Source organism: Adelges cooleyi, unplaced genomic scaffold, assembly GCF_023614345.1.
Source record: "Adelges cooleyi isolate 19-005CV unplaced genomic scaffold, UGA_ACOO_1.1 ACOO_flye_CR_arks_rails_tigmint_CR_PRNA_9, whole genome shotgun sequence".
Classification (NCBI taxonomy): domain Eukaryota; kingdom Metazoa; phylum Arthropoda; class Insecta; order Hemiptera; family Adelgidae; genus Adelges; species Adelges cooleyi.
In genome coordinates, this window is record NW_026096579.1 from 12,087,678 (window position 1) to 12,353,455 (window position 265,778).

Consider the following 265,778-nt stretch of genomic DNA (forward strand, 5'->3'; position numbering starts at 1 on the left):
ATAAAATGAGTTATAGTATTAATATACATCTCTCTCTCTCTCTCTTGATTGTTTAGTAATGTTATAGTACAAAACATATAATTGAATAAAGAGAGTTTATTGCATCATCGGTGAAGAGTTTTATCATATGCTGAAAACAATAGGATTTGTCAATTCCACAATGATTACTGGATTTATTTTATCGCACGAAGGTTTTCTATTCAATACTCTTGGGCACCCTAACTCAATGTAACCCGAAATGTCACTGGTGAGCGTCGGCCAATAAACCTTTTTTTTTCTTTTTTTCATTTTTTTTGCCTATTTTACCCCTTGGTCTTATTTGATGACACGGACACTGGAAACAACACGGAGGGTACGTGAAAACAAAAAGCTCATACAACTGCCGTTTGGGAAATACAATAACAATCTATTTTCGTTTTCCACATAATTTTAAACAAATAAATAAGTAACGTGACGGTTTTATATTATGTGATAAAATTTTACTGATCTTGTACATTCAACGATATCTTCATAAAAAAAAAAAACCTTTCAAGTTGGACGTTAACTGTTATAAAATATAACACAATAGATTAAGGCCATAGTCGTTTATAATAATTGTTATTGTTTTTGTATTTAATCCCAATTGGAAATTATCATGATGGTTTACTTTTCGACCCGGATCCTTGTCGAACCGCGGTATACATATTATTTGGCTTGTGGTGGGCGACTTGAAAGGATTTAGGGGGAATAGATGGTAAAATGCAATCCGATTATAGAAGGATTAAAAAAATACCAAACACCGCGGGAGGCTTCGTTTCTCTTTGCTTAACACGTTAATTATAGTATTCAATTAATTTCCCGGCCATTTTGTGTCGGTACCTGATACTACTTTTGCTTATAATCTGTTCCCCGTACACGCTTGTACATGTGTGTGTATGTGTAAGGTGTTATACATACAAACTATAACCAAACGAAAGACCGAAATTAATCGGATCAATATTTTATGAAACATATCAAACAACAAAGTATACTGTTATTTTCAGACTACAACTATCTTGAATGCTAAAAAAAAAACCAAACTAGGTAATTGGTTGTAACGAAATGTGAATTTGCTTGAACGTTTTTGTCTTAAAAAACTTAATTATAATAATAGAATATTTCGAATAATTAATATTAAATAATGTTTTTTTTAAATCAACACATTTTTTTCGTTAAACTATATTGTAAATTATATACAAACGTTGATGACTGATAATTTCTATATCTTCTTGTTATTAGGTACTGTAATTATTTTAGCTTCGTTATCGAGCTGAGAAAGTGTTGTTTGTACAATGATGTGTTTTTATTATTTTTTATTGTTGTCTGGACCCACTACCAGACATTTTAACAAACAATCCAATTTTAAACAAAATATTTTATCCTTTACAATGCTTGTATCGATACTTAATATTTCTACCATCTGAAGATTCGCATCAACGCGTTGATTTAAAAGTAATTTTATCATTTTCAATTGTAATAATTCCTGGAACACTGTGGTACTCTGATCCTAATATGCTCTTTCCCACTGTGCAGAATTTTCTATATTTTATAGAGGATGCAAATTAAAACAATTTTAAATGTAATAAAAATTACTTACAAGCATTTTTAGTAAACAAATAAGACACGTATTGACGACAATTTCACAGTATATTGGCAATTTTTATTTTATATTTTGCTGTCTGAAAAATATAGGTTATACTTACAATATACAATGTATTTTGCACAATGCAGGAAACATACTAAAGCTAGTTTGAAATTCGATATTTACCTATGTCAAAACTATGTTGAAGCCCTTCTAATGATAACGACTCAAAATTACTGTCACAAAGTTAAGCTCCAGGTAAAATGAAGTCCATTAGAGTCATTCGGTAGGTTTGTATAATTTGGGTTGGCATATATTATTACAATAAAAGCTAGTACTTGTGACATGTGACTAAAAATAATTTCCATTATCCGTAGACAGTAGCCTGAAACTAAAGCGTTGTCATTATTATTTAAATTCATAATGTCTATTATTATTTTATTTATGTCTACCGAGTCGCCTTTGCTGATTTAAACCCCATAATTGTAAACTGTAATTGTGGCAGGTGGTATAGGTGGATATAAATGTAGTGCCTTTAAATTTTTTTTTCTTCAAAAGATTCTACAAGTTTAACTATACTTTACATACATGTACATTGTACAAATTATAGTTCTATGGTGGACTAGGACTTTAAAATACCTCACTAAACGCTATTTCATAGTGTTTCTGGAATTTGTTTTATTAATAGTACATAATCACGCTGCATTAACATACCTGTTATTGAAAATTGTATGCATTTTTATAGTAGTGCTCCTCTCTTTCTCGCAATAAGACCATCTTTTTTAACTAATCATACTAATTGATATTTTATAAATTAAAACTAACTTCCAAGCAACTACAAATATTATAATGGTTAAATAATGAATTACTAAAATTGTATGGAGATTAATTATAGAACAATAAATTTTATTTTATGAAAAACTGAATATAAATGTGTAGGTATGTACAATAATTTGTGTATACAAATATCAATAAGATAAAATAAATAGCTATTTTTTAAAAAAGAAATTTGTGAAATTAAAGTGGACCGTTCTCTAAAGGTGTTTTAACACTGTTAAAAAAAACAGACTGCTTTTAATCTCCTTAAAACAATGGGTTACGACGAATCTAATTCTCGTCGGTCAACTCTCGACGTCACGTCGGGTAGTACATTTTTTTTTTTGACTTTTTTACACACGGTATCAGAGGCGGGTCAAAAAACAGGACCGCTTGATTTTTGTACAACTCCGTGGGGCCCAGAAGGTCTTTTATATGATCTTAGTGTGTGGTTTGGGAGAGCGGGGTGGGAATTAGACAAAGACGGTACTACCATGTGTAGGCCGTTTATAAACGACGCGCATTCAGCCTACCAAAAAAAAAATATACATATATATTTAAAAAAATCATATTGGTATCTGGACAAAGTCATTACGGTATTGTTCACGGTGAAAAGGTGTATATAACTACCTATACTTGTTGTTATTCACATCAAAATCAGCATTGTACACACAAAGGACGGGCTTGTGTGTATATAAAATATAATAGTAATAACGAAAATCAAGAAGTATTGTGCGACGTTATAATGGTGTACGTAAAAATATAAAATACTGTTTATCATTTTTTTGTTTTTTATTATGTATAGATAACCCTTCGTATTCGCAAAGGTTACAGATGATCCTACCTTTGGCAGACAGAGCCAAGAACAAAACGGAGACCTCGTCGATGGGCAGGACCAGAATTAATGTTAAAAGGACCGACAACAAGTGTCTAACGTGGTCTTGAAGATGTCAGGTTAGTTGTTATGGGCTAGCCGAGATCTTCAGACGATAGTAAAACACAGAAGACACGCCAGCACGGGTCACAAGGTAAGAATTTTGTTTTTTACCATATTATTATTATATATTAGTAGGTATGTAGTAGCCAATGGAACTTCGTATAGCGTATAATGTCGTGGCTATATTATGAGACACAGTAAAATATCTAATACAAACCAAACGAAATTGAAAAAAGAACCAGCACAGTACAAACTAGTAAAGTTTAAACCAAGCTCAGTATAAACCGGCACAGTAGGGAATTACAAAAGTGGGGTCCAATATCTACAAATTCGCATCGAAGCTGGTTTTCCCGGTTTTGCGGGTGAAGAAGTTGACTTTTTCGACTTTTCACCAACCAAAGTACAACTTGTTTTTACCAGATGTTACTAACATTTAGTACTTAAGTCTTCCTTGTTCTTGTTTGATTCTATTATTATATGTGCTTAGCCATTGTCTTTTATTTTATTATTATTAGACCAAATCTAACTTGTACTTTTTTTGGGAAAAAAAATATTTTTGCAAAGTGTTTACACAAAACAATATTTTTGTAATTTACAAAAATACAAATTACATTATAGTACTATTATTTTATTGAATACAGTAGTAGCACTTATTGCCTAAAATATCACCTTTATAATATTTTTTAATCTGCAATAATTGCAACACAATCTATATCTTTCATTTGTATTACACTATTTTAGATATATTATGTATAATAAGTGTAATTTTATAGAATAAAATATAACGAAAATATACCGACCACGTAATCTAGTGGACAGTTTGTAAGACTGGTAATATTTACTGTTTAAAAGTTTTTTCATTTAGTCAAACTAACACAATTATTATATTTAAAGTTTACATAATAATATTTAATAAATGCATTATAGTATTTTGTTTTATGTATTAGTATAGTTTATCTTATTTAATATTTACTTTAACAGGAATATGATTATCATGGATCACTTAATCTTTTATAATTGTACTAAGTCTAATGAATAAATACAATTATTTATTACGACCTATAAAACTGTATTCTATATTAATTATATCGATTAACTGCCATGACGCTATGATGTGTATACATAAACAAGTGTATCAAGAATATAAATATAAACAACGGTTTAATGAAATATTTATAGTATCATAATTTATAACAAAGGTAACATCATCATTACAAAATTAGTTCAAACAAAAATAAATAATATTACAAACATGTTCAATAATTAATATCATGTCGTAACAATATGGTGTCATACATTTTATAATCATCATTTTTAACAAAGCATCCGTACAAAAATAAATAACATTAAGTACAAGTTCAATAATTTCTTATTGAACTTGTATGAAATGTTATTTATTAATGTTCAATGTTCTGTATTTATTTTGTTGACAAAAAATTAAAAAACAAACGACATTGAATTAAGTTAATGTTCGAACATCGTTTAGTTTTCGACACACATTTGCAACAGTGTAACAAGAGATTAACATCTTCCGGCTTCTTGGGTACTACAAGAAAGGCTGGAAACGCCACTGATGTGCTTCAGTTTTATCGTATTTATGGAATTGCACAATACGGCCGACTGATTTGTGTAGTAACCCTAAATGTATGTAGTACATGAATACAAGTTGGTCATTAAACGTTACAATGATCGTTTACGACGGTTAGAATATTTATCAATTGTAATGTTTACCTTATGGTATGCGATTTTCTTTAGTTTCACATTTTGTATGTCTTCCACAGTTATGGCGGGCCTGAAAAAGCCGTTTGTGAAGCGCTGTAACTTGGACGAATCGCAAAGACCACGGCTGTTAGCTGGTAAAACCGGCGGTGATGGCAAAGGTGGTGGCGGAGGCGGCGGCATAGGAGGCCCAAGAAGTGCCTTCTTCTCTGGAGTAGAGTTCAGTTTGGCTAAACATTAAAAACGTGGCTATTTTATTGTGCTGTCGAAGATGTGAAAACAAAAATATTTGATTTTACATCACCTAACACCATTTGTATCAACGCTCTGTTTTCCATTATGTGATTGAGTATGTTTTCGTTTTCTTGTTTATACTCTCTGACAAACGTTTCAATATTAGCACGACAATGACACTGACAATTCTTATTGTTGCCAATGAAGCGACTGCGTTCCTCAAATCGCAACATGCGAACAACAACAGTTAGGAGCTAAACGAGAAAAAATATATTTTGTATTACGGTTATATGCTGAAGGTATACAACACTGTATTGGCTTAGATTCGTAGCCAAGAATGGATTGAAGAGAATCGAGAAAAACACCCAACAAAAAAAAAACATGTAAAAATGTTTTAATATTTTTCAACTCAAAACTAAAGCAAAGTTTTAGGACTAGGTTGAACAACAAAAAAAGGGGGGGAGTTATACTTTAACCGTAATAAATTTCCAGGTTGCTATATGTGTGGATTATTTAAAAGTCAATAGGAATCCGACCAATATTTTTTAATTATTTTGTCGATTATGGCATTTACCTATTATTAGCAAAGGCAACGAATTATTAAGAAAGACAAACGATCGACCCTAATCGTATCCACTTAATACTAAAAATACTATTTGAAGCAAATTATTGTCATTACACTGCCTTTATCAATATTTGTACTTCTACCATCTACAGATTCAATGACCAATTAATGATAATAAAATACAAAGTGATTCATCTGATTTAAGACACTTATTTTCTCGGGTACATATATTTTACTATATTTTTCAATACTTTGAAAATTTGTATCTTCATCCCTTAGGCGTTAAATAAACATGGACTTCGTCCTTTCCAATGGGAACATATTAATTTCATAAAAAAAGTGTTAAACATATTTTTAGCGTTTGAATTTTTATAAATCCGTTCGTTTTCTATAACTTTGTAAATCTATTAAATTTCCCCGTATTTTTCAGTCGTCCAAACAGTAGCCTATATAATTTATATTTAATTTCGCTTTGTTGGATAGGCGATAAACAGCGGTAATCGACACAATAAAAAGTGTCGAGATAACGATACACTAGCTGTTCTTATCTATCTATTCAAATACAGTGACGGCTACTGTTTATTTTGACAACCTGGGATGAACATATGTTTTCAGAGTTTTGAAAAATATAGTAAAATAATATATACCTAGAAGTATTTAAAAAAAATGAATTTACAAAATATTGATATTTTCCGAGAAAATTAGTGTCTTACATCAGAAGGATCACCCTGTATATTATTCGTCTCAAAAATTCGAAATTAAAAAAATATCATCCTGCAAGCATTTAAAAAAATTGTATTTATTTGCTAATTGGACAATCGAACATTTTAAAGAGCTTTTGAAACTTAGGCGAACTGCTTTGATATGTATAAACGACTTCGGGGAAAAAAAACACTTTATGTTATTTGTTGACGTATGACATAATAAACTTACTCTGTAACACTGCTTTGTCTTCGACATTAGTTTGTGCAACACGTTATGGATGTACATGCTGTTATATTTAATCACAATAACCACCAGGCAAATAATAATTATTGCCAACGCAATAAAGATTTGATCGTTTCCTAATCGATCCCCAACAATATCTGTAACGTTAAACACATTAGACGAATCGCATTAATATACAAAATAATAATATGTGTTAGTGTTACAGTTTTAAGAAAAAAAATAGGTCCGTATTTTTTAACCTCGGCAATTATTTAATTAACGCGTGCTTATTTATTTTTGTAAAACTACCACCACCTAAGATATTATACAGGTAATTTTATACAATTAAACGTTCATACAATATTATGCATAATATTGGTAGGTACTATTGAATATAACACTGGTCACTGTGGTCTGTGTTGACACCATTATTATTATTGATGGTTAATAAGTAATAACTATTAATTGTATATTTCAATGAAAAAAATGGCTCATGCAGGAAAGGCCGCGATTAGACTACTAGTTTCCTTTAAAGTAATAAATTTAATCTACTATCTCCTTGTACAGCGGATTTTTTAGTTCAATTGGCGAATAAATTATCTAAAGTGTGACCTCAGCACGATCATTGATTATTATAATAGATGACTGCACTATTGTTTTAGAATTTAAAATATTTTGTATTTAAAGTATTGTGTTTTTACCGTCAAAAATAAGAACTAAGGTTAAATAGCTGTTTATAACTGTCCAATTATTTTCTACTGCCTTACTAGCTACTTTTCGAAACATACTTGTAATTAGCACGTCTTGGTCACAAAAATTAGGTATACATAATATATGAAAGAAACTAATTAAACTTTTTAATATGTCCGGTCAGACGTCAGTAGGTATGCATTGCAAATGATTCGTTCTACTTTCCGACATAAAATAACAGTTTATGTAAAATATTATATAAAACAGCTGAATTTCGTTATGGTAACGTTGTTCCATCTAAGCCACGGATTATTGGAAAATTCGGCAACAAAACAACAGAGTTCCTATTAGAGGGACTATTAATTCTAGGGACGACAATTTCATTGATAATATTGTTAATATTATCAATTACTAATTATTGGCGAAGATGAACCTCAACGATGGTCTTGTAACGGTGCATAGGAGGTTTCATAATACAGTAATAATAGGTATAGTGCATTGGTTTGTCAAGTACGCCGTGTTTTGACGGCAGGGTAATTTTGCCGGCGACTGTTGGCTACATTGATATGTGCGGTTTACCGTCGTCATATAAAATAAACGTTATCAGTTGAAAATGTGATAAAATGAGATAACGCGGATGACGGATACCGCAAATCGCAATAAAACAAGTTACAGCAGAGAACAACAGCAAACATATTATTTCAGTGATCGTTTTCTAATTTTTTTTTATTACCATAATTAATTTTATTTTTTCCACGTAATTCCTATTAGTTATTGTTTGTCGCCGGCTGCCAATGACCGTCACCACCAGAGGGTCGTGGATGTTCGGACGTCATCAACAGCAGTAGGCAGAAAATAACACCGAGTGACACTAGCAGTAGTAGCTATCTTCTCCACTGCCAAGTGACTGTCACTATGGGCGCCGGACCGAGTCACGGCGAACTGGCTGACAACGATTGTCTGTTGCGGCTGGCAGGCGAACTGGAGATTACAATCGATGATCCGTTTTGGGACACATTCCTAACGTTCTCGTTGAATCCTCCGATGTCCAGGTAACCATTGGAAAATATATTGTTATACTGAATTAAGTAAAAAAAAAGGTTCAAATGATAAGGATCCAATCATAATAACTCCCCCCATACACGAGTAGATAGTTCAGATTAAATCTTTCGACGTGTATGGTAGATCCTTTACCCCGATTTGCTGAGTTGTACAATATCAATTTTTGTTCCAAGCAAGTAAAAAAAAAATTATTTTACAAATATTCAGATAATATTGTATCTTTCGAATTTGAGATTAATAAAACTATTATTGTTTAATACTATTTTAGCCAAGATGATAAAGTGCTAACTGACCGTCTGAAAAGTATTTGTGATTCATTAATCGTGAACAACAGAAATACATCAAATTTCAAGACACTCATAAAACTTATACTCCAAAAATCAAATTTCGAACAATTGGAAGCTGAAGATAAGTAAGTTGCTATAATTTTTTTAACTTTTAAATAGTACCATTGATTACAGCTGAACAATTATTTTTTCAGTAATATATTGCGATGTCAAATATTCAATGGCTTGTTTATTGCTCGGTACTTCTTAAAGTATCTTGTCCAGAATGCAAAAGAAATTGAACTCATCAATCAATTTGAACTACAAACAGGTATTCTAAAATCACCTTAAAATAAAAAGACAAATTAAACTATTAAATTAGTAGAAGTATATCCTTTGTTAATTACAAAACTATATACAAATTCAATTAAAAAATTAATATTTTGGTTCTAGGGTTTAAGGTTTCAATTAAATGTAATATTTTGTTTTTAGATGGAATTGAAGTTGCGTTGGGTGACCGAAAAGAGTATGCAGTTCCTGATGATATTAATGAAACAACATCATATCAATTTATATCACTGTTAGTTAAAATTGTAACCGAATTAAAAGTCAAGTAAGTTTTTGTTATCTTATTGTATCCATTAGCTAGAGATATTAATATTTTAATTACATTTTTGTTTGCACAGTGATTTAACTTATTCAATTCATATAGAAAGTTCAAACTGCATATTAATATTACTATCTATTCAAATGTATACTATTCAACCTTCTAGCAGTCTTATAGTTTACAAGTAAGTTATTATTATTATATTATTATGTAATATTATTTTTAGAAATATTATAACATTTAACGTTGTTTAGAAAGAACACTTTCATTTGTGTAAGAATGTAAACAAGTGGATTTCAAAAAAAATTTAATTATTTTTATTGGCATTAAATATATACACTAACAATTTCACCTGTTTAGTAAATGTTCCAACTAATGCTATTACTAAAAATTAATAACAGTAAACTTCATAGTTTTTACACAGAAATAAAGCATATGAAAGGTACAGGGAAAAAACCAGCAAAGACACTTTTTAAAAATGGCAATTTTTTGTTATAAAACTAGTTTTGATACAAAACGAATCTGTTCTTCACTTTTAAGCACGATTATAAACAAAAATATACAATATTTTTTAAAGTTTTAAGTATTTCTTTAACATTTTAAAACATATTTTAGCATTACTTAAACATGTTTTTCTTAGATTAAGAAAAAGTGATTTTGCTGGTTTTTTCCCTGTACTCTTCAATTATGTAAATATAACTGTTGTAAAATATCATGTACGTAATTTTCAGAATTTTCATGGAAAATATTGATTCAATAAAGTTGTCAAAAGCATTACTGCAAAGATATATTGAACAAATCAAACCGCCTAACTTTTCCGGAGGCAACCTTATTATTGGATTGGCCTGTGAGTAACTAGTAATCCAATATAAATTGCTTTATAAGAATAACAGTATTATCTATATTATATGTTATTTTGTATGTTTATCATAGCAAACATATGGAATATTCTAACACTTAGTCCAAGTTCATCTACTCAAGGAAATCAAAGCCCTTTAAGTTCTTTATCGGTTAGCATACTATTGGTATTGATAAATCACTGTACATCACCACCACCGCCTAATGGTAATCCCTACAGAAGCTGCATTTCATCGTTGTCGGGTAAAAAATATAATAATAATTACTATGTATAAATACTCGACTATTTGTTTTCATTTTGTGAAAATAAAATATTATGCTTATAGATAATTTAATCACGGTATACACATTTTTGGGAGACAACAACGATGCACCGTTGAGTGAAGAGAAAACCCTACTTTTATATCATCTGGTACACTGCAATAACAGTTTCAAGTCATTTTTGCTGGCACGCACAGATATAGAAGTTGTGGTTAGTGATATTAATTCATTATTGATGAACAATACTACTAACAAAAAAAAAACACAGCATATTGAGGCAGGGGAGGTCGCAAGTCTGTATAAATTATTGCAACTGAAAGTGAATAAACACTTAGATGTGAATGGTAAAATACAATTATCAATAAAAGCATTGTAATGACATAATGTGCTAAAAAATGTATTTTTAGTACACGGGTATGATTAGGGTCTGACTATAATAACTTATTGCCGTTGTTACCCATATATTATCGTAATTAACAATATGATGAAAATATTTTTAAATACCTGTTGACTATCGATATAGGAACCTAGAAATTGACTACAGTGAAAGAGTGTAATAATTTTCCTTTTTGTTTGTTTTTCCTTGATAAAATAAAAGTATAACAACAGATTTTTGAAAAAATTATATACAGGGTGATCAGTTTAATGTAAGAAACTCATTTTGTCAGAAAATAATTAAGATTTCAAAAATATCATGGGTTCAGACACAAACAAAGAAAAACACATTATTGTAAAAACAATACCTTCTCAGCTTCGCATTGAAACTAAAATGTTGTCTTATTACAGTTGATCCCACTTCTAAGGACGATATACAACACTCAAAGCAGCAGGTTCCAGCATATGTATATGGCACTGATTGTACTGTTAATCTTAACCGAAGATCAACTTTTTAACAAAACTGTTCATAGTATAATACTGAAAAGTGTTACTTGGTACCAGGAAAGAGTGGTCTCCGAAATATCATTGGGAGGTCTTATCATATTGGTTACTACTCGAACGGCTCAGTTTAATCTTTTGAAAATGAGAGTAAGTATATGTTTTTTTTAATTTATCTGTCATATTTTAATTTATTTGATAGACAATTTTTTTCTCGTAGGATAAATATCTTCATATTAATTGTTTTGCGGCACTAGCAAATATGTCGTCACAGTTTAATCAGTTACATCCGTATGTTTGCCAAAGAATGTTAAGTCTGTACGAGGTTTTGTCAAAGACATTTTTACGGTGTCCAAATCAAGACGTAAGATATTTATTCAACTTTCGTAGTAAGTATATAATACACATACTTATTTGTTATCTGTGTAATTTTTATAGATGAGTGCCATTGAGGAAGCTTTGCGTATCGTCCTAGAAGTGATTAACTCTTGTCTGTCCAATCAGTTGATTCACAATCCGAATTTAGTTTATGCTTTGCTATATCAGCGAAAAGTATTTGAACCTTTAAAGAGCCATGAAGCATTCCACGATGTCATTCAAAATATTGACATGGTCATTACATTCTTTTCTGCTAAATTAGAGCGGGAAGAAGAATTATTAAATTCATCTGACGTGAACACGGTTTTAGCTAGAGTTCAACATTGGTCTCTTCAGTGGCCCAGAGATCTTATGAAGGTATAATAAATTCAATTTTTTTTATCGCTGCACAATTGGCACCATCAAAACATTAATGTAGTTGCTCGAAAAATTGTTAAACTTAAGACATTCTTAATTTATGTAGCTAGTCATACTGTTAAAACAACAAATTAGACCATAAAACAAAAATATTTTATATTGTAATTATACTGCAAATAGAATCCTTAAGTTCAATTATCACAGTACATGATTTTGTGAGTTACTACACTAATGTTCTGATAATGTGATATTATTATACATGATTATATTGTATGTGTATGTATTAAATAGATTTTTAATTGTGATTGTTTTTTTTTTTTTTAGAAATTCCCAGACCTCAAATTCAAGTACGTCGAGGAAGAGAAGCCAGAAGAATTTTTCGGTCCATACGTTTGGTCATTGGTTAACATATTGTCAGATATTAACTTTGAGTCTACTCTTTATAAGTTAAACTAAATGACATTAATGGTCATTTTTAAATCTAAAGCTTTTAAGTTGCTACTATTATGTTTTATTTGTTAACATATTGTATGTGATAAGAATGTGTATCCAAGAAAAATCTATAACATTTAATATTATTGTTAAATTATTTTGAATATATTTATTGTGATTATTTTCATAATCATATTACATTTTTAACACATTTATAATCCCCATTTTTTTTAGCAGTCTAAAATATTTGCATTTGTACCTACAAATGTACATTAGGTATATTCGAATGTACTATAACTGTTAAAACGGATTTTTAAGACCTCCACACATTTGAATTTTTTAACAAAATTCAAAAATAGAGTATTAAAAACGTTTTTTTTAAATGGTCCGTACTCATTGGGCGGAAAATAGTATGTTTTCATTATTTAAATTTATTTCGTTTAATGATGGTATGGTATGTGTTTTGTCTTGCGAAAAATGTTATACATTTACTATTAATAGAATGTCCGTTTGAAGGGAAATCAAAACATATCATGGAAGCCACGTGGCTTCATAAGGGAATGTATTATAAAAAATGATTTACCTCATTATAGTCATAATTTAAAAATACACTTGTCAGTTGTCGCCGATACCTACTATTGTTTCTCTACGACTTTGACAGTTGATGAGTGACAACAACAAATCGTTTTTATAAAGTTGCCTAGAAATGACTCCATATTGAGAATGCACGTTTCTTCTCAGGGGGCCTGCATTAGGTACCATTTTTTTTTCTGTTTGAAGACTTGCTTCTCCAGGAAAACTCGCAGCACGTGAATGAATGATATAAACTTCCAATCAATATTCTGCGTTTTACATGTAATAATGTCATGTCTAGAATGTGACTGTAACTACCAATTATATAATTTTCCCAAAAACTTGTAGTCAAACATTTTTTGTTGAAAAAAAAAAGGAAAATTACACTTTGATCATAGCTTCTAGATAGTGTATATTAACTGGCGTCTTGTGTATGTTTGCACAAACAATATTATATTCAAATTTAAAGGTAGTTCAAAAATTCTGAAACGAGTGTAGATTAAACTATACAGTGTACTTCCTATTGTAGCTTGTTATTCATATTTCTTAAAGGATAGGTATAAGAGTTTAATATTCAGTAATTAAAGAGAACATGGAATATTTTCGAAAGCTTTAAAATTGAGTAAAATGAAATTTTCATAGAAACTTTTTATAGAATAATATATTGATATTACTACATAATTTATATGTCTACCTACACAAAGGCTTACAACCTAAAAATATAAAACTGTTTATTACAAACATGTTATTATATTATACACAATATGCCATTTATGGTTAACTCAACAAATTTACGCTCATTTTCTGTATTTTTCTGGTATAATATTTGTTGATAACGCTGGCCAAATTCCCTCGCCAAGCAAAGACGCAGTAGGTAATTTATAACTAAAGTCTAATTATACTTCTTAGAAAAAAATCTAGAACAAATTTTTTTAGCAGGGAATACCGTAGAGCGCTCATTCGTCATTAATTAAAAATTGTGCAATATATATATATATAGCTGATAACAAACATGTTGTTTTAAAACTACAATCTGTTAAAATATTATAAAGCGTATATTTTATTGCATTGACGTGGTGTCGATAACCCGTTTAACTTTACAATAACTATGCAAATATCACAAATCATATCACCGAATGATTAAATTCGAGGGTCTACCTAGTAGGTATTCCAATATGTTTCATTATTAATTAGAAACATAATTTGTATGCCCTTATCAATTTCGGTGATTAATTTTGTTCAACATGTTATACAAACTGAACGGGTTCAGTTGTATTGCAATCAGCAAGAAAGGGAAATAAATCCATTTATGAGAGTCGCTGACCATATTTTAGTATGATCTACATTTTTTAAGAAATTTCCTTTGTAAAGGTCCCTCATGAGATCTATTGTTTTCTGGAAATGCAATTTGTTTACTATATATTATTTTCAAACTTATTTTTATGGCTTGGACAGTTACTTCAACATTTTTATTTAATACGTCAAAATCGTTTGAAAATAATGATTGAATAACATTGTTATTTCTACGTACATAGTAACATATTATTATGTCATAATATTATAATATTTTTACAATATTGGCATGCGTTGGGTGTGTTTATGAAATCAAGGTCGGAGGCCCTTCCTGAATCGGTATTAAAATTTGCATTTCTTAAACACGTTGAGTATAATCATATTTCATTTAACGAACATTTTAAAACAAAAACGTATATTTTATAATGTACACAGGCGGAAGTATTAGACATTCCAATATAAACAGAAAAAAAAATTTAAAGTCCTTAACAAGAACTGTATCTAAAATAACTTATGGCGCGCTATTTTTTGTATCGAAGCAAAGCAATAATATTTAAGATACAAAAATCAAAATATTCTTCCGTTGGCTATTGAACCGTGTGACCGACTAGACGTTATGTGTAATAATATTAAAATTCTGTATTTGTCTTTTACCAAAATAATATCTAGTAGTGAAAGTAGGAAATAATCTCAGCGGAGGAGTGCTAAACCACATAATACCCCAATTGACTTTGACATCTAGAATTTTTCTTAAACTTGAATAGTATTTTTTTCAATTGCATATAACCTAATGAAAATAAAGTAACGATAAAAAATAAGGAGGCTAAAAAGTACGTTTTAATATAAACTTTTGTTAAAAATGTAAAAAAAAAATTAGATTCATAATTTAGAAGGGTTTCTTAGATTATCTAAGGAGGTTAACCCTCCCTCTAATTGCAACACTGTCAAAATAATAATATCTAATGTTACCTACAAGTGGTAATTAATTACTGATCATAAATAAGGCAATTTTAATTCAAGTTTTGCATTTGTTATTGTGACCAAATCGTAAAATAAAAAGTAATAATGTTAAAAAAAAACAAGATATATAAAACATAGGACGCTGCGTTAAGTTAGAAATGTGCAAAATTCATTAGCAATAAAAGTTAATAAGTAATCTATTTTAAGACAACGGTTAGGATTTGGATTAAATTACTTTAGTCCGTTTAACGTTAAGACGATTGGGGGAACGACTGATTTTATTTTCTCGGTCAAAAAAAAAAAAAACTGAAATGGGGAGGCTGTCGAAATTTGGATTTGAAGCGATTTGTGGATTGGGGTATGCCCCTAAGATTGTTTTTAATATTTAATCTGTTTTTTTTATATTTCAAAATAATTTAATTATTTTTTCTACAATGCGAATGATATTATATTTTTTTCAAAATGTGTGTACATACCTATATCATATAATGTTTAAGTCTATTTTGATCGCAAACATACAATTTCAATAATTTTTCTAAAACTTTCATAAAATATAACTTTTTTTTTTCCTAAACGTTATAAATATTTGTATAGTTTTAAAGTACGCCAAATAATATTGTCAATTGTATGTACGCAAACATTTTAGTGGATATTGGGTCGAGGCAATCGTGTAAATATATCATGATCAATAATTCAATTTGAATGTACTTGAAATATTAAGTACATAAATAAACATGAAAATAATTAAACTTCATATAAACTTGTATTCTTGCAGGCGACGTGTTCCCCTCGTCATCCCCTATTATGGTGCATGCAGAATAGATGAAGCAGATGGATCACTTTCAATGTAAGCCAAAAAGTGACGGCCATTTTGTAAAATTTAATTAATGTATTATAATAATATGTTGTTACATCTATGCACAACTAATAATAATAATAATGTATAGATATAGTGGTGTAGATATAAAAAGATGGCCACCGCATTTGTGTGATAAGTATCAACCCCGTGATTTTTATCAGTGTCTGGAGCCTGCTTGCCCCCCCCTTGCGACCACCGCCAATTTCTAGCACTTTCTAGTTCCTACCACATTATCATATTATTTCACGAACCGTGTTACTGAAAAAAATAAACATAAGCTTTACGTTAGAAAAAGCTTGTTTTTTATTTTGTATACCTACTCACTAGAAACTTGATAAACTTATTACCGAAGAACAAGCATTTTCCCGTGTTGGAGTTTCCGACATAATATTCACTCGCTCAGACGTTGTTATCAGTGGAAAAACCGGTTTTCGGTCGACCGGTTTCGTGATAATGTTAAAAACTATTATTATTATTATACACATGCTTTGATGATGATGGTCGTTATAGTTTTATTATGATTGTTATGCGCGTGGAAAAAACAACAACAACAACAGTAAGTAAGTAGACGGTCGGTGGTGGAGGAGGTGATTTCTTGGGGAATGATACCAGTCTGATATACCTGAATAGTAGCAGTAGTAGTAGGTGTAGCGGTGCAGCTATATAGATGTTAATAGCCCACCTAGTGTCCAATTATTATTTTACTTAACACTCGTTGAGACCTCAGTGCACGTTGGAGAGTGCGAAGTACTAGTTTGTTGATGTAAAATATTTGTTATTATAGTATGTTGTGTTTGAATTAATTTCACTGACCGTGCGCTTATCGTTATTTCAATTAAATATTCGTTCGTCGTGTATGATATTTTTTTATAATTGTTTAGTTTGTTTTTACCATTTGTGTACAACCGTGTTGATAATTTGTCGATTTTAAAATAGTATCCACAAACGAGCTAAATATTTTCTACAAGATCATTGTTGGTAAGTCATTGTTTTGTCATAAAAGTCGTTTATAAAATATAACTATTGGTTATCTCGTTCTCTTGGGAATATAGCGATATATTGGAGAAATTGAAAAGTTGTTTTTTGCAAAAATGTGGAAAATAAATAATAGCCCATGTTTGAGCCGCTAGAAAAAAGTTTAAAAAAAAAATACATACATTCACAAGTATAAAGGGAAAACTGCTCTATTTAAAAATAATAATTTTGTAATAATAATTTTGTTTTAATTTAATCAAATCGATAATTAAAAATCGTTCTATAAATTAAATTTGTCGTTTTGAGGAGAAACCGCGTAAAACTATTTTTATTTTGTGTTACATAATAAATTTGCTTGTGCTAGTCTAAAGTCCTAAGTTTAAGGTGCATGATAAACCATCCATTGATGCCCTACGTAACCAGCTATATATTATTAAAACATAATATTATGTATAAAAAATTATCCATCTTTAATATACAATGTCCATCATTAGTCTGTACGCCATTATATTTGTGTTTACGGTTTTAGGAATGAAATACTTTAGGATAATTATCGGGGCCTATTAGAATAGCATGAAAACAATACAGTAAGATATATAGATTTATAAGCCATAGAGAGGACACTAAAAATATGGTTGAAACAGTTAAAAATAGAAAATACTGTTGCACGTAAATATATGTTCATTTGTCAAACACATCTTAAGGTCAACGTCGGTAAGACGACAGGTTTTATCAAAGCTTAGGAAAGGGGCGATTATTCACACAAGAATAGTGTATGTCACTAAATATTTGTTATCTGACAAGCAGCAGACTTGATCTGGACGTTTTTCTCGATAAGTATTTAAATTTGGGAGGTTAGGTACGTTTACAATAAAAAGTTTCGTCTTACCCTAAACGTACGGAAACGGACAAGACATGTTAAACTGACCAAGCTGTCAAGCGCGGTTGTTAACCGCGCTTTTCTTAGGGGCCTAAATGTACCATCTTCATAGCTATTAAAATGTCTAGAAAAATACTAAAAATAAATTCACCTTTATTAAATTAGTGTAACTTATTTTAATATCAACACTCATTGGGCTTAACACAAATATATAGTGTACTATTTATATAGCAGTAACATAATTGATTAGTATACTTACTATAGATTAGCATCGAAGCGTTTTTTTTTTTAATAGTGATTTTATCATTCAGTCTTAATAATTCTTACAGTCATATTACGCCGACCTTACTATGGCCCGATAAATGGATTTAAATAGTTATTAGTCAGCATAAAAATCAACTAATTCGTCGTATAATGTAGAAGAAGCAAGTTTGCGGTCTTACGTTTTACTCGTTTGTCGGTACAAAGACAAAACATGTTAATTTGACGCATTCTTAAAATGAGTCGTTCATGCTAATGCTATGAATATTTGTGTGCCAACATTTGACATAGGTAGTGCTGTAATTATACTGAGAAACAACGTTATCTTTGAGAAGATCGTGGTGATTTGTTAAACGTTTCTAAAATAACAATTCCGTTATACTTATGTTATAGAATATTAGCAGGTGAACTCTGTTTAGTGCGTGTTTCCTTTTACGCTGTGACCAGTTGTTGTCCTTGGAGTTTATTATTAAATTTATTTTCTATCGCGTAAATTATTCCACTATTTTGGGTTTTTTCCAAAATATATATAATATATATTTAATCGTTCCGCTTTGTTGTAGTTTTTCGATTGGTATTCTCACAAGTATCCGATCTCGGGCCAATTGGAAATGTCTAGTTGTGTCTGCTCGACAACGGCTTTGTGTCATTTAGTGTCGACTGGTCAGTGTTGATTATCGTTTTACCTTACCAAAACAAGTTTGGTGCGTGGATTGCGTCTTAAGCCCCGAGTCAGCGGGGTTCGTTCGTTCAACCTAACTATTATGATGGTAAGAAAGTTTTGCCGTAACTAGAGGGGGCTGAGGAAGTTCAAACTCGTTCAAGTCAAAAAAAAAAAAACGTCAGCAACCAATCAGTCACAGCTTTCAGAGTTTTGAAACGGTTTGCACTTCCTTAGCCCCTTCTCTAGTTACGCCAATGCAGTGATGAAACGATCCAACCTAACGAAATAGTTCAAGTCAACATTGTGTTGGGGTTTTAGCGAATATGCATTATCACGACGGTATTGTGGCTGTCCCTAGCAGTGCGTTCATCACGGTCAGCGGTGCACCCGCCTTCTCCTTGCCCAGACATATTCGCCTACGAAGGTACCGAGCCAGAAAACAACCGATGGTATGGTGAAATATCCCTCAGGACCGACGAGAGTCTCGTGGGCATCCGGCTGGACATCGAGTTGGATCGGCCTTCAGATTTGATGGTAGTAAGTTCAATAACGTTAAATGCGTATACACTTAGGCGTTTTGTGTGTTTCGCTTATAAATTGTACGTTTTTATACCAAACTGTGCGCGGTGGAGAGATAATTGCCTTTAATGTTGGTCGCTATAATTATTATTTTTTTAACGACCTACATATAGCGCGCGTTACATGTATAGGATTAGTGGCCAACAATATATAATTATCGTCCCGCAGGCTGCAGAAAACTTGTGTTGTAAATTGTTTTTATTGAATCTGTTCGATACCAGTAGAATTGGAAAATACTTCCGTATGAAAATTATTTAAATTTCGCTAACGAAGGATTTAAAAACAGATTTCCTAAGTGTTTTTACAGTATTCAAATTCGATATGACGTCCAATATTTACTTAATCGGATATTTATTATTGCTAGTTCCATTAAATATAGTAGAGTGGGTTTCCTTTTCTACACATATATTTTGGCATTTGTAGCTTCTGCATTTTACAAAGCATATCGTATACAATATGTTACACTGATGTGATTACTTTAGTCGTCACTTCAAAGCCTAATTCCATTTAATCGACCATATTATTATGTTGTGTAAGATCACTTAAATGTATTATCAATTACAGGGTTTTAGTATTTAATTTGTATACATCTTCTTATTTGTGTTGTTTAATATGTTAAAACTAAAACCAAATCGGTTCTAGTTGTAATTTCGTGTGTATCATTACAGTCATGGATGGGCGAAACCTCTTCCAATGATAACGTGAAGTTTACCATATTGAATTTGAACCAAAAACTCAGACCTGGCCCTCCGGTACTTTCAAGGATCATGGTCAAGTTCAACCGGACCACCGGCAGTCCTAGACTGCGAGTGATCCGATTGAACGGCCGTAAGATTTGCCCCGAAGATACTCGTAAGACACTAAATTTTTCCTATACATTCCCAAAACGGTATTACAGATGATCTATGTACTTTTAATTAGCAGATTACAATTCTGATTACGATTTGACGACCAAACCTCAAAGACCTCAGAACACGAAGAGACCCGATCCAGAGTTTGGTGAAAGCCCCACCGAACAAATTGACGAGTTTTCCCCAAACTATAACAATAATAATAACAATCAAAATAGTAACACCAACAACAACAAAGAATATTCTTCGGGTAGTACTGGAAGCAGCAGTGACAAACGTCCAGTGTACAACAACAACAAAGAAACCTACAAGCCGATCACACAACCGCCTTATGGTATTGACCAACCGTCAAATAACTATAACAACGACAACGACAATCGACCAGTGTATAACAACAACAACAACAACAACAATAAAGTAACAGTGACTACAACGTTAAAACCAACCATTCGGCCCCCATTTGATAGCGGCAATAACCTTAACAACAAACCCAACACGGTATCCTTACAGGCCAGCACGGATTCTAACAACAAAGATCAAATATCCGGAGTCATCGACGAAATACTCAGCAACCCGTCCAATAACAAAACGGTAATCATAACTGTGATAAACAACAACGATAACACGCAAGAACAAAACTTGAACAACAATAGGCCAGCTTTAAACAACAACCGACCGGACACCAATCAAAATAATAGACCGGGAACCAACCAGAATAGACCGGAGCTAAATGCGAATCGACCGAGTTCCAGTAGTTCTAGTAGTCGCCCGGTGGCCACAGACAGTGGTTCCGGCCAGTCTAGGCCACAGAACTCCAACAACAACAACAACAACAACAACAGACCTTCTGAACAACAAACGTCGTCGTCGAATCAAAAACCGAACAAAAATCAGAACCAAGATTCGTCGTACAGCACGTAAATTACAGTCTTATCTCATCAGCATTTTTAAGTAGACAGCGTTTTCTAAACGGGAAAATCGCATATTTTTTTTTACAGCACAAATTCGCAACAAGTGTCCGGAAGTACTTGTGGTGAAGTTAAACTCGCCGTGCCATTGGTGACCAACGGCCAGTCGACTCACCGTGGCCAATGGCCCTGGCACGTGGCGCTCTATTTAATCGAAGGCATCAATCTAAGCTATAACTGTGGGGGATCTCTAGTGTCCAGAAACAAAGTCATCACAGGTCTGTGTTCAAAACTCTTATATTTGACTCCGGACAATGTATGTTATTATAGCTGTTTATTTACTTTACAACAGCCGCTCACTGTGTGACGTCAAAGCAAAATGACGCGGTTTACAATTCCAGTAAAATAGTCGTCTATTTGGGTAAGTACCATCAGCTGCAGTATAGTGACGAGCTGGGAGTGCAGACAAAACAGGTAGGCTTTCGAGTGCAGTCTTTGGTGTAATTTGTACAATAAATGGTTGTTTTTTTTTCTTATGATACGCAGGTTACCCGTATAAATGTCTTCCCGTCGTACAACAGCAGCAACTATTTGGGAGACATCGCCGTGTTGACGTTGTCCTCCGAAGTGGAGCTCACTAATTACGTGACTCCCGTGTGTATGTGGGACGAAAAATCCAACGAGCTGGATGATATTGTAGGAAAAGAAGGAACGGTAATTGACAGCAAATCCTGTATTTATTGAATTCAATTCACGATAATTTAGAAAATAACTGTATAGAAATACAGTTGTTTTCTAAATTATCGCGAATTTTCATGTCGATTGGTGAACGATGAGTCTATTTATTTCTTACTCCTCCAGGTTGTTGGTTGGGGATATGACGAAAACGATTCTCCGACCGAAGAACTGAAGATGGCCAAGATGCCCGTGGTTTCCCATCAAACGTGTCTCTGGAGTTATCCGCAATTCTATTCGGAATTCACGTCGGACAAAACATTTTGCGCAGGATTTAGAAACGGTTGGTAATGGTTTATAAGTATTCTGGTCAAATGTGATAAATAAAATAGTGCGTATTTCAACCGCTATGCTACAAGGGTAAATAAACGGCGTCAAGTACTGTAAACAAAATATGTAATGGAATAACTTTAAAAATATGCTCTCCTGTGTGGAATCATCATTTTTTTTGGATACCGTTTGGATTAGGTATAAGATTAGTATCTGTGCACAATAATTATGAATTTACTCTTGTCCAGGTACGAGTGTGTGCAACGGCGATAGCGGTGGTGGCATGGTGTTTGCCAAAAATAACAGGTGGTTCCTACGAGGGATTGTCTCCATAACGGTAGCCAAAGAAGGTCTGCGGGTATGTGACACGAAACACTATGTAGTATTCACGGACGTGTCCAAGTATTTGGATTTTATCAAGAAGAATATGCGATAAGACGATAAACCGAATTTTGCGGTTTTAACTGCATACTATACATGGTTACACCTACTTACTAAACATATGTATTAAGACTCAATTTTATGATGTATAATATATGTATATTGTAGAACAAATTTGAATACTTACAACCTGATGATGTGCATTCAGCGTTGGGTTATTTTATTACTATTATAAAACATAACACACAATTTATATTTTATTATTATTATTAAACAACGATTATGAAAATAAAATCATAATTTTTTACTGAACTATACATGACGTTATGTTTTCAAAACGCCTACTACTAAAATTTGAGTGTATACTTTCAAACTATTTACTAAAGATAAAATTCGACAGCGAGATAAAAAGTTATTTACATATCAAATGGCAATAACACGATTTATATTATATTGCAAATATTTTTTATTATATGAACGTAAAAACCAAACATGTTGACATTTAATGAAGAACGTTAATAGGTAACAACACAATAGATGGGGTTTTAAGAATACTTACTTTTGTTGAAGCTGCAAAACGTTTGATTTTAAAATAGCAAATCGTGGCAGTAGATTGAAATCTAAAAGAATATGTATTAATACAATACAAAAAAAGTTATGCAATGATACAATATGGCAAGGACTTAAAACATTAGTTTCTATCGTATGTATGATATTCTAATATTTTCTTATGATGAAGATGGACGGTTAACAATTTATAAGGTCAAACAGTATAATATTCTGTAATTTCTGTAGATACGATCATTCAATAAGTCAATAGTTAATAACTTTATATTGAATCTCTTAAATGATTTTATATGTTATTCGCTATGACTACTCTATTCAGTTATTTTAGGTGATTAGTGCCCAAACGATTTTGTAGTTTTGTGGCAATGGTAAATATTTTTTTTATTATCATAGAAACGTTTTAAACAACTACGATGGTGGGGATTTTTTTTTTTTTTTGAGGGAAATGGTACATGTACCTATAATATACGGATAAACTGTTCTGAATACAGAACAAGCGACCGGTTTGACAGTGTCGACTCGTCGTTGTGGTATTTCGCCATATGTTTAATGTAAAATACGCGATCAACACTATTCGCCCATTTAAGCTATAACGATGTACCCCACTGTTGACTTTAAGACATTTGTATGCTTTGGCTGTACACATTATTATGTTCGTCTAATGATCAATCTACGCACCAGCTGTGACGACCTTAGTATGTGTCGTGGAGTGCTTAGTGTACATAGGTAGTTATTTTTATGTTGTTGTATCTAGCTTGTTAATTGTTTTTTTTTTGTTTTTTTTAAATTGTTGTACATAGCCGTTTTACGGTTGTTTGTGGATTTTGATTTATAGTTAAAAAAGCTTATAATTTTCATTTGAACGAACCACTTGGATTCTGTAATTGAATGTGTGTATAGTATACTGTAAAAATAGTGCATAAAAAACTGTTATTTGCAATAAACCTGAGCTTCCTGACCATTTTTGTTGTTTACAAACTATTTTCAGATTATTTTTTGCTTAGTTGTACTCACACGTTCAAAATTGTACATTTGATTGTGATTTATCAATTCTAAAAAGTCTCCTCTTTCATGTACATCGCTTTAAGTTTGTCCAAGCCAAACTTGATAATTTTAAAATAACAAGTTTTCAGGATAGAAATTTAAAAAACATCAGCTTTACTTAGGAAATTGCAATAAATTTAATAATTAACCATTTGACTCATCGATTTAAATTCAACAAAATAAACGTTGATTGTAAGGTTAACAGAATTGACTAATCTGATCATTTTTTGGGTATTTTCTATTTTTCAAATTTCTTGCTCATATTAATATGACTGTTATTATTTAATATGATTATAACTTATGACGTAATCGTGATCCAATAATCACATTTAGCCACAAGAAAGTATAATTTATACATATATTCATTTTTTAACACATCCATTTTCACCTAAAAAAATTAACAAATTCCATGGTTTGGCCTTAGAGATTATTATGTCTACACTTGATTTGTAATATTCAGGTTCTGCTAAACACTATGGCATCCAATGATGTCCAAGGGACTTTGTATGTGGTACTTACGCGTCAGCGCTATAGAGCAAATCAACAATGTGAACACGTCAATTTTATAAGTGTATTATGTGGTTTACATAATATTATGTTACATTGAACTCTGAGATCCTTTAATAGCAATGATGGTATGAACACACATATAAATTCGGTACAAGTTTAGTAATTTATAGTTTAAGTTCTGTTTTTCAGCGGACATGCATCGTGTCGTTGGTATTGTGGCTGACTTGGATAGTAAGAAGCACTTCTCGATCTGCTCCACACCCACCATCTCCTTGTCCAGAAGTATTTGAATACGAAGGTTCCGGACCAGAAAATAACCGATGGTACGGCGACATATATCTCAACACCGACAAATTCGTCTCGGGAATTCTACTAGAAATAGAGTTGGATCGGCCTTCAGATCTGATGGTGGTAAGTTGTATACTTCTTTAACGTTAGCTGATCGCGTGTTGATGTAATATTTTGTTGTATGCTTTTTTTTTTTTGTTGCAGTCGTGGACTGGCGAGACTTCTTCGAAAGACAACATTAAGTACATCGTGGTAAATTTGGACAAAAACTTAAAGCCCGGTCTGCCGGTGGAATCTCGGATTATGGTCAAGTTCAATCCGACAATAGGGTGTCCCAGGGTGCGGCTGATCCGATTAAACGGCCGCACGATTTGCTCAGAAAATACATCAATCACGCCATCGCCAACGACGACCAAGTCCAGTGTGTGTGGTGAAGTCAAACTTACAGCTGTACCGTTGATAACCAGCGGACAAACAACACATCGTGGTCAATGGCCGTGGCACGTAGCTCTATACCTGATCAATGGCATCAAGTTGAGCTACAACTGTGGAGGTTCTTTAGTGTCCAAAACGAAAGTGATAACAGGTATGTAATAAAAATGCGTTTAGATATCGCATATTATTTTGGTCAATGACGTTGTTTAGAATACTATATTTTATTTACAGCTGCTCATTGTGTTCGACAGTCGGATGTCGTTTACAACTCCAGCAAAATTGTGATCTACCTCGGGAAACATCACCAGTGGCAGTACAGCGACGAAGGAGTCCAGACTAAACAGGTCAATGGTTTTAGTTGTGAATTTTCGTTTTGATTTTTGTTCTATTTTTATTTTTCCCGCAGGTTACCCGCATAAACGTGTTCCCGTATTATAACAATAGCAACTACTTTGGAGATATTGCCATATTGACGTTGTCCTCCGAAGTGGAGATCACCGATTACGTTAAGCCGGTGTGCTTGTGGGAGAAAGAATCAAATAGTTTGGACGACATCGTAGGAAAAGAAGGGACGGTAATTTAATAGTTCAAAGTTTTCGTTTTGAATGTAATGGGTAATAATTGTCGTCTAACAATTTTAATACTGTAAATGTTCATTAGGGTGGTGACTTAATCTATGACTACCTTGTGAATTTTTTTTGTAACAACATACATTTATTCTACCTACAACTATCAAAGAAATTAGAAAAATTAAGCCGTAATATATACATATCACGCCAAATACTGTGATGAATTTACAAGTTGTTATAACATGTATTAAATGCATTTGTTCCCATCTTGACTAACTTCTTTTTTATTTAAATGTTTAATAATTCGTATTGTTTTTGATATGAAACGAAATGGAGAACTTACTATAACTCTATGGCGGATTACTTAATTATGAAACGTTCTATTTTTAGATTATATCAATTATATCATTGATAATATCATTAATATCTGTAATTTAATGTATTTTCTTTAGGCGCTTGGGGATTAGCTTTATTTTTTCGCACATAATAGGACTATAAACTAGAATGAAGTTAGTAATATATATATTATGTTTATATTAGAAATTATATTTTTACAAATTTTAATTATTTTTTAAAAATACCCGTTTGATCGGTAACACGTTAAACCACTATAACTGAGATGTTTAAGGGAATATTAAGTATGCTGACTATAATATGCTGTAAATTATAAATCAAAATGTTCCATACTAGGTGGTTGGTTGGGGTTTTGATCAGAACCATGCGCCAACCGAGGAGCTGATGATGGCGAAAATGCCCGTGGTTTCTCATCAAACTTGTCTCTGGAGCTATCCAGATTTTTTTTCCAAATTCACATCAGCCAAAACATTTTGCGCTGGATTTAGAAATGGTTAGTTATATTATTGTTTTAAATATAATGTAATAAAATAAGTTAGTTATTATTAATTGGTAAGTGGGTGCCTATTCACATAAAATAGATTTTCCTCTCATTTTAAGTATATTATACTATAATAACACCAAATATAAAATATTTTTAGTATTTTAGTTTTCAGAGAACAGTAGCTAACATTTAAGCTATTAGCCTTATTCCTAATTATTTAAACCATAGTGTGTAATGTGTATACCACGCAAAATGGATGCATTCATTTTGAAACTGTTTTAATAATAAGAAAGTCTTTTAATTTTGTATTAATGGTGTCTATAGGCACAAGTGTGTGTAACGGCGATAGTGGCGGTGGCATGGTGTTCTTCAAGAACAATAGATGGTTTCTTCGAGGGGTCGTGTCCATAACCGTGGCAAAAGAAGGTCTTCCTGTGTGCGATACAAGTCATTATGTCGTGTTCGTAGATGTTTCCAAGTATCTGGATTTCATCAATGAAGATTTACTACACTAGTATATTTTTAGTTTATTCTATCTTTATTAGATTTATTTAGATATTAATTATATTAAAAAAAAAGTTAACATAATAATTATTTAATTTATGTATGTTAATAAATGTAATATGTTAACACAATTGTTTATTTGGAGTAAGTAATAATTGATCAATTCGAAACAAAAGTTAATTAGTTGTACGTTTTCATAGTTTATGAAATACCGATTCGTTTTAGGATATGAGTTAAAAAAAAAAAATTAATATGTAATATAAATTGAAAATAACTCAGAAAAATTGTATTTTTAGGCAATTTAGTGAGTTAAAGCACATGTTTCTGTTTAACTACCGGATGTAGGTATCAATTGGCTGAGCTGTTGACCGGTAGACATCATAGACATTATATTGGACATGGACATACCTCGGGTGGGTATGAGTAAAGCGGAAAACCCTCCCAAGACTAGCGTGGGACTCTGCTGCTTGTCATCTCCTTCGTTGCCGCCAATTCCTCCGGGAAGTCCACCGCTTAATAATCCCGAAGGACTCGTTAGGGTAGGAGTGGTCGACGTGGTAGTCGATTCGCCTCCTGGTATGACACCCGACAAAGGTCCTTTGCTCAGTTCCTGTTCGGCGTCCGATTGCGGTCGAGCTATCTGATTGTATGGTCGTCTCCGAATAACGTCATTCGACAAAGGCCGTTCGATTTGGACGACTCCTCCTGGGTTATTCTTGGTCTCCATCTAAAAATCGATAACAACAATAATAATACATAATACTGTTATGCGAATAAACACAATAATTCCAGCCTGACAATAGTAATTGTATTAATCTATTTGTCAAACATAATAATATAGTAAAGGATGGGACTTGGTCGAGGGCTAATAAATACACTGATTGAGATGCGGTGCTATTATTGGGTATTTATTTTAAATAATTTTCTTTTATTCGTCATTGTCATTAGTAAATAAGTTTTCATGATCGATGCCGTTGTTCTCCGCAAAATAATCCGTTTCCGATAGATTATCGATCATGGCTGCCGTCGCTTTATCCATGTTTTCAATTCCTAAAATAAAGTGTTCGTACATTTCGTTGGGAAACTCGTTGTCGTCCTTGTTCAGCGTTCGATCGTTTCCTTCTGTAAATGCCTATAATACGGTAGAGAAACATAGTTATTTAATTCAGTAATAATTGTTGTATATCTGTGGCCACAGGTCGAATTGGGATAACTCTGAAATTGGGTAATTTTTTTCCATCAAAATGATTCGTTGTTTCGATTCTGAGATACAAAAAATTTCAACTTGTAACCAAATAAACTTATTTTGAAATTGTCATTATTTGACCTGTGGCCGGAGATGATATAAAAGTGTCATAAGAACTATGGATTATGTGTGTACTTTTGCAGTATAGGTACCTATTTATATTTATTACCGTTTGAAAAATACATTTACATATTTTACCAAATCCGGAAACTTAATTCAATATCAAGCACACTATTATGTCGATCAAAATAATATAAAGATCTACTACCATTTGTTTTAATTATTATTGTAGATCTTTTGTGTATAATATATTATAATAAATTATTGTGTTATGGTATATCGGGTTCAGTTCTTAACTATTAGGAAATGTTGATAAAAAACTTTTATTTTGTAAAAAAATTGTCTTAAAATCCGTTTTATAAATACATATTTTATGTCATTGTTTGTAACTCTCTAATAATGTAAAACGTTCAAATTTTCGCTGAAACAGTTAGTTTATTCGATAAACATAACAAGAGATACATGTGCATTATTTTTTACATGACGTATAACATTACGATATCAATATTAATAATTCAGTAGCTTTTTTAATATAAAATTATAATAATTTAATAGAAGCATGTGGTAGTTAAAAATATGTCGTTTTGTAAAAAAATAAAAGTCTAAAGGCGCTTTCTGCGGTACGAATCTTGGACGCGTTAAAATTGGACACGCAACTGTTGTGTCTATAATATGAATTAATTTTCAGATAAATGATTTTTATTTTACTTTAAAGATGTTGTTAAAAGTTTAATCAAGTAAAACCGAACGAAGATAATAAGTTAACACGAGAACGCTTCGTGTTAAAATATTTTTGTGTTCGAAAACATGTTGGCGAAGTTGTCCTTGAACGTGTCGTAGGCTCTGGACTGGAAGTACATGTCGATCACTTGGGCAGGATCTCTGGAGGCGTCGTTGTCTAACCGACCCATGTACCCGTTGATTCCTGTACCGGACTGGGTCATGGTCTGCATCATCAGGTCGCACGCGCTGTGCTGGGTGTTCTCGGAGCCCACGAAAGTGCTCATTTGGTCCCACGGGGCACCGCGGCCGGTCATCATGCTGCTCATTCCCTTCATGCCCATGCCGCTCATTGCGCACATCCCCTTCTGGAAGTCTTCGGATGTCATGACGTCGCCGATCATGTTCCTGGATGGCGCCGGGCCGCTACCCGGGAACCGCTTTTCCAACTGCACCTTGGCGGCGTCCCTCCACATGCGCCTGAATTCTTCCCATTCGACCAACTCGGCCACCGACCGCGGCAACGACACCTGCGGCCAACAAACCACAGCACCGTCCGTTTACGGCCACGAAACAAGCAAGTATATGTTTTCCCTAACACGTGTACAATGTACATACACCATAACTCAACCCATTACTCATACACGTGACAATTATTTCCGGTTTTCAGAGGCCACTCTACCAATAATATTCATCAATTGAGAGGATTTTGGTCTAATGATACTATTTTCCCTATGTATAAACACGAGTAAAAAAATAAAAATAAATGTTTTAGGTTCATCTTGTCCGTTGTTTGTGTACAAGATTAGCAAAACGACTGTTGTGCACTCTAGACGATGTTGTCATTGTGATGACAACTTTGTTTGTGTCGTTTTATGGATGGAGTATGATCGCAAAAACTTGTTCCGTGTCATATTGGTCCTCGACAATTAGGTAGCAAGTAAAGCGATAAGGTAGGCCTAGGCAATTTTGTTGATGAAATAATATAATTAATATAAGTATACTGTATACATCCAAAATAAAATTAAAATTTAGACCTAAAAATTATAATAAGACTGTATAAACCTATAAGAACCTATACTATTTCACTTTCAAAAATATAAAGGAATTCAATAACAAGTTTAGATTATCAGGTATTTCAACCGGGTTTTTAGTTTAAAATTATATAGATTAACGTGACTACGACCGAGTGTATAATTATTAACAAACAGTAAATCGAGGGGGACTGTCCAACAGTCACTGTTTAATGTTCATCCGGTATCAAGTATGATAAAATAAATGTATACTGATTAATTTACATATTTTCAAATGATTATTTTTAAATATATTTCTAATTTTAAGTGTACTGCAACTGATTAAAATAACGCGCTATCTAATTGTTACCCATTGTTAAATCGTTGATTAATATTTGTATATTTTCTTTTAGATGTACTAAGGAGAACGGAAAGCGCTATTATTAAGGGGCAAAGGATACGCAATATTTGACAAAAATTGATCTAGTAGCAATTTTTAATATGCCGACTAATTTTAAGGTGAACAAATATTTGCTAGTAAAGTTAGAGTTTTCTAGTAATAATATGAAAGTTTGATAAAAAATAACTTTCGTAGAAGTCATTTTCTGACGTATCTATTGGCGGATTTCAATTTTTCTTTTTCTTATGTGTAGCTCACTATTTTTCTATGGGGGCTAGGCCGATTTTTGATTTAGCAATTAAAATATGAGTTGGATTAATTAGAAAAAACTATAAAATAGTAAAAATATAAATGTTTATACAGTTTTTTTGAAAATATATATATCGGCCTTTTAGCCCCCATAGAAAAGATGTTAAACTATATCACATAAAAAGAAGTTGTTGAAATCTGTTCGGCAGACACTTCAAAAAGTGACTTAGCGTTTTAGTCTTTTTTTGTAAAAAGTGTTACGCTTTTCGTTCCCTTTAAAACTAATCAAATATAATATAATTTATTTAGATGAGCGAAAACTCGAGAAGACGTTTTCTAACCCATAAGCGTACTTGTGAAGGTTAAAGGAGGTTAGTCGTTCTTGCAGTGTGATTTTGGTCACATCAAAATATTAATTTTATTAAGTTAATCTAAAATATTAGTTAAGTAAATCACATGGTTTGAAAACATTTTTGGTTAAATTTTTTTTCAGTTAGGTATACACCATTATCATTCTATTGTAGATTGTTATTGGCTACAAAAAAAAAAATAAATAAATAAATATATTAAAGTTTCCTATAATGTACCTCGCCAAAAAAAAGCGTCTTATTTATAAAATGTATACTAATGTTGTGCTCCTCCTTTAAGAAACCTAACACTCTTTCCTTGTAGGTTATTACCTAACCTATTTATAGTATTTCAATAGAACTTACAAATTATTATAGAACAACTAACCCAGAATTTCTACATTCTATAACATCATTATACTTATTCAACGTTTGAATTCTCAACGATTATCACAAGTCATGTATGTATTGTCTTTAATAAGTTTCATTAAAAATAGTTACAACAATAATTTCTTTAAGGTTTTTTATTTTTGGAGGGTCGCACTATTTTTAAAATGATTTCTAACTTTATGTTGGTTTTTATAATTTCTATTTACCCAATTACCCACTTGATCCTATTACTTACTGGTTCATTGTCGTCTTGGGCAGCAGTTGGAGCAGCATCCATTAAAACGACATCTGAAAAAAAAAACTATGTAACCAAATGATTTTAAAATGATTTTACCGTTATTTAAATTAAAAAAAAAAATCGTTTTTAAAGATCAAAAAATATAAAAAGGTTTTAATTATTTTATAAACTTTTAGTCATATCTTGTTTGGTTTTTTCTTAGACTTTCATGACCGTAAAATCATAAACACCCAAAAAGACAATTATTGAAAACGTATCCAATTATTTTAGAAAAAGTATTTAAAAATATTGTTATAGTTTTTATTTTAAGTTGTTAAAATTATTTAAGTTATGGATAAAGTATTTTTGAAAAATAACACAAACAATTTGGAATTATTTTGACTATGTTTTACACAGTTACTTTGGACTGTCCGTGTAAGAATGCAAAAAAAAATGTTAGTGCTTTTTAATTGTGCATCAAATATTTTAACGACTTTTTATGTTTTTGCTGTAAAATAAAAATAAAAACGGTAGAGTTTTTACACTTACTTATAACTAAACACACTAAAATGACAAACATTAAATACTTGGGCGGCATGTCGACTATTGAGGCATACGTAACGTCGTCTAACTGGTCTTAACTCATGAGAAACACTAATAGTAATTGGACTGTAGTTAAACAGAACGATTTGTATCATTGTTCCGGTGTACTTTAATCGTATACAAATAATTGCGTGGGCGAAGTTCCCCAAAAAATTAACATTGGGTATCAATCGAGATGGACAAAAATGCAAATTCACCTATTTCTTATCTTGTTAACTAAAGTAGGTATTGTAGTATACGAGCTTCGTGCGCTATGTAAATCTATTACCCAGGAGGGAAGTATCAACTAGTTAGTAGAATGATTAATTATTATAAATGGGGAATGAGCTTGTATACTGTGATACAGTTTCTAAAACTATTAACTATTAGTCTGAAGATAGGTCTAAAACCTGTAATAAACATTTTTTTTTATAATGAAAACGCTTAAGTTAGCAATTTTATTATTTATTTCATGGTTTGAACTATGCTAGTATGTTTTTTAAATAAATTATTAAAAACTACTAGATTGAGTTCTCGACAATTTTAAAACGCTAAAGCACAGATAAAGTTTTCATGCATTTACTGTGAAAATATGGTGATTTAAAACAGCTCCGAGACAGTTCTAAATTAAGATTTTACCAAAAATTACCAATTTACTCCTCAATACATCCTCTTTAAATAATTCAATTAAAATTAAAAATAGTTAATTCATTTTAGTAAAACGTTACATTTACATTCGTCCAGCTGTTAACAATTATATATCTCACCTGATCCTGAATCTTAGAGGGGTTTAAAAAAATACCTTATTATAACAAAAAAATCACATCCGTAGTATTATCTAGATACTTTTAGATAAAAATTCTTATTGAATGAAGCACACTGTCTTAACGTAAGAATGATTATTTCAAATATTTGTGAATAATTTTGTATACAAGGATATGCATAAATAGGTACCAGAATGATATGAAATCGTTACAGCTATTATTCAATAAACTAGTTTAATCTTTTAAAATTATAGTTGAATCACATATTTAATCGTTTTTGAATCTTTGAATACAATTATAATTATTGCTATAACTTAACGTGTAAGTGTACCTAAGATTATACATACAATTATTTTTGATTATTTAAAATATTATAAATACAATATTCTAAACATAATAATAATATTATTGATTATTGAAATAACTAAGTATAGATTTTGTTCTTGGATATACAATTATTACTTGTGTTCGCTCAAGGTGATTACAAAGTAAAATTTCTTAGTTTATTATTAGTTTAAAAATATTTTGCTTAAAAATTAATTAAAAGCTAGTAAAGAAATTATAACACAAGCGGACTATAAGTGTTCGTTATAATACTTATGTCTAATGTATTCTATCACATTTATGTAATTTATTTTCAAATACGCCCACAATATATCTTTCCATGAATGATAATACAATATGTTTATTCTACGTTTTATCCGGTCTATAACTAAATTAAAAACACAACGCGCAGCTTTTGTATGAGTGTAACACATTTAGTAAGTACAGTATATTTACATGGACACTAAATTATTAGAATTTCATAATTTAATTAAATATCATAATATTACGCATAGCGTATAGTTACATTAAAATTAATAATTAATATTAATGGCTTTATATACTATATTTTAATGGCATCCTTATTTTGTAAAAGCTTTAGGTTATTAACATAAGTTTACAATAAGAGTAATAAAATGTGTTGGGTGAATATAGTTAAATCATAATTTAATCTTAATTTAACTCTAGAATTATTCATTCGAAGCGTCAATACTCGCTACACTAATATTTTAAAAATTGGATGTATTTTTAAGTAGACGGTAATTTTTTCGCAATGTACTGAATTCGTATACTATATAAATATAGTACACACGAGTGGAGTAAAGGGTCCAGTTCACTTGCCATTTATTTGGGCGGCACGTCTGGTCGTTCTGTAAAAATCACAGTCTTAAATGATAAATAAATGCAATTACATTATTCACCCGGTGCATTCGTAAAACCATCCCAACGTGTTCGCCGGTGTGGTACTTTTATCGTGGGAGTGCTTATAGAATGTGTTTTATTATTTTTTTTTTACATTGATTGCGTGAATTGCACGTGATAGAAGTAACAGTGTGTTTGTGTGAGGATACTTGTGATTTATAAATGTACACCGTGATAGGTTGAGAGACGGCTTACCACTTGTTCCAGGGCTTCCGGCCGACCCACCGCCTCTTAATCATGTCCGCCGCTTTCTCGCCAATCATGATGATCGGCACGTTGGTGTTGCCGGACGTGACTGTGGGCATTATCGAAGCGTCTACCACCCTGAGCCTGTCGACACCGTGAACCCTAAGTTCGGCGTCGACCACGGCACTCGGATCGCTTGCCGGTCCCATTTTACAACTGCCCACCTGGTGGTTCTCGGGTCCTGTGTTCCTGCGGACGGCGCACTCCCAGTAGGCGTCACAACCGAAAGGTATGTCCTCGCAGCCCATTGCCGGCTGTCGGCTGAGTTCCATTCCATACTTTTGCAGAGCAGACGTTTCCGACATCCTGATGGCTATTTTGATGCCGTCGATGAGCGTGGCCACGTCATCCGGATGTGTCAGATACTTGGCGTAGATAGCCGGATGGTCCAGGGGATTGGAAGATTTCAGTTTGATCTGGCCCCTGCTCTTGGGATGCAGCACGGCCGGGATCATTTGGATGCCACGGCGGGGATTATCGTTTTCTTTCTCGCCGACCTGTCCGGTCTTGGCGCAGTTGGCCAGATAACCGCCGAAGAAGTACTGCAAGTCGGGATAATCGTCCATGGGATTGGCGTACTTCGAAGGCAGTATGGCCGTCACTTCGGATATTCCCGTGCCCGACATCAGACCGTCCCTGAACAACAAGTATTCCATAGCTGTGGCCCAGTTCAGGGCGGTGGTGGAAGAGTCGTTTATGTTGAAGTTTACGAAGAAAGCCACATGGTTTTGCAGGTTCCGACCCACGCCCGGTAAGTCGTGGACCACTGGTACGTTGACTGCATTCAGGTCGTCTTGGGGCCCAACGCCAGACAGAAGAAGCAACTGGGGCGAGTTGACCGCTCCTGCAGAAACGATCACCTCGTTTCTTGCCATGATCCTGTCGATTTGTCCGTCTCTCATGACTTCAACGCCGTAGGCGGTTTTTTTCTTCGGATCGATTAATATTTTTGTAACTGTCGTGTTCAACAAAAAGTGCAAGTTGGGTCGGTTTTTAGCCGGTCGCAGGAACGCCCGAGCCGTGCTGTACCGAGAACCGTTACGAGACATGGTTTGGGCTATACTGAACCCTGTGTGTTTTGCGCCGTTCAAATCTCTTATCTGATATCCCATTTCCAGACCAGCTTGCAGAATAGCATGAGACAACGGAGGGTGGTATGGGAACTGGCCGACCGGTAATGGACCTCCGACACCGTGAAAACCGGGATCCATTGCGGTGGCCTGTAGATTGTCTTCGGACTTCAAGAAATACGGAAGCACGTCTTGGTAACTCCATCCAGGATTTCCTAACTTGGCCCAGTTGTCATAATCGTGCCGACTACCTCGCATGTACATCATTCCGTTCATGACACTAGTGCCGCCCAACACCTATAAAAATATAATAAAATATCATTATTTGAGTAAAATACTTCCGAAATTCTTATCACAACCCAACTGTGAATTTGAATTTATAATATTATTTTTATCATTACTGTCAACTACAACGTTTCAAATGCCTGCAAATCGATCAAATATCTGATGCACTCGAACATATAACACTCAAAACAGTTCATAATTATTTTTATAGTTCCACAATGGTTTCCTTTTAGTTATCTGACAGCACACATGTGTTTTTGTTTCATAAAATGTTTTGTTTTAATTTAAAAGGCGTTTCACACTTAAGTTAAACTCGCGTTAAAGTCTCTCGGATATTTAAAGATAGTGTTTGGTGGCATTTCGTTAGCCTGTTGGTTTTGATTTAATTTTCGCTGATTCAAAATAACGCCGCAATAAACATAAGTTAAAAGTCATAATAACTTAAAGGCAGGTTTTAAATACAAGGCTCGCGTAAAATAGTATAAGAACAATTTGCAACGTTGACCTTTAGATGTGAGACATGTTGTATTAACATTTAGGTCTGCGAAGATCTCAGGTTAGTGGTTAGCACTTCTGCTTGTCGTGTAGCAATTTTTTAATAATTAAACTTTAAAGTTTTAACAGAGATTTGAGATAACACAAATCAATGTCTGGATTTGATTACATGTGGCTTTAAAATAACAAAATGTTAAATTTTCCTAGTTGTGTGTACTACGTCGATATATGAAACGCGCTTCAAAACAAAAACAAAATATAAAACGTACATTTTATATATATATATATATATATATATATAAAACAGAAATTAGCAAACACATTTGGGCTGTCTGACGGGCAGAAGGTAATAATTACATAGTGTCTGTGTGTTTCAGCTGATTGTATTAGCTATAATAATATGATTAGAGCGGCTGGACGATGGATCCGGTTCGTGCAGAACCCATAATATATAATATACTGTATACGTGTTGTGCATATTATTATTAATGTATTATTATTATTGAAATAACCATCGGTGACGTGGTTATTATTCATCTTATTATTTTTAAGGCACGGTTCGTATGCTAAGCAAACGGTGGATTTGCAAGAGGAGGTGTAGGTATAATATGTAAACGTTCTAGTTCGTCCGGCGGTCAGCGGTTGCTCAACCGTAACCATACACGTATTCCTAGGTCCTAGACTGTGTAAACTTATATATATATATACATATTAAAATATCTCGTTGTATTAATTCCTCCGGCCATTGTTAACCGAATAATAATAGCGCTGGGCGATGTGTATGTACGCATAATATTATACACGTGTACGATAATGGTAAAATAAAATAAAATAAAAAACGGCAGGGCCAACGGCGAACAATAATGATTTTATATGTATGTCGTGTACACGCTGTTTGCGCACCAACGTTACTCCGGAACACTCTCTCCCCGCAATTTTCTCACCTAAACGTTAGCCGCAAGTTATTATTGTTATTGTATTTTTTATGTGTGTGTGTGTATTGTGTATGACGTCACACACATAATATTGTACTTTTTTTACGTTTTTAATCACTAATGTGGATACACACACAATTAATATAATACACTGTCACGGGCGGTGTATGCGCCACGATTTTCGAATAAAACAAAATCGATTTTTCGTTTACAACAAAATCGTTTTTCTTTTGCTTTGGATAATAATTATTATTATTTAGGCATGTTACCCGGGACCTGTAAAAATAGTCGATTGTCATAGGCTTTTATACACGTATCACTGGTTCAGCATAATATCGTTTAGCTTATGTACCTTCCCGCCAAGGACGGATAAAACACAGATTTGAGTTTCTTCAAAAGTACATTCGGACAACACATCATTCTATCAAAAGCCGAACCTGCCTTTATTTTAATGGCCATATTTTATAATTGACCTAATTACATTACATTAATTACATTGAACTAATTTACATACACAGGGTATGTAGTTAAATCTGTCAGATCTAGTGTTCGGTACTGAAATAGGGGGGAGGGAGGGATATAGGGAATGTTAACTGTCCGAGGCGAAGCTAAATAAAATAAATAGTTTTCAAAAAGTTATTTGAAACCACCCCCCTTAGACCTTAAAATATGTTATAGTCGAGTTGAACGCATACTACTTAAAACACCACATTCGCGGGAGACTCGTGTTAAGAAGGAGCATCAGACAGTCAGAAATTGCAATTTGAAAATGGTAATGGTAATGTGAGTTACACAATTCGATCATTATTATTGTCTGCGATGAATTCACAAGCTTATGAATATAAATTAAATATTATTTCCACGTGTTTGGCGGTAGCCCAGCACAGATGAAGTATCAAAATCAAAGTTTACACGCTTGAATCACGACTTGGTGGAGAGTTTCAAAGAAAGTAATGTATAAATCCCAACGACACTAGCGGTCATCTACGGGGTTACTTGAAATAAATCCAGCTCTCTCGGATATCTATCTTGTTTTATAGCTCCATTGTGCTCGTGACAACTTCCCGGTTATAATATTCTACTTACACCATAAGAATAACCATGCGACTTACTGCTGTGCCCATGATATTACAATAAATCATTCGGTGTTTTTATAGATTAAAAACGATACATAAAAACGTCAAAGAAACGAGACTATTATTTTTTATTATCATAAACTTAATTTCGATTTTTTTATACATTAGTTTTGCCGATATATTTTAGCAGCCGGCGACAGTGATCGGCAAACGCACAGACGCCTTGCCCACTCGGCCATTCGTCCTCCTTTATGTGAACCTATTGAAAACTTAAATCAGGCGCTAACAAGAGTCTTAGAAAAATATTGCAACCATTTTGTCGTATTGACGGTATATAACAATAAATATACTGAAGTATTATTCTTCTTGTAGTGCCTTACTGTTGTACATAACAGCTACGGGCTACCATTAATAATAATATGTCGAGTCATGTTATTAAAGTAATATATGTATAAAAAATCTAAAATAATATTATGTTGCCAAAATAGTAACAAAATAGCTCGAATACAAAAAACAGTGCACTGGTGTTTTTTTTTTTTTTGGTACCGACCTAATTTGAAAGCCGTTACATATAACACATTTAACCAAATTAATATAATAATTTCTGCTACACAGCAAGAGTTTTTTTCCCCATGACGGCGTGCTTCTATTGTTTTTGATCGGTTCATTAGCGTAAAAAAGATATTCGGTACCATATATCGTTCAATGGTTTTGGTCACGAAATCCGAATGCGCGTTATGGCGATCATGAACTCGTATAAAAAAACCACAACCTCGGTATAAGTACACAATATGGCCTACTGATCGAATACACCCGTTGGTTTGCAGATCTGAATTGACCTGGATATTGTGTATCGTTATTAAAACCAATGTTGTCGTGACTTAAAATGAAAAAAAAAACAAATACCATTTTCTCGCGAAAAAATAAAAAAACACTAGTCAGCGAAGGTCGTCGAAAAAAGCCTACGCTTACTTAGTAATTAGTAAAATTGTATTCTATAAAGTTGGAAACCACAAGGACACAAGTCACTCGGTTACTGTTACTTTCTGTACAGATAGTCGCATTTTTTATTTCATTATAAAATTTATGAACTACGTTGAAATGCTCCAGTTTAAATTTCAAAACTGTAAAAAAAACAACCTAACCACACTTCGCAAAAAAAAAATCATTCCCCGTATAATTTTAGTTGGTTTTAAATAATTATTTCTAAAATTAATGTAAACTGCAAATCCAAAAATAGCATTTACTTTAAAATTACAAAGTTGTTTAAAATTTTGAGAAATAAATTTAGTTGATTAATTTTTTTTTGACATCTGAATAGTTGGAATTTAAAATTGGGACGTTAATACTGTTTAAATATTTTCGTGATGTCATTGCGCTCCAGTAAACAGGAATAGAAGTTTATTGAAGCCTAATAAATTTAAGGTCATAGATAAAACATGTTGTGCAAACACTTATGTATATATAGAAAACTTACAAATAGTAATAACTAGGTGGAACCATGTAATTTCAATGATAACACATTTGCAGAATGACTAATTTTTAACTGTATTATTAAACTCCTTCATATAATAATATTACCATACGAAATTTTAATAATATTTTTTTATTTAGTATGACAATACAAAATTCAATACCCATCAAGTATCTAATAGTTGATAATAATATAACAATTTTATATTGTAGTAGACTAATGCACGATGCACTTATAAATCTTTTGGAAATGTATTTTAGAATCAGTTTGTTATATAATGTATAAATGTATTTTATCACATTAAAAACACTGTTCTTTTTGATATGTAAGTAAATAATTTTTTTTTTTTTTAATTAAGAATTATTTTGAGAAAGAGAAACAATATTTTATAAATTAATGTTTTTTTTTTCAACTACACTTGACGTAAAAACATTTAAACTTATTTTTTTAATTAGGTCCTCTGTTCTTGATTAAATTATAGTTTGTAGTTGTAATTAACGTATATTGTTGCCCGGCCAACTATTTTTAATACGGTTGCATTTATATAATCACCAGGAAACTAACATCATGTTTAGGTACCAATGGATCTTGATAATTTTCATGGGTCAGAAGCAACGGTTTGTCGAAACAGCATCTCGTTAAAAACGTATAAATTTTTATACTTAGGCTTACATAAGTTAATCTCAATTTGCCTTTTTTTTTTGCAATTATAGTTAAGCGCCAATTTTAATGATGTTATAATGAGCTTTTACCTCTACGAAAATGTCGACCATGTACAGTGTACACATGATCTCACATTATATTCTTCTTTGTCTCACTCGATCACACGAAGGAGGTCACCTCCTTAATCTTTTACCGCTCCAACTTATTGAGCTGTTTTGGGACAGACGTTAAGTTACGACATTAAAATCCACTCCACTCACCCTGTCAACTAACTTCTTTGTCTACTTTTACCCTGGCCTCTTTGTGATATTTTTTTATCTTATTCATTACTTTATTTCCTCCTTTCTTTTAACAAGCCATACCATATCAGCTTCTCCTTTTTCCTGTTACTGATGTAACTCCTGATCACTAAATTTACATTCATTCCTAATTATATGTTATTCTAATCTAGTAACTCGCCTCACAACTATTATTATATGTTAACATTTTCATATCTGTTATTTCTGATTTCTTCTCATTAATTTTATTCAATGACAAACACAAAATCCTCGCCGACTATTTTACGGATTTTTTTTATAATTTTCCTTTTATCGTTAATAGCACACTGATGTCACACATTATAAGACAACCTCTGTTTCGCAACCAATAAAAATCAAATGTGGTACCATTTGCCCAAGTTTGACTGTCCCATATAGGTTGATAAAATATTTAGTTGACTGATTTTCAAAAACACTTACTTTTCCTCTAGGCCAATAGCACCGTCTTTCTTTTTCTCCTAGACATGCCATTTCTTCGGGTTCTGTCGAATAGCCCCAATCTATCGACGAACCTAAGAAATTAAGGAACATTGACGGCACTTGTGTGCCCGTTGGTTCATCGCCTCCAGCTTCAATAATTAACACTTTCCAATGCGGCACCTGCGGATTAAAAAGATAATTAAATAAATTAAATACGTTTAAACCAAATAGGAACATTAGCTTCAATAATAACAACCGTTTTAAACTTAATTGTATTTTGTGCTCAAAAACGAAAGTGCACCAGTACATTGTCTGCTGAAAGAGTTTCGTCGTTTGACCGTAGATAGTAAAATAAATAATAATTAATGCTAACAATTACGACCAATTTAGAATTATTTCTGTTAACACACGCTCTGGTAGAAAAATCTGGTATGGAAGTTATTTTAAATAAAAGAAAGAAGAAGATTATTGTTAAAAAACTAAGTTCACTATATCCACACACTGTTGGATCAAGAACCAAAATTCTAATTGTATCACAAAATGTATTTTGCTTATTGCAAACAAATTGTTTGTTATTGTTAGTAGGGAAATCGTATTGACTACAATACAAACTTACTTCACTGAGTCTACTGGCCACCACACTACCACCGGCTCCTGAGCCTATTACGATGAAGTCATACTCTCTGTCCGGTATCAATCTAGACAAGGGTCGACCACACGGGTCTTCGATGTCACACTGCGACCGAATGAAAACTTCTAACAAGCCCATAAACAACATAAACTGCGATCCTCCGCACGTGCTGGCCAGCGTTGGCCCCGGCTGGGTCACCGGACAATTGCAGCCACTCATCCCTCCAAACCTGTCGAAAGAGAAAATTACAAACACTATAGTATGTTATTGTAATGTTATGTAATAATCATTAGGCCGAAGGCGAATTTGCGTCGATTGTATTGTACTGCCGTTTGAAAATATTGTAATGTTGGCATAAAGCTTTTAGTAAAATTCACTGAACCGTAACCGCGGCAGGTGGATGAACTCTATGTCAGACGGGATAAAGAAATACAGTGCTGTGCTATAGTATGCGGTAAAACAATTATATTGACAACAAAATATGTTAATAGTTCATTATTTATTATGCGTATTGCGCCTAGATGATTGGTCACATTGGTAGATCTCGTGTAAGGTCATATTAGAACTTATTAACCTTTTACGATTAATTAGATATTAGAATTTGTATCCACCTTAACTACGCATTTAAAAAATAGTTTATATTTAATTTGATTAGTCAACAACTTAATAATTGTAAAAAACGTACATTAACTATTATAAACGAAATAAAAAAAAGGATTAGGTTTTTTTTTAAATTGTCGTTTATAACTATACATACAAATCTACCTTCCCGGAAGTAACGCGGTGTAGGTAGATGTTTAAAGTTATTAATTCGACATTAGTTGATATTGAAAGCACTACACGTATACTTATGCTTTGTCTGGGAAAAACTTTCTTTTTTCCCTCTAGTCGGTCCGAGTGAAATTCGCACAAACTCAATCCCGACTAAACGCACACTTAAACGGCGTTCGCGACAATTATTGTCATCATAATTCATAATAATATACTAAAACGTTTGTTTATCACAGTTATTGAAAAAGTACAAGCGACCATAAACCTCCAGAGTGGGAACTTTTATTTCTTAATTTTGTTTTTTATTCTCAACGGTCCTACTCTGTAACGCGTATTTCTGTAAAACATAAATCCCAGAAGCGTTTTTTTTTTGTACCAAGTACCCAATTTGCGCAAGTCATTTATAATATTACAATTATGGTCAAGTGTAATTACAGTGTGTGGTCTACGGTAACAACATTTTGCTACCGCACACGCGTTCACACAACCCGTTATTCTCAATGGCCATTGCGGCGTGTCTTTTCGCTTGGCAGTACTGTAACAGTAATTATGTAGTGTTTAAAAATATACAGTGTAACCCTGCTGTTGAATGTAATAATAATATGTCCATTCGTTACTGTTATTGCCACTTTTGAGTTTTCTCCGAAATGACTTTCTTCAATTTTTAATAACGCGTATAAATCAAAATGTAAACACTATACAATCATTTTTGTTCTCTGTTTCATATTTTATGTTTTAATCCGTTTTTGGGACCTTTTGCACCTTTTGCACTAACCTAGTTGAGACGTACGTCATATTGTACATACATTCAAAGTTCGTTAAAAACATAATTGAACCGATTGCAAAGTTATTATTATTACATAAATGAGCAGCCTGCCTAGAGCTACCGTAATTCGTTTTTTTCACTTTTGTAATAATGACATTTACTTTCTAGAGCACAATAACATTATGGTCATCATACAAACTCAGTGTAGTTGTAATTTTGTGTATCTATAGAAAAGTTTAAATAACTTTTTTGATAACTGTGATACCTAAAATTAATACAGAATGAACAAAATTATGCTTCATCTATAATAATATTTCTTTTTAGCCCTAACGGTCATTAAACATTTTCCTTTATCATAAAAAAACAAAGCTAAGTCTATATCGTTAACGAAAATTAAGTAAGCGACACGCATTTTCTGGTATTAGACAAACCGTATTGTGCATTAATTTTAAATAAAAACATCAACGTTAAGATATATAATGTATATATGGTTCGATGGAGCGGATAATGCAAGTATTATGAAGTACCTACGGCGGTTTTGTGTGTAAATTGTAATAGGTTTTAGATTTCAGATTTGTTTTGTGTGTATGGAAAATAATATATATAAACCCGTTAGCCATTGTCCATTAGGATTATTTCTGAGTTCAAGCCGAACGATCGTTATATAAATATATAGAGATGTAATTGCAAGTTTTAGTGTTAAACACGAGAACTATTTATCTTACCTATCGTATACATAACACATCTACCAGCTTTAATTTACCAAATGTGTTCTTGCTTTTGTTCACTAGAGACATCGCCGATGAATTCCATATTTTATTCTTATAATTATTAATGCGATAAAAAAAGTTCATAAAACGTGGAAAAAATAAAAAAAACCATAACAATCTGTATAATATAAAAGAATATTATATTATCAATATTGTGAATAAATGAATAAAAAAAAGCATATTGGGGAATTTGTGTCTAATTGACAAAAAACGATATAAGGATTAAAACAAAAGCCTTCTAACAATAGCGAGCAAATAATTACCAAATTTAAACTATTGCATTGTGTGTCACTAAACTGTATACTATGAATGATTCCTCAGACACTTTTTTGATATTAAAAAAAAACATATTATACTACACCCCTACATCAAACCATCTAAAATAGTCAACCAGTCATAGTCACAGCTCTGTCGGACAATACATACCACATGAACGTGTGTCAAATTGTAGGCCAACATTGAATTTGAGGAATTTATAATCAGGGGCCGACACGATGTCATGAGTTCAATAACGTGACCGAAATTGTCTCTTACAAGAACGACAGACGAAACAAACGCATATACATTAATACACGCCTTCGCTTTCTACCCGTTGGTAAGGCTTTATATGACGAATATTATAGGATATCAGTGCAGCACTTATAAGACTAAACCGAAAATCCGAACCAGGAATCCTCTGCCTCAATCACAAATTCCCGAAACAAATTTAGCATTATTCTTTAGAAGTTCACGTAAATGACTAGCTATGGTTGACACATTTGCTACAAATTTACCACAATAGTTGACAAATCCAAGAGGAGCTCTTCAAATTTTTTGGAATATCAACTTCATGGCTAGCTTTAATCGTATCAAGGACAGCTGTGTACGCGGGAAACAGTATACGGCCAGTTGTCCATCACAGCCGTTTCACCATTATTGCATTCTGACGGTCTAAGATGACTTGTAAGACGACCTTCCCGTCTGCCGTCACTCGCGATGCGTCTTGACGAAATCTTCATTCGACCGTGGACGGATTGCACGGTTTCTAGTGTCTTGACGACGAATCTCTCTCGTATACTTAACCTTAATCCCTGTGCTACTATTTATGACAATGCGAACACACACATAACATATGTTTCCGATAGACTCCGGCGGAACAAACACATCTGTGTTCTCCAGCGCATATTTTAAATAAATAAATTATAATAGAATTTTTTTTTTTGTTAAGTAATAACACAATCGTTGGCCGGTATTGACCTCGTTTCGGGCAAACAGCATCGATACTCTTTAAATTATTATAATAATAATAATAATGATAATAAATATATTTTTAAATGCACCGTGCGTGACCGTAATGGTAATCAATTATTTCGAAACGACTTCGTTTGCTTTTTGTCGTTGTCATTTCGTTTGTACCTACCTTATTTTTATATCAATCAATACGCATGCTGGTCTACCGATTGCAGTTGTTTGCATCGAGTATTTACCGGAAAGTGTGGAAGCAATCACCGCTTGAAAACCGAAGTACAACCACCTACACGCCGAACAGGAAAACCCAGAATCGGATTTCAGCGTTCGGTTACTTGTCCACTTAGATCCGGTCAGTGTCAAGGGCATAGCGACTTTCTGTGTTGCAAAACGATGCTGCTTCCTGTTGATTTTTATGTGGCAATTGAAGAATGTAGTGCGAAAATAATATGTTGTTACCAATATTATTGTAGAATGTTGCTAAAAATGCGGTGGCCCACACACGATCCATTTTGTCGGATCAGTTCAGAGCACGTAGATAAACCTATTGTGAATGACCTAAACCGAATGACAGTCTTCGTTAAGTGTACAAACCCTGGTCTACAACGATATCTACAAGACACATAATTCAAGATATGCTAACTACTATATAAGTACCTGTGGGATTTCCTCACGGTAATAAAAATGTATAAATCATTAGTTCTCCCGTAAAAAACTATTGTGAGCATCTTAATTTTTAGCGATTATTAAGTTTGCTACAAAATTAATTTAAAGCACAAGAATATTTTACACATAGAGCATAAATATCCACCGGTTTAAAAGTGAATAAATTATATAAAAGGAAAAGAAAATGTCCATTGAGAATGTGGTGTTTACTCTAAAAAGTAACTTCATAATTAAAATGCATGTATTGCAATAATTTTCATATTTAAAAAGGTTTTAATGAATAAATTTAACGAGGCAACGCCCACAAGGGAAGAGTTGATTTGTGAAAATTCACAGAATCAGAGTTGTGGAACGTTTTTTTTTTTCTAACAATATCATTAAATTTGTATCATGATTACCGTGAATATGTTTAACATAATTATCATAATACGATATTTATTTACACGCATAGCTATTATATAATCATTCTGTCGTTATCGTTACCATAGAGCATTTTTAGCACCGGTAAAGATTTCTCTTTGATAATTCAAATGAGGATTAGAAATAAGAAATGCGGATAAGGATGTACATGTACAATATACAATGCTGGTGCATTTTTTTAACAGTGTCAGACAATATTGGTGGATCCACGGAGAACACTGTTTTTTTGGTCGATTATCGTTTTACACATTACTCAACCGCCATAGTTTTACCGCAGGTCAGGGTGTGCGGAATCGTTGTGCATTCATTTTTACTTATTATTAATATTTCCATAGTCGGTAGAACATTCTTCAAGGTTCGATTGCTTTTGCTATGCGAGTAAGTCATGTTGAACGGTAAACAAATACAGTTTGAGAATATCCGACTAATGGCAGAAACGTTTTTAGCTGGATGAGTGAATGGTAGGTGAATAGCTGTTAACCGCGAACAGAAAGAAAAAACTGAAACCTCAAAAACCAGTTTGCAAAATGTTAATAGTTTGACAAATTTAAAAAGCGTGTAACCCTGTAGAGCTCTGACAAAATAAGCATAAATCATTTTTATTTCTACGGGTATAAAACTGAAAGATAAAATAGTGAAGTCACTGGTCTAAAAATGATCAACTAAATTAATAATAACCATTACGGTAAATCATTGAATTAGGGAACGTCATATCTAATGTTCTTAAAAAAAGGATTTCATTAAAATTAAAACATATTCTACATAATCACTTTAAGGTTGATTTCCCACGATTTTTGAGAGACAGCTTAACTTTTTTATGGCTTAATATAACCTTAGAATTATTATGTCAAGTTTTTTTTTTAGTTGACAGGCGCCTCACTAGCGGCAAACGCGTTTTAACAGTATAATATTATGTGTACCTACTAAGTAAGAAACACACATTGAATTGACCATTATAAATATTTACGGTCGAATTTAATGCACATCAAGTTTTCCAACTACATCAATTTATGACAAATATTTTTGTAATTTATTATTTAGTCTATGCCGATGTACGAGTATTCTTAAAGAAAAAAAGACAATACGTTACTCCACAAAATCAGTAATATACAATAATTACTTTTATATTTTATAGATTTTTTTTTCTAATATATTCACGGAGATTGCAGTATACATGAGTTTTTTGTGATACTTAACACAAAAATTGTGTTCTACAACTATTATTACTATGATAATTGTTTATATTAATTGGAAATTTAAGTACATTACTAATAAAAGCAACAGTACCTTACACCTGCCAACTTATTATTAAACCACGCATCATTCCTAAAAAAAAAAAAAAAAATTAAATTAATTATTTATACAAACTAGTTGGCATTTGAATGTTTATATTTTCATAAAAAAAAAATCATAAAACTAAGAAAATTACTATCCCGCCATTGAAAATGTATATTAATTTTGTTTTTTAATTTTATTTAAAAGTTTTGTATTTTTCTATATAATACTATATTGAGATAGGTATTAATTTTCAAGATGATATTATAGTTTATGGATAAAATCTTATAAATTGGAGGAAAAAGAAACTTTGAAGGGGGAGGTTGGCTTATTAATATTTATAGTCACATTTAGTTAATTAATTTACATTACACGCCATAGTTGAGGCGCCTTATTTATTATTAGTTAACTATTTTTTCCAATTTTACCACGTAATAGAGTAAATTATTAAGAGATATTTGTTGATAACAAATCGTTGTAAAATTCAAAATAACTCTTGACCATGTTCTTAACATTGGACTACACAACGGCAACATCAATTAGGTAGATTAGTCGTTTTGTAATAGGTAAACACATTGTTTTGCCGGTTTACTTGTAAATTACCTATTTAAATTGTCTCTGAATATTATTATGTTATCTCCCAGTACAAATTCTTCTTCGATACCACCGAAGTGCTGAACTTTGTTTTATGTATTTCGACAGAAAATATTGTATTTGATAAAAAATATAAACACTATTTATATTACTACAAGTTTTTGAAATGGCGTGTTAAATAATAGTATTATGTTGAGCTGGTCTGTACCGTAGTAACAAAACGCAATATTATTCTCTATATAGAAAGTATCCGTTATTCACCTTGTTAAATAGGTATATAATTTACTACGATGGTTATTATCATAATCCGTGCCTGGATAATGTCAATTTTATGAGAAGTCGTGTAGTTAAACGTACTTAATAATAGTGGCCGCTCGGTTGCCGTGATTCGGTATAGTGTAGAGAAGATACACGAACAGACCCATGTCCATTACACCCAAAGCACAGGCTCGGGATAAAAATATTATGAAGTAATAGTATTTCCATGGTATTTGAATCATCGTAGCTAAAGGAGACTTGTCCACTAATGCGATGGCACACGAATCATCAGTTGGTCTTAATCGTGTCATGGATCATTCTATACCCATAAAACATATAATGGTGTTCACAAGATAGTAGATCCAGGTACAACTCGTGCGGCTGTTAGAAATTATCAAATAAATAAAAAAAAAAAAACTTGAGGAAAATGTTAAGGTATAATTCGGTTAGGAGAGAAAATAGGGTCAAATAGGTCACGATCTTGAAGTTGCTCAACGATCCATGTATATATATATATATATCAGATATATTTGATATATATATTCAGCTAACATCGATTCCGCCAAGGTTTCAAAAATTAAATTTGAAATATCGAGGCACCAGTTTTACGCATGAATGATCTCCACCGTTTAAACACTTCACATCATTCACATCGTGTTATTATTCAACACTTATATTTGGTACAATCGTTTTTGCTTTTGAGATTCAAATGTCTTGAGAAACATTTATTTAGTATAACCTTTTATTTTACTACGGATAATATAGGTGTATTGTTTTCCAGCGTTTTGTATTTGCGGACAATTTAATTTGTACCTAACTGTACATACTTAGTTACTGATTTTTATTTGTTATTCATTGTCTGCAACGACGAATTCGACGGTTTCTATTTGTTTTTCTCTTTTACATTTTCATCCGATGGCGAAGCAACCACGAATTATCAAACCTTCGTTAATAACAGTAAGATAACAATATATACTTTTATCCACGTCCAAAGACATAACGTTCTCATCCGTCACGATAACTGATAAGCATCTATTCGGCGAAGGATAAAATATACATGTACAAAAAATGGAGAAAAGGGCGCGCGCCGTCGATTTAATCGTACCGAAATTCTATATACTTACATAAATATATAATTACACACATTATTTGTAATTTTGTAACTCGGTGAACATCGCCAGACATACTTGGCTGATATTTAGAGCGCACGATATTCGTGACTGTTGCACGTCAAAAAACTAACACTGCAAATTCACAGACTCGAGTACAGACAATATAGTCTTTAGAGGAAAGAATATTGAAACAATTGTGTGAAGATCATACAACAGTGTACTGAATGATTTATCTCACTCTATATCATATCTGTCGATTTTGTGAAATTAGTTTAACGATTCCCCAGCGTACTTTTTCTCATATATTTTTTTTTATTATTTCTTTAAGTTTGGTTAACCTTGATAACCAGAATTTTACGACGAACCCAACAGTCCCAATATAATTGTATAAAATAAAACATACCTAAATAGTTAAGGACAAGAAACCAACTTCTCGTTTCGTACATACAAAATCAAACATATTAATATTAATCTAAATCCGGGTGTTGATCATTACACGGTAAGACAAGGTAGTTGACCGGAATTTTTATTAGTATTGACCATGAATAAACTTCATGTGTCTATATTGTAAACCATTATACAGACAAAATATTAAGTAGGAATAATGTTTTTATTACTTAAGGTCTCCGAATGAATAACAGGAATTTTGGATTTCTTAATTTAAAGATTAAAAGATTTTTATTTATGGTTTGTTGAATATTTTTTAAAAGATAAACTATAAATTCAAGTGTTTTTTTTAATACTTTTTTAATACTACATATGCATTTAACCTTAGTATTTTTTTTGCAACGACTGGAAAACATAAAACAGCTAATTAAATGTCATTAGGTACCTGAGACACTGAAATTGGCATAAATTACTAAAAGGTTTAAATTAACTTATCTCACTTTTTGTAAATTTGGGTAAATGACCTTATATAAGTTTATATCTTCTCTCAGCGTTAAATGTTTATTCTGTGTGCAATTTTTTTACATTGCATACACTTTAAAACGTGTGTCGTAAGAGTAGTAATCTGACCAAGTATTGTCCGAAACTAAAATTTGCCTTTTTAGACAGAAAGAACAGAATACAAGTAAGTTCATAAGAGTTTCAATAGATTAGCACTTGGGGAAAAACGCAATAAGGTAATATTACACATAAGTACGACGATACCTCTGCTCCATCGTGAGATGTTATATTTTACATATTTTTAAAAAAACAAACGTAATTTTCTAACAATCTTTTTTATGAAGCCTTACCAAATGTGGTTTTTTAAATAATACTAGTTAATAAATAAATATTGCGAAGTAAAATTTGAAACGATCATGTATATTGTATACATTAGACTCTAATGATTAGAGCAAACACAAAAACAAAACACTAAAACGAGAATTTTCTTTCTGCTTCATTTAATGTCACAAAAAAAACCCTGAAATAATATTAGTCGAAATCCTTGAAAAATGTTACGAGTTATAGCAATTAAGGAAATATACTTTAATAGCTGTTACAAGTTTTAGACGATTAAACACTATGTCATGGTATAAGAATTAATATATCCGAGAGTAAATTATTAACAAAATATAGGTATGTATATAAGATTACATTCGTCAAATATAGAAAACATTTATAAAATGGAAAGATTTTAGATTCTTTTTTTTTCAAAGATTTTCAATTATAAACCTATTTTATAATCAAACTAAATATATATTAAAAATAAAAGTAAACACGTTAAATCTATAAAACATAAATGTGTTAATGTAGTAAATATTATGTTTGAACTTTTAGTTACTACATAATATATATTAATACTACCTATATTTTAAAGACGAAATTACCTATTACATACCTAGCTTAGTTGTTTTGTTTTTCATAAAAGGTTATTGTTACATAATTGAGCAATCAGGAATTCATAAATTCATTTCCAAATGTCAACAAGGAATTGTATATTGAAAATAATATATACATATTAATTGTCAACAATTAGGGTTAAAAATTCAAGAATTTCGAAATCTAATATCTACAGTAATGTCTTTGTTAAACTGAAACATATTTATCCAAGTGCGATGTCATAGTATAATGTACACTATTTTAAGGTAATGTTTCGGCGAACTCGGTACCTTGTTGGAAATTGCAGTAGATAAATAAATAGCCGATAAAAAAAAAGAATATTAACCAATGTGATATTGAGATTTAAAAATATCGGGGAGATTCAAGGCCACTGTAAAAAATTAATAAATTATCAACTCCCTAAATCACCCAACCCGCTGATGACTGATACCGATGAGCTATGTCGTCATCAGACCATTCTGGTATAGTGTTGTTTAGTCTTCTCTATCAGATAAAAATATGAAAAAAAACTAACATTGTAATTATTTAGCAGAGGTTGAGGACCAAAGGATCGTTGACCTTCTACAAAGTTGTTGCGTTGTTGAACGGACAACGCCCATCACAAGCAAACCTTTTCAATAAATAACGTAGTAACTAGTATTTTTTATAGGACTTAAAAAAAACAAACAATCGCGTACGAATAGTACAATATAATCCGGTTTGGCATGAAATAGTAGTTATGATATTAATATGCAAACACAGTTACAATAGTGTGCCGTGTCAGCTATAAGATACGAATCCGCCAAACACGTTTTGCACAATCTTCTTGTGTTGGATTGACATTCAGAATTGTCGGAAATTTAATTGAAATTCGTATAGGTATAGGTATACTCCGAACAAAATAAACGAAACAAGTGGTAAAATTGCATTACCGCGGTGACAACTTGTATGGCTAGTATTATGGTTGATAATTTTCGAACAAACATAGGTAGAGGTACTGTGCTGGTTTCCTGGTGACTCATGCGATGGTATAGCCCATCGAATGACTTCTGGAAGCAGTATAGAAAGCTTGTCCAGACTATTTAGTTTTTCGGAATTTCGATGATGAAACTATATCACTTAGCAATGTGTAAAAGTTTCTTAAAAATATAAGGTTTTTCAACAATTTTACAACCAAATTGTACGTAAAACAATGTGTGAGGCATCTTATACATTTGTACGGATATGTGTGTATGGAAATACATAACTCTCAATGAGAATACTTTCAATTAATGTAAATATAGTTTTGTTAATAGATATATTTTTAATCATCCTGATTGGTTCTACTTACGTCATGCAAGTTAAAAACGAAATACCATTTAAAGCCTTATTGAGTTTATAACACGACTAAAACGCGTGTACTTCGTAAATATACCTACTCAAATTGTATAAATATATTTTCAGTTACTAATTTATTTTTGTGGGAAAAAAATTAAAAACCTAAGTATGCTGTTCTGGAATAAAATAAAATACAAGTTCAATCAACCGAATGATTGTTGTATTGATGACCACCTTGAAATTATATTTTTTTCCTCCAAAGCGTATTGCAATGGTTATAGTCCGAAAAACCTAATCGTAAAACAGTTATGAATAACGTTGAGCAAAAACCATTATTTTCAAGTGACGTCAGTGGAAATTAATTTTTAAGGAACAACAATTAGAAACGGTCCAAATTCCCCATTACTAACCATTTTTTTTATTATTCAGATATAATTTCGCAATATTTCACAAAACTATCTACTTTTAGGAAATAAATTATCATTCTACAGCAGACAAGGATGTTATCTGTGTTACATATGTATTGTATTTCCACTATAAATTAAAAATAATACGCAAATCGGTTGAACCGCGTTTGTGTTTTATAACCTAACGGACTTGACTCCTTAGGTCAACTATTCTTAATTATACAGATTGCACACCGAGTAAAAATGTAAACAAAAATAAGCTTCAAGATTGTGTTCAACTTTAACATAATCTGACATGAACGACCTTCTGGTGTGCAAATATATTGATGAAATCGCTTTTAAAAAATTCTTGACTGTTGTAAAACCAAACACATCTTACAATGTTAAAAAGAACCTTTTAAAAGTAATATTATATTTTAAATATTTTTTTAACGGTTTTTTTCTCAATTTTAAAATGGGATAAGCCGTTTTTAAAAACACATACTATTCAATCTAGACACCATTCGAGATAATAACTCTATTTTTTAGTTTTGTTTTCTTTGTTTGGCTGAATCTAAATCTACCTTATTATTGATAATAATAATTAGTGTAATGGTAATAAGTTCATAAGTACCTATTAATAACGCGTCATCAGTATTCGTTAATTGCTATTTTAGTTATTTCATTAACCTTTGAACCTATTAGCTAGTTTAGATTAACTATTTAAAATCTTAAAAAAAGGAGCAATAGTAAAAAAATAACCTTAAGGCCGATGACCTCACTAATTGTGTAAGCCAAGACGAAGAGGATTACTATTTTCTAGTGTGGTAATGAGTATAGGTCTATCATTAGGATTGAGAGGCCTAATGACTATATTTGTGTCAAATTCTACATTGATAAATAAAGCTCTCTTGACTATATTATGATGTCATGTTAACAAACTGCTATGTTATGTACCTAGTACGAGTAGCGATGTATTAACTGTATTAAAACCCCGTACTTAATGATTGAACCCATTATAATTGTATTTTCCAGTGGAAATGCTACTTTATACTAATTGTTGTGTAATCATACAAATAAATAATGTCGCACGATATAAATTAATTTTAGCATTTGGAACACGAGCTCGATAAATAAATAAAAAATTGCATGGAAAACTTCATAAAGTAAGGAAATCTCGTAGTGTATGAACAATTTTTCGGTTAAAAGAGTGTTCTAATCAATAATTGAATCGTTTCAACTTCTAAGCTTCCTCAATAATTGGTATTCCATTACAGACGTTTTTATTAAAACTACATTAATCAATTAAGTGTTTAAAATTTAGTAATTAAAATCAGAGTTTGACTAGGCTGAAATACAATTTCAACCTGTCTACCGGTTTAGTGCCGGGCCCGATCGCACGAATCCCTAAAGCCTGTATCCGAATACAGTTAAGTCACATTTTCGACCAACGTCTCAGGTTCATTCGTCGACTGTATAAAAGTATTCAAAACATTTCACTTTTATTTTTGTTTGTACTCACGTGCAACTTGGACAACAGGAATAACGACGACGAATCGCACGTGTTATCAGCTAGATGCGGTTTCACGTTGCCGGTCGACTACCAACTACAGTGGTACACATTTCACCCGAACCGGTGGCGGATTACAACTGCGCCGGTGGTCAGACAGGCCAAACGTCTCGAGCACACACAGCCACACACGGGTGGAGAGAGATTCTTAAGGCGGTCGTTTCCGTTTTTTCTTTTGCTTTTCGTTTACTACCGCGCGTATTCGGCTTGTCACTGTTTATTTTTACGCATAGACAATGCGATTACGCGTTGCTCGTGTTCTTTATAGTTTTGTGTTTTTTTTTCTACCTTCAGTTCCTTTCTCTCCTGCCTTCCCCTCCTCTCGCTCCCTCCCCTGCGCCATCAGGCCATCAGCCACGTGTACTACCGCCGCTCAACTCTTCCGGTACGCCCGAGGGCCACCGCCGTCTGGACTAACGCCTACGCCATCATCCGACACAGATCTCCCATCAGCGATTGTCGTCACACTGTTCACAATAATAATTATCGTGATAAGCGACTAGTTTTTTATTTTATTTTCCCCAGGCGTTATAGATATAGGCTGACGGCTTTAGAAACGATTTCCCAAAACCGTATACGTCCAAGGTTTGACGGGTTAAGCGCCAAGGATATTTCACTAAAACCTCTCGCCGGACCGAGACGTTGTGCTCATCATTTTATGCCACTAATACATAGGTATTCTATCTATGATTTTCACAAATTTTCCGCAAGAAGTGAAACAAAAGTAGAGCGGACACCGGTGTCCGCTTTAGCGCTGAACGTCAATCTTTGAACAGAAATACCAACGTTTCGGTTGGGTCGTCAAGATTTATCCGTATCCTATCAGTTCGTGTTCTATCTAGCTACAGCAATATAAAATATACATTATTGTTACTTAAAAACGTAATGCGGCAGCATTGGTGACGTTGGTTAAATAAATGAGTACATATTCATCCATCATTCGCATAGAGATAGTTCATAGACGAACCTTACTATTATATTATATTATTGGACAGATAGAATAGAGATTAAAGTTTTACCTCGAAATTTAATGCTTTTATGGAGAAATATACCTTACTAGATCAATTTTAATACACTCATAACCGTTCTTACCAGTTAAGCTTACAAATTAAGAACAGCTAAACAATACTAAACATTTAAGCTAAACTAGACTGGAATGTTTAGCGAAACTAGTAAGAACGCCCATCAATAAAATTATTATTCATATAACAGTAGTTTATAAAAGATATTTTATAAAATCTTACTTTTTTAAATTATAGTAGACAATTTTAAAGGTTTATTCCGTTTACAAAGAAACCAAACTAATTTTTAGCTAGAAATTACGTCTACTTAATCTCAGATAACAGATAACAGCAGATGTCTATTAAGGGATTATGTAAATTATTACTAACCTAATTATTAACTTAAACTAAATATATATTACAATTTATGTTAAATAATTTCTAGAGCCGTATGGACTAAAGTACAGTAAGTTATTTATTTAATTTAATTTAAAACAGTGTTTAAATTCACAATTTAAGATCGTGGTAATATGTGATATGTCATTTGTATAGGAGAATTTGTACAAGCCAATACAAAACAAAATACAAAAGTGATTAGAAAACAAATATATATGCTGTACTTTTATCGAAAATAGTGTAATTTACAGTGTAATTTTGTGATACAGATATTAAACGATTTTGTGTTATAAGTATAGATATATACAGATTTATTTCCTAAAAAATACAAAATATGTTGATGTCGTCTAAATAAATACATTCAATTTCGATTTGTTTAACTACAAATTTAATTTTATGACTTTTTCAATATTAATATTAATATTTTATTCATATTAGTTAAGTGTTTTTTTTTATAATATTAGAGTTAATTGAGAACTTTAAACTCACCAAGGTGTACTCATATCCAAATTGTTTGAATGTAACACGGTAAACTAAAAATATGTATCTTAATTATAATGTTTTTTTTAAATGAAAAAATAAAACTATAGTATACAAGCTGAACGATTTGATTGCAATAGCCCTCTCATTTAGATCGTCTGGGTTTTATAAATCAACGAAACTGAGAAATCGCCATTATATTGACCAATGGTAATATCGATAATCTATAATTAACCTTCAATTTGTACTGGTTTAATTTAATACAAAACAAAAGCATGAATAAAACTATTCATTATAAATAGGTTTAATGTCGATTTAACAATAGTCATTATGGTAGAATTTTTTGTTGTTAATAAAAGTAAGTCTCCGAATTTATTGGCAAATAAGTAAGATTGTAATTAATATTGTTTACTTTTTTGTATTGTAGTTGATTTCAATGTAAAGAGGGGAGGATAAATACCATAAAACTTTCACTTCTTTAACATGCAATACCTGTGAAATGTCCAGAAGCACCATGAAAGCTTACTGCATAGTTTTTTACCAAGGAAAACTCTTCCAGATGTACGTAGATGTTTTAGATCCGAGTCAAGTATATGCACTCAAATTTGAAACCTGCAAACTTTTTTTACCTTAATCAAAGTGCATAAATATATGAACTTTAGACTACTTGTAGCTAAATATATATATTTATATTTTTTTTATGATTTTGGGTTTCTGATAGATCAATTAAAAATTGTGCTCACAACAAATATATAATATAAAACCTACGCTTATAGCACATTTAAATTTACTTACTTATTGTTATTGAACCGTTAATTCTATGTTTTACATCAAAGACAACAACTGTTTTAAATTCCAATTACAAAAGATCAGTTTGCTCTTGTCAAAGTAGTCATGACGTTCTGCTATACTGGTATCAGTTTTGTCCATCAATAATAAATATGGTAAAATATATATGTTATATGGTTTTACATAACTAATTTTTAAGCGCATTATAAGTGCACGAGACTCAAAATTTCACAGGAAAGTCAGTAGATAAGCTTGTTTTGTCGTGTTTGTAAACAACTAGACCATTTAGTGTTACATAAAACTAAATGATGTATTTTTGAATTTAATTTGTAGGCGTATGCGCCAAGTACATAATAGGGACACTAGTGCTTATAATCTCAAGCAAAGACATGACACAAAAAAAAACCTGTTTTCATCGACCGAAGTGCGTATCATAATAAACTAACAAAAATACATATATAATATAAATCAATGGATAGACATTATCCACAAATCGTTAAAACTGTATCAATAATTTGATACATTGGAACAAGGAATCATTGATGTGGTTCCATCTTTAGATTTTATTTTGACCTCAGTCACATCAGTTGGATTATGGAAGTTGGACAGCAAAGTAACTCTTCGTTTGTCTTTCCAGTTGAAGTGTCATACTGGTCGCTCATGTTCCAATCAATGTCGCCCATATTCATGTTTTTATTTAACTCAAACTTTGGTAAGTATTTTCGAGTACTATTAACCGTTGCACAGCAAAAAATACCTTTTGATTTCAGATATGCTAAAAGTGGTAAACTTGTAAAAAAATTATCGATGTACAAATTATGATTTTTATGCTGTAATGGATTTGTTAAATCTTTAACGACTCGTCCTCCAAGATTTGTTTCAACAGAGTCTCTTATTTTACCAGTGTCCAAATCATGTTTATCAGCAATTTTACAATGAGCGGTACCCAATTTACAAAAACATAACAGAAATGACATGGGAGGTCATAGTAGTAAATAGGCACTACGAACAGACAAAAATCTATAAAATCCGTACGCTGTACGCTGGCGGTAGGCAGTCAAGAATTATGACAACAGCATATAATAATATATAGTAATTCGGGAATGGCGAAAGACATAGTACAGTATGCCTTAACCTCAGCCTGTGACGTGCAGAATGAATAATAATTGCGAAATCCAGTCTGACTGTTAAAACAAATGTTACAGCCGATGCCGCAAAATGCTTTGTAATACCGATGTACACGAATCGAGTAACATATAGGTACCTATTATCCGCCATATGTGTTCTTGAAAATATCCACAATGTCGCAGGCATTTCTGGTAAAGTTCAATAGCGCAATAAATCAAGATAATAATTCAAAATATGTTAATTTATAAAAAAAATTGAGTCGCTGGTCACGTTTACTCGAGAATATAACACCGGCTGAGTGCATCTGCAACGGTAGTCGCTGTATTCGTGTATTTAAAATAATTCAGACAAAAAAATACCCTCTCACCTTCGCATCGTACTACTCTATATAGTATATACCTATATATATATATTACAACATCTTTGGGATTGCAGGCCGCATGCCACATTTGCACACGCCAAATCACGGTTGGTATGAATACCTGGAAACATGAAAATTAGACACAGTGAAAGTTATGCTATCGCTAAAGTAGTGTGAAAATCATTATTAATCATCATAATCTTTGTACTTACATTTTTATAATACGTTTGGTCATAACCGTTTTTAAGCTATCAAAACTAGTACCGGTATAAGCAGAATTAAAAAATTATATCTAACCTGTAGTAGATAAACATAAGTTTATGTTGGACATAAATGATAAACTCCAAGTGAATAAACTTTTAATTAATAATGTTTAGACTTCATTCAAAAGATCCCATATCAAACTAGATCCACGTGTATCTATTTATTGAATGAATATAATAATAATTATCATAAATATACAATAATAAATTTAAATTTGGAGTAGTAACAGAATTTACATGTAGGTATCAAACTGGAAGTTTTATTTGAGTACTACTAAAAAATGTAATTATTTTTCCTTAACTTATGTTTTTAAAATTGATTAGACTATTGTAGCTTAACAGTTACAATATATAATGATTCATAAGTATATGTACAAGTTATTTGAATTACTTAATCGTTATTTTGCTATTATCGAAACAAATAGGGTACGAGTATATTAAATATTTGTTCAAGTTATTGATTTGTTAAGTTTTTGATCATACAGTGTATTTTGTCAATGTAACCTTTTTCTATCATTTTTGAAAGAGATTTTGCAGGTAATATAATAAAAATCGCCCATTGTAAATACAATTTTCACTTTACCTGTAAAATACTACTCCTGTAAAATTTAACAAAAATTACTTATAGGTACTTTTATGATTCTTATTTCTCACAATTTCTATTATTATTATTATATGATTATTGCCCATGTATATATATATATATATATATATATATATATATACATATTATTATGACAATGTTGTTATGAATATGATTGCAATTTACATACTAAACATGCTACAGCTAAACTATTTTTCGAATGGAGTTATACATCATAATATTTGCCCCAGTGAACATGTGACGTATAATGTCCGGATTTTATTTCCACACAACCATATGAACTGCTACTGCTTTACATGCAAAATTATTTCTTTATTAGTATTACGATTTACGCGTAAGTATATTTGCGTTCTGTAGATAAATCTTCTGGGACAATGACGTTGAGACGTTGATCCGGTAGACAAAAATATAATAGCCGCACACGATTAAATCTACCGTAGTGAATCAAAGTGAGTTAACTATTCGCAGACTGTATTACATGCTTACATATATAAAAATAACGAATGTCGTCAAGACGCGCTGTTTTGTCCACTTAATCTTGACGAGATGAGTGTTTTGATTGCACGAGTTGGTTTTCAACCGTTCCACGCAATTCCCACTCAAACGGGGTAATAATAATAATAATAATAAAAAACTTGTGAAAACTAAAAAAAGATAACGGTGTCACGCCGTGTCCGTGGTTGTAAAACACAAAATATAATATGCGCATTAGTTGCCTCTAAGCCGTTTGCTTAAATCATAAGTCTTGATGATTAGGAGCTACCCGTGTCGCAGCAGAGTAATTCCATTTGCACATGCAACGTCGACAGCGCAAACGAGGAGTGCACGAAATAACTCCTTACTCAGCGGGCGCTGTAAATTAATAAGCTTAAGATCGTGTTTGGCTGAAGGCAAAATTTTATATTTCATAACATATTTTTTATTTTACAGTAAGCGTTGTACATGTAAGATAAACGGTTATGGAAATAATCTGTAGATTTTTTTTTTAACGAGTAAAATATTTTTTTTTTATTACATTTAAATGGGTTTGATCATATCTGACATGTGTGCTTTAAAAAAAATGGCAAAAATGGGAAAATTCCCTCCCCGGCTTTCTCTAGTTTGTTTTTTTTTTTACTTAAATAACTATAAACTACACTAAAATGATATCTTGCTTTCTCGAACCTGTATTTTGTTTATCACTTAAGTTACTATATCAACACTAACTAAATTATACTTAATACTATCATAATAATTATATTGTACCGACCTATAAAAATTATGCCTTTTGTCATGCATTCACATAAACATACATCAAATGCTATTCATTAATGATAAGAAACTCATTTTCTATTAAAATAATTGCCGTTTTTCTTTTTGTAGACACTTTTCATTATGTTGTTTTACGGTATTAGATAATATTCAAATGTTTATCCTTCGTCCAGAGATCGAACAAGTATTTTCCAAATTTCAATTTTTACTCCAATAACTTTAAAAATAATTATATCCAAAACTGGTACCTACTCGATCAGTCAACATTTTCAGAAAATTACTTTTGAATTAGAAAAGTAAACAAAATATATACATTACCGTTAATTTTATAAGGTTTGGTTTTAATAGAATGTGTTTGTGTTTTTTTATGCAAATTAAAACTGGACGAACAATAAACTATAAAAGTGTAAATAAGAATAATTTTAAAAAGTCTTATATCTTCTGAGATATTGACTAGTTCATAGTTTGTGAATCGCCCTGTCAAATGATTATTTATAAGGTTTCCTTAAAATATTAAATAACTCTTACTAATTGATAGTTTCTACATTTTCACCAAATTACTCTTGATTTAAAAAAATAAAATATAAGTTACCATTTAAGTTTCAAAAGTTTATAGAGCTCTGGAAAATTCTAAAAAAGGGAAATATGTAGAAATGTTGTAATATTGTAAAATAACATAAGCAAACCAGTATTCAAAAAGAAACCCTACAAAATTGCAGTTATTTTAAGAATAATTGAATGTGTTATCTTTTATGAATCACTCGGAACATAATATTATGCTCTACGATTTTTAAAATGAACCGTTCCTATTCGGAATGCATTTCCATATATTTATTTTTTAATAACAAGATTGAAAATTGGTTGATAAAACAAAAGAGTTTTGATTACTCGTTTAATTCTGGCGTTGCACTAAAGTCTGACAAGGTCAACTAGCAAATGAAGCGTTGTCGCTTTCAGTGACCGTAAAGGATCAATTAGAAGATTTCACTTGGCGTTAGAAGGCGGTTTCGTTGAAATCTATGTAAGACAATTGGATTGAAATTAATTGAAATTCCTAAAACCAAAAGGTCAATGTAATCCGGAACAGAATTTCGAGGTAAGTAGATAAACATTATGTTATCGCTGTTGTTGTTCCAATACATAGTACTGGGAAGACTCCTGTAAATCATTATATGAATTACTCAATTAGCATATCTATTTAGCAAAATATTAGTCTAAAATAACACATCCAACGACCTTCGTCATGAGTGTAAATACGATTATCATGTTTTACACTTTTATGGATGTTTTATTATTTTTAATGATAAAAAAATCACATTTTAAAAACACATTTTCTCGTTTTGGTCGAATAAAAATAGCAAAAGTATAATCGTCAATGCTGCAATGTAAGTGAAAGCATTAAACAAATTAAAGCAAACATATTAAAATATAACTGTTATATAAAAGTTATAAATTGTGATAATATTATAGGTTAGCACAGTATATCTCGGTACATCTTTGATTTTTTCAAGCAATAGACATTTACTTAATTTATTTTCATAAAAGACAATATCAATTTATGAAGATTTCAGTTTTTTTTTAAATATTCGTATTGTTTTCATTTAATTTCTGCTCATTTTTCCATGAAAAAAAAAATCATAAAGTCCTACTTATTGTTATTTATTTTTAAATTATCAAATGTATGGGTAATTATAATTATTTATACTTGTAACACATATATTAGAATGTCTCAATAACATTAGCTATTTAACTGTGTTTGAAAACTAGGTTTTTATCGGTATAATGTATAATATTAGTGTATTGAAATCTAATCGGGAACTACTAGTTACACAAAAATATTCATCCAGATAAGCTCAGAGTACTTAAGAAACACGCAACCATACTAACATTCAAGCATGTTTAGTGCATGACATTTACATTGATGAGATCTTTAAAGGGAACGGAAAGCGCTATTTATTAAGAGACAAAATGATAGGCAATAATGGACAAAAATTTATCTAATAACCAATTTTAAGTATGTCGAACTATATGACTAATTCTAATGTGAAAAAATATTAAGTTTTTCTAGTTATAAAACTTTTAAAGTAATTTTTCTCCGAGTTATGGCGAATGTTTGACAAAAACCATTTTTGTAGAAATCATTTTCCGGCGTACTATTAGACGGATTTAATTTTTTATTTTGCTTATGAGAAGCTTACTATTTTTTCTATGAGTGCTAAAAGGTTTTTTATTTTATTTAGCTATTTAAACAAACGAAACAACCATGGAATCGATGCAGCTATTGAATCGTACAATTTTCCAACAATTACCCTTTAAATCATTTAGAACTAAACAAATCTTTATTCGGATGATTTCATGTTATTACAACTATAACAATCATAGCTTTATGATTCGTCACGTCTATTGATAGTCGGTTGTAATCTTAATTATTATCAATACAATAATATGGTGTCTTCGCAATGTCTGGTCCTAGTCGTATAATACTATATTGTTATCGAGTGAGTTCTCATTATTTTTTTGCTTATGATTAGTTGGTTATTGTACTTAAACATTTTTTTTTTATGATCATTGAAGCTGTTCCTCTTTAATAGTATGTTCTGTGCCCGCTTTCTGTCACCTCTGACGGTCGGGGCGTTAATGTTTTTAAACCGTAATCTCGGAAATTACCGGTTTTAATATATTATTATACCAACTCGTTGGTAGTAAAGCACTGCAATTTATTATTTAACCGGTCGCCGCGGCCCGCACACATATGTGTAACATGTTTTTTGTGGAGTGTGTAGTGGAAAAAAGGCGAAATTGTGCAACTGAACGAAGCGCTTAATTTAACTCTGCACTGGAAGCAGCGCAACTCCGTCAAACTCTCTCTGTCTTCAAGTCGGTTAAACTGTACACAGTATTAAGATTTAAGAAGTACATGTCACAGAAAGATTGCCACCACGTTTTAAACAACAAATTAACACATAGACGATAGGATTTTTTTCCTCCTAATTATTATGGTTAAGTGGTCAACGTCAGTTCCGTCTTTACCCTAAGGCACGAGCCAAGGGCCTCAGCTGGTTTTTTTTTTTTTGGTTTTCTTAAAGAGTCCTTGCATAGCCTAAGACGGTCCTGTTCTGCGGCGTAGGTTATTAGCCACAACACGTTTCAAATTAAATCACATTTAAAACTTAGAGTTAACACCGTAGAGAGAAGTGCGTTTACAGCTGTTTGTTGCTTGGAAGAATTTTGAAAATGTGCGCCGAATTCTGTGTTGGTTTTTAGTCCGCGACACGATTTGATTGGCTAAAGACATGATTTTAACATTTTTTTTTGGTGCGGTTTTCATCCAGTCTGAATCACACCGTACACGCGATTTTTTTATTTTTGACGTTTATCGAGTAAATTTGTAATCGCCGTTTGTGGATTTAGGCATCGCTCAAGCCTGCATTTACTCTTTTTTTTTGTTGGTTTTCCCATAGTCGATTTTCGATTCAGTTTGGCAACTTGTAATTATTCTTCCGACACCCGACAGGCCAACGCGCATACATTATTATATTTTTGGTAATCGATGGATAATATTTAACGTTTGTATTATTTCCTTGTTGCTTGCCTGCCGACGGGCACCAGATACAAAGATGTACATTGTACATACATCTTATGTTAAAGACCCGTGTGTACAAGATTTTTGACTAGGATGGACGTACAGTGTGATGTACTAATAAAATCGTGTGTGTTAGGTTTGGCTTAAGCTGTGTAATTAAGCCTTTTCGCGATAGAAATGTAAATGGCGGCAGTATTGTATAGCAAACGTGACTAAAATAATATCCAAGCGAAAAAAAAAAAAAAATGTTAAAAATTAAAACTGGGTTTAGAAATTAGGGAAAATGCCGCTTGAATCCACACTATATATTACCTATCGTGTTCACCCTTAGCTAAGGCACTGCTAAGCATACAAAACCCACCTCCTTTTCCCTTCTGTATCTGTCGCCCCCTCCTTCTCTGCACTCTTTCCCACCCTTTCAGCCCTTCCCTCTCATCATTCAAGATGATTTACTTGAAGTGTTTCTACAAGAGCGACCATATAATATTATGTTCATTGACATATTGCTAATTATAATTATGATTTTCTATTTGGATTGGATTTAATTTTAACGGATCAATACATTTTTCAAATTTTTATGGGGACCATTTGGTAACATGATTACCCTTCTTAATTAATTTGATGTATATTTTTTTTGTAACAGTACATATTTTATATATATTTTTTACACAAACCAATTTACTATTCATCTTGTAAATTATTTCTACAACGGATTGGTAAAATTCGAACACATGTGTTTGTTTTTATTTAGAAAACCCCCACAAACCAAGGGGGGAAATTACCCTTGTAAATGTTAAGCTTGATCCACGTAAGTGCCAATCAACAGTCAATAGGTATTTGAAAATAGTTTTATTTGAGAAATTTGGGTAAAAATGCCAATAAATAATAATATAGACGGACGATAAACCCTAACCGTATCCACACTATAGCAAACAATTAAATTTTAGTTCCTTTTTGGCTTTTACAATGTCGTTATCGATTGGTTAGGTAGGATTTTTGGATTGTATGTACAAACAAAAAATAAAATAAAAACTTTTAACTCTACCGGTCAGACGGGGGGGGGGTATAACATTTTGGGGTTTGATACAGTATCATATTATAAGGACATGTCCATAAATTGTTCCGGGGTAAAGTCTATAGGAATAATTATAAGTAATTGAAAATGATAAAATCACTGGCTCTATAATATTTCACAAACCGTCTCGGTCGCTAGTCAACGCTATACAACTAACACTTCATAGCGTTTTTAGTATTGCTTAAGAAATATAGAAATACATTCTTGTTTTTTTCAGTAAAAACTTTCAGACGCACAATGTTCAACAAGGTTCTACGTTCATGCCTATTGGTAGCGGCGCCCCTGCTTTGCGCAATTGGGTATTACATGTATGCGGACTATTCCAAAAGAAGTGACCCGGTCTTCCAGAAAAACTTAAGAGAAAAACAGCGTGAAGAGGAGAAACAATCGATCCGGACGAGGGTGTTAGCCGAACAGAGGAAACTGTTGGATATGGCTTGTTCACTGGCCCGACAGCTACATGAATCAGACCAGGAGGTAATTATTGAATTCGTGGACGTTCTGTCCACGATATTTGCCTACCCAAATAAAGAGGTACAAGTTGAGGCCCTGAGATTATTTGAGTCTATACTGGATGAGATGGAGCCGGACAAGATGAAAAGATTCGAAGGACTTGTGAATGACAAAAGAAAAATGATGATGAGAGCTGATAGGGAGCTATTCGCTCTACTCCAAGAATAGGTACTAACCTACTAAATACGAATATTTGCATATGTACAGGGTGGGCCACGGGAATAGGGACAAAAATAGATGGATTTTTCTCAACACTGAAAGGAAATAGCAAGGTCTAGTAAAGCTCATTCAATCCGTCAGATAATGCCATTTAGTTATCACTATGGCGCAGTGAAGTGTTAATTAACGTGTGTTTGCGTACGACGCGTTTGTGAAAATCAATGAATCGATAGTTAAGGTGCAGCGTACATTCAGACTTCACTTCAAAGTCGGACGTTGCGGTGCTGTTTCTAATCGGAAAACAATTATGAGGTGGGTCGATAGTTTTCGAACAACGGGGACAGTTTATAAAAAAAAAAACCCTGGTCCCAAATGTACTGCAACAACCAACCCGAGAGGGTTAGTTAGGTTGAAGTGGAGTCTGAATGCACGCTGCACCTAAACTATCGATCCATTGTTTTTACAAACGTGTCGTACGCAAACACACAGTGAACAACACTCCACTACGCCATAGTGAAACTAAATGGCATTATCAGACGGATCGAATGAGCTTATCTAACCTTCCTACTCTCATTCAGTGTTGAAAAACACCCATCTATTTTTGTCTCTATTCCCGTGGCCCACCCTGTACAGTGTAATGTAAAGTTCTCCTTTAATTTAGTATCCTTTTAGTTTCTCCAAAATTGTCTAACGAAAAAAATTATTTCAGATTTGAAATCAGTAGAACACTGTTGTTGAATTGATATGTAACATGATTTTTTCTTATCTGGCCACACATACGTCCACAGGGTGGTAATCGAGTGACCACTGAGTGCCCGGCATGTGACCAAAATAAACATATGGCATGTAACACATCATTTTGGGCTAGAATTTTATTCTCAATTCAGTGGTGTACTTAGAATTATATTATAGTAAATGATCTAGAAAAAACTTGAGCACTTATGGTTATACGTAACAAAATAATAATAAAAACCCTCCCTTAACCATAAAAATTATATACTCTCCGTGAATACGTCGTACTTCGGCAACAATGTTGTCATCTTTAGCGCCTACTGGAGGATTTTTATGCGAAAATAGGACAAGAATTAATACACAGACCAACAATTGGGAAAGAGAGTCTACATAGAGTCTCAAACAATAATGGTACAAGATTAGTTAATTTTGCTATGACTAGAAATATGGTAGTAAGTAGTACCACATTTCCGCATAAAGATATACACAAACAAACCTGATGGTACAGCTAAAACGGCTAGTACAAATTATATGGAGACAAGAAGAAATACCAACAAAATGGCACGTGTTAGTGTTATGCCCGACTCACAAAAAAGGAGACCCTATGGTTTGCCAAAATTACAGAGGAATATCTCTACCAAACACATTTTACAAAATAGTATCAAACATAATATTGAACCGAATTAAACATACTCTAAGGAAATAGTAGGAGAACATCAGTCAGGATTCATGCCAGGGAAATCGACAGTTGATCGAATACATACGATAAAGCAAATAGTAGAGAAAAGTCACGAGTTCGACATAGATATGTACCTATTATTTGTCGATTTTGGAAACCCTGCAAAACTGGTGAGACTGGTAAAGGCATGGGTGCAACACTCTAAATGTAAAGTTAAGTTTAACGGAGAATAATCTGAAGATTTCACAGTGGAAACAGGCTTAAGACAGTGTATATAAAATACACTTCTACGTGGGTCCATGAGTTTGTCAGCCGGTCCTGGAGAAGCTGAGTTGAGCGAACACACACGATGTGAGATAAGAGTAAACGGCGTCAAAGCGTGGTAAAAACGATGTAGTCGAAGGTACTCGATGATGCATCGAGTACCATAGGAGAAGTTCGTCAAGTAACATTATCAGCATACGCGGATAATTATAGGAGAAACCGAAGAAGATGTAATACGGACGGCCGAAAAAATAATATGTAAGGGGAAAGAGATTGGATTACAAGTTAATGATCAAAATACGAAATACGTGTATTGACCTATTGATAGGGTATTTAACAAACGGGTTGGATTCGACAGCGTGGCTGGTTGATCGTCGGTCATGGCGACAGCACACACAGCGACCCGTTGTCAGCTGCGGCGAAACGTTAAATTGAAAGTTGCAACAAAAACAAACGAACCGCTTGAAACGACGACGATGACCAAACCAATATGTTACAACAACCAAAAAAACGAGGCCGTTGAAGAAAGAAAAAATGACGCCGATAAAAAAAACAAAACTTATAACAACAACGGCTCACCCGACACACATCGAATGACAAAAACAGATAAGAAACACAGTGTCCACGCGACGAAAAGATAACGTGCAGAGAACGGGTAGGGCAGAAAGAAGACGGCCGTTCATTCCGCGGGCGCGGGAAATTTGAATTTAAAAATGATTTGTTGTCTGAACATCCGGCTCCCCTTGAAGCAATAAACCTCAATACGCAGACACATCGGGCAACGGACATATCTTCACCACAGGACGCTGCCATCCTCTCCTGTATCAACCATCTCCACACGTACTATAGTCTGCAATGGTTTACTCGGAGAAGCTCATCACAAAATCCGTTGAAACTGGCGATCAATTTCGTCAACGAGTACGTGGCGATACATCTTAGCTACATCGGCAGTTTTAACATAAATATGCAGACGGAAACGTTATACAATATCAAATAGGTCTTGTTGTCTAACAGTTGGTGCTGGACGGCAGTCATCGGCGCATATTGGTTTGGTCATCGTCGTCGTTTCAAGCGGTCGCCATGACCGACGATCAACCAGCCACGCTGTCGAATCCCACCCGTTTGTTAAATACCCTATCAATAGGTCAATACACGTATTTCGTATTTTGATCATTAACTTGTAGTCCAATCTCTTTCCCCTTACATATTATTTTTTCGGCCGTCCGTATTACACCTTCTTCGGTTTCTCCTATAATTATCCGCGTATGCTGATAATGTTATGTGACGAACTTCTCCTATGGTACTCGATACATCATCGAGTACCTTCGACTACATCGTTTTTTCCACGCTTTGACGCCGTTTACTCTTATCTCACATCGTGTGTGTTCGCTCAACTCAGCTTCTCCAGGACCGGCTGACAAACTCATGGACCCACGTAGAAGTGTATTATATATACACTGTCTTAAGCCTGTTTCCACTGTGAAATCTTCAGATTATTCTCCGTTAAACTTAACTTTACATTTAGAGTGTTGCACCCATGCCTTTACCAGTCTCACCAGTTTTGCAGGGTTTCCAAAATCGACAAATAATAGGTACATATCTATGTCGAACTCGTGACTTTTCTCTACTATTTGCTTTATCGTATGTATTCGATCAACTGTCGATTTCCCTGGCATGAATCCTGACTGATGTTCTCCTACTATTTCCTTAGAGTATGTTTAATTCGGTTTAATATTATGTTTGATACTATTTTGTAAAATGTGTTTGGTAGAGATATTCCTCTGTAATTTTGGCAAACCATAAGGTCTCCTTTTTTGTAAGTCGGGCATAACACTGACACGTGCCATTTTGTTGGTATTTCTTCTTGTCTCCATATAATATGTACTAGCCGTTTTAGCTGTACCATTAGGTCTTTTCCTCCTTTTTTCAGGAGTTCTGCAATAATCGCATCTTCTCCTGGCGCCTTCCCATTTTTCAACATATCTACTGTCCGTTATGCTTCTTCTATCGTGGGTTCATCTACCCTCTGTTCAACCGTGCTGTTAAGTTCTTCCGTGTCTATCTCCTGAATTTTCCGACCATCTGTATGAAACCTTTTGATAGAGACGGCTTTCCTTCGCCATTCCACTAACAAACGTAGTTTGATTTTTCCTCTTACAATAAAATTGTCTGATATGGCGCTGCTGCCTCTTAAGCTCCGAACATCCATGATGTATCTCTTGATCCGTCCATCAACTATAACATGGTCTATTTGGTTCTTTATTTGTCCTGATGGGGAAACCCAGGTTTGTTTGTGTATATCTTTATGCGGAAATGTGGTACTACTTACTACCATATTTCTAGTCATAGCAAAATTAACTAATCTTGTACCATTATCGTTTGAGACTCTATGTAGACTCTCTTTCCCAATTGTTGGTCTGTGTATTAATTCTTGTCCTATTTTCGCATAAAAATCCTCCAGTAGGCGCTAAAGATGACAACATTGTTGCCGAAGTACGACGTATTCACGGAGAGTATATAATTTTTATGGTTAAGGGAGGGTTTTTATTATTATTTTGTTACGTATAACCATAAGTGCTCAAGTTTCGTTCTAGATCATTTACTATAATATAATTCTAAGTACACTACTGAATTGAGAATAAAATTCTAGTCCAAAATGATGTGTTACATGCCATATGTTAATTTTGGTCACATGCCGGTCACTCAGTGGTCACTCGATGACCACCCTGTGGTGACGTATGTGTGGCCAGATAAGAAAAAATCATGTTACATATCAATTCAACAACAGTGTTCTACAGATTTCAAATCTGAAATTATTTTTTTCGTTAGACAATTTTTAAATGAGATACGAGTTCTATTTTAGAACATTTTAGAATTGAAAAAAATTGAATACCATTTTTTGTACTCATAAAGCATCCTGAATGTCTCATACACATAGTGTAATGTAAAGGAGAACTTTACATTAGACTCTGTATATATTATGCAAAATATTCCATGTAAAAATATTCGTATTTAGTATTTTAGATAACGTTACACTTCTGTATACACCGGCCCGATATGGGTTCATTGTCCTATCGTCGTGTGCTGCTGAGGCTGCTGACAGTATCATGTACTTCGTTTTTTTTGCAGCCGATAGTCAACTTTTTAAAACTGTCTTTTTAAAGACAACTTTTATACTAATGATGTCATTACTTTACAGATTGTTATTATTTACACATATTTTTAACAATTTTTAGAGTTAAGATAAGACCTTTCTTAAACATACGATACGCTAAGACGCAAGATAAGTCAACGTCAACATAATTTATGTATATTTTTTTTGTACCGTATGTATAATGTTTGTATAAATTAAAAAAAAATTTGCGTAGTCACCTGAGGACGGATATATTATTTTCTTTAATTTAAATTGTTTAAGTTCATTTTTTACCCCGCAGTCAAATCAAAAGACACCAATAGGTGCGTGCATTCTTTAACTTAAGGACATATTGTAAATGGTTTGGTTTTTTAAGCAGCTTTTTTCCCAAAACCATTAGGTTAACTTACAGCACATACATTTGTGATTACACATAACTTTTATTTTTTGAATATTCCTCGCGGGATGCACGCCCACACGATTGTGACCCAATAAGTTGTAACGTAAATAACTTCGAAATTTTTAAATGTGGATAATTGTTAAATGTAATTTTTTAAGAAAAAACACTACTATCTTTTGGTGGACTTTGAGAACATCAGTAGAATTTCAAATTAGCCGAGCCCGTCAAAAGGGTGACGACCAGACGGACTATCCGCTAGCACCTTTGCTGCGACTATGAGGTAGTCCAATTAGAAGGACACCCTTCAAGGTTATCAACATAACCAAGAAACAAAAGGGGGTGGTCATCTTCAAAAATCACCAGAAGTCTGCCAAAATAACAAGTGTTCTTTTTCCCCGTAGTTAGTGCTCCACTCACTTTTGTTTCCAGGAACTTTGTTCAACCTTTTCTTTTAATCATTTTTGTTTTTTGGTTTGTGATATATCCCTAAACTTTGTATGATAAGGCTCGAGGCCAAGACTTTTTCCGGGGGAGGACAAGCTGTAATGGTTACGTTGTCTAGCCGTTACCGTTTACTCCAAACCACGCACTATTTAACCCGTTTTTTTTGGGGGGGGGGGCAGTGTTGACACACAGAGATGACAGCTTGAGCGTCATACCATTGTCCAGTTGATAACTACCACCCGTGTTAATCCCTTTCACAACGACTTTGTGATATAATTTGCGCACCCTGTCGTTCATCTCTGTGTGCACCTCAACTCCGCTCTGCCCATCATCCGGACTCAGGTATATATTTGTATATTCATTGCATGCATGTATTATAATTATATTTAATTAGTAATCTTAATAAACACATTGTAGCTTGCACTTAAGAGCTGACTACCATTATTAGCGTTACCGCCCTTTTAAGACCTTCGGGCGATATACAAGGTTAATTTAAAAGGGACTTTAAAGGCCAATTCGTGTAGAAAACGGCTTAGCCAACCGTTTTCCGTCCAGGGATCCACGTCCTTAGGCTTATCGACGGCCACTGCACTTAGCCAGACAGTAGGTCCGTTACAGAAGTCTATTCAGGCACTTATGAGTCTCTGAAATGTTTTTATGAAATATCATGAAATATGACATTAACAGTTATGTTTAATCGATTTTCAAAGATTTTCAGTTTTTCTCAGGTTTTTCTTAGTAACACTCGACGTAGAAGATTATTAGGTATTACTGTTAATAGCCGGACACGTTCGTTATCGCATATGGTAATTAAATTAGCTTGAAACCCAATCGAAGAAACAAATGGAGAAAACAGAACTTTATGCAAAAACCGGGAAGTAAAAAGGGTGTGACTTAAGTACAAATTATATATTATCAACGTGTCTATTTATCTGTTTTTAGTATAATTTCATAAACGTACAACTATTAGACAATATAACAATAGATAAGACACTTTCGTATGTTAAAGGCGGTTTCAATGGTCAATGCCAATAAACATTCAAAATAATTATTATAATGTTAAACATTTGAAATATTATAACTATGTTTTTTTTTAGTAGGCAAATAATTTTGTTTTTAAAAATTGTTTTCGAATGTACAAGAAAAGTTAACAGCAACCTGTTTTTTCTTTTATTTATCATTTAACTAAATATTGCTCTATTTTTAATCTTGAGTCAAATCCCATCTATGGCCGACGGTTCAAGATGTTGTAACTTGTACCATCCACTGGTTTGAACTTAAACGTCTGACTTAAAAGTCACAACTGCAGGATTCAGATATACTCAACAAAATAATGTATAGTTGTTGTTTTTATTTTGCCTGTGTAAAAAAACCGTTTAAAAATAATAGTTGACCGTTGACAAGTTCTAACCCTGTCCTACTTCTCCAACGCTTAGTCGCTGACGAAGTACCGTCTAATTATAATACATTATATTATGTCATGTTTCATTGTTATTAAATAACCAGATCAACCTTAATCACAATATAATTTGGAGTATCTATATCAGAATAAGAATATACTTTTCTCCGAGTACTTCAAGGTTATTGATCCACATTTAATTAAGTGGTTTTTATTTATGCTGACTGGCGCATGCTGACTTTTGTGTTGACTGAGGGGTTTTATGAGCCATGACTAAAATGTATAATCAGTTGTAATATGAGTGTGTTGTGGGTGGCTTTCTTTTTTATGTATAAAAAAATAACAAAATAATACTTGACACAATCGATATATTTTGTATACATTTTACAATTTATTAATAGTACAATTATAATAGCTATTACATGCAAAAAACAACTAACATAATATGAAAAAACTAACTGAATATTTGTTCTATTGAAAAAAATCCCTTGGCAGAATAAGCCGTTAGGTTACAATACAATAATTGTAAAGTTACAAGACGTGTATTTAGAGTTTAAATAAATAATATTTTTAAAAATATATTTATCGATTCTAGGAATAGTAATAGTATTAATCTTAAGAGTTTTAGGGATAGGTTTGAGTTGCGGTGTGGTTTTCATAAATCTATTGATCGCGTCACAATCATAATTTTGATTTTAAAATTGTATACAATCGTTAATAGTCATTTAGTCAGAAAGAGGTACTGCACTAGTCACACGCTTGGGCCATCCAGTGTTTGGTCTTTAAGTCGTTTTGAAGAGCAGACAGATTAAATTGTATTTAATTACAAATAGAGTAGGTACTTTAAAAAATACTATAACATAATAATATGTGATGTTAATCTTCAATAGAGCGGATAATAATAATCTCCGTTACATGATAACATAACATAATTTTTTTGGACACATGTCTGTTAATTTAATTAAATCTGTTTGTAATTGTCTGTTCATATTTTTTATTTTATTAGCGTCTTAATTATAAGAAAAAAGGACTAACTATTTCAACATACATTATTGATGGATTTGCTAGTTTATTTTACGAATTTGACATATTTATAGTTAAAAAGGAAAAATAAACTATGCGAAGAGTGCTAAAGCAAATTTTAGATATGGAATAGGAAAATATTTTTTGAACTTTGAGTTAAAAAAATAAGCCAATCCTATGAAAGTTGCCACATTCATTCAAGGCTATGCTCACATAATTGAGACATGTAGAACAATATAAATATCTATGGTTATTGGGCTTGGTATCAATTTTAATGAGTTTAAGTAAATAATTGAAACCGTCGTTTCTTGACCAATAAAATATATCTTTAACAATATTCGTATATTAATGTATTTACAGACATTATAGACCGGCAATATAGAAGTATATCAGCTATAATAATAGGTGTATTGTACGTGCAATAAGTAATGTGTAATATGTAATAATATGCAGATCTAATACTAATATAAATTATTATTTGTATTATCGTCAGAGGTCAGTAACATGTAACTATGTAACGTTCTACTATTAAGTTTGGATTTCTTGAGTATGAGGTTAGGGATACAACTGGAACTTATCTTACTTGACCGGCACGGTCGGTTTTCTTTGTTGAGGTATAAGAGCTAGGTGTATACGTATAGGTATGTACTAACCGTTTAAACTTACTTAGCACAACTGCCGTGCCGCGGCATTCGCCCGTTGACCGACGACAAACATAATACATAGAAAATAATACACAACACACATAATATAAGAATCGTTTGTACGGGCTTGGACGGCGACGTGGCGTGCCGGCTGTTGCTGCGAGTCGATACGACCGGTCAGGCGCGCCCGTGCACAGCATCCCAACCCGCCTGGTTAGCTGCCGTCAACCGTCGGTTCTGATCCACCAGCTCCTGGTGCCTAAGTCCGGCAACGGCAGATTGAAACCCGGCATTGTAGTCCAAAGTCACCTCGTTGTAGATGTACTCTTCGCGTATGTCCTTGTAGTTGTCGTTCTCGTCCGGGCCACTGACCAGGGCACCGTAAAGGATTTGCGGATTGGGTTTGGCACTGCGGTACGCGTCCCAGTCACAAGGCGCCGGTCTGTCTGGACACGAACTGTGGGAAAATTAAAAATACATACAGTGACTACGACTATAACGCTCCAAAGGTTCCAGAGATCAGTGACAAACGGATGCAGGGTAAGCTATTGTAGACAGAGGGAGGGGAACCAAAATTATCATGAATCTTACCAGGTACCATAATCATGTTATCATGATCCATGATCGAATGGAATTCGCTGACTTAGGGATTTAGCCCTAGTCAGACACACCTCGGCCGTGTCTCACCACCAACGGTGAGTTAGTCGTTTTGCTGCAGAGCATCAGTCATGTCTTATGAAGTATCTAAGTTTTTCAGAGCATCTATGTATGTTTCAGAGTATCTTTAAAGTTATTTGTAAATTGTGTACATAACCATTTTGTTTTAAAATTGTTTATTTGTGTTAATTAATAATACAGAGTTAGTCGTGTGATAGCAGAGCATCCGTCTTGTCTTATAAATGACCTATGTGTTTTCAGAGTATCTAATAAGTTATTTGTCTATGTTGTCTGTTATTGTTATTCTGTCTATAGACATAAGTGAAAATGTGACTGTTTTGTATTTTTTATTTTACCAACAGAACTGTCAAAACTGGATTTCCTTAATTACATTATCTAATGAGTAATGTTGAGACTTTAAAACGAACTAATCGAGAACCCTTACAATTGTATATTCAATATTCGATGCAATACTGAAATTATATTAAAACCGAATACCATATTAATAAATATACACATGATATAAACAAAACTCATCATTATAATATTAAAATTAATCAAAAACAACTTATTCGTAGCCACTTTTTTAATAGAATACAATCAATATATTTTGTATGGAATTTGTTCAAGACCGGTGATATATTATATTGCTTACATGCAAGTATTATGTAAGCGCATATTATACCATAAATAATATATATATAACCAGGCCGTTATGCATACAGAAAACCATCTTGTGTTTGATGATATACGTATATAAAGTTAACGAATAAATATTTGTAATCGTATCCGAAAAATCAATATATTTGCATTCCTACAAAAAAGACTTTTGCTTAACTTTAAAATTAAGTTCTTAGAGTTAATAAAAACTATTCAGACAGAATTCCTCAAGTTTCTCGATTCCACATTATTACTTCAAATAAAATATTTTGTGTGTAGAGTTTTATTCAATAAAAAAAAAGTCAATAGCTCATAAAACGAAAACAGCCTAATTGTGTTCCAGTGACTTGGTAATAACGCTGAGCTCAACAAACAAGAAAAAAGTGTAATTTTCTTAAAATTTCACACATAGAAGAGCATTCTCATTTAACCAGTGTACATTTTATCCTTTTAACGGCTAATGTTTATGAGTAAATGGCTAGACAGAAATTCTTTAGAATATTTTTCAAAATAGTGTGGCAATTTATACTTAAATTTGTAAAAATTATTAGTAATATTATAGTATTTTTAGTTGAAAATTACTGTATTAAAAATTCTATTATAAAATTGAGTATTAAGTGTAAGGCGTACAAAGTAAGTATTTATAAATTTTAACTATTAACTACATATTATACCCACATTATCTTCCTACAAAAAGTAAAATGATAATATATGAATGATTATTATTATTAAAAAACTATTAATTTAACTAATAATTACAATTGAATACTGATTGCTATGGGTGTAATGCTGTAAGAAAAAATCATGTTGCATTTGTTGACTGAATGCATCTGAATATGCGTGTGAGTCGTGCAGATTGCATAGCAAGTATATTAAAAGGATTTAATGTATACTTATAAAATTCAAGAGCGCTAGATTGAGTAGAGGCAGAGCAAGTGCATTCATCAAATGCGTGGTTGTGCACTACTTGTAATTGAAAAAATCGATAGTTGATTATCAGATTATAAAATAGGTAATTGAATAGAGCAAAACCTTTTTTTTTATTCCTTCATTAGGGGTATTAGCTTGGTTCTGCTCTACCACAAAATTAGCAACCTAGTTCTAAACCAAGTATACGTGGTTCGCCGACTTATGCATGTGCTATAATTTCTTTGTATAAGAAACACAGTAGGTATAATTATTAATTAAATAATTAATATTACCCAACATTTATACAACCATGCATCATAAAACCGTTTGTAACATTAAGCCTGATATATTTTGTACTGTGTCATACCAGTACCACGTGGTACCGGCCAGTCCATCTTTTTAATTAAAGAAGGGCATTTCAAATTCGTAGGTATAACTTAATTTGAATACTCAATTTTAAATTGATACTCTATACTATTATACTACTTACCAATACTCTATTATTGTTTATTTGGCCAAAACATATTATAATGAAGACTATATAATTGTATATATGTATATAATTTTCGAAATTTTCAATATTGTAATTTTTGAAGAGATTTTTAGCATTTGGAATTTGTAACATGTCACTATTATTGTATTATAGGTTTAAATGTTAAATGAATAAATAAAGTTAAATATAGTTTAATAGCACTCCTATTTTAGTTACTATACATTTTTTGTTATGATTTTTATACGGTTAGTTAACCAAAGTTATACCGCTTACCATAGTAAATTTTTTATAACATTTTATATTTTTTTATATTCAACATATGATTATAAAACAGTACCTGGCTGCGTGGTAAGGCTGCGTGGGATAATTTTCGCCAAAACCTACAACGTAGCTTCGACCTCCGTCTCCTAGCATGTAATGGATTTGTTCTTTAGCGAATTCTTTGTAACGTGCGGGTCCCACACCGTTGTCAGCTGCCTGCGCAAAACCAATTCAAAGAAGTTATCAATATAACTTGTAAATAAATTAGCCATTTCTATTATTTATTTCGTCACCGTTGTAATAACCACTCACTTGTAGGCATAAGAAAACTATGTTCGAAGCGTGACACAACGTTCCGGATTTATCAATGTACAATAACCCTTTCGGCGTTTTCTTCTGGGTGTACACGTTGAAGTCACAGAAGTTTTGAACCGACTCGATGTACTCTTGTTGATTAGTCAGCTCGGCTAGCAGCAACTAAGCCAAAAAGACACGTCAACATATATTATTTGTTTTTTTAATTTCAAATCAACCTACACGTGTTTGCAAAAAAAAAAAAATAAATAATATGTTAAATATTAAGATAATAATTAAGTTTCAAAGCATAATATGTGACAATTTCAAAACAAATAATTTTAATAGTAATAATACTGAATAAATATTATCGTTGCAAACAAAAAATTAATTTAAAAAATCTCTCTTAACGGTACGTTATATCCCTCAAATCACTATGGCTTTGATTAAACAATCGTTTGTGTTCATTAATTTGGCCTCTAAACAGATTAATGTGATTTCCAGTCGATTGCGAAAAAGATCCTAGTCGGATACTTTATTCTAATAATGCTATATTTGCGTACATAACTAATGAGGCATCTAATACTGTACGGACTCGTTTCAAAACGGAACTAGATTTTATGTGTATGTATAAATACACTTGTGACATAAACTTCCCAATTTACATAACCTAATGGTTTTTCCTGTCCCCACAGTAATAGGAATTAGATAAAAATAAAAAATGTAGTCACTTTAGAGGAAGGTCAATTTTAATACTATGGTGGGTCATTCTATTAATTTACATTCAATGTAATATTTCTAAAATACAATTATTGCAATACAGAAAATCATAGCAATAATATTATATTAATAGCAAAACAGTCACATTAATTTAATGTTTTAATGTTTTTACATTAAATTTTATTTAAATATACTTTAATACTGGCATCTTTTCAAATGTTTTTTTAGAAATAATCAATTAATAAATAATATTTATCCACCAACTATAAATCAGTCATTATCTCAGATGATATTGTACTTTTAAAAGTTATTTTTTTTTATACCTTTATAGTTAATTGTTCGTCCAGTTTTAATTTATTTTCAAAAATATAAACACATCCTAACTAAACCTAATCTCATGAAATTAAGCTTTCCATGCGGACAAACGGTAATGTATATATTTTGTTTACTTTTTAAATCAGAATAATTTGCTGAAAATGTTGACTGGTCGATTAACAGTTTTGAATAATTACGTTTAAAGTCATTAGAGTTTAAAATTTAGGGTGGTGGAGTATAGTATTATTTTTATCTGCGCGCACTTCCCCTCCCGTCCAAACTTTTAAACCCTTTTATCACAAAATTGGTTATCAACCTGTCAACATTTTTCAGTAAAATATTCTTAATAAAAAAAATATATACGTTACCATTTAAATTTCAAAAGTTGCCATAAAAAAAACTAGTTTGGGAGGGGGTAGAAACATAATAATTTGTAGAAAATTAAGATCACATTATATAAAACACTATGAGAAATAAAAATTCAATTATTAATTGAACCCAGTGACATATTGAGTGGCCCATTATAAAAGAATCCCCCTGTATAAGGAACAAAAAAAATGTACTGTACTGTCTACAGTCTCATTTTCAGACCTTAAGTCATTCACGATTTAAAGCTATTCGCGTGTGAATTATTTGAATTTAAATATTCATTACAACTGAAATGACTTGTTATCGCGCAATTGCTTGTACACCGGAACTTACTTGGGCGCCAGCGGATTTTTTATTGAAGAAAAATTCGTTGGGACGGCCTTTTAGCCTGTACTTGACGTATAGGTATTCGGCGTCTTCCAAGTATTGCGGTTCCTTGGTGGCCTTGAATAGCCACGCAGCCGCCCATGTCAACTCGTCCCCGTAATCCGTCGATCTGTTGATAAGTTAATTAAACGTCTTAACAATAGCGTCCCTAACGAGATGAGATGGCATATATATATATATATATATGTATATTAATCTAAAGGCGTTTTGCCGCGGTGCTTACTCGTAGTACTGCGACGCCCCCTTGATAGCGTCGTGGTACAATCCCCTGTGCTGAGTGCCGAACTTGTACAACTGCTTAGCGTGTGTAAGACATTCGGCCGAGAAGTTTGCGTCGACGTCGGCGAATACCATGGACACGGCTGACAATGCTGCAGACGTTTCGCCGGCTAAATCGGATCCTGAAGTGTTGAGAACTTATATCAATACCGGCGATATAGGCGAACAATAACAATTACACTGATAATGTACAATGCTACAACAAAAGACATGTCGACGCACGAAAATAATTAAACCGCCAGTAGCAGCATGGCGTTTCGCGGGGGATGTGCATGGTAAACAGTATTTCTATTCAGCGCCCGTCACGTCTTCACATTGCCCGTTAACCTAACCCAATTAAAATTCGAAACTTAAGCTAACCTCGATCCGTCCTCAATTGAATTATTATCTCTCACTCGGTCGGCGGCTATTGACAATTTTATGTCAATATTATTAAAAAAAAAACGTGCTTACGTGTACTCGTTTTAATTAAAGTCGGCTACACCCCGTTACTCAGCCTCGGCGACTGAACCTCCGCGATTTGTTCCATTTGATTGCATTTCAAAACCGTCGTCCCGATACTGAGAATAAGAATTTGTCATTTAATAAACGAATTGTGTTTTAATGGAACTTCAACGCGAAGCTAAGAACTTATTGGTATTTTAACTATGTACTTGTATTTGCGATAATCGCCGTTCACAGTCTACCGTTTAGATTAAAGAATTTGTTAACTTCGGGTCCCAAGGAAAACGAAAAGAAAGCAAAAATAACTGACATTCATAACCTATCATTTCATCGTTCAACGACCAAGTAGTCTGTGAGGCAGTCGAGATAACAAGCAAGTAGTATTCAGATTACCTAAGCTTGAATATAATATTATATTGTACTCGTGTACTATGCACGTTCGATTGGTTGATTGTTATTGGTCGTTTGGCGGACGTGCACCGGTAAAACTAAGTACACTTAATGCGCATTTGAACTCTGTTATAATATATTCCGTGTTAAGTATAATAAAAGGATTAAAAATTTGTAATCAAATAAAAATCCAAAAATTGAATTCAGATATCCTATAATAAATTACAGCCTAATTCGACTTTAACGGTTTTATACATGTTTTGTTTAACTCTTGATTTTAGTCCCCATTTAAGTGTCAAATGTGAATTTACGTACCCGAATTAGGTAAAACTGAATAACATGAAAACCCAATTAAAGAAGTTTTTACATGATTATAATACCAGCAGTTAACAAATTCTTATTGGGTAAAATCAGTTGAAAACATACATATTGTAGATAAATATAATACAATTATTATTATTAATTTGTATTTTAATCGATAAATGTATTGTTAGTTGTGTCTCAGAATATTTATATTGTGTAATCAGATTTTAAGATACACAATACATGCTATAAAATTGTTGTTATTTATACTGTAGTGTACGTTTTAATTATATATTTAATTAGATTGCTTCAATGGAATCTAATTCAGTGATTACACATTGCATATAAAACCAAAGCAAATATATATATATATATAAACCAACCATTATAAGCCATAATAAATTGTGATGGCAGTGTTAAGCCATCAAGGCGTGTAAAGATATATTATAATGATGATATAAGTCCAATGGCTAATGCGCAAACTTAATTCGCATTAACGACGGTACATAAGCCTGGCGATAAACTACCGAAGTAAGTTAATACAAACTAACGACCGCACTTGAGCGTAGCAGGTAATTGATAATTCGAATTAAAATATAATATAGTATGTACCCGGATGGGCTTTGTCGATTTTGTAAGCCGGCCTGGACATGTTCATGTCTTCGGGTCGGCCCCAGAACTTGTGGTCCAAAGTGAAGTCACCCACTTGTCCGTAAAATTCGTATTCGCTGACATGGCATTTAATGAAGTATTCGGCCGCCCATCGGAGGGCACTTAACATGTGTTCCCATTCATCTGTAAGACATGAAAGAAAAACCGTTTCATACTCTAGGTGACTAACAAGTAATAACTGTGCTGCTATTGCGTCGCGGCGAATAATAATAATAATAATACTTAGTACCACCGTTACGCGGTTGTTATTGTATTGACAATATTATAATATGTGCAACAAACAATAGCGACAATTAACGGTACTCACTTGCTTCTTCGTATGCGTCTTTGTACGATAAACAACCCCACGCCAAAATCGTCGTCGTACCCGCCATTGTAAATCCGAACTTGACATAGTCTCCGGCTGAAATTAATATCGATTCACTATTCAGTGCCAAACAGTAAGCGTATTAGCACAGCAAAGCTATTGATAGATTTTCTTCCAACCTTATGGGTCGGCCAACTACTTTTGTTGTGAGTCACAACTTGTGACAACGGTACCACAGAAGATTTTAAAACAAGTGCAAAGCTGATAAAGTATATTGTTTTTAAAATAAAGTTTTTTTTTCTATTTTGTGTCTGGACCTACGATATCTTTCGTACCTGAAAGCCAAAAATACTTTGTGCCTAAAATTTAAAAAAAATCACCCCTTCAACTTCAAAAATCGAGGGAAAAAACCAAAAAATATACATATTTTGTCAACTTACAACTTTTTTTTTTTAAATAGTCAAATTAATTCCAAACTTTTATGGAATATTTTTCGGATAAAGTGCTATCGATTTACTTTAAAATATCAAAAACCCTTCCCCTTTTCTTTATTTCTGTTTTTCCAGCAAATGTCTACGACTTAAGGCGTGAAAATTACACTGAAGATAAATCTAGTGCGGGGCTACATTCAACAGATATCTGAAAAATAGTTTTAATTTTGTTGTTAACTGCGATTGATGAGAAAAACAGCCACAAATTATTTGAGACAGTCGCTTTGAGATACTGTTAACCACGTTTGAAAGTTTTGTTTTTTTACCCAAACTATCAGCTTTTTTTGCATCAAATTCCGGGAAACCTATTATGGTGGTAGAATTTTCCTCGGGGTAGTTTCTTCATAAAATACTAAGGGTTTTCTTCGAAAGAATAATTAGGAAAAAAGAATTACGTCACAAAAAAAACCCTCAGGCGACAGACTAACACGGCTCTTGAACAAATATAACACTAGAAAAAAAAAACGGTTGGGTACCGTCGGACTGCAAAATTATTACCCGTGGCCGTAAAGAGATATCCTGGCTAATGAGTTCAGAAACTTAACTCGGGCAATGCGCTTTTAACAGTTTTAAATTTCATTATTGTTTACAGAGATCGGCCGGTGTAAAATATATGTGCCCCGCCGTTATTATAAGAAGAGATGCGCATTCTCACATTATTCGAATAAAACATTGTCTAATTAATAATCATCTTGATGACACGTTATTCGAGTGAAAATCAAGTGCGGATCCAGGGGGTTTACTGGGGGCAAGTGTCCACCCCACGTTACCAAAAAACGTGATATTATATTATCAAAATTAGAGGTATAACCATCTAGCCCCTTAGTTTCGCCTGTGGAAAATCATGAAAAATCAATACAATCATATTTGATTCGAATGATTGTGTGAACTTGTGAAAATTGTATTGGAATAAGAATTTTCCCAACTCTGATTAAGAGTTAATGACGCCGGAGTGGCCACAGACGTTATTACACACAAAACATGAGTGACGGTGTATTACTATTAATATTGTTAGACGTTTGATTATGTTTATTAATCATTATCTTACCGTCGTAGTACCCGCCCGACAGGTCTTCGCCGTCCTGCCCGCGGTCTGAGGTGGCTGAATCGTCACGCCATGCTATGCGGTTGTCGGCCGGCAAGTGACCCGACCTCTGGGCCTCGTAAAACATGAGCGACAACCGCAACACCTCGTCGTAATCATAACACAGTACAGCGGAACAGGCAAAAAACACCATTGTCAAAATTGCGTTTTTCATCTGAAAAATAAAACGCTGTAATTTTACAATGGATAAAATGTTTTATTTTTTTTTTTAATATTAAATTGTACACGTCTTGGACCGCAACACGACTGCACCGCAGTCGCGGTCAATACTTAAGGGCACTACAAAGAAATCGTTAAGACGACCGCAAAATTAGTAAACTCCGTTTAAGCATTATACGACAATGGTCGTTGGCAAGTTCAAGTCGTACCTATGTATATGTGCGTTGTCGGTATAGCAAACGGTTTTATCAAATATCACTCGAGCTTCTCTGCCCAACAGACGAATTCAGTATAAATATTTAATTAATGTGCCCAACAAATCGACAAGCCGATGATAGAAACGTTTAGATGTATAAATGTACACACTATGTGCTTAATGTAATCAATAAAACAAATTAACAAGGCCGGTAAACACGAACTAGAAACTTATGAAAACTATATAAATTCTACGAAATCTGGCGGTACGCAAAATGTTAATAATATTATTCTGAGAAACTAAGAGGTTTTTGTTTTTGTATCACACCAGTCGGCAGACAGCTGGACATCGTCAGGGCAGGCAAACATCAGGCGATTTAAATTGAAACTCTATTTTGCACTTTGACGATAAGTTACGGTGCTGCTATAACACGTCATCATTGTTTCAATATAATAGAACCTTGGCAGTACTTCTCGGTAATGTGTTCCAAAGATTCGAACAATAATGACCCCGAAATCATTCCTGACACCATCTTGTAACTAATGTCTTACCACCTATCGTGAGTATCTCTTTTATTCGTTAATCATTGTCAATCAATCCCTCGTCCCTATTGTCGATCACGATAATCACATTAATCACTATTATTAAATGATTTATTATTTTTTCTAATAAATCGCGTTTAAAAATTACACAGTTCAAAAACTATTCCACTCTGTGTACAACTTTAGAGGACGTCTTATACGTAGGTACATTTATTCAAGAGTTTTAAATTCTATCAAAAAACTGAATTTTAATTCAAAACTATACTACTGTTATGTTAGCAAACAAACAGTATACATGTACATATAAAGCCACCTTAAAAATATATTATACACATTTACAGCATTTATTGTTTAAAGTTGCCTAAAAAACATATTGACTTTCAATATTTTGCCTAGTTTTAGTATGTACAGTGTATATAAGTGTCACAAGGAATAAAACACCAAATTAATGATACCTGTGACTTGGGCCAAGAAGAGTTGATATCAATGTTTTCAACAATTGGCAAATTATCTTTAAAGTTTATATTTTGATAGTTTTCAAAATGCTTTGTGTTGTCCTTTTTAACCTAAATCCTCATAATTTGTTTTTGTTCTGTGTAACATTTTATTTTACACAATATAAATGATGTTTTAATTTACACGTTTCGTTATCTTATTAATTTTTGCCAAAAATGTATATTGATCCTTTTTGATTGAAAACACAAAGCTATATGTACTTCTAACAAACCAGACTCTGATCTGTAGACATACATACCACGATTTTCTAATGAAAATCGACGGTGTTAACATGTTTGTTAAATGGAATTTGATAATATTATATACTTCTACGTTTATCTATAAAAAATAGTATTTCTGAATAGATAAAATATTTAATTAAATAAAACATTTATAACCCGTTATAAAATATTTTGGAACGTTTGGATCCATTTCATTCCAAGGTATTGTTTAAAATTGTAACTGATTTCCTCGGGGTTCCTTCAAGCGTTCAAATTAAGTAAAAATATTTTCATTATTTTGACAACAAATTATTCAAGATAAAGTACTAATTCGTCATATTTAAACACAATAGATTTTTGAAAAAAATGTACTTAGAATTTTGTTTTTATTCCGAGGTAATGCAATCGTATTTCGTATTAACAAAAAAATAGACTAATTATATTTTAGCTTTCGAATTACATAAAGTAACAATATGCAATTCGTTTCAATGCAACTATTTGCCGTTAAATATAAGTTTAAAAAATCTAACAGCACTTCAAGTATGTATTGGATACTTTCACCTAAACAATCTTGGCCGTCGGTGCGCTTGTTGTCGGATAAAATGGTCTGTTCAACTTTCTATTATAAATATATTGATCTTTATTTTTCACATTAAATTTACACCTCGCTGAGCGTTACAATAATAACAAACAGAACAATGTTCTATATTAATATAATAATACGACAACACGATTGCGGATCACCCTGTATTTTAATATGATAGATAATAGTTATAAAACGAAATCATGGTGTACATATACCATGTGGCTGGCTTTGGGAATCAGACAATAATAACAAATTACATAAACGGCTATGGCTGATATTAGATGTTCGGTTCCTCAGAGTAAAATATCACAGATTTGATTGAGTCCCGCTAATTATTATCTGATGTCCACGCGACACAAGGAGGATTATGACCTTGAGAAACAGGTTGGATCTTCGGATCGATGGGTAATTTATTATTATCATCACTGACAGCCGTTCGAAAAGTATCGAAAATCAACAGGCGCAAACGGCGCAGGGGTTTGTGCATTGAACTTAACCGATGACGGATGTATTTTTCGAACACCTGCAAACATACATGTGTGTACTTACAATAAATTTGGCGGATTTATTCGGCACTGCAATAATAATAATGCGACAATAGCCGTTTATTACAATTAACTTTAGACGGTGATATACAATGAAATTGTATAAATGTATTCAGAACACAAACTATAAACTGTAATAATAGTACACCATTAAGTATGTTTCCACTATACACCACTTAATTTCTCCAAAAAAAAAAAAATGTACTTATTGTTTTTACCGATGTTTAGTCACGTTGTTTTAGGCTAATCGTTTTTGAAAATCTGAAATAATTTTGAAAAAGTAGTAAATAACGTTCAGTGTAAGCGTAGCTTTTGTAAACATATTATTTTCCTAACGAAATCTTAAAAACAACTATACATGTTCATAACAGTGATAACACTACGGTAGTTATGTGTTTTACACTTTACCGGCTTTGAATAATAATTTGTAATTTTTTTTTTTTTTTAACTATTACCAAAATATTGAAATAGAGAAATGTGCATAAGCAGATGTCATGACAGAGTGGCTTAGGTGTATTTACACACGTTCACGTTGCTAGTTTGATCCAATGAATTTTTGTATCTCCGCTCCCCCTACCCCCGGGGTTCTAATTTGTTCAGCATTAGTCTGGTAAAACTTTGAAATTTTTTTAAGCTCTTGGATAAAGTGACTTTTTACTAAAATAATAAAGCAAAATGTCGATTGTTTATTTATTATAATAAAATGTACATTTTCATGTGTGTGCTAACTCAGCATATCTTTTACACATATTTAAAAGGACCTTAACATTTATTTCAAGATTAATTCAAATCGTTCAGTCTACATACATGACATATTTCAACAAGTAATAGATTATTACTTCGCAAAAAAATCTGTGGATGTATTTTTGAAGTAACCGCAAAGTACAACTAATAGGCCGCAGACGCCTAAAGCTTAGCTTATATTTATAGCTACTTGAGCCGTAGATGTAACCGTGGGTCTCCCGTCGTCACCTATCACTTTGTACAAGTAGACCGACCCCTTCGGGCGATTGACCAAACTCGTATTCGTATGTAATAACATTATTATTATACTCAAGACCGCTCGTCGTTCATTGTATGTTGTATCTGTGTTTTACCAAACAAAAAAAAAAAAAAAAACAGAAGCGGTATGAAACACAAGGCATCTACATTACCTAAAGGTGAATTGTACATATATGGCTGTCGGTATTTAACTAGTTTCACTTGATGCCTTTTCGATGTACGATGCAGCTTATACTCTGAAAACAATATATTTCATTTTTCCGGCGAGTCCTTGTTAGTGTATTGCATAGAGTACTTAAAAGTGCAATAAACAAATATTTTTTATTATTGTTTTTACGATTAAATAGTCATTATCACTTTTTAAGTACTTGCAATAGATGATGGACGGACGATTCAAATCACAACTGCAATACTTTACAATTATTCACATTGACTTTTTTACTACTCTAATGTTTCAATTGTTTTTAAATTACTAAAGGTATGTGTAACGGGACATTGTAATAACTATGCGCGCTATGGTATTATTTTTAATTATAATTAATTTATAAAAAAAACAATTACATGTTATCCTACTGATTAATATCACACTTATGGATATAATATGTATTTCTTATTTATAACGCCCTTTCAAAAAAAACCATAGCTTGTACGAGAGAGGGCGAACAACGTCTGTGCTGCGGAAATAAAACCCGGTACCTCAATGTTTTTAATAGATTAGATTTCCGTTTAATTCACTTTACCTAACATTTGATTAAACTTCAACTTGTAACTTGATTAATCATAATAAGCAATTGGCACATTTGACCTTCAATCGATATGAATCATTGACTTGTCCAGCCTCGCTATATTTATTATGAACATCAAGATAGATTAATGTTTCCAGGAATTAAATTTGTATTAACAACCACAATAGCATCATTATAAATATTTACATACGGTTATTTTATTTTTAAAGGTATCATCATTCACCAGTCAGTGGAAAATCATAGAAAAACATTAATTAATAAACATTATCGATTTGAGCAATTTATTGTGTGTGGGCCAATTAACCTAAAACCGTCAGTAATTTTCTATACACAATTTTCTTGGATTTCACTGCTAGAAATCCGATAAATTTCTTTATTCAATAAACTGCAAAGCATGTGGTTTTTACTAAGGCTTTTAGCATTAACGCTGCACATCAAATTCACTTAATTGCCGGACGGGAGTTTAAAAAAATACTCGATGCACCCGTAGTCCGTGGCAGTTTTAAAAATAAAACTGATCTCCGTTTAAGTAAAAAAAAAAATAATAATAATAAAAAAGTAGGTGCAAATTGTTCAGTTCTTGACCTCACTCAACTAAGTAACCAACTGGATACGATTTCTCGTCGATTATAAGGGGCTAGAAAAAAGATTCGATCCAGTGCAGTGGTTGAGAAAAGATAATATCCTCTGTGTTCACAGACACAAAAAACCACATCATTGTAGAAACGATTATATTATATTCTTGACTCCCCGTCGTAGCTAGAAAAACGATGAGATAAATCACATCGAAATAACTGCTACACATCACATCAAAATACATTAGTCTTCACTAGCAATAGATCATAATAAACACATCACATAAAATACTTTGTACAGGTGCGTTCACGTTTTGTGCTTTTGGATAATATTTTAAACGGCAAACAAACTAATAATTCAAGTCAGAAAAAAAAAATGTTACGGCGACGCCGGTAGTAAAAATTACCGCAATTAGTCTACAACAGCTACCGGTATGTGTCAAGGTATATACACACAAACTTGACTCGATTTCGGAGAATTCGGATAGGCAATAAGTAAAAGGTACATAATATTATTCAGAAGAAACCATATGAATTTATAGCATCGACACTCACCCGCCTACCTAAGTGTGGTGATTGTTAAACATGGGTACCTATACTCGAGTAATGACAGCATGGAGAATATCAGGTATCGTGCCGGGAACGACGGGGCTTATAAATAAAATTGTTAACATATTTTTCATGCGGTTATTCATATTATTATGCTTACATTTGAATATACATTAAAACTACATACATAGTTCCATACATTTACAGTCAATTCGAATACTAATTTTTTCCAACAACTTCTCGTTCGGTTGCATTAAGTTCAGTAAAATGACATATTTTTTTTTATCAACAAAGTCAAACAAAACAATTACTGGCCGTTCAAAATACACACATTTTTTGAATAAAATCGTTTAAAAGCACCGTTCTCGTGTAGCTTATATTTTAGAGAGAGTAGTTTAAATTAGTAGTTTTAATTTCATTAAAAAAAATGTGTATATTATATTAATATAAGGGTCGATGCGGAAAAAAACACAAAAAGTTGTCCGTGTCTGAAGAGACACAAAAAGAATGTCCTTAATAAATTCAAGGGAAAAACGACCCTGTTGCAATAAATTGATTTTGATAATTCTATTTACATTTTTTTTATTAAAACTTCAAAAAGCCGCAATGAACCAACTATTTTAGTAACGACTCATACAAATATTTTTACTTTTTAATATTATTTTTTAATACTTAGAATCGTGTATTATTCTGCTCTATGAGTTTCGTATTTGTTTAAATCTAATTTGGTTTGAATTCATTCGTAAGATTCAATACAATGCAACGATTTGTAGAATTTAAATTTCTTTGAAATAATAATGAAACTGTGTTTGTTCTATAAGATAACATCTTTTTATATTGCTTAGGTATAAAAACTAAAACTTTAATACCTAATACCAATTATGACTTTATAAAAAGTTGTCTATATTGTCAGTAATTGACAATAAGCTTAATTTGTTGGATAATGTTAACAATAACGGGTCTGCATTTACACCTTTGGTGGCAACATATTATACAAAACTATTATTACACTCAACTAAGATTTTCCCATATTCTCTAATAACACTAAAGCCTTTTTCCGAGAAACACCAATTATAAATGCTTCTAAATGTAAGCTGTATAGTCAACCGTGCTTAAGCCTTAACTAAATACTGTATACATTATCATGTTGCTGAAAACTATTTCTGGTACCTAGTCGTTAAATGTATTATGTAAATGATCTAAAATGTGATGTTTATCAACATTTTATAGGGATTATATTTTCCTGGAACTTTGTATAAAATGTCCACATCAAAACATATTGCTCACGAGTCATGACCTCACATAATATACTACAAATGTTATTATGATGTTTAACGCGTGGATATTTACATAGACGCTTATGTAGAATCAGATAAATAAATGTTTGATTAAAATTACAATACTTTGTAATCATCATCATATCATAAAACTATGGTACAATAAAAATATAAATAGAAGAACGAGTCTACTGGAAAAAAATACAAAAAATGTAGGTATTTTTTTTTTTTTTTAAAGCTTATGGATATCAATGATACTGTATTATCTTTCTTTGGAATACGAATATTTTAATTATTATTTTAAATGGGCCACTAATGAACATGATGAATATTCAAATTAACTGATGTTGAATTTATTAAGGTTTGCAACGCATAGTAGTATAACTATTGATTCCTTGCTAATAAAATATGCAAATCCTTAATTAAAAGCTTGTAATATTTAAATATTCAACTTGCTTTACGCCGAGGAGCAAACAAAACGATTCAATGAATAATTAAAGCAACCTAACTTAAATAGATGTGCAAAATTATGGATGCTGTTTAAAAAGTATTGCTATCAGAACTTGAATTACCAATACATTTTCTGTTATTATTATTACAGTAAATCTAATTAAATTATTTATAAAAAATTAAAATACATTAAAAAGCCTCTCGGTGAAAATAAAATTTGCCATGTAATTAAAATGCCAGTTTAAGTCACCAAAGGCTATTACTACCACGTTACATTTTATACTTCTCGACTTCGGACTTCTCGTTAAAAAATTGTAATTAAACTTAGTTTTTTCTTCATGTTTCGTTTTTAATACAATTCAACCGATGTAAAATTAATTTTTACCGATTTAATATTTTTAAGGACTACTACACTTACAGCGGTTTCTGTACTTATCTTATCGTTACGTACAATTGTATTAATTAACTCGATTAATAAACAAATTGCATTGTAGTTTATTGAAGTTAAAGTAAAAAAAAAAACAAACAATATTGATGATGAGTTATTATTATTTTGTACCTGGCCGGCCGCATCGACGTTGTACTTCATGATGGCGAAACAAATCTATATAGCTATGTGCACCACTAGACGTGACTTTAGGTAGATTAAAGTTCAAAGTCGACGGTTGTTTTTTTTTCTGTTGAGTCTATACGAAAGTCGCAGACAACACTGAAACATCAGCTTTCGTTGCTATCATTCTCGGCGCCGTCTCGTCCATAACAACAGCTAAGAGAGACCGCTTCTCTCGGAAAATAACGGCGGTTTAAGTACCAACAACAATAACAACACTGCGGACAAGATAATAATATAATATTATATATATTAAACCGATCACGGACGGATGGCTGACGATACTCCGGCACCGGTTGCCGACGGAATGGAGATAATATTATTATTTTGTATTATTATTAAATGTGATTATATATTATCGGCGACGGAGTTAGTGGAAGTGTTTAGTCGGTGTCGGTGGCGGTCCAACTGTCAAACGAACGGCAAACGCCGTCGCCCAACGCGGTATCCGCTCCTGCGAATTATTACAAGCTGAAAACGACGGCGGTGGCGCGAAGGCCAATGAAAACCGCCCCGAACGAATTCGTTCACTATCAGGTAACAACAAAATATTGCACAATATCTAAAATAGGCAGAGTTGTGCACATTCGTATGTTCGAATAAAAATTGATCCGAATAAAACGTTATTCGAATAATTATTTCACAGTTTATTCGAATAAAATGTTATTAACCCTAAACTGCATGATTTTTTTTTTAACCATATGCTATAAATGTACTTAATACTACTTAAAAAAATTTAAATAATTTTTTTTTTGAGTTTTGGTTTCATGGAAAACGCTAATTAAAGAATTGTACCAAATATGGAACATTGTGCATCAAAGATATATAGCATGAGCAGGTATAAACAGTAAATATAATTGTACCATACATGGAACATTGTGCAGTGAAGGGTTAAAATAATCTTTTCACAATGTATTCAAATAGTTATTTAAACAGTTTATTATTCGAATAATCGAATAATAATAGGACCGCCACAACATAAAAATTATAACATAATGCGATTTGTCATTTCAAGTTAAAAACTAAGATATTATAACTACGCATTTGAAACCTAAAAACTTACAATCGCATGCTTAAAATATCATGAAATACTCTTTTAAATCCAAATAGTTTGTGGCGATTCACAATTTTTCAAGTAAATACAAGTCCACCTTATTTTAAGATGTGGCTGTATGGCATACACAAATTGTTTTTATGACCGCCATAATAAACAGAAACATAGCAGTATTGAATTCGAGCTATGAAATGCAATACCACTACAAATGTTCGTTTACTCAACACCAAATCACACGAAAATTAGTTTTTATTCAGCGTAAGAACGCCACAAATCAAAAATAAGGCAGTTTTGAATTTTGACTTTGTGGTTAATTAAAAACTTAATACTGTCCTAAAGTGTAAATATGGCTCTGTTGCTTTGGTAATTAACTAAAAATTGAATGAATTCAATACTGACATTTCTTTTTGGTGGTCTATTGAACAAGTATATTGAATGTGACATTACATAAAACATTTTTTTTAATTCACACGTTTTATACGACACAGAACGTATATGATTAATAATCAACCAACTAATTAAAAATAAAAAAAAAAGACACAGTATAACAATATTATGTACTCTTAGATTTCTTTCATAAACATTACATTTTTACAACGAAACTGATCTAAATGGTATCACTTATCTTCTTAGATGCTTGCAATAATGTTTTAAGAAACTATCCCGGAGGCGTTTCCGCGAAGCAATTATACAGAAAAAACATTAATAATATTTATTGAAAGTAACATATTATATAAAATAATACAATTTATATAACGAGAATAAAAAGACAATTAAGAAAAACAAGAATTAAAATAAACAAATTATTTGTCAGTGATGACGTTAACTCTCTTTCACTGAAATAATTTTAAAAACTTAATGGTTTGAATAAAAAACGTTTAGTTATAATAATTGATTTTTCGAAATGATATAACAACTTGATTTAATAATATCCTATTAAATTATAAAAAAATCATCAAATAATACAACAGATTTAGATTTGTTTAGCTACTTTAATCACTTTGAGCTTACATTATAAAAAATATTGGTTTCTGTGAATTTCGTATCAGTAAATTTTGAAAGTAGAACCCCTATATAAGTACATTTTGTTCCACCGATGAATTATGCTGAACGAGGTTCCATTCGGCTATTGTTTTATCTGAAATGTTCAACTACAAAATACTACACATATGCATAATGTATTTCCAGCGGAAGAAAAATTTTAAATAAAACAATATTTTCAATGACCTTCATGTCTAAGGTTAACAACCTTCATTACAAAAAAACTCAATATGATAATAAGTGTAAAAATCAAATACTAAAAACGTAAAACATAAAAATGTTTGTAAAAAAAATAGTATTTTGGAAAATGATAATTATTTATCAAGTTTATAAATTTAATTAAACAATATTAATTGTATCCACGTCAAACAAACATTTGTAAGCTCTAACATGTACAAAAATACTCGATCGACGTTTTACTAAAGCAGCAATTGGTTTTATTAATGCTTCTGCGAATTAATATTTAATATAAAATAATAAATATTTTAATAACGGACAAGTATTCACTATTAACTAGGGTAGTCTTGTCCTAATTACACTCTTAAAATAAACCATAGCTCGTTTCAAAGAATATTACTTGCGGTTTTCGTGACAGTTTTCTTAAGAAACGACATAACACAGTACACATGTACAATGCTTTATGTACATTTAATCATTTTTCTAAAAGACGTCAAAGGACCCAATCTGGTAATAACAAAGAAAGTTACTGAATACTTTAAAGCTAAGCTCTAACGATAACAACCGACATAATTTTTTTAATACTTCCATTTTCATTACAGATTGAAAAATATATTTTAAAAGAACACTGTACGCTAACAATACATTAACGAGTCTTTTAATACAATGAACAACCGTCAGATTTATCTTAGTCTTTGCTCGGTTGCCTGATTATAAGAGAAAAACGTGTTTTAAGCGATGAAGAAATAATATTGTGTGATTTCTCAACTACAGAATTCAATACTATTTTATTCATAACTTATTTAACAATCAAACGGGAACCTATGTAAACACGTTGGCTAGTATTATATAAGTGTATAGAGTAGACAGACATGGCAACAAACAATGTAAAATGGAGAGAATAAAAAATCAGCACAGTCTATCTCACTTCACTTCAGAGGGGTAGAAATAATATATATATATTTATATAAGGGTACCCGAAACTTTTAGTTTACAAAATCTAAAAAAAAAATTCGCGGTTTTGTTTAACTAAATATAATAATTAAAATATAAGTTAAGATTGATGGATCACGATCGGCCAGTACACTAAATAGGCAGTAGTATGTCAACAACCTGTTTGAAAAAAAGTTTGTTATTACAAAGATACACGGGGACAACCACGATTAGGTTAGGTGATAATGATGATATTATTATTATTTATCAGTATGTATATTATATTAAATACAATTTAATATAGTAATTATATGTAATGTACATAAGAATGTATGTGTTATATGTAATATAAATTGATTATCTAAAGAAAGTAGATTTTTCCATTAAAAAAAATGGATTATTGGATGTAATGAATTACACGGGTTGCAGAACAAGTAAGCAGTTTGTGTATATTTACTGGTATTCTTGTATTTGTATTACCCGTTCAAAACCGTGGCTTCTAATTGTTTAAAATATATTGTTTTATTCCAAGAAGAAACTAGAATATATTTTTTTTCGTTAATAGGAACTCTTCAACCTTGTACCATTTTACCAGTAATTGATATACTAGACCTAGTATTGTTATACAAGAAGGGAAGTAATGTGAGAAAGATTAACTAACTGGAAGTTCCCCCCTTTCATGTCATATTCTAATAAAACTTAAAAAAAAGATGGTATTGTTTTACTAGAAATAATATATATATGTATATATTATATACACAGTACACACACATATTTGTATAAAAGATTAAGCATATTTATTTAGGGTTGTCGCTGGACACGAACAAGTGACATCAATATAATATGGCGTATATTATATGATTTCTTATAAAATAAAATAAATTAATTTAATATAATACTATATTAACAAAAAATAATAACCCATAACTTTGTAGAATAAGACATTTTTTAAAAAGCCAATAAGTATAAAACAGCTATGAAAGGATTAGTGTACTCCAGCACTATACTATGAACAAGTCAAGAATTATTTGTTGATACATTTTAATGATTTTTTAATGCTAAGACTAATAATAAATTGTTCAAATGATTATTATAAATCGACAACGATAAATTTACCGACCAAGATTGGTGTCTACTCTAAAATGTCCATAGTTGACAGACATTGTGTAGTTAAAATATGAATAACGGGAGACTTATCGGTGTGAATAATTAACTCGTAAACAATATAAGTTTCCAATTTATAAATCCAACAAAATTACTAACTGTCATTCAAACCATTAAAGTATTGTTCTATCCTAAATTAATTTGAATTCGTATTTAAATAAACTCATAAAATTAAAATCTTACCATTGGATAAAATATTGTCACTTTAATTGATAGACAATTACAATTTTGAAATTTTAGGTTTACTCGGTTCATTATAAGAAAATCAAACATTTTAAATTATATGGTTTAAACAATAATTATACATTGTATGGTTTTGTGACAAGCTTATGTTGAACAATAATTGTTTGTATTTTTTAAATACTAATCTAGTTTACGCTATCCTATGATAAACAAACTCTATAGAGTATGATGTTTGTGGAATTAATGAACAATACGATTATAAAAAATACAAGCCTAACAAATAAGTAAATTAAAATTCATATTCTTCCGTGTATTGACCACGTGGCTATTGATCCGCCGAAGATATAATAGTGTTGAAATTATATTAGTATAGTCATTTGTGGTTATTAAAGAACATAGTCATTAGTCCAAATAACATGGCATTGAGACTGTAATTTTTTACCAGTATGACCTTTAACGTTAATATTATTTAAGAAAATATAAACTTTGTATGATCAATAATAACATAATAAATCATTTTCAATCGTCGACTGAAATGTTTGGTAGTTATGATTATTTTATCATGTATTTATAAACTAGTTCATCTTAGATAATCCTTATAACCGTTACATTTAATTTTCAAAGTAGTCGTGGGCTTCGGTATTCCTGATCATTATTTAGAATGACAAGATTTTCAACGCAAAACTACGTTTCTTGTTTAAAAATAGCCAAAGGAAAGCGTATTGAAATATTTTTCAAAATAAGTGTTTGCTTGGTACACGAGTGCTGAGTTTTATTATAAAAAACCAAAAGTGATAATAAAAAACAATTTAAAAATATGCTTATATTACGTTTTGTGACCATTATCGATTACAATATGTGCAGTATATGATGTGTGAATTTTTAATACCAAGATAAATTACAAAAGTTTTATGCATATCTGGATGTACATTGTTAGTGTAAGGGTGCGACAATAAGCTTAAACAAGTATAATCTATTGCACAGACTTTGAGTAATTGATTTCAAAAAAAAAAAAGGTTGTGTCATTGTAAAATGCAAACAATTGAAATTAATTCGTCGTCATTTGTGTGAAATAACAAATCATTGAACATTGTATAGTTTACAAAAATAACATAGGCCTAGGCTACCACCCAGTTAACAAAAAAAAAAAAGTCTTACGTATGAACAATATGTATATAGTAGTATTAACAGCAAGTATATAGTTTTAATAATATATATATAAAAAAAAAAAAAAGGAATTTGATTAAACAACATCTTGTTCACTTGTTAGCCGTTATCAGCTAATCAATAGACAATTGTTTGAAGGAACCTTCCATTCCAAAGAGGTCGTCGTGTGTCTTCGGCTTACCAGGACGCCTAGATTCGTCGGCTTTAATTTTTTCTTGTTCCTTAAACCAATCCCTGTATGTAACTAATTTTTCGTACCATTGCTCTGTTGATAAATTTGTATGATGTTAGACGTCGTGCATAATATATACATATAATATTATTGTTATGCATAATATGTCTTTAAAACTCACTGTTGATTTCGGCCATAGGTCCAGCGAGTCCACCGTACTCTTCTGGCATCATCTCCTTAGGTACAAATTTATTCAACGATTCCAACGATGAATGCACATGTATCTATACAAGAAACGAAAATATGTAATCAATTGCAATTAATTTTTAAAAATATTTAATAGAACCGTTCAACAATCACAGTTTAACAACTGTGCCTTGACTTACCCTGTTTCTAATTTTTTCTTTCAAAAACGGTTTTACAAAGTTAATTATAGTGTCGACCATGGGCGATACGTTTATCACGTGAACCTCCTTGAGTTTCACTGGGTACGCTTCCTAATAAAAGGTAGAAATACTTTAATATGCTATTATAATATGTTTTAAGACATTGACAACCGTTTGCCATACCTGTACGCAAATCAAGAATTTCTTGATCAAAGATGGTGTGAACTTGGCAAAATGAGTGGCAAAGTTTGCTGGTGTAGCTACACTTGCATCCAGCACATATACGTCACCGGCCACACCGATGTGTTCTTCCTTCAACCTGATATCCCCTATCATCAATACCACTTTCATACCGTCGGACACATTAGCTGACATTTGGTCCAAATCCATTCCGTTCATGATAATAACCCTACGTCCGTTTGGTGTCAATCCCGGAAGTGGTGGCACATTTCTACAATAATAAAATTCGTAATTGGATAATTTAGTAATTAGGTGTGTATTAAAATACTTTTAATAATAATAACGCTCTACTATCAATTAATCACGACTGCTAGTAATGGACAATTGACCCTTCAGCCATTTTTTTCCCTCCAACTTTATTACTAGATATTTACAATTATTTTTTAACATATTATTTGGAACAATTTTCTCATCATTTCGTTAAACAACATTGGAGTGTTTCCGATAACAGTTTTTTAACTTAAATTTATTTTTACCGATTTTATTAGAATTTATAGTTATTTTCAAACCATAAACTTATGACTTTTACATTTGTCTGATAATTTAACATTATTTATTTTGTGGATATTCATTTGAACAAACATCCGAGGTTCTTTCTAGACATCTACAATAGTAATTTAATATTTATAGCACCTTAAAAATTGAAATTAATAAAAATATAAAATAACCAATACATAGGGTCTAATGTTTTTACTTCTTTACAATACAAAATGTGATCCTGACAATCACAAATATCCAAGTTTTATTCATAACATTTTTTATGGTTATTATATTTGAGTATACTCCCTAAATTTACTATTCAATATTTCTACTTACATATTTAACAGTATATGATAATTATTGTTTTTAAATGATTCTATGTCGTTTATTATTACCATTTCATTTCAAAACTCAATGGTTTGTCATTTGTTTTTTTTTATGTATTTTAGTTATGCTTTATATGCTGTTATTGTTTTGTTATTCCTGCATGATTTTTTTGATTTTTTTTTTTGTCGCACAATATCAGAATTTTGTAAAACAGAATTATTAAAACTACCTATTGTGTAATCCAAAAAAAAGGAGCGTTCAATCCATATAAGACCTCTGTTAATTTATACTATATTTACGATGTCAGATTGATGTAATTTTACCAATTATTGCAGACTGTCGACCGTTATCGTTATTAAATAAAACATTTATCGAAAGGATTATGATTAATACTTACACAACTCGCATGACCTCCTTAATTTCCGGTAAGGTAGGGTCTCGGTTGCTGAAAAATTCAGGTACAGCAGCTCTCATTGTGAAGTACATATCTAATTTCCTCTTAGTTTTTTCCAGGGAAAACTTACATCCCCTGAGGAATGTCATAATACGAGCGTCATCTAAAATGTAAAACATGAAATATTAATTTCATTTCTATTGAAATACTGTGTATTCAAAACGTAGGTAGTTGTGTGACAACAGTGCCTCAAATAATAAATACAGTACAGTATAGTATATTGTACAATAATTATAATTATATATTTTAAATACTAGATGTCTGGATAAGCGAAAAAAACGGGAAAAGAGTCAGAATACAAAACAAAAATAAATGGTACAACTTGGAATTGGCATTTAGATAATGGTATGTAAAAATTATGTCTGGCCTTCCTTTAAATAATGAATTTATGGGTGAAGGCCTCCTTTACTATTTTGTAACAATTTATGTAATAAAATAATACTTTTTTTTGTCAATAATTTTGCACACTTATAACTATTTACCAAGGGTGGAATAATTATTTTCAATCAATATTTATTTGTTGAAGATTTACGAAATTTAGACCCAGTGATGACTGTTGGGTAATATTGCTCTCCCCCCCCCTTAATACCCTTCACATATTCGAAAATTAACCTTGTTCGAGAACAACCCACGATATAAATCAATAAAATCACGTTTTTCAAATTTTTTTTATTACATCGAGTAAAATTCTTGTGCTGTATTATTATAATTATTACTGTACCATTAAACTATTAGTTTGTTCTTTTTTATCGAGGTCATTAACGATTTCCAAATAATTGTATCATAAATGTTTTACAACTTCTAAGTAGTGATTAACCATAATATGCATTTGTACGCAGTACAATACGATTCGTTCGTTTTCGGTTTAACGCAACATTTACTTTCTACGGTTGTTGTTAACCGTCTAGCAACGCTGTACAGGACAATATGCTATACCATAGGTACGAACATTATTTTGCTTAAGTACCTACCTTGGAACTGCGGTAAGTGCGGTTGCATGCGCAACCATTCTTTGATGTGTTCCAAATCCTTTTCTCTGGTGGCCACGTCTTCGTTGAGCTCTGAACGAATGTGCAACTGCATCTCCGGCGTTGGTTGGACGAGAGTCATTTTGATTTCGGTTGTCGGCTACAAAAAGGCTTGGAACACAAAAAACAAAACGTATATTTTATTAAACAACACCAAATAGCGTTTATGCGAGAGTGTTGTTAGATGCATGTGCGGGACGACCGATACACTACGCGGCGGCAATCGGCTATCGTTTTCTGCCTTAGAAGAGAAAGTCTTTAATATCATAAGGAACTCGGTGGGCTCGCCGCCGTGTTATGTGCACGCGGACAATAATCTAGGTTGCATAACGACTACAAAAACTCGGTGGCGCACATATTATCATTATTGGGCAACGTCAAGACCAAAAAGTCCCCGGTCGACCTTCAGAACGGCGGTGATGTGTCGACCATAGGGTATTACCTCGGTCGGGTCGTCGAAATCATCTAAAAACAATGCCGCCGAGCTTTTACGACGTTTACATTGCTCTCATCATTCTTTTGTCAATTATTGGCCATAGCGACCTTGAAGACAATAATATTAAAACAAACATAATAATATAGCCAATGTCCTTCCGCGTAGGAGCCCACTCTGACGCGAAGAGGAGAGTACGAGTATGTTTGTCTTGGGACGTTTATGTTTTGTTTTAACGATGACCACAACAATAATTACATTAACAAGATGACGATGGTGGGCATTCGTCTTGAGTAGCAAAAAAGAACCGCGCGAGGACGTTGGATAAACATATTATATATTTATATATATATATATTAATAGCAGCGTCGGCGAACGCTCGTGACGGAAGAAGAACCGTCTTGTGTATATATTGGCAAAGCCCAAGGACGGGAATTACACACGTTTGATGTGGGCTAAAATCACAATCATCGTTCAATGTCGGGTTTGAACAAATCCGTTCACGCTTAGTATCATAATAATTGTAAGTCATAAACAGTAACAAATAATAGAAACGTCAAAATATGTACTTCCTGAAAAGAAACGACTCGCCGTTAAAAACAAAAAAAGCGGTAGCAATTCTTGCATCAGAAAATAAACTCAAATTCCTAAATCAAAAGACGGGTCATAATGCAAACTATATTATGTAGGTATAGTTACGATTATGAATGTTCAAAGCGAGTTCCGGAGCGTTAAAAAGGAAAAGTATAAAATGAGTCATACGCATCAACAGGTACCTACGTCTTATTCTGTAAAATACTGTACGCCGACTTTCATTTTTTTTTCAAATACAAAATACCACTTTATCACATCATTATTTGTAAAAAAAAAAAAAGAAACAATGTTGTAATACCTAAGAATAATGATTTTGTTCGTGCGGAGTACGGTCGTTTTGATTGCTTGCAATATATTTTTGTACATAATATAGTTTTATGAGTATAATTTATATTGACGCATCGTACTACATAAGTTAATGAAGCAATTGCCACGTATAGTGTTCTTGTCAACATTGCTTTGCCGATTATTAGTCTTAATAGTTAGTAGGAAAATGGCTATAAAAAGACCATTGCATCGATGGACGGTAGCTAAACGCTACCAGTTTTAACTTTCTTTCGAGCGAATTTTAAGAGATATATTGTCTTAAAGTGGTTTAAAAATTAAACAACCCATTTTCGGCATCTAAATAAATGTAAATATTACTAATCTAGTTCAGAAGATTTAGGTGTCAAAAAGCGAACAAGTAATTAAAAAAAAATCCTTAACTAAATGTTAAAAATAACTTAAATGCTTATGTTAAAAAATGTAATTCCATTCGATTATCGTTAAACTCTCAACAAAATAAAATTGATTGGTACATTTCTTTTGTGGGCAGTGGGGGATGCTACCAAAAATTTAACACAGTTTTACCAGTCAATAAACCTTCGTATCATCACTAATGTTCTGTGGTATGTTAGGAATCATGACTTACACTAGCACATTTAAATTTTAAAAATAACCAAACATATCTTACTAGACTCTTACTACTTCAAATAACTATACCCAGCAACCACTCCATTACGACTTATGTCATTCAGTCTACTGTCTAGTGTACACATAATACATGTAAAGCAAATGAACCTATAATGTAAAAATATGAAACAGTAACTAACTGTTTGTTAATAATATAACATGTCTAAAAACAAATATATCCAAGTTTGTTCATGATGATCTTGTATACATTTTAAGTACATAATAGAAATCGAAATTAGCCAAACAAACAAAAAGTTAATTTTTCAATATATTATACGTTCGATGAACGCGTAAGCCCGTTTGGGGATGAAATTTAATAAACATATTTTTATAAAGGCCGGGGGGAAGAAACGAGCGATTCTCCCATTTAAATACACTGGAAAATTGCTCTTTAGATGAAAAACTATATTATCAAGTTCAGAGGCGAATTTGAAGAATTCTCGTGTCGACTTTCCCCGAACAGACCGTAATCGTATTACGACCTCGATCCCGACACGTTTAAAATACAATATAAACAGTTTTTTACTGACACGGACGGTTCCGTTGGATTCCTTATTACATCCTTGCGTCATACTATAAGAAATGATGAAATACAAAATGTGGAACTCCCGAAGCAGCTCGGACCGTCACTCCAATCGCATGGACCGTGGTCAGAAATCCGAGCTCAACCTAAAACGCGACATACCTCCCCCAAAAGAAAATCCTTAAGAAATCCGGCAAAATGTTCAATGTGCCGTCACGTGATGCGTGTAGATGTGTTCGAAAATAAAAGCTGAACAGGAGATTATCAACTCTACTATTCTGGTAAAGAAACAAAGTCAAACGCAAGTCGAATAGTAGTTATCCACAACGGTGTCCGCCTTACTAGCTTGTAAAAAAAAAAAAAGCTATTCTACGCCAAATAAATGTTAAACTAATACAATAATATAATATCAATTGTCGAGTATTTACCTTTGTTTTGTTTTTAACGTGTAGGCCGCGATCCTGAGTTGTACTGTACAAGGTATGCCAATGTGCGCACCATGTGAGTTCAGCTCCGACGTTATGACGAACCGAAGATTAGGTAGGAGGCGACGAATCGCCTTTCACTTTTCTTGTGGGGACAACGCATCAGGATACGTAATGGAATATCGTGGCTTATTAACTATTGTATAATAAGGATTAGGCAATTGACGAAGACTATAGCCAAAATAATTCAATAGGAACCTCACAAACAATAATATAAAATATATATATATATATATATGTTTTTTTTGTATATGTATATGATGTTATAAAGGAACTAGGGCCACCGAAGGAGCGAGAATTCAGCAAGTTTCAAACACTTGTACACACGCTTATAAACTTGACACCAATACCATGGTGATTTGACCCACATTTGAAAAATAACATGTATAGTATTAGCTGATTGCCTTAAAGTAGTCAATGATTATAGTGTTATGTTGCACATTTCACGTCATAGTATTAGTTAGAGTTTATAAAAAAGCATAGTCAAAATTCTTTGATTTCTTAGACGTTGACCCTTTGAGTCACACATTCAGTTTTTTATTTTTTTAAATTATTTCTACAGTGGTTTCAATAAGATATTATTACAATTAACATTCGCCAAAAAAATTTTTAAAAAAAATGCGGTTTCAATATAATCACATAAACTTATTACAACAATTGAAAATTATTTTAGAAGACGCCGCGCCGCACTAAGTACATCCAGTGTAGAATTATGGTTAGGCACGGTTGGTCCTAAATATTATAGAAATGATGTTCCAAATAACTGCGTATAATTATCTATATATTATAACGTTGTCTTCTTGGAGTTATACACGTGTATTCCTTTTTGATCATTTTTTCGAGTAAGTTTTCGTTAAGCCAAAATTGTACACTTTGAATGTAGTAAATTGCTAGGTTGCTTTGTCACACAATCAACAGTCAAATTTTACGTGTAAGTGATAAAGATAAATATATTTCAAAGTATTGAAAATTATATATATATATATATATATATATATGTATATATATGTATATTTTGTATATAAAAAAATAATTTTCAAAATATTTATATTTTCCGAGAAAACGAGTGTCTTACATCAGATAGATCACCTGTATAATAATAATTCAAGCAAGAATTTTAGTATTTAACTTGGATGCAAAAAAATTAAAATTCGAAAACCCGGATAATCCGTCAAATCATAAACTGTTGGGGAATTTTATTTAACTATATAGGTGGAGGTGTTCAACTTTTACCCCCAAAGTACCCAACTCAAATAAAAACATATATATTTAATCAAGTTAAAGTTGAGTTGCTGATTGAGTAAAAATGTCTATAATAGAAATTCTGACCCACAATAAAAAATGTCACATAATTTTCACATCGAAGCTAAAATATTTGGCCTTGCAAAATATTTGCCAGTCACAACAGTGAAGTTGAACTAAGCGGAGTACAAAATTTCTAATTTTTTATTATTAATAATAATTGCTTTTTGTCTAGGATTAAATTCTCTTTTGAAGTAGCTTTTTTGTTGAGTTGTGTGCAAAAATGACTAGTAAAACGTTGATTGACATGGTAGCTATTTTTTATAATTTATATAAGTTACAACTTTAAAAATACACTTAAATTCAATTTTAAAAAAAACACACATGTTTGATAAAAACAAATGATTTACGCTAGCCTGTACGTACATATAGGTACATTATAGTATTATAATTATTTATTATTATTATTATTATTGTCAATATATCCATACAAACCGTTACAATTATGTACAAAATATTTGCATTTACTATTTTGTATTTTTTGCTGTTGTGTCTTTAAAAAAAACCAATTATAAAAACTAATAATTACAATGTGGTGTCCGACTGCTGTTTTGTTATTCGTCATTTATGCGATTATTATTTTTGGACGTGTCGACCGAGTTGAAATGTGCAATTGAATCAAAAAACTGATGTCGGCAAAAGTCCAGAAACACACAATAATATGTGTAAAAAGCCGGATTGTGCTCGTCTGTCCACGTGAGGTAGGCAAACAATTACCAAACTTCTCATAGAAATTTACATTTTCTTCAACGGCTTCTGCAAAAATTATAAAAATATAAAAACTGTACCCCGATGGGAACTGAATGTGTAAATAATTCTTAATGACACTTGCAAATAATAACAATTTTTTTTTGTAATAAGATATTTAATTATTAAATTGTTTAGCCGTGTTATTCAAATGCATTTAGCAGGTTATTAGAACCACAGCTGTCTTACCAAATAGTATTGAAGAAAAATACAAGGCTGGACAAGTAAGTTCGTCAGATACGCGAAATGCTGTTGTGGCGGAAAACATGCCAAAAATTTTATTCTTCGATAATTAATTTATTAAATTTCTTTACATTTATTTCAATGTGTCGCAATTGTTTAAAAAATATATATAGTTTATTATGATTGACTAATGATAAAACTATTTATTCGACATGGTTTTTTTTGTTTTGTTTAATAAGCTGTTTTAATCTTGCATAATATGTATGTATTTTAATCGTATAAGATGTTATCAATTGTCATTCCATTACTATAGGGACTACTGGTATTTAACAGCACCAGATGAAAACATTTTGAATTCGGATATTTCTACAATCTTACCTGTCTAGTCACCACACAAATCTATCATGTCTCAGTAAACATAGGCATATTTAATACGATTAACTTATAAAATAAACCAATATTAAAGTTACTTTATGCGTAATATTATCAGCTTGTCTAATTGTATATATTTTTGTTTTCATGGTTACCATAGAGCTCTTGAATTTTTTAACTTAATCCATATCGCACATGTGTTTTAAAAGCGACACGAGTGATAAAAGTCAACAATTAATAATGTTTTGAGAAAATTGCGAAAAACTGTTAAGTAAACTCAACAATAAGCATTTACATGACTATTCATTTCGCCAAATTGTATAGGCGCTTGGGAAAAATGATTTAATATAATTATTGTGAATATCGAAGACTACTTACCTAAGTCTTACCATAAGAATAACTAAAAAATGCGTTTGTTTTTTACTTGTGTCACTTTTTTAATACACGTGCGATATTCAATTATTTAAATAGCTCGTTTTACATGTTACTCACCTGAATTCTAAAAATGATTTCGTTTCCTAAAATAATAATTTAAAAAAACAAAATATAAGTACTGATTAACAAATAAGATTTGAAATAACGAACGTTAGTTTTGTCCTAAATTATAATTTAATAATTTTATACCTAAATTATAATTTATTAGTTTTATATCTAAATTACCACAAGTTACCAAATAAGTGACCGACAATGATTTAGTATCATAATAAGTGCCGTCTTTTTCACCATTGACGCTTTAATTAGAAGTTACACTTAACCATGTATTATCTAATTCAATTTTACTCGACTATTAAAATCATGAAATTTTATGCAAAACTTGACAAAACCATCACCTTTGTGTAAGTTTTTTTGTGAACATGTATATTGAAATGTATAATTTATTAGGGTATGACTTCAAATCGTTATACGCAATTGGTAGCCAATTGATCGCAGGTGTACTTACCAACGCACAAATAAATGCTATGGCATGGAAAATGATTGAGCATAGGTACTCTTTCATTTCATTAACTGCTTCTTTCATTTCAACTAATACCAGGGACATGATTATGTTCAAATAGGTTTCCTATGACGTAGTATTGGTTACAATTTACATGAAGACGATTCCGTCAAGTCATTGCTTTTGAACAACAATTCTTCATATTTTCTAGTTATTTCTTATGTTACATCAGTTAAAATGTCTGAACCTCTGGAACTTGGTAAAACTGGTAATTTGTACTTCGTTTAAATAAATTTAACAAATAATTTTGGATAATAGAAAAAAAAACAAATTTAAAGGTAAAATACAGTGAACGCCTCCAATTTAAATGGCGACGGTCCTATAGCCTAATATACTATTGTCTTTTGCACGCGTTATATTTATATCCTTATTTGGTAATGTGTCATGTATCATTGACATGTGTTTATTGCGCCTAACCATAGCTTAATATAATATGATGTATTGTAATATAAAGTATAAAGTATTAGTAAAATTTTAGTAGATCTAATGAGTAAAACAAAATTAAAATCTTTGCAAAACGTATAATGCGGTAAAATGTCGAACGAGCATGTCACATAATATTTTATTGAACCTAATGTCTAACCTAATGTTAATACATAATTTGCGATAATTATATGCGCACACACAGATTATTGTTTGCATGTTCTATTATGAAGATTGCCAAAACTCAGAGAAAATATCGAGGTCATTTTTCTGAGCAGCAGTTCACATTAATACGTCATACTTAAAAAAAAAATGAACAAATAAAAGCGAAGCTGAGTATTGCTTTGAGAGTTCTCATACAATAGGAAAATTACTGATTTGGCATAATCTAAACCAGAGACCAGTACAACCCAGCTCAACATAATAAATAGCTATGTGGTCTGTAAAGCTAAGTAGGTAGCGTACGTTAATAATTCAAAGCCTACGATTTATACCCTGATTATCTTTGTTAATTTTGCAAAATATACAATATTAGTTACAAGCATGTTTATTGTATGAACTCTCAAAGCGAATTCGTTAAGAAACCATTTCATGATAGCCTTTGGCCTTTTGGAGAAAGCATTTGGTCATCAAGGCCTGTTTAAGCTTCTTGATAATGATAATATAAATTCTCGGGTATCAATAATTAAAGGTACAGTTTGTGTCATAGTCAGAAGTTATTTGAGAGCTGACCAAAATGTTGAAATATATCTAAGAATTATAATTAACTCAACATGTAATAAGGTATCGATTTATTTAATACAAAGGCCGCGAGAAAAAATAAAATACATACGTTACCGTTAAAATTGAATTATTTTTAAAGAATATGAGTACCATACGTTCAATGAATCACTTTGAGTATAAACAAAATAAGAATTTGATTCATAACTTGAAATGTAATTATAAAATATGTAAAAACAATACTAATTGTAAAAAAAATGATATGGTAACAATTAGTTGGTCGTATCAGATTTGAGTTAATAGCAGTAACTTGTGAAAATATTTTTCAAAATTAGACCTAAAGTAAATAGTAAGCAATATAAATATTTAGTATCCGCTTTGAAAAAAAAAGTCATTTGGCGTGCGGTACTTTCTCTCTTGATACAGTTCGAGTGTTTTTTTTTTGTTTTTTCGGAAAAATTTCACAAACTGTTTCGATTATAAACTTGAAAAATTAAAATACTAGTTTATATTATCAGTTGTTTGTAATCACAAGATTTCAGATGATATTATTATGACCAGTCATGCTAGTATTGCTGCCATGGTATTCTGGATGAAATAATCGGTAGTCCACTCTAAATTAGGTAGCTGCCATAAAAAGAAAGTAGATACATTTTTTCGAATTTTAATAGGAATTATAGTTTAATATTACCATTGATTTGATATTATATATTATAAAATCAATAATATTACAAATTATGTAAGAATACTATAAACGAGAAGTAGTAGTCTTTTGATCATTTTACCATTTATGATCCGAGCAGACGAAATTATACCAAAGTCTGAACAACAAATTATATTTTTGTATCACGCTGCGTTTTATGACAATTTGGACTTACTGCGTTTATTTTAAATCGACCGAGTAACTAAAAAAATGAACCATTGAATAATAAATGAGAAGGCAAATAAGATTCAAGGGTTCAGCCGTCGTTCGCTTTGGAAATCAAAACGGCGTGGCGGAGACTATTCAATGTAGCAAAATATGTAGAATTAGGCGGCGGGTCTGTCTGGACATTGTATTGTATACAATAGAAATCGTTATAGGGATTATCCCAACTAGTTTTTTAGGGTACTGGATTTTTAGTTGTATTTCTACAGCGCTACGTTCGCTCCGAAGCCCTTTTTATCGTACAAATAAATATATGGAAAATTTATTTAACGTTAGCATTGAACGGAAAAATTAGTCTGTGTATTGGAAAAACAAAAATGTGATGACGTAAATGGAAAATTCTGAAATAATGATAATAATACGGTGTTTTTTTTAAAAAAAAAAACTCGTTTGATATATCTATAAATATAGTCTATACCAAGGCCGTTACTAAATACACAGTGTATAAGAAGTCAATTAGACGTACCCGAAAGAGCTACGTTAAACATTCAAACTGTATTAGCAATAGTTAGTTAGTATGGTTAGTTCTGTACTAATATATGCACTACAATAAAAACATCCTGAAGTCAATTGATTTAATTTAACAAGAAAATACTTGGAAACAAAAGTTATAACCTTGGGAGAACATGGATTATACAAAATATTTACTTTATATGTATAGAATATTTTAAACCCTAATCGTTGCACTAAAGTACACTAAAATGATTGTTATGGAGGTTATTGTATTTTCTTGATATCATAGAAAACCACTTGAATTTATACTATGTACATATATTTTATGGGTTTCTTTGCAGATGAAAAGTCACAAAATCAAACATTACCACAGGTTATGAAAAACATAAAACCTAGTGCGCAGCACTGGTACACTTAATCAAAATTAACTACTTACTTACTCATCCTCAATGTTTAATTCGATTTAACAGTCAAAATAACACAGGATTTGCTACTTAATTACAATGTGTTACTAAATTGGAAAGTTCATAAGTATTTGTGACATTACTAAACGTTAATAAATCTACTAATCCTAAAAATACCTGAACTTACTTATCATAAATACTCGAAATGTATAATATCTAGTGGTAAAATGGTTTAGTATGTAATATTATAATATATTTATTATATAGATTATGATTTTAGACAGAATAGACATAACAAAGAGAAGCCGACCACTGACGACATTTTATAATGAGAAATTAAAAATATCAACCTTAAGAACCCACATAATTAAATAAAATACATTGTTAAAAAAAACCGTTTTTTTTCCAGCGGACAGATAAACATAGTTACACATGGAACATTGTAAACTAGCAGCATGATGATATTATTAAGGAAGTATTGTTACGACAAATTGCTCAATGAAAGTCTAACGGAAAACAATAAACGAAGCTGTGGTCACAATAAGATTACAAAAGTCGTTACAAAATGATGAAAAAATAATAATATGTACTTAGAAATATTATGTTTACTCGGGACCGCAAAATTAAAAAAAAAAAAACACTCACAACAATAATAATTGGTCACAGTTTGTGAGCTTGTTTGGAGATTTATATCTTTGGACATTGCAGCGTTCAGTTATACGATGAAGGAATACATTTTTATTATTTTTTGATGGTCTTGGTCGGTTATGAAACATAGAGCATAACAAAAAATACCACCACCGTGTATGACTAACATAATAATAATAATTAGACTATAACAGATAATTAACAGGCGGGGAATTCTTTACCTAATTTCACCAAGACTCGTTACTTAGCTCTAGGCGTAAGACGCGCGGCGAAAATTACTATCATTTTAAAGGATGTATTAGTCATAGACAATTCTCTCGGCATAATAGTAGCTCTAAAACAGCACTTACATTGATCGGTAAAAAATGTGATTATGCTAGATAATTTAACGTTGGCCTAATGGAGAAATATTAGAAAATATGTCATGGTGCTTTCAATTTCTTAATGCACAATACCTAATAAAATAAAATGTTCATATTTTATACAAACATAGTATTTATAAATTACAGGGTGAATACCCACGACTAAATTATAATAATTAAGTTCATAATAGTTATGAGCAAAATATAGAATTAAAAAAAATCAATTTATTAGCAATATCTTATTTTTTTTAGTTTTTGTTCGCAAACATTCCAAAGTAAAATGAATACGTTACCTTATACGTTATTATGTATAACTTATTATAATAATTTATTTACTCGCCAATTTTATTGAATTCGATTTGTTGTTAATAATATAATATTTATATTAATTTATAAGTAATAAAATAACATGTTCAACAAATCATTAAAGCGATTTCCACCTGCAGTTTATATTTATATTTTAAAACAATGAATACAAAATTAGGCAAAGAATTGTTTAATTTAATCAGATCAACGTTTAGGAAAAAAATTGGCTTCTTGTAGAATTGTGTACTAATTATTACACTTCTGAAGTCTTTCCGGGTTATGCTAAATAAAAAAACTTCATGCCAGTATTTAACTACACTTTAAAATACACATAAACCGTAAACGATTACTGTATTGTATACTTCTAAGTTTGTAAAGCACTATGGGACACACAATTTGACATTAACGTAAAATATTGAGTTGATTTCAACTTTTAGATTAAGCGGGATAGGATTTATAGTAGTCGAAGTATAAAATAATGTTTTTTTATTATTTATCTTTTCCTAGAACGCTATCATTCACCAGCCCGATGTCATTATCCTTTGTGGTATGTGTATTGTAAAAAAACAACGCATTCGTACATTTTGAGTAGTGTTGGTTTAAATAAATAATAATTGTTGTAGTATTGGTGTATATGTACCAGTATTTAATGGCTATATTTTGGAAATAATTATTATAACAAACTAACGGCGAATTCAGTCACAAATATTATTTTCGAAAACAATTATTTTTTAGCTTCGACGCGGTGTTGAGAAGGTATTGTTTTTACAATGATGAGTTTCCATTTTATTTGTACTTTTGTGTTTGAACCTACAGTATTTTCTAAACCACTGAACCGATTTCCTCATGTAGCAACTTGCAAATATATACATCAGAAATCATACCTGAACAATACTTTATTGAGCTAAACAATTATTAACAACATTTTTTTTTATTAAACAAAAACCATTAAAAAAGGGGGAAATCAAACTCCTGCCGTATTTAATGTTTAGGTTGCTATGTCAAGTGTAAATTAATCAACAGTCAGTCGGTATCTAAAAAAGCATTTCCAAGCAAGTTTATCACTTCAGCTACAATAATTTCTGAAAATTGATCACTTTCTTAATTTCAGTATGCTGTATACACTGTGTGCTCCGATCGACTCAACTGTGCTGGCTTTTTTAACACAATTTCTGCTCAAAATATTAAAGTTCATTAAAATCACCATCCTATTACTTTTAAAAAATATCTATTAAGCGTTTGTTATGTGTTGTATAATCTAGCATTAAAAACAACAACATGAGTTTTCATTATTTAAAGAATTAAATTATAATAATACAAAAATTAAGTAACTCTGAGTGCTTATAAGTTATGCTACTATTGTAAACGATGACAAAAGAACACATTAAACAAAATATTTAAATAAAAATAATATTAGTATTATTACATATTCTATGGAGATAATTCGTACGTGATGTTAATACGATATAAAAATACAGTACACTATTTCAGGTAGATAGATAATACTAAAAAATGATTTAGGTACCATAATTTGAAGGTCTATTAAAGTGTAAGACCAAAACCAATGTAAGTATATTATTATTGTTTTTAGTTTTATCAACAATACATTTCTTTGATAACTTTGAAAATCGATTTATCAGTTTTATTTATTAATAAAGCCAACTAGTTTTTAGAAAGTATTCAATGTTCAAATTTAAGTTTTAAAACTTACTTACATAATTAACTTTACTTAATCACATTATTTTTAAGACAGATATCATTTTTAGAGTCTATTATAAAAATACTCGGCATCTAATTACCATTCACCAGTTACATTTTACTGAAAAACATCAAAAACTACGAATAACAAAACATATTTTCTTATTTGCTAAAGAAATAACTATAGATAATTTTATTATCTTAAAAAAAAGTTGTTATTTAAGTAGCCTATAAGCTATTACAGCTATAACCAACACAAAATTATTATTAACATGTTTGATATGTGTCTGATGTAACCATAGCAATTACCTTAAGAAATACTTCTATTTATTTACAAATTATTATATAAATATAAATACTACAACACACTGTCATTTAATATTTTTCCAATATGAGGGGTAGCGCTTAGGCAACAACAATACACCTAAGTAACATGTGTATACTATTGACTTAATCCTTTACAACATCTTGTACCGGTCGTAAATGCAACTAAAAAAGGAATGTAGTACCGCCGAAAACCGCATTACAACTATTTATTACCGTTCATGATAGTATAATTGATATTCTGTGCTCTTATTAACTGGTCAGTGTTGTGTGTGACCATTTAAAAATAATAAGCGTAGTAATTGAATATGTGTATAATAAGTATATTAAAATATTTTATTCTCGAACTATCACTTACATCTTTAAAATGAACTACTATTATTTTAATACTAAAGTTTATTGGTATATAGTATATACACTTATAATTATAATTAAAAAAAATCAGAGTAGAAATGAGTGTCACATATCACAAATTATACTTAAACCTAAAGTCGACGCATAATACAAAAACCAAAGAACCTTCAACAAAGATAAAATGTTGTCAACCAATTACAAATATCGTAGTAAAAATAAAAGATGTCTAGATATCATTATTTACATTGCTGACTACATATTAATCAACGCATAACTTTTTGAAATTTCCTTCAACTCCTAAAATAGTTTGATCACCTCCGATTTTTTGCGATACACGTTTGCTAGAATCAGCTTTGACGTGTTCCATTTCAACAAACCAGTCGCTACGCTTAATAAATTCCGCGTGCAAATCATCTAAAAATAAAAGTTATTATTGTTTAAGAGTACAGAAACATTTTTAGTGAAAAACATAGTCAAATTGAGTTTGTTCAAATTACACACGAACATCAAAATAATCAACAATTTATTACAACAATTGTTTCCATTATATTATTATCGTTTGTACCATTTATTTCGAAAATAAATTATACTTAAATATTCACATACCGTTTAAAGATTCCATACTGCCAGCTTTGCCACCCCATTCGTTTGGTAACATATCTATAGGATAATATTCGTACAACCCTTCAGTTTTGGAATTAAATATAAGCTACAACAAAATAAAATAAAAATATATATATATATATTTATTTACATATTTCACAACTGAAAATATATTTCTTGTTTAATCCTCACCCTATCCTTGAATTTTTGTGGGAAAAAATGTTTTACAAAATTAAGTGTAGTCTCAGCAACCGAGGATATGTTCACAAAATGTACTCTCTTAATCCTAACCGGTTTTGCGTCCTAAAAACAACAATTACATTATGTTTTAATTTTGTCAAAGTAATATTTCGTTCCATATCTTGAGACGCATGTTTCCTATTGCATAATCTAAAAGTCATGTTTACGACTAAAATAAGTTAAGTATTGGAAAATGATTGATTGTAATACATTAACCTTCGATGGACATGGTAATTGTGTTACTAATAATTAGTAGTATAACTATGGATTCTATAGTGTACAAATTAGCCATTACATTGCTAGCATTATATTAATATTATGATGCCAGTGTCATGGAACGATTGCATAATGCGACCAACTTATATATAAATAAATAAAAATGACTTGTTCATACATTTTTTTTTTATCGAATTTATAAGAATTGTTTAAAAGCCTTCTTCCTAAAAATGATTTTTGTAGAGTTGTGCGAAAAAAATTAATCGGTTAACAAACCTGGCCAATCAAAAATTGAAAACTAATAAAAGTGCCAGTTATTATAATTATTACCAAGCTAATTTTAAGGAGTTTCTTCATAAATGCCACGTTGAATTGTGCCCAATGTGCCATTGTATCCATATGGGTTAAATCGAAAATCCAAACATCACCCAAAGTCAACGGATCGTAGTCGAACAGCCAACTCCACATCATTTCGTTGCGTTTAAGTTGTTCGTCCAAAACAAGATCTCTGGCATCAGTCGAAGCCATTCGATAACACAGCACTCTGTTCAATTCTGGCGTGAGTTTCGGCAATGGAAACATATACCTAATTGGAAAAAAAAATATGTAATACAACTTTGGATTATCGAGCTACGATTTTAGAATAGTTTTGGAAAAGTAACTTTTTTCATAGATTAAATACGACATTTTTTAATTGATTATAATTTTCGTGCATTGTATAAATTGGGTTTTCTTAATTTCACAATACAATTTCTAGTTGTGCAGAAGCATATAGGACGCGTGTTATACCCTACGAAAAATGAAATAATTTATTTTAAAATCAAATGCATAGTACTTATTCAAAATCGAAATTTTAGTAAAATGTCTTAAAAAAAGTGAGAGTTCCATTACGAAGAATGAATAATATTTGTTTTTTTTTTTACTCTTTTTGTATAACTATAATTTTAAACATGGTGTCCAAGAAACGTTTTAGACGTGGAAATATTATATTATCATAACGTTTAATGTACAAACGAAAATAATTTTCCGTTGCCTTGAGCTGAAGAAGAAAGAAGGTCCATTAAATGTTTACGGAGTATAATTGCGAATTGAGACCCGAGGGGATACAAAGCAAAAAATAATACTTAAACAAACTATTTTTTTTCTTTTCTCCTCTCGTTTGCACATCTGCGATGGTTCGTTAAACGACAAATGTATCGGCAAACAAAAACACCCGCGACTTACAGAAATAATTGTTTGCTTAAAATATATTTTTACAAAAATAATAAAGTAAAATATTAATTATTCGCCGGCGTCGTTCTCATTTATCCTACTTTGTTCCATTTAAACTTAATTAACATTCATTAGTTTTGCTATGTTTCTATATACTTGTTATACCGGTTGGTTATCCATTTATTAAACAAATTTGTAAAAAAACAAAGTAAAGCTTGAACACCCACTGAAAATATACGCTGAGTATGTTATAATTAATAACATTAATTAATTTATAACAGCAAATTTTTGTATTATAAACAAATGGGTAATAACCTTTTTTCTCCATAGTTCTTATGGTTAATTTAATTATAATAACCCTTTCTAAAAGCAATTTATGTCTTGTATACTGATTACATTGGAAAATATTGTATATGAAGCCCTTGTATGTAACGTGGGATTAAAGTCTATAAAATTAAGCAATAAAAAGTATGTTCTGTGTAGACTTTGGTGTTTTTTCAAATGCTTAGACTTACGCCGCGTCCACGTGTTTACGGTACGATTCCGTGGTTGGATCTTGTTGCGTGTAGATCTGAGGGAATATTTCTTTTACGGTGTAAAAGTTGTCGATTACAGTCTTGATCTTTTCCATTCGGTACTTTAAACTAAACATAATTTTTTTTAGCATTTCATCGCCTGTTGACAAAAAAAAAAAATAATAATATTAAACGTAGTTTATTTTCAGTGTTAATATTGAATTTTGGAATGAAAGAAACCTGTGCGACCCGAAACAAAATATGCTTATAGTATTAATTTTATCCTTTTACAATCGACAGTAGTTTAGAATATAATTATTTATCTTTAATCAATGTAGGTCGGTAAATATCCGAAAATCAAAATCGCAATGCAACCCGCACGCATGAAAAAAACTTTCTCGACTTTGCTCCAAAATTAGAGAAATACAGGGTGTTCAAATATCGTGAACCGCTCAATATCTCATAAGGTGTAACAAGAAATTGAATTTGTTTTTTTTCATATTGTTTTTATACAATGCGATCTCAATTTTTCACAATTTTATTTTTGTTTTTAACCATTTCCCTCCCAAACTAATTATTTTTGTATCAACTTTTGAAAATTTTGAAATTTTTGATAACGTATATATTTTATTAAGAATATTTTACTGCAAATTTCAATTAAAAATCAATTATTAATTAAACCCGATAAGATATCGAGTGGCTCGCGGTGAAATGATCACCCTGTATATAAATATTTATTTTGGTAGATTCGTTTGCATATTATTATGAATATAAATACACAAAAAAATCGTAAACTATCTTGTTAGCAGTTTTGCTACACCATACGCCGTATACGTCGCTGTACGGCCAACGTGGGCTAACCTTATTTCGAAATGTTATCCCAATTATTATTACCTATTACTCAACGCACACGGGCCGCGCTAATAGCATGTCACGATGAGATAAATTATTATACACAGCAGCTTACACGAGAAACGAACCGCACACTACATAATATAGTTTAAGTACGAATATAATTATGTCGAGCAAACTCAATACTCATCATTTATACCGAGGCTTGCATAGCATGTACGTTTTAAAGCGATAAATGATAATATGTTTTTCTAGTTGAAACCGACAACAGGTGAAATTAATGTACAGCTATCAGTTATCAAAAAAAACTCCATACATTTGAAACCGTCAACCGTGCATTTTTGTGTTTATCATCCTCGGTCGAGTACCCGTAGTAATAATAAACTTGTTATGCTTACTGATTTTTGGCAAATGGTGTTGCTTGTCCAGCCAGTGCCTGAGGATGGCCAAGTCTTGATCGATTTCCGATTGCGTTCTCGGGCAAGTGTCCCGAATGGCTTTCAGCTGTTCGTTGGTCAGTGGCAAGACCATTATTATTACTATTATTATTATTTCTGTTCTACAAAGATCTCTCTAATCTCGTCGATTAATATTAGATTTTTCTATGTAGAATAATTGCTTCGCCCTGCGGACACAAAAAAAAAAATATATATACATATAATATAGATCACACATATAACATTAAAAACTAAATACAGTTATAGTTGTACCGTTATGTTTATTTTTATTGCGGGGTTTCGGATGGATTTTTAAATATTGCGAAAGTCTACGTCTAGCGAGCTTACCCAATAGCTGTTTCATCAGTTCTGTTATCATATTAATTTGTTCTACGAAAAGAGCCGCGCAAAATTTTGAACGTCTCAACTACCGTTACCGACTTTACGTCAATGGAACTTTTGTTGATCTACAGCAGTTGTCCTTGGCGACCAAAACTATATTTATACAAACACCGCACACAACTGCATCGACAGCACAATCAACTGTTATAACACGTGTTTTGCACCAAACAAAATACTTGGGCAAACTCTCTCAAGAAAAAAAAAATTACTAAAAATGTCTACATTTTCATACGACAATGATATAATAATAACAATAATATATAATTCTAATAGTAATAATAATAACAATAATACTCGAGTGTAATTAGCACGAATCGAAGGTCAAGACTATATTTTCATTAGCTTTTAAATTGTTTATGAATTGTGTATTGTTATCAAAACAATGACATCTCGTGTTGTTAAATATTTCGTTACTGTGCTACTGCTGTCGCTACGTTTATGATAAGCTGTTATGTTTAGAAACTTAATACCAAGAACATCTTGTAGGAAACGTTCATTGCGACTATTCACTACTGTAAGCATACCAACACCAAGACTTGTTTGATTAGCCTGGTGTAGGTACGTCGATTACAGCTATTTGGAATAAGACACATGTGAGAAATCGCCATGACGAAGGTCGTCGGTACCCAAATAAAACGAATCTCGTATGTTTGAAAACAAAATCCAAATTAATGAGGTTAACCTCTCTCGTGTTGCACACTTATCGATAATTTATTTATCAAGATACCACCGACCTACCTACCGAATCCCCAGAAGCCGTTAAATGTCAGTCTGCTATCTAATGCAACCAAAACAAACGGTAAAACATAATTATTAGCTGTATAGCAGCTAAATCAGGAGAAATATAAATTAACACCGGTCCGACGGCAATTTGTTATTTTCACGGAATACATAATTTTGCAAAACGTAATAAAAAAATATGCATACCACATGAGAAATGTGCACAAACAACAATGGACAAGCCTAGGTCGAAACATTCGGGCGTTTATTTAGTTGATAATAAGTGTTGATCCGATAAATGTTACAAAAGCTTTTGAAATTCATTAAAAAACGATCGGAGCTTACTAATAAAAAAAAAAAAAAACGTTTTAAAGAGACAAGTAATCTCACTAAACGCTAGCAGGCAGAAGCCGAGATGTCGGAGTTTCACTATTATAAAATCAATGATAATTGTCAAAAATATAGTACAAACACATACCTGTTAAAAAAAATGTTTGTGGGGGGGAGGGGGAGTACAAGTGCATTTTTGAGAATAAGATAACGATTAGAATGCAATTAAAGGCAAGTGATTTTTTTTTAATTTTGGCAGAAATAATGAATAAAGGAACAAGTATTTTTCACAAAAGTATGTTGTTTAAATATTTCAGATAAAAACATTTCTACACTTAATAAATTGTATAAGGTCAATATAACACTTTTGTGGTTTAGGAATCGTGCTCTTTGAGTCTAGCATAATGTTTGTGTGTGGTATTCTACCAAACGGTTTCACCTGGTACGTAGAAGCCAACCTATTTGTTTATTATAAGATCGTGAATTGTCTGTAGGCGCTTATAATATTTTTGTAATTCATAGATTTGAAGCTAGTCCAAAGTGAAAGTTCTTAACGAGCAAACATTAATGTTACAAAATAATATCTACCATAACAGATTTTAACTCAAAAACACTGAAATCATAAAACTAATGATGTGCACAAAATTCCATAATGCGTTTCGTGGATATAAAGTGTAAACAAATTGTATTAACAACACTTTTAAGTGCAATACTCGATTTAAAGTTAACACATTATAATATTATGTTGAAATATTTTATAGAGATAAAACGGTGTTTAATGTAAAATAATTGTCTCGCATTTTTTTCCACTAACTCCTAGAACTAAATTTCAAATTTGCAATTTTAAAGGGACGGTGAGAACCAAAAAGGTAGAAATGACTTTCGTAAAATTACACCGGAGAACAAAATAAAATATAATTTCTCCGTGTGTTCTTATGTAAGGTTTACATTAGTTTTTTTTTCAAAAATCGTTGAAAAATTGAAAAAGAAACAAACACTTACAGAATGAGGTTTCATCGACCAACTTCACAATAATATTATCTACATGATCAATAAAAAAAAGATGGTCACTAAAATACAAATTTTTTCGGTTTTCATCGGTTGGATATTGTAGACAATAGCGATTTATAAAAATTGTTATTTTCCAATTAAAAAACTCAGCTCGAAACTAGTAACGACAATGTGGCTGTGCGACAAAGAAGCGTTATGTAAATAATTGTACTTCTTTAGGAGAAACTCTGATGCGTTTGGGATTGAACGGCGAACGATACGAATAAATACATAATTAAAACGCGGTTGCATATTATTATACTGACCTGTGGCTATGTCGTGTTAGCAATAGTGAAGCCGCTGTGAATTTTGTAAGCACCCAACGGCTGTTGCGGCGACTCGGATGATTGTGCTGAGTCTCCACTGTTCGGATTTTCGAAGCCAATATACTCCTGCCGTGGTCGGTGCCCCTCTAATCCTATACAGTGGGATGTGTTTACCGGTTTGGATGGTCACGAGAAGTTGTTTAGTCGAGTTGTCGGCCAACACGGTCGATCCGGACATAAACAATGCGGTGCATTAAAAACAAAAAAAAATAATCAAACACATCCACATACTATATATATATATATATATATATGTATTGAACAAAAAAAAAACCGCTCGCAATAATTAACATCTGCCCGCGTATGAAATGATAATAATTATCGTTGTTAATGCAAACTAGTTTTAATGTGTTTGCCACACTCATCTCCCTCCCCCTCCCTCTCACCGTCGTTTCATCCGTACATTTTTATTACAATATAATAATTCGCATTAACATGGAAAACAAGGTATTCGTACGTTTACAGCTTTTGTACTTAACAATAAAAAAAAATATATATATAATATATATGTGAACCGTGTAACATAGCCAACATAGCGACCTTCGATGTGTCTTACGCGTATTGGACTCCAATCTCCATCGTTTCACGATCATTTCCATTCTATTCGACAGTGTCTACTCCCTTTTTATTGTATTACTACAATAATACATTGTCAAGAGGCGACTACGATAATGTTCAAGTCGATATTATGTAAACTACTTATTGTGTAAACGGAGTACCATTCGTGGACCAAATCAACGTAAGACGAGGGTTGAAAAATGATTGCACAACACACTATTACGTTCTATACACGCGTTGAATATTGTAACGTGCTATTATTGGATATTAAACTAATAACCATTGACGATGACAGAGCTTTGTTTCAGACATATTCAATGGATGACCGATCAGCCTTCTCCTAAAGTAATGTCAAACGTACTATTGAACTGACAAAGAGTTGTTTTCGAACGATGTTTAATCATGCGAGCCCTGATAAAACATTATATATATATATATATATATATATATATATATAGTGTTTACCTTTTTTTTGGATACATCATAGATCATTTGAATAAACACACGGAAGAGATGTCCCAACCAAATTACAGCTCAACAGTCAAATGACGCAACAAATTTAACAACCGTTTAGTTTAAGATGCTAAAATGTAACGTTGTAAACTAAATTTAGTAATTACTCTGTCTAAGAAAGAAACAAGACATCGTTGAAACTAAAAATATTTTTTATTGAATAAGTGTTGAACATTACCTACTGTTTTCGGAACATTTGACAAAAGGGATATTTTTTACTTACAAAATATGTCTCAGCAGCTGCATTTTTATGAAAAATGAGAAATTTAAGGTTTCGTCCGAAATTAAAAATGAGAAATTTTTTTTAAAATCTACATTACACATAAATGATAGGTTAATTAATAAGTTTCTATAAACATAGGAATCTTCTTAGACACTGGATATCATTACAATTTAAACTTATATATTTTGTCATCTCCAACACTCAATTTGTATAAATGTAAGTTAACTCTAAGGTTGTTAAGCTCCTACGATAAAATCTCCAAAAAAATTTGTCGGACAAAAATGTTTAATATCATTATGGAATTCTCTTTGCTATGTTAATAAATTAGTATTGAGTATATACGCAAATTTTGCCTTATGATAAAACATCTATCAGAAAATGGCCTGTTTCATTTCATTTCATGGTAAAGGTCAACCCTTTTACCATGAAATGAACGTATTTTCGGGGAGAAGGGGGCAGGTTGAACCCTTAACCCCCCCCCCTCCTTGTATACGGGCTTAAAAGGGTTGTGTAGCGTTCTATCTTAGTGACGATCGAAGAAGTATATACTAGAAAGGATGTCGAGTTCAAATTAAAAAGGAATGCTAGTGTTTATAACTTAAAAGGAGAGAACAATTAAAGATGAACAGAAGAGATATACAAACCTTTATACGAGATTAAAATCACAAAACCTATACTATACATTTTTACCTAATTAGTATTATCTTGTTAATTTTAAAATAGAGTATTGATCTTCAAACAAAATTGAAAATGCCACATAAGTGCTAAAATTGATAATCGTATTATAATACTTAATAAAACATGGTATTATGCCTTAAGGTGTATAATGAAATAGTGTCTATGATATAACATCACCTCAAAAGTTATTTTTTTTTATCTTAGTATAAACTATAAACATATTGAAATAATTATGAGTTAAAAAAAATCCGAAAAGACTGAGTATAAATTTTGATCTTTTAATTAATCTCAACATTATGTTCATGTAAAAATTATGTTTGGAGATACAAAATTCATACGTTATTTGTTATGGCACGACAAACTGGCATGTATAGCTTTCTTATAATTAACAAAACTTATTTGATAATTTACTCTCTTCTGATGATTCGTTTTTAATGATAAGGAAATACACTAGTTTTATCTATTATTGTATATTCAATATGCGTACTAATTACTATGATACATTTTGTCTATTAAAAAAAAATTCAAATTTTCTTGTATAATTTACTAAACAAAAATGATCTGTATTATATTTACATTTTAAAAATGTTTCTATGTAAACACAATCTTTATTTATTAATTGAGTACTTATCAATTTATGGTTCGATGCGTTTATCCTAACAATTAAATCTGACAATATAATATTTTCCACGACTACAAGGTGAATTAATTAAACTGGTCTGACATTGAAATCATTCGCGATTCATTTTATGTAATAACCAGTAATTATCTCAAGACATTTCTTTTATTAAGGGATTCAAATGTTAAGGTTTTAATATTATAACGTATCATGTAAAATAATAAACTTAAATCGCACTTTTTTTTCAACTTTAAAACGCAAAATTGTAGTTGCAAATTTTATAGTAATATACAATTAATATCTTAATTGGCCATCTATTAATTAATTAATATATTCCATATATTAAATATACCTGTATTATGATTATAATATATTATATAACCTATTATGTTTTATAAAATAAATAATAATTTCTAAAATTCAAACATTTCTATATAAAATACAATTAATATAATAATGTATTTTAGATTTGATACCAAAAAAATACATTATGCATAATGAATGTTTGAATGTTTATTAATTATGTAGTTTGATCGTTTTCAGATTTAACAATGTCTTATTTTTTTGCTGCTGTAAAAGATAGTTACTTTTTCTTTAAAGATAGAATTTGCAATGGGCATAGTAACATCTAAAATTTACCAAATTATTAATAGGTAATTTATTTATTATTAAAATATCAATAGATTTTGTATAATAAAATTAATATTTTTTAGATAAATATTTGATATAGCTAGGAAGTGAATAGGTTTTATTATAGATTTTGTTGGTTACTTTTTGTGTCTTGAAATTTGATATAACATACGAAATCTTTACTTATAATGTATTATTATACAGTATATTGACCGGAAATAGTAAGCGATTGGTTAATTAAAATACAAAAGATCTTCTCTTCTTCTTCCTCTTTATCTTCGCCTTACATGACCGAACCATCTCAACCTATTCTCTCTCATTTTCTTCGCAATTGATGCAACTCCTAGACTGCTCATTATGTATTCATTTCTTATTCTATCTTCTCTAGTCACTCCACTCATCCATCTTAACATTCTCATCTCCGCTACACTCATTCTCTGTTCCGTTTTCTTATCTACTGCCCAACATTCCGACCCATATAACATTGCTGGCCGCACTATCGACCTATAAAATTTACCTGTCAATCTTATAGGCATCCTTCTGTCACACAAAACACCCGACGCTCCCCTCCCTTCCACTTCATCCATTCATAATTAATTATATTTTCACAACCTCCTCGTACCCACCATCTTTCTGTACCAATGATCCTAAGTACTTAAACCTATCACACACCTATCATCACCCATCAAAATACAAAAAATAAATACAGTATTATCACGTGTTGATTTTTAATATGTTTTTCTTTTTTGAATCAACCTAACCTAACCTAACCTAACCGAACTTGAAATAGACTTTTAGGCTTTAAACTAATTTTGACGCTCCCAGTTATGAATTATAATAGTTCTGATATACTTGTGACCACCTCAACCTGTTTATATCATGGCCCAACCCTACTTGGCTGGCTTTTTTTGCATTTAATAATAACTGATAAAATTCCCAAAGTATTTAACTTCTTTTGTATTTTTCAGAGCGCTATAAACTTTCAAAACTTAAATGGAGTCGTATGTATTTTATTACATTTAAGAATAATTTACTTTTAATTTCGACTGATCGATAACCAGTTTTAAATAGTTATTTTTCAAAAAGAAAAACTACACAATTGCAATTATTTTTAAAGAAGTTTAATGTCTTATATTAAACGGATCACCTTGAAAAATGTTTAGATGCCCCATCATTGTCAGGTTCGGATAGAAATAGTTTGTATCACATTTGTAAATCTAACAAACCAATGATCAGCCTGGCCCCTTAGTGCTATTTCACTAATGTCTAAGGAACTGGTTTTTTTATATTGATTCAATAAAATATAAAATAACTAAAATAATCTGAATAATATCTATCATATTATTTTAGTGTGAATTCAAAAAGTAGATCCACTAAAATTACACTAAACTATTCATAAATATATTATAAATTCACATCTGATAAACCAGTCTAGTGGCATGGTGTACATAAACTGTTTGTTTTAATAACACTACTTATTCGTAGTCACTAACTAACCATAGAAACTAAGAAATTAATTATAGATAGCAAAAATAAAAAAAAAACATTTTTTTTTATAGTTTTTTGAGAGAAAAAAATGTTAATTAATAATTATTACAACGCGCTAGGTTTGAAGAAAACATGTTCAAACTATGACGTACTAATTGCGTAAGTAAACTAGCACTATTAATAATCTACTAAAATATAATTTAGTATTAAATACATTTGTCTACGACATTATAGACAAAATTATAAACTAAAAGGTAAAGTACAGTCATGTAACCAGGATGCTCTCGCATAATGAAAATTGTAAATATGACAGTGGTGTGTATTAGACGGGAGCTGTGAAATGTCGTCATAAGTTGAAGTTAGGAAAATATAACAAGGAAACAAAAGTTGTTAAAAAGCAATTATTGAAAGGGTTAAGCACAGTTAGGTAATTTTCAGGTTTTTGTTAGTGCAATATGCACAACATTGTATGAAAATATCAAGTACTAGCATGGGATGCAGTTAACGTTGCGTTTTCCACCTCACCGCACAGACTACATTGCTCCAATATTTATATATACCCACTTTTTTGGTTCACATTATTACACTCCACTAGTTTTTCATACTGTACTACAAAATTTAACTCTTTTTGTTTTGGAACACAAACCAAAATACATCTTGAATGAATCCGACCACAGATTTTCTAGTAACATCTAGATTTTATTTTTACTTTTTAAAAAATGTTATGATGCATGCCCATATTTACAAATTTACTTTTTTGACAACGTTTCGGAAGTCTTGTATCTTGCATCTTTAAGGCTGTGCTCTGGTATTTCTCGCAGAGACATGCTCTAAGGGAGTATTAAGAGGATATATAGGATCCTCCTAGGTGGATGTTAGGTAGATGGTTTCTTTTTGTACATCAAAAATACATTTTAAATAGGGGGGGGGGGAGTTAAAATTTAAAAAAAAACATTGAGTACGCCACTGGTTTCTTTAACCATTACGCGCTGACAATTATTGTCAGATGATTTGTTTTCTAAATCACCTCCGAGGTTTTAAACAACTTCCAAAACAAAAACCAGAACTGTTTTATTTTCTTTGTGCTCTTAGTTTAATTATCGCAGTGACCTACAATCAAGTGCAATTGTACAGCAACAATACGACACGGTGGAAAACGCAATAAGTTGATGGTTACAATAAGATTAATTTAAAAATATGTGATCACGTTAGCTTAAAATAAATGGGCCAATTTAATTAAAATATTATATTTTATAAATATGGACGTATACGATTTTCTAAGTAGGCAGTATTACAAAAACTATTCCTACAAGTGTGAATATAAACTTTTTTTTTTTTTTAATAATTGGTGTTTTAGGTGCTTGTTTCTTATTATTTTTTTAATTAAAAAAAAAAAAAATTGTGTACTTAAAAATTTGAAAAAATAATATGATAACAAACACAAAAACTGTTAAACTAGTATTCTAATTTAAATTGCGTTTAAATAAAATAAAAAGAGTTTTCATCGTTTGGTCGCCAACTAGTTTTTGTACTCAAAACATGACGTGAGCTGCAAAAAAAAATAGTTGTTCTATTATTAATCAATGGGAAAACCTCTTAAAAAAAAATCTTAAATTTAAAAGATGACATTTACTGAATCTGCGTGTTTTCCTATTGACTATTAATATTATTATTATTATTCGAGAACAAGTTTATTATTAATATAGTAATAATACAAGTTAAAATAAAATAAAATAAAAATAAATGATGTAATTAATTACAGCTGTAAATGCGTCATAAAAAATAAATAATACAAATCAGTTTTATAAGGTTTAACGTACATTGTTTTTTTTTTTTTTTAACAATAATATATGCGATCGGGGTTTTTACTTTTTATAATGTATGCGTAACGCCTCGAAAACCTCTGGATTGCAATTGTTTAGGTATCATATTTTAATGGAGCTAGACATTAATGTGCCAAGCTGTCAATAGTTTGCTTATTAATCAGGATTAATTTTGGAGGAAGCAAAACCGCTAAATTTATTCTCGTTATAAATCGCAGTGATAGGCATTTATTTAACTGTGTAATAACCTCGGAAATTAATCCCACTTGTGTTCTCTCTGGTTAAATATTTTGTTAATACAAATAAGTTACCGCTATATCGTTTTTCAATTAAATCATTCATGTATTGCGATTAATGTAAATTTGTGAATTCGTAGTTTTCAAAATCTAGTACACGAGTATGGCATGGGCGAGCTCAACGACGATGAGTCTTCTCGTAGGTTCTTTGCTTTCGAAGCTTATGATGTCCTCAGCGACTCCTATTGGCGGGACCTGTACGATCAGTATGGCGAAAGTGGCATAAAGTCTGGTGTGTTAGCCGACAATGAGAATAACATTAAGCGGTACGCTTATCACGGTGACATATTCCTTACGTACAAGTGAGTTTTTGTTGTTGTTCTAAAAAATTGGAATTTCTAGTTAAACGAGTAACATTAAAGAATTCCGAAGAAGGAAACCAACAGATAATGAGGAGACAGACCGTTAATTTATATACAATGGAACTTCTTCAATAATAATTCCCAACAATAAAATAATGTAGTTTTGCGATTAATATGATTAAAGAACCTGTATTGTAAAGATGAGTAACCTGTACTCATAAATGTCAGGAAAATAAATTGACTGGTTTAGGTTAGGTTAGGTCTTTTCTTTTGGAGATGAGACAAAAAAAAAACCAGTTCAACTTGAAGGCAAAATTTAAATTAACAATTATATAATTCATGGTTTACTTATATGTTAAGTAACAATACACGGTTTTCTTTTCCGGATAAAGATCAGTTTTTGGATCTACCAACCCGTGTGCGCATATAATGTCCATGTTGGCAATAAAAAAGGCAGTACCGAATCCTAGTAATCGTATTTTGGCTACGATGACACCAATTAAAAAGATTCCCCTCAGGTTAACACTAGAAGAAGTAAGTGTAAAGACTAAACTATTAAGTTACTTGATTAGTTGTTCATACTACTATATAAGTGAATTTTTATTTTAAACAATTGACTTTATACATTTTAGTTATTTTTTGGAACATTAAAGAAAATGAGTTTTACAACTGATGATGGGCTACAAAAAGTAATTGATGTAAAAGTACCATGTGGTATACCGGCTGGTTTTGAAATTGTAAAATATGACGAACAAAGAAACCTGAGGAGTATGTTATAAGCTAAATACTAATATCAATAGACATAAATCTGTTAAGTTACTTTTTAACTAGTAATTTAATAGAACTTAAGTTGTATTTAATTGCGATACTAATTACATAGCTATAGGATTTTTAACTCTTAAGCAAATATTTATTAATAATAAAGTATAATTATAAAGTCAATAAATTAGAATAAAATTAGAACAGGAATGTGAAATAGTAAAACAAGTAGACCCATTTATGTAAATAGGTAGATGTAGAGGTTGTAGACAAGTGGCACTTGAGTTTTTTCTCGTATTTCTAGATAATTTGAATCACATCAAGTTATTCATCACCTTATGTTTTGTTTTGTTTAAAAAAATATATATGTGTATGTATAAACATATATATACACTCAAACGGTCATACTTATATGGATACGTACATATTTTTTCAATTTAATTTTAACTGCCTTAAATGTACTGAAATTTGATTTTAATAAATACTCTTTAAGCATACCTATCTATTAGCTAATAATGGAAATTCAATTTTAATGATATTGTCACGTTTAAACCGATAACTCAAATTTATCAAAATAACAATTCCCAAAACATAACTTAAGTCCGTTTAATAAACAATAAATACTATAAACTATTAACATGTTAATTCATCAAATAATAATTAATTCATAATTATTGCCTACAGTAGATCATAGAGCAATCGACTTATGTACCTAAAACATTCTACTTTGTCGTTATAGTTTTCATCACAGAAGATTTACCGCACAAGACGTATGTCCGGGATGGAATGAACCTTATAAGCACATTTGATATATCAATGCAAGACATGTTATGCGGTGCTGAATTTACTATTAAAACGTTAGACCACAAACGTTTACACATTAAGATCACTCAACCGATTACGTAAGTTGACATTTTGCGAAATAGTAGGTACTTGTAAAAAAAAAATATATATATATATATATAACAGACAAGGTCATTGTGATCCTCAAGCGATATACTTGCAATCACTGACTCCCTTTTTCTTACAAAAAAATATTTAAAACTGAAAACGTGTTTTTACACTCATTTTCAAAAAACGTGTTATACTTACAATTGAGAAAAACGATGTTGCTTCCTGTACTATAAGATACTGGCCAATAGCCAATGTTAATACAAAAAAAAAACATTACAAGTTGCTTAAGACCTTTAGACAATTTTCAAACTCGCTTTCAAGGTTACTGTGAACGTCGTGAAAAAATGAACTATCTACCTAAAAATAGGTCTAATTATTGTTCTAATAAATAATAATTATTACACATTACAATAGGTACTACCGTAGGTATCGCTTTAACTATTTATCGCATTTAGACGGTACCACATTTTTTGAATTCACTCGTCATTATAATATTAGGTACATCTTTCAAAACTAGTCTGTCCCGAACATATCAAAATTCACTTATATTTTGAAATAATTCTTTAAAACTTGGCTAACTATAAAAAATATTGAGTCAAATTTAATTAAGATTTCAGTAATAGAATCGTTTTTATTTCATACGTCTTAACATAATGTTACTTGGGTTGGGTTGTAATTTAAATTTCTAAGGGAAATAAACCTACTGTTTTAACTCAAAACTAACACGTTTTGAAAAGTTTACCTTCAACTAGCGTACTTCCTCTATGGTGCAGTACTTCGAATTTTCCAAGCGTATCGAATGGAAAAGAGTTGATTTAGATAAGTCGACCGTAGATTTTACCATAGATTACAGCCAACCGTAACTAATGCAATGGATTTCATTTATTTTTCTATGAATATTGAAGGTGAGGCCTGAATCTATTTGGCATATGAACTTTTTAATAAACTGTATTAAACCTTAACTTATTTAACTTGAGGTACTTAACTGAATATTTAACTTAACACTGTATTGGTGGCCACGCGCCTCTATTATTTTGTTCATAGCAATATAGAATCTAATTTGTATGGATGTAACCAAAACCAATTTATTATACTCTCACCTGTTAAGTCCTTCGAAATGTACTGAATAAATTTACAACATGATACGATGCTATCGATTTTATTTAACATTGATAAACGTAAATTACTGTATTTTTATTATACTCAAAAGATATTCGAGTTTGATGATTATTAGTTTTATGGAATTCCTGGTTTGCGTTGTAATCAGGTGCTTAATTTTAATTTTTGATTTGTTCCGTTTTTTCGATACTTCCTTGACTGTATTACCCATGTGTAAATTTATTATTTGAGCTACAATGGATATACATCTACTAAGAAATATCTATTGAAGGAACTTTCTTTATTTCATTTCATTTCAATTTTTTTTATTTTTTGATAATTTTTTGCCTATTGGATTACGGTCTGAAAATTTGACTGATTCTATAATAGAGCTTGTGTGGTCGAACTTTATTTTATCAATGAAAACTATATTTGTTGGGTTACAAACATATTTATGCTTAAGTTATATATGTATACATGACTTATTACCATCTACAGATTTGTATCGAAGCGTTTTTAAATCACGTTCAGCTATAATAAATGCTAGAGAATTGTAGCTTTCCAATCCTAACTTGATGTGGACACATTGTGTACCCCCCTCCCTGAGATGGCTTTCCATTAAGTTATTTTCCTAATTTTTTTAAACCCACTACTTATTTGATGGTATTCTTCATAGATAATAAAATAATGGATAGGCCATGTCTACGAGTATATTAGCAACACAAAGGGTCGCACGCCGAAAGGGGCAGTTAAAGGGGAAGTTAAGGGGTCTTATCAATTAATGATATTTTAAAATGATAACAAATAAAAATTACAAACGCGAAACGTTTATTATTTAATAAACTTTTGTAATTACTATTTAATTTGTTTTATGAATATTGAATCGTATTGTGCATATTATGATAATATATTATTGTGATTACCGTCGAGTTTCGAAAACTGATATGACCCCTTATGGCTGTTGTAACCTTAAATTTTCAAAATGTTCATTCTTGTGTAATAAACTCCCTTGGCCTATCCATTCTTTTATTATCTATGGTATTCTTATTTAAAATATGTCTTAAAAACTTTTGATCTCCAATTTATATATTTGAGTTAATTATTCGAGCAGTTCCAGGGAATAGTGCTAAACAAAAGAATTCTTAACCAACTGACTAACTTTTTAGGCGTTACATAACTTAACATTTATAAAACTGAAAATTATCTTAAGGTATATAATTTTTCATAGTTGAATTATATTAATCCCGATAATATTAATAATATTACAATATATTGTTTATCCTTAGGTACATGCAATTAGCGTCTCCAAAAAAAAATGGCTTTTTTCAAATAAAATGTTCAAATGACAACTAAAGCTATTAATTAGTTCAATTTAATTGTGATTTTTTTGTTTTTTAATTATAGTTCAGATATAACTTACACATTTGATAATAGCCATACCAAATTGTCTGATTTAAATGTACCTAAAAATACTTCTGAATAGAACACTAACATGAACTTAAGATACCCATAACTTTGGAACAATATGGTATTAAAAAGGGTTTTTAACATTTTTGTATTTCAACTATTAATTACTAACAGAACATTCTAAAAAAATAAAAGGGGTTCCCATTTAAATTGTATAAGTTGATACCACGCATGCGCAAACTAGTCGTTAATTTTAAAATTACTAATCATAGTAAAGTATTATAAATTATATGGTATTTACCTTGTTAATCAGCATTTACGACACATGTTTTTTTTGTTGCACCGCGATGACTTGAAAATAAATGACTTAACTAAATAGGATATCGCCGACCATTGGCCACTGTTTAATCTACAATGTCTAATGGTTACGGTTATAATAAAAACATGATACTGACGTAGCCGTCATAATTGTCATTACACCTAGGTGACAACCGTTTTGAACATTGAAATATCGCACCAATGCAACGTCTCAGAAACACTTTAAGAATTAAATTATGCAGCTCGTGGACGTGCATAACATTTTAATTTCAACAATATTATTGTTTTGTTATCATTTAAAAACAAATGTACATATATATATCTATATAGTTATATTAATGTGCATTCACGAATGTGACGAAGGGCATAATGTTCGAAGTCTCACAATTTATTCAGTTTCAAAAACGAGATCTTTCTTGCGTGTCTCCTTGGGTGACAACAAAGTATTTGTTGCTTCCCAGCGAACGCAGCTACAATATAGTACAACAATATGATGGTGTTATATATATAAATATTTATATAACACCTTACAATGATTCACACTAAATTCATCCACGAAAATGATACATTTAAGTTGGGAACAATAAAACCATAGATGTGTAAAACAGAAATGTTAATTTGATTTGTTTGCGAGGATATTATTTAACTAATTATACACGAACTTAAGTAGATATAGAAAAAAAAATACCAAAATAAAATTAACCTTGAGCGTTGTGAAAAACTAGATTTAAACAACGATAGGTAGGGTTTTAAAAATAAAATAAATATCCGCGATTATCACATACAAATATCTGTAATTTTTAATTTCAAGGAACAAATAATATGATATTGATTTAATTAAATAGATATTCGATACACGTGCATTTTTTTTTTGTTCATATAGGCCAACGTATGTAAAAACTATTCACGGTCAAGGAATGCCGGGTTATGGTGATAAGAAAACTAGTAAAAGAGGTGATATTGTTTTAAAATTTCGGGCGCAAATGCCACCGTATATGCCTATAGAAGAATTAAACGAATTGGAATGGCCAAAGCAACATTAAAAAAAAAACCGTGCATCACCTGGCCATCGTGATCGGTATTCAGCGATGATTGATAACAATAACAGATATGTTTACCGTTCAAATAAAATGTAATTTTTTTTTTTTTTTTATTAAAAAACCATCAACATATACTGCAATATATTTCATTCTTAAATGTTACAGTAAAATCTCTTATAAATTAGCATTCACAGAGAGTCTATCCTTTTTTCCGTTTTCAAAAGCTAATATCTACTTTTTGGAGGAAAGCTAAGTATAAATTATTATTTCTATTTATCTCATCGCTGGGATAGTATATTAATTATTAATGTACCTACTTGAGAAAAGTGCTATAGCTAAACAGCTCACATAAATTTCATAGCATGACTTAATTTACATACTTTTCTTTTTTTTCTTTCAATAGATATAACGATTTCAATAGACACGACTCTTTCAATAGATTTACATTTGATTCATTTTATTAATTATGGTAATATATCTTCATAATGACAGTTAATTATGATATATAATCTTTGAATTTCTAAGATGATTATGTAACAAAATCATTACACTTATGTATACTTTGTTGAATAAAATATAAACGTTACTACTATATTTATGTAAATGGGTGAATAATTTAATTATATACAAATATACAACACAATATATACGCGACATTCGAATAAGGAACTTCTTTGGTATTTTTAAATTACAGGGTTTAAATTACAAATATAATAAATACGTTAATTTGTAACAAATACGTTCAGATCATTGCTATGCACAAAAACGTTTTCTGATTTTACAATAGTTTCCTGCTTTCATATCCTCGACATGGTTTATAGAATAGCGGATGGTAAAGTGGCTGTATCTGTACATAGCTTATGTGTATATTTTAAAATCAATCATTAGATGCCAAAAATGAAATTGTAGTTGGAGATAAAGGAACAAGAGCAAACGTTATTGATTTCTTGAATTATTGTTTAAAGTATACATGTAACAGTTAAACAATCTATAATGTAAAAATGATAAGCTTTTGGTTGGTTTAATTGCTTAAAAGTTAAAACAACTTCACTATTAAAAGCCACAAAGTAATTATAATAAAAACAACATATATTATTTTCAAAAACTGGAAACGAGAGGAAATAACAATTGAGAAGACACCTGTCTAACAAGAATGACCGGTTCTAAGAAAAAAAAAATCTAACATTGAAGTTCATATTTAGATAGATATACATATTATGCGAAAATATTAATGTACAAGACTCGTCTACCTTTAAACTTTAACACGTTATATTATACGATTTATAGTGTAATAAGTTATACAAAAATAACATTTCTTCATCAATCGACTTTGAACAACTGTAAAAACTCTAAAATTAACTCTTATACCTTAAATTTCAATATAAATTTATTCAATACTTTCATTTATTTATATAATTTGGTAGGATATTACGGGTAATCTTTATTTGTTTGCTTATATCATGCCTTTTCTTATTAAAAACAAAAAAACCTAAGTTATATTTTTTTATGTTTATGTATTGTATACATAAACAGCGATTTGCGAACATGGGCTTTTTTATCTTCGGCCTGTTATTATTGAAATCACATTCTAATATGATTCCTCTGCTGTAGAATTCTAGTAAATCAGTCAGTAATAATTACTAGTATATTTTTACTATATATTGTTTGAAACGAATAGAACAAACGCAATGTCACTTCGTGTATTTAACAATTGTACTTACATTTAGATCGACCAAGTAGGTATATTATATTATAATACTATTGTGATGGGTTGCATAAGCATTCATTGAAGGTTTGATGAATCAAAATATGTTGAATGGTTCCTTAAAAAATATTTAGTGGCCCAAGATTGGTCCATTACAAATTTTAATGGACCATTAAATTTATTCATTTTGTATGCAACCTAGCATTAGTATAATTATTATTTATTAACGAGTAACGCACAGACTTGCGGTGAACACAGTATTATTCTACACAACACTAATACAGATATATCAACAAAAATAATACCACTGGAGAGACGACCGGTAACAACATAATGGAATTATGTACACTAAAATTAAATTTAACGTAAAATTAAACGTATGCACGTGCCTATTAAGTATTGTAAGTTGCGATGATACATACAATAATTTATTATCATAAAACATAATAATTTATTTTTTATTGCACGCCAATAGGCAATAATAAAAAATGTACATCAAGGTCACGACCAAATCGAGTTGAGAGCAAAATAATTAAACTTGGATGTGACCTATTTTTAGTATCTAAATTCGTAAACGGAACCAAATTTCTATTTCAGGGTGGATAATAAATATTTTGGTTAAGGCTTAGCTAAAAAAATTAAAAAAACTGTAAAATGTGGGACCTTAAATCGTAACAGGTCGATGATTGTTGTAATCTCATAGCCAGAAACTCAAAGGCACATTTGTTCTATCAAAAATCAAAATGGATTTAATAAAAATAATATTTTGCCATGTAAAAATGAACTGTGATAGTTAAAAAACGTGCTTTAAATGATAACTATGTATTAATATTGTATTGTATTATACAATATTGTATTATGCATGGTAAGTATAGTAGGTATACATATAATTTACTACACGTTAAATTTAAAAAAAAATCTCTAAATAATCCAATAGTTAACCAATAACTGTTTAATAATTATAATTTAAATAATGCGTGCCTTTTTCAGTAAATACTTTAGTTTAAATATTCTCAGTAATTATGTGTTTTGTTATGACTAAGTAAAATTAATTGTTTCACAAATTAGGATTTAGGTACCTGCATTATTACAAACATAATATTTACCCATAAATGTTGATCAATAGCTTATAACTTATAACTCATGGGTTGTAATCAACTTATAATCTTCCAGAACCACGGTTGCGAGGAAAATGTTCTCAAAAATATTAAATGGTTTTAAAAATAATAAATTATTTAGTCACCAAATAAATATGAAAAACAATATAATAACTAAATAATTAAAAATAGTCGTTAAAATGCATTACGATTTTTGTAAAAAAATCGAATTTTTTAAAAGAAATTTCAAAAGGCTACGGCTATATTGATTGATGTTGTAAACTTCAAAGTTCAATCAAATTCTATTTCACTAAAAAAAATAGCTTTACACATATCTTAACTAACACACAGGTTGATATGACTATATGAGAGATTACAAAATTACCCCTCCCTAAATTATCTTTTCGAATGGGGAAAAATACAATGACCTTAAAATATCATTGTATGATAAAAACTAAAATTTATTTACAATAGTCGTTTTTTCATAATTTTAGAAAATCGTCAATAAGTCAGATGGGTCATAAAATGTTAAAAACCCTGCTTTTGTCGACGTTAGGTGCACATTATTATAACGCAACCTCAATATGGGTATCTAAATAATATTTAGTTGTTTGAACGTGTAAAAATTTTTTTTATAAACGATTACTTTATGTAAACTGTGGAAAACACATATCAAACCGCAAAAGTGTTTTTCTAAAGTAAAAACATTGTGTTTTCGAGTTAACAACAAGGCCAAAGGCAAACAATGCTACTTCAAATAAAAAAATCTTATTTTTAAAGTTTTGTTTACTTTTAAGCTAGGTGTTACATTTTAAGCACACGCGCCAATGTTAAAAACTATACAAAAACCTAACTTTCTTACAATTCAAATATTTTATACGTGTATAAATGGTCTTATCGTTAATGAATCACCCATCATCATATTTTATATATATAAATATATAAATACAACTCGTGGGATTCCGATGACCATTATGATGAATCATTTAATTTGTTTAATTTATTTTGAAATTATAGAAAATATTAGAATAACAGAATTTAGTAATAAATTTAAAGGTACACGTGAATTAATATAAGGTGTTTATTTTACAATGAATTATTATTTTGTTTTCTTCATCGATGCGCAAAAAGTAGTCAGAGGAAACGAATATAATATAGCCAAATAACGACTGAAAACGCATAGTATTTAATTATTTTTAGACCCCTATTTTCTTAGGGGTCTAAAAAGTTCATTGAAGGTCGACTTTTTAAACTTAAATGGTAACATATACATTTGATTACTTTTTAATTAAAGAATATTTTGCCGGAAAATTAGAGTAATTTTGAACAATTGATACTTTGATTGTCTTTTGATATTCCTTAGAGTAACAATATTTGGGGGAAATAGTGAAATTGTTATAAACAGTCGAAGAATCAGTGACATTAGCGACGACTTCTTTTTTTTGCGATACAGCTGCTATGGCTGACTACACAAATAAAAAAAAATATATGTCTTTATAGCTTGGCACTACAAAACATATCATTTACTGTGCGCATTGAGAAATTTAGTACCTACATTTTTTTACCCTTAAAGATTTCACTATTCTTATTATCGTGAAATTTGATTTGCCAATCTTCTTTCACATTCTCACTCGCTACATTGATATATTTAATTATAACTTTAATATTTAGGTGTTCCTAATGTGGGGTTTCCTCCTCATGTAAACCATGTGATGTATTATTATTGAAAATAGTTTTTAAAAAAATAAAAAAATTTTAAAAAACTTTAATTTAATACAAGGAGTCATTTACATAAAGGTGGAGTAAGGATTTACCCTTCCCCTACCTTGTGTCCGGCTAGACACGGGCTGATGTTCGGCTGGGTTTATGCCGGTTTCGGACTAGTCATGGACCGCTAGTCCACTAGACTGACACAACTTAAAATTTAGGTGATTTCAGGCCTATTGCTATATTTTTTTTATACAAAATAGTCTATCATCTCAAGTCGTAACCCAACCAACGCCTTTATAATACAATTGTGTCTGTATGGAAAATTACAGTTTGACGGTTGTAAGTTTGAAGGTTGCAGTAAGTGAAAGTAATCAAATGTTGATATATTTTAATAGGATGATTTATGAAAAATGTTCACGTTAAAAAGTAGTTAATAGATGATAAACGCTTAAAACAACATGCCTCTTTTTGTACTTATTCAATAAAAAAAGAAAAGTCCTTGTGTTCTTAAAAAAAAAAATCTAGAGATGTACACAGATATATATATATATTTACAATTGGAGGGGTTTAGGATACGGTTCTACAGCCCTCCTTGTTTTATAAATGTTTTAAGCCTTAATAGGTATTGCAACAGCTAAAGTAGTGAAAACATTTAAGGAGTTTTTCAAACACAGGAAAACAATATTAAATGTGCAGTTATAATAACAAAATTATTAGTAATGATCTCATAACCGATAGGCTAAAATAATCTAGTTTTGTTATAGCTCAATGAAGTACCTACACATTTAAAACACATGTGTCGGTGTTTTTGATAATATTTTCTTGTTTTTCTGTAGTAGAAAGAAAAGTTTAGTTTTTATTACAAATAATATGTATTGGTACACTCGAAAACACCGATTTAAACAAATAAAAACATATTTTATACATTTGCCACTCCCACTCACACGGTTTAAAATGAAACCCCAAACTATACTTGGATGATTTACGCGCTTACGTATGCACAGTCAATCCCGTACTTGCGTTTGTAACTCAACTAACTTACATCTGCTCAAGTATCTGCGTCTCGCTGTATATTTTAAGTACACCGAAAATGGCTCTTCGATTGCAGTAGACCGCGTCGGTTATCATCGTCGTTTTGGCCTTTGTCAACACGGCGGACGGCATGGAAGGACTTCGCATATCGAGCAATATGGAAGGGCAGACGGTGTCGGTACAAATTAGATGCAACGACGCGTACTACATGTTGTCGTATCTGCATTTGACGAATCCGATGTACTTTACTTATCCGGACCAAGTACACATGTTGTACAGTAATCTCGACGACACATATCCGGAATGGGCTAGAAAAATGTTGGTGACCGCGTTCAACGTGGCCCAGAAAGATACCGAAACGGACGTGCCGTTGCTAATGTATTTGTACGCCAAGTGGATAGAAATGCACGTGCACGCGACCAACGTCCCACGCCAAGAATTCCTGCCCATCTTGCGTACCGCGCATTACGGCATGTATAAGGTGCTGCTTTGCACGATGTTTGAAAACAATTGCACAATGCTCGATCCGGCGACCAACGAGGAGCGCAAATTCGCTGACTACGTTGGCGACATTAAACGCATGAACGCGACAACAAACGACTTTGACAAAAACTCGGGTGCGGTGATGAAACTTCTGAACAAGCACTGGCCCGATGTACTTCAGAACTACAGTCTGGTCAGTTCCGGTGCAGGACCGAGCGCTCGGTCTTTAACCGAAGAACGTTTCACCCCAGGCCTGTTGTATTTGAACGACGTGTTCGAGAACAGAGGCGACCGTTCTGCTGACGAAACTCGGAGTGTTTGAAGGCGGAGATCAGTTGATCAGTTATCTGAAGGAAAAAATTACCGAGATCAAAAGCGTTAGTAGGTCTTTTGGACAGCACGTCTTGACGCTGGTGGACTTCCACGAACACGTGCAGCGAGCGTTAAACACGATCATGTTGCGGATCTATTATGTTTTCTGGGAGAGGTCGTCTAAGTTCTGCATCGACTTACGAAGTATATACGTCAAACAATTTTTAAAAGTCTTCTACGATTGGAGTAAATGTTTGCAGTTGGATGAACATGATAGAAATGGTTTTCACGTGAAGTTCTTACCGGACTCGTTTGATCGTAGAGACCATTTCCCGGTAAAAACCATCGAAAACCTGAAGCTATGGGTGATCCAAACGTTGAAGGAAAACGACGGCATGTCAAATGTCTCCGTAGACAATCACACGGACGAATCGTTGCAGAAGATCAACATTGATGAATCTCGGATATTGAAGATCCTGAAAGAAACTAATGTTAAGCTCCACCCCAGATACAAAGATTCAAAACACCTGCTGGATAAAGCCGTTCGACCCAGCATTCTGTGCGCCGAAGCGTTGGTCGCTATTATGAAAAACATATTTAACGGTATCGACTTCAGTGTGATCCAATCGTTGGTCAAGCTCAGAACATCAACAGATTTCAAGAGATTTCCAGAGTACGAACAGCAATACGACGAGAATGTTTTTTCGCGTGAAGATAGTACACAATCCATTCAAGTTTGCGGTACTCAATTTATTCGCTATACTACCGTTTAACCACGACGTACGCCACAAAACGTATTGTAGCTCTCAAACTATAACCGTTATTTTATTAATAAAATCATAAATAATTTCATAATAGTTTTAAATTTTTTCATGAACACAGCCGTACATTATGCTTTTACACTAGGTACATTAAATCATTGTCATTTCATCGGTATCTATGCTTTTGGTTGTAGTGTTTGTACTACACGATAGTATATATTTTACTCTCGTATATAAATTGTAACATAACCATTTTTTTTTTTTTTAAATAAAACTATAGCTAAATAAAACTATGCATTATTTTATTACTATATGACTCATAACTTATAATATCTGAAACAAATACACGTTTCTTAAAATAAGTTATTGATCTTGCAATAAACATAAATTATAAGATATAACTAAAGGTATTATGGTTACAACTCTACATTATAATTTGCTGGTGCTCGAGAAAAACTGGCCAAGTCTAAAATTTGTGAAAATGAGTTTTTGTACTTAATAGCTAGATTTAGAGAAATTATACGGTGTTACGGTTAAAACGATCTAAGTCAAACAACGATTTTATCAGTTGTTATACGTTTGTGAAAAGTAGGACATTTTTAGGAAATAATTAAAATAAGTTAATTAATTTGTTGTGCGACTCAAAGATTATGGAAAAATTAATCCACATTTTAAATACCTAATTAAAAGGAGCCTGTTTAGCAAATCACTAGTCGGCCTTTCAGATTAACGCAGTTTAAAAATTCAGCCACTCGATGAAAGGAAAACTTTAAATTTCGAAAAAAATTATATCGTAGTAACAATGAATTATAGTAATTATACATTTTGGCTTTGGTATTATAAACTAAACGATCATTATGTTTTTATTTAATATTGATTTGTTCTTATTCTTAGACACATACTTGATTTCTGTTAGCTGAGAAGCTATGATGAAAAAAAATTATAATTTAGATAATTAGTAAGAATTAACTAGTAAGTATAAGTATAATTAATATAAGTATAGTTAAAAAAAAAAATATCGTCACTCATGTGCAAAATTAACAATCGAAGATCTATTATCTACCATTATAATATTACCACAATAAGCTACCATTGCAACAGCATGAAGCATCAATTTGTGACAGGCTTTACACATCTAATTATGATAAGCAGTAAACAAGTCACTAATTAAGACTACTGCTAACCATACATGACTAATGTATAAGATGATAACATTACATTGATGAATAGAACATAAAATATAGTTACTTTAACTGTTATACACAAAAATCGTACCTATATACGTTTAATTGACCCCACTTTGGTAATTACTTACTCTTTTGACTGAACGGCGTTGTTATTTTTACAAAAACATTTTTTTTATTAAAAAATGTTAATAATTTAATATAATAATAATAATAATTGTACTTGGAATATTGTTTGCTAAAACGACTATTTCATGGTAGGTAACAATTGCTGGCCTATCAAATCATTAAAGCTCTCTACAGCATCAGGCGTACGTTCCAAGTGCGATGCGATGACGAGCTGTCAAATAATTTTCCTATAAAAGCAGGGGTTCCTCAAGGTAGCATTCTCACCCCTACTCTTTATAAACTCTTTACTGCTGACATACCTCAGTCCTCATTCAAACATCAATAACTTAGCCACTTTTGCATAATACACCTGCATAACTTCTTCCAACCCAGATATTAATTCAGCCATTGATAACCTTCAAATTATCTAAATGAGTTAGAAACTTGGTTTAACAAATGGAAAATCAAAGTAAATGAAAATAAATCTTCACATATTACCTTCACCTTAGGCCTCCAAGTTAGTGATCCATTATCTCTTAAAAATAATATAATCCCAATAGCTCTGCTAAATTTTATGTAAAGCTAAAAAAAAAAAATTAAGCAACTGCTTTAAGTGTTGAACCCTGCTTTTGTGTATAATCTTAAATCAATTTTTAGAATTGAAAAATGCGATTTTAGTCGAAGATGAAGGAATAGGAGCAAAAGTAATTGGTTTCTTAGAAGTTTTGTTTACAATTATTTGTAAGTAAGACAGTTTGAATATGCCCCTGGTTGACACAAATAGTTAACTAAATGATAAGGTAAGCCGTTAGGTACTTATTTTTTTTAATTCAATAATAAATCAATGTATGACAAGGTGTTTGTAGACATATCGAGGCAAAAACCATAATGTTAAGGCGTTAATTAAATTGACCTAAAAACAACATAATAAAACTATCTAATGGACATGGTTTTGAAAATAAAAAATTATACATACCAGTGTAACATAATGGTTTAATAGGTTTACTTTAGATCAATCATCATAGGCGTAAAACATTTTTCGTATTTTTACACATATATACATGCAGTACAATTCAAGGTATCCCTACAATATTCTTGTAAATACTTCTACTTCCATTATTTCGAAATTATCATATTTTTATTACATATTATATTATAATCATGACACAATTTTCAGTTGGTCAAAGTAAAACCTACATAGTATGTAATTATAATCATTTAAACAACAATTTTATATACATTTTAAATAGGCAGGTATCCAAATTTAAAATACATTTCTCCATTTAAATATATTTTTTTCAATAATAGTAAAATAATGTAATTTTTATATTTGAAATTTGGATATATCTACTTATTCATATAGAATTGTTGTTTATACTTATATGATTATAATTACAAGTAGGTTTTACTTTGATCAACTGAAAATTCAAACAATAACCTTCAACCTCAATATTTAAAATGCTTATTGAAACAAAATTATAATATTCTATTCTAACAATGATGACTGGCAATTACCAAATTATTGGTCACAAATGACAAACAGTCTTATTGTAACTTCCAAAAATCAGATTTCTCATCGCTACTACTGTATTTTGTTTTAAAACGTAGATTTTTATAAGTAAATACCATATTACTATGTTTTGTACTTTAAGAAGTATACAAATACGGACAATTAGTTAAAAGTCAATTTCAGACTGAACGGATTTACATTTTATGATTTAAAAATTCTTTTAAATTGGAAAAAAAAATAGTTAAAACATAGTAAAAAAAATATAGACTACGTACATAAAATAAAATAGATTTCATATCTTTATGAACTTATTATAATTTTGCAGTATTAACTTAACCTTATTTTGTGAAAAAAGAAAAATGCACTAGGAAAATAATTATTTAAATAAATGTAATTCAATAGTCAAATCTATCAACCCATCAATTGCGGTGGCGGAGGCATCATGTTATTCATCATGGGCGGTGGTCCTGGATTATACATAGGTGGCGGCGGGAACATGTGTGACATCATATTAGATCCAGGTTGATGCATCATATTATGTTGTGGCGGAGGTGGTAGAGATGGTGGAGGAGGTTTCATCGGCGGAGGAGGTTTCATTTGTTCCACTTTGTAGGCAAATTGAAGATAAAACTGTTTAGCTTGACTATTCCAATGGGCCCAAAATTTCATTTCAGATTTATCAACTTCGCGACTAGGCACTTTAAAAGCAATTGTCTCATAGGGTTCTGCAGCAAACAACAGATATTGCCATTTCCTATCAGGTGGTTCAATTCTTTGTTCATAAGCCGACATAAATCGATGACGGGGACGAACATTATCAGTTATTTCTGAAACATTATATATTAATTTAAAAAAAAATTATAGATATATAAACATTTAACACAAACAAATACAAACCAGGATAGTCAATTTGAAATAGTAAACTCTGCTGTCCAGATTCAGGGTCTTTTTGTTTAGTCACCCGATAACCAGGTCGACCTATCTTAACAAACTTTTTAGTTTCCACTCTTGGTTTTTCTGGAGCTGGTTGTTGCGGAGCATCTTTAGCTTCCTTAGCAGCTCGTCGAGCTAAATTTGCTTGATGCTTTTTTCCTTGGGTATGCGCCAAATAACTTCCTTCGTTGTTGTGTAATGTCAAACACAATTTACATTCATATGATCCTAAAAAAAATTATTAAAATATTTTTATTTATTACCGATTTTGGATGAATAGCTAAGGAATTAGCATTACCCAAATGATTTTTCATAAAATAAGGATCTTTTTGAAGATCGATAGTCTCCAATGCCAATTGTCTGAGACGTTCTCGTCGATCTTTGTTCGTCTCTGTCCATGATGCTACACCACCACTACCAGTTTTACCACCTGGTCGATTTTGGTAGTCCATGATAAATCTTTATTAGCTAGATTTTTAAATGACAAATAGTTGGTTAAACACTACGCAAATTCAAATTGATCAAAATAGTTGAAACAATATTGCTTCAATCTGTAAGCTGTTTTTCCATAGAACATTAAATACAAATAAGTATGTAATTAATTAGTAAATTAGAATACCTTTTGTTGTAAATATTATATATTATTATAAATCCTTATGGCTCATGATGATTTCAATCTCACATTTAAAAAACACGATACTTCAAAAATTATGTATTTGAAGAAATGCCAACTGAGTAGAAGCTACAGTCACAAGATGTTACTTGTTATCGAATGCCGAATGCCGATTTATCACTCATTAGTACATGGGTACCAAAACGAGCATATTGACATACTAAGAAAAATATGCATTTATATCAGCTATTCTATTAAATTAAATGTTCTACTAATAAAAATATAAAATTTAAATGATTAATTTTATATACTATGAAAATATAATTATTATAATTTTTAGAATTACTATTTTAATTAAATAATATTATAATTTTTTAAATAATTTAAAATCTGAGCATGTCAATGCGTTAATTTGTTGTGTTGTCTACACTGTTTGTAATACAATCATTCGCTCATGTCTGCTAGTAGGGTTCATGTTGTCTGCTTATTTACCCACAGCGCTGATAAATTTTCAAGTAAACTGTAAACTGGTAATCGTTTATTCGTTATGCAAATGTCTATAATCGCCTTTGAAGTTAAGTAGTATAATTAGTTTGTCGACTTGTTACAACTAACATTGTTCACATTGTAAATTCCTAAAGAGTACTGGATAAAAGTATTACTTGTTTTCTTTTATAATTCGCCTGTCTTTTTTGTTAAAATTAACGCTAAACATGGAGGCCGAAGACAACATACAAAAAATGTACAAATATTTTGGTATTCTTGCTGATGCAAAAGAAAACATAGCTGAAGTAATTATTTTGTATCATATTGATAGATGTCCTCACATGTTTCCAAAATCGATCTTTGGCTTTTAAATTTTTTTTAGAAAATATTTAGCCCATGACTTGTTAAAAAATTATGAATGAGGTTGTCCACTGTTCAGGCATTACTTATAAGCTGCCACATTTTTCGAAGACATATTAGTATTAGCTTTTATTCCTAAAAGTTAAAAAACGTAATATATTTAAGTTTAAATTAGATTATGTTATTTATTAAAGATGGACACAATGTGTAACTCCATTACCAACATGAGTGAAATGTTCGTCTGATATTAATATGGAATTTTCTGTCTTTTAGGTCATTAAGTTACATTTTAGGTACAGTGATAATTTTTTTGAGTTAAATTTCATAATTAGTATTATGAAATTATTATTTTTAATTTAATCTTTTGCTTAGTGCAAATAATGAAATAAGTAAAGCTGAAACATGTTTATATTATTGATATGATTATAAGATTGTGAATCATGGTTAGCATCCTGCTAACACTGACACATTAGACACATTGTATTTTTTTCTTCATTTTTATACATTTAAAACTATTGTTTTATGTATTTATTTGTTTATAGAAAGAACCAGAGTATTTGGAAATATTATCAGCAGTTAAAGGATCAACTAAGGAAAAAAGACTTGCATCTCAATTCATAACACGTTTTTTCAAATATTTTCCGAATTTAGCTGCGCAGGCCTTGGAGGCACAGCTTGATCTTTGCGAAGATGAAGATATTTGTGTAAGTTAAATCAAAATTTATAAAATTAAATGACAATTACTTATTTTGATTGATGGTGTTTTAGATAAGGAAGCAAGCGATCAAAGATTTACCTGTGCTTTGTAAAGAATCTAAGGAGTATTTAACCAAAATAGCAGATATACTGGCTCAGTTACTTCAGGCTGATGACGCAGTAGAATTACAAATAGCTCAAAATTCGTTATTGTCCCTTTTTAAAATTGATGCAAAAGGTAGCTTTAATTTTCTTAATTAGTTTAAAACTAGTTTGTTATCAATCAATAATCATCAGTAAATTTATTTTAGGAGCTTTGACAGGAATATTTAGTCAAATGCAATCAAACGAGGAAGTCGTTAGGGAACGTTCAATGAAGTTTATTTTAAACAAAGTAATGCCTTTGGGTAAAGATATAATAAAGAAAGACGTAGAGGACTTGATTATAGCAGAGTGCAAAAAAGTTATGCAAAACATCACATGTGATGAATTCGAAACACTTATGACAATATTATCCTCAACTCATTTAATAAATACGTCAGACGGACAAAAAGAATTAGTTGAACTGTTGGCTAATACAGCTGAACTTGATCAATTTTTCAACCCTAAAGATGTCGACCAAGTGAACAGGTTCATCACATGCCTTGATTTCGCATTACCATTTTTTTCAGTAAGTGAAAAATATTTTCGAGTCATTTGTTTCAGTATAAGTACCTAAATAAAATACAACAAATATTTATTTTAGGCCCATATCGAATCCACCAAGTTTATTGTTTACATCTGTGAGTTATTGAATCGTTATACTTTAATAAAAGATGATGATAAGCAGTTTATAATTTTAAAACTGTTGGCTGAATCGGTTTCATATTGTGGTAAACTACAAAATCCTGAAGCAGTTGTTGGACAAGTTTATCAAGCTCTTATTGTAAGTATTAATTGAGTTGAAGTAAATTTATAATTGAGATTTATTTATCTTAGGATTTGGTCACTGTGCCAGAAAACGATGTTAGCAAGAAAGTAGAAAATATGGACTTACATCGTGTAGAAGCACTTCTGTATACCTTTCATAAATTGGGAAAACAATGTCCAGACTTTTTAAGCAAAGATCCTGAAAGACAAAAAGAATTCAAGAAAAAGTAATTATTTCAGTGTTAGTACAAAATTAATATTACAACATTTTATTTAAAATGTGACTGTTTCATTTAGACTACTGTACGTTGGTACTTGTACACAAACATTTGTGAAAGTAGTCAAGCAAGAATTAAAAGGAAGAGGCGATGATGATGTAAAAACAGATCCAAAGATTGCTACAAAACTAGAAGGCCTAAGATTAGCGTGCAACCTAAATACACTAATTAAAGAACTGTTTAATATTCCACCTAGATTCAAAGCAACCGTAACTTTATCTTGGGTTGCCGGAGCTACCAAATCCAAACTTGTAATTATTTTTAAAAAAATTAATAAAATATACAATTAACATAGTCTATAATATTCATGAGTACGGAGTTCATGTCTATTTGACTCGTATTTCCAGTAATGTTTTTGGGTAAATACAATTTATTTGTTCCTTAAGTTATTTGATTCAGAGCAAAAAACTTAAGGAATGAATACTTATGAGAGTCAAATAGAATTAATTCCGGAATTTTTTTCACACCACTGAATAAATACTTGTATTATTATAGGCACAAATTGTACTCGAGGGTAAGAAACACGAACCCATTATTGTAGACGGAAAGACTAAACGAGTTGATAGTACAACTGGTGGTAATAGTAGTCAGCAACTGTACCAACCACCTAAAGATAAATTTAGTGCTAAATTCTCAAACACGACCAACACAAATAGTAATTTTTTTTTTCTTCTTTAAACTGTTCACGTTGTGCTGATACTCATTATAATTATACAATTTATTCTTTTTAGACTCTAATCGGCGTGGTGGTGGTGCAAATTGGAACAATAAAAGATCATTTGACTCGAACAATAGTAATCGTCGAGCATGGCGACCATATTAACTAATTGAAAATAAACGCTTCAATTTACTTTACTGACGTGTTCTGTATTATTTTAAGAAGTAATCTTTATTTTTACTTAAGAAAAATTGTATTTTTTTTTTCTTAACAACAATAGTAATAATGGTAATTATTATGATTTATAAACTATTATTGTAAATAAATAAATGTCTAGTGTTGATCATCTATTTGTACTTTTCCAATTCACTCAATAGATAATATGATATTGATTATATATAAACATATTTTTCATGAGACAAACAATTAAAAATGTATTAAACTTATTTTAAATGGTTTTTTTCTCAAAATACTACATTAGCATCTACTTATAACAGACAAGGAATAATAATACACTTTTAGGTACATTTGCACTTTTATCTTTATTGTTAAAAAATGCACAAAATGTGTAATTCACTTACAGAGTTTAAAACTAATTCTTATTATCACCAAGTAATCTATTTTAAAATGTACCTGTAAATTATAATTTTATGTATTTTAATTATAAATTTAACTACTTTCATGCTTAGAAATTTCTTGCTGGTAGTCATTATTTAAATTTTTTTTATTTTGTAATTATTAACTACTTTTCCGAATTATTTACAACTTAAATAAACATAATATTAATTGTTAAATAAAGTTTGACCTTATACATTGAATAATGCAACCTATTGATTAGTTTTATGAATACAATATCATTTTAGCATAATAATTAAAACAAATCAAATTTATACAACTTTTTTTTTTTAGAATAATAAACAAGTATGTACATGTAAATATCTCGATAAAAAAAACACTAAATTTAATAAACATCAAAATATGAAATTAATGCTAAAAGTAAATTTTTTACTAAATAAAAAAAACAACTCCGCCCTTAAAATGTTATAAATAATTGACAAAATTAAATCTTTCCTTTAATTAGTATTCATGGTATCAATTAAATGACACATAAGTTTGTCTTTAGGTACACAATTATCAGTTCTAAGTTCATCAGAATTGATTGAATCCATTTTTTCCACTTTAGTTGAGCCTATCATTAATTTCGAATCAAGTTCAGTATCTGGTAAATTTTCCAATGTTTGTTGAAGAATATCACTCACCTAAAAAAAAAATAAGTAAAATAATTATGCAGATATACTGTAGTTCAACAATTTTGTTTACTTTGTCTATATGCTTTTGTAAACGGATTGTTGTTTCGTTTCTTTGCCTTCTCTGCAAATCTAACATCACGCGCACTGTTTCTCGAGCTTGATGTGGACGAAATTCATTTAACAAATGATGTATGTGAATAAACAGTAGGCTAATATCCTCAACCTTTTCAGCCCGTCTTGGGGAGTCTGGACACTGAATTAGAAGATCAAGTAGATCCAAGAAGTTGACCAATAAAGAATGATTGAGTTTACGTAATTCTCGCCTTCTATCAAAGTGTTGTGGGTAAAGACGTTTGAAGCCCTAAAAGTATAAAGGATTTATATTAATTTTGGCCATCATTTTTATTATACGCTATTACAAAAAAATAATTATTTAATTAATGTAATTTTAATTCAAATCAATCAAAATTTGATTGTGATTTTTTTTTTTTTACCATAAGCAAAGCAACAAATTTCAAGAAAGGCTAACCATAAATAAAATTGTCTGCATACTGCAATACCATCTTATTACTAACATTTTAATTTTAATTTAGAAATGAGTCATAGAATAATTAGTCAGAAAGTGGGTATAGCGGCATTGTTTTTGCACTTTGCTCTTACTGTCACTAATTTAACACTCAGTCAGGCATTTATATTTGCTTACCTTGCGTTTCAATACTTTTAACTTTAGAAGTAAGCTAATTTGGATCAAGTTGAATTGATTTCAACAGTGCATGTAAACATGTAATAACACATAGTACTGATTGTAAACTAAACCTATGTTTATTCCAATCTTTGCTCATTTTTAATTACATTTTTGTAAAACAAAAAAAATATGTTTTAGAATAAAAGTTGAAAAACAACTATTAATCTTACTTGGCTTTCTAATGGTCTAATAATGCTATCGTCAGCATTGTATGGATTACCAAACATAGTATATGTTTCTTGTATAATTGGTGGTGGTTTTGGTGCACGACCTCGTCTAACATTTTCATCAGAGTAATTTTGGAAATATTGTGCTGGAGGTAGTGGCAATGAACACACTTGAATCGGTTCTTGTCCATTAGCCATTTTTCTAAAAAAAAAAAACAAATACTATTATTAGTATAAATATTGAATGAATTAACAGTACTTGTTGTAATGATGGACCTCCCCCCCTTATTTTTTTCAATATCAGAGGATAATAAAATAAAATTAATCACACTACACATTAATACAGTTTCTTATGAAGCAATACTTGCCCCCTTCTATCACTTTATAGGACAGCAAGTGTTTTGGCATTTGCTCGCTTAGCGCCGTTGCTTCGCTCCGCTAAACTAAAAATATCCTAGGTTTGCAAGCTACAGTATAAGAGGAGGTTACAAGTTTAAAGTTAAGTAAAGTTTAAAGTATTACTCGCTAACATTACAGACTTTTGGCCAACACAGACATCAAAAAATAAGTACAATTTTTGTTATTTTCCTTTCAAATATACTGCGGTCTACTTGGAAAACACATTATTTTATTTAATTACCCTCTGATATTTAAAAAAATAGGTTCAGTATTACACAAGTATCAAATTTACTGATTCATTATGAGTTTTATTAACAATATACATTGTTGAACATAATATTTGCTAGAAAACACAAGACTATAATCGAAGATATTTAAGTTATATAACCAGGGTTAGGGGATCATTTCTACTAATATTTCTTTCCGCGTAACAACCAAATAAGTACAACTATTTGATGATAAATTCAGTATTAACCTATAGTAATTAAAACTATTAATAAACAAACGAGTATAATCCCAGGACAAGAGTTATTATACAATATTTAAAATACTTACGATGAATCTTACGAATGAACAGTTAGTTTATAAGTTAACAGGATGTTTACTATATTTTGATGTATATTTAAATTATATCAATTATTAACTAATAATAAAAATGAAAGAATTGATTATACATTAAAGTTCAATGAAATAATATGATGGAACGATAATAAACAAATATGTAAATACAACTTGATAATTAATGAAAGTTTAATCACTTCAGTTGCAGAATCTTGTCCATAGTTTGTACTCTGTACTCTGTAATCTGTGATAATAATTATCTTATCTACAAAATATGTAAATAGCTGTTTATCTTAAAATTTGACCACAATATTTATCGATATTTAACCATGTATATGGTCACCTGTTTGATAATGCGGCAAACACACGTACAGTACACCTCTTCACCCGTCCCTTTCACTGCAAACAGACAAAAACTGGTTTTTTATTTTTTGTCTTTTTTTCCTAACTAATATTTATTTTATCAATTATTATTATTACTATTAGTTTGGTGCTCGTTTTATTCCGTCCTTTGCCGTCCCTTTCATTCCATTCCCACTTCCAGCTCAGCCTGACTTCAATATTATAATTATGTACTTCCAGCATAGTTAAATTTTGGTGAGTACCTGTTGTTTTTGTGCAAGGTGGGTGATAATGATCATCTGGAAATCCATCATCTACCTTTTTTATAGTATGCTTGAAAATGTATGAAAATCGATTAGTTTTATTAAACCTGTTACTTAGTTATTTACATTTCGTTTTAATACTATTCGGTTTTTTTTATTTTATGTAGAACTGTACTAAATAAGTCATATTATGATGGCGAGTAAAGATGAAATTGAAGATTGCGACATTTTAAAACAAGGCATGATGGTGAAGCGATCGCAAAACAAAAAGCGATTCATGCCTATCAATTACAAACAAAGATGGTTTGTGTTGACCTCAAAGAATTTCATTTATTACGAGTCAGAATCAGATGTAAGTGTTAATCTTAAAATATGTAGCAAATATTAGTACAAGTGAACCTAGTTGTATTGAGGTAGGTAAGATTATAATTTACATTAGCACAATAAATGGGAGGATGTATTTAGAAAAAAGTAGTGTTTCACATCGTCCCTAAAATTTGCTTAACTTCTTAAAATTTGAATACCTGTCGCATCATCTAAAATTATAAAATACATTTCAAAATCCCCTTGAAAATAATCTAGATATAGCCTAGGACTGATAAGTGAAATGTATAAACTGCCAAAATTGTATATAAATTACTTTGAAAATATTTATTTTAAAACTAATTGGAAACGATAAATTACAATTTAAGACTAATATAATAGGACTAAACATCTGTGATTCTGGTATCTAATCGAGAAAGTTTCTATTTAATTCATAACAAATCAATACATTTAAATAGCTTTACTATTTTTATTTATATATAACAAATTCGATTCTAAATAGATGGTATAAATTATGTAAGAACCATGAAAAAAAAATCTTATTGAAAATTCTAATTAATTTTTTAATAAATATGTTTAATGCTCATATTATTTAATGTTTAGTAGTAGTTTCCTTGGCTTGTTATAAAATACAAGTTAAACTATATAACAAATATATATATTTTATAATATAGCATATGATAATAACGACAATATGTGTAACTCATCTTGCTTATTATTCCTAACTTGCTTAAAAAATGTATGAAGAAAGATTAATTTTATTAAATTCTGTGAAAGGAAATTAAAAACTAAAGGCTTGAAAGTTTAATAAAAATATTTATTATAAATATATTAAAAAAAGATTAAAATAAGTTATATAATAAATTAAACACTTTATAGTATATAGCTTAGGTAATACAGGTGTGCTAGGTTGGTGGTTTTTTTCTTTGGATTAAGTTTGATATAAAACAAGGGGAAATTACCTCATTAAATTAAAAGTATTATTATGAAAGTAATACAAGTTACTTTCAAATGTATCTAATGTTAGTCACTTTTAAACCAGTTTTTATCTCCTTTATAAAAAAAAAATATATAAGATAAGTATTATTAAAAATCATCTAATCACATAAAACTACTAAATTATTTTTTATAGGCTTTTAACCATAGACTTCATAATATAATGGACCATGCATATTGGCGACCGATTTATAACCATGAATTAAACATCCTATAAGAGAGAAACAGTTGACAGAGATAGTTTGGGCAAAATTATATGATTAAAATACATGCTCAACTTAGCTCTGTGTTTATCACCCATATTTTGATAACTTAATTTGGTTCAATGTGTGGTTCATTTAATAAAATGTTTATGCTTACTTAAGACCTTGTTTGAAATAAATGCATTATAACTTACTTCTAGAAATATTTGGTGTATTCATGGTTATTTAATCCAATACCTTAGAAATGAATTAGGCTGAGTATTTAATGTAAATACCAGTGATCAAAATAATAATATTAATTAAATAATTTATTCTTGTATTTGTATTGCACTTCTTTATTTTAGTACTTATACAAAAACTATTTAGCACTAAAATAATTTCTATTTAAAATAAAATATTAAATAAACAATAAAGAACAAATACATATTTAACACAATTTTGTCACAATTTAATAAATGTAATACAACAATAATAATTACCTATTAATACAGATTACTTTATGCATGGGTGAAACTATGGTATTTGTCTAGCATGCATGATGACTGATGTAAGCAAATAAAAAAAAAAATGTGTTTTATTAAATAGAATTAAAACTATTTTCATTAAACGAAAGTGAGTTAGTATTTTTCTGATAACTAATTAAAGTAAAATTATAGTTGAGATTCATTTATAAAGTAGTAAATATGTTTACAAAATTATAATTCTCATACTACTTTAAGTTTTAGATTAATGTATAACTCGTTCACTATTTTAATTTGTTATATCACTTCAGCCAAATTCATTTCTAAGTCGAATGGAATTTATTAATGTTACCCACTTAATATTATTATTATAACTAAAGCACGTGAAATAAATGTTAATTTTTGTCTACATTTCTCAGGAAATTATTGAAAGAAGCTCACTGCCGTGTCTCCATAACATACATCAACTGCTTAACAGGGTACATATGCTTTTATTTTGTTACTAACATTAGGATTTAGGAACTAAAAATACATTTTAATAATGCTATATCAAATTATTATCTTAAAACAAATAAAACTAAAGAAATGTTTAAATAAAAGATTATTTACTATATATGGAACTACTATAGACTTAAGTACTCCGTAAATTTGCATTGAAATGGTGGTGGAAAAAGAACAGGGATTTTTCTGATGTTGGTTGTTGAAAATGATGTACGTTATATTACATATGAGGAAACACATTTTGTATTTATAATTATGAATTTCAAATTCTATTTGTCATATTAACTTATTAATCATTTATTTTATTACATTTAAACATGATTTGAAAAAATCCGTTTCAAATTATATGTTTTAGGTAAGTTTTATGTGTGGTGAATTTATAACTGTGTCTATATTATGGTCTTTCTTACAAGTTAAGCTTAAAAAAAAAGTTTAGGTTAGACTATACTAAAATTATAGGCTACTTTACTATGTTATATATATTATTATTTAAATGTCAAGAATGAATACAAATATTTGTTGGGTAATATTTTTTTTATTACAGCTTCCCAAAATTTTAACCCCCTTAGCAAATGCAGGAAAGTGGTCCTATGTGTTTAAACAGTGATTTCATGTGGGTTCGGATTTTTTAAAGGGGTACCCTATTATAGTTTAGATGGGAATATGGTGGAATCTGCATTTCACCCATTAAAGCTGTAAAACTCATACAATGACTGTGGGTAACCCATATTATAAAGCACTACAGTTCTCTTAATTTTAAAATGAGTGATAGGTATGAGTTTGATTTTAATTTTGTATTTAGAATGTTATGACATTTATTAGTTGTTGAAACATAATGTGCATATAGCTAGTAGGAGCATGACATTGCAAATTATATTGAATTTACATTGTAAATTTATAAATGTATAAACGTTTAAATTTGTTTAACTTTGGGCTAGATAAAAGTAATCTGTTATAATATACACACATAATTTAAAAAAAATATATGCATAGAACTCAGAAGTTCATACTTTATATGCATGTACTGAAATACATGTACTGATATATACTGAATGACTTAAAAAAAAGAAATTGTTAATTAGTAAAATTACAAATTTTGAATTTCAGTACAAAGTATAATTTGTTTTCCTGTTTAACATACTTATAATTTGTGCATGTTTCAAATAATAAAAGTTGTATAAATGTTTTGTGGAAAGAGTTAGATGACAAATTACATTGAAAATATTACTAAGCGCAAGATAATTTTGTGCACTGTCAGATAATATAAGATAGCGTAAATATTTTTTTTTTTTTGTATAAATCATGTACAATAATAAATTATTTTGTTGTCGTCAGTGTAAGTGAAATGTTGCAACAAGGCATTACAATGGTTTTAAGGCAGTTCTGTTAAGATTTGGATGTGCTCAGTTTTTTTCTTTAAATTATTGTAGATTAAATAAAAATATTATTTTAAAATAAAAATAAAACAGGTTAAGACGAATTATGTATGTATATTTAAATGAGTTTTAATTCATAAACTTCTCTGTCTTAATATATTGTGTACTGTATAATTAATTATATTACCCTACATAATAGCTTGAATCGTTAGGTAAATTAGTTTATTGTGTATTAGTATTACCCATAACATTTTATGTAGGTAATAAGTTAAAAACTTTATAGTTAAATAATATGCTTTGTATAATATATATATACATTAAGCTTTAGCTGAAATTTTAGTTAAAAGGGGGGTGAAATGTACAAAATATTACATTTTTTTTAGCTAAAAAATACGGTTTATTATTTTTATTAACATATTTTAACAAATAATGCCTGTTTAGTGGGGTCGGGGCATAGTAGGGTGGGACAAAGCATATTGGGGCCAGGGAAGTCGCATGTATATATAAACTATCATCACTTTCAAAAAATTATCTTCGATGCGAATTTATAGATGACAGGAATATTATATGTCAATAAAAGTATTGCGAAGGAAAAAATGTGTTTTTAATTGTATTTAGTAGTAAAGTTGATAAGATTAGGGTTGATTGTCTGTCTTTCCTATTTTGTGTTTTTCTCGATTTTGAAGAGAAAAGGATGAACTTTTTAAATTTCCGTTTTGTAGATTTGTATTTGTATAATGATTTCATTATTTGCTTTTCAGTTTAGAAAATCCGATAATTTTTTTTTTTAAACTGTTAATATGGCTATATTAAACTAATAAGTTAATATAGCTTTTATAGTGTTTTTTAAAACTGTAACTTGAGTCCACCTTATGGTATATTTGATTAGTGTCTTGTTAGGTATATGGGTAGTTATAGAATTTTGTTATTAGGTTTAAAATTGTTTATGTGCATATAACGTTTGTGGCAGTATGAATATTGCATATTTGTAGTGTCCATAGTTCAAACCAAATAGCTGTTAAACATTATAACCTTTTTTTTTTTAATTTTGAAAAGTACTATTATTATAGTCTTTGTAAAAATAAATCGTGTTCAAATCGGCTGAACGTGAACAATAGAGAGCTGAACACGGCAACAGTCATTCTAGGACATACTGCGTGCAATATAATTATTATTGTTAGACTTGTTTGAGTAAGACACTACATTTGTAACACGTTGGCATGTATGTGTTTGATGGTAATTTGAGTAAATTTCAAAATAAGGTTCGCCGAAAAAACTTAAACCCAAAATAGTATAGGTAGTAGTTGTGCAAAACTTACAATTAGAGGTAATTGCCGGAATTGTTGACTGAAAAAAAAATGTTATTTTATAGCGCAAAAAAGAGAGAGGTCGCATAAAATTGTCGTCGATCACTGTGATAGAAACGGCTACCATAACACCATCACCAAACATCCTATCCCAACAAGATACTGGAAACAATGATGGCGAAAACGGTTATTCTTTTCAAATATCTTACAACGACGTCAACGATATCCAATACACTTTGTATCTCATAACTCAAAAGCTCCAGGAGCGCACCGACTGGATACAATCTCTGAGAACCGGTAATTATACCATCTCCTATGATATGGCTTCACCGGTGATTTGACCTGTTTAAAATTGACGTTTTGTTTTCCACAGTCTGCGTGGATAATGTAGGAAAAAGCGAGAGGTACCACGTGTCTATCTGGGGCGGAAAAAAGTGGCAATGCTGTCGAGCGCCAACACGCCATTCCGAAGGATGTGAACCGTGTTCCGAGTGGAACACAACGCCACCGAATTCGCCCATCGTTAAGAACGGCAACAACAACAGCCCTGTATTGGGTAAGTGTACCTACGTTTTATAACTAAAAAAAAACTAAAACCGTTTACAAACAGCTTTATTTAAATATTATATATAATGTGTACGTGTACAACATGTATTGCTACTTCACAGGGTTGTTTGTGTTAATTTTGTGCACTCTAGCGCAGTGGCGTCGATTAATATGCCTATGTATTACTATTGGGACATCTTTTGGGGGTGGGTAGAAGTTACTGTACCAATCTACTGTGGTGGTTGTGTTTAAATGCGCTTAATTAGAAATGAATGCCAATGGGCGGATGGGTATCAAGCTTTAACCAATGTTCACCACATAAAAAAGTATGACGCACCTAAGTATATCATAGAATAAAATATAGGTGATTTTTTTTTTTACTTACTCGACATGAAACTATATCATATACTTTTATAATAATGACCATCCAAAAAACATATAAGGTTACGCTTTTCTGAGAAACTGAGCGGTTTTAGCGTAAAATTAAAGATTGAAATTTTACTTAAATTTTGAGTTGGGTGATTTTTATTAAAGTAATTGAGTTATAGAAGTTTAGGACTGCATTTTGCAGGTTTTTAAATGTTTAAATTTCATAGGTGTATTTTTACGCTTAAACTGTTCAGTTCTTCTGAAGAGTTTATCTCCTAAGACATCAGTATTTTACGTAAAAAGTATGTGGTGTAGTAACCACGCATTAGACCTTATCTCGTTTGCCCTTTAAAAGACTTTCTTAATCTCCAGTCGTCGAGTTTTCTAACGTCTATACATAATATATAGAGACAGAAGGAACGTTTCGGGTGGTTTTTAGTTACAAATTGTGGGAATTGTTGTTGGGGTTCTTTTTGACGGAATGTTTTTTTATAGTGTGACCAATTGTTTTTACGACTCGTACGTGACCTATAATAACTACGATAACAATTTAAAAACTTATTGTTAAACGAGTGGTGTGTTTAAAAATGCATGTTGTGCGTAGACCTTAATTATATAAAACATGAAATAGTAGGTATTAACAAATCGAGGAGCTTATAAAATAACGTATTGGTTTTAAGATGTGTTTTTCTGTACTTACGTTAACAATTCGCTGGACCATTTTATTCATGTTAAACAACAGTCACTACATTATTCTCAAAATCCAGAAAAATACCTAATTAAATTCCTAATTTTTTATGATTTGTTTTGATACTCATTCCTCATAAAGTGTGGAACTTTTTTTTGTATTCATTTGAAGAATTTTTTTAATTTAATGTTTACAAATAAGACTGAAGTTTCGATAAGATTTAGTGTTTAAAAAATATTGTTTCAACCTGGTTTCACTAGTATTGTCTTCATTGTGATTTTTATCGTTATTTAGTTTTTTTAACCATCACAGTTTTTCTTTAAATAACTTTCTTAGAGTGGTTTTATCACTTTCAGTCATAGTAATTTTTTTAGACGTGTGACGACTCCGACCCCACTATGGTCACGTTTCTAAAAACAAAAGTCAAAAGTACTTGAGGTACCCAAACAAAATAAATTGAAATTTTTTAGTAGTGTTCTGACACGATAAATTATTTAATAAATAATATTGACTTTTTTTTAATATTGTTGTAAAAAACATAAAATCCAGTATTTCAGTCTTCTCTTCTCATGCAGCAGCTTCTTAACGTGTAATATGTATATATTGTACTGCGGTTTTGTAAGACACGACCACGTTACTTATAATAAAATAACCACACGAGCTTATAACGGCACTGTGCACAATTATGTAAATTGTATATAATTTTTTTATTGTCATTTCTCACGACTTCAGAACAAATTATGACTGCAATTCTATTCCGCGATCATGTAAATAATATTTTTATTAAAAAAAACTTGTTTTTAAAAATTATTTTTAAAATGTATTTCAAAATTTATTTTTAAAATAACAGTCATAAGCAATTTGAATTTTTTGTTTTACGGATAATTGTTAAACTATATTATTATTTACTTTATTATTAGAATACTAAGGAACCTTAAATCTAAATACTTATATTTAAAAAATGTGCTTAAATCTCTGATAAAAAGTCTCCAAGAATTGATATAATAAATTCATATTTTAGTTATAAATCGAATTAAAACTTTAGTATAATATTAAATTTGTTATTTTCACTTAACATGGTGTTTCTTTTTAAATATCAAATGAGACACATCATGCCTATTTTTTAAAAACATTTTGTTTACTTAAAGAAATTGGTTAATCGGTGGTTGTAGTTTGTCTTACAATATTTAAAGTCGTTCATGTACCTCGCGTTGCGTCGGCTGATTTACGGCTAATTAAAATACTATAGAAATTAAGCGCGGTACTGTACTAAAAGCTTGTAATGCAGAGTAATCTAAAACACAAGGATTTTTTTCATCATCATCTATTTTAAATGTATTTTTTTGCCAAGAGCCTAATAATCTATTGTTTTTTTTATATATTCGGACTTTTCACTCTCTATACCAGATTCGTTTAAAACGTAAGATTATTTGTTGATATACCTATTATTATGTAATCCGACAAAACGTTTGAATGTAAACCTTTAAGAAGACGCAAATCCTCCCATTTTTAAGAAATAAATCAGGCATTTTTTTATAAAATCTCAACAGGTTAAACTGTGATGTGTAATAATAAGTTCTGTAATTAGGACTATTTTTTGGTAGTTAAATTATTTTTCAGACTATCACAGCATCTTTGACAGCTTATTCTTTATTATCGACTAAATAATATTCTTAGACAATATTTTTGACGTATTTAAAGTAATGAGAACTTTATATAGGTTCTTTCGTCGGCCTTTTTTTATATTAATAACCCGACATTTACATTTTATATTTTAATTCTAACATTTTTTAAAACTTTTTTAAGTGCTTGTATTTAAGGTAAAATTTAAGTTTTTTTAAAAAACCGACAACAGAAATAGCTAGCTAAATTTCTTATCTTTTTAACGGTATCCACATTTGTTTTCTATGACCCTTTCGCTTTGACCTACACATTTTTCCATAAACACGTTTTATAGATTATTTTTAAAGGGTATGACGTCTTCTTAAATCGAAACTACAAATGGTTTTTGCCATATCCTCGTTGTCTTAGGCGTGTGATTTTCTATATTTTTTTCGAAACCGAAGACCCGAACCCTTGAAGTGTGGCCACACTGCCGTTGCAGTTTTAACCCGGTCAATAACAATGCGTTTTCGTGCGTTTGCCTTGGATGTGTACTCTCTCGGCTCTCCCCTTCTCGATCAGTCAGTGATCCGATGCCGGCAACAACACCAGCGCCTCTTCTTTTTCTCTCTTGCCCCCATCGTTCGCTGCTTAGTTTTTCCTACCATAGGAATAGGTATACATAAAAATAATGTTATACACGCTTGTCTGTCTTCGCCAAGAGTGCCGCTGCAACAACTGCCTATAGTTCAGTAAACACTAGTGCTTGTACTTGTCACGACGGTTGTTTAGCCCGTACGCGCGCTGTGGGCTCGTTTTAACGTGAATTTGTTTCATTGTAGAAAAAAACTTCTAATTTGTTTTGTTATGTTTCCAACCGAAGTGTAGTTCCTCTACACAATTATATTTATATTTTAAAGGACCGAACAACGACCAAAGGTGCGTACATCCGAGTTGTTTTATGTGTGTGTGTTACTTGATAGCGTTTTAGTTGTGTACTTTATTAGATTTTTTCCAATGTATTATATGGGTGCGGTATATGCCTGCCAAAAGACCCCTCTAGGCGCAAAAGCGCCAATCGATAATACTGATGACTCATTTATCGCGTTCGAAAATCCTTAGGGTCTTCTTAAGTAGATAGTGTTTCCTAATTTTTCTTGTCGCTTAATTATATTAACCACGAGCCTCAGAATATTTTTGTTTCAATGTATTTATTTACTACAGTTTTTGTCGGTTGTTGTCAGTGACCAATGTTATTTGGCTTTACAGGTAGAAATCGTGAAAATACCGTTCGACAATTACTAATTACTAACATTATCTATAATTCTGCTTAGTGATTGTTCTTCAGCTATATGACGACGGTAACGTTACATAATAATAAAATAATAAAAAAACTGCCTACAATTATAATATAGGATAGTGTAGTTTCAATCGTCTTAAGAATGGATGGGCAGTAATTCCCGTTCGAACATTGAAATATTGTATTATTATTTAAATGCGATCATTGAAGTGTGATAAGTGCATGCTTTTTTTCGTGCGTTCCATCCTTACCTTTATTAATGTAGTAATTATATTAATGGTGATGGTTATAGTGTTGATTCTTAGAAAGCATGTTGATCGTGACTCGTTGACCGAACGATAATTTATTCACGGATACGTACAAACGCACGAATAAAATATTAATTTAATATTTCTCCTAAAAAGAAGAAAACTGCTCGACACTATTATTTGAATAGGACACAAAGATACAACTGGAAAACAATATTTGAAGAAAAAAAATGCCGAAACGATGATAATAATAGAATAAATTACTCAAAAAGTATTTTGATAGTCATCGTTTTACTTAAATTTTAAACTATAAAAAAAAATGTTCATATCCGCTTTATGTTTTTTTTTCTCAAGATAATGAATCTAATTTTTTTGTTTTGTCACAATGAAAAATACTACCATTAAAAGCATTTTTACGGTCTAATGACGGAATTAATACGTTCAGGTAGGTACATTGTACTGAATGCACTCAATATTCCCAACCTAACCTTCCCATAGACAAATAATTGGTCGCCAACAGTCAGTTATATATAATATGTACAATTAGGTGTATTCAACGTGTAAAATTAAAATTGTTATTGTAATCGCAACTTAAATATGCACATAAGTGCTTAAATCGGAACAACGCATTCTGTGCATTGTTATATTATCCGCAATATAATTTCTAGGTAGATGATTTTAAAATAATATTTTTTTTGTCATTTTTTTTCAACGGATCTGTTTATTATAATCATTAAAGATTATATACGCTGGGTAAAATGTCGTAAAATAAAGGATTAACTTAACTCTTTATATGAAATTATATGATGTAAACAGAATTGACTCGATGAGGGCATTAGTTTAAATACATATTTAACTACAGACGTGTTTTGCCTGTGAGCATGCTGCATTAACGGATTAGCTAGAAAAATCATTGACACCACCAGCAGCAGCAGCTGTTGTACCTTTCGAATAGGATTTCGCGTTAGTATCCTCGAAACGTGAAACGCTCTACTAACGTCTTTAATTCAAATTAATAATTAAACACACCACTATAATGCACTGTTTGTGCAATACATTAGTGTTAGTTTGTATAACCTGTATGGTATGGAGTTGACGAGCGAGTCATTCGACAGTGTAGTAATTCCATAATATATACATTGGCGTTCAAGTCCCCTCGCCCAATGATAATATAAAAAGTAGAACAATAATTATTATTAAAACGTGTATCGTGTGTTAACCGTCATAGGCGGCCAAACGTGATACTATCGTATTAACGGTATACATGTAAGCGAAGGTTACATTAATTTGACCAACTCCCTTCGTTTTTTATTAATAATAATAAAACATTACACGCATCACGTGTGACTGCAGTTGCCTACCGAGCGTAAAACATAATATTAATATTGGGTTTATTTAAGTCATATCCAGTACTCACGGAGTATATTTTTTATACTGTCGTCAAATGTGTCGAATACACCCTCGATAATATGTATTTTTGTGATTAAGTCGTTTTTTCTCTGGGATATAGCTACAATGAACGATGTGTGAATTGAACTGTATCTACATAATATTAATATTATTTAAAATACAAAATCAGTTTCAAAAAAAAAAAATGATCTATTATAGTGAACTACACGTTCGGTTTTACCATTTTATTGTATTTGTATCGGCAGTAGTAGTCTTATTATTATTTTTACAAAAAAAATAATGTACTGCAGTCGGGCACGTTCAAAAAATATTATTCTATCAAGTTTCCGAATGATTTCAATGATTGCCAAGTGCCAGAGCGGAAATAATGAATTATCTGTCGAGAGATGGATTGTCTGCCGCCGTACTGATTGATTTGCGAAGAAGACTTGGAAAGCGACATGACTTAACTGTTCTAAATAAGAATGGCGAAGAGGTATCGACGTTGACCCGGAATAATAGCGAAATTTTTATAACATCCTAGTACCGCGGTAGGTTTTGTTTGACGTTAACGCTGCGTTTTCAAATTGGAGTAATCGATTTTGTAATGGCATAATAATTATCACAAAAGCTCTCGAACTGTGTTCCCCCGTTTGTTATGAACCGCTGCTTTACAACGACGGCCGGACCAGAGTTTTTTTTATTATATTATTGAGTTTTATTTTTTTTTCTCCCTTTATCTCACGGGGGGGGGGGGGGTGGTAGAAGTGTTTCCTCGGACCACCTTAGTGATGTTATACATCTGCGCCGTCTGAGAAACTCGGAGGGCGCGTACACGGTCTTTCTTGAGACAATGAACATATGGTCCATGTTGATGTTTTTGTCAGTGTACCTTTTCCCTACCACCAGCAGCATCGCATCGTTCATCTTCGTTTTAACTCGCACTCAAAAAAATATATAATATAACCGTTTCAATTGTCTTTACATAATACATGCGCTCGTGTGTGTGTGTATACTACTACGATGTGTGTTATGTATATATATATATTGTATTATTTCGACGGGTTGTGTGTTTATGTACAAAGGATAGAAACTGTTTAGAGAGAAGTGGGAAATGTCGGGGACGTTACGTCAGGTGAATGACTCTTCTGATAAGAAGAATAAAGTAGAAACCAACGATTATGCAGGTGAAGAGTGTAAAGACGATTTTATTATTATGATTATTGCAGTGCACCGAAACAATAGCCGTTTGGTATTCATTGAATGTATAATGTTCCTGATTTTTATTATGCGAATCTCTTTCATTCAAAACGTCGATAATAGTCCAAGCCGACCATGTAGTTTTGTGTCGTCGGCGCGCGACGGGTTAGTTCGTGACTGCTCATTTTTTAGCGAAATTACAAACAATAATAAATAAAAGCGACATTGTTTCTCTGCGTTCTCGTTTCACCGATATATATATATATATATTATAAATAATGCTAACAAATCTACCCCAAACGAGCTAATTTGATTTTTTTTCCAAGTCATTTACTGCCTCTTTAGAACTGGAGGACCATTCATATACATAATACATATACCACCAAAAGTGCATAATCTGTATTGTTTTATAAAACTCATGCGATTTGTACATTAATAACTAATAACTAAAGCCCGGAAGTTCATACACTAAAAACAATCGAATTGTGATTGCATTTATGCGTTAAAAACACCTCAGTATATATAAAATGTGTGCTAATTATTTTTTTATCTTTAATAGCTTTTAAACAAAAAATGTATATTTTATTTATGTATGTATAGACTTATTTAGTTCTATAACATAAGTTACAAAATTTATAGTAAATTTGTATTAATACTATAGTTACTAATAAATACTAATAGTTTTTATTAAAATTACTTGTTAATATATAGACTTCTATTTTCGCAAAACATATATTTTTGTGCACACACAATACATACATATAAATTGTAGAAAATATCAAAAATGAAAACTTGAAATGTGCAAAAATATGCAGTATACAATTTTGATTTTGTGTTCTTTAGAGGTCTGGTAATTGTGTAGCTTCCCTGCCTAGCTGTTATATGCGCATTTCTTTAGGGACCTTCCGGGTCCTACTCATAACTCATAGTCGATAGTCACAATCGTTCAGTTATCTTATTTTAGCCCATTAGCGCACATTCGTGTTTAACAAGGGCGTCTAAAACTATTTTTAATATACATATACCGCTTCCCCCTTACTATATTATACTTACAAAGCCTAGAATATGACAGACATTGTCTCCGATTTTATTATGTTCCCAAACCTAATAATGTGGTGTTTCTGAATGAGCTATCACCTGACACTTTTTTATCTACCCTACCTCGTATACAAATACTGTATAGTACATTGTTGATAAATTCTTACAAGCTATAAATCATTTGACGATTATTCTATTAAGTAAATATTTTCTGAACGGTTATGCGAATTAACGGTTTAATATAAACAAACCGAGTGAAATCTCCATGGTATAGTTTCTTCTGCTCGTCTCGAGTCAATCCACCATGACTGATAACACAAATCTAATTTCGTCTGACCCGGTTGTTCTTGGCCAACGGCGCTAATCGCAATAGTTGATTTTATTATGCTTATAATAACATTCATTATGGTTTTTTTCTTGCAGCTTTAACGGTAGCTAATACGACAATGCCGGGAGGAACGCCAGCAGCCAAGCTTAAGGTAAGTGTATAAAAAAAGAGTCACCTGTTATGTGGTTATACAATTTTAATTTGCTTGTATGTTATGCCAGGATCAAGTACCTAGAATCAAGGTAGTGACTGCTCTTTATCCGTTTAAGGCGATCGAACCTGGAGATTTGACTTTAGTTAAAGTAAGCAATACCTAGTAAAAATGCATAACAAATCATTTTTTTATTTTTTCAAATAATAAATTATTCAAATTAATTTATTAATCATAATTTCAAATAATATATTTTTATATGTTATTTAATTTTTTTTTTGGGGTTTGTTTTTTCAAATTAATTGTTGTTTGAAATAAAAATAAATTTAAATAAATAATAATTTAGTTAAATTTGGAAATTTAATTAAAATAATGTATTTTTTATTTTATTAAACTAGTTGAAGTGAAAATAAAATTTTATAAATAAAATGTCCTACAATTGTGTATTATTAATTTTTAGGGGTGTGAGTATGAAGTTATTGATGACTCACAGGATCACTGGTGGAAAGTGAGAGATGAAAATGGGTTCGTATGATTAACATCAATCTTAAGTTTATATTTTATAATTTTTTTTTCTTTTTAATTTTCAGTTCTATCGGTTATATTCCTAGTAATTATGTTAAAGAAAAAGAACTTCTTGGGCTTCAAAAATATGAGTAAGCGTGAATTTTGGCTTTTTTATGATACTAAAGGGTGTTTAGTTAACCGACTGTAATTAATCATTTATGTTTTGTACAGATGGTATGTTGGAGACATGTCAAGACAAAGAGCTGAATCTCTTCTGAAACAAGAAGACAAAGAAGGCTGTTTCGTTGTTAGAAATTCTTCTACTAAGGGACTTTACACACTTTCACTTTTTACTAAAGTGTAAGTTTTTCTTTACAATTTAATCAATAACTATAGTTTGGTTAAATGCAGGTTACATTTTTTTGTTTAAATTTAGACCACATTCTCATGTCAAACATTACCATATTAAACAAAATAGCCGAGGAGATTTTTTCTTAAGTGAAAAACATTGTTGTTCGACCATTCCAGAATTAATCAATTACCACCGACACAATAGTGGCGGATTAGCATCTCGGTTAAAAGCGTCGCCTTGTGATCGCCCTGTCCCAGCAACTGCTGGTCTTAGTCATGGTATGATGTTAATGATAATAATGTTAATAGCTATTAGTTGATATGTTGTTCTTTTTGTAATACATAATACATTATGAATTGCATTTCCATATAGATAAATGGGAAATCGATCCTGCAGAACTTATGTTGCTGGAAGAACTGGGATCTGGTCAATTTGGTGTAGTTCGCCATGGCAAGTGGAAAGGATCAATTGACACTGCTGTCAAGATGATGAAGGAAGGTACAATGTCTGAAGATGATTTCATTGAAGAAGCCAAAGTCATGACGTAAGTGTGGTCCAAAAAACAATTTGTAATGTAATGTAATTGTAATGTATTACACTTTTCTTAAAAATTCATATTTGTATTATAGTAAACTTCAACACCAAAATCTAGTCCAACTTTATGGAGTCTGCAGCAAACACCGACCAATATACATAGTTACCGAGTACATGCGTCACGGATCGTTGCTTAACTATTTGAGAAGACATGAAAACAATTTAGGGGGAAATAATGGACTTTTGCTTGATATGTGCATTCAGGTAAGATTTTGATAAATTTAAAAATCTTGAATTTTGAATAATTTGTATTATCTGCATAGGTTTGTAAAGGCATGGCCTATTTAGAACGTCATAACTATATTCATCGAGATCTTGCCGCTAGAAACTGCCTAGTTGGTTCAGAAAATGTTGTTAAAGTTGCAGACTTTGGATTGGCAAGGTGAATAATTATTACTTTTTCATTACTTTTTAGCAAAGCTGGACGTTATATAATACATTTTTATTCGTAAATAAAAAATTAATCTTTAATCGCCAATCATTATTGATGACTTTTATTATTTATTTGAATAATTTTTGCAAAAATCTGTTTGTAGAATATCGTTATAATTTTATAATTCATTAATGTTTTTTTTTAAATAAGAAAAATGTAATTGTTTTCGTAGTAAAATTGTATTATGTATTATTTAAAGGTATGTTCTTGATGACCAATACACTAGTTCTGGAGGCACTAAATTTCCCATTAAATGGGCACCACCTGAGGTATTGAACTATACCAGATTTTCTTCAAAATCTGATGTTTGGGCTTATGGTATGTAAAAATTCGTTTAGTTACTTATTAATTTTTACAATGTATAATTTTTAATCTTTAGGCGTTTTAATGTGGGAAATATTCACTTGCGGAAAAATGCCTTATGGAAGGCTTAAAAACACTGAAGTGGTTGATCGTGTACAAAGAGGCATAATTCTTGAAAAACCCAAAATGTGTTTTAAGGAAGTCTACGAGGTAAATTTTGAATGCCAACGACATTATTGTTGCATCTCTATGGTTATAGTTAAATAATTTGTAATTATAATTTTAGGTAATGAGAAAGTGTTGGAGTCACTGTCCAGAAGACCGTCCATCATTCAGAGTACTCAAGGATCAACTTGCTACTGTCTCTCAAGTGTGTATTTCAAAATAATAATAATGCGAATTAACATACATAACGTGACATTATAATTCTGTTTCAGGGCTTGTTAGCCGACTGACAGGCATCATAACAATATTATGCTGTATGCTTATTGCTCAATATTGGTTACGAGCCGCTCATAGAATTGTGCCAGTTAGTACTTGATAAAAATCGCTTCAGCACTCTCTGTCGCCCACATTAAGGTTAAAAATATCTAATGTAATGTAGTCCTGTGAGTTATTTTTTTATTAGTGTTGTTACTGATTGATCAACACAATGATCTCAAAGTCCGTAATAAGTTTCGTGAACAAAATTTACACATTATTCCACCTATTTTTTTAAAGCACATTTCATACCTGCGGGTACGCCTACGCCTGTTTTTATATGTAGCATATACACTATTCAAATATAACATTTCACCTAAGGTACACAACGGGCCTAGTTTTGGTCAATTAACATTTTACTAAAAACGACACATTAAATATATAGAACAAAATATATTATAATATATTTCAATTACACAGGGTTATGAATTTAAAAAATCTCTTTTACATTTTCATTAATAGTAATAAACATAGACTTAACCTAAAAGTAAAAAGTTATAACCAACTAGTGCTATGGAAGTTTCCTGTTGGTCTATTGAATTAGGCCAATTCTCCGATGTCACTTGTTTCCATAATCAAAACTGCCATGCATTTTCTTTTTTATCAATATATTCACGAGATCAGCTATTTGTGATAATGTAATTTTAACTGTCAATATTTTTAGGTTTTTATGATACAACACAGTTTTTTTCATTGTATAACTTTGATATTATTGTCATAAATATTGTGATTGGAATTTTACACATTTATGTAATAATTTGTAAAATAACAATAAACTAATACTTAGAATAGTTTCAGTAATATTAACTTGTACTGTATCTAGGTAAGTACTAAAGTATTAACTGCCTATTAAACATGACTTATTTGAAATTAATTTTATATTTCTATAATATTTATAAATGATTAAGTAAGAGGACAAAATAACCATTCCGTGTGTATATATCCATTTCATTAATTTTTTTATGCTGATTTAAATATAACCTTTTAGACTTTTTAATAGTAATATTTTTATTATACATATTTATTATGATAAATATCTTAATTTTATACAAACACATTTTATCATCACAAATTAATAAATTTAACTATATGTCCACAAAATTATTCATACACTGTAAATGTTTAAGTTTAAAAAAATACTTTTATAACATAATTTTTAAAGTGATCTTAAGATAAATGTTTATTTTTTATTAATTGAAAACATATTTATTAATATTTACATTATTGTGATATGTTTTCGATCAACTCAACAATAATTATAATTGAACTTTATAAGCTTATTGGCTATAAATGGGGCTTTTTTCCCCAGAAAGAAAAATTTGAACGTTACAAATGTGATTTGTCTTCAAACTATATCCAAAAATTTGTTATTCTCTTAAATTGTACAAGAATATCCATTAACATAATGGATATTCATTTTATATGCTTAGTTAATCATTTTTTAATTTTATACGTAATATTTGTATTATTAATTAAATATTGTATGATATTATATTCGTACTGATAATTTATACATACAGGTAATGCATTATATTATGTAACTACCATTTTTCCCCAAGAAAATAATAAAATGATCGTTATTTTCAAACCTAATAAATATATTATCAATATAATAAATTAAAAAAAACAATTTTCTTTTACTGCTGTTAAAAACTTTAATTTCTTATAATCGTTTGTATTGAAAGAGTTTAGAAATCTCGTTTCGCCGACATAACATGTTCATTTATGTATATAAGTTTTATTTGATTTGTTAAGTTTAAGACTGATTTTTTTTTCTTAAAGATCCTTTTATAAGTAAAGTAGGGCCTACCTATCTGAATTAATGTTTTTATAAAATGTAAGTAAATTATTACTTGGCATTTAATAATAATATGATGTAATTTTTTTTTATATAGTGATTATAGCATTTATTACATTATTGTCATTTTTTTTTCTAAACAAAAATATATTATTATATTATATTGTCAAAACCAATAACAATATTCTTGATTTTATTTTTATTCATCGTACTATGTTGTATTGGTCGTTAAGCTAGAATAAGATTTTAGCTGTCTCCTAATTAACAACCCAAATCCCAATTATTTTAGTTGGGTTCAGTATGAGATTGGGAAAAACTGACCAACATGGTCGGTTAAGCTGTGTTTTATTTTATGCTACTAAAGACTAAAGTTGACAATTAACTAGCTAGTGCAGCCCATTTAAGTTTGTTAATTAAAAAAGCAAAAGTTTTCATATTTATGTGATGTGATTTTGAAATTAAAAAAAAAAGCTATCATTTGAGACATACTACAGACTTTAGTGTACTTAATACTTTTTTCTTCGCCATAGTATTATAATTTTAGCTTGAACACGGAGCTGAGAAAGTATTAGTTTTATAATGAGTTAATTTTTTTTTTGTTTGAAGTTATGCGCTCCTATGAGTGGGTTTAATCATACGCTATTTATCACTATTTGCCATTTGGTATACCTAGTACTTTTTTCTTATAACAATAAGAAAGTTATAAGTATAATATAGTAAGTATAGAAGTGCGTTTTTAGGGTGCATTGAAGAAGACCTAGTCACTTTATAATGCTGTGAACACATTAAGAAAGTACAATTGCTATTTGGCTTCCTTAAAATTAAAAAGAAGTAAGAATACTATAAATTAGTACCGTAGTGAGTAATCAGTACATGGTTGAAATATACAGGTAACAATTCCAACATGTATTTTATAAGCATCAAAGGATACTTCCAATCAGATTACTTAGTGTAGGGATCAGAGGGGTATGACCTGTGATAGTCGTAACAAGGTTAAGGCACAGGCTTCTCCAAGTTAGGAGTTTAAACCCATTCATCATATCCCATATGAATCTGGAAGAATCAATTAGATCATGCCGTTTTTTAGCTTTAAATCCACGTTTGCTGCAGACCGGGATATGTAGACGTTACAACGTTTGTAAATTGAATTTTTTCATAAAACTCGGTCAAGTGTTTTTTTACAATTATTCATATTTATACTTGAAAGATACGGGAAATCGACACTCGCATCGTTTCAAGATTTTTTGGAAAATCCTAAGATAAAGCTGTGAGAACATGCGATCGAGCGGTGAACAGCGAAACCGAATGCGGCATGGCGACATCCGACGGGTTCTACTGAAACTAAAACACTGACATAATAATACTATTTTGTAAACTCCCGCGGTTGCTGAGATAAATTGATAACTGATAAGTACACTCATAATATTATTTTCAGGGTTATGTTATATAATAAATGATAATGTTATTTTTTTAAACGATATTCCGCTTCGCTCTTCTGACCCTGAAGCGTGTAAAAATCAAATGAATAATTAAAAATAACTGATTATACATGCAGCCATTAAATACTCGTTCATATTTATTACTCATCGCTGCTGATATCTCGACTATTTATTTCTTCTCGTCCGATTTGGGCTGTTGTGCTTCACCTTAAACGCTATGAAGTGTCGGGATTAGATTTGTCAGACTCCACACAACCATGTTATATGTAAATCGTACTGGTGAATCCGTAATTACTCAACTAATAACACTAGCTGTATGTTTTCCAGGCATTTTCCAAATGCGTCGGCACGAGATTAAAGCTCTCGAGTTCACACGTGTACTACAAGACGTTGTCGACGGAAAGCAGGAAGACGATATGTGGCCGTCGGTCATCATTGTCGACCGACTTTGCATTGGTGCGATCTTGTTCGATAAACAGTAAAGTTCTTGTCGCCCAACAGTCTAAACCGGTCGACCAGCCAAAAAGCGTAGTCATGAGTACACTACGTCCATACATGGAACTGATGCGATTCTCTAGACCTACTGGTAAATAGTCGAAAATCAATTTGATCCCTAGACGTTAAAATTACTTTTGGTTTGTTTAGGGTGGCTACTACTCTATTGGCCTTGCACATGGAGTATAGCTTTGGCGTCGGGTGCTGGTGATTTTCCAAATTGGGAAATGCTTGGTCTCTTTGGACTGGGCGCAATTACCATGCGTGGCGCTGGATGTACTATCAATGATATGTGGGATAGAGACATTGATAAAAAAGTATGTGCACAATGTGTAATTATTTTATTCTTTTCTCATACAAACGAGTTGGCCATCCTAATCCTCCCTTACACAATACATTATTATTTTTCTATCCGTTTTATAAATATTCATGATTTTTTTTATTATTAAATCTGTTCACTTTTTCTTTTGATCAAATTTTTTTAGTATTATTTTAAAATAAATTCTATTTATAAAATTCAACAGTAGGTAATGAAATATTAAAAAAGTAAGTAAGTCTTGTATATTACATTATGTTTATTGGTATACAAATGTATTAACTAGTTAATATTTATTTAGGTAGAAAGAACTAAAAACCGGCCTCTAGTCATTAATTCGTTGACAATGTTTGATGCCTGGGTATTTCTCGCTGGCCAATTAGGTATCAGTCTTATCGTTTTGTTACAGCTCAACTTGTACACAATTGTGGTTGGTGCCAGCTCATTAGGTAAGCTATAAATTATTTAATACATTGTCTTGTACATATTATTCGATAGCTAATCAAGTCTGATCTACAATTATGTGAAATTTTTTTCGGTTTGAGTAATTTGGTTGTCTGATAGTGTGCCTGACTGCACTTAAAAAGCTACATAAAAGTGAATTTGACATGTAAAATTGATTGTAAATTGGTTGTTTGTTTTTGTTGCAGTATTAGTGACCATTTATCCATTAATGAAGCGTGTTACTTATTGGCCACAGTTTGTATTAGGTCTTACGTTCAATTGGGGTGCTCTTTTAGGTTGGTCTGCCATACATTCTTCAATAGACTTAACTGCTTGTTTACCACTTTACGCAGCTGGTGTTGCATGGACTCTATTTTATGATACTATCTATGGTCTTCAAGTAAATTTTTAATGAAATACATTTACAGACCTTTTAATAAAATAACTGTGAACTTTACAGGACTGCAAAGATGACATAAAACACAATGTTAAGTCTACAGCCGTTCTTTTCGGAACAAATAGTAAAATGTGGCTCGGTTCATTTGCCGCCATGTCATTAAGTAGTCTGATGACATGTGGTCTTTGTACTGGCCAAATGTGGCCGTATTATATGGCAGTATGTGTGTCCGGTGGTCATATGTGGAATCAAGTAATAACCAATTATAGCGAATAGAGCTTATGATAACCAGCTATTTTGGGGGATACTCGCTTACAAAAACTGGGATACTTGTAATTAATTTTTTTTTTTTAAATAATGTGTTCTTGAAAATATTGTCCCCGCTGTATAATGTTACAGATATTACCCAGTAAAAATCAAATTCCGTTGTAGATCATACAATTATAAAAATTTCCTTTCCTTTTTTAGATACCTTTGATTAACTAAATTAATTTTAGCCAAAATGTTTTAGTTAGGCAAACAAAATGACTTACTAAGTTTTTTAGGATTTTTAACATCAAATGTTTTGTTAAATAGATCAAAACTTTGGATATCAATAACCCAGCAGACTGTGGCGAGAAATTTATTTCAAATAACCACATTGGTTGGATTATGTTTTTGGGAATAATGTTGAGCACTTTACTAAAGAAACCTAATAACAAAGAAGATGATGAAAATGTTAATAACTCTGACTAATTGTTGTAATGAAACTACTGTTACCAAGTATTAGAAATAATTGTTATTGTTTGTATTTATTATTATGTTTAATATTAAAAATATTTAAGGGACATAGTGTGCTTGTAATTTGGATTGATATCATTGCACAGTAGTTTGATTTTTTATTTTATCGTATTTTAGTTCCTATGTACTGAAAGGAAATAAAGAAACTAGTCTCCACAAAAAATAAGTAATGTTTATTTAATAATTTCTATAACCTACAAAATGTACATGTTAATCATCAATTATACCCATTTCCTTTTCTGCTCTCATCTCTTTCAATATTCTTTGTCTAATTTCTGCTTGCCGTTTCAATGCATTTTCATTATTTTGAAGCTGTTTGGCTTTACGCTAAAAGAATAAGTAATAATAAAAAAAAACAAAGGTTATAAATATTTGGCAACAGTGGCATAGGTTTGGAACGAGCCACTTTATGTTTATTATTTGTATTACCTACTACAATACAGTACCTACTACCTACAAGACTATATATATATATAAACATGTCAGATTATTCAAAAAAAAAAAAACCATAATTTTTATTCTACAAATTATATAATACATCATTTTCCAACAAAGAAAAAATTGATTTTCAACTGTACAGCAGTTTTTTCAACATTGTTAACAACACTCAGCAGCGCTTTACAGTATACTCTGAACTATTATGAAGATAATCATAGTATTCCATCATCATACAACAAATGGTCAATTAAAAGTATGGACAGTCAAAATTAAATTAAGGGGAGAAAAGGGTGTAACGGAGAATTACAGTATGGAGACTAAAGAATAGTTTAGTACGTCTTCTTAAATTATTTTTAAGCATTTATAATATTAAAGAAAAAGAGTAAACAGTTAATAATTACCTCTAAATGAAAGCAATTTACCATTCGGTCATACGCTTTGTCACAACTTCCGAAAAATCTCAAGATTTTATGCTGTAAAATTAAAAAAACAAATCTATATTACACATTATCTATTTTTTATTTTTAGTCTATGACCTGTTAGGTTGGTTTGGACATCTCTTGCTCTACTAGAGACAAGAGTTGCCATCCTGGGGAAGTGGTTATGGTGCGGTGGTTTCCCGTTGCCTTTCGCACCAGTCAGATGGCCATTTCTCTTTCCAGACGGTTGTCCGCCCAGCTAGAGAAACGGCCAGCGACCGAGATTCGAACCACGGCTAGTGCGTAGAGACACTGCCGCGGTAACCCTCTCGGCCACGACGCCACTATCTATTAAGATTAGTGAAATTCTTTACAAAAATTACAATGTATTAAACTATTGTATTATACATTGTAAGGCAATTCAAATTTGATAAAAACAACAATATTAAAATTACTTACATCTACATTACAGTTGTTAAATTCGATAGTAAGATTATTGCACTCATCAGTGTGCAAATGAGGTGACAAATCTGGATGCATGACGGTTGTTTATGAAAAATATTATAGATCTTGAATGTTTCTTTTTACATGATTCATAAAAGTAAAAAGTGTTAAAAATTCAAAACAAAATATATTTATTAAGAAGACAAAAAGTTTAAATTATGCGGACTGATAACAATTGGTGATAACTGATAACATTAGATATCACAGGGACGCTTATCAGCTGAAATCAACACGGGTACCTCTTGTCCTCTAAGCAAATTTAGTATTTACATTAATTTAACTTTACAATAATTTACAGTAAACTTTTCAAAAATCTTTAATATTTGGACTAATTTTACACGAGTAGATATCCCAAATCGATACAAAAGTGGAAGTACAATATGTTTGAATAATACAAAATATGTATGCCTTTAACATTATTTTGAGTACCTCAAATCTATATTTTTACATCTCTGCATACGAAGAACGAACGGTTTTGGATAATTTAGCACTCAGAAATTTTGTAGCGCCGACACTACATTCTAGCTAGTTTTTTATTCATACTGGTTCAGACATAAACTTTTAAATGTAACGTTAGTTAATAGGAAATTCAAAATAGTTGCGTTGCACCGTGTATGTTGCCCTAAGCCGAACTTATAAGACATAAAAGTTATACGTAAAGGTGGTATGGGGATCTTGAAATGATTTAATCAAAAAACATAGGTATGCCTGAATCGAAGGATTGAGTGGTATGCTAAAAAAATTCAAATTAAACTTCATACTTTTTTTTTGTTTACTTCAGCGCCTATGTTGCCTTTTACAAACGTTCGTCTCTCCGATTATTGGCAAGTATAGACAACAGGACTATTACAATTCAGCTGTCGGCGGAATACTGATTACCTATGTACTTAACGTTAGCAAGGTAGGCACTGTTGAGCATCACCAAAATGACAGCATATAGAAACAAAAACAAAAATCCAAACTCGTATAGGCCTTGTATGGTTTTACACGCATTGTAAATATAAGAGTAAACCCATGTGGGCGAGGGGGCGATTATCTTTGGCGTTGGCGTGAAAACAAACTACAAAATTTCATATTATGTACAGTGTATATTATGCTAACTTAAACGGTGGGAGAAATTACCGCGGTGCTATAAATACATCTTATTATTATTGTATACATACATAATAATATGTACACACGTATGAGGGAAATATTGGCTAGTCCGTTGGACGGCACCGCGGCCGGCATCCATTTTTGTTTGGTCACAGCCGCTGCAGATGGACCGCATTTTATTTCTGGACCGGCCGCGTTCAATTCGCTTCTCGACGGAGTCGTTTATCACTTTGAGCCCGTCCAAAACGGCTGGTGATCGACGAAAACAATAACTTTAAAAAAAAAAGGTTTTTAACAACCTTTTATTAAACCTACTAATGTCGACGGAGTGAATACACGATTTAAACGCCATCGCGCTTTTATATTTTATAATACAAAATCATGCAGATCTCGTTCGGTCGCGGGTGACACTGTTTTTACTTGCTTCCGGCATACTTCCAAAGAAGCGTTTAAGCAAACCTGTTAAAAATGTTGATGGACATGGACTACGACGACACTCCCAACCGGTGCACGACTTTGGTGTATTACGCCTGGAAGATATTCACTTGCCTGTTCTTACACGTGCTTCTGGTCACAATGGTCGTGCTGTACTGTCTGCTGGGCGCCTTCGCCTTTGAACGTTTGGAAAAATACCACGAAATCGAAGTAAGCGTGTACTTGACCGAAGTTATGTATTTGTTAGCAAGCGGTTACACCGTGCGTGCAAATTCTGGAAGGGTCTGCATTGTAATTTTTTCTTCTCCAACCAAGATAAGATTACTAGAACTGAAAATATATGTTTTGTCATTAGCCATCAGTAGAAGCAAATCGGTCATTGCTTAAAAAAAGCAAAATGTTGGAGGTTCAAATTTGTATTAATATTTATTTGTATGATTAAAAGAAAATTGCATTATAGTCGAAGAAAATAATTCCTTTATAAAAGTTTTGGAGATAATATCATTTTTTTTTTTTTAAATTTGCTAGTGTGAGGTACTGAGGTATGAGATGTCTTTCAATATAAGCTAAGGCTAAATGTTTAATTCATCTAATTTATTTAATGGTGTCAATTACTATACTAATAAAGTATACAAATTTTAATTACTCTCTCGATTTTTTACGGAGGTAAGGAACTGCAAGATATTTGTGAATAAAACCCGCTTAGCACACCTTAAGAAAATAGCAACCCAGAGGTCGACACTCGCAGATCCTTTCACGCTGGAGGAAGCCAATGAATCAATACTATACATTTCATACTGCTAACCATGTATAATAAATAGTGATGGGAATCCGAAAATCCGGATTTTCACAAAAAACAGCTATTTAAAAATCATATAAGTGTTAAATAATTTTACAATAAAAAGCTGTGTGTACCTAAGTACAATTTTTTTGATAAATATGTAAAAATAAAACAAATCACCAAAAAGATAAACTGCTTTTGGATTTCGGATATGTTGAAATCCGTTATCCAAAAGCATTTCGTAGACAAAGTTTAGAGTCTTTTTTTTTTAAATTTTTATCGACAAATTTTACTTAGGTACCTACACATATTTATATTGTAATAGTATTTAATATTTATAAGATTTTCAAGTGGCTTAAATGGCGTTTTTTTGAAAAATCCAGATTTTCGGATTCCCATCACTAATAATAATATATAAATATATACGGCAAAAAGAGATAACATATACCTAGAAATTATAAAGCATAGCGGAACGTGAATAAGACAATAGTGTATACAATTCTATAATAATGGGTTGAAAACCATAAGATCCTTTCAATTTTCAAAAACATGCAATGTCTTTGCAATATAACCTGAAAAAACCGAGTGAAGACAGATAAAGCTGACAAACCTCCTTGAAACAACCAAGTACCTGACTTTCTACAAATTACTAAATAAAATTCTAACGAATTGATATTTTATATTTTTTATGGATGAGTCACAAGCTTAATGAGACGATTAAATAGTATTAAAATTTAACAAAAACAGGTATATTCCGCATGTTTTCAAATAGTAAAATAAAACATAATTCTCGTGAGTTGTGTTCCTATTATGATTTATTTAACCATGTCTTTTCTTTATAAATCAGATTGCTACATTTTATGAATAAATTAACAATCTATAATATCAATGTATGAATTTTCTTGATATTAAGTTATAGTTCCCTGGAATAAATATTATTTTTTTGCAATCAGTCGATATTTATTATTTAGTATGCATTATTAAAGATATAACCTGGTTCCTACGTCATCTTGACCCTTCAAGCCCGATACAGTTAAAAAAAACCTGTACTCAGCAATATTTTGTAGCTTAAACGTGTCATCGTTATGATTTAGCAAATTAAATAATATCCCAAAAGTCACAGAATTTTTCAACAGAATATTATCAGCCTTGATTTTTGTAATTCAATCGTGTATTCGCTTATTTGAATAAATGTATTTAAGCAAATGTGTTTAAATAATTTAACATGTAGTATCTATAAGTACTTGTAAAATACTTTCTAATCTATGTACTTGTATATTATATCGAATATTCCATATGTATTTTTAATACATATGTTTACTCAAAATTCATTCTCACAATGACTGCTGACGGCTAATGGTTATTTAGAATTGTTGATACATCTCACGACGTTAATAAACAGCAGTATTGTGGGGGTAATGAAGGGTGATGAGGCCTCTTTACCTGTAGTTCAGATTACTATGAATTCGACAGTAAATGAACATTGATTACTCCAATCAAGCAATAACAAATGATCCTAAATTCCAGAATTAAAAAAGTAACAGTAAGCGAATTAAAAAAATAAATATTCGGTTTTTGTGGTTAAATACAGTTTGTGTTAAGATTTCTTCCATATTAATTTTTGCCACATTTTTTCAAAATACTTTTTATAAATAAGTATTTAAGTACAATTTTAAAAAGTATTTTTAGCAGACGGTTGTAAAACTATAGACAGGCTTTCCCGAACATTTCACACCAAGCCGTTACTACTTAATACTTGTGTCATAAAAAAATGTATATTATTTGATTTTTATTAATTTTACTTTAAACTAAAAAGTTTATCAAGTCCTTTTGAATATTGAGAAAAATATCTTCCAAGTTGACAATTTGATTCTTAAGTTTAAACGTATTCTAACCCTTTAATATCTCAACTTGCTTCTAATTCACTCCCCGGAAATCCACCTCGCCGACTCCGAAGACATTGGTGTCGAGATCTGTTAATACAATAATTCAAATCTAATTAAAAATAATTAGAACAAAAATCACGTAGGGTTCTATTACTGGATAGCCTCCCTCCTCATATCAAATCACCGTTTCTATTTGTTTATTTTTTTTTCCCTCTCTCTGTATACATAACAATGTAACTATTTGCTTATTATGCCTTGCAGCATAGATTGTAAATACTCTTTAATAAATAGAAAAAAAAAAAAAAAAGTTTTAACGTACTATTTGTATTAATTTAAGTAATATTCATTTGCTATATTATTTTATTTATTTCTGTTTATTTTTATTGTTATTGTAGAGTCCTGGTAAATTACCGGATGATGGATAAAATAGTATAAATGTTTTACACCAAAACGTTTTCTATACAACATGACACCCACAGACAGAGCATTTTTATTATGATTATTATGTTATATGACGTTTTAAACTTTTAGTTTACTTACTTATAAATAGTACTAAAATTATGTTTATATGTTAATAAAATATATATTAAGAAAGTCAAAATTAATCAAATACGTTTGCAAAGTAGTTTAGGTTTACCTATATCGCTCTTTTGCACACAAACCCCTTTATGATTTAGTAATTTTATTTGTGAAGGGCCTAAGCAACTTATTATTATATGAAAAGGGTTAAATTAATTTAATTAAATCCCCTTCTCTTCGTATACTTTGATCTGGAAACCCTTAAAGCCTAAGGCGTTTTCTTTGGGAAGAAATAACTAAAAATTTTCCCTGTGTTTTTTAATTCTAATTTCGAGGCTTTAGCCGAAAATCCTTCGTGTTAATTTTGTACTTATTTGTGTTGAATATATTAAATATATATTTTATACATACCACATAATATTATACCATTTTATAATACCGAAATGTAATTTTAAAAATGCGATATATAGTTATATTTGGTACAGCTTTAAGTACAAATTAATAATATTTAAATACAAAAATACAATAGATCTTTGATTTAATTTAATTATTGATTATTCAAATTGATTGAACTGGGCTTAATGTGTAAAAAATTTAGCAGTTAAAGTTATGACTATTTTTGTTATTTACTTACCTTTAACTTTTAGACCTTGATAAGAAATTTCTTTTGGTTTTATCGGGATTTAATTTCTAGTTTAAGTAGAATTTGTTTTTAAGGATGTTATTTGTCAATGATTTGGTAGCGGTTTTTATAGTCATTATTCAGTTATAAATATATTTTTTTTAATTATTTGCAATAAATATAATATTAAAATAAACCTGTACAATTTTAACACCTTTAGTTTTCTTCGTTAATTCTTAATTAAAAAAAAATATTAAAAGAGATGTTTGTTAAAATTAGATTTTTTTAATCGAATGAGCCTATGGTTTATTTTATGTAGTTAAAAGGCGAATGCCATGAGGTTTAAAAACAAAAAAACTTATAATAGCTTTTGTTTATAAACTTTTCAATTCATAATTATTAATTGATGTTCTAATAAATTCAGAAATTTAGCCGAATCCAACAAAGGATTATTAAACAACATTAGACTATAATTTTACTTTATTAAAGAAACAAAGTTAAAAGATTTATTACATAATTGTTCGATTAACTAATATTACCTACTTCCTACGCTATATTGTGGGGATAGTAATTAATTTAAGGTTCTGAAATTTGTTTATAATTTGTTTAACAATAGACAATCTTGTTTGTTTTATACCGCTGTTATAACAATTTTAGTACGATTTCATTAGTACCATATATGACAGGATTCTGATTGTCTACGAAAGACTTGTAGAAATGATGGTTTAATTAATTATTAAAAATTGTTTTTAAGGTAAAAAAAAGTATCGCTGTGATGCGCAGTAATGTGACAACGGATTTGTGGACTTTCACCAGAGAATTAGCCGTACTTCAACAAGAAACGTTTACAGCAAATGTGACTGAACGTCTTTTAACATTCGAAAAAGATCTTATATTTGCAATTCGACGAAGTGGCTGGGATGGGGAAGAAGATACTGAAATAAGACAGTGGACGTTTACCGGCGCTTTGTTTTACTCTATAATAGTCATAACTACAATAGGTAAGTCGCTTACTTATACATCGCTACTTGTATACACACTTTTGCTTTATTTTAAATAAAAGTTATAGGAGCAATCATATAATAAAGGATATAGTTCTATATTATCTGGATAATTTAGTTTAATAATTTATATTTTATTAAATAGGTTTAAATATTTTAAATGTTTTATTATACACTATACTCGGAACAACTACTTATATAGTTGGATTTACTCTAATTCTGGTTGATATTGAGGCACACTAAATTTATAGTTGCGTAAACTAAATAAATAGTTAGGCCAACTAAGTATTTAGTTAAAGCAACTAAATATTTATTCAGTTAAGTAAATACCTAACTATTTTATGTTTACATGCACGGCTTTTATCGAATGTGTGAAGGTATGCACTTTTAACTAATCCATTTCACATTTCCGTTTACATGGAGTTATTCTTAACAATACAATTATTCGTTTACATATTTGTTGAATTCTTGGAGTTAATCTAAGTTAGTTTGAATCCAGAGTTATACAGCAAACATTTTTAACCAGTGTTTACACGCATTCAACTTCAGAACTAATAAAGATCAGACTAAATTGGTAATTAGGTTACTAAAATAATTTATACATTCATAATATTCACAACTACGAAGTGTAGTTAAAAAATGAACCAATTTTAACGCACATTAAACTAATTCTGTTTTTCCCATGTTCCTATATTAACGTAGTTTACAATATTTAATGTATTTTTTTTTAACTTTCTGAGTTAGGTTTCATTCGAATTCCAAACATGTATTAACTGATCCAAATTAGGTAAACTGCAGTACCGGACATCGGTTTACCAATTATTGTATTAATGTTTTTTTCCCCAAAACTTAACTAATACCATTGAATATAAATACAATTGTATTTATAATCAATGCCAATACAAATTACATTAAATCAGTTAACACCACACACGGAAACATAAGAATTGAATAGTTTTTATGGCATTAAATTTTAATTTTTTTAAAAAAATATTAAATGGCAGAAGGAAAATCGATAAATTTTCATGTCACTCTTAAACAAATGTAACCATTTCGGTAAACCTATTTGCGTTTCCTTCTCAATTGTTGATTCTATCAATTAAAAAGTCATAGTGGAGATAAATTAAATAACTAAGCGAACACATTTACCAAAATAAAACTATTCTTTCATGAAGAAGGGCTTACTTAATGTTTACCCGTTTGGAAAGCAGAAGTCGCTGTTATATGTTTTTAGTAATCAGATTCATGCAAGTTGTTGTCTTTGAAGTTTTTACGTGTATATAAATAACACTATGAATGGCGAGAGGGTATATTGGCGTCTCCTTTCCTCTCCATACTTTACAATTTATGTTCTTAAAAGTTACCCAATAAATCGTCGTGTAGGCCCGGCAAATGCTAACCGTTACATGATGGTAACACAACGAGTTGGCATGATATTTTACAATTTTTTCATATACATTTCTCGTTCTTGCGATATAGCTAGTCGAAAATGTTATTTTTTTACCGTGAATGAAGTTATTCATAATAGTTTATAGTTATTCATAATCGATACCATAATTTTTTATGATGTTTTGTTTCATTATAATATTATAATTATTAGTTTTTTTTATACGGTAAATATTTATGCAAGCATATTTATTTTGTTTAGTTACCTAGGATTTAATCTTCATCATAATATATATTTGTTTGATATTTTATCTATGCTTTGATATTTAAAATATAGACATTTTTAGTTTTATATTGTATAATATATATTTATTACAATTCATTAACATACAATTTATTTGTGGACAAATAAAATCAAGTTAGCTATCATAATAAAAAAAAAAATCGTCATGTAGTTTATTCGTACCAATATTTTTACTAATCGAGCAGCAGTCGAACGACACTTTACTACTATATTTTTAAACAGTACCCCAAAGTTGGATTAAAATTTTTGAATTTAACTTTCGACTAAAATAAACAAATAAAAAACACATAATTGTAAAGACAACACCTTTTCAGCTCCGCATAAAGCTAAAAATTAAACTTGCTGACTTGTCCAATCTACAAAATGTAAAAAAAACTGCTAATGTTTTTTTGTAATATAATCAAATTTTATTCTAGGTTCGTTTTTTATAATACAAATTCGTATAAAAAAAAAGTTTATTATAAAATATACTCTCCATAAGTTAATATTCAAACATACATTTTTGTATAAATATATAGCAGGTATACTATTTAACTGAAAGTTGAATATACGATTTTAAACAATTAATAATATTATACCCAACAGCATATTAATACTTATTTTTTTTTTAATTGTACAAATAATTAATAAAAACAGACCACTACGAATGTCAATAAATTTGTTTAGTTCATTAAAGAAAACAATGTCAGTATTACTACAAGCAACCATAAATAATATTAAACATTACATTAATATTATTGAGTTAAAATATAAAACAATAAGGGTTTTAAAGTTTATAGAGAATAATTATAATATAATATATAATATTCAATAATCAAGTAAAAAATACTTATATTTAGTATAAATAGCGTGTAATATCTCTATTCTATATTATAAAATAGTACACAATTAAAATATTCTACAACAATTTTTTTGTTGAAAATAATAAAAATAAATTAAAAATAAAACTCGTTTTTGAATTTTACTTAGGAAACATTGAATTGTGTATATTTAACATTTTTTATTTAGAGTTTCGCTAAAACTCACGGAATTATAAACGGGTTTGTTCTATAATTGTCATACGGCCTCCGGTTGACGAAAGGTTCGCCCGGAAAACCATTGTTACCCAAAAAACCTGGCCGGTCAATAAATTCCTGAAAAATATCAACAGTGAAAAAAGTTTAAACATTTGTACACTATTTAATTATTTATTGTCTTTTAACTTAACTCTTAAATTTATTAATAGAACTAAGTTATTATTTTCCATTGACAGTTTTATGACTCGAGATGGGTTTAAGGCACTTTTTTTTTAAATTTTAAACTACTCGCAACCTTATAATGTATGTACATTACTACTTTTAATAAAGAGTACATTAACTACTAAGGATTTTTAAATTAATTTTAAACGGACTAAGCTGAGTATTTTGCGTGTGCACCAATTATCTCTCGCTGGCTGTTCTGGCTAATACAATTAACTCAAGACTTGAATATTTCGGAGTTTTTTTTTATAAATAATTTTTGTGATTATCTGGAAGACTTTTTTCACTTCAACTAACGTTAATGTAATGGAGTTCAGTATATAAACATGAGCCATGACATGCATCACAATGCAATTTAAACTTTCTATGCAAGATGAACACCGGGCATAATAGGTGGAATAATGTTATGTGAATGAAAAGTTACAAACACCATATTTATGCACATATTGTAAGGTACTTTATATTGATATAAGAAGCCAGAGAATAGTCATTTATACATTTGTAAATAATTGAACAAAATTAAAAAAAAAAATAGTTTTTCTTTATAATTAATAATAAATATTTTCCCAGTTTTTCATCAAAATAAAGTTATAAAAAATATATAAAACTCAAACATCAACAAATACGATATAATATTTTCTCTCAGCGTTTTGAATTTAAACATGAAAACTCAAATGCAATTTAAATCCACGTGTTTGCTATATCGTTTACTCGGAAAATGAATTCGATTTTGTAGGTTTCAAATACTTTTTTTATGTTATTGTACAATATTATAAAGTTATCAAATATTTATATTTTTTAGTATTTTCCAGAGCGTTATCGAATTTTGACTCTTAAATGTGAACGCAAATATTTAACTAACTTTTTAAAATAAGAATAATTTTCTGAAAATGTTGAAAATTATTAGAGCTTAAAATTTAGGACGGGAGTGCGGTTGAGTAATGCGCACAGATAAAAATAATACTTCACTCCACCCTTTCTCCGATTGAAACGATACTAAGCTAAAATGTACATTATTTGTTATAACTACAAACAAATGTTAATATAAATGATTAATAGTATGATATTTTAATAGCTTAGCTGGGTTTGCAGTTGTAAAAAACGTTATGGCTTTTAGAACAATAAAAAATATTGTTCTTGGAATTAAAAGTTTATACCGTTCCAAAAAGCATAACTTAACTTTACAATTTTTCTATTGCCTTTTTTTCCCGGTAAAGTTAGTTATTTTAGTTGTTAAGTATTATGTTTGTATTATTTATGTGGTTTGAATAAAGGAACTGTTAGAAATAGCCATAACACGTTTAATTTGATAGGTGTGAAATGTATTGTATCTCTAAGCAGTTTTCTAATTAAAACATTGTTAATAAGACAAAATTATAAATAAAGTGCTTAAATAACAATGAGTATATATCAAATAAAAAGAATATATCTTGTTTGATTAATCGACGATCGAACCGAGTGGCAGTCTTTGCAAATTAGCCCCACCCGATGCTATGTTAACTTCGAGGGGAAAAAAAGTTGAGTATATAGAACGACCATGAAACATGTCTCGTTTGACTTCAAGACCTTAGATATAATTTTAGACAGTAGTAAAAGATTATTCTGGTACGTTAAAAATAAGCCTTAATTAGTATTAATATGCGATTTCCATGCACTTACAATTCTTTTTGTTTCTTACATTATTGTTGGCCACCTGACCGTATATACCTGGCCTCAAGCCAGGTCTGTTAGCGGCCGGACCTACCAGCACGGAAGGTATGGGCTCGCTACGGTCTCCCACTCCGTATCTGTCGACTTCCTTGCTTGCCGCATTATTAAGATCATCAAAGTCGTTGTAGCAGCAATATTGCTTTCCTTGGTCACAACTTCCCTGTAATAAAAATGTGTTTTATGTGGTTTAATGTTTGTACAGTTTACGCCAAATAGTCCAACAAAATTTAACTGTCTTTCCATGAATATCATAAACGTGTGTATATTTTAATAAGACGTGTAAGCGAAAATCACGAAGTTGTGCTACGAATAGAATGAGAAAATGTAATATTTGGTTCAAGTGACTGAACAGAAAATTAAGTAGATTTACAGTAGAGTTTTTCAAACGGATGTTTTGTAATATCGCTATAGGAGCGTGTGTCTGTGTAACATTTTAATAAAAGCTTATTCAAGTTAACGGTACAGTTATTTACGTTAATTTGGAAAATATGTACGTCTTTTATGCACCGCGTTCGAAAAGTTAGATGTGGAGTTCGGTTTAGAATATTATACACTCCGGTAATCTCGAGACTTGTGATTCCGACGCACGTGTGAAATGGCTAGAGTTGGGCAAAACGTAGTTACATAAATAACTAAAACAAATCGAATTAAATACAAAAAACCGATCGGCAATAACGTATTATTTGGATAAAATATAGTAGTTCAATCGAATAATTTTTGCTATCCGACAACCAATTCGAAATCAAGTTGATTGATTCAAAACTTGAATAATAGTATATAGTTGTATTTACTCGAATGATTAATCAATTTTTTCATTGAAATAATGCTCTACTCTAGAGATGGTTAAGAAATAGTATAAAACATCTTGAAACGGACACCATAAAATAATAATATGTATTTGTGTGTTCACTTACAAATTTGATACCGGGCGATTTACAATTGAACGAAAACGAGCATTTGCACTTTTCGTAGTTGGTCGGGTCGCCGTTCTTGAGTAACGCTGGGCCCTGCCACGATGGCACCGGTCCGGTAAGAATGCCCACAGCAGATCCGGCTGATTCACTAGCCGCCGGCAAAGGTCTTTTAGACGGAGAATTGACCGAGTCTACGATAGGTCTCTGCGGCCTCAACAGCGGCGTCGGTTGATAGACCGGTCCACCTCCAGACAAAGGCCTCGATGGTCTCTCGAACGGTCTGTTTGCGAAAGTCGCTGGTGCGTTATTTGCCGACTGTTGGATTAACGGTTCCCGGTCCAGCAAAAAGTCTTCGTTCACTTCGTACCTAGACCCTCTCAGGGGCTCGTCCCTTAAAAAAAAAAAACCATACGATTTACGGTCAATGTCAAAAATGGGTAATGTGTGACCTGATTTTTGAGTTAACCTCAGATTCAGATAGAGATATACAAGTGTTCAGACAGTAACAGAAACGTCCAAACCCAATCGTAACCGTAAACGTGAAGCTTAACCATAATTGTAAATGTATTTGATTCCTTAAGTGTATACCTGTAAAATTTGGTATCCAACCGTGGATTGTTGGCTGGTTGGAAGAGTAGATTTGGCCTGCGATCAGTCACGTCTCGTAAGATAGGTCTGGCCACGTGCGGCACTTCGTCTGAAGACGCCGAACCGATTCTGGAATCAGCCCGAGTCTGCCCGTTGGATTTTCCCCATACCCATTTATCATCATCGCCCAAGACAACGGCAGCTGAAAGCGAAACCAAAACCGCTAATGCTAACGGTCCATTTATTTCTGAAAACAAGTGAAAAATGTACAACGTGTGTGCACATTACAATCGAAATGAATTTAATATCTCTAAAACGTTATCCGCGCTCAAGTGCTGTCTACATTTATTTATCCTCCAATGGGTTCACATCTAAATGTTTATTGCAATAGTTTTCGGATACGACTTTATCAAATTAACTGCCTGCTACCTTTGTGTTGTATGGGCGCACGAAACCAATTTATTTTATTTTCAAAACACTCGGATTTGTTTCGAACGTCAACTGCTTTTATATTTTCCATAATATCTTAGGATGTGCGCAATCGAATAAAACCATAATGGTCATTATAATAATAAATTCGATTACATTTTCAAGTCGTAGCAACTTATATTTTAATAGAGACACGCAGTATTATGTACACAGATTTGATTACAGTACTACGCTTTATTCGTAGTTTCGCGGTGGAATAAAATAGTTGTATTCCTTACGGAAAATGTATTATTACCTTGTAGCTACTTACCAAGAGACGTATTGTGGGATTGATCATTTCTTAAATAAAACAATTTAAACTTAAACTAATAGGCGCATTTTGTTTTTTTTTTTTAGGTGTAACCGTTGCCCTAAAACAAAGTGTTATATTTAATTTTATTATTTGTGCACATATATTATCAAGAAGAATTAATTTAGATGTTTGATTATGTCATGATGATGAAAATACTATAACACGCGTATAATATTGTCATTGATAATATTTGAATAATTCGATTTTTTATAAAAACGAATTATGCTTAATTTATAGATGCAAAAATATAATTTTAAAAGTATGTATTTTTGTCGAGAAAAATGTCAATTTGAAAAATGAGTTATGGACCATAGAGCTGTAATGGATCTGTTACGTTGTCATGGCAGCATTTTTACGTTCAACGAATCGCACTAATGTACATTTCTTCGTAATGTATTGAGAAAAAAATACTCGAATATTAGAATTTGCTCGACGGAAAACATGATTATTTTTCGAGTTGAACGAATAAGATTTTTTTTTTTGAAGATATTTTATAAATCTGGACTATGAGGCAAGTATAGTCTCGTTTAAACTACCTGCCCGACCGTTGCCAAATACGGACGTTCAGAGGGAATATTATGTTGTGGTCTGTTGGTTTTCATTCAGATTGTTGCGAAATTCATTCATAATTATCTACTTCTCCATACGCGTTGTAATTTTGCACTGATGTTCGTACCGCAGCTATTATATCACACGAACACATTGTACAAAGGTGTTTATCCGCTGAATGTAAAAATGTGTATTGTTTTTTTTCGTATAAAATAATAATGATTTGGCGTTGAAAAACCGTAACACGAGTTGGCTTCACAAGAGATCATGTGCCGTGAAATGTTTTAGCCGGTTATAACGCTGATATCCTGCGTTGATGATACCGAAGAAATGACCCAATTCAAAAATCGTTTTAACACTTAAACGATCGTTTATATAATTGTTATTACGTCATTTAACACGGCACGTGCCGAAATGGCCTAAATTTGAACTGGAAAAACATTTTAGATTATAGTATACTCAAAAGGGATTAATAAAGTGAACGGTACGCGTTGCGTTATAACTTTTAGCAGTAACTAGTTGTCATTTGTTGGACTTTTTGTTTTATACGAACTCGTTAGACAAAAGTTGTAACTATTGTAGTTATTGAACAAAATAAGATGTTTGTGAAATGACGCAAACGTGAAAGTTTTTCATCAAATCTTAAAGACAAACTATCAGATGTATAACAATACAACTGACGAGACGCATATTCGAATCGAGTATCGATATTGAAACAATGGCCAGTAATAAAAATAGTACTTTTGCTTAATCTTTTTGTACTATACTAAATCTTTGAGTTTGAAATCTTGAAATGTATTTTTACTTAGCATATACAGTAGCTGATGAAAGTATGAAGTTCAAAAGTTTAAAGTTAAGTCATTTCTTCAAAGATACAATGTTTACACAGCAGTTGCGAGAAAATGAATTCTGATAAACTTGCGATGTGATCATTATGTATAATTTTCAAGAAACGCCAAGATCTCATACGAGTAGTTAGTTTGCGACATTATCGGTAATTAAATGTGTGCATCTAGAGGATATTATAGCATCAAAGAAAATGTATACGACGAAAACAGAGGTGGATATAGCGTATTTTAATTCCTATCGCATAACATAGTATTTCGTTACTATAAAAATATCGAAACGGTTGATGTATCTTTATAGTTATTTAATATTTCTCGAGCCAAAGCAGTGTATGGAAATTAGTTTGTTCCGGCCGCCTTTTTTCACGACATAATCTCTCACTAAAACAATATGGCCGAGAAAAATGCGTAATATTAAAACGGCGAAAAGGAAAACATTGATTTTGAATTAAAAACATGTTGCCTACTATGTAAACGTGCCAGCCAAACAGTGCGTACTCAGTATAGTTTACTAACAAGAAAACGATTCGAGCGTAACAATTCGATTCAGACCGTGCACACCCGCAGGGTCTGGCTGAATGCGGAATATGAAAATATCCATTTCGTTTTCGTTATTCTGGAGTGGGGCCGGCGGACTTGCAGATAAAAAAGAGGAAAATGGCATCTCTTTCATGTATGAAATTGTCAAAACTACAAGGCAAATAATTTTGTATCTGCTCGAAGCGCCGCTTCGCGTTACGTTCGATATCCTTTGCCAGCTAAACGATTTTTTGATCTATAGTACGAGATCATTAAGGTAAATATCAGTACAATAGGAAAATTTGGAAAATAAATATAAACTGATTGCTTTTAAACAACAGTCCTAGTTGTATTAAAGTTCTTTATTCGGCATTGCTTTGTTCGCTTTTGGAATTTGGCGGTGTAGCTTGGAACGCCACGAATTAAGCCATTCGGAACAAACTAACTTTTAGAGAGTTTAAAAAAAAAGAAATAGAATAAAATCGATTACTACAAGACGTTATTTTTATTAATAAAATAGAAAAAAGGTTTTCTCTAAACTAACATCCAAATCAGTACTTTTGTTATACATCTCTCACTCGTCTGGATTGACACAAATCCATTACATTTTATTTAACTTTCACCGATTTCAAAACTTAAGTAGTGTAATACTGTAATATAAATATGAATAGCGAATCCGTCTAGTAACGTCTAGTAGTATCTTATGATGGCAGCGTTGGGCGTTCATGGCCTGTTAAGCTCGCATAATGATGATGAATTCTGTAATTATACAGACTAAAATGTTACAACTTACACTATAAAAACTTTAAATAAGTCTATGCAAAAAATGTTTTAAACTTTTCTAATACAAGTTATAAATGTTATTTAAAATTCACCTATCTCTTGGCAACCCACACGGTGGACAGCTCACTTTGAATAAAAGTTGTTTCTCTATTTGAGAATTTTTTAAATCTTATTTGACGGACAAAAATATTAATGGGGATGCTCGTTTTGGATAGGTAATTCAGTTAATAGAACGGTTGCAGCAAGATGTTCAATTAAGTGCGCTATACGTTCAAGATTTATGTAAAGTGAATAATTTTTCGAAACTTTTAATAGATGCAATGTACAACGAAGCGAAGAGATATGAGATAACGTACGCTTGGGTTAAGGTTCAAGAATAAGTAAAAAGCTATATATTTCGCAATCGGGAAGAATAAAATGAACGCAAATGACGCCGGTGGATTATTTGGTCACGCTGTTTGGTCAGTTGTCGAAAATGAAAATAATGTAACAATGAACGTCTAGCTATAGGTTTTTTGTTTTTTTTTAATTTTAATAATGGGTAACGATTATAATCGGAAGTAACCGCCGCTATTGTTGTAATGGCGGTCACTAAATGGGTTTTCCACGTTATCCTTGACACCGAATCGCCACAGATGTCTATTGTATAAGACATTAATCATTACAACTACACAACTCCGTCCTATGTATACTTATGACCGTCGTTAACAATCCTACGTGTCCGTCTATTTCACCGGTGGTCGACCGATCCAGTAAATCTCATAATCTTCCCACGCGTCCCCTAAAAATCAAACGTCGTTTAAAGCGCACACGCAAGGCCACCACCCGCGACCTTGTCCTCGTCAACGGTTCGTGATAGTCTGTTTACATATATGGCTAATGTATTTATCCTGTCATGACATCTCGGTAAGGATCTGGTCGATAACCGCAGTTAAAAACAGTACAATTTTTTTTTTATAATTACACGAAAAAACTATTATTATACCTCATTTCGTATGATTTTGTCGTTTAAATATTTAAAAAACCGTACGAATTTGTTAATACTATTAACCAAGGACCAATTTTTGGATCATACTAAATCAGTATAGAACAATATCCGTAAGACATTTAGCGTAAATACAATGATATTTAGATATTATGGTAGTTACGGTCACTTCTATCAACGCGTAATATCGCATAGCATCTAAATAAATAGCTTCGCTTTGTAAGATTATTCAAATTCACACATTCCACACAATTCTCTTCAGAAACTTAAAAAATTGTACATTTTATATAGTATCTCATACTAATTTATTGGGTTTTCTGAAATAATAATATATTATACAGAATAGCATCATAAATCAACCCCATTTAAATTCGTTCCAATTTGCGTTCTTTATGGCGGCCTGCAAAATCGTATAAAGCAATTTCTATGAATATTTTTTTGGATTTTATTAGCTATTGTTTTAATGTGCGTTATTACTTGATATAGTGGTTTATTTTACTACAAACGGATACCATGTTATATTCGATTCAACAGTTGAACTGTATCCGTAATGTTATTTTAGTCAATAAAAGTGATTTTATAAAAAAATACTTGGTAACCCCGTAAATGGGATAAGTTCCTAAAAAAAAGTTTGACCCTAGAAAAAAAATGTTAGTAATAAAACTGTATTATTGCATTCATTTATAGGTTCATTTAGGTAGAAACCTATTCAGTTCATATAATTTATGATCGTGGACTGTGACGGTACAGCGAGTAATAATAATTACTATAGATTAGGTCATGTATTTTACATAACAAATAATTATGAATAATGAAATGGGTACGTAACATTCATTTTGTATTATAATAATCTACTATTACGAGCTTTAATTGTTTTTTTTTTTACCAACTTAATACTTTTTATTACATTAGGAAATTATGTACATATTAATTTAAGTATGTTTCGACAACTTTCAAACTTGTGCTTTTTATAACCCTTTTAATTTATAAGTACTTTTTGTTTTTTAATTAATTTTATCTTGATACTGCTATTGAAAAATATAAATATAGAGTGATTTTTTAAAAGTGATCTACTCATATCTCATAGGGTTTAATTAGTGAATTTTTTTATTTTTCGTAGTGATTTATACACCGTGATCTTAATTTTCCATAAACTCTTATATTTTTAACCCACCCCTTCCCCACCAAATTATTTTTGTATCAACTTTTAAAACTATTAGGTGATGTACTATATATTATTATATGTATTATATGTATTAGGTGATATTTATATATATATATACATATATATATATATATATATATATATATTATTTATTAACGTTTTTGAGATTTAAAATAATTCACTACACATTATGACTGTTCAATAACCATGTTTTGGTTAAATTTTTTTAAAGTTATTAAAGATTAAAGCTTAGGACGGGAGGAAGGGTGAAGTGAAGTGTTATTTTTTTCTGCGCGCATTTCTTCTCCCTTCCTAACTCTTAAACTTTAATATCTCTAATAGAAATGACTCAAAAGTGGTATCGATCGTCAACTATTTTAGTAAACTATCCTTATTTATTTATTTATCATTTATATTCCAAAGTTTATATCAAAATAATTAACTTGGAAGGGATTTTAATGATTGTGGAAATTAAGGTATTAGATATTAGAAATTAAGAGATATTTGAAATTAAGCTATTAGATATGTCAAAACACTACGAAAAAAAATTAAATTAAGTACTAACTAAACCTATGCTATATTGAGTGGATCACTTAAAAAAATACCCTGTATATCATTTAAGATGAACTACTGTGAAACAGGACCAGTTTCTTTGATCTCAGCAAAATATATTATGTATAAATAGATAAAGGTGTAGAATAGGTTAAATTTCTGGAATAATTAAGTTATTTGTGGTCAGTGAAAAATTGCAATTGTATGACATATGTCTTTGTTTAAATGACTCATTCAACTATTGATTAATGATTAGGAGTTTTGAAATATATATATATTAACAGAAAAATAGTATAATTATAACATCACATACATTTATTATTAACAGCTCTTTGTAATGAAAATCATTTTTTTCGGATTCTTGGGGTACCAAAAATATGTTTTATCCAAAATTGTGTAGGTATTTTTACGCCAAGTGACGATGTGATAATCTATAATTTTTTTAGTAAAACATTAATTCGTAATAAATGATTTAAGTTACTATTTAATAGAGGTGAACTAGGGATGCTGAAAATACATATTTAATTTTTGCGCATAAGAAGTGCACAAGTATACAATTTACTAGTCAAATACCGTTAAAATTTTAAATCAAACTAAATAAATCGATGCTCATCTGCTGTACTTACTTGTGTGCATTTTTTGACACCTTATCGCCACGTTACTCGGAGTAAACTTTTTGACACTTGAATCGTGAAAGAGTATTGGAGCAGTTGTGTTAGTAGCTATTGTGGTTCGAGCGGTTCACCTTACACGAGGTTAGTGAAGCGAATTAAGCGCAGATATCGCCATTGCCGTGGAAAAGAGAGCGTTGAATCTTATTCTGGCACTGGTTTCAAAGAAGAAGGGGGCATTGGTGAAAATCATGCGTGGGTTCAGTAGAAGGTACATTATTACATGCACTCGGGCAATGCGCATGACGTGGAAACTTTAGAGGATAAGGCAGTACAACATCAGCTAGGTCTATTTTTCGACCTAGAAAAGACTCTGATTCGTTCAAGAATAGTCGTTAAGGGCTTCGATCGGTGAGCACGCATTCAATCATTGGTCGAAAGACTTCCGACGGAGGTTAAATGAGGGCAACGGCCACAAGGCTTAACGAATTATCCGAAATGTACGAAAACGTATATATTTTACAGGCTTTACTACTGTCATTATGTAATTTAGCGTAAATATATGGCCAACAGGAAATCTGTAGATAGGATGGGATATAAATAATAATCCTTTATCAGTGTACAAAGAAACGGCTTGCGTTTAGATGGTTATCATTGGGGTTGTTTTAATAACACTAATTTGTCAGTATGTCTGTCCAAACATTAAGTTCTTATAATCACTATATAGTGGAGGTTTGTCCTTGAAAATTATGACTTAATAATAATGACGAAATTTGACATAAGCATGATTAATGAAACATACAAATAATTCTTATTTATTCGCTTATGTTACTTTACAATAATTATAACTAATGGTAATAAAATGTATACAATAATTGTATTTTTAAATTTCCAACAATTTTGTATTTGAGAGGAAACATTAATTTTGTTTATTGTATAACGACACTATTTACCGTTTATTCAAATTTTTTTCTGTTATTGAGTTTATCTAGTGCTAAACAACTCATCATTGTACAAAACGGTCGTTTGGTAGTATATAATAGTCAACCAATGATATATCCTACGAGAAGGTAAAACAGATTTAATCGTAGAATAATGTAGTGTTTATGGATATTAATTCCATGCGTGTGTCCTGTCATCAACGTCCGTAATGAACATAGTAATCCTCTGTCACGTGTAATGGCTTTATTCAGCATTCCGATGACCGATTTTGAGCAATCCGATTACACAACTTTCGGGATTTGACCCTCCTCCCCAATAGAATGTAACAATAGTAAGTACCTACAATAGTAACTATTGTCTTTTTGTTATATAACTTTATCGTTTCTCCCACGTATTATCCTGTAGGCATTTCAACCGAAAAATAGGCTTAAGTAACAGTACTTTAGCTTAATTTCACACACAAACATATTAAATGCACAATACATTTTTTTTTTACGGAAGGACCACTTACAAGTTACAATCACTTGTCAGCCTCCAATTCTATCTATATTGTCTATTATGCTATTACCTTAAATTATAGGGCGTGATAAACTTATAATAGTTGTAACCAATTGTGTCATGTAAGTTTTACTAAACATTTTTTATACAATTAATCGACAATTTTAGGCTTTAATAAATTAATAAAAATGATTTGTAATTTGTTGCTTTTTTTTTTACATACACCGGTAATTTTTATAGGTTGTCGATCGATTACAATTTATACGTTTTTAATGAATTTTATTTGGTTTTCGAGTCTCATAGGGGTATAACCTAAAATGGGTAATTGTTTAAACTTGATGATTATTGATCAGTTGTCGTTTTAGCAGAGTTTATTTTATTTTAATGGGCATAATATTAATATATTAGAATATTGTTAGATAGACAAAAATCTATTTAACTTTAAAAAAGAGCCATTACCTCCAAAAAGCACGAAGAAGAAATAATCAGTAATACTTACAAAAGTTGGATATTTTCAATTTTTTTCCAAAACGTTGAACGATGCAGACATGTGGAAAATTTAACAAAATAACAAGAGGCTCAGGTGACCCACCGCCTTAATAAATTATCTTCTTTACGTAATTAAGTTTTCCAAATCAACGCCGATAAATGATGTACAATTTAGCTTTGTATTTTTCAAAAGCAACCGATATATTGCAGACTATGGATTCTTCGAGCCCTGAATCCGGGAAACGCGGTTGAACACCTTATGGCGATTGATATTCAATCAGTATATTCTCGTTCGCCTTCAGTTGTTTACAAGCGGTGAATAAATATTCGTCAAGCTATAAAAATGAACTTAACGGGTCGGTTTGGATTACTTACATTACGTGTTAACGATGCATTGCAAATAGTTGATTGTAATTGTAGTTTAAACGTTAACAGACTGGGACGAGACGAATTCCACTCAATTGTCACGATAACCGTGTTATGTAGGTATAGTGGCATAACTTTGTTCTTAAAAATTCCTTTCAAACCACATAACGTTAAGTTTTGTTTTATAATTTTGAAAATCAACAAAGTAGACTTTTAAGTAGATTTTAGTGTACTGGAAAGATTATGATGTGAAGAAATTTTTTTAAATTTTTAATTAACTAATGCAAGTCTAATGAAAATAATGCAAATAAATAGTTAGTTCTTGAGAAATATTGATTATTGTCCAAGGTAAATTTGATAAATTTTTGTCTTGATGAATTATCAACTAAGTATAATTTTTCTTAACTTGCAAATAACTTTAGGTAAACATTAATGTTTTAATGAAGAGCCACGTGGGCTACTTGTAAATAAAAAGAGGAAAATGTAAACATTTATTTAAGTTTTTTTCATTAAAACTTGTAGCAAATGAAAATATGCTTTTATGTGGTTGAAATTTAAAATTATTTTTTTATTTATTACACAAATGTGTTTACATTTGTCTCGCTTTGATCAAATTTCTTAATCAAAGCTAGACATTTAAAAATTTAAACCCAGATATTTTTATTTTCTAAAATCTAATAATCTTAAAAATAACAATAAAATCATTGTTTAGGGCTTTACGTGATATGTCAAAATTGTCTTAAGAGAAATAAGTTGTTCGAAAATATTATAAATCATGTACAATATAAATTGAATGCCGTTTATATTTTGTTTTCTTAATTTATAATTGTATTCGTTTTTAAACGGTCACAACTTGTAGGATTTAAGCTAGATTTTAGAACTCGTCTTTTCTTTCAGCCAGTGTTGGACAAAAACAAAAATGTATGATTACATCTGATAATCTTTGTATTTAAAACTTAAATGTAATACAATTAAGATACAGTAGACAGATTTTTTTAAGCAACTCGTCATAATATTTAAATTAAATATGTGTAAATCAAAAAATTATTTATGAGAGCAATTGATTTCACCAGCGTGTATCATAGTTAACTTTTGGAGTTTTTCTCGATTTTTAGCGGGAAGGGATGTAATTCTTAAATGGTTGGTCCAATAAGGTATCTCTCAAGTACGATATTGTGATCTTCAGACTAGCTATATATGTATATAAATCGGTTTATCGGTTTATCGGTTGAGGAGCTATAGTCTAAAAACAAAAAAAAATTAAAAATAAACAAAAAACCATACCTTTACATTTCCTCGTCGAAAATAAAAACACTGTGTAAAAAGTTGTATATTTGTCTGTGGAGGATATATTAAGTTTGCTTCTGACGTTTGAGCTGTGCGTGTACCTACGGGCTTTACACTGCGTACACACATGTGTGTGTGTGTGTTTTTACCGTGTGTACATAGCATTTCCGGGGTTTGAGGGGTTAAAGTGACATATTGAAATATATATATATATAGATAAACGAACAATGGAGTCACAATATTAAAATGAACAAAACATAACCGGGAATCTGGGATGGAAGAGAGCGGGGGGCGAGGTACATGACGTTATACTATGAGGGTGGCGCCCACGTGCGGTTTTCTGTAAGTAGTCTTTGGCAAAAAGCTAAAATTCACGACGTCTTGTTAACGCGAGGTCGTTTGCCAGGCCTACACGACCGATTTACTTGGATTCAACGCGTTTAGCGGGGCCGGAACGATCAATCGTGTCGGCGCTTTTCCATTAGACCGTCGATTAAAAAAAGCGTTTCCTAATTTTTTTTTTTTATAAACATAAATACACACACACACGCGCGTTACCTACGTTCAAGTAATTTGCATTTTTTTTTTTTGTATTGTAACATATATACAGGGCGTAGTAAGTAATAAAACAACGACGAAAACATATTTCAAGGTTCAATGCACCTGTTGACGGATAAGGAAATAAGCGGCACAAGTGGGCCGCTCAAATGCATAATCATAATAACACAAATAATTATTGAAAAAACACAAATCCGAGAATCATCGTCGAGAAAAGCGTGAAGTTTTTCATGTGCGATTGGTTTTGATTAGTTTTCTTCATTAGCCAGCCAGTAGAGAAAAATCACTGTCGGTTACGGTGACAAGATATTCTTTTTCGACCACTAATGTAGTGCGCACGTGCTAAAATACCGTTACGAAGATATTCGTTTTTTTAACATTTTTTAATGAAAAATCCACGGTATAATTTGATATGTTAATCATTAAAATAGAAAACCTCATATTCATTATGTTAACGTGTTTTTAAACAAGTACTATTTCATAATCCTAAAAAAAACCACATATGAATTAAAAATCGTCCAACTCATGAAACCCGTCTGTTATTTTTAAGTAGTTTAAATTTGGCTTTTTTATACTATTTTAATTAAATATTTACGAAATAAAATAATTAGTTACCACGTGATTATTGAAATATAGTGAGTTGTACTATTTCCGTATGTAAAGGCTAATGTAAATTTTTAATATAATATTAATTTCACGACTACAGAATACTTATAATTATTAGCTTGTAGTTTTCTAAACACTACAAAGAAATTAAAATACAATACTTTTAGAATATATATTTGATGTATGTCTTATATAAAACGTATTCACATACCTACTATTTACTATCTTAAGTATGACAGAATGCATCTTTATGAACTAAAATAATTAGGTATTCCATTTGGAATAATTCAAATTTAAAATTTATTTGAAACTATGATATGACATTTTTTAGTAGCACTAATAAACTATCGTTAGTATTTTAGTATAAAATATAATTTTTTTATTGAAGCATTTGGTCTTTGATACAAATTGCATAATTTACCAAACCTCTTTTTACTTAGAGATGATTCCTGATGCGTCTTCTTGATTATTTGCAATGTATTAAAAACTTTAAACTATTTATTTAACTAACCGTTTGTGGTGTACCATAATAAAAATGTTTTGTGTTATTCTTTTACTTGCTCACAAAAAATGTAAAGGATCAAAGTTTTGTTTATATATTATGAAGTCATTTTTATACTTTATATTGTCAGTTAATATTTATTTCAGAGAATACATATTTTTGGCTGAACTATTTTATAATTACCCGATAGAGATCTGTAATTTATAAAACAATCTTAAGCTTCTTTAAAGGAGTATTTAAAATAATCGCTTAACTTAATTAATGGACATCACTTTTTTGGTCCTGGTTATTAGTAATTTTACTAGCTGTTCTGGTGCTGTTAAGTATTAATATTACCACGTTTCAGGTTACGGTCACATCGCACCGAAAACGCTCAACGGCAAGATCGTGACCATATTCTACGCCATCGTCGGGATACCTTTGATGCTGCTATGTTTGTCCAATATAGGGGACATAATGGCACATTCGTTCAGGTTTCTTTACTGGAAAGTGTGCTGTTACACGTGTACACGACGTCAGAGAAGAGTGCAGTCGTTGAGGAGGTCTCGCAGTCAAAGGTCTACCACAAGATCTCACGGGTATAATATTATGACCGTTATGACAAATCCGGATCGCATAAAATAATAATAATAAAATAAAATTACTTAGGACTCGTTTAAGATTCATTGACAGACTATTGTTACGATTATAAACAACATTTTTGCAATTAGGATTTGTTTGCCAGCCGAGGAATGACCGCCGTGCATAAATACCTCTTTATTTACTTAAACCTTATTAAAATATAGAGTGTCTCATGCTGTTTTTTTTTTAACATACATTGTAAGTGAATTGGTTAAAACAGAGTGAGTCCCCTGGATGAATCAGCCAATTATGTACCCTAAGAATTATTAGACTAGGTGTACTCTTAATTATTGTTATTTTTTTTATTTGGATTTTGTACACCAACCGTAATCCTACTTTTATTATTAATGCGTTATTACTTACTTTAATTATTGTTTGTCCCCTTAGATCCCGGCCTACGTCTTTGCGAAGAACCGGACGGATATCACAAAGATCAGCCGACAGTGCCATAGGGATGTCCGACTGTTACACCAGGTCATCGTACTCAGACACGGAGTGCAGGTATTGTACAAATCAAGCCGCATCATATTCATATAATTTAATAATATAGAAATGCATCAAATGCCATTTTATAATAATCATTTTTAGATACTATGACAAAATGGAAAGGGAGTTGTCAATGTTCGGTGGAGTCATGCCGTCTAGCAAACAGAGACCCAACCGTTACTTGCCACCTCCGAGGTACTGCGACACGGTACCCTTACGCAGGCACTCTCCAGCTATAAAGCCCAGGTCGACAAGTCAGAATAGTGGTTCTCGAAGTGCTCCATATTACCAAGGCCGGTATAGAATGCCAGGTACGGTAGGAACAGAATATTTGATAGAATATTTTACTTTTTTTCTTAGTGACACTTTTGGATACGGATAATATTTAATAATATTGGTATTTGATTTTATGATTCCCAACAAAGATGTCTAAAACTTAAAACAAAAATCCACAGCAAAAAAAAAAAATATATTTTTTGGACTCTAAATGATTTACAGCCCGATGTGTTGTTTACGATGGAGACCGGCAGAGTCCGGCCCGTCAGTTTTCGATGAACGTGTGAGCTGTTTCTGCCTGTCTAACCTTTTTAATCTTGAAACTTTTATCGCTGATATAGCTGTTGTACGGGGTGATTTTTTTAAAGTGACCCACTCAATATATCATAGGGTTTAATTAATTTTTGAACTTTTATTTTTCGTAATGTTTTTTTTTATGATGTGATTTCATTACTTTTAGAGTTTAAAAGTTAGAACGGGACCAAAAGTGCGGATGAGTATAATAACATAATAAAAAAATATACCTACCTAATTTATAATACTTAAATCTAAAAAATGTTGATAACTGGTTTTGGCTTTTGTCCAATATTTTTCGGTATTCAATTTTTTTTAGGTAGCTTAAAAGGTCTTGAAGAGCCTTCTATTGCCATCAAGTGTACTTTGTTCTTATATCATTTCTCCAATCGCCATTAGATTTCTTGATTGAACATTTTTTTTTTTTGAGTATTATGGTCCTTTATTAGGTTTATTTGATTATTTTTTTTCTTCGATTTTTTATAAAGCTTAAGTTAAATTGGGAGTTGTTTATAATAATCTCTACAAATTTAAGATTTAATAATGTTATATCTTCATTATGCAAGTAAATAAGTCGTTAGAAATAGCAATGTCATACATATTATTAAGTAAGACAAAATGTCCTTTTTGTTGTCTTTGCGGTTGTCAAATCAGGTACCTACATTTCATTTACATTCATTTATTATTATTTGTATTTTGAGAGCATTAATATTCATGAAATAAGTTAAACTTGACGGGAATGTCATAAACAAAATATTTCCAATAATGACAAAACCAAACTTCACTGGTATACCAGTGTTAGGTAATCTGAAATAATAAAAATATATAATTCACAATAGCACTTTTATAATTATTATATACTCCATCAACTATTATAGGTTATTACTATAACATAAAATACAAATATAATGTATTATTTTATTAGCTATGTAAATACTTGATAGGTTTATAAGCTTAAACATGTTATACTAAGAATTAAAATGAATAATCACTTCGAGTCACAATGTAGATTAATCAGAAATATTTTAATTCTTATTTTTACACAAATGTTATTATGTAATATAATTGGAAGGTTTAATACGATTTTTGAACAAGAACTAAAAAAAGTGTGCTTGATACAAAACATGCTACACAATTGAATTACCGATACAAATGACAAGTAATGTTGTTTATACTTTCTATTTTTAATATAAAAGTGTAGGATGTCATATAAAATAAATTATGCAATTATGAATTCTACTTTTACCAAACAATATATTTTATTTTCAGTTATATTCAAAGGTATAATTTAATATATAATTAGAAATAATATTGTTTTATAATACCACAACAATAAATAAAGTTTTTTTTATTATACATATAAAAAAATATGCTAACAATATTTGATTCTAGTTGGTACGAAGTTAGTATAATAATATGAAGAAATACAATCCTTTACAATGTAAAATTGTTTTTTTCATTTGTAAAAATTTGTTTAATACATAAAGTGGACGAATATCACATAACTGAATATGTAAATTATATAGTATATATTTTTTTGACTTTGTAAAATAATTTCAAAATCTCCTTATTATTTATTTGTTTTAATTTTAATTTTGTAATACAAAATTACAATACTTTGAGGACAAAATATATGAATTCTTCGCGTTCATATCTGAATAATTACATTTTACAGTTGTTTATATTATTATCGCTACGTTTTGTAACAAATAAACATTTCCTCGGGACAAGGAAAATTTTTTTTTTAAGTTAATAGGACATATTTTGGAATAGCAACCGAAAAATCTTGAACGTGATTTTTTAAAACAAAGCTTTATTACTCGGAAATTTTAACGTTATCATTTTGTATGTTGTTTTAGCTGTTCAACAACTATCTGAACCTATCAGTGAGAAATAGTATATTAAAGTGTAGAACAGCATCTCTATGTTAACCAAATGCAATTTATTTTTCGGTTTTATATAGTTTATAAATACAAGGATCCGACATTTATAATGGATAGTGACGTTCTTGTTAACTATACGTTGAAGCGACAAAATGTTTGTTTATACTTTTATGAGAGTTGTCAGAATGACGAAGGAAACTTGTGCTTATTGTTAATTTAATCTATTACATTAAATTCATAATAATATGTTTTATATTTATAGAACCTTACTACCCCGACGGTGACCAAATGACCGGATTAGAAATGCAACCAGTGCCTGCCATATTGTTTAACAAATACGCACTGGACAGAGACGAATCTAGAAGAAGTGAGTATTTGAAACAAGTATTTTGAACCTAACCTAACCGTAGTTTATTTGTGTTTGATATTAATTATTGTTGCGCAGTTAATTCCAAACAGAGCGAAGAGATCCGAAGAAATATCCGAGGGCATTCCGCAGCACCAAACTTGGCAAGAGAGACGCCAACCAACACGTTGCGGACGAATAGGAGTAAAACACCTCAACATTTAGCGGTTGAAGCGCCGCCGCCGATGGAAGATCAAGATTACTATCCGAAACCTAAATACCGACCAAGACATCGAAATTCCAACCAGAGTGAGTACATAAACTAAAAATTCAGTTTCTGCATGAAAGTTAGATGAAAAAAAAAAAAAAGGAAACCGTTGCTAATCCCAGTGAAAAACTCTTAATTCCTAAGAATACACATACATACACTGACCGAATAATTTCCAAATAACAGTTTTGCCTGGTCATTGTTATTTTTCCGACCATTAGCTTCCCACAGCTTAGACGGTTTAATTTGTGCTGTGATTAGGACAAACTACTCTTTTTGTTCCGGTTCGTAAACGGAGATTTGCAGTTGCGACGGCCCGGAAAAAGATATCCGGCAAATAACGGAACGAATCCTGTACTACGTCTTAATACTGCCACATTGGCCAAACTGCCATTTTTGGTCATCATCACAATAAAAACATATTTTAACATAATATTAACCGAACCGATTGAATTATTAATTGAAATTCTAGATTAATGAAACTTGTGTACTAGCAAATTTTTATCATTACTTTTTCTTTCCACGGTTTTCACAATGGTATTTAATTTTAATATTATTTGTTTTAAATTACGTCGAAGGTTTTTTCTTATTTGTACCAACAACGCTTTTATATATTTATTCTCAGTTTTTTAATGTACCTTTGGTGTCCGGATTAGCAAGAATAAAAAAAAAACGGTAGGAGATTAATAATGGCATAGGATAATAATGTAAATTCTGTGTTTTCATTTCCCGTTGATTTTTTTATATTAACACTTTCATGCTATTTATATTATTCATTCAGTGACTTTTTCCAATCGAATACAGAAAATTAAAAAATTATAAATAATCTTAAAACGAAATTACCCATAACAAAATAACCTTCCGCTATTTTTTTTAAGATTTGTATAATTTATTTAATTTTGAAATAAAAATAGTTAGTTGCTTCTTTAACAATTTTTTTTTAAATTCTATACTTACATTAAATTGCATGAAATCAAGTTTAAAATGATTTACATGTAATCATGGCAAAAGAACACGAGATCTATATCAGGCACTTTAAAGGATAATGCGTAACTGGATTAAGTTGGTCCATATTTAATTGAGTTCTCTTAATTATACTAGGGATTATTGCATAAGGTAATTCCGTTGTTAAATATTGTATTGAAATTGAATTTTCGTTACCTTATGTACATTTTAATTTTGATGGTAGAACATATTATTATTGTTTGGCATTGAAATATCGAATTTTTGTGACAAGACTACGTATTAAGTTGCATATAATACATGGTGATTACAAAAACTTTAATGAAAGTTGTGGTATTCTTTTGTAATCACTTTGTATATGTTGCATATTTATCAGAACATTGTTGGGTCAAATTTTTACGAACTAAAATTGGCATAATTGGCCACTATACTAATAATATGATGGCCATCTATTAACATGATAATGCCAACATTAAAGACAACCTGACAAATCATTTTCTGCTACAATGCCACAGAAATACGGTTTATGTAAACAACGCCTATAAAAATGATGACGACGCGACGCGGTACTGAGTAGACACAACCTTAAGAGCCGACTGATAAAAACGACATAAATCGCTGAATAATATAGATGAAGTGACGGTAAACATTAAATCAAGGTTATGTATAGAACTTTTAAGTATGCCATGTTAGTTCAATATAAATACACATAATATAATATGTTAATGAGTTATTAAACAGTAAAATAATAATAAAATGCAGAAATAAATTTTAATAGTTTAATTGAATTATTTTATTTATGGCTTATTCTAGGCCATTTAGACCCACTGCCGCTTCCTCAATATATCTTCACGTTTCTTTATGTGATGTCAGCTAGTTTCTATTGAGCACTTCCAATATTTTTAGATATTCTTTAACTCGATCCTTCTACCGTTGTCTAGGTCTTCTTCTTGGTCGTATTTTATTTGATCTCCATTTCGTGACTGCCCGTGTTTAAGTTGGCCCTCTGCTCTTCATACCTTACCAGCCCACCTTAATTTCTGGCTCTTGAGTATGTCCACGATATTGGGATCGTTAAATAAAGTATCTAGTTCTCTGTTTGATCTTATTTGTGGCCGCCTTCTTTATTTTTCTTTGGTCCAAATATTTTTCGCAAAATTAGTTTGAGTGAACGCCCACGCTCTAATAGTTGGATTAACGAAAAAAATTAATACAAATAAAACAATTCATATAAGTTAAACGTTTTAAGCTAACCAAGTGAAACCAAGTGAAAACCGGTTTTTAAACTTCCTAACATAAATATTGTTTGTAAAACAAATCAAACATCAAATTCAAAACCCTTGTGGCGTCATGAAGTACCTATTTATGTTAAATTTTTGCCGTTTTGTTTTTAGACAAACGATTAGAGGTGATGGCGCCCAGTCCTCGGATCATGTCACCTCTCGGATTCGCTGTCAACCGACAATATCCTCGGAGGTCCAGGTATAGTGACTATTACGACGATTCTGATGCTTATGACTTCGACGACAACAACCCGGACCACACGAAGCCCGTACCCATCTGGCTGTGCGTTCTGCTGGTGGTCAGCTATATCATCATGGGAGCGTTCCTTTTCAAAAGCTGGGAACAATGGGAATTCCCGGATTCGGCTTACTTTTGCTTTATCACGCTCACCACCATCGGGTTCGGTGACTTTGTACCGGCCCAGAGGGTCATGAACAAAGGCGACGACACCAAGTTACGCATATGGTTTTGCTCGCTGTATCTACTATTCGGCATAGCTCTGTTGGCCATGAGCTTCAACCTAGTCCAAGAGGAAGTCATTAGCAACGTAAAAGCGGTAGCACGGCATCTGGGTATCATCAAGGACGAAGACGAAGAAGACTCGGACTGAACGCGAAATTCAATATTTAAGTATATACCACGATCGACATCGATTATTAATATGCGTCAAAAGTACATAGAGTAGTAGTTATTATTGTTTTTTAATTTGTATTTTATACTTTCCAAACGAAATAATATGTTGCGTATGTGCAACAACCTATTTGTGGAATAATTATTGAATATAACTATATTATTGAATATAACTATCGGCCTCCGCATAACTATGCGGAGGCCGATGTCGATAAATATGAACAATTATAAATAGTCTGCACTTATGAATATAACTGTATTAATCGCGCCAGCAGTCACAAATTTATTTTAATACCTATTGTAACGATATTAATATAACGTGGGTGTCTTTATACGAACGCAGCATCAGCAAATATAATACACCTACCTACCGTTGACATTACATAATATTAAAAATATTTATTTTCGTATTCATTGGCGTTGTATGAAGTAGGTATTCGTATACTAAATTGAATTATTAAAATTAAAAAGAGGCACGTAGAGTTCAGCACGAAAAATACATACCCTCCACTTTTATTAGTCGAACAAATATATAATTCCAACAACTAGTATAGATTGGTAGATTTGTGGTGAAATGCTAATAGATAACGTGAACGTTTTGTTTGTTTATTTTTTAATTGTTTTTAAACAGTTGAAAAATATAAGAAAAGGTCGAATAGACCTTATTGACTTGTTTTGTTACTTTGCTACCGAGACAATGAAAATAAATGTAATAATTATTTCACACTGACTTTTACGCCATCGATCTGGGTGATATAACTTAAACAATCTTGTTACGGAAATCTGGGAAGACTAAGACAAAGTTTTATCAAAAAATCGAAACAATACCCAAACACAGCTCCAGTTTTTTTCGAGTCTATTTTTTTCGTATAATCCTTGTGCCCGTCATCTTGAAGTCAAAATCCGCCTTGTTGGCAACCATTTATAGGCGTGTTATAAATAGAATCAAAGGTATTTTATACAGGCTAACGAGACAACGCCAAGTAGAAAAATGCGTTGCTGTGATGGCAGAAGTTTTATTTTATGGTTTCACACAATGTCTCAAATTAAATACAAGACGAGGAAGCTGACGGAGCTTTTGCTTATTGTTTTAAATCTGAACAATAAATGAGATTAATTGTTTTTAAATTGTACATTGAATGATTAAATACGGATTCTACTTTTTTATTTCATTTTACATTCAAGTTTTAAATGCATATTGATTGTTCACAATTTGAACTTATTGTTTCTTAACATTCTTTTTCAAATGTACTTAAATTTCAAAGTACATTTCATGAGGATATTTGGCTTTTTACTCGTGTTTACATGTATAGATATATATATATTATACCAATTAAAAATGATTTTTCAATTTTCATAATTTTGGTATTATTGAAATTTTAATAGAAAATGGGATTATAAACAGTATATTTTAGCTTCGATGCAAAGCGAGAAGGTATTGGTTTTACTCTGATGTGTGTTTTTTTTTTATCTGTATACACTGTAATTTTTTTAATACTGGACCAATTCCTTCGAGTAGCAACTCTATAAATCGCAAATTTCATCTAGTTGGTACTTTGGGGGGGGGGGGGGGGTAAAAGTGGAAAAAGTTTAATTCTTCACAGACGAAAGTTGAAAAAACAAAAAAAAACCGTACGAGTTTTAAAGTTTGAACTTTTACTGGCTATAATTTCGAGAAAAAGAGTCGGATCGAGTTGAAATGTATAAGAAATAATTATTTGGTATGCCCGCACACGTCAGTAGTGTCAAACTTAAACTATACCCATTTCCCACCCCCCTAGGGGGGGTACAAGTTTTTTTGTTTTTCGGGGTTTTTAGCCGTAATTTTAAAACTTTTGGGTTGAAAATTTGCCAGTAGTTGGAACTCATATGTATCCATAACATATTAAACGGGAAAAAAATTCGGCACTACAGTTTTTTTTTAATTTCCGGGAAACTGTGTTTTCGCAGATTTCGTATACTTTAACAAAAACACCTAAAATCTTTAAAAAAAAATTGATCAAATCATTAAAACAATTTTATGTATATCCATGCAGAATGATACTATTAAGTTTTGTGCTCAAGTACCACTTTTTTTAATTTACATATTTTATAAAAAAAAAAAAAAAATCATTTGCTTAACGATTTAGTTTCCATAATATTCTAATATATTATTGTGTATTATTGAACAACACTTGATCTTGAGCCTGATTTGTCAAATTCCTAATATAGCACATAATTTTTTTTTTAATTAATAGAAAACGGAAAATGCATTATAAACAATGGCGATCATATTGAATATGTTTATTATCATATTTATTATTTATTATGATGCATGACATTGTCCAAGCGTTGCTGTTTTAAAATATACATCTAATGTAGTCGTGGGCGAGTTCTAGACGTTCGCTGACCTTCGAAAAATTATAACTCTCACGGTTGTCAAGTTGTTTTATAATAGTCAATTAAGCATATTAAAATATACCTACACGTTCTGTTTAATAATAATTACAAATTTTACGACTTAACATAATATTGATGCCCTTAAACCTACTTTTTGAAGTAACAATGTCACAGTAACACAGTTGATATCTATATATATATATCTATATATACACATTCAGGGCTGTCATAATTATTGTACTCGCTATTAGCAAGCCATTTCCGTTTTTTTCAGCAATCATGATACAAGCATAAAATATTGAGCCACGAAATTGTCTAAAGTATGTATTTTATATGTAATGTATATGGTTCAAAAATAACCTAGTGTAATATCGTACAAAGGCAATTTGTCTCAGAATACCCGTTATCTCTTATACGTTTTACCGTCGAGTTTCACTCCCCCGTGTAAGCGTTTCATCCCCGGGAAAATAATAAAACCTTACCAGTAGAAAAATCACACAATAAACAAACATTAGCAGAGAAATATTGTTATGCGACCGTCGACGTTATTATCTTTAAGCTTATCGCGTCGGTGGATGGAAGCCAATTAGGTAAACCGTGCCATACAATAGCTGCAGCGACTATATCCAAACTTTTTTCATCGTACACATTATATTTTGTTTGTGGTAAATATTTTGGGCAGGACCCTTTTTGCTCAGTTTAACTTTTCGGCCAACACAGCACATTCACTTTTAGGTCAATCCGTTTTAGACGCAACGACAATATAATATTCAAACTTAAAAATATAATAATAATATATATATATATATATATATATATATATATATATATATTTATAAATTGAATGCATTTTTTGCAAATTCAAATGTTCAAAGTTCCAACTCTAATATTTATTCGTTAAGTAAATTAAATATTCATCTGTACGTTGTTATTATTATTTACATGGACGATTTTCGATAATGTTACTAGGAATCGAGTTTTAGTATATTAAATTTTGAATTTTTTAACAGCTCATATATCTTTGTTAAAAAGTATTCTATCGAAATGGGTGATAAATTATTAATCAGTAATTTTGTTTGTGGATATTTATACGCTATAACGGTTAAAGTTTCTCGAGCACGTGCACGTCCAATTTTCGCTACGTATTGTGGTGTGATTCGTTATACAAATTTTAGTGAAAGCCCGGCGGATTAAAAGCACAGAATAAATTATTCAACGATGTAGGTACAAAGTAAATAGAACATACTTTTACTTAGAAAATCGTAGCCAGTGCAAATACAAAATATATAATACAATACAATTATTAATGGAAATAGGCATTCAGTTAACATTGTTTATTTTCAAACATAACCGAGTATAATCGTATAAAATTATTTTTTATTTACTTAGGAAATGGACGTTATTTTTACAGTACACAGGCGGCCGTAAACGTTTGCTATTTATGTGAGCAGCTCGACAGGTGTGAGGCGCCCGCAACGTGCCGTTTGTTGTTTCTTGTAAGTACTGTTCGGCGGTAGGTATTGGGCCGGCCAAGAGCGCAAATGGAATCGATAAACATTAAACACAACCGGGCAAACATATGAGCTGAAGGTGTTGTCTTTCACCGTCTCTTTTGCGCCTCCCCGCCGGGTCTAACCTGACCGGGTCGGCTGGAAACGGAAATAAAAATAAAATGTTCCATTAAACGGCAACGGCCGCGATTGTCCGCGTGCGCCGGGGGCTTAATGGAATTAAAAACAACGATTTCAAACGGCCCTCCCTTCGTATGAAAACACCCCACAGGACTGGGAAAGATATTAAACCGTATCTCACGGAATGGGCAATTTACCGACGGATACTTCATGGTCAATACGGTACGTGAACCTAGTGTAAATCGCGTTGTGCCCCACGATAAGTCACCGTGAATTTCGTTCCATTTGCGGTTTGCAACCATCAAACTTGCACAGAAAATACAGCAGATCATCGAGCTCTTCGCTTTGATGGAATTTTAAGAAGAAAAAGCGGCCAAGGACCCAGGATACAGAAGGAACAGGAGAACACAGAATGACACAGGATAGACTTTAAAAAATGGTCGCCACTTTTTTGTTTACATTTAAAGTGACCCTTCTGCTTTCATCTGCATTCTGTGATATAGCTATCGGTAATCGATTACAATGGGGTTAATACAAAAATTGGATTACATTTTTGTTCCAGTGATATTCTGAGTTATTGGATAACGGATTTTATTAGTTATTACAGTAATCCAAAATTATGTGTTACAGATTAGTTGTACTCTAATGGTCCAAAACATTGTATTTAATAAAAACAGTTTTTTAGATTTAAAATTAAAAATGTGCTTACAATTTTTTTTTATTTCGATGCGAAACTGGAAGGTATTGTTGGCTTTACAGTAATGTGCTTTGAATTTTTTTTTTGTGACTGGATCCACGATGTCTCTGAAGACGATTTCTTTACGCAGCAAGTTTACAGTTACATGTACTGTATTTTTTAAGGCCAAAAATTAAAAATGTAAAATGTTGAACTGATTAAATGTATGTATGTATCCTTAATATTGTATTAATTTTAATATTTATTTATAATTATTATTTTAAGTAACCAATTAATCTGGTTTCTGAATGAAATAATCGTTCATTATCTGAATAATTATTGAGGAAAAAAATTAGATCATATGATTGTGTTTTTAGCCTCGAGAAGATGAGTTCATACGATCCAAGTTCAATGTACAAATTATTGTAATCCAATAAGCCGACCGCTTACTTAATATGTAACCCATAATGGAATACTTGTAACACATTAATCTGACCTGTTAATGCATTTTTTTTATTCCTGAAATTTTGGACTACTTTGATGAATAATCCTACCCATCTCTATGTATACACCTAATTTAATATTTGTACATAAAACAAACTAGTCTTAACAAAAGCTGTTGGAATTGTATTCGATATCAATCGTCGAATGATAGGTATAGTGTTGCCACCAAACCAGTTATTATACATTACTACCCATTTTGCATAAACGCATAGAAAATAAAAGTAACTGTACTTCGTCAAACGAGCACATCTTGCCAAGGTAATTTGGCAAATAAAAGGCATTAAAGTTGTCGAAGGACAACACTCGTTAATTCTTTTTACGTCTGATCGCAAATGAATTTAATATCAAATTTAAATTCAATATACCTAATATGTCAGTTAGTGGATAAATATTATATCATATAATATTAACATATAGTATGGTTATTTTCGAATCGCTTTAAATCGAATAACTTATGTATAACTATATTTAAATCTAATAATTTAAAAACCGTTTAAAATACTTGAATTTATGAATTTTGTAATCACTGAACTATTTACACAAGTTTATAGTACGGCGTAGCTTGTTGTATACCTTATGAATCTTCATTCAGAGCTGTCAAGATTAGTTTGGGAGAGGAATGTATTTGTATTTAATATTTACTTTGTTTACATGAATAAACATAAAAAAAAAAAAAAAAAAATAGTTTCAAATATATTTAATTTATGGCCTAGATAAAATCGAAGCCATTTAAAAAAAGGTCCCGGAGCATTGGTATTTAATTTTTCTTCAAATGATTTTAAGAGGTTCGGTGTAATAATACATATCATCTTCAAGAAGAGATGAAACAGATGTAATACATTTCTGATTGGATATAATTTGAATTATTACTGAGAACATCGGTGAACCAAGAATGTCGAACACCGCTGGTAAACTGTTTTTGGAATTCGTTTGATGTTAAAATGACTGTAACCCCCTTTAACTCGTTCCTTAGGGTTATTTATAAAGAAAATATCTAACGTATTACATTTTCAAGTATCTTGTTTTCTTTGATATATTTATCAAAATAAAATTTAAGCGCATACTGGAGAGGAAAATTAATATACAGTTGATAATTTTATTGATGCGTTTTAGTATTACTTGGTAATTCTGACGGTTTGGTAAAAATATTAACTTCTTTATATATTATTTTTAATTAAGCTGTTTATTTAAAAATGTATAATTACAGCCATTAATAAGCGCATACCTAGTAAAAAATTTTTACAATATAAGTAAAATTTATTAATTTGTTTTAAAATGATTAAAGCTACGTAGCAGTAATACAAATAATAGTGTTAAAGAAATTTAAAAAACAAAATATAAACATTCCTGTGGGCTGTATATTTCCCCAAAGTCCCGTGGTACTGAATTTGAATTTAAATTTAAACTTTGTTTAAGTAGGTACCCATAGTTTTTTAATACTCTACAAAAATAAAATATGAATGTTTTAAGTTTATCTCAAATTTTTTGGTGTTGTTTTAAATGCAATACATACATAAGACTATTACTTATTAGTTAAGTCTAATCTTGATTAGTGGTAAATTTGAATAATAACTAAAAACGAATAAGTGTTTACAAAATGTATTGTGCAGGTTATTTTTTGACCTTAAAATATAGTTAATTTGATGTGAGAATATTTTAAACGCAAAATTTGTATAAATATTTCATTTACCCAGTTTTACAAGCTCCCGAGAGAGTTATGTATTATGTAGGCTGATAAAACTTTTAAGCTTTACAATGATTACAATATGTAATACTGTGTAGACAATGAAGTTGAACAAATGTTTTTAGTTGCAATTAATAAGTAAATAAAACATCAAACCTGGTTTCTAAAGAACTTTCCTGTAAAACGATTTCGCCGAATGGGGTGGTTTAATATTGTTTTTGTTAAATTAATTATGACTTATATAAACGTGTATCTGCCTATTGAGTGTGTTCCGCTGTTGTTGGATGTATGTTTTCCCATGAGTTGATCAATGAGAAGAGTGAAAATACCAAAACAACACACGTTATTGATGGACAAACAAGGCAAGGTGGCATTTGGTGCTGCTTTGACTTTGTTTTTTTTTATAGTTTATTTACTTGTTTTAGTATACAGAAACCGTAAAGTAAGTGTCATTGTGAATACATGTAGATGACGTTGACAGTTTGAAGCCAAAAGCATTGAAAGTCGTTGTTTGTAAAAATTGAGACAAGAAGGTACATTTCTCTGAGACAAGCATATATATAATTGTGTATACTCCAAGAATATAAGAATTAGGACAAATTTTGGCAAATAAATTGCGCCACTGCATGAGAGTGCATAGACTAAGATAACATACATATTATGTTTCCATAGTAAACTTGTATTATCATTTTGTTGGTTGTAATTCCACGCGACATCGAACACTTAAATTGTAAGTTTGCCTCAGTGCAGTATTTCAGCTCGACGTGTTGTGTTTCTAAGCTTATTTATCGGACATCATCGCTATATAATTATCAACGAAGAGTGAAGACATGATACTATTAATATTGCAGCGATCGCGGGTTAATAATTTAAGCGCTGTTTAAAATCTTGCAGTTATAAAAGAACACCATTCGTGTAAAAGGACTCTATTTTGTTTAATTTTGTCTCGGAATATTGAATTGCCATCATTTAAAATATATATACTATATATATAGCAATGAATGCTTGTATTTTGTATGCAGCATTATAAACTTGTATACGACTTTTTTTTATAGACTTTATTTTATTGACAAGATTTGATGAATGAACAGTTATAGAATATAAACTATATTATATTGTGTGAATACAGGTAGAAATGATTTTAATAAACTGTTGTAATAGTCTGTTTTCGCTAACAATAATATAACACGTGTATTGCATATGGCCTTCGAGGCTTTATAGAACTGTCTATAAACTTGAAATTGGCCAAATCTGTCAACTGTTATGGAGCTAATTGATTGTGTTCCTGGACCGCAGTATCGCATAGTGCCACGTATAATATAATGCGCTAAACGGTTTCGGGTGATATATAATTAATAACCGGGCCGAGCTAATCAGTCTGCGAGGTTAACGAGAACGCGTTGGAGCTGGTGGTAGAGTTGGCGGTGGCGGTTATAGGGACACAGAGAGCGGTGACAATGATGATTTAATTGGATCCGTAATTAATAACTTTGCGTCGTTCTTATGGACTGTAATAATATATATTATATTGATCCATCCGCATCTCGGCATCGTTCAAAGTAATACCTTGTCCGCCTCGTCGCTCCTTCGCGGTCACTGTCGTTTCGTTGCCTAACAGTTGCTAAAATATAACATCAAATATATTATAATATTAATATGATAAATATTATTTATTACCGCCCCCTCCCCCACCCCCGGCAGATTGCCGTCAAAATCGCTACTTAATAATATAGTGTTATATTTTATAATGTGAGTATACATACAAACAAATACACGAGTTCTATGTAACGGATAGCGACTTTTTTCTATAACGCATAAATAGAACAAGGAAAACACAACCGAAGTTAAGAGCTCATGGGTTAATGAGCCATAATGTGAAGAAATAGAAGATAAAATTAAAACCTCAAATAATAAAAAGCCCCCGGTGAAGATTATATCAATGATGAACTACTAAAAATAGGCACTCTACAATTTGTGACCAAAATGCCTATATACTAATAAAAAAAAATTGGAGTACAGACTGAGTAGGTACTCGAAGACTTAAAACCAGTTATCATCTGTCTTGCATTCAAGAAGGGCAATCCAATGGATACAAGTAATCACTGGCAAGTGGCACTACTACACAATTTAGAAGTATACTCTAGAGATGTAATCGGAGACTATCAAAGTAACTTCTTAACAGGAAAGTCCTCCACAATCAGACAAGTACTAGACAAATATTACGAGTACGGGAAGGATGCCCACATATGTTTTATTGACTTAAGGCATGCATACGATTGTAAGTTCCTTCAAGGACCGTAAAAAGCTCAAGAGGAAGATATAAATAGATCAATAGTATAATATAACGGTAGCATTATTTTTATGGTTAACATTAGATTTCACTCTGTGCAAAACTTTATAACCATTATTTATGAATGCACCCTTAAGAAAAACTTAATGTGCATGTCCAACGACGCTCGCTTGTGTGTGTAAAACAACCACCGGCTTGGACATTTTAAAGGATTTGAAAGTCTGGCTAATATTTGTGCTGACGGTATATACGTTGTGACAGGAGTGTAAAAAGGAAATCATATGAACATATTATATTATTATACCTACACATAAAATGTATTATAATATATTATGTTATACGAGCGGCTCTCGTTTTGTGTATTATTATTTGAAATTTCGTCGTAAAACTAAGATATTTTTTAATATGCACAGCGACCAACGAGAGTAGTATTTTGTTTTGTTTTATTGCTGATCTAAATTTATTATTATAATGTTCATGCACTCAGTCTAGTTATCTAAACAATTCAATGAAGACGCCGTGCCGTTGCTGCAGGCTTGGGGACCGTTGGAATGGTAGGTAGAGCAAACATAATTAAAACCGTGTATCCCATTCGTCAGTTTGATAAATTACATTTTCGCTGCTCTGTCCTGGGTGCTATTATTTTAATATCACTTATACATTACACTCAATTCCATTCTTTGCAGTCTGTAATGAGTATATCTTGTGCAATGCGCAAAAATAGCAGGCGTTTCTATAAAAGCGAAGATTTAACTTGTATTTATTGCAGCATCAAAAATATTTCGATTTTAACATATTAAATTTGACGAACGAAATTAAAATAACGTTATGTACCTAATACCAATGTTTAATGCTTACAAATTTTTAGATGAAAATAGATTATAAAAATGTCATAAAATGTTTTATAAACGAGTTAACACCAAAATAATTTATACACATCTAAATAAATACTAACATTAACAGTTATGTAGCCATAAGAATTGCTTAAGTAATAATATTGTGTAATATTTTGTTGCCATGTACACTAACCCAGCAAAATGTGCGAACCTAATCATAAAACCGTAGCGTATTAAGTAAAATTATTTATATTTATTGTCATTTAAGAAAATGGGAAGCAATGTTTGGGGTTCACTGTCTTGGGCTAGGCTGGGTTGTTATTTTTTTTGGATTTGAAATAACAATTTTATTTGTGTTTGTTTAATTATACAGTTTTGTACGTGCAGCTGTTTGCCCGCGTGTGTGTGTTAAATTGTTTTAACGTTATTGCATTTTCTCGTTTGGAAACGTTGCTAGATATGCCCAAAATTCATCGACCAAGGTAAAGTGATGCGAGCACAACAGCTGTTTAATATACCTTCCGGAGTATGGTGGATTCATTTGACATATATTGAGACCCAGAAGTGAATTCAGACGTGACCGCGATAAAGAGCCATAAAAACGGTTGTAATAAAGTGGATAGTGATCGTATTTCGCCTGTTGTGGACACGTAATTTTAGCGTTGGCAAATGTGTTCTGTTCTTGGCGGATTCATTTTTTTCTTTTTTCTTTTTTTTATCATTGTGTTTTACAGGCACTTTATTTTTGTAGCACGTAAATGGCTTGTTATGTGCGCTTCGGTGCTTATGATAAAACATACCGAAATGAAGTTAAGAAAACCTTTTTGTAAAACACGAGTAATTCGATAACATAATGTTTTTTACAAGATTATCTAAGATTTATAAATGGTAGGCTCGAGAAGAAATTCAAAACAAGAAAAAACAAATCCGTTAAAAATCTAAAAGCGCCTACACCATGCGTGATTTATTTATTTTTTTCCTCCTAAGTAAAACGAACAAAATTGTAGATAATAGATCATTTTATTAAACGCATATTGTGCTAGTTATCAAAAGTGATGATAAAAGTCATATCATATAGTAGTATTAGACGTCAGAACTTAAAAATATCATACAAACAAAATAATTTAAGATTAAATAAGAAACTGTTTTGGTAGTTGAGGAACATAAGTGTTAAATTGCACGTGGTTCTAAATTTTAAGAGTAGATTAACTAGAATTCAATTTTTTTTTGTTAAGTTTGGTTTGGAATTATTATTCTCAATAAGTCTCAGAGCGAAAGAGTCGTTTGGAATTGGACCAAAATATCATACCTATTGAAACTGTATCTGCAGAGTGATAGTAGCATAATTGTTTTATAAAAAAATAAGATTTATGTATAAATAAAAATGTAATCATTTAAAATGCGCATTTTCATTTTTGTAGAGTTGTAAAATAGTCGTTCAAATAACTGATTAAACACATCTTTGACGGTAAAAATGATTCAACTGAGTTAAGAATTTATATTTACAATTTACATACACAAAACAAGCAAATAAATATACAATACACAGCAATTTTAACATTTATATACATGTAACAAAGTATAGTACAAAAAAAATACAATATCATTATAATATTATGTATGTCGTCTAAATCCAATGAATGAGCGTACGCAGTGCGTATTATATATTCATGCGGTATCGGATATACCTTAATTGCTGGTTTCCTTCGGGTGTTATAGTATTATCGTCAAAGGAATTTCATTAGGTCGTGCAATAACATGCAATATTGTAAAATATTTAGACCAATAAGTCAGCTTATACGGAAAATCCAGGTAGACTTTTCGAATTGAAATTACTTTTTTCAGTAGATCTGCTTTCGACAACATCACCTACTTAGCTGATTTGACCGGATAGGCGTTTGTAGTGGTTTTAGTTCTTACACCTGGTAATCCTTCTTAAAATGTCCGTGCACGTTCGGATCTTCATTACAACGTCTTGTTGCATCAAATTAAAACACATGGCGATCAGCGCCATTCCTAGCATGAGGTACATGGAACAAAGTATGAAACTCAGTTCGACCCCTTGTATAGGACCAGAACCTGTGCCGGGCCCGGTAATATTGCTACCTGGGACAAAATCGCCAAAACCAATTGTGCTCAGCGATATGAAACAGAAATAAGAACCGTCGAAAAATTCCCAGTCTTCCCATTTGGAGAACAAAACTGCACCTCCTGATATATATCTGAAAACAAATAATTAATTTTAATTAGATATACTGTATAACTTCAAATCTATAATGTTTGCACGCTCTCCGAGATTATACTTAAAGTTACTGTGTTAAACGTTTCAATTGTCAATAACTAACGAGTATATTTCTAAGTAAGTAGATCATTAGTGATGTGTTTCAATAAGAGGCATGAGTGTTATACTATTACTGAGGTATAGCCTAAAAGTACTGAGTTATCTACTTAACTAATAATATATATATTATATTAACTGCACTTGTAATTTATAAGGAATGAAACGTACAAAAATATTTGCGGTTAACAATCGATTAGCTGTTAATTCACATTTGCATATTATTATCTGGCGTTGTACAGACGGAGAAGCAATTATTTTTATCTAAGGAGTTGTTCCATCAAGTTATTGAACATAATAAATTAAATACAGACTTCTTGTCAAACGTCGTCTACAGCAACTGATTTAGTCGCTGAGTTGTTGTGGATTTTTTTTTAAAAATTAAAACCCTTGTTAAAATTGAATGAGATGTTTTGACGTCAATACACCGGTGTAGCTATATTGCATAACTTGAACGCCGTTGGGCTAGACCTCTTGCTTGTCGGCCGGTATTGTTCTACTAAATGTCTGTTATTATATTAATCAGCGGGCGATCAAAATTTAATTTAGTAAAACTAAGATTTTTGAAAAATTTACAGTTATATAAAAAAATTAATTAAATATTGTTTTTTTTCCATCGTTTAAAACAAATTTATTTATTTTTCGAAAATAATTACATCCATAAAAAAAGGTTTGAAATTTAATCAGAGCTGTCGCTGTCGAAGTCTTGGTCACTCAAGTACTATCAGGACTACAATAAATAATAATATTTCTTATGCGGACGTTATCGCAGAGGTTCCAGTCGCTGAAATATCTTTTTGGTTATCGCTGAACCTTTTCCCCTTCAAACGTATTATAATATTGTTTATGAAATATAAAATACATAAAAACAAATATTGTTCAGAATATTCGGTTCGTTCTTTTGAACCATTTATTCACGTCAAAACTAGAAGTTGCCGAAATATCAATCACGTCAATCACATGGTTTAAATTCGTATAAAGATTTAACTTATTATTTTGTTTTAACATTTTAAATGAAGTACTTAATTGTATGTGTTTATGTCAATAACGCGATTGATTAGTATGCTGTGTCGACCGGCAATACAAAATATGTGCAGCTCACTTTATATTTATTATTTTTTTTTTTAAAATAAAGTTGTTTATGTATGCTATAAATTTTGAAATAGCTGATAAATGATTTTGGTTATAAATTCAACGGCTCTTAAACGATGATTTGCTTGATAAATAAATAAAACTAAAAGTCGGCTGACTACTTAATCTTGTTCTAATATAATCTACCACAGCTATTACATTTTTACAATTCACTGTGTACGAATTACTCTACAAAGTTCGCACGTTTTACCTTCTCGAATTTTATTATTGAGTAGTTTAATCAACTTATAAAATTCAAATAGTCTAGTCGGGTGGATTTATTTTTATCATTGTATTTAATTAAGAAATCTAATCGAAGAAAAACGCGGAATCGTGATTTACCGTTATAGTTACGGTCGTCCCTAGCGAGTATTATAAAAAATATAATACATTTATTAAATAATGAAAATAATAGTTTTCAATCGTAGTGCACTTGGGTATACTTTATTCACGCGGGTTACGGTAGTCGTTTTTGTGTAGTTGATTAAAAGCTGGAACTTCATACCGCAGAAAAGGTTTTGTGTATTATTGAATATTATGTAGGCATACCAGGAGGTCACTAAAGGCTAAAGACGTGATTAAAACCAACCGGGGCAAACACTTGGAAAATTATTTGCAAAGTACTCGAATAATGTGGACGCTTAAAGATCAATTTTGTATTTATGTTTTTCTTTTCAGTACAATTTATGAACATAGTACCCGATTTCGTGTAAAGTTTTAATATCGTTTGGTTGTATAATCGACTTCCAGCATTTCTCGTGGAAAAAAATGAGTTGTGTCGACATAAAACCATTAAAAAGCAATTGACAAGCCCGTTTTACAGTACATAATAAATTCAGGCAAAAAACAAGCTTGTTCTAAATACATTTTTCTCGGCAAACATATGTAAATGTTTGTTCAAAATAATTTGTACATGGAAACGTGGTGTATGCCTGTTCAATAAATTGGTTACAGTTAATTAAAAAGAAAATAATAAGGTTATTATGAAACAAATGTTAGTACTATTAAATAATTACTAATCATAGTATTATTAAATATAGAACTATTTTTTTGTTTTTGAAGATAAGTATAGTTTAAATTATTGCTAAAACTGTTTATTCGATCTAAATGGAATTCACCAGTACTTTTAAAATAAATAGAAAAATCAAATAAATAAAAATCGAAAGGATTGTTGTTTTTGTTTAGTTTTAATATCGTTATTGTACAATACTAACAATAAGTAATGAATGCGTAAACTCATATTTTTATACACCAGAAAATTGTCTGTAAGCATTTCATTAAAAACAAAAAACAAAATTTATATTTTATATTTTTCGAGCGACGATTATCATAAAATATGTAAAACTTTACTAAGTCGAATTATGTATGTTAATGCACTCATTAAAACTATCATTTTGTTCGCTATTTTTTAATTAATTTTCGATGTAACAGCTTAATGGTTGGTTTTAAGCTAACGAAGTTAAAATAATTTATTCGCGACATTGCTTGTGTAGCTACACTTGGCCATCAATGCCAAAATAAAAAAATATATAACTTCACTTTTCTCCTACCCTCCTCGTGTTAAGGGGATTGAAAGCCAACGGTTTTCAAAGAGTTTTGTAATATAGGCAATATTTTATGAAAAAGTTTTTTTATACATTTTGACCAAGATCAACTTATTTTCAGGTTAAAATGTATAAGCTTCAGGGTATCAGTTTAAGGTTAAAATATTTTTTCTACGAGTTTAAGCCATTTCGGCGAATTTAGACCTAAAAGCCTGACAAAATTACACCTACTTAGAATGATCGGTTTTTAATTCTTTAAAAATGTTTGAGCTCATCGGCCTTTTTTCTAGGTTATCGTGGAGGTCGACTTTTGAATAACTTTTTCATTTACTTACCAAAAAAAAACAGCAAAGTAAGTACAAAACATTTGAGAGATCAAAATAAGATTTTAACATATATTTAATTGAAATACCAAAAATCGATTCAAGAAGGAAGAGACAGGTCAACCTCAAATATTTTACCAAACCTTATAAGTAGGCGTCATTTTGTCGGGATTTTAAGTCTAAATTGACCGAGATTGGGGGGGGGGGATTCTAAAAACCTTAGAATTTAAAAATTCGTGCTACGTTTATTTTTATTTCATCAAATCTCTCGCTAAAAAATAAATATAGGTATTTTGAAAAGCGCTAATTTTATGTTTTAAGGTTTTTAGTATCCTCAACCCTCCCCCCCCTTCTCCGCCATTGTCGATAAGGTCCAGCGCGAACGTGGAGTTTCCATCGCGTACAAACTCCTTGGTCGGTCCACGGGGATGGAATCGGGTGGCCATAAATCAGTCTCGACGAACGCCTTTGCCGAGCAAGAATAAATAGATATTTATATATATATATATATGGAATCCGCGCGCTTTCGTTTCCTTTCCTTAGGGCCACGCGCCCGCTTCTTTATCTCGATCCACCGTCGAGTAGTAGGTGGAACAGGAAGATGAAGAAAAAAACAAAATAAATAATAATAAAAACACAAACAATATAAACAAACAGAATAAAAAAAAAAAAACCACCTCTTTCGACTTGAAAATAATTTATATTGAAAAACGCGCTTCTTGTCGTCGTCTCGGGACATATAATATTATTACTTCCCGTAGATTTCATATGCGGCTTGTGAAACGTCTCGAGACAACAGCGACGACCGGCCGGCAAGTAGAAGATAGTTCGTCCTTGGGGATTCCCGGGATAACGTGTCGAACGGAACGGGTCGACGATATTTCACTAGACCCTATATAAATAAATATATATAAATATATAGAGGAGGATACTATCATATTTCTCCCGGACTAAGCAGAAAAATTCTTCGAAACGTCTTAAACCGGATCACGCGTGCGATAACAATAACCAGACTTATCATTTGCGATTTGTCTAAAAAAAAAAAAAACCAAACGATATATTCTATTGTTTTTTAGAACTCATCGTATTACACCAATATGACCGATAAACAAAATAAACTGCAACCAACGGTGTAGAAATATTTAACGCGACCACCGACGGGTTAATTAGATGTTATAATAACCGTATGTATAATTACTGTTTTAACATTTATGTATGTAGTGATACATTAAGTAAGTTAACAATTAATTATTTTTGACATAAATCAACTCATATGACGTGTACGATAAATAGTATTTAATATTGTATGTAGAAGCAGGGGGGGCTAATAAAATAACCGAATATTCGATGCCTAGCTCTTGAACGCTCATAATAATGGTATGTCTTACCTGTGTGTCCCCGACCCTAGACGTGATGGTTCAGCGCCATTCTGTCTAAAAATGGGTTATCTTATATTATGTTCATCGAAATTACACAGTTTTGGTGTGTTATAATTTCTACACGACATATATTTTTCGAAAATCCGTCATTGCTGACAACTTAATAACATACGTCAAGATTATCTGCTCTTTCTTACTCTGTTTCACTCAATATATTATATTTTATTTCATAACACATTCCAAATTTTTTTTATCAAATATTAAAACTATTATCGTTATTCCGATCTTAAGTATCTAAAAATAATTGCTTGAAAAATATGTATATATTTTTTAAGATGAGTTCGAAGTATTGGAAATATGAACTGCTATATATTATATTATTTTTTAATGTTTTAGTTATTGTTTTAAAAAAAAAAACAAAATGTTAAAAATGCAAGTCAAATACACTGTTTTAAATCCTAGACATTGTTAAGAGTAAAAATACAATTTCAAATTTTTTTGTATTCTATATAAAATAAAAATAATATTATAATAACTAAAATAAATTTATAATACGCCGAAAATATGATTGAAAATAATAATATATGCTTGTTAAAAATAATTGGGCACACGAGACTACAAAACATGATTTTTTTATATAAAATATGTTAGAATAGTATTCTTTCTAAATATATATTTTTTTGCTAGAAATTATGTATTTTTTTTTTCACTACTACTCTAAATCTTTAAAATTAAGTAAAAACATAATTCGATAATTTACAAATTACTTAAGACATTTTGGACATTTACGTTCAAACAGACTATTAGTGGACAATTTGTTTTTAATGTTCGTTATACTTCAGTTGCTTACACATTTTATATTGTTTGAATATTTTGGTTGTACGGCTACCATTTTAGATTTTTATTGATATTGATAGCTTTTCAAATTAATTTTCATTAAAATTTCGTGAATGTACAAACAGTTACTGGGAATCAAAACGACTATCACATGCATTATACAAATATTTGGTTCGAACCAATCGGTCACGGTAGACTCATTAATGCTGAATAAACATTTGTTTTAATTGTTGACTACCGCATTTCAACTCGTGTGATTGTAACTGTATAACGGTTTCTATTATTCATAAAAACATTCAACAATAAAAATAAAACATTTTTGTACAATTTTAATATTAAACATATAGAAAACCTATTTACTAATCATATTTTCGACTCATTAGTCTAATGTATTTTTAAGTTTACTATTACCCAACAACAGTAATAATATTTTATAGAAATTAAAAAGTTTTTAATTTCACGTACCTACACGTAAAAAATTGTAATATTCGTCTCGAGTTAATTAACATTGGTTCAGAATCAAATAGAACTTAAAGCCAAAATGAGTGTTTATTCATAAGTTTATAGTAAATACAATTATTTTTATCTGTACTTTTTATGACAGTACATATTGTTATTTTTTTATGCAACGTAGATAATTTTGTATGTAAATGTTCAGCTCATTTCGTCCCATTACTAGAAAAACTACACTTTTTAGTTAGAATAAATAGTTGTTTATTTTTAGTTTTTAATAGTTTTTGTTAAGTTATTATTAAAAGTAAATAGCACTATAATTTTTAAGATTACCAGATAAAATATGTCGAGATTTGAAAATCGATTGTTTTACTGGTTTTACTTAATCTGCGGTAGAACATGTATGTAAAATTTCCACCAAATTTGTATCATATAGTTCGTTAGTCTCGATGAGAATAAGCATAATTATTTTTAAATACGTTTAATGACGATTTCTTTTTTTAAAGCCAATTTTTCCGTGATAGTTCTGCTTTGCTAATTAATCTGAAAATATTTCAAATACGCGCACATAGTGTACACTCACCCGACCATTATGGTTAAGCACAGCGAAATGGGCACGGTAACCTCTTGTGTGTCGTTGAAGCTCAACGAAGAACTTCCGTCGGTGGTGCCCTCGTCGTCGCTCTCCTCGCCCTCGGTGAGTACGCCTATATTGAGTTTAAAGTCCCGCATATCCATCTGTATAAAAATAAATAAATAAAAAAACCCCGAACGTATGTTGTAGAAAAAAGAAAATCATAACGCTAAAGAAAACGAAAATTACACCCCTCCCGACACGTTTATGCGTACTTCCGGAGCAGGACGAACGGAGAAAATATGGGAAAAGAAATAAAAGCAACCGACTATAGATTAAGTGTCGTTCTGGCGCAATACATCAACGTCATTTTTGATTTAGTATTGATACGCTGCCGTGGACGCCTTTTACCTTCCACTGCTCCTTCCGCTGCAAGGCCAACATGCGTTTTCGGCGTTTTTTACAGCCCCGACACAGGCAACACTTGGCGTATATCCATTTGAAACTCTTAGCCAGAATGTCTCCGATGTTGGACAGGTACAGTAGGAACAAAGGCATGCCCACGATTGCATACAATATGGTGGCCAACTTGCCCAGAAGAGTTCGCGGAGTCACGTTGCCATAACCTGGAATAAAACAAAATCAAAACATCTATAAAGAAACCAACGAACGAGCTATTTTAAGTAGTTAAAATTGTGTATAGCTTTTAGTCAAAAAAACATCACAAAGTAGTTACCAACGACAAATATTATTCATCATTAGGAGGGAAAAATATTAAAAAGCCAACCATAATTAATATGGAAAAGCTTGACATGATTCAAAATGTATTATCATACCTATGTTGGCCAAATATTGTCCCATAATTTGACCTTTATAAATATCGACATCCAATTCTCTTGGAGTTTTCAAGCATACCAATATACGAGCACTTCATTTTATTTAAACTGTTTATCATTATAATTTAATTTTACAAGGATTTCTTTAATCGTATGCAGAAAACTGGAAATCAAAGAGTGAGTTGCAAAATATTAGCAACAAAATAAAATTGATAATAACCAACAATTCTGTTAATTGGTATGCATAGTATCAGTAAAATGAGTGAAATGGCTTTTGTGCTGTTAGCTTAAATGAAAACCGCATTACCCATTTAAACTTATTCGGTAAGTTCCAGAAAAAACGAATAATTATTTTACAAAATGTGAGTACGATGTTTGTATTTTACAAAGTTTGTTTGTATAAAACTTGATCAACGAGTTATGCATTCTTAAAACTGGTCAAAAAGTTACAAAGTAGATATCTTAATTATACATTTCAAAAGTTCAAAACAATAAAGAATAAAAGAAGGAAAGGTTTAATTTTTAAAACCTGAGGTTTATTTTCTAAGCTTGTGTTGCAGTTGTTGGTAAATATTATAAAAATAATAATTTTTATTATTCTTACTGCACTTGTGTACTTTTTAAAGTATCTTAGAAAACTCGACAAGAATTAACGGAAACTTCTGGTTTTAAATAATAAACAACAATAATATTTTCACATTACGCAGAAGTTAACAACACTTAATTTAAGCCATTTTAGCCGTTTTCAATGTGTAACAGGTAATTGTTTTTATTCTCATATATTATGTAAACTGGATTTGTCGGGAACCCTTAAAAATGTGGACATACTATTACACACGTCGTGTTCCACTATATAAGTTGTAACATATAATGTATGTGTGGTTTTAACGTGCGTTGGCTTTAAAATAACTTATGGACTGATCCCAATAAAAAAATATATGTTTTGAACAGTTCTAGTGTACCGCGAGTAACACTAATAAATGCGGAGTAGTAAATATTGAAACAACCGTTTTTATAGCATTTTAAAGCTACCAGGAAGTCGTTATTTTAGCATAATAAAAGTAGAACAAAACAAATATTATAAATTATGGTACGGGAAACAAGAACAAAAAAAAAAAACCACAAATAAATTGTATAATTTGTAAAGTGTAAAATGTATTTAATGAACACACCTTTTTTTTGAAAATAATATAATAATAAAGAAGACTATTCAACTTTTTGTGTTATTAATATTTTTAACTCTTAAACAAAACGTAATACAAAATAATTATATTCTAAAAGGTAAAATTAACTTAAAATAATTAGCGTCGAGCCGGAGCCTTTGTATGTTTTTTAACTGAATGCAATCATTCTTAATAGAAAATTCATAAATTCAAAGTTACATTTATGTTCAGCATACTCATACGTTTTAATACACATATTCAATAAAACATCTTGCTTATTGTCATTGGTTTTTTAAAAAAAGGTATTTTTGATAAATAGCAATCCGTTACACTCTTCGGTGACCATAAGACGGTATTAACCAAATCACGTGTGTATTTGGTTGTCACTGTTAGGAAGGAGATAAAAATGCATGAGAATGATATGAGGCGGAAACAGTAATATATATATATATATATATATGGGAAACGTTTTATCAGGTCACTGAAATACTTAAATGGGTTCTAGAGGTGGTGAACCGACTAGAATAAATAATGATGGTTTAAGCTGTGGCGGCAGATATATAAAATTGATTTTTTTTCCATTGAGTTCATTTTACAGTAAATAAATACCCGAAAAATACCAATCCCACGTGAAAATACTAATCCCTATTGAAAATCTGTGATAAACGTTTTATAATATCTGTTATTTTTAAATATAATACAATAAAAAAAAAAAATCAATAAACTAACAACTAAGTAAATTTATTACAAGAAGATGTCGTGGGTGTTATAAATAGGCACTTAAAAAATACAAAATGGTAATAATGAGAAGTAATTTATATTATATTTTAATGCGACGTCGAACGAGTTCTATATCAATTCTATATCCATAAATTTGCATCGAAGCATTTTCATTTAAATGTATTAACCACTTTTAAACTATTTATTACATCCACGATAGTTGCTGATATAAGCATACTTTTGCGGGGTTTTAATTTTACCATAACGAAGTTCATGTGAATAATAAATATAAAAATGATTTGTCTGTAGAGGGTTTTTAATATTTTCTTGTTTGTACTACTGATAAAAAAATTACAATACAGTATTAAAATATCAAAATATCAAAATTTCATACTAAAATTAAAACAATATCCTCAAGTATTTGAATCGTTATTTCACTTATTTCCACAAAATAAGTAATGGTAAAAAAACAAACTTCAATACAATTTTTTTCAATGTATATTAAAGATCTATAAATATAAAAATATTTTCAGTTTTTATGTACCTACAGTAAATTAAAAAAAAACACCAAAAATCATCAACTTTATTTTTGAACCTAACAGCATTTTAAAAATATTGACTGTTGTAAAATATATAAATTCAGCCTTTTTCCCCTCGCAAATGACATTTTCCTGGAGAAGTCATGTTAATAAATTAATTTCGGGTTCCATTAAGCGCTGAAACAGATGACCATACTATAATTTATTGACAAGTGTTCACAATGGTTCGGTCTATTCGTATTGTATATTGTATAAATGCACGAGGATGTTGCCACGCTGGATAATATATACATGTTGTTGAACAAAATGCATTTGAGGCATTTCCAATACAATACAAATAATAGGTACGTTGCTTATATTTGAATGGTAATATTTTTCCTTGAAATAATTTACAAAATTTAACTTTGTAGCCTGGTAAGTTTTAAATTATTAGCGGCAACGTTGATAAATGCATGAAGGCAGCTGATGACACGAGCGATTATCGGAATTGTAAAACTTCAAAAGTACTTTAATGTATTAATATTCTTACCGTGCTTATAGTGGAAAATACCATTAGGTGTATAATGTATTAAATATTATGTATTGGTTAACGAGTCTTAAAGTTATTCGGTCGGCAAAAGTGGAAATTCATTAAGAATTCAAGGAAACAACAACTAAATCTGAATACTCTAACATTATCCCATTAGTAAAATTAAGGTAACTAATATAGTAGTTATAAGCATTAAAAGCTTAGAGCAGTAGAGGTTAGTCATTCTAAGTCTCCTATAATTCCTGCCTATACCTACTAATCGTTGCGCGTTAAATAATTAGCCAGTTGTAATACAAATTTCCTGGACAATATCTTCATTTAATAAAGTAAATCACTACGTTAAACATGTTACCAAACATTCATATAAACATATCAATACTAGGGTAATCCTTATTTTGAGTTAGTGAACTTTGAATGTGTAGATACACATTTTAATTTGAGACTTCCGGGTCTTCTTTGATGTTAACACGAATCACAAAGCCTTGGAAATACCTATCATAGTGCTCATTAGCCAAAGAATAACAAAATAAAAACAATGATTACTGTAGTAAAAATTTCTTTGGATATAATTGTATCGAAACCTACGTAAAAGGTAAAAACGATTTTGTTAAAATCTTATAGTTCAGTGATTACAACTAATAATTCTTAATTAGCCTAAAAATACTTTACAATAATTTATTTAATAAACAAATAATTATTTAAGGACATTTTTGCTGGTCTAGATCAATGAGGTATGAAATAAATTACAATAGAGTGCAAAAAATTACATTGCAATCTTGGGAGAAAACCCTTTCTTGAAAAACAAATTTGGGGTCAATTTTCCTAAGTAATTTTATTATTAAGTACTATTAGATAGAATTTTTACTTAGGGTAAAAATAATATAAATTATTATAAAAACAGATTTTTTTATATTATTTTTCATTTTTTTTTTTTTTTTGCTGCTTGAAGATTATGCTAGGCACCTATTTCGAAGGTTTTGGGGCACGTGATACATTAAACATTCGGATTAAGACCTTAACATTTTGGAGGTCTATTTTTTATTGATTTCGAATCAACTCCTTCGAATTCTTTGAACCAAAAAAGGACCAATACGGTGAATTCGAAAGTGACATTCGATATAACTCTTAAAAACGTTCCATGTCTTATTTAACCTGTCTTTAAGAGAACCTCAGCGTGATTCGTAATTGAATAAATATAAAAAGGTTATTCAGAGTGCGATCAAGCTGTCGCCGTTAAAAATCAAAGAACAAAAGAATATTTTTAAAATGTGTTATGACGTGTTCCAGAAACGATGGCATTTTTCCATCATAGAATTTAATATTGAGGAAATAGGGTATAAAATATATGTTTAGTAAAAAGAGAACGCTTATAATATAAAAACTGCCACAACAAAATCACCGGCATGCACATTTCCACGGCTGTCACGCATAATATACTATGAAAGGAATACAATAACATAGTCCTAATTCAACCTGCAAAAAACATTCGAAGACATAAATAAACGCAACGCTAATTGCGTTTTATTGTTCAAAAAAAGATAATTTTAATTAAAAGAAAGCGTTGAACATAATATAACCTTAGAAACAATAAATTTGATGACAAAAGATTCCCAAAACTTTGAAAAATATTTAGTTCCATCGCGTGTGTATTTTGACCTATTTTTAAAGTACGTCGGGTTACAGTAAAAAAAGTTTTTCCAAAAAACTTTCGATTTTCTATTTTAAGATAGCGCCAATCATGACCCTATAGTTACCTAATTCTTGGTGGAATGTCCATACAATAGTACAATATGCCGTATTCGAAAGAATCTGAACGCTTTGTTTTCCAATGGTATTTGTTTGAATATCGTTTTGTTTTGGCCTTACCGCATATTGTCTTTAGTGATAGAAAAAGTTATAACAGCTCGATATAGCTCTACGCTGTACGATTGGAAATAGTCTGTTAGCTCTACCATTGTCAGCTGTTATAGTGAAGCCCAATCATAATAATGTTGCATTTCACAGGCACACAAACATTGTCTCTTGCATTAATGTTAGTTCAGTTAATTCTTAAAATTATTGCATAACAATGTGCTAATAGGTAGCTCATTATTTATTCAGTGTTTCTTTGTGCGCATTGGCCGCGTAAGACATAATGTGCTAGACATGTATACGTTTCTGTATTATATTGCTTTATGATTATTATTATTATTCATCACGCATCCAAAATTGCAATTTAAAATAACACAGGCATTTGATCATAGTATTAAAATATTGTTCTGGAAAGCGGTGGCGCAAGAGTTCACTTATTTAACTGGCGCTACAACGCGGTGCAACGTTCTTCTTTAATTAAATGGGCTCCAAATTGTGGTATAGTCCGTGCGCTGAATCCTTGCTCTGTCGTATTGCCTTAAAGTCAATACTGCCATAAAAATTTGCTTTTGTAAATTACTTTTTATAAAAAAGGTTTTCATAAAATTCGCAACCGCCCGCGTGAACTGTGCATACTAAAATACGGTACCCGATGTAAAATGTACACAATAATATGTTGGTTTACCTTTTTAATAACAAACATTTAATAACATAATGATAGAAAATAATAATATAAAGTAATTAACTAAGTGATAATGCATCATACGTCTTGTTGAATATACATTTTAAATTGTTAGTCATAGTTTTGGGACTTAGAGCATTGTCTTATTTTTTTGGCATTTCATAAAATCAAGAAAAGTGCTTTTAAAACTTAGATATATCATACTTCGAAATTCCATTTTTGAAAATTAAAGGTCTATGATTTTTATAAAAAGTGGTATTTGTTTTTTGTTGTCTCCTATTTTGCATTTTTTCTACTTAAAAATTGACGCAGTAAAAATCTGAGTATTTATTTTAATGATTTTTTTGTCCGACGTTCGAAGTATGTGACAGAACTGAAACCATAAAAAAATGTTGGGTATCTAACTAGTATTTGTTCGTTATCTATTACCCGCAAATGTACCTAAACAGTAAACACTGCATTTATAGAAAAAAAACTTAGCAAAAGAGATGCAAAACTCAATAGACTGCGTAGTCGTCGACCACCTTTGAAGATAACAAACTTTACTAAGCGGATTATCGTCTTTTGGCCTCAAAAACACGGAGAACTTATATATTATATAATATATGGGTTGTGTATATAATGCATACCAGTTGTAAGTTGTGCAAATGGAAGATTAAGCTTTGTGCCAGTGCTTTTTGTTATTATTATAATTATTATTACTTGTATTATTATTAAAACAGTTTAAACGCTCTACTGGCTGTGCGGCTTTTACGGTACACGTTAAAAACCCGCCACTGACATAATGTAATAAGTTCTTCAGAACCCAATATTACATACAAGTCCAAAACGATTGGTTTTGGAACCTAACCTTTAACCGGATACAGCTGGTTTTACTCGATTCAATCCTGTTTTGTTTTTTTTTTTAAATTGATTTATATTTTGCGATCGGCCGACGCGAAACCCACACATGGTAGGTAAACCGTACATAAATAGAATAATAACAATAAAAAACATAAACAAAGTTAAAAAAAACCACACACACCACCTGTATATTATTATAAGCTTCAGCGCGACAATCCCGAAGAGAGGCGTTCGCGGGAATACGAAATGAGCTTTTGGTCGATTCGAATATTACAAATAAACTTTTATTGTTGTATTTTCCGCCGTTGTGTAGTAAACACATATTCATGGACATTAGTGCATACGGCGTTTTTTTGTTTGCATATTTTACGGTACCTACCACGGTCGGGTGCAAAGGGAGGGGAAGCTGCTATAGCACTAACTGTTTCTGCATCGAAATCCGGGGGAGTTAAGGGGAAATAATTTAACCGTATATGCCGCCGGAATACAGCTTGTCCCATCGTTGGAACCTTTTATTTAAATCATATTATTATTGAAAATCCGAGAGACAATAAAAAAAAAAATGTATATATTCATGTATTAAGTATCGAGCTCGTAACCGTTTCGCTCGACTTGTATACAACCACTGTTGGTCGCCGTTAAAATATAAAATGTCTGAAAAGTTTTTATAAATTTTCTTACGTGGCCGTTGAGTAGAATAACGTTTGGAATTCTAACGGTTTTACTTGTGTACTATACATCATAATACACGCACACACACACACAGAGACGTGGTATGAGCTTAAACCATCAATTACACGGGTGAATAGCACCTTGGGGATATTGGCGAATCCAAAGTACCCGGATTGATATAAACCATCTCCGTCGATTAACACTTAATAATAGGACCGGCGGGACTAGCTGCGGAAACGGCACTTTGCGGAAGCAGATAATATATTGTATTTTGGCCGTTTTAATTATTGGGATTAGGTACGGCATACGGTTAGGTTGATAACGCTGCGCCATATAAATTAAACGTTAAGCGTTCATTGCGAAATGCAATATGTTCCACATTACTATCTACAATGATGTTAAATACCTCGCTAAATGCTGTCACTGTGTTTGTGTGGGCACACTATAGATTATTAGCTAACAGCTACAAATCGTGTACGTTAGGTCGTTTTAGGACTTCTAGTTTGTGTGGTTTCATAAGCTAAGCTTGTACATTTAAAAACGTTCAAGAGCTTTTCATAAACGAGACACGGTACATATTATTAATTATTGACAGGGAATCGAAAGGGATGAAAGTATTTATGGAGGTATAGTTAATCTAGAAAAAACTTAAGCACTTAACCATAATTCATAAAATAATAATAAAAACCCTTATCCATAAAAATTATATACTCTCCGCGAATACGTCGTATTCGGCCAGAATGTTGTCATCTTCAGCGCTCACGACAGACTGAGCCTGAGGTAAAGTTAAATATTATGTTCAATTGTGTGTCAACTGACTAGGAAAGTTACCATATACTTAAGTTTAAATGTCTTACAAAGTGTAAAGAATTACACCCATACTGTCTAAAGCGTTCTAAAATTCATCGTGCCTTAGTGACACCTGAAATTAATTGCTCAAAATTTTTGTTTGAAATCATAAATTCAAACTCGCTATTTTTAAATAAATTGCGACCACAAATAATTTGCGATCAAACTGTCGATTTTTCGCTGTAAAAACGGTTAATTTAACTCAACGCCAAACCATAATTTATTTATAATGTAAACGATACAAATATAAGTACAGTAGCTGTAATTAATATCAGTTGACTAAACTTAACGATATTTTAATATCAAGAATATCACCTACATATATTTTTGTAATTTATTAAAATGAGCAAATGCCAATTAAATTGTTAGTTTGGCTAGTGAAGAAGTCATCAAAATTCATAAAAAAAATAAGACGGAGAGTGAGAAACTTTTTTTTAAAAGTTTTATTGGAATTATTTACAATCTATAATAATATATACAATAAGTAAATTGGCTAATTGCTTACAAAACTGGCCGACATGAGTGCCCAATGACACTACTTCAGGGCGAGGAAACTTAGAAATTAAAATACCAGTAAAAATACACACAAATATAATAGATATTGTAACCATGTTATACATTGAATGCAATATAGAAAAATAATTTACATATTGACTTATTATATTAATAAATATAAACTATTTAACATGGTTGATGGATTACACAAGATGATACAAGTAACTTTAAAAGCTCACAATTTCGGATTTATTTGATTTGTATTATTACTCCGTCATCTTTGAAGTGGCCGTGGTTTGAGTTTGAAAGTTTTTTTATGGGGTATAAAAAGAAAATGAATACTTCATGTAAGTAAGCCTAGAATTTATTTATACAGCACATAAACACCGAAAGCGTAAATATTCTAACATCTAAAACGCACGATAAATACTAAGTAAGAATGCGATAACGATAAGTTTTTAAAGCCAGACTTCAGAAATATTGCTATTGATCAGGAGTTGTACTAAGACGTTATACTATACTGGCGTTTATCGTTGTCACGTGCTTGGAAACAAACGGTGGTTTTAATATGTTTAACAACAATGTCATCAAATGCGTCTCGTGACTTGAACAACATATAATAATTATCACAGTCACAATCAAACAACAATAGATTATAGCAATTTTGTAAAAAATAATAATATTATAATGTCGGTAATATTACAACTCGAAAATATGTTATACCATATTGTTATAATCGCACTAAACGACAGAGAATAAATGTGTCGACTATTGTAATAATATTATGTTGAACGATAATTATTTCGAGTTTTATTATAATGGTTTTGGTCATAAAATATAATTTAAAACCGTTTGCATGTGTTAAATATATAAGCATAATGCGAAAAACGTGTGACGGCGGCCATGTGCAACGAACGTGTCCGAAGTGCTTTGCTCGCCAAACTGACCTACACGCGTATCTGAAATAATAATGTTTTTTTAAAGTTTAAAAAAAAACTATTACTCTTAGCGTACGGTCGTAGGCAGGGCTTTTTTTTGTGTGTGTTTTTTTTTTAAATTAAATTTATGTTGTAAGTTTTGTTATTATTATGAATGTGCTCGTGGAACCTGTGATCATGGTCACCTACCGTCTTAGCCGGTTGTTTATACACGGTCGACGACAAACAATTGGACAATTTTACAACACAAAACTACTCGTCCAGGTCATTTACTAGATGGGGACGGACGCGATGCTGGCAATAACGCAAAGACAATAAATTTTAGTTGACGGGTAGACGAACAATAATTTGGCCGAAAGTATTGTAAGTTTTGTAGTGTCTGATTTGCCGGACGGGTCAAAGAACCCGCAAGTACCTTAACCATAGCTGGTGTAACGGGGGATCGATTTAAAATGTAATTTATTAAAAACCAAAAGCTTTTCGAATCAAACAACTTTGGCGTTGTTTAACTCCACACTGGACCATAATTTGTATTCAAAATAGGGTTTACGATCTGTCTACGCGGTTTTCGAATAGCGGAATGAAAAATATCCGAATCGTAAAACGACTATAAATCACACGCCATGTGGCACAAGTCAAAAGTAAACGAAAATTACAAAAATATATGATTTTTTATTTGAGCATTGCTTACTCAATTATTATCTCCATGACCGCTCTAAAATACAATTTTTGGGACTTGTATGCCTGTTAAACTTCTGGTTCACTCTAAAATGTTCAACTAATCATTTTTTCATTACTCCAAATGTTTTTAACTAATTATTTTGGAATTCGAATGTAATGTGTTATTTCCCTTTTCGGCGGAATGCATAACCATAATCCAATGCACCATTAATAGAAGGCTCAGAAAATATATTAATGTGCAAGTATCCAATTACTGTGAAGCTATAGCGTATAAAACTTGCTCAAAATTAAACATATTATTGTCTACAAGAAACATGTTTTTATAAACAAGAACATATTAAAATTATGTACTACGGTCAAGTTGATATTTGCGTCAACCATACATTTTCTAGTCATAATTGTTATTAAAAATTACTTAGATTTAATAAAATACGAAATTTACCTTCAATACTATACAGCTTTTAGGTGTAAGCTGTTACTTTTGAAAAATTACATAGTTGAAAATATAATTATTTCACTTTTCGTTCATTCAATGTAATATTTGAAACAAGAATATAAATTTAATACAAATACACAGCAAGTGTCTAAAGAGTTAAGACTGTAGAGTTAGAAATACCTACTAAATATATAAATATGATACATTGATTTTTAAAAGTCCAATATCTTCTGAGATATTGAACGGGCAATAGTAAACCAATAACCCAGTATAACAATATATCACTGACGCTTTAATGTGGTAACGGTTACATTAAGACACAGTTGAGATAGCTAGATAAAAATAATATTTTTGAAAATATAAGTATGTAAATTATCATGTCAAATAATTACAAATTAGTGCAAAACTATCTAAATATTTTGGAAACAAAGTATATAAAAAGGAACTGCGTTGAAAAAAAAACTTAAAACGCTTTGAGTTCCATGGAAATATTATGCTAATATAATGTAAATTTTAAATGAAATTATTTTGATTGCACTAGTTTTTCTCGCTGCTTTAATTATAATATTCGTTTAAATTATAAACGCTCAATTCGTCATACTCAAAGGATAGAATTTAACTCGTTTCGCTTCATTACCGTTTAATATACAGCGTTTATGATATGTAACCGGCTCGGCTCTGGTACAAATATTTTCTAGTTATTTTATACAGCACTTATAGGCTGCATTTGTCTTTATTCATTGAAGCAATTCTGATTATAAAAATAATCTAACCGGAATAAAAAACAGCCAGCACTAAGACTTTTTTTTTATAAAAAAAGTTCTATAAAAGAAAAAAAACAATCTCCCCGGTGAATTTTACTATAATTTAAATGCACTTAAGCGAACCCTAATGTTATTATTATTTTTTTATTTTTTAGCCTAAGAGAATAATATATATTTTTTGCTACGCGTGACATGTCTTGGAGCAATAAAATTAATTTTTTTCTCAAGGGAGCAGGAGAGTAGGTTTCGAATTAAAAATACGTTTTACGAGTGAGCCTATAATTTATGCGTTAAGAGTTGACGCAAAGCTCACTAATAGAGTAAAACTAAAAAATATGCTTTTTACTCTATAGTCAAACCCGTATAGGAAAATAAGTTGTACAGACCTCATTAATTTCATTGTTATCAATTACCTTTAAAGAAATTAAAAAAAAAAATTAAAAATTGGTCCACAAAAAAAACAGTTTTTAAAAAAACATATCATTATTAAATCAATAAAATTTCAGCGTGAAAGCTAAAACATCACCAATCATGTATTTACCGGAACATATTTTATTTTCATCAGTTTGTTGAATAATTATTGTAATACCTAAATAATTAATTTTATGTTTAAATAAACTTGGCTGTTAATAAACAATACACAATAACCAATTTTTGAGAGGTTTTCGCGGAACCATCCCAGAATATAATATTTAAGTTCGAAAAATATAAATGCTAGTGGTTATCATATCACAAATAGTGTTTAGATGCTCACCCTAAACATTTAGTTGATTTTAACATTGATATTTTTGATCAGTTTAGAAGGAACATTATAAAAATTAAAATATATATATAATTTAGATAACACCTTAACTTTAAATTTTGTATAGTGTAAATAATAATTGTAAAGAACAAATATTTAAAACTGATCTCCTGTAAAATCGCCATTTTGTATATTTTTACTTTTTTTTATCTGACCATCGGTATATGTATGTATGTGTACATAATTTAATGCCTATAAATCATTATAATATTATTTTTAGACTTTACTTTTGCTTATTAGTCGTTGGTAATGGCCGTTATATATATTATATAGTAATATAAAATGCCAAACCGTTCCCTCTCGTAATGTATGTGCAGTGTGTGTACTTCACTAAACTATTCACGGATGACCGAGAAATGCGGTTCGCTGAGCGCTAATTATGGTTTGGGATAATTTGGCACAAATATCAATGTTTTTCGGTTACACCCATTATCGTCGTTTACCCCAATTGAAACCGTCAAGGCAACCGTATCGTTTTGATTGTACGAGAATTAAGCTGTTTTTGAACCGTCCAAATTGTGGATTACATCAGTCTGGGTCGTATCAAAGTCCAAACACTTGCACCAACTTTGTTGAATAGAAACTTAATTTAAAACTATTAAGCTTAACAATAATTCATAATACAAATATACTATTGCACAACCAAAACTACATAGGTACGTTTAGAAATAAAAAGTTGTATTTGTAAAATTTTATGTAATAAAAGGCTGTAACAAAAGTTAACTTTACTTGGCTGGACAAAATTGTTTTATTTACATAGTAGAAGTAATTTATATTTGGGTTTGAACTTTCAGCTAAGTAAACTAAATTATGATTTAATTACTATAATTTTAATATATAATTTTGTTTTCATCCGAAGATGTCTAATGTTTAGATTCACGTATGGTACTCATTTAGTTCCATTTTAAATAATATTTTTTAAGACGGGTGTTAAAACGGTAAAATTAAATATGAAGTAATTAACAGAATTATAATATAGTATAGCATTAGATTTATGATTTTGCCTTAGCTATCTCAAGATATCTCTTATCACGTCATTCAGTTGATTTCGTAAGCGCTAAACATTTCGAGTACAAGCAATCATAAGGTATCTATTTGATTAATATTCACTTATCTAATCTTTACCCTGTACTCTACTCGTAGTTTGTATGTTCGTTTTCCATATTCTTGTTAAACCACAAGTACCGTTAACGCATACTATATTCTGTTATTTGTTTTTACTTGGTAAACTGAAATAACCAAGTGGAGTTTATTGAGTTAACATAACTACGCATACATTTTTCATATTATGATATACCAATGTACTGATAAACTACCTCACGTCTAACCTTATTACATATATGTATATATATAGTAGGGCTCTTTGCTATAAGAATCATACTGAGCCTTACATATTATCATATCGATTGTGCAGTCTAAAACAACACTCGTCCGAATTGTATAATATTCGCTTTAGATGAAACGAACGTGATCTCGTCGGCAGGAAATCTTCCAAGTGTCCATCAAACCCGATTTCGGGGAAGGGCAAGCGGATGCCCAGATTTACTTTCCTCCGCACGCACAATGTATTTATAAACCTCACAATAGGTATGTGGCATAATATTATAATATACTGTGTTTTTGTTGAGCAGTAGCGACTACCGCACAGACGGGCAAAAGCCATCCAATGATGGCATGAATTATATACAAAGTAAGTATTACCATGTTAAAAACGAGTAAAACGTCGTAAAAAAGGAGCCGAAATTAATATTTTCACTAAGAAAATTAAATACAAATTTACATACATTTAAATAAATACGTTTATATATCAATTTATACATATAAAAAAAAATATATATAGATTGATCCAATTAGATAATTCGGCCAAAAAATAGTTAGAAGCGATTACAATTTTTTTCAACGGCTAGTGTAATTTTGTTCTACTGCAAGTGACAACGCATTACACAAAAAGGTGCAAATATGTGCAAAACTTTTTATTTTTATTTCTTAAAAGAGATAAAGATATTTTGTTTTATTTGTTATTTATATTATCGATAATATTTTATAATGATTATTGTGGTCGGGACAGACTCGAAACCATGTTAAAACTCTATGATATAAAATATGGAACTGTTTTGTTTTATATTTTGGAAAACGGTTTTTGATCGAAGCGAAAAATTTTACTATTGAATGAAAAAAAAAGTTTGTAGTTTTATCGACAGTTTGATTGCCTGTAAAACATAAACCGCATAGTTTACTTGCGGTAAAATTACCAAACCGCAACAATGTATAGTCTAAATAATTTGTACAATGTTTTTATTTATTTGTTAGTGGAAACCGTAATAAAAGTGCATTTCTTAGAACAATCTTTCTTGAAAATAAAGTTATTACATTTTTTATCACTTTTAAAAAAAGTGGTTTGCTGCTCGAATATTAATATATGTATATATATGTGCTACAGTGTATTGCGTTTGAACTTTAATACACAATAAGAATACTTTATGAGAATAAGTCGATGTTCCAGTTTTGCAAAACTACAATACTACGAAATTAACAAAACAAATTACTACCCTTAAAATTATTCAGTTTAATTTTCCTTTTAATTTACACTTATTCTCTAGAAAACCTATGTAAATATTTTAAGTAATAATTATTTTTAATTTTTGTTTCCACCAATTTCGAGATATTGCAATTTTGGACAGGGGCGACGATATAATATTGCATTGAACTTTGTAGTAATTAATTCAATATATAATTATTTTTAACGTCGAAAGAAACAGCTAAGCTAAACATATGAGATGTTTAACGTTTCGATAATTTTTGTATCACTTATACATTTCACATAATTTTTCTCGTTAACATTTCAATGTATAACTCATAAATGTTTACATTAATAAGACATAGTGTTGAATTTTATATGTAAGCCGCATGACTGTTTATTCTTTTGGAATGGCTAGTATGTCATTTTACTCTTAACGTTTTGTAACGAAGACGTTTAAAAGCTTTTCGATTATCTGTTTACATTATTTTTGAACGCCCATACGCTATTCACGAAGAATTAATACAGACCATAATGATGAAACGACTCTAATTGTGCATTATTATCCGAGTAATCTTATTAGACTATAAATTAGTGCCCAAATAAAATAAGTATAAACAATAAACAACAGTAATATAGATATTATAAACACTAGTTTAGACTACATTTCAATCGACCGCAAAGTAGAAAATAAATAGTACAAAAATAATTGATTAAATACAATACCGAGCGATAAAAAATGTCTATATTTCGACATTTTTAATTGTTTAATGTTTATTCCGTTTTTTTATTCGCGTGAGACATAGGCTTTGGAATTTGTTTAGAAAAAACTTTATTTAGATATGTATTTGTTCTCTCAAATTAATATTAATAAGACTTCAATGGGTCGATTAATGGTTATTGCATAAATTCGAGTTTCCGTAGGCTCACCCTTATAAACCTCTCACCCAAAATAAACGATTAGTCGAATGGCTTTATGCAGAAAGCAGCCATCCCACAAATCTGTGTTTGAGAATAGTTTGAAGTTTTAAAAAAAAAAAGTTTTACCTATCACTGGTCAAGTGGGGTATACCGTATATATTCATACTTAAATCTTAGTCACATTGTGTGATTCAGGTAAGAAATGTACACCGGTCACAGTTTATTTGAGTGTGAATAAAAATCGCACGACATGTGTTAAAATTCATATCATTCTGTATAATTTTGCATAAAGTCATTTTGTGTCTCAAGTAGTATCGAAATCTCATTTTTTTTTCGTGCGATGGATGCTTTCCGCAAAACGTCATTCGGGTATTTATCATCATATGCGGCTTTAGATATATAGTCATTACCGGATGTCAATAGATGTTTGGAATTGTATAAACGTGAACGTTTTTGGCTTACCGATAGTGGTGATGACGGACAGAGAGTAGAGGAAGGAACCGGAAAACGACCATCGGTTCATTTCCTTGTTGGCGCCCTCGTAGCTGAAATTCCTGACCGCTTCTATGATGTGGCTCTGGAACGACCGGAGGTGAGTCTGCACTTTGTCGCGCCAATCGTCCTCGTAGTACTCGGTGCAGCAGGTCAGGTTCCACAGCCGGTCCACGGTGCCCGTCCGATTGGCGATGACCCGGTCGATGATGTGCTTGGCGTTGCCCGGCGCCCCCTCGATGAATATGAACATGAACGCGCCGGCGATGGTGTAGCCCACCACCAGGCATATGATGCCGATGTTGCTGAACAAGAACGCAATGAACTGCCGCAGGTAGTCCTTGCACTGTTGCGTCCACGTCTTCTTGCGCCTGTTGTAGTACCGCCGGCCGCTGCGTTTCCGTTCCATCGGTGCCGCCGGTGGTACTCGCCGTCGTCGTCGTTGCCGCCGTCAAAGACCCGATCATACGCAAGCGTGTTCACCGCTTGCGGCCGGTGATCGCTTGATCCATGTGTCGGCCCTCGTCTCTGTCGATTCCGTCAACAGCGATCATGGTACACGATCGACAAAAACAAACGAACAAACGCGAGCACGCCGATATGTTAATCTAAAATTATAACGGCACGTCGTCGTCCCGGTCCCTTCGAAACTCGCGACTGTTGGCTGCCGGACTGGCGAGTTGGCCCGAGCCGTCGAGGCCGTCGTGTGTTTTTGTGTGTGTGTACATATATATTTATAGACTTGGAAACGCGTCTACTCACTGCTCACTGGACACCGATCTACCGGCAGTCCGCTCCTTCCACGCCGCTGCTTCTCGAATTAGCATCTTGACACCGGTGGCAGGGATGGACCGCCGCGCCGGTGTGCATACAGAGTGTTCCGCGGGTAGACAGAAAACGCACAAAAATAATCTTCAAACCCAGCCAAAATGTCAAATTCAATCCAAAATGTACATAACACTACTACATAACAATGTGTATAATGTGTAATTACTATGAATAAAATGATATTACCACTGATAAATACAAAGTGATTCACTAAACTACGAACCAGTCAATATCTCATATAAGGTGCACGACTTTTACTTTCTTATGATTTTCTAGTTAATAGTACGGCCAATTCAAATTGTATTTTTCAAGAATATAACCCTATCCCTTATGAACTTAAGATTTTTAAATCGTAACGTATATTATGTTTTATTGACTTTGTAAATTGAGAATAATTTGCTGAAAATGTTGAATGGTCGATAACCAGTTTTGAATATTTACTTTTAAAGTTAACAATTCAACGAGAAGAAGATAGTGTAGTGTTATTTTTATTTGGCGCACTACTCGACCGCACTCTAATTCCCATTATTAGTTTAGAACTTAAATACCTTAAAAGTAACTATCTAAAACTGGTTATTGACTAGATAAAATTACCGTTTAAAATCTTAATTTCATAGGATTTCAATCAATAAGGGATGGGGTCGAATAGTATATCCAATTTGGGCTACCTTACAACTGTGAAAGTATGGAAAAACAATTGAAAATAGTATAATGCATGTTAAGATATTGTTCATAGTTAGTGAAGCACCCTGTACAGCCATATAATATTGTTACTAAGGATAACAATGGTCAGAACCACCGCCCTTACAAACATATAATATAAAAATATCTTTATTGATATAAGTAAAATATAACAATATGTAATGATTCAAATGGTTAAATTGAAAAATGAACGTGAAATCGTTATTGTGTTTGTTATTATAATATAATAAAAATGACTGGATTGAAAAATGTTATTTTTGAATTTAGCTTTTGTTGGTACTTAAAAAATATTGAGTATTAAGTATTATTTTAATCAAGACGATCGTTTGGTACAAACAAGGAAAAACAGTTTCCTTGAAGTGGGGGAGAAATTGTCCCGGAAAAAATACATTGAAAAATTTAATACATGTTTATAATGAATTTAGTATTATGGTTTATTATGACGTTTTGTTATTGCAGTTCACATAAACCTACAATGAAAGTAAATAAAAAATGAAATATTGAAACAACGAATTTTTTTTCGCAATTCGTTGTGCGCAATACAGGTACAATTTTCTCTATAAAAAAAAACTGATTCCTGTATATGTTTATAATCCGTGAGTAGGTTAATAAATAATCAGTAAAAAGTACAGTAAAGTTGGTTCGCTGTACACTTTTACAAGTATTTTTTTTTTATACAAACGTTTTCCCGTACATTTTTAATGGCTTTGACGTTGTAAGCTAAGTACTTTAAGAAAAAATCGCACACTTTAATATTTAAATTTGGATCAAACTGTACACTAAGACGGAGACGCGCAGTTTATAGGAAATCTTATTTTTCAATCTTGCGAAATTTATTTCCTTACCGTCTGTAACCTTACCTGACCTTTAGTTTAAGCCTTATAGATTCAACATTACTTAATGCTTTTGTCATACTATCCGGAGTTTTTAAAAAATTTAACAGTAAAGAAGTTGTCAGACTAAATTATCATTTCATGTTAAAAAAAAATGTTAAATGTCAGTTATGAATCAAATTAGTTCTTAATGAATTTTTAAAATGAAAATAATTATAATTAAATTGTAAATAGATCTACGAGAGTTCAGAGTTGGTTTAATTTAAATTGTAATCTACGTTGGAAATGCGATTGTGTTTTGTTTTCTTATTAGAATATAATATAATTACAGAATAAAGTGACTGTAATGAAATGTATTAAACTCAGATCTAAGCTATTGTTATACATCAGAATTGTACCGTACTTGATTTTATATGCAACAATACACAATGCATATAAATAATATAATTCAACAAATCCGCCTTTATTGTTCTTATTTACATAGAATTGTCCCTATTCTTAAACTACGGCTATAGTTTTCGATATTTTCTATATCGTTGTTTACTATAACGGCATAAGAATTTATTTTTTATTAAATATCTTGTGATCGGGTGGGATAACCGAAAGCAAGTATGACAAATTCAATTTTTACATACAATTAACACCCTTCTCTTTCCTGTTTTAGAAAGGGGGAGCCCCTCTAAAAAAATTGTATTTATCAAATGTTGTAATGTTTTATATGTCTTAATGAATTTTAGCTTCGGTGCGATAACAAGAAGCTATTGGTTTTTTTTTAAAGTTGGTTATAACTGTTTTTACCTAAAAGTGTCTTTATAATTAAATTTATTTACCAAAAACTAAGAGAAAATAATAAAAATAAAGTATAGTAACATAAACCATTGGTTTCCACATAAGTGTTATGTTGACATAAATCGAATTAAGAACACAAAGATAAGTGTTATTAATGTGTGTTTTGTAACATTTGTCTATTTAATCCAAACGACTTAATATGTTGACCGAATTTAAGATTGTTTAATCGGCCATCCTAAATTTAAATATGATAATTTTTTAACAATGTCAGCTGTGTAGGAGTATTATAAATTTAGAGAGCTTTTTAAATCAAGAATTGCTCGCTAAAAAAAAATTCACTTTGAATAATTTCTTTTGAGTTATTAGCATTTAAATTAGTGAGTAGGAAGAAAATAGAGCAGAAGATGGTAGAGAAGCACGCTTAGATAATTATAATATATAATGTTATATTAATAATTCACTCTCTTTCTCTCTCTCTTTATCTTTTACTCTGTTGTTAGTTGTTACATATTATATTTCCAAGAAAATTTATTTTTTATTTCAAAAGATGGTTAATGCTTCATTATGAATTTTAAAATTTTTACGTACAACTAAATATTTTATAAATAAATAATAAATTACAAGAATTTCCTCGAAAAATAAAACTGTACAATTTTTATTATTCACGAAGTAGAGTTTGTAGAGTTAAGTTTATAGCAAATTTTAATAGACGTTATTCAAACAATTTATTAGCGCTTTTTTTTGCACTCCGTATTATGTAATTGTCTTGTGTAAAAAGAAAACAGGTAAAATTGGCTAAATGTTCGGTTTTAAATCGCTAACAAAAAAAAACTTATTTTATTTAACATAATACAATAAAAACAACATACCTAACCCATATTTTTATTTCCGACAAAAAGAAGAAGAGACGAGAATTGATGTCCCGCCTCATTTGTACAGTATTCAGTGCCAACTGTCAAGACAATAATATAAGTTGACAAAAGTTATTCAGATGTTTGCCAATTTGTATTATTTATGTGGACAGTGTAATAAGCAATAAGTTTCCATTAAAACTAAGGTGAAAAAAGTAATAACACCTAGTCTATTTATTTTAGGATTAACGTTGTGCACAAGTTTTCAATTAAAATGGTGCTATAATTAACACAATACAGGTTACTTATTTCTTAACACCTCTTAATTAAAATTCAATCAAAGGTACTTATTACACTTATAGAGGAATTACGGCACTCGGATCAAGTAAATAACAAAATTGTAGGAAAATAATGAACCAATGGTATTGGGTGGGTGGGTCACCCTCATTCGAGCGAAGGACCGCAGCAAGTCTAGCTGACAAAGTAAAATATTATAATATCAACAATTTTCTTTCCACGTCATTCGATTATATTAAAGCGTTTCAAAGTGTATTACGTCGCTGGAACTCAAATCCCGTTAAAATATTTTCCGGTCCATAGTTTTTTTTTTTTTTTTATGTACAAGAATAAATCGTTTTCGTGATATTTTTCCTGTGAAATGAACTTTTGTCGACATGGTGAAATTTATTCTGAATTTAATTTCTAACGTTTATTGGCATTTCGGAAATATTATTTTCTACGTTTTCCATTAAACGTTTCCGGTCCATTAGGTATTAGTATGCGTTTTTTTTTATACAATATGACAGCGCAAGAAACTTATGTTTTATTTTACAAGTATAATAATATTAGCGACTAAGTAGTAACGGTATTGAATTAGTTTTTGTCGCATATTGCCATCAGTGAAAATTCCATCTAGTTTTCACTTCAATACGCGCACCATGATATCAATAAAGTATTAGAGTTTGCACAAATTAAATGGGATTGTTCTGCTTCATACTTCAATGACCGGCCAATAACAATAATGTTCATTTCTATTTTAAACAACTCGAAAACAATTTTCTACGGAAATATGATGTGCATTTTTTTTGTGGGGCAAGATTACCTCCTTAAAATAATGTCTATAACACCATAGTGGCACACACCCTTAGTGCCAGACGCCAACGACTACGGTACAAGTGCGCGGTTATAAATTAAGTCGTTCGGATGCTGTAAAGATTTATAATAATAATATTATCTATGCAAATTATATAACGGTTTGTTAACACTCTACGAGTGAAATAATTTGATTTATGGCAGTAAATCGTCGTTATATTTTCGGTAACGCCCTTTTAAACGATAGCGATTTAATTTTAATGTTTAGCTGGCACGAACATTCGAGTGCAAACAAAAGAGAGAAGTTTTTTAAATAACGTTGCTTGCACTTGTTAGGCAATAACTTACCAAAAATGTGTACCGTCGTGTTTTCTTTTTGTTACCTGTTCGAAACTACTTTAAAAATTGTAAAGCACAATATATAAATGTGCTTTAAGAATATTATTCTTGTATCGAAATTTTGTAGTATACATTATTTTGATTCGGAATGCACCGTGGGATATCAGTTTAAATTAAAAATACTAATAATAATCAACGATTCATCCAAAAGAACGGTTTGTAACTTAAAACTAAGTATCAATTATAATTAAAAACCATTAATCAATAGTTTTGCCGCTTTAATTTGTATTTTTTTTTTTTTGAAGATATTTTTAAAGGAAATAAAAATTGGCACGTGGGCACCGTTCCAAATAAATTTCAAATCATATGTATCGATATTAAATTGTTTTATTATAAAACGCAATGTACCTAATTCAACACACATGAAGCTTATAACGTGTGCCACATTATACCTATGTTTTTAATTTTTTATTGACTATGATAAATTGGTTGAAGTAAATACCATCCAGGATCTCGGAGTTATTTTTCAATCGAACCTTTCATTTTCTTCTCATATTGAAAAATCGTCTACCAAAGCTTTTTTTAAAGCTTTTTAATTAGATGCACTAAAGAATTTAATGATAAACTATGTCTTAAAACCTTGTATGTGTCACTAGTCAGACCTCTGTTAGAGTATTGTTCAGTTTTATGGAACCCCACGCAAATTGGACATATTGAATCACTGGAGAGGGTGCAAAGACGTTTCTTGCGGCTCATTGGCTATAAGAGACGCCTTGGTCTTGATCCTAGCCTCCCCTGTTCTACTTCCACTTTATCTTCTATTCAGGCCAGCCTTAATTTGGTATCACTCGGCACTAGACGTGAGTCAATTGACGTTTCCTTCCTTTCGAAAATTATAAAGGGTAATATTGTTTGCCCAGATTTGCTACATCTTCTTAACTTTCATATCCCCGCTTTCAACTCCCGGTCCATCCCTACCTTCTCAATCCCGTTTCACCACACATCATATGGTTCCAACAACCCTATTGATAGGATATCTCGTGTATCGGCGTAATGATATTGATTTATTTGTTTAATTATATATATGCACTGTTACTCATTAAAATGTTGTGTTATCTTGCTTTAATTATTTTATATTGTACTAATTGTATTTATTTTTTCTTTCTATATGTCATGTTTATCAATTTTATCAATTCGTTATTCATTATGTTATTTTATTTTACTGTAATGTACTTGATACATTAATAAATAAATAAATAAATAAATAAATTTAACTAGTTTTTTATTCGTTAAGTGTAACAGATGTTTGGCCATAATATTTCCGTCCAATTTATAGGTCCGAATTAATGCTAATTATAAACTTTTTCGACCGTATTTGTGGATTTTTTTGCCTTTCTCTCTCTGTTGAGGTGTGTAAATGAAATATTAAAAATAATAGCATAAAATCTGTATTAAAAATTATGAATTATAAATATTATCTATAAAAATTGTTAGTTGATGATAATCAAAAAATTAATGTAATGCAACATTAAAATCATAATACGTTCGTACTTATTTATGTGCAGTATTTAACTTTTTTGTTATTATACAGAATATAATGTGTGATTCAAACTTTAAAATTTTGCTCGAGCATAATATAAGCCTTGGCTATATTTACAATGAAATGTATTTTCACGGTATTCTTATTTGGTACTATTTTTCTGGAATCCGATTTCCAAAAAAAAAAAAAAGCTATTTTTACGATTTGGTCCGAAAAAAAGTTTTTATTTGGCTTCACCGCCGACCCGGGTCGAAACTTGTAAGTATATCTAGGATAGGTTAACACCGAATACGCACATACTCGTGCAACAGACGTATATAAACTTTTAAACGATTCTCGTTGTGTTTCTAGTTAATTTTGATCGTAAATTGTCAAAGTTTTAATGAGATTACAGTGCAAGGACGGGGCGTTACGTGTTTGTTATCTGAAATCATAGACCACACTGTACATAGGCAAGGCGGTATTTTCGAAAAATTCAAATCTGCTGGCCAAACCTTCAAGAAGCAAATCAAATGTACAAAATATAAAAAGGTTATTTCCACAAACAAGTATAGCACGTCCGAAAAAGGACAGCAAATCGTTGCGCCATCAAAGGAAGAGGATTCGTCGAAGAATGCATACACTAGGGACAATATCCTATAAAATATTATAATATTGTTTACACCTGACAATTTATAACAGCTATGTTGAAAATAACGACGCATGTTTTAACTTATCGGCAATCCATTTTCGTCGTCGTTTACTCATTAAATATATATATATATATATATATATATATATGTATATCTTAAAGACTAGGTCGGCTTTTTTTCTCGAGCCTGTTTAAACTACGACTCATCGCTGCTTGGACGTTTTATGATATCTAGTTTGCGTCGTATCGTTAATAAAAACTAAAAAGTACTAAAAACACCTAATTAGTCGCAGAGCATCATAAAGCTTAGTCGATCCTCGCAGCCAGGAGAAAAACAGTGAGCGTATGTTATACATGTATTTAGTATATTTTAGAGCTATAATATATATTATATGCCGCCAAAACTGTACCTAAAAGTCTGGATTAATATTTTACACTTTACGACCGAGTTAAATCCAAAGCACTACGCCCTCCCTCTCGAGACCGTAGGTAGCGCTTTGCAATTTTCACGTTGGTTATTTTCTAATTAACAGACTTTGCGACCAGAGTTACGTCTGGTATAACCTCCACATCATTAAGTGATGTGCTGAAGGTTAGGATGACGGATTTTGAGGCAAAGTTTGCAAGTACTGAAATTGAAATCTGTAAAACTAAATATTTCTCGGTCACGGTCATAAAACACAGTCACTCATCGTGTATCACAGCATTTCGACTCTAAAACTTACTACAATAAAATATATAATAGAAAATTAAATGACCCCTTCCCCCCGTGATTTGTTTGCGTTTCAAATTTCAGGCTGTAGTTTGATCGAGGCATAACTGACAACTGACATTCAAAATTTGGACCATGACCTAACCTAACCTTTACTCGACTCTACATGACAGATCGCTCCCAAATACCAATCAAATTATTCTTATACCATTCTTTGATTATACAACTATTTGGATCTAAACATCTCACTCTTCTGCAGTAATCTACCTAGTTTCCTGGATGGTCATCTTCATATTGTTTTCTCTGGTTGAAACTTAATTTTTTTAAACTAAATCGTACAATCTTGACTAATAGGAGAATTGTAAAAGACTAATATATTCATACTATTTATTCAACGTTTAATCAAACCTCTAAACATTTAATAATTTCTAATTATTACCTGATTGCGACCTAGTAAACAACATTTAGAATTTTACTTGTCTGTTTTGATATGTTCTTAAATGTAATGCTATTTATAGTAAAATATTAGGTATTTAGATTAAATTATGGTATTAAATTAGTTCTCATTATATTACGCCGCATCGTTTAAGAAATATTGTGTTAAAACACTTTAGTTCTCTTTTTTTCTACTTATGGCAATCATTTTAGTTGTGAAATTAAGTGTTTTTGTTAGAATTCTATATCACAGTTCACAGAATAAGCAAACATAATAATTAACATTCACCAAAATAGTATTAAATTAGTTATATGAAATGCACTTTGTAGGACTTTTAATAATGGTAATAGATAAAAGTCGAAGCGGAGTACACAACTATTGAATAATTCACAAATTTTATGTTATTTTAATTCCAAGCAAGTTTAATACAGCAGGATATTGGTGTAGTCCGTCCGTTCTCTTTGTTGTGGCTACTCATAAAGTTATGGCACACAGATACCCAGGAATACGGCTTACCAAAATATGCGAAATTATCCTTTATACTTGGTACACTTTTGGGGTAACGTTAAAGGCCAGTTTACATAATTTAAGTTTGCTGCGAGACTACTATTTTTCGCTCCATCTTTGATATTTTGCATACTAATACCTTTTCAAAGGCACCTTTTTGATTTAATTTTTGTCTACTATTGACAAAATAATAACTTTTGTTTATGCATTAAAAAGTATTAAATAAATATTAAATTTTAGAAACACTATTGTGAAATAACAATAATAATTAAAGCGTCATAGAGATATTATTGTTGTAGATTAATTGTATTTATCGCAACAATACCAAAGAGATTTCCATTAGGACTTAATCGTAATAGCTAAATTGTTTTTTTTAATTGAAAATTTGTGTTTTTTTACATACAATGTATAGAAATGTGTGTTGAAAACTAAAATACAATAAAACGTTTTATTATCGAAACTAATAATTATCATCAACATATGTAAGAAATGTAATCACTTACTTTTAGTATTATGTCTATAGTGATAAAGAGAAGATATATGTTTACAATAGTACACACAGTATGGTGAATATTGTCTCTTTTGTAAAAAAACTGTTTAACCTTAACAAATATCATAACATCACATATTTTGTGGCATATTGTGTTGTAATAGCAACACTGTGTAATTTGTATTTTATTGATTTTCGAGTAGCTTTTTAGATTTACATAAAATATACACATCAAACATACTTCAAAAAAAAAAAGAGCATTCAAGTTAGCTCATAAACCTACTTTGCATTAATTGAAATTCTATAATACTAGTGCAGAACCTCAATAACCGTTGATATTGAAACAATAATTTATACCGCACACCTATAATATATTATTAATGTTTGCTTCTCAACTTCCCAAAGTTGATGGTGTTCAAACTAACCGATAATTTGAAAATGATGACCGATTATTTTTCTTTGGAATTTATGATTTAAACCGACTTTTAAAAAAAAAATAATTGTTTGGGCGATAATATTATTATACCTATCAATGTTTATGTATCTAAGAGTATATATCTATCAAAGTGTATGTATTAGAAATGGTGATTTACGTTTTATCCACATTACACTTCTTATCAGTCTGACATCAAAACCGCATACAATTATGCAAATAATAAAAAAATTCCGACGATGAATCAATATTATGTGACTTCCGTTTCATATTTCGTCATGCTTCTGTTGCTTTAATATACAAAGATTAACTATACCGTGCCCAAAGAAGTTTTGACTTCAAAACCTATTAAGTTATAGTTAATAACTGACGCTGTCGAATATTTCAAACAAATAGGAATAAGTGAACTGTTAATCGACGAATAAAACTAGTATAGCGGTTGTATTATGTATTGTAACCTTAGACTAAATAAAGTTGAACATAAAATGCTAATTCTTGTCTAGTGCATATTAATTACATTTGTGGCGCACAAAAACCACTTTAGGGTTAATGTACGAGTTACCCGAACACACATCATATACAGTAACAGCAAGCTATGAAAAGCTCGTCCCAGGGTGAAAGTAAACAACATTAAAATAATAATAAATAACATGGTCGCGTCGCTGCTGCCACCGTTGTCGGCACAGCGCCCGTCCCTGGGCTAAATAAACCGGTGCGAAAGCAAACAAAAAATTCGTCTCTGCTGCTGTGTAGTTTCAAGTTTCGCGTTGTTGTTCGAAGGGTTTTTTTGGCTTAGTCCGCAAATAAGGGATAAGGACGGGCGTTGTGTTTGTGTGTATACAATATTTTCAAAGGTATTGTAAACTGGGTAGAAGCAAAAAGAAAAAAAAAACAAAAGACAACGCCAACGTTAATGTTAAAATAGACGTGGCCTATTTCGAACAACCTTTAACCTTTGTTTCAGGTTTATGTTTACGTCACTGACCGTTAGTATATAGGTACCGGAAAGTTGTGCTCAGCCCCTGCCTTGGACGTTGCAAAATATAATAATAATAATAACAACACAATGAAATGTTTTATCCCGTGTTCCACCGGATCGTTATCCCATGTTTAGGCTCAATGGCATTCATTAAATAGTTAATGTTTTTTCTGCTAAAGGCGTACTTGTGTTACAGCTTGTGTATTATTTCGTAAAACTCTCGGATTTTATCCGCCTCCGCCTTAAATCCCCTCCCCTCGAATTTTCGCCTCGTGTCCTCCCGCATTTCCCTGATTTTCCTTGTAGTGATCCCACGTGCTCCCCCCTCTCCCCGAAACAAATAAAAAGGCAGCAGCAAGAAAACAATAGTGGGGGGGGGGGGGTAGAACCGGTATATAATATAATCTACTATCGCTTCAGTCTACAAGCAGCAGCCATTTTTTAAATATAGGTGCGGAGTATGTTTGTTTGATTCTTCAAACTACTTTCGAGGACTGAAAAGGGTTGCCAAGATTATACGGTTTACTTACTCATTAGGTACCTAAATACATATGTGTTCGGTTGTATGAAAGCTGGTGAAATTAAATAAAACAATGGTTAAAATAAATTCAATAAAACATAATTATCATTTAAGAGGGCGCCACACACCTGTTATTTTCTTCAAAAAACCCGCCTTGCGCGAATTAATTTTACAAAGGCTGTAATCAAAACTAAGAAACCAAATTTTTACACAATATAGACAACAACATTGTCTGTGTTCTACCATCGTTTTTTTTTTAATATTTCAACCAGTTAATGAATAATTAATTAATTAAGAAAGGACTTTTTTGACTTTTTTAAAAATGATATAGCGTTGGTTGTATTAGGTATATCGAAAAAATACGGATGATAGAACACAGATAATTTTGTCATAAATAATATGTATGAATTTCTTTCCTTAACTATGTATGAAGCCTGAGAAAAATGAATCCGCGCAGAACTCAATTCAACAGATTTTTTTTTTTAAATTGCCTATACTTTACTCCTTAAAAATGGGCGGTGTGGCGTCCTCTTAACACCAGGAGGTAAAGCTAGCAATATATACGCTTCTCCATTACAGGAGCCAAGTATAGGCAACCATTGTTACACCAAGCAAGCGACGGCCCGCCTGTGTGCAAATATATTATATAAATAAAGCTCGGGGATTCTCGTCTGGTAAGTCTGACCTACTTACTCACAGAGTACTTGTATGATTGGTGTGTTTGTGTGTGCAATAATAATATTATACTCTTTTCCAAACCACCCAAGAGGTAGAGTATCGGGCTCGTTTTTTTTTTTGCGTGGTTTCCCCTCTTGGAACAGTTTTGCCAACAAACCAAACGTTTCACATTCACGTCCGGTACGTCGCTCAAAACGTCCAAGAAGGCCTAGTCCACGACTGTGAAAATAACAATTTTAATTAAATGTTAACGTTTATGTTTTAATTAAATTAATAGTGTATTATACCTACTACTATTTGTTGCAGTGTCGACTGTGTTCGATTTGAAGTACAGCGTTTACTTACTTCACCATGACCATGTTCTGTTCGTCCATACCTGTTTTCGTTGCTTGAACGCCTTAGCTGTTATTTCTCTTATGGACAAACTTCCAACCATCTCTCTCCATCTTGTGTACTATTTCACTTAGAATTGTCTTTTCCTAACGGTATTAATTTGTTCTTGCTTCTGTCGAATAATTAATCGCCAAGCTAATTTAAATTTACTTAAGTAATTTAAGTTATAGTTAATAATAAAATTAATTAATTAACTAATAATTAAGTTAAGTAATTTAATTAATTTACTTAAGTGTTATTCTTATTTTCTAAATTATATGTATATTATCCATATATTACCCTTACCTTATTTATCATTTCAATTTTTTACCATTACACACTTCAAATGTTTTCAGTCTGAGTAAGTTGTCCGAACGTTTATGCTTGGTTGGTGATAAATTATTTTTCATCAACTTAAGTATACTAAATTGACTTTTGTTAGACGCAGAAGAAACCCGAAGTCTTGGTTATCTCTGTTGCTACTATTAGTTATACAATTTTCTTGATCAAGGTCGCGAACTTTATCGGTTCCTACCTTTGGAAACAAATAACTGTTATAATAGTCAATAAACTTTTTGCTTAAACAACCACAAAAATTTACTTTTGTCAAGTTTAGGTTGCTGGAAACCACTTTTTTATTTTTCTGTATTACAGTTAAAATATATTTACGAGTTAAATTTTGGTTAATATTATTTGACTTGTGTGGTAGACACACACTATATCTACTTACAAATCAAATATTTAATACATTTGGCATAGGCAGCTGTTGTGTACTTACATTATTAGTATTTTTACTATTGTTTCCTCAAATGGTGAACCCATTTCAATCCGTGTTGTTGAATTTTGACCTTTATTCCGCCATGCTTGTAACGTGCGTTTGTAAGTCTGTAGTCGTTATTGAAATCGTTGCCACATTTAAATTTAAATCGTTTGCGTTTTGTAAGTAGATAAGTTTTCGCACCAGAAAAAAACATTTAGGTGAAAAAATTAAAATTAGGTTTAAACCAAACACGTTACACGACGGTTTCAAATCAAATCATAACACCATCTAATAGCTGATAACATAAGATGTGACAGAACAGAACAGAATAATTATTCAAAGAACCTGTTGTGGAAAACTGCAAAGTATATCTTTTGTGTGTCTAGTCCAAAAACATAAAATAGTCATGGTAAAAAGTTAGAAGACCAGTTAATGAAAATAATTTGTGCAAAAATATTTGGTTTATAATACACTTACCGGCTTATGGAGTCCGTACTTACCATATTTGAATATAATTGTAATCGGCGTACAAGTTGAACTTTACAAGTACAGTTTTCCCCATTAAGACGTTGCCTGTGTCTTCTGTCAACCAATGTCTTAAGACACAAAATAACACACCCACGAACGGCTGCATGCACTAATAACTTGGCCCTATAAGTCATATCCATGTTACGTCTGGTAAAATGTTATAAAGAGTATTAAAAAAAAAAAATTATTTATATTATATTCTCCGACCTGTAACTCATCTGTTTGATTCGTTTGATGTCTATGAATACAATTTTGACTTACCGTCTTCAATAGGAAAAATCAATTTATCAACTCCGGATAAACCCTGAATGCATGCACTCTGTTCTTCCCCAGAGAAGCAAAGTAAGCTAGTCTGGTGCCGGACAGACTTGTGGAGAAAATGCTTCAATCGAGGGATGCGTGGCAGGCAATCTCGGGATACATCTAACGAGCTATGATGAACGAGAAAGGGCGAAGAAAGAACGACAAAGACTTAAATACTTAATACATTTGCCATTGGCCGCTGCTGTACTTGACCATAAAATCATATACTAGTTTACATAGGAAGTATACAGAAACATGTATATTTCTTGAGATACAAAACAACGCACGGGCGCCAAAAATGATTGAAAATTAGGTATTTGTGCCAAAATATTTGGTTTATAACACACTTACCGGCTTATAGAGTTCACGGTGGTTGCCCAAATGTATACTTACCATTCTTGAATATGATTGCAATCGGCCTACAAGTTGAACCTTATAAGTATAGTTTTCCACATTAAGACGTTGCTCATGAGTTTTACTTACTTTTTACGCTCCATGCAAGAACATCGAATCTTGACAATATTGTGCTTGACAAACAGCACAATTATTCGAAAAACCAACAACACTATTTCATTACTAACTGCAGATATGTATATGAATATAATAGTAAACTGAACACAGATATTTATCTGTATTCAACGTCACGTAGTAACAGTGACCCGTCGTAGAAACCAGCAAATATCTTTGGCGTAACCGGCCTAACAACATATGATCTTGGTAAAAAGTTACAAAGTGTAATTATAAAAAAACCCCAAAAAATATTGAAAATCGTTTAGGTATATTAAACGGTTTGGTCTGAGAAAAAAAAATACAATCCTTTTGACCGATTGTAATTACTATGAAGTATGAACAGATAATAATGATATATGTATAAGTAGTAAGGTACGGTTTTTAACTCCACCAAATGCAAACAAGTTAACTCAGTTAAATTACACTGTTTATGACAATTGTGGAAGATAATGTGCAAAAGGAACCAAGTCCATCACAGATGATTTCCTGTAATTGACTCCCAAATTGTTTTTCGCATAATCTATTCTGTGTAACCATATTTACCTTTAAGGATTAAGAAAGTAGCAGTTTTTCTGATATTTTTTTGTATTTTTCAATCTAAGTTTCCGAAGAAAAGTATCATTTTATTTAGAGCTTAAGTGCTAGTGATTATGTCAGTGATTTGTATGGATTCTCTCCATCCTCCTTTATGACGACGGACTTGACAGCCTGCTTTGGAAACGAAATTATCTTATGATGACAGCGTTGGGCCTTCAAGGTACATGATTAGCTTCATGATGAGAAGATACAAAATACTGAATAAATCTTAGGAAATACTATAAATTGAGAAAACGGTAAGGTGCTAAATTTTAACATAGCTTATGCACAATATTATTGCACTAAGTTAAATTACAACCACAAATGAGCGGTTTTATATACTACAAAACGTGCAAAATGTATTAATAATATAGTATAAACTTCGATAACTTATTTTATAAAATAATGTATCATATTAGTATAATGTATTTATATTGATTCAAATTATAATAGTTCTATGTAAAATTAGAAATTATAGGTAGAATGTTTGTTATTTTTGTTATTAGAAAGTGAAATAAGCTAGAATTTAAAAAAAAAAATTCAACTTCAACGATTTAGTAGTTTTAAAAAAAAGGATGAAGATTTAATTTAGTTGGTATTACTTATTAGCAACAATAAATTTTGCTACTACGTGACCGTGGTTTTTAAAATGTTTTTACGAGCGATTTTCACAGACGCCCAAAGCAGTAAATTTAACCATTTAGTTATAGCTAAACTAAGCTATTAAAAACGATAAAATTTCGTGTGATAAACAAAAAAAGTGTTCAACTTTATATGAGCGTCCAATTTTATTGCACTTAACGTAAAATATAATCTTACATAAAATGTACTGTCTTCACCTCTGTGTGCTGTACTGCTTTCTAAAAGCTATATTGTCACAAGTTTCATCTACATAAAATATCAACTTCAACTAATAAATCTTGTTGTAAATAAATATAAAATAAAGATATATATGTACAAAGATTTCGTAGTCCATGTATTGTTTACACACAACGAAACGCTACAATACACAAAATCACAAAATCGTGGCAAGGCGATAAGCATTTTTGTCGAATACTTAAAGAAATCACACACGGATCTAATATTAAATATTTGGAAAGTATAAATTTTATTGTGCATCAGGTTATACTGGTAGTAAGCTATTTAATTTGGAGCTTGTGTAAAATTGTTTATTTTACTTTACCTAAATTTAAACTTAACGCACAAACAGTAAAACTAAAGTAAGGAAATACAAATCTATCCAAATTAAAAACGTTTGAAGAAAGTGTGGTATTATAAATTTATGTGTGTATTAATAATATAATATAATATGCGTTTTTTTCTTAAACCGTTGAACCGATTTTTTTTCTATTGGCCAAAATTTCGTTTTATTTTATTTAATAATAATTATTATTAATTTTACAATTTGACACAACAAAAAAATAAATTTACTGTAAAAGTTTTGGATTTTTTAAATTAACACTGATTGCTCAACGCGCCTAAGCATTTTAGCTTCAAAACGACTAAAATCTACAACACATATTTCTCGATTTTTTATTAAAAAGAAGTTATGATTTAATTTTGTGAAGACACAAAGTACAATGTTCTAACTTTCGAAATAATAAGCTCAAACTTAACGTCTTATAGGGCTAATTACTATTAACAGCGTAAACTTAAAAATGAGCTAAAAAAAGGCTGACATATATTGGGTGAGTCTATATTTTGTGGTAAGCTAGAAGATCAATATTCGTCTTATATGGGATTATATTCATTCGCACTTATCTTAAAACTTAAAACCACATTTTGTTATTTTTTTGCAAATTAAGTTCTATTAATAAAATATTTATTTATGTATATATATTATATTCTTAAAAGTTTGTTTTTTTGTATACATGGCATAATGTCATAATAATATTATCTATACGGTAATACACTCTTGTTGACTATTATCATTTAAAATACATTAGGTAAAATACATGTTTTTAGGAAAGTCTGGATGTTTTTTGTCCAATCCTTAGCTTATTTGATTCCCGGTATGCTACGAATGTTAGTTCAATAAAAATAAAAACAATAATAAAAAATAGGTCGTTTACTTGATGAGTTGCCAATTCATTTAATTGAAAATACATCCAGTATACTACCACATTGCTATTCGATCTCTATACATAACACGATACACAATGGTCCATACTAAAAACAAATGAACCCAAACTGTTAATTGAATTGGTCTCTTGAGATTGCATGGGTGTAACGTACAACGGTCACACGCGTGCAAACTTAATTTATCATGGCTCGTTAGTAAATTGGATAATAGAAACAATTAATATTATAATATACAATACGTTTTTAAGGGGAACAGGTTATTGTAAAAAAAAGTCACTAGTCAAAAGTACACTACCTTTTCGCTTGACGAAATGAATCTATAATCGTCAAAAGTCAACAACATCAACCTTTTCAACGTCATACATGATTGTTTTTTATCATTATTATAATTATTTATTCTTAAGCGTCGGCAACCGCAAGTAATACTAAACAATTTTTACATGCAATTCAATAAAGTTCACAGCAATTATTACATCTTATAAATGTATAATTAATAATTATTTTAAAACTCTTCTTAATACATAAAAAAAAAAAAACGATTCCGACGTTTTACCGCTGAGACACAATAAGAGGAAAACATCAATGGTTTTAAACTTCAACGTCTTAAAAGTTTTTTCTTAAAATTACAACAGTTCGACGACCCTGAAAATATTGCTCAATTCATTATTAAAAAATTAATTTATTGTTACCGTTAAAAAACGACATTACGATTTGAAAATATTTTCATTGATAAATCATTGTTTAATATTTATTACGGCAAAGTTTAATCGCTTTAATGCATATTATATTTAAACAATTACGGAAGAATGATTGTGCGATAAAATTAAAGTAAGTGCCATGTAATTGTCCAGCATTAGTCCTCTGCCTACACTTATTATGGTACCATGACTTTAAGCATAATTAATTAATTAAATAGAAATTTAACTCAGATAGTCAAAGTCTTTGGATAGTTTGTTTTATTTAATTATATACTAAAAAGCGAGCAGTCATTATTGAACAAGTCATGACCAAATAACAATTAGATACAGAACAAAATATACGTTTGAACATTTTTTTTGAAGTGCTTTTTAATAATAATAAAAAAAAAATACTATAAAGGAGATAAAAAAAATATACACCTACCGCTTATACGAATGTTATGGGCTTAAACAAGAGTGTAAATAATAATCTTATAAAATTATGAACTTCGTTACGACCGGATTGATAATGTTATATATATGATAAGTTTACAACCATCGCAGAAATACTAGGATTAAATTATAGTTTTGGACAGTTATATAGTAGCTATATACAAGTTTATTGACAAGTTTATTAATCAAAGGTAGGTACTTCTATTGGATTAAACTACGTTGTATAACGTCTTGAATGATGGAATACCATAATATTCTAGTACTTGGACTCGAAAGGAGTTATCAGGCGTATTCGGTTGAGCACACACACACAATCTTCCACGTGTCAAGCCATTAACCATTATTGGGTTGAATTGAGTAATAGAATGATTGGTTAACAATATGCGTTTGAAGACTGTATAATTGTTTCCAGAGACGCCAAGATTTTTCATATGTCCAAGAATATTGAATGAGGAGGCGCCTTCCATGGTGCCACACACACATTAAAACAGAATGACTATTCCGGAGTCATTAAATCTTAAACTTTTGCTATATTAGCGAAGGAAGAAATCTAGAATGAGATAATGCATTTTACCAGTTCCCCGTATACATTAAAAATAAAATAAAATAAAAGGAAGTTAGCAAAGTTGGGTCAGAGCAATTATTAACTTTGAATGTGATTGCATCACAATCAAACGCTTCGATGCGAATTTTCAAACAGTAAGGATCTTGCACAGTTGAAACCAGAACAGTCTGAGCCTTTAGACATAATACTAATTATAAATGCCGTTTAGAAGTATCTAGAAATTATTTTTAATATTCGTATGTATTGCGTACGTGTTCATTTATCATTTGTCAGTACGGCAGTTTTTTATTCTTAATAATTTTAACTTATGTCGTTACATAAAAAAAACGTTATAGATTGCGGGACACCTTGTATACACAACAAATTAAACAACTTAGTTTTTGAAATCGATAAAACAGCCGATAAATTTACATATTTTTCAACTTGTAATAATTCTTATAGACCCACTACGTTCCAACTCGGTGTACTGGCTTTTCTAGTTTTAGTTTTGTTTCAAAACGCATTTTATCACTCATTTCGCTGTCGATAGGATATAATATTATATTTGTGTAATCACAAATGTTTTACGTTTTAATACGTACTTATAGCCATAAGACAAATATCAAGCTAAAAAACTGCGTGTACAAATCGCATAGATTATGGTTCACATAATTACTTTCTGAGATTTTACACGAGAATTTATTTAAAACTAAATTTATTTTGTCGGAAAAACATTCAAATAATACTTATAGCGGTTTCAAAAAAACATATCGAAACATCTGTTTGAAAAAAATTAGGAAAGGATGACTGATTCGAGAACATTGTCAACTTGTCAAAACCTTTAATTTTGTTATCAGTATGTCAAACTATGTTGATAGATGCTCACACTGTAGCAAAAAAAACAAAATATATGGGCTATGATTTATATTTTCAAAATTCCAAAAATACATTTTGATTAAATAATTAACGAACAATTGCAATTTTTTTATCTGTTAATTGGTTTCATAAGACCGCTCAGTGCCGCGCCGTCGGGGGAATGACGCATATTGTTAATATAACTTAATAATATACTAAAATTCGATGGTTATAATAAACCATTAGTTGACAATATTCTCGCATTAAACATACAACTTAAGGTATTGTACACAAAGATATTTAAATATATTTTTTTTTCAACTGCTGTTTTAAATATTCATAAAACCAATTATATTAAAATTTTAATATAACACGCGTAAAAATTACTTAGGGAAAATCGTTTTAATATGTGCCGTGTCTGTAATTTGTATACATTTTTTTATTAAAAATGTAATATATTTGATTTTATGAATATAACGTGTACCTTGCGAATGCCTTAATAACACGGTCAGAGTAAATATTTTGCAAAAACAAATATAATAAACGATTTGGTTCATCGATATTAACATTTTTTTTTAAAAAACATACATCAATTCTTATAATTAAAAAAACCACAATTTGAAGTCGGACCTCTCTGGTATCAAAGCTTACCAGAAACGGGAAGGTTAAAGGTATTCAGGAATAAATATAAATTATTTTAATTAAGTTATTTGCTTGATGTAGCTACCTGTGTACTGATATACTTGATGTACTGACTCGAAATCAACGTTTAACGTTATTGGTATTGATAAAAGATAATTTTAGTTTTTTTAAAATAAACTAAACTAATAAAATAATAATAGTTTATTTATTTTAAATTTGGTAATAAACGGTCGAAAAAAAAGCAAAAAGTTAAAATTCACGGCCGGATCAAACCGTGGACGGATCAGCTGGGATTGGGCAAAAATACTTAAAAGTAATACAATAAATAATAACGAAATATAAGTGCAAAATAATTTATTAACCAATCAAAACTACATTTGTATAATATGTGATATACTACCTATGTATATGCACTAATTTAATACCAGTTAATACTATTATCAAACTATCAAGAAAATAAATTATCAACGACTATGGTTTCAACTTCATCCACAGTTAACTTGGCGTCTAAAAAGAACAAAATATTATACATTTTTTAAACAAACTAATCAAGCCAAATGAGTTGAGAGTAACAATGTGTTATACAAGAAAAACATCTTTATTCCAAATAATTGTAATTTTAGAATAATAATGTAGTTATAACTATACAATATTAGAAAAATGTATAGTTAAAAAAAAATGATCATGTATCTCTCATTTTGCCAATTTTTGTTTTAGTACATCAACAAAAAAAGGTCCCTCGTTTTTAATTTTAATTTTTTTTTGTTTACGAGTTATAATTTTTTAGTTTAAATAAATAAATAAATTTACAGCTATATAAATTACAAAATTCACTATTAAAATGTCTTTGCAATAGTAATATTGTACACTTTACTCAACACAATTGTTAAATATTATTCTATTGTTCTATTACGTGGATACAAGCGGACATAATCCGCTTTGAATTCATCATAACTGGGGAATGGTTTGGTTATATCCATTTCCAGCATTACTCCTTCTACTACTTCTTTGAGTTCTTCATAGTCCACGCCATTAGATTTTCTATAGAGTAATAATTATATATTAAATAGTGTATTACAATTTACAAATAAAACTGATTCTTCTTTAGCAAAATAAAAATTGCTAACAACAATACATAAAATATGCCTTGAGGTTTTTTTCTGCATAAAAACATAAATTTCATAGTAGTTAACGTACTTTTTTTCATATTAGGAAAAAAATGAGGGGGAAATGTATTATTTTATTTAAATTCTCCCTTCCTGTGTCAAAAACTCGAAGAAATCGTTGGAAATGGTTCTTCTATTTATTATTTACTATACTATTTACTATAAAAATCGTATGTTTTTGCTGTTGGGAAGTATGTATATATTTTTTGGTTTAAGAGAAAAACAATATCATTCGAGATCCGGAAAAATAAAAAATATGGAAAAATAACTAAAAATAAAAAAATCTTTTTAAAAAATCCTTCGATGCGAAATTGAGAACTGTAAAACAAAAAAAAAAATTATTTACTAAACTATAATTAAAATGTATTGTATATAACTGTATAAACTGAGAATTTGTAATTATCATAATACTTTTACTTGTTATAGTTAAAAATAATATATTTTACATATTTGAATACTTTAAATATCTCCACACAAACCATTTGACGAGCCTTTTATCTGTAATATAGTATTATAGTTTTTATTTACCGTTATTTTTGGATTTTCTGAAGCTACAAACGCTAGGGCGTAGGATCCAACT

The 265,778-nt window shown here is 31.0% G+C and overlaps 18 protein-coding genes across 28 annotated transcripts; 7 read left to right on the plus strand and 11 right to left on the minus strand.

Moving 5' to 3' along the window:
* Window positions 1-4,852: 4,852 nt before the first annotated feature.
* Window positions 4,853-7,696, minus strand: LOC126847203 (uncharacterized). Its single transcript, XM_050587336.1, has 5 exons — window positions 7,500-7,696; window positions 6,805-6,956; window positions 5,377-5,560; window positions 5,085-5,302; window positions 4,853-4,991 (listed from the first exon to the last, which is right to left on the minus strand). Exons 1-5 carry the CDS (start codon window positions 7,582-7,584, stop codon window positions 4,875-4,877), a joined length of 756 nt encoding a protein of 251 aa, XP_050443293.1. The 5' UTR covers window positions 7,585-7,696; the 3' UTR covers window positions 4,853-4,874.
* Window positions 7,697-8,115: 419 nt separating this feature from the next.
* Window positions 8,116-12,726, plus strand: LOC126847202 (dymeclin). Its single transcript, XM_050587335.1, has 12 exons — window positions 8,116-8,540; window positions 8,819-8,962; window positions 9,032-9,147; window positions 9,309-9,429; window positions 9,503-9,607; window positions 10,155-10,270; window positions 10,357-10,524; window positions 10,608-10,753; window positions 11,329-11,568; window positions 11,639-11,782; window positions 11,857-12,153; window positions 12,478-12,726. The coding sequence occupies exons 1-12, from the start codon at window positions 8,404-8,406 to the stop codon at window positions 12,607-12,609; spliced, it is 1,866 nt and encodes a 621-aa protein (XP_050443292.1). The 5' UTR covers window positions 8,116-8,403; the 3' UTR covers window positions 12,610-12,726.
* Window positions 12,727-16,856: 4,130 nt separating this feature from the next.
* LOC126846270 (uncharacterized) lies at window positions 16,857-27,555 on the plus strand. Its single transcript, XM_050585558.1, has 17 exons — window positions 16,857-17,248; window positions 18,950-19,156; window positions 19,369-19,587; window positions 20,298-20,481; window positions 20,551-21,397; window positions 21,479-21,666; window positions 21,741-21,862; window positions 21,935-22,102; window positions 22,250-22,406; window positions 22,642-22,822; window positions 22,943-22,988; window positions 25,085-25,306; window positions 25,388-25,769; window positions 25,850-25,962; window positions 26,025-26,192; window positions 26,878-27,034; window positions 27,350-27,555. Exons 2-17 carry the CDS (start codon window positions 19,151-19,153, stop codon window positions 27,538-27,540), a joined length of 3,351 nt encoding a protein of 1,116 aa, XP_050441515.1. The 5' UTR covers window positions 16,857-17,248; window positions 18,950-19,150; the 3' UTR covers window positions 27,541-27,555.
* Window positions 27,556-27,648: 93 nt separating this feature from the next.
* Window positions 27,649-32,835, minus strand: LOC126847204 (uncharacterized). 2 transcript variants are annotated; one of them, XM_050587338.1, is made up of 3 exons: window positions 32,721-32,835; window positions 32,190-32,242; window positions 27,649-28,256 (listed from the first exon to the last, which is right to left on the minus strand). In XM_050587338.1, the coding sequence occupies exons 1-3, from the start codon at window positions 32,767-32,769 to the stop codon at window positions 27,858-27,860; spliced, it is 501 nt and encodes a 166-aa protein (XP_050443295.1). In that variant the 5' UTR covers window positions 32,770-32,835; the 3' UTR covers window positions 27,649-27,857. The 2 variants fall into 2 exon arrangements, with proteins under 2 accessions (XP_050443295.1, XP_050443294.1); XM_050587337.1 differs by lacking the exon at window positions 27,649-28,256 and adding an exon at window positions 29,261-30,085.
* A 1,009-nt stretch (window positions 32,836-33,844) lies between these two features.
* On the minus strand, window positions 33,845-57,227 carry LOC126846551 (glucose dehydrogenase [FAD, quinone]). 4 transcript variants are annotated; one of them, XM_050586117.1, is made up of 6 exons: window positions 57,199-57,227; window positions 48,282-48,320; window positions 42,360-42,603; window positions 41,744-41,923; window positions 34,958-36,375; window positions 33,845-34,710 (listed from the first exon to the last, which is right to left on the minus strand). In XM_050586117.1, coding segments are annotated over exons 1-6 (1,896 nt in total). In that variant the 5' UTR covers window positions 57,213-57,227; the 3' UTR covers window positions 33,845-34,709. The 4 variants fall into 4 exon arrangements, with proteins under 4 accessions (XP_050442074.1, XP_050442072.1, XP_050442076.1 ...); XM_050586115.1 differs by lacking the exon at window positions 33,845-34,710 and having other exon boundaries at window positions 34,839-36,375; XM_050586119.1 differs by lacking the exons at window positions 33,845-34,710; window positions 57,199-57,227 and adding an exon at window positions 55,265-55,514 and having other exon boundaries at window positions 34,839-36,375.
* A 17,180-nt stretch (window positions 57,228-74,407) lies between these two features.
* Window positions 74,408-93,063, minus strand: LOC126847205 (endoglucanase E-4-like). The gene is made up of 9 exons (XM_050587339.1): window positions 92,592-93,063; window positions 84,633-84,843; window positions 83,094-83,189; window positions 82,727-82,909; window positions 80,922-81,099; window positions 80,645-80,807; window positions 78,926-79,090; window positions 78,690-78,829; window positions 74,408-76,090 (listed from the first exon to the last, which is right to left on the minus strand). Exons 1-9 carry the CDS (start codon window positions 92,619-92,621, stop codon window positions 75,811-75,813), a joined length of 1,446 nt encoding a protein of 481 aa, XP_050443296.1. The 5' UTR covers window positions 92,622-93,063; the 3' UTR covers window positions 74,408-75,810.
* A 4,877-nt stretch (window positions 93,064-97,940) lies between these two features.
* On the minus strand, window positions 97,941-104,475 carry LOC126847206 (alpha-tocopherol transfer protein-like). Of its 2 annotated transcripts, XM_050587342.1 has the most exons (7): window positions 104,381-104,475; window positions 101,392-101,559; window positions 100,364-100,523; window positions 99,103-99,370; window positions 98,920-99,030; window positions 98,715-98,817; window positions 97,941-98,626 (listed from the first exon to the last, which is right to left on the minus strand). In XM_050587342.1, exons 2-7 carry the CDS (start codon window positions 101,528-101,530, stop codon window positions 98,475-98,477), a joined length of 933 nt encoding a protein of 310 aa, XP_050443299.1. In that variant the 5' UTR covers window positions 101,531-101,559; window positions 104,381-104,475; the 3' UTR covers window positions 97,941-98,474. The 2 variants fall into 2 exon arrangements, with proteins under 2 accessions (XP_050443299.1, XP_050443298.1); XM_050587341.1 differs by lacking the exon at window positions 104,381-104,475 and having other exon boundaries at window positions 101,392-101,678.
* Window positions 104,476-114,070: 9,595 nt separating this feature from the next.
* On the minus strand, window positions 114,071-121,729 carry LOC126847207 (alpha-tocopherol transfer protein-like). The gene is made up of 7 exons (XM_050587343.1): window positions 121,499-121,729; window positions 118,692-118,918; window positions 117,442-117,601; window positions 116,045-116,300; window positions 115,451-115,561; window positions 115,262-115,364; window positions 114,071-115,069 (listed from the first exon to the last, which is right to left on the minus strand). Exons 2-7 carry the CDS (start codon window positions 118,822-118,824, stop codon window positions 114,915-114,917), a joined length of 918 nt encoding a protein of 305 aa, XP_050443300.1. The 5' UTR covers window positions 118,825-118,918; window positions 121,499-121,729; the 3' UTR covers window positions 114,071-114,914.
* Window positions 121,730-128,712: 6,983 nt separating this feature from the next.
* LOC126847208 (uncharacterized) lies at window positions 128,713-134,273 on the plus strand. The gene is made up of 4 exons (XM_050587344.1): window positions 128,713-129,222; window positions 129,321-129,456; window positions 130,187-130,349; window positions 134,048-134,273. The coding sequence occupies exons 1-4, from the start codon at window positions 129,118-129,120 to the stop codon at window positions 134,205-134,207; spliced, it is 564 nt and encodes a 187-aa protein (XP_050443301.1). The 5' UTR covers window positions 128,713-129,117; the 3' UTR covers window positions 134,208-134,273.
* A 10,109-nt stretch (window positions 134,274-144,382) lies between these two features.
* On the minus strand, window positions 144,383-148,381 carry LOC126846394 (splicing factor 3A subunit 2). 2 transcript variants are annotated; one of them, XM_050585753.1, is made up of 4 exons: window positions 148,231-148,381; window positions 145,338-145,507; window positions 145,004-145,267; window positions 144,383-144,933 (listed from the first exon to the last, which is right to left on the minus strand). In XM_050585753.1, exons 2-4 carry the CDS (start codon window positions 145,489-145,491, stop codon window positions 144,518-144,520), a joined length of 834 nt encoding a protein of 277 aa, XP_050441710.1. In that variant the 5' UTR covers window positions 145,492-145,507; window positions 148,231-148,381; the 3' UTR covers window positions 144,383-144,517. The 2 variants fall into 2 exon arrangements, with proteins under 2 accessions (XP_050441710.1, XP_050441708.1); XM_050585751.1 differs by lacking the exon at window positions 148,231-148,381 and adding an exon at window positions 145,659-145,804.
* On the plus strand, window positions 146,132-149,389 carry LOC126846393 (apoptosis inhibitor 5). The gene is made up of 9 exons (XM_050585750.1): window positions 146,132-146,443; window positions 147,041-147,202; window positions 147,267-147,432; window positions 147,506-147,864; window positions 147,940-148,119; window positions 148,173-148,330; window positions 148,401-148,632; window positions 148,877-149,036; window positions 149,113-149,389. Exons 1-9 carry the CDS (start codon window positions 146,366-146,368, stop codon window positions 149,202-149,204), a joined length of 1,587 nt encoding a protein of 528 aa, XP_050441707.1. The 5' UTR covers window positions 146,132-146,365; the 3' UTR covers window positions 149,205-149,389.
* A 425-nt stretch (window positions 149,390-149,814) lies between these two features.
* Window positions 149,815-152,386, minus strand: LOC126846395 (mediator of RNA polymerase II transcription subunit 7). The gene is made up of 4 exons (XM_050585754.1): window positions 152,156-152,386; window positions 151,205-151,403; window positions 150,360-150,650; window positions 149,815-150,298 (listed from the first exon to the last, which is right to left on the minus strand). The coding sequence occupies exons 2-4, from the start codon at window positions 151,397-151,399 to the stop codon at window positions 150,113-150,115; spliced, it is 672 nt and encodes a 223-aa protein (XP_050441711.1). The 5' UTR covers window positions 151,400-151,403; window positions 152,156-152,386; the 3' UTR covers window positions 149,815-150,112.
* A 170-nt stretch (window positions 152,387-152,556) lies between these two features.
* Window positions 152,557-170,402, plus strand: LOC126846436 (tyrosine-protein kinase Btk29A). 4 transcript variants are annotated; one of them, XM_050585824.1, is made up of 18 exons: window positions 152,557-152,845; window positions 152,934-153,118; window positions 155,170-155,229; window positions 158,000-158,231; window positions 158,308-158,490; window positions 166,738-166,793; window positions 166,864-166,944; window positions 167,254-167,318; window positions 167,384-167,449; window positions 167,532-167,660; window positions 167,737-167,930; window positions 168,025-168,196; window positions 168,282-168,450; window positions 168,510-168,628; window positions 168,879-168,997; window positions 169,059-169,192; window positions 169,269-169,352; window positions 169,420-170,402. In XM_050585824.1, the coding sequence occupies exons 2-18, from the start codon at window positions 152,957-152,959 to the stop codon at window positions 169,435-169,437; spliced, it is 2,043 nt and encodes a 680-aa protein (XP_050441781.1). In that variant the 5' UTR covers window positions 152,557-152,845; window positions 152,934-152,956; the 3' UTR covers window positions 169,438-170,402. The 4 variants fall into 4 exon arrangements, with proteins under 4 accessions (XP_050441781.1, XP_050441780.1, XP_050441783.1 ...); XM_050585823.1 differs by having other exon boundaries at window positions 152,557-152,758; XM_050585826.1 differs by lacking the exon at window positions 155,170-155,229 and having other exon boundaries at window positions 152,557-152,758.
* Window positions 170,403-172,707: 2,305 nt separating this feature from the next.
* LOC126846282 (4-hydroxybenzoate polyprenyltransferase, mitochondrial) lies at window positions 172,708-175,285 on the plus strand. The gene is made up of 7 exons (XM_050585572.1): window positions 172,708-172,965; window positions 173,027-173,285; window positions 173,345-173,511; window positions 173,812-173,959; window positions 174,161-174,354; window positions 174,415-174,603; window positions 174,928-175,285. Exons 1-7 carry the CDS (start codon window positions 172,957-172,959, stop codon window positions 175,084-175,086), a joined length of 1,125 nt encoding a protein of 374 aa, XP_050441529.1. The 5' UTR covers window positions 172,708-172,956; the 3' UTR covers window positions 175,087-175,285.
* On the minus strand, window positions 175,284-176,666 carry LOC126846283 (COX assembly mitochondrial protein 2 homolog). The gene is made up of 3 exons (XM_050585573.1): window positions 176,448-176,666; window positions 175,971-176,042; window positions 175,284-175,458 (listed from the first exon to the last, which is right to left on the minus strand). Exons 1-3 carry the CDS (start codon window positions 176,526-176,528, stop codon window positions 175,342-175,344), a joined length of 270 nt encoding a protein of 89 aa, XP_050441530.1. The 5' UTR covers window positions 176,529-176,666; the 3' UTR covers window positions 175,284-175,341.
* A 1,048-nt stretch (window positions 176,667-177,714) lies between these two features.
* LOC126846904 (uncharacterized) lies at window positions 177,715-208,565 on the plus strand. The gene is made up of 8 exons (XM_050586758.1): window positions 177,715-178,232; window positions 182,585-182,831; window positions 201,356-201,587; window positions 202,018-202,131; window positions 202,219-202,427; window positions 204,832-204,936; window positions 205,015-205,224; window positions 207,541-208,565. Exons 1-8 carry the CDS (start codon window positions 178,056-178,058, stop codon window positions 208,038-208,040), a joined length of 1,794 nt encoding a protein of 597 aa, XP_050442715.1. The 5' UTR covers window positions 177,715-178,055; the 3' UTR covers window positions 208,041-208,565.
* Window positions 185,217-195,924, minus strand: LOC126846905 (uncharacterized). 2 transcript variants are annotated; one of them, XM_050586759.1, is made up of 5 exons: window positions 195,777-195,924; window positions 188,972-189,218; window positions 188,384-188,774; window positions 187,438-187,629; window positions 185,217-185,654 (listed from the first exon to the last, which is right to left on the minus strand). In XM_050586759.1, exons 1-5 carry the CDS (start codon window positions 195,784-195,786, stop codon window positions 185,544-185,546), a joined length of 951 nt encoding a protein of 316 aa, XP_050442716.1. In that variant the 5' UTR covers window positions 195,787-195,924; the 3' UTR covers window positions 185,217-185,543. The 2 variants fall into 2 exon arrangements, with proteins under 2 accessions (XP_050442716.1, XP_050442717.1); XM_050586760.1 differs by having other exon boundaries at window positions 185,536-185,654; window positions 187,419-187,629.
* Window positions 208,566-219,538: 10,973 nt separating the features above from the next.
* LOC126846352 (TWiK family of potassium channels protein 7) lies at window positions 219,539-244,057 on the minus strand. The gene is made up of 4 exons (XM_050585686.1): window positions 243,341-244,057; window positions 227,051-227,265; window positions 226,649-226,803; window positions 219,539-220,282 (listed from the first exon to the last, which is right to left on the minus strand). Exons 1-4 carry the CDS (start codon window positions 243,777-243,779, stop codon window positions 219,970-219,972), a joined length of 1,122 nt encoding a protein of 373 aa, XP_050441643.1. The 5' UTR covers window positions 243,780-244,057; the 3' UTR covers window positions 219,539-219,969.
* Window positions 244,058-265,778: the final 21,721 nt, after the last annotated feature.

Coding starts and splice junctions, on each gene's coding strand:
- LOC126847203 (XM_050587336.1), bottom strand. CDS start 7,584: ATGTTTCGAAAAGTAGCTAGTAAGGCAGTAGAAAATAATTGGACAGTT. Junction 6,957..7,499: donor CTTAGTTCTTATTTTTGACG/GTAAAAACACAA, acceptor TTAACGTTACAG/ATATTGTTGGGGATCGATTA. Junction 5,561..6,804: donor AGACAAAGCAGTGTTACAGA/GTAAGTTTATTA, acceptor TTTCTCGTTTAG/CTCCTAACTGTTGTTGTTCG.
- LOC126847202 (XM_050587335.1), top strand. CDS start 8,404: ATGGGCGCCGGACCGAGTCACGGCGAACTGGCTGACAACGATTGTCTG. Junction 10,754..11,328: donor GCACAGATATAGAAGTTGTG/GTTAGTGATATT, acceptor GTCTTATTACAG/TTGATCCCACTTCTAAGGAC. Junction 12,154..12,477: donor GGCCCAGAGATCTTATGAAG/GTATAATAAATT, acceptor TTTTTTTTTTAG/AAATTCCCAGACCTCAAATT.
- LOC126846270 (XM_050585558.1), top strand. Junction 22,103..22,249: donor TTGTAGGAAAAGAAGGAACG/GTAATTGACAGC, acceptor TTACTCCTCCAG/GTTGTTGGTTGGGGATATGA. Junction 25,963..26,024: donor AAGGAGTCCAGACTAAACAG/GTCAATGGTTTT, acceptor TTTTTCCCGCAG/GTTACCCGCATAAACGTGTT.
- LOC126847204 (XM_050587337.1), bottom strand. CDS start 32,769: ATGCCGCCCAAGTATTTAATGTTTGTCATTTTAGTGTGTTTAGTTATA. Junction 32,243..32,720: donor TTTAGTGTGTTTAGTTATAA/GTAAGTGTAAAA, acceptor TTTTTTTTTCAG/ATGTCGTTTTAATGGATGCT. Junction 30,086..32,189: donor CCCAAGACGACAATGAACCA/GTAAGTAATAGG, acceptor TGTTGGCCGCAG/GTGTCGTTGCCGCGGTCGGT.
- LOC126846551 (XM_050586115.1), bottom strand. Junction 42,604..48,281: donor AATAAGTTGGCAGGTGTAAG/GTACTGTTGCTT, acceptor CTCTTTCGACAG/GTTTGGAGGGATGAGTGGCT. Junction 41,924..42,359: donor TGGCCAGTAGACTCAGTGAA/GTAAGTTTGTAT, acceptor TTTAATCCGCAG/GTGCCGCATTGGAAAGTGTT.
- LOC126847205 (XM_050587339.1), bottom strand. CDS start 92,621: ATGAAGTACAACGTCGATGCGGCCGGCCAG. Junction 84,844..92,591: donor ACGTCGATGCGGCCGGCCAG/GTACAAAATAAT, acceptor TTTATTTTTCAG/ATGAAAAACGCAATTTTGAC. Junction 83,190..84,632: donor GTCGGGCGGGTACTACGACG/GTAAGATAATGA, acceptor TATTAATTTCAG/CCGGAGACTATGTCAAGTTC.
- LOC126847206 (XM_050587342.1), bottom strand. CDS start 101,530: ATGACTCTCGTCCAACCAACGCCGGAGATGCAGTTGCACATTCGTTCA. Junction 99,031..99,102: donor AATTCTTGATTTGCGTACAG/GTATGGCAAACG, acceptor ACCTTTTATTAG/GAAGCGTACCCAGTGAAACT. Junction 98,627..98,714: donor ACCTATGGCCGAAATCAACA/GTGAGTTTTAAA, acceptor ATTTATCAACAG/AGCAATGGTACGAAAAATTA.
- LOC126847207 (XM_050587343.1), bottom strand. CDS start 118,824: ATGGTCTTGCCACTGACCAACGAACAGCTGAAAGCCATTCGGGACACT. Junction 115,562..116,044: donor AACTCCTTAAAATTAGCTTG/GTAATAATTATA, acceptor TGTTGTTTTTAG/GACGCAAAACCGGTTAGGAT. Junction 115,070..115,261: donor CAGTATGGAATCTTTAAACG/GTATGTGAATAT, acceptor TTTTATTTTTAG/ATGATTTGCACGCGGAATTT.
- LOC126847208 (XM_050587344.1), top strand. CDS start 129,118: ATGTCCATGTTGGCAATAAAAAAGGCAGTACCGAATCCTAGTAATCGT. Junction 129,223..129,320: donor TCAGGTTAACACTAGAAGAA/GTAAGTGTAAAG, acceptor TATACATTTTAG/TTATTTTTTGGAACATTAAA. Junction 130,350..134,047: donor AAGATCACTCAACCGATTAC/GTAAGTTGACAT, acceptor TTGTTCATATAG/GCCAACGTATGTAAAAACTA.
- LOC126846394 (XM_050585753.1), bottom strand. CDS start 145,491: ATGGACTACCAAAATCGACCAGGTGGTAAAACTGGTAGTGGTGGTGTA. Junction 145,268..145,337: donor TTTTATGAAAAATCATTTGG/GTAATGCTAATT, acceptor AATTTTTTTTAG/GATCATATGAATGTAAATTG. Junction 144,934..145,003: donor ATTTCAAATTGACTATCCTG/GTTTGTATTTGT, acceptor ATAATGTTTCAG/AAATAACTGATAATGTTCGT.
- LOC126846393 (XM_050585750.1), top strand. CDS start 146,366: ATGGAGGCCGAAGACAACATACAAAAAATGTACAAATATTTTGGTATT. Junction 147,203..147,266: donor GCGAAGATGAAGATATTTGT/GTAAGTTAAATC, acceptor ATGGTGTTTTAG/ATAAGGAAGCAAGCGATCAA. Junction 147,865..147,939: donor TCGCATTACCATTTTTTTCA/GTAAGTGAAAAA, acceptor TATTTATTTTAG/GCCCATATCGAATCCACCAA.
- LOC126846395 (XM_050585754.1), bottom strand. CDS start 151,399: ATGGCTAATGGACAAGAACCGATTCAAGTGTGTTCATTGCCACTACCT. Junction 150,651..151,204: donor TTAGACCATTAGAAAGCCAA/GTAAGATTAATA, acceptor TTATACTTTTAG/GGCTTCAAACGTCTTTACCC. Junction 150,299..150,359: donor TACAAAAGCATATAGACAAA/GTAAACAAAATT, acceptor TTTTTTTTTTAG/GTGAGTGATATTCTTCAACA.
- LOC126846436 (XM_050585824.1), top strand. CDS start 152,957: ATGATGGCGAGTAAAGATGAAATTGAAGATTGCGACATTTTAAAACAA. Junction 166,945..167,253: donor GAGATTTGACTTTAGTTAAA/GTAAGCAATACC, acceptor ATTAATTTTTAG/GGGTGTGAGTATGAAGTTAT. Junction 168,998..169,058: donor ATCTGATGTTTGGGCTTATG/GTATGTAAAAAT, acceptor TTTAATCTTTAG/GCGTTTTAATGTGGGAAATA.
- LOC126846282 (XM_050585572.1), top strand. Junction 173,512..173,811: donor ATAGAGACATTGATAAAAAA/GTATGTGCACAA, acceptor ATATTTATTTAG/GTAGAAAGAACTAAAAACCG. Junction 174,604..174,927: donor GTGGTCATATGTGGAATCAA/GTAATAACCAAT, acceptor TTTGTTAAATAG/ATCAAAACTTTGGATATCAA.
- LOC126846283 (XM_050585573.1), bottom strand. CDS start 176,528: ATGCATCCAGATTTGTCACCTCATTTGCACACTGATGAGTGCAATAAT. Junction 176,043..176,447: donor TTAACAACTGTAATGTAGAT/GTAAGTAATTTT, acceptor TTAATTTTACAG/CATAAAATCTTGAGATTTTT. Junction 175,459..175,970: donor TAAATTGCTTTCATTTAGAG/GTAATTATTAAC, acceptor TTATTCTTTTAG/CGTAAAGCCAAACAGCTTCA.
- LOC126846904 (XM_050586758.1), top strand. CDS start 178,056: ATGTTGATGGACATGGACTACGACGACACTCCCAACCGGTGCACGACT. Junction 178,233..182,584: donor AAAAATACCACGAAATCGAA/GTAAGCGTGTAC, acceptor ATTGTTTTTAAG/GTAAAAAAAAGTATCGCTGT. Junction 205,225..207,540: donor ACATCGAAATTCCAACCAGA/GTGAGTACATAA, acceptor TTTTGTTTTTAG/ACAAACGATTAGAGGTGATG.
- LOC126846905 (XM_050586759.1), bottom strand. Junction 188,775..188,971: donor TTGGATACCAAATTTTACAG/GTATACACTTAA, acceptor TTTTTTTTTAAG/GGACGAGCCCCTGAGAGGGT. Junction 185,655..187,437: donor GTCAGGTGGCCAACAATAAT/GTAAGAAACAAA, acceptor GATATTTTTCAG/GAATTTATTGACCGGCCAGG.
- LOC126846352 (XM_050585686.1), bottom strand. CDS start 243,779: ATGGAACGGAAACGCAGCGGCCGGCGGTACTACAACAGGCGCAAGAAG. Junction 227,266..243,340: donor GTCCGTCATCACCACTATCG/GTAAGCCAAAAA, acceptor GTTTTATTCCAG/GTTATGGCAACGTGACTCCG. Junction 220,283..226,648: donor TGCTTAACCATAATGGTCGG/GTGAGTGTACAC, acceptor ATTTGTTTTCAG/ATATATATCAGGAGGTGCAG.